Here is a 254,095-nt window from a genome sequence, read left to right on the forward strand (position 1 = left end):
TGTAAATAATAATGGTAATGATTTGCTAAAGCAAACACCACTTTAATTTTTTAAAATTAAATTTACTGTTCTTACCTAATGGGCAAGTTTTTTATTTCAACTACAAACATTATTATAACATCTCAAATCCTAAAATAAATAAAATGTGTTTTTGGATAATGCTTTTTGAGTTTGATTGACATCTGTGTTAGGCAATTAGGTGTTATCCAGGCTGTCTCAAGCATTTCGCGCCAGTGAGTTCGTGTTCACCCATTCAATTATAATTTGCAGCGATGTTAAAGTAAAATTCTATAAAAAAAAAATACTTTAAAGAATTCGCATTGACGTGGGAGAAGCCGTCCGTCAGCCCGCAGGTAACGGCAACATTCATTCTGGAATAGGTAAGCCATTTTGTTTTGAAAATCAGATTTTTTTGTGTGTGTGTTATATATGTATGTGGACGGGTTATAGCTATTCTAGGTGCTGTTATTTGTCGAAACTGTATGACTTTATTCACAATTGATAAAAGTTCACGTCTGTTTTGTATTCGTAATTGAACAGACGTGATAGATTTTTTCTACACAGCTTTGTTCTAACGTTATAGTTCGAGTATTGTTGTCTGCGACAGTATTTAGTGCTTGGGCTTACCGTGAATACATTTAGGTTATGTTGACATTGGACATGCTTTTTCCCTACGGAGTTACACAAACATGTTTGAGAAATTGTGACGAGGACGTGGTAGCTTTACTGTACTGTGCGTGTGTTCTACTGCGGTTCATTTTCAGTAAAAAAAAAAAAAAGGAAAAATGATTGAAATTACCTGAATATTGAGTCAGTTAGTTTGCTTTTGGCTACAAGGAATATGTAGGAAAGTGAAGGATATGTCAAAATGGCTTCTCACTTTTGCCCAGGCCCAGCCAAAAATAAATTCTGCCTACACCACTAAAGGCCCTGTTTACACATGGTATGAAGACGCATTTTGGAGGGAGACGCATTCCCGTTTACACCTGGTGTTTTAATTCATCTCGTTTGTCCACTTTCAACCACTTCTGTCTACAAGAGACAGAACATCACGGAGAACATCAGCTTTCGTTTCTATTCTGACAGCCAAGACCATGCCGAACGTGGTGAATATGTGTTAGAAATCAAGAATGGTGTGAGAACATTGTGCTTGGTACGATTTTCATCTTCAAACCAAACTTGGGTCTTCAGCCACCAAAGTTTAAATCCCGCTAGGGGCTTCCCTTAATGTTTACTCAGCCAGTAGGTGGTCTTTTGTGGCTGTTCGAATACATTTGACCACATGAGCATTTACACTACGAAAGCAATCAGGTTGAATGCGTCTTCGACTACTTAGTCTGGAAGTGGTTGAAAGTGGACAAGTTCAAAACATTTTAGACCCCATGTACACCTGTATTTAGCTTCGTCCACTTGTGATCCAATCGATACCAGGTGTAAACAAGGCCTGAGACAAACTGGTTAAAAAGGGGTTCTGCAAAAACTAACCATAGCTCTAATTTTTACAGCAACAGTGTTATTGTAAATCAGTGTGTTTACTTCACAAATACACAGAAGCACTTTCAGTACAAACTCAATCCCCTGCTCCCTCTCTCTCTCACACACAAACACATGGACACACACATACACACGCTTCCTTTGTCCCATGAGGAGCCAATTCCCAGGCAGTTTTGGGGCGGATTGGTTTCTGTCTCACCCAGCCACTCTGCACTGTAGGTAACGACGCATTGTTCTCCAGCTGGGTCCCGACTGGGGAAGGGTTACAGGAAAGAGGGTGGTGAGAGAGGGAGAAGCTGGCCTGGTAAGGACCTGAATGGAGTTTTGTCTAGGCTGTGCGCTGCAGCAATCCGATCTGGTGGGAAACCTTTGAGACGACCACGGAGTCACAAATAGAACAACAGGAACTAGGGACAATCACAGACTGCACCATAAAAGAGGCACTATCCCCGAGTGAGATAGTCAGCCAGGTCTTGCCTTCCTCTCACACATGTGCTCAGTCTCATACAAGTCTGCTACAATATCAGATCTGATATAATGTTATATACAGAGAGGCCCTAAAAGTATATTGGACAATTAAACAACAAATAAAAATGTATGAATGTCATTTCATTAGTTGTAAGAAAAAAAATCAAAATGGCTTGCACCTAAAAAGGTGTCATTTTTGAGCTATATTTTTGCTCATTCAGAAACGAGGGGTTTTAAATGAATGACCAAACTCAGCGTGCGAGTATCAAACTTAAAGGGTTAGTTCACTCAAAAATGAAAATTCTGTCATTAATTACTCATCCTCACGTTGTTTCACACCCATAAGATCTTCGTTCATCTTCGGAACACAAATTAAAATATTTTTGATAAAATCTGATGGCTCAGTAAGGCCTGCATTGACAGCAAGTTAATTAACACTTTCAAATGCCCAGAAAGCTACTAAAGACATATTTAAAACAGTTAATGTGACCACAGTGGTTCAACCTTAATGTTATGAAGGGACGAGAATACTTTTTGTGCGGCAAAAAAACTTTATTCAACAATATCTAGTGATAGGCGATTTCAAAACACTGCTTCATGAAGCTTCAAAGCTTTATGAATCTTTTGTTTCAAATCAGTGGTTCAGAGCGTGTATCAAACTGGCAAAGTCACGTGATTTCAGAAAACGAGGCTTTGTTACATCATAAGTGTTTCGAAACATTTCAAAATTTTAATGGTTCACGTGACAGTTTGATACACGCTCCGAACTACTGATTCGTAGCCCTGGTCTTCCCTATGCAACATATGAGAGAGTGGGCCGTTTGGGATGAACCAATTCGCTGGAATGATTTAGAATTTCTGATGCTATATGAGGAAAGGACTGTTTGGGATGAACCGATTCACTAGAATGAACTGGACATTCCTATGAGGGCGTTTGAGATGAACTGATTCACAGCAATTTAGACTTTCTGACGCTACATATGAGAGAGAGTACTGTTTGGGATGACTGATTCACTACAATGAACTGGACTTTCCTACGCTACATATGAGAAAAAGGACTGTTTGGGATGAACCGATTCACTATGAACTGGACATTCCTACACTACATTTGAGGGCGTTTGAGATGAACTGATTCAGTAGAGCGATTTAAACTTTCCTACACTACATATGAGAGAAAGGACCATTTGGGAAGAATCGATTCACTACAATGAATCTGACATTTCTACTTACTGTATGAGAGACAGAGGACACAGAAGTGTGCACGTTTGATTGATTCCCTCAGCTTAGACATTAAAGAGCGATGTAGCATTTAGGTTGCGCAAACTGTGAGTCAATGGATAAATGAGCTTCTTTCCTGGAAAAGCCACACTAATGTGAAAATAGCTGAACTACTGTTACCCTATTGAAAAATGTTACTCCCTAACACTGGTCCCACGTTCATTTCAGTGGATCAATTTAATCCGTTTTTACCTTTATAATAATAATATAAAGGTAAATATAATATTATAAAGGTATTTCTCAGTTAGGCTTCTCATTAGTGGGAAAAGCCCGTTCTTCTTTTAGCATTTATTGTTGACAAATGTTTGCTTTATTTCTCTCTTGAGCACGTCTACAAACGTCATTTCTAGACGCGAAACACATCATATTTTCCAAATGCATATGTTCTTGGATTAATGACATCCTCTGAAGCTGCAATTGCTGGGTGTGTTTGGAGTTCAGATGAAAAAAAATCAGAGTACTGATGTGTCCCACAAGTCGGCTGTTGTGATTTCGTCTCCTTTATTGTTGGCTTGGGCTACTGATGTCACTTCCCCTGCCGTAATAAAGGAGAGCAGCCGTTGGCCACAGCAGGATCCAGCTGTTCTTGCACATGGTTGAGCTGTGCGGTAATACTCGGAAGACACAGGAAAAACAAGAAAGAGATCACTGGAGTTCAGCACATACTGTGTGTCAATAGTTAAGTGGACTGTACATCATTGTAATCACTGTAAAGTGTAATGAATTCAAATATCAGCTCAGCCGGGGCTCAGGTTGGATGTTTGAGAGACATTAGAAAAGTTAGCAGATCTTCTGACATAAACTGTGTCAAAATGTGTAATTTCCTTTGATGTCATAAAGGAAGAGCTCACTTCCTTTACTGGATAACCAATAGCATCAGTGATATCAAACTAGGCTATATTTGAACATACACAGATGTAAATTATATTTAAAAGATAATGGATTAATCAACACAAATGATTAAATGATTAATTACAGTAGTTATTGTGTGTACATGGGAAAGCCAGATGCAAAGCTGTCCCACCCTCTTAAGTGTAGGGAGAAGATGAATCCATCCAGCTTTTGGTAGTCAGCATATCCACACAGATGTTCTTCTTGGCACCTCAGCATGACCGAGTGAGCCTCAAAACCCTGGTGAGAACTTCCTCTGTGGGCCACAGCAGTGAGAGTGGACAGGATGGATAAAAAAAAAAAAGAAAAAAAGAAGTTGTTTTAGTTGATTTACATGTTCTTAAGATCATGTGAATTGCACTTGTTTGTGCAAAATTTAGGGTATTAGGGTTGACAAGGTTGTTGCTATTTGGTTGCTAAGACAAAGTAGTTTTAGAAAGTTGCTAGTGTTTTGCTAGGCAGCTGATAAATGCTGTTGGTGGTTAAGGTCTAAAAGTGTATGGTTTTGTAGTTAAAAAATTGTTATATTCTTGAAAGTTTGTATGAATTTGTACAATGTAATTCAAATAGACAATTTTTTTGAGAGGGAAAAAACAAGCATGAATGTTCACACCTCAATGTAACTGTCAGTGGGATGTAAGCAGATCAAATGAAAACATACAAATGATATTGTACAAATTCATATGAATTAGCCACCAATTCAGCAAAACATAAAATAGTTATGAATTGCATGAGAGTGTGTGTTGGATTATGTGTGATTTTTTGCTATTCACATTTCAAACATTAAGCAGATTTGAGTTAGAAACACCAAAAAACCTGGTTATTGCTAATTTTCTGAACAATGTCTATTATATTCTGGTCTCTAGATATGGCTCTTCTCCCTCCTTAAAGCTGCAGTCCGTAACTTTTTTTGGTTAAAAATTATCCAAAATCAATTATTGAGCAAGTACATTACCAGTCAGCGTTCAAAACTATCTCCTTACCTTAGCCTGATTCACAACGGTAAGCTTGTAATAATGTTTTTTAATTTGAGTGGTACTGGTAGGTTTCCGCGGGAAATACAAGCCTTTGTGTCATTACGTCACGTGGCGGTAATTTGTAACCTCTTTTTACAGCAGCTGGAATAATTAAACTTGTCATTTTGATGGCGGATTGTCAAGAAAGGTAAAAACGACCATCATTGACAACTGGTGAATCATCAGTAGTAAAAAGCAAAAGACTCTGTACTGCAGAGTGGCTTTACAGCAAAAAAAAGAGAATGCGACCGGGCCTGTGTGAAAACAAGAATAACTATCTGCAGGGCTTTTGAAAGGTGACATAAACTCTGTGTTTTGAACGGGTTGGCTAGAACAAAACTGGCAGACATGTTACTTACTTGTTCAGATGACATTTTCCGATGAAACTTATTATTTTGGACATACTTCCAAGACGTAATATCTGTAATTCCGAGGTGCAGTGAATATCCAGACTGGTGTGGTGATTCATAGCCTACACCTCAAAACATTAGATTCATCCATGCTGAGGAGCCGTGCCGATGCACAACCCATGTAAAGTTGATAATTTCGCAAATAACTGCAATTGCAGGTTTCAAACAGAGATGGCGACAAAGAGGCAAAACTTACGAACTGCAGCTTTAAGTCTATGGGATCTTTTCCCCGTATTGTTGTATAACAAGTGACAATCTGGTTGTTTACACTAGAAAAGAATCAGCACATACTACTAATACTTAGTGGTTTTGAAATATTTAAATACATTCTTATGAAGCACCACTAAAGGGTTCATAAACTTTTATTGATGGTGAGAGAAACATGGATGTCCAAACCTGTGCTTCTCTTCTCCTTAGAGCTCAGTTTGTCGGTCAAAGCCAAGTTGTCCGTTTTCCCCTGGGCAGTGTGACGGGCCAGGCGCCGGGAGGTCCGGACCTGCCTGACAGAACTTGCCTCTCCCATTGCATCAGACCGCATGATTGCCAGACTAGGAACAGACTCATTCACTCCTTACAATGGTTCGTAATGCCTGACACATAAACCTTTGAGTCATTGTTTGCAGTAAAGCAGCTCTGAATGAGAAGAATACATAGCCAACAATTCCTCCAAGAGTGCTACATCTATGTCAAGGCGACCTGTGTTTTTCTAGAACTTCTCGTCACCCTGGCAACTGATGTCCTCTTGATATCTCACTATTTAAAACGGAACATTCTACTTATAGACAGGAATGTCAGACTGCAAGAACTTTGACTGCAAGAACCTTCACTGGCAGAGCCGCAATAATGGCATGCTGAGCACAAAGTGGAAATTTGGACAGTTCTGTTTGATGTGGGTGAGGTTTCAGAAAACATCCTTGTGAAAACTTGGATGAAAAAAAGAAAAGAAAAAAAAAAGTGGTTTTAAATTGTGGACCAACGACAAAGCTGCGAAAGCCAAGAATAACCAAGCTGTTCTTCACTGGGCCAGACGAGCTGGCAGGCGACAGAAAAGAGGGGCTCTGAGAATCCCCCTGACCACACCCTAACCACCAGTGAGAAAGAATGTGGGTAAAAAGAAACAGACATACAGACAGAAGACAGAAAGTTGATTGGAAATAGCATGGAGATTCTTGTTGTTTTCCGTCACTCTCAGGCCTTAACCACACCACACACGCAGAGGGGCCACAGTAAAGGATGGGCCCCATCTAAAACACAGCGGTCTCAGCATTGATCTCCTTCAAAGAGCTCATGTTAACTGCTGGAGTTAACTGCTCTCTATTTGCCACACAGCCCTTTCAGTGTAGATGGCAGTTCAGTCAAAAGTTGGGGTCACATTTACCACTGTTCTGTGAATTTACACACATTCAGTCATTTCAATCCACCTTATTTCGCAATGTGGAAGTAAGCTATTTTCTGTGAATGTGTGAAACTTCCTGTTCACTAGCTGCTATAGGGAAATAACTACAAGAACAACATAGTGCAGTAAATTTTAAAACTATTTGCACTACAAACCAATGTGTTTATAATTACGATAATAAATTCAAGTAATACACTCTAAAAAAAGCTGGGATAAAAACAGCCCAAGTTGGGTTGAAAATGGACAAACCCAGCGATTGGGTTGTTTTAACCCAGCAGTTGGGTTAAATGTTTGCCCAACCTTCTGGGTAGTTTTATTTAACTCAACTATTGTTTAAAAATTACTGCATTCCTTGCTTAAAATGAACCCAAAATATGTTGGAAAAATAACATTTATTAATATGTTTAATAACTTTTATTAATAAGTTTAATGAATAATAATTAAACAATAAACATTTATTAAATTGCTTATTAAAACATTTTCACCTTTTGATTATTATCGATGCCTCTAGTAATTATGTGTCTGATTTTTAGTTTCCAACCTATTTTGGGTTCATTTTAGCCATATAGTAATTTTGGTAACACTTTAGTATTAGGGAACACATATTCACTATTAACTACGACTTTTCCCTCAATAAACTCCTAATGTACTGCTTATTAATAGTTAGTAAGGTAGTTGTTAGGTTTAGGTATTGGGTAGGATTAAGAATGTAGAATAAGGTCATGCAGATTAAGGCATTAATATGTGCTTAATAAGTACTAATAAACAGCCAATATTCTAGTAATATGCATGCTAATAAGCAACTAGTTAAAAGACCCTAAAATAAAGTGTTATCGTAATTTTTAAACAATAGTTGGGTTAAATAAAACTATCCAGCACACTGGGCAAAAATTTAACCCAACCGCTGGGTTATAACAACCCAATTGCTAGGTTTGTCCATTTTCAACCCAACTTGGGTTGTTGTTAACCCAGCATTTTTTAGTGTATGATAACTAATACCAGTTTATATTATCAAGCAGCATAACGGACTGTTTTTGTACAGCTAAGGTAACTGTAAGTGGATGACACAGGAAGCCTCGCACATTCAAGTTACAAATGGCCGCACCTGCTCTTATGTTAAAAATAAGGGGGACCATGAAATCGGGAGTTTTGCATGAGGGCAAAAGTTTTCACCATGCAGATTTCGCCATGGGTTAAAGGTAGGGTAGGTAATTTCGGAGTGGCTAGCAATAGCAAGCTAGCTTTGAAAGTATTAGATTCCACCCTCCCTTCAGAGCGCTCTCCAAAGCCATGCCTCGTCCAAAACACATGAACGCGCAGGTCACGCACGGCTAGAGCAGATTCAGCATAGTGTCATAAGAGACGGCGGTAAAATTAGTCAGAGGACGCGAACAGCTCCAGGTAGAACGTTACGGGTTGCCGTCACTAAATTATGGTACGACATGGCATGAACGCAGCATAAGCTTGGTTCAGGAGGAACTGTAAACAGGTGGCTGCTGTTTGTATGCACCTTATAGGCTTATGGAATGCGCTGATGACGTGATTGCGCGAACAGACTGCGCAGAGGTATGGAAACTGTACCTTTAAGTCCTTCACTTGGATTTGCCTCATTGAGCAACAGAAAGCTGTTTGGTTTGAAAGTGACTTCTCTATGGACTGCGCTTCATACTGTAATGAAGGGTCGAATGCGTGAGGATCCATTTGCAGCTTGTTTATTAAAAGTACTTACAGAGTAGACAGGGCAAAGGCAGAGACACAAACAGGGACAGGCAATGGTCGAGGCAGGCAGCAGACAAACTGTATCGGGTCACAGGCGGAGATCAGGGCAGGCAGCAAACAATCACAGTCCAGTACACAGGCAAGGTTCAGGGCAGGCAGCAGAGAATCACAACGAATAAACAATCCAACGGTAACAGGGTAAACAGTCCACAAGAAAACGCTCAGAGTTGATCACCGGGGCAAATCAAGACTTCGCAAAGGGTGTGTGTGTGTGTGTGTCTTAAATAGTCCAGGTAATGATCTGCAGGTGTGTGTGGCAATAGGCGATTGGTGCATGTGATTGGAAGGGAGGATTATGGGAAGTGGAGTCCAGGAACTGACAGGAACAGACAGTGATCGTGACATAACGCCCCCCTTCCGGAAGGCGCGTCCTCGCGGCGTAAATGGCACAGATAGGGAGGGGGGGTGGGTACATTGGAGACCTGTTGGCAGACGGGAACGGGGTCTCCAATGCAGGTCCAGGAACTCGGGCAGCCACGGGGGTCAGGTGCCACGGGCAGCCACGGCGGGTCAGGTGCCACGGGCAGCCACGGCGGGTCAGGTGCCACGGGCAGCCACGGCGGGTCAGGTGCCACGGGCAGCCACGGCGGGTCAGGTGCCACGGGCAGCCACGGCGGGTCAGGTGGCTTAGGCAACCACGGCGGGTCAGGTGCCACGGGCAGCCACGGCGGGTCAGGTGGCTTAGGCGGCCACGGTAGGTCAGGTAGCTTGGGCGCCCACGGCAGGTCAGGGTCCGTAGCCGGCCACAGCAGTTCACAGGCGGTTGAAGACCGTGGGCGTGTAAGGTCCCCACCCACAAGCTCAAGCAATTCGGAGGCCGCTGATGATCGCGGCCGTGCAGGGTCCCCACCCACAAGCTCCCCACCCTCAGGTATATGGCCCCCCCCCAAAAAGTTCTTGGGGAATTCAACGGAGGCCGTGGCGGTTTCGTGGGTAAGGAGCTCGGGTGGCGCCGGCAGGGCGAGGAGCTCGGGTGGCGCCGGCAGGGCGAGGAGCTCGGGTGGCGCCGGCAGGGCGAGGAGCTCGGGTGGCGCCGGCAGGGCGAGGAGCTCGGGGACGGCCTCCGGGCCTACAGCGGGCTCTGGGACGGCCTCCGGGCCTACAGCGGGCTCTGGGAAGGCCTCCGGGCCTTGAGGGATGGAGGAAGCCGCCTTCCTCCTCCTCCTCCGTTTACCTGGTTGAGGCGGTGGCTCTATGCCTACCTCCTCTGAGGGCGCTGCAGCGGGCTCACGGGTTGGAGCGGACTCGCGGACTGGAGCTGGTTCTGGAGTGGACTCACTGGCTGGAACGACCCCTATGTTCCCAGACACTGGCGGGGCGGCCATCTTGCCCGTGGGCACTGGCAAAGCGGCCATCTTGTCCATAGCATCCAGAGAGTTTGAGTGCGTTGCAACCGGCGAGCTTGAGTGCGTTGCAACCGGCGAGCTTGAGTGCGTTGCAACCGGCGAGCTTGAGTGCGTTGCAACCGGCGAGCTTGAGTGCGTTGCAACCGGCGAGCTTGAGTGCGTTGCAACCGGCGAGCTTGAGTGCGTAGCAACCGGCGAGCTTGAGTGCGTTGCAACCGGCGAGCTTGAGTGCGTAGCAACCGGCGAGCTTGAGTGCGAGGCGGCCGGCGGGCTTGTGTACGAAGCGGCCGGCGGAGGTTTAGGAATGCCAGCCGCTCGTGCTGAAGTCAGCGGTGGATCAGCCACACTGGAATGCAACCCTCTCCGCCTCCGGACAGATCCAGAGACGTGACGTGATTCTAGACAGTCAACTGAGATTTGACTTGGCTCTGGGAGATCAGCGGAGACATGATGTGATGATGTTGTGGCCGCCATTTTGTGAATGCTCTCTGTAGAGGCAGCCATTACATGAGGGGACGAGGTGTCGCGTTCCTCCGCGACACCCACGGTAAAGCTAGAGCCACTCCTCTGTAATGCCAGATCTATATATTGTTCTAGCGTCCCATCAGGGTCATGCAATGGCATGATGGAACGGAGCGGATCAGACAGTCCCCCGCGAAAGAATATCATGAGGCATACAGTGTCAAAGGTGGTTAAGTGTGCCAGTTCAATAAAGTCCTTGACATAGTCCTCTATCGTTCTGTCTCCTTGACGGAGACACATTAACTGGACGGATGGACTCATGTTAGCTGAGACAGGAACACTCACGGTAGCTGCTGGATCTTGTGTTGGCGAAGTCTTCTGTAATGAAGGGTCGAATGCGTGAGGATCCATTTGCAGCTTGTTTATTAAAAGTACTTACAGAGTAGACAGGGCAAAGGCAGAGACACAAACAGGGACAGGCAATGGTCGAGGCAGGCAGCAGACAAACTGTATCGGGTCACAGGCGGAGATCAGGGCAGGCAGCAAACAATCACAGTCCAGTACACAGGCAAGGTTCAGGGCAGGCAGCAGAGAATCACAACGAATAAACAATCCAACGGTAACAGGGTAAACAGTCCACAAGAAAACGCTCAGAGTTGATCACCGGGGCAAATCAAGACTTCGCAAAGGGTGTGTGTGTGTGTGTGTCTTAAATAGTCCAGGTAATGATCTGCAGGTGTGTGTGGCAATAGGCGATTGGTGCATGTGATTGGAAGGGAGGATTATGGGAAGTGGAGTCCAGGAACTGACAGGAACAGACAGTGATCGTGACACATACATTGACAACAATACACCTTTAACCTCTTTTTTGCCCTCGAAAGGTGACAGCACCTTTAAGCTAAAAACATACATGAATGCAACCATTTCTATACATTATGCAAGCTCTGTTGTCAGTGTATTCTGAAATGTGTCAAATATTAGCTTCTTCTATGGTTATTTTTTTCACTGGCAGGTTAATTGCACAGACTCTTTGAATAATGAGCATGGCACTTGCATTGTGATGGTTAAGCATTTGTGTCTGCATTTGCATACTTGTACGTTTCTTCATGATAATCTTGATATGATATTATTAGACCTATTTTTTGGCTCATATTAAAGTATGTATATAAAAATGTATTTATGAAATGTGATGAGGTGAGGAAATGCTATGCAGCTCTGAAATGCTGAAAGTAAACTGATTGTTTTTAGCATGTCATTTGAAATACAGATTTTGTATGGACTTTAATATGTTTTATATCAGGGAAATATCTTTCTGGTCTTCTCACCAGCAAGGTCTTATTCCTTGTTATATTATTATATTAGCACAAGAGTGAGGTATTTATGATCGGGGGTCCCACAGTGGAGTTGCTCGAGTGGCCAAATAGCCCTCTCTCATGACCAGACCTGCTGCATGAGGAATGAACTCAGGGTGTAGGTGAGGTTATGAAGGTGAGAGTTAGTTCAATCATGACAACTTTCAAAATAGTTGTGGCCTGTTAGTGAATATGGCAATGTTAATGTATTTGGTCTTGGCGGACTCAGCTATGCTGCTGCTGCTGCTGTTGATGATATCTGCTGCTGCAGATCAAGTATGGACTTGCTGTTGCTAATAGATACACAGACACACTGCTGTGAGCATGTAAGATATGCTACGATGCATGAATAGACATACATAAATCCTGTGGCAGATATAGGCAGGTGGAGCTGGGGGAGGTGGAGGGTTTCAGAGAAACTCTGATTATAGCCTACAGCAAACACTGAACCAGACTATTTAAATGTTGAGTAAGCAATCTCATTGGCTGCAGGGTCAGCAGAAGCCAATCAGCTTGTGCCTTGCGGTAATGATGTGATTCCTTGCAGATTGCATGTAAAGGATCTATCAGCCTGTGTCCTCGAGAGTTTCTGACTGAACTAGATATATCACCTAAAAGAAAATGATAATTAAAGACAGGCTCTGTTTTGTTTTGTTTTTTGGGGTGGGAAGGGAGAGAGTGGGCTAATGTTGGGTCCTGAAACTTTTACAGTATTGTTCTCCTGAAGTTTGGGTTTAGTGTAAAAACCCTTGCCAGAAGTTATGTCAGAAGTTGCCAGAAGTGATGTCAGCTCAGGTATCATATAGAGATGAGGAAGGTCAGATTTACAAAGATTTTAAGCCAAGATGAAACGGCTGTCGCAACCCATTTTACTGTAATCTGACATATTTATGAGTGAAACAGGATATTCAGCAACAACAAAAAGTTTTTTATTCATCAAGAATTGGTTAGAGGGGTTTCACCACCGTGTAATTTGCACCACATGGAAATGATGGTGGTGGAAATGATGTTAAAATCTTTTTGTTGTTTTTTGGGAATAAGCATTTCAATAAATTAGTTTTTTATTTTTCCTAAACACAGTTAAATAACATTTTTTGGGGGGAAATTTTTGGTCACCACAGATGACAACTGAGGAACAGTGTGTGTTTGTGTGTGTCTGTGTGTGTACAAATTTTCCAAATTTTTATACTTTTTACGAGGGCAAACCAATAAAATCAAGTTCAAAGTATTAAAAGTATGGCAAAAAAGATCAGATTCCAAAATGTTTTCAAGACTGTTTTAAAGTTACCTTCATATAATAAAAGAAAACAAATCTTTTTTGATAAAAACCAACCTGCATATGCAGCCTCCATCTTTCTCTTTCATTCTCTTTCATTCTCTCTCTCTCTCTCTCTTTTTCTCTCTCTCTCTCTTTTGCTCTGTATTTCTCACTCCCTCTGCGTAGTTTGGCAGTCACAAACAGGCCATCCTTGTGTGGACAAAGCAACTGCCGCACGGCCTGCGGGCTGATCCCACGACCCCTGACGACATGGGAAAGTGTTCCACTCAGCTGTCGGCCACCCCTCGTCCCAGCCGTGAGGGTCTCCTGAGAAACACGCACTTCTCATCAACAACACGGCAGCTTCACTGTAACACATTATCTCTGCGACCTTCTGCAGAGCTGCATGAGAGCGGCCGTAATAAAGCAGAGCAGAAATGTCAGAGAGCCATTGAGAGAACTCATTAGTGATAACTGTATGGGCCCACTGTACCTCATGAAGGACTGGCCGTACTGCATTCATATGGCCTGTAGCTGTACGTCCTGAGCCATATTGGCTATTCTGGTCTCGTTTTTTTCCGCGTGTTTCTCACAGCGGCTGGGGTTGGAGGAATTCATGGTATCTGGGACCTCCGCAAGCGATGGGCGGTTTGAGACGTGATTGAGCGCAGACCTGGTGGTTCCCATGTCACAGGGCTGACAGCAGTGTGGGGAGTTTGTTACCGGCTGTGTGCCCTCTGCACTGTCTGAGCCCCGCTGTGGCACTGCACACACAGACGGGCAGAAAAACTGCACTCTCAGCTGCTAACAGAGACATACACACTTCTCACCTCACACACACACACACACACACACACAAATTAAAACACACATGGAAAGTTACAGTACCAAAAACCATTACCACTGTGAACTGGCAAATAAGCCATCAACATACATATAAATCAACTTGCATACAAATTTTGTTTACACTTTTTTATTTGTAATTATTTATTTTATTTACATTTACAGGCTAAATTAGTTGTGTCTTAATAGTGTCAGAACATATTCTCTGAAATCAGGTTAAACTTGAGTTAAGTACACTCAAAAAAATGCTAGGTTGTTTCAACTCATGTTTGAGTCAAATATAGAAAAATCCCAACTGTTGGGTTTAAAAGTTTAATTTAAACATGTAAACCAACGTTTGGGTTTTTCCATATTTGACCCAAACATGGCATTTTTTAGAGTATATGCCCTGATTAATTATTTATATTTTTTATTAATTATTATATTATTATTTTATTATTATTAATATCACATTATTACATTTAATAAATCATTATATTATATTTATTATATTAATATTATATATTCATTTATTATTAACACATTATACATATGCATATATTTATATAAAGTGGGACTATATATATATATATATATATAAATACATAAACACACAAAACATTTTCACTTTTTGGGGCTGGTTGTCCCACTATATTTTATATTTTATTTATTATTTCTTATATTTTTTATATTTTATTTATTATTATTTCTATTTTATTTATTATTTCTTTCTCTCTCTCTCTCTCTCTCTCTCTCTATATATATATGTTTTTACAACACATAAAAATACATATGGCAGCTTTCCCTAAAAAAAAAAATGTTACAATCTGCGTCGTTTTGACTATTTACATATGTATTACGAAAATATTTTTTAATATTTAAAAATGTAGTTTTGAGGGCACAATAATGATGTACATAATGCACTAATGAAATAAGATTTGGTAAATAAATGTGCATGAATGGACAAATAAATGGAATTCAAAGTATACAATTTGACTTATTCCTTTAATACAGCCTTAAAATCATTTAAGTATTAAAGGAATTAGTCAAAATGAGTGAGCATGGCAAGTGTTCAGAGCAGGAATTAGCTGATCCTCCCCCCTCGTCATCTGACCTCTTCATCTCCCTCCTTCCTCACGCTACTTGTTTTCTCTCCTTCATTGATCAGATGAGACACACAGATGCACAGGCAGTGAGAGAAACACGGAGACCTGCCATTGTGTCCTAATTGGTAAAGGCAGAGCCGTACCTTTCATCAGACATGTGGCATGGGGAGTGCCAGAGCTGGGAGGGCCCACCACTCTCTCGTGTGCGCAGCTGACTCCAGTTAATATTTCATAGCAAACAAATGGGGGCACATTCAAGCCTGATGGGGGGGAAATGGGGTGCATGGTTTAAAGGGGTGTAATTACCCCAATTACGCTGCTGTCAGCGCTGGGTCAAACACACAGGCCTGGTCAGAGATAAGGGCGCTCGCCTCCGCCCCTTTCTTTACACTCTAATCCGGATCAGCCTTAACCTTAAACAGAGAAATCACTGAATTGCTTAGTAAGGATGCGACCTACATTCATGTGCATTTCATTGTGTTCTAATAAAAAATAGTTCCTTCATTTCGGTTCTTTTCAATGAATCATTTGATTCGGTTTATAAAACAAGTACTAATGATTAATTCTCAGTTCACACTAATCTTGTTTTCAAGTTCATCTCATTTACTCATTTAATCTGCTACTATTATGATATTTTATGATAATTATGCTGCTTTTTCATCTTTTTTCCTCGAAAGCTCCATTCTCTCGCATTGTAATTTAATGGAAATGAGCAACTAGTACATTCTTCAAAATATCTTCATTTGTGTTGCACAGAAGAAAGTCAGTCGTACAGGTTTGCAACAACATGAAGATTAGTAAATTTCTTTTTTAGTTCATTTTTTGTTGAATTGCTCTGTTATTATTTGAGTAATTCATGATTAATGAATCTATTAATGATTTCAAACACTCAGTATGCCGTATGATTCTGTGAAGTTTGTCTTTGTAATCGCGTTGCAGTAGTTATCACAGTAAGAAGTCAAAACTGAAATAGCATCAGGATGCCCTAAACCGAACTCCACCAAAAGAGCGCCGTGAGGAATGAAAATAGCAAGCGGAAAGGCAGATGAGAGTGAAGGAGCAGGAGCGTCCCTCTTTGATGTAAATGAAAGGCCGGAATGATTGTGATGGGATGAAATTGGTGCTCTGTGGGGAACGCCATAGGGTACACACGGACTGAATGGGAGCCAGACCGAATACTAGAACACGATCTGTCAGATAAAAGGGTGTGGTGAGGAGACAGATAAGCTGAGCGGGACGTGTGTGAGGATGTATCTTTGTGTTTGTGTCTATGTAACCTAGCTTTACTTTGGCGACATCCAAAAAGGGAGTAGTAGTTCATAATATATAAGAGTCTAGTAAGAGTCTGGGTTAGGGTTATTCTCGACGCACACATTTGCGTCTGTCTGGTGCATATTCCAGACAAAAATAGCATGATTAAGCTGAGACTGTCAGTTGCAATCTGATTGGCTACCTTCTGTGTAATCCAGAAGACAGGGTGTGTAAGGTTTTCATCAGTTAAACAAAAATAGTCATGTTGATACATTTCTATGCCGCAACAAAAACTAGTTGATTGTTTTGCCAATGTTTATGAGGTCCAGGGCATAAAATCTCTGAGAAACTTTTAGTAAGTAAACAAGAACGACTGTATATACCGCTTAGTTTTCAAAGTCATGTCTGATTTCCAGTTTACTCGCCCTTAAATGTCACATAGAAGGAAGTGTGGTGGGATGCTTTGCATATCTGTCAGATGACCCCATCTTTTTTAAGTGTATTGTTTGTGTTTGGTGGACCAGAATTTATACAGATAATCAAAAGTCTGGCTTCTTGAGACTAAAGTAGAGTTAGTGCATAGCTTTCATAATTAGCTTTATTTAAAAACTGTAGCTGTCTGTGGTATGTCCCCATTTAGATAGCTAGATAAACATGTGTGAGTGTGGGTTTACACAGCTATAGTTAGTTCACAAAACTTTCTCGAGAAGTGAGCAAAATCTGACAAAAGCTCTTTTTAATCACAAATTAAATTCTGTATATTAAAATGCATTATTTAGAACGCACACACGCATTATACAGTTGCATGAAAAAGTATGTGAACCACTTGCAGAATCTGTGAAAATGTGGATAATTTTAACAAAATAAGAGAGATCATACAAAATGTTATTTTTTATTTAGTACTGTCCTGAGTAAGATATTTTACATAGAAGATATTTACATGTTGTTCACAAGACAAAAAAATAGCTGAATTTATTAAAATAACCCCATTCAAAAGTTTGTGAACCATTGGTTCTTAATACTGTCGTTACCTGGATGATCTATGACTGTTTTTTTGTTTTATGATGGTTGTTCATGAGTCCCTTGTTTGTCCTGATCAGTTAAACTGAGCTCTGTTCTTCAGAAAAATCCTCCAGGTTCTGCAGATTCTTCAGTTTTCCAGCATCTTTTGCATATTTGAACCCTTTCCAGCAGTGACTGTATGATTTTGAGATCCTATTTTTCACACTGAGGACAACTGAGGGACTCAAACACAACTATTAAAAAAGGTTCAAACATTCACTGATGCTCAGAAGGAAACACGATGCATTAAGAGTCGGGGGGTAAAAACTTTTTGAATTTGAAGATCAAGGTAAATTGTACTTAATTTGTCTTCCGGGAACATGCAAGTATCTTCTGTTGCTTCCGAAGGGCAGTACTAAATAAAAAAAAAAAAAAAAAAAAAGATATTTCAACAAAATAAAAAAATGTGGACATCCTGTTCAAAAGTTTTCACCCCTGACTCCTTTTTTGTTTGAACCTTTTTTAAAAGTTGTGTTTGAGTCCCTCAGTTGTCCTCAGTGTGAAAAAATGGATCTCAGAATCATACAGTCACTGCTGGAAAGGGTTCAAATATGCAAAAAATCCTTGAAAACTGAAGAATCTGCAGAACCTGGAGGATTTTTCTGAAGAACAGAGCTCAGTTTAACTGATCAGGACAAACAAGGGACTCATGAACAACCATCACAAAACAAAAAAACAGTCGTAGATCATCCAGGTAACCACACACAGTATTAAGAATCAATGGTTCACAAACTTTTGAACGGGGTTATTTTATTAAATCCAGCTATTTTTTTGTCTTGTCAAGTATATATGTAAACATCTTTTATGTAAAATATCTTACTCAGGACAGTACTAAATAAAAAAATAACATGCATTTTGTATGATCTCTCTTATTTTTTTAAAATTATTCACATTTTCACAGATTCTGCAAGTGGTTCCCATACTTTTTCATGCAACTGTATATATATATTATAAACAGTAGTGATTTATATGTCATGTTTAACTCATACATAAAGGTATTAATTTTAATAATTAATCTATTATCTATAAGGAATTAATATTATTATGTTGCATAATATATATAATTGTGTGTAGTAAACCCTACGTTGTGTCCGTAGTTTTTGACCTTGTGGGGACATTTTTTTTGGTCCCTATGAGGAAAACAGCTTTTAAATCATACAGAATTATGTTTTTTTGAACATGTAAAATTGCAGAACGTTTTCTGTGAGGTTTGTATTTAGGGCTAGGCTTAGGGTTAGGGGATACAATATTAAGTTTGCACAGTATAAAAATCATTATGTCTATGGAAATTCCCCATAAAACATTGAAACTCAATGTGTGTGAGTGTGTGTATATAGTTAGGTAAATGTATGTTTATATTTGCATTATTTTTTAGGTAGGTTATTAATAGTTAAGGGCAGTGCAAGGGTGTTGATGGTGTGCAGTACATCTGATCCTTCATGTGTGTGCTTTGGATTTGAGTGTCAGGCTGTGCAAGTGTTAACGGCGTGTGTGTCTGTGTGCGTGAACACTGGGCTGGCATGAGCAGGCCTGCTGCATATGAATGGGCCTGAACATTGACGGTCAGGTGGCCAGGCCTGCAAACAGGTGGTCACACACAGGCACTAATTGTGCTGAAGGTCAAATTTACAAGACGTGCACTCGCATCACAGCACAAGAGAGAGAGTGATGGAGGAACTGGAGAAATTAAAAAGGGAGAAGGGGGACGAGGGAGGGATGGATGGGGGAGTGTGTGTTCATTCGCTCGTTCAGGCTGTCTGTAGATCACTGGCCGCTTGACCGTGTTGAGCGCTAATGGAGCTGGCAGGGCGGAATCAATTATTGGCCAGTGTGGATTTTCCCACAGGCTAGAGCTTGGGAAAGCCGGAGAGCTCTTCGGCCAAGACAGCTGGCACAGAGGAGCCACTGGGAAAAGAGCCGGTGCCCCTGAAACAAGGACCTTTCTCTCTGATACATTTGTGACAGACCATTAGTTATGTTTCCTTTCTCCTACACTGTGAGAAAACCAGCTAAACCTCATCACCTCTGCCGTCTTTATCTAAATTTACTTTATAACATATAAGATCTAATATAGTGGGTGATTGTGACTCATAAATGTCTCATTGTCATGATTGTAACATGTTCCCACTTTACCCACAATTCATTACTGCTCTTTACACTGTGCCATCCTGCCATCAAAAAAAAAAAAAAAAGTGGAAAACAGCAACAACAAAAAAGTTAACTGCCAAATCACGATCATGTAGAAGCATACAAAAAAAAAAACAGGAACTTCAGTTTTTTGTCATTGACTCATATACAATATTTAATATATAAAAAGACATTTGAATGCTGCAATTGACCAATCAGAATCAAGTACTCCAGAGAGCCATGTATTAATATCAGAGTCAATTTTCGGAGACATTTTCCATCATTGTTTTCAAGACCCATCAGCCTTCAAGCAGCGAGAGGTGAGAAGTCTTGATGTCTTTTAGACTTTTCCGCCCATTCAGACGCTGGTCTGGAGCTCATGCGAGTCTCAGCATCAAACCCAGGGCTCTGAATGGCCCTGTGAGGGTTCAGGGCCCTCTGAGTGATGTCTTGTGTCACTCTGCACACGAGGAGAGGGGACGTGGCGAGCGCTGGGGCCATTGTGCAGCTGAACTGGACCTTAGGGGGGCTTTCAATAGCAACAGGCCAGTGACACAAACCCAGCCGAATGGGCAAACTAGACAGATTCAAAGAAAAGGGGGACAAGGGTGGACAGACAGACAGGGAGAGAGATGTGTGTTCATGTGTCAGCATGCGGAGGGCCAAAGAGGAACTGCAGGGTTTGATTTCACCACTTGGTTTCAATTCATCCGAGACTCCCTCAAGGCATGTGACATTGATGCTACTCACCCAACCATCATCACACACATAAACACTTATGTTCACACACACACATACGCACATTAGTAACTTATGTAAATGAGTAACTTTGGAATGAAATTAATAGTTTTATTCAGCAAAGACTGACTGAATTGATCAGAAGTAACAGTAAAGACTTTTATAATTTCACAAAAGATTTCTATTTCAAATAATTTATGTTCTATTGAACTTTCTATCCATCAAAATAATCCTGAAAAAAAAAAAAATCAGCGCGATTCCCACAAAAATATTAGGCAGCACAACTGTTTTCAACATTGATTATAAGAAATGTTTCTTGAGCACCAAATCAGCATTTCCTTCAGATTTCTGAAGGATCATGTGACACTGAAGACTGGAGTAATGATGCTGAAAATTCAGCTTTGCCATCACAGAAATAAATTACATTTAAAAATATATTCAAAAAGAAAACAACTGTAATAATATTTCACAACTCTATTTTTAATCAAATAAATGCAATCTAAGGGCTTTTCCAGAGATAAAATGAGTAATATTTCCGCTGGTCATGTGATCTCAACATGGCAGATCTCCATTATGTAGAATAAATGCTGCATTCACGCCATGTCTTAATTGCCATAATTTGGAGATGACAACACGTGACGTTCTACACTGAGCTGTTCGGCATTATGCGTTTCTATGGCAACACTACCAACACCTACATGAATCTGCAGTGGTCAGGTGGTACAGTGGTGATACAAGTTGGAGCTCTCAGAAAATTCCCAATATACAAGTTGTAATTATGGGTTCTACGAGGACATGAACACTTGGAATCTCGTAATTACGGTAATTACAACATGGTGTGAATGCACCTAAAACTTTTTTCATCACTGTAAAACTGTAAAACTATTTTTCAAAGTTGTAAATAAAACACATTATTTAAGTATGTTTTACAAGAAAATACTATTTCAGTGTTTCTACTTTAAAATTTCATGTTTAATTCAATGCGTTTCTGTGTAATTATTTGTCAAATTTCCTAGCAATCTCTGAATTAAAATTGTTTTGAAGTAATGCTGCTGTTATGATGGGTTCTGTTCTTGTGTTTGTTTTGGGTGGGTTTTTGCTCGTGTTTTAGTTCGGTTTCCTGTGTTTGTACCCGTTCCCATGGTTTCTCTTTGATTTCATTATGATTTCCAATTGTTGTTCATTTTGTTGATTAGTTTGCCATGGAATTTAAACCCTGTGTTAATTCAGTTCATTGTCTGTTCACGTTGCATCTTTACCGATTGTTCTGTTCCTGTTTTGTTTTTGAGTGTAAAAGTTTAATAAATCATTAATGCCAGCAATTAGATCCTGATCATCTCAAATTTAACACAACTGCATGTGACAACTGCTTTCACACCATTTCGTAATTACCGTAATTAAGAGATGACAACACGTGACTACTAGGAGCTGTTCACGTCTTCGGAATTATGCATTTACATGTCGGAGCTCTCAGAAAATTCCCAGTATACAAGTTGTAATTACAATTTCTGAGGACATGAACACCTTTTACAAGTCGTAATCTCGTAATTACGGTAATTACGACATGGCGTGAATGCAACTTAAATCCTACACCAATTTGTTTTTAGGCTGATACTATGACTGGGTCAGAGGAGCTCTGAAACGGCAAGGCTTGTGTTTTGCTCCCAGTCAGCAGTGGTGAGAATTTGCCAACAGTGGTCTGAGGAGAAACAAACCACAAACCGGCGACAGGGTGTTGGGCACCCAAGGCTCATCAGTGCACCTGTCCACCGTTGAAAATGCCTACAATGGGCACGTGATCATCGGAACTGGACCTTGGATCAGGGGAAGAAGGTCTCCTGGTCCAGTGAGTCCCGTTTTCTTTTACATCATGTGGATGGCTGTGTATGTATGCGCCTTTACCTGGAGAAGCAACGGTATCAGGATGACTGTGGGAAGACAACAAGCCGCTGGAGGGAGTGTGATATTCTAGTCTACGCAATGTCCTGCTGGGAAACCCTAGGTCCGGCCATTCATGTGGACATAAATTTGAAACGTGCCAAACATTGTTACAGACCAGGTACACCCCTTCATGACAATGGTGTTCCCTGGTGGAAGTGGCCTCTTACAGCAGGATAATGCACCCTGCCACACTGCACACATTGTTCAGGAATGGTTTGAGGAACATGATGAAAAGTTCAAGGTCTTGCCCTGGCCTCCAAATTCCTACATCTAAATCCAATTGAGCATCTGTGGAATGTGCTGGACCAACAAGTTCGATCCACGGCGGCTTCACCTCGCAACCTACAGGACTTGAAGGATCTGCTGCTAAGGTCTTGGTGCCAGATACCACAGGACACCTTCAGGGGTCTTGTAGAGTCCATGCCTCGGTGCAGTTTTAGCAGCACGTGGAGGACCAACAGCATATTAGGCAGGTGGTCATAATGTATTGGCTCATCAATGTACATTTAAATGAAAATTAAATTTAAATGATTTAATGCACATATACAAAATGTAACCCTTTTGCCTAATGTGGTACATCAATATTTAATATTTTGACGTCACCTGTTCTCAGCACTCAAAGAGAAACGGTGAGTTATTTTTCGATCTGCACAACACACAAATACACACACAGTGCACATATAAAAATGTTCAAATGAAATTAAAGCTGTCAAAACTCTGTCAAAAAATGAGTGGCCTTCTGATGGTTTATGATGGAGGATGTCAGTGTAAAAGTGTTTCTCGGACTCGATGAATGATGTGGGAGGTGGAGGACCGTGAGAGAAGCGTAACGAGTGTGTTGTTTGTTTGACATGGTAGGTGGTGATGGTGAATACCCAATGTTTATTTTGAGGGGGCTGGGGACGGGGGTTTGTGTGTTTATGTGCGAGAGAGTTTGTTTATCATGGGGCTGGGGAACGAACGAGTGTGTGTGTTAAGAGTTTGAGGTGAGTCGTAAGACGTTTGACTGGTAATAGAAGATGTGTGTGTGTATGTGCCCCAAGGTAAAGTGAAGCAGACAAGCCCTGACAGAGCACAGGATCCACAGATGTCTGACTGACAGATCTGTGAGCAGTGTGTAACTGAGCCTTTACTCTAGATGAGACGCTGATGGCAGTGATTTACCACAGAGCGCATTTTGTAACAGTTACTGGCCAGCAGCAATATATAATACTAATCATAGGAAACCCATAAATCTTTTGCATCATTAAGTCCTGTATTAAAGGGTTTGTTCAGCAAAAAAAAAAAAAAAAATCAAATTCTGTCATCATTTAATCACATTTATGTCTTCCCAAACTATTACCTACAGAAGTCTGTTACTGATCTATTATTTACTATTAAAACACTGCTGTAAATGTGTATGTACTCAAACTATCTTCATTTCAGAAAGCTTCAATTTGCATTATTCAAACCATTAAATCCTGGGTTTGTGGTTTTTATACTAATACTTGTACATTATATTTCAAGCCATACAATAGTTTTGTGTGAGGAACAAGACTTTATTTCGTGAAACACTAATTCAGGAGTTTTTAAGCTTGAAGCTGGAATATATATATATATATATATATATTACAGAAAATATTTTAATAATTGTCTTCAGTACAGTAGTATTTTATTCATTTGCTTTAACTTTACTAAAGTGACAAACATTACCAATTAACTCAATATATTTCTCACTACCATTCAAAAGTTTGGGGTTGATAATATGTTTAAATGTTTGTGAAAGAAGTCTCTTATGCTCACCAAAGCTGCATTTATTTGATGAGAGTAAAAACAGTAATATTGTGAAATATTATTACAATTTAAAATAACAGTTTTCTATTTTAATATATTGTCAAATGTAATTTATTCCTGTGATGGCAAAGCTGAATTTTCAGCATCATTACTCCAGTCTTCAGTGTCACATGATCCTTCAGAAATCATTTTAATATGCTGATTTGGTGCTCAAGAAATATTTCTTATTATTATCAATACTGAAAACAGTTGTGCTGCTTAATATTTTTGTGGAAACCATGAAAAGAAAAAACAGCATTTATTTGAAATAGAAATTCTTTGTAACTTCTTGTCTTGGGTCCCTTGCATGTGGTGAAACGTTAGTCTCTTTCCAATGAAAATGTATATGTTTGTATGAACTTAAAGGATTAGTTCACTTTCAAATGAAAATTACCCCAAGATTTACTCACCCTCAAGCCATCCTAGGTATATATGACTTTCTTCTTTCTGATGAACACAATCTGAGAAATATTAATAAATATTCTGACGCACCCGACCTTTATAATGGCAGTAAGCATTACCAAATGAGTATGAGCCTTCAGTATTCTACTTACGAAAAAGTGTAAAACTCTCGCAGTTCAAAAAGCTTACGCTACGTCCTACGCCTTCCCTATTCAACTTAGGGAAAAAGTGAATTTTTCAAAACTTGAATACGGAAGGCGGTCTGGTGGAAGCTAGATATTTTACTTCATAACTTGTATATGGATTTTTTTTTTTACACAAATGTTTCACTTCAGAAGGCCTTTATTGACCCCCCAGAGCCATGTGGAATATGTTTAAGATGGATGAATGTCGATGGAGACACTTTCTTCAGCTCATACTCGTTTGGAAACGCTTACTGCCATTATAAGGCTCGGAAGTGTCAGGATATTTATTATTAATTCTCAGATTGTGTTCATCAGAAAGAAGAAAGTCATATAGGATGGCTTGAGGGTGAGTAAAGCTAAGGGTAATTTTCATTTGAAAGTGAACTAATCCTTTAACTTATGATACTGTGCTGCTTTAATGCAGATCTTGACAGCACTTTAACTGCATAGGCATGAGCAGCTTGGACATTTTTCAAACTTTCTATATTTTTGGTTCAACAAAAGAAAGCAAGTGATTTAGGTTTGGCACAACCATGTGAACTATTCTTTTAAGACCAGTGTGAATGCATGTCAAACTGATAAGTTTTGTACTTCTTATTAGCAGAGCTGCTATGAAAACAATCCTCCACTGCTCATATGCATGCTCAACAACAACAAGCACACCAAACCAAACCCCTCCACCAACACCAGCATCCACCCGTCCCCCCACAGGCCCGGGGGTCCATAATTAACAAGCATTCTTTCAAGGACTCCTGTTATTCAACTCAGTGAAGCAGGCCTTTGTTCCACGCGCACACACACACACTAACAAACACACATACACTCTCCCACACTCCTCCACATCTGTTTTTATTTCTTCTCTGTCTGTGAACCTCCACCGACACACACATGCACATGCAAACACGCAATCTCTCGTCTCCTCTCTCTCCTCCCGACGGTCCCGGCAGGCAAAATGTCACGAAACCTGACGCCCCCCACCCACCGTGCCTCCCTGCTTCTCTCCTCCCTTCTGCTGTTCCCTCGTTCCTGCAGTTGCTGAATGTCAGGTATAAGGTGTCAGGATGGTGTGCGCACAGGATGCATCGGGGCATGTGAGCGCGGCTGCTGCTGCCGGCTCCCAGAGTTGACATAGTAAACCAATCCGGGCGAGCCGCTGCGCCGAGGGGCCTGGGGGACTAACAGGGGAAGTGGCTGCCACACACACACATACAAACACACACAAATGCAGCGCCGGTGGGAGGGAGAGCGCTGGCCGAGCGGCGCTCACACGGAGATTGGGTTACAGCCGAATTAGATCAGAGCTGTGGGAACCAGCACCTCGTCAGGCGCACACACGTACACTCACACACGTGTGCACACATGGCTGAGCGCTCACATACGCAGTTGTGCTATGTACACAAACACGCTCTGACGGATTGTCGCACGCACTCGTATTAACGTGCACGGCTGTAGACATAAACACACCTGTATGGCGCGCATCTACCAACTGCAGACACATTTATTATACTTCATATGTGTGCTTGTGTTATCAAAACACGTGCATACAGTTGGTCAGACCAGTAATTCCTAGTTTCGTATAGCAGTTTTCTTTAACTGGGGTCCGGGGACCACAAGGAGCCTTAAGTTCCTCACAAATATTCATAAAAAATGTAAATAATATAATGTAAATTGTACATTGTAAAAATGTACAATTAGACAAATATTAAAATATAGACAAATATGAAATTATTTGTCTATATTTTAATATTTATAGACAAATATGAAATTATATATATATATATATATATATATAATAAATCAATAAAATAATTATAAATAAATTATACTACATTATACATATATAATACATAATAAATAATCATAAATACATAATTATATATTAAACAATACATATATGTAATTATTATTATTACTTAATATTTAATTATGTATTTATTATATATATATATATAATTATTATTTAATATTTAATTATACAACATTATACATATAATAAATAATAAATTCATAATTATATTAAATTATATATGTATATATATATATATAAACAAAATGATTATAAATAAAAAATATATAATTTTATATTAAATAATACATATATTTAATTGTTATTATTTAATATTTAATTATATTAAATTATATATATATATAATTAAAAAAATGATTATAAATAAAAAATAAATAACCATATATATATTTATATATTACTTAAATTTTTATTACATTACATTATACATATCTATTATAAAAATAATAAATATATAATTATATATTAAATAATATAATAAAATAATAAAAACAATAAAATAATTATAATTAAAAATAAATGACTATATATACACACACACGCACACAAACACACATGTGCGTGTGTGTAGTTATTTTTATTTATAATTATTTAATTGTTTTATTATTAAAATAGTAAAAAAAAAACAATATTATAATAAAATAAGTTCATAAGTATTTATTATAAACATTGCATCTTGCTTTCTTAAGACTCATCCATATTTATGAGATTAATAATTTTTTTTTTCTCTTCAGGTTTACACATATAACAGTACACTGTGAAGGGTAAAAAAAACTGTCAACACTATTTCCCCCGACAATGTGGTACACACTCACACACACATATATATCGCCATATTTGGCAGTACAATTTGGCATCAAACAGTCTTATATCACTGTGGACACTAGACTGATTTGTGTTTATATATGAGTTTGTGATCAGTGCAGGCACAAGAGTCATCTGAAGTGAGTGTGAGGTGTCAGGCATCACTCCTGTGCTTGACTTCATGTTGAGTAGGGAAAACAGGGCTGAAATTAAGGGATGCAGGGGGGAGGCGGTGTGGACTGAGCGAACTTGACAACTTTATTTCCTCCTTTTTCACATGCTAATGCCCCCAGTGTGCCAGGGCAGGGGAGCGACTGGCTCTTCAAAACTGACCCCCATGATTCACAATACTGAACATCCTTCCAGCGTGTGAACCGAAGCGGCTTTTGTGACGCAGGCCAAGAAATTCCTTCCAAACGAATATATAACGGACAGATCTCTCACATCTATTCTCACAAAAGCAGCATAGTCCATGGAAATGAAACATAGCAGCTTTCTTGATTCCCCCAGAGTCACATGGAAGAGATATTGCAGCTGAACACAGCAAATTCACTCAAGACACATTCATAGTGATATGGAAGCTTATTTCTGCCACATTAAAAAAATATGCTTTGGTAAATCAAATTTTTTAAATGTTTTTAATCATTGTTGAAATCTTTAGCACTGAAGAAAGTCCTAAATGGACTGAAATGTTTGCTTTTTGTTTTTTCTTTTCTTTTTTGTTTGTGCACAATCACATTTTTGCTAGTGCACTTTATTATTTTGTCACTTTTCATGTAGAACTTCAGTAAAAACTTTTTTTGTTCAAAGAACCTTGAACTTTGCATTTGTTTGGTGTGATGCAGATCCCTTTTTTTCTGTTTAAATCATAATTATGACATAAAAAGTTATAATTATGACAAAAATAGTCAAAATGATAGTCATAATTATAGGACAACGTGTCATAATTAGGAAATAAACTAAAAATATTACATAAAATTTGAAATTATGATATAAAAATATATTTTCTTTACAGTAATTGTAACTTTTTTTTTTTTTTTTACCTTTTATGCCATAAATAAATCTTTTTATCTCATAAATTTCACTTTTTTATCATAATTTCTATTTTTTATATCAAAATTACAACTTACTATATCTCATAATTTCTAAGTTGCTTATTACTGTGAAAACTGCAGTGTAAAGTATCACTAGGCAATTTTATTATAAGTCTAATAATTATACATAAATAGGGTGAGTCACATAAAAATATGGTGGGAAATGTATAACATTCAAAAAATCTATGTTGTGATGTAACTATTACATTGTTTATTGCATAAATACCAACATACATAAACAATATGATTGATGCATTGACAATTAATCACTTCAATTCTCATCGTAAAGTACTATTTCTTTCATTCTAACCCTTAAAAATGACTTTAATTGGTGTAAGCTAATATAATCAAGTTGATTCAGTCATATTTAATTATATTATATTAAATTTATATAAATTCTATTAAATATATTTTCAACTGAAAACAATGTTAACCTAAAAAATGTGCTTTCTAAATTAACTGATTTTCTTCAAGTCAAAATGTTATTAAACATCACTAAAAATTAACCTAAATACATTAGGTTACACCAACAAAACTAAATTTAATAGTTAGATCAAGTAAAAAGCTAACATTTTTACTCTAGGTTACCTGACAAATCCAAACAGGTAATTCTGAGCATGAGTAAGCATAACTATTGGAAGAAGTGAAGCGGTGTTAAAGAATTTATATTATTATTTTTTTACACAAAGGAATATGCATAGTGCATAACCCCTGAAGTTACAAAAACCCCAGCACCCCTGAGCCCAAGCGTTCCAGCTGAGATTGTTCTTCAAGTTAACACCTGTGATTCACCCCACCTGCCTCGTACGGCATGGGAGGTCCAGGGCAATAATCTCCTCACATACCTTCAAAACTGCCTCAATCTCAGCCCCGTCCTCTATCTGACCTCATCAGCTTCTGTGAAACTATGCCGTCACAGAGGACACAACCAACCGCATGCAACAGGAGACACAAAAGAGAGGGAAACCGAACGCAAGCATTCACTCCTGGCCTCAATAAACGGCTGCCACAGACCACCGTCAACAACTGCAGCTGTGACCGCACCATTACCTGCTGCTCTTTAATTTGCCTGACCACACTTTAGAATGAAATATGACAGCAGACAATAGCACCAGGAGATAGGGAGAGAGAACACAACCGGTACGCTGCTCAGTGGATCCGGTTTCAGGCGCTGATGGGCCAAGCCAGAGGGTCGGAGCATGGGAACAGGCAAAAAGAAGGTCCTGTGTCAATAAGGGACAGTGGTCGGGCACAATGGGGCCAGCTTCACACAACAGCACTGACAGACACCCACACAAAAGCAGCCATCCATTCTCACACAGCCAGCAGAATGAGCCAGTGTGTGGCTGCCCAGGGGCATGTTTGAACAGCGCACACACACACACACACACACACACACACACACACCGTGCATAAACAAACACACACACGCATATACACAAACATTCACTCAGATGAATGAACTTGGCCAAACAAACACACTTACACATATATTACAAAAACTATTGAATTTTAGGCCGCAAAATCTATTTACCTTTCAAATGAAGAATATATATATATATATATACTAAATGTATAACACTGAACTCAAAAACACTTACACTTAAACACTTGAACTTAAAACACTTCAGAGAAAAAACTATGTATCAGGAAATCATCTTAATCTACTTGGTTGATACACTGAAAACATTAAAGTAATTAACATTTTCAAAACTATAAAACTCACCTTTGTGATTTAACATATCGTAGGAGGTCAAACATGAAAAGAGGAGCTTCCGTTTGAAGGTTGACCTTGATATTATTTGATTTTATGAATGTTTGTTGACAAGAATGTAATTAGCCACTTTCGTCAGGACATAGCACTACCATTGCTTTACAATTAAGATATATATTTATTAAGTATTTAGTTCTGCATTGAGGACAGGTGGTTTTAGAGGTACTGGGTGAGACTGTCAGGATTTTGATAAAATAAAGAGAAATCAACAACAGTCAACCACGGACTTCCTGATGGATAGACGTTGGCGAGAAAGTAATTGTCTGCCATCTAGTGGACAGAAGCGGGACTGTATGAAACTGTCGATATAGTCTTGTCATCATTATGCACCGCTAATGTAAAATAAAGCCTGTGAAATAACACCAAACAGTTTTAACGACACGTACATAAAGCTAAAGCTACCAATATTAAAAGAAAACGTAATAAAATAAATAGAGGTACCCGGTAGACTTACTAGAATCTCAGAAATCAGTAGATCAAGTGTTGTGTGTGTGTTTTTAGCAGCGAACAAACACTAAATATGTAATTGTAACAACTGACTCTCTACTGCCGCCCTCCTACTGGTTAATGTAAGTACACTTAACTGTAACTTAACTGACCATGATCCATCAGCCGAAATTGTATCAAAAATATTACTTGAATGTCCTCAATTAAATAAATAAGTAAGTAGCGCGTAAATAAATATAGCGTCAAACCATGAAAATAAATTTACTGTAAAGTACGATATCGGAAATGGCCACTAGATGGCAACGCAGTGTGATACAGAAGTGAGGACAGTATGAAATAACATACATGTCTCATCACCAGTCCTGCTCTATATTAAAGAGGAACATCCTGGGCTCTTCAAAATCACCTAATACTTTTGGGGTTTTGCCATTACAACTTCCTCTCTTTGACATCACAGTTAAGAAATATTTATTCATATAAATTTACATGATGAACAGAATGACATTTTTGCCCATGTTTGCGCTTGTTTAATAAACAATGAAGTAGACGTAATATAAACAAAATATTCTGCAATATCTTTCATAACATAATTGAGAAACTTTTTAGCAATGTTCGGTTCATGTGTGTTTAGAGGAAGTTGAGATTAGAGAGCAGGAAAAACACAAATAATGTAATCACCATACAACTGTGTAACGAAGTATGAGTAATTTTTATTTCCCCAAAAGATTTGGACCGTAGCCTATATGTAATGCCACTACTAAATATTGCAGATTTGAGCTTTTTTTTTTTTTCCCTCCCTTAAGAATCAAAAGTGTTTTTCTGATTATTCAACAAAAGGCTTTATGGCATAAAAACCCAAATCTGCATTAGAAATGCGCATATCCACATGCATGTGTTAAATCTGATATAAATATGACAGATTACCCTCACAACTTCCTATGATTGGTGCAATAAGACAGTACAACACAGAGAAATATCAAAGTTTTATTTTAAAATTTATAATAGAGGAACAGTAGTACAATTGAAAGAGAAGGAAAATGTATTCATTTAAATTCTTGAAAAAACATAAAAAGAATAACCTGATTTGATTTGTGTTTGAGGTGAGCCAGTGGCCCCATTTGCATCACTGTAAGAGAGTTGAAAAATACATCTTTGAAACAGCTTTTATAAAATACAGCTGAAAAAAACCTTCATCTGTAGTGTTTTTTTTTTTTTTTCCTTTTTTGTCTGTCATGTCCATATACAGCATAAAGTCTAAGGAGTACATTAATGTGAGTTGAACAGATACACAGACAAAACAAGAAAAAGTATAAACCGACATGATGGTGAACGTGCACGTGAACATAAACGAGAGAAGTTCGGTGAGAACAGTGAAAGCCAGTTGAGGTTTTTAAACCGGTTAACTGCAGCGGTGTTGCCATCATTTAATTCATAACTCATTAAATATCTTATATAATATCCCTCCCACAGTGATCTGAAGGTAAGTAATACAAACAGGATCTTCTATACAGCTTTTAAAATACACTTTCATCTCGAGTAAAGGGAAAGATAGACGATTTCTGTATCAGTATAGCACTTCAATATATCCACTGCATATGAACAGAAACTCCTGCTCCTAGGAATTAACCCACAAACAATATTTCTTAAAAAATATGTGCTTAAAATGAAATAAAAAACACAATGAATGAACAAAAAACCCTCAAAAGGAAGGACAAATAAAACAATATATGCATCTAAGGGTAAAGTGAATGATTGATTTTAGAATAAAAACATTTAAATTTGATGACATACACAAGCAAGGATCTACGCTAAATATTTACCTGGATTTCTTATACATTATCTTTAACAATTAAACAACGATTTTGGTAGGACAATAAAAATTAACAGTCTTGATTGCATTTTGGAGTCAATAAAACACATATAGCATTAAATAATGAAATGTCAAAAAAAAAAAAAAAAAAAAATCCGTATGGAATAAAACACAACAGTTTCAATTTATTTCCATCCAGACCGGCTTTGGGGAAATAAGAAATTATCAAACGTAGAACAGTAAGTGCCCGTCTATGCATTTTCATAGACCTTCCGCTCTACGTCAGCACAAGCAAAGTGTTTTCCACTCAGCAGACACGTGACAAAGTCCAAATAAACGAAACCGAAATGATCGCAAATGTTAAGGGGGGACCAAAATGAAGTCTATTGCAAACCACCTCTTTCCATCTGCATTCTTCAAAAAAAACGGTACACAGGTCGTTCAAGTGATTCAAAGTAAGCTCAGTACCACTAACCAACTCAAGAACATCAGGTCGTTCCATCTATACAAGTACTGCCAGTAGTTTTAACAACAACAAATGGTATGTATGTGTGTGTATGTATGTATGTGCATTTAATAGAAAAGACGTTAAAAACAGAAAAGCATACCTGATAGGCTCCTTAGCACAACAGTGTAAAATACAAAGCTGATTAGTATAACTGAGTTGAGTAGGCTTTACGATTATTAACATCATATACAGCTTGTAGGTCCAGTATTTTAAAAAATAAGAATAAAAATAAAAGCGTTACAGCACCAAACGTTTCCATCATTTGGCAAAATTCAAGCTTTAAGTGAATGTCAAAATGCTTTATAAAGTGTTACTGTGATGCTGTGATTCAAATAAAGCTAGCAATAATAATATATTCCCCTTATATTTTATAATTTTCTCTTTTTCTGTTTTTTTTTTTCTTCTTCTTATATTTCTCTGCTTTATGTTCTCTCAGCATTTTCAGTAGTTTTGTGTCCTGCAAAAAATCTTGGTGTGCGTTCTGCTTGGCACGATCTAACAGCCCTGTATAACTTAATCATAAATATGGCTGTGGTCAATTAGAGTCACAAAACAGATTTTTGGTTCCAAGATTTGTGCAGGGAAAAGGAAAATATATATATATTTATATATTTCATAAAAATTTTCATGACAACATTTAACTAGAAAGGAAACACACATACACAAAAAAAAAAAAAAAAAAAAAAAATCTTCCTGTAGGCGGAATTTCTATAATGCTCCTTTATCGAGATCCTCCTCTGAGCAATATACGATCAGGTCTGTCAGGAAGCGCAGTTATGAACTGAAAATAAGCAGACGTACATTTAAAAAAAAAAAAAAAAAAAAAAAAAAAATCTAATTCTATCATTTCATAAGACCATAATATCTTTCTTCATAAATTAAATAATTAATATTTCTTTTAATATGATTGGCCTATTATAACTCAAAAACGCTGTACACCCTCATCCCCTACAAAAAAAAAAAAAAAATACATCACAGAAAAACCTGATTTTTTTTGTTATATATCATTATACCTCTTTCTCTGACAGGCACACGGCCCAGACTCTGACACATAGAACAATCTTTAAATATTGGAGTCCCTCTCTAACAAAGCTATATATCTCTTTGACATAACTTGACGTGCAACAAAGAGGTTTGATAGCACTTTGGAATTGTTGATTGTTTCCCAGCTATTTTTTCTTTGCATTTTGATTTGTTTCTCTACCAGGTTATGTCTAAATTAGTCCTTCTCGGGGATGGTACCCGCATCACCCTCGCAGTTGGACTGGTCAATCTCATTGGGCTCCCCCTCTTCCGCCTCCATGTCCTCGTCTCCCTCTACGGCCTCATCAAAGTCTTCGTCGCGTGCGTATTCCAGGTCCTGCATGCCCTCCAGACCCTCCTGCGTGCCTTGGTGGGAGTCTGCGCACTCCACGCACACGCCATAGCGGCGAGAACCGTGCCGTATGCCCACGCTGGCCGCCAGCATGAAGATCTTTTTGCATACCATACATTTGTATTTCTTATCCTTTTTGTGCACCTGCAAATGAATGTCATGAACAGGGATATTAGTCACTGAAGCAAGATATTATATTAGTGAGTATTGTGAGAGAAATCAGTCTGTGGGTGAATTTCACAAAACCGATCAAGAATGGCTGTGTCAGGTCAAATAAATCAGACTTTATTTTTTTGCATGGAATATTTTTAGGAACATTCATATTATAATTAAGCATTTCCAGTCCCCAATTCTCATTACCATAATGCAAATAAGAAATATGCAAATATAGGAAATATTCATAAAATAATTAATATAAAAAAAAAAATACATAATAGTAATCTTAAACTATTTTATATACGTATATAGGTCAATGACCTGACATGCATATTTTTGTGTCCGAGTGCATTATTTCCTTTTAAAATAATTTGATAAATTCATGACATATATCACTTTATTGTATAAAACCTATTTAAATGTACTAAAAATTCAAAATTATTTTATGTTTCATTATCTTAAACCGCCAAAATGTCAAGTGGTGCATCTATCCGAACAAATGAACAGACTAAGAAAACTATTTAAAATGGTGTCTTAATAATAAAAAAATAACAACGAAATACTACGTCATTTTAGGTTTGAAACCTTTCATATAAACAAATTTTATAAAATATCAGTAGTAGTTTAAAAGCTGTTGAGATAATTGAAAAACTTTTGTCCAGCAATTAGTATATTCTCAAATGTCAGGGTGGCACAACTGCAATCATGGCTCTTTTATTATGAATTGAGGTAATAAAAGTAAACATGATAATGCATCATCTAGAGGACCCTAACTGATCCTTGTGGCAAAGTGAAAAGGTTCTCTCTCGAATACTGGTAAAAACTGCTAATTTCAAGTATGGGTAGGTTAGGTTGGTACACTTTCCATGTCAGGTGGTACAACTACAGTATATATACATACAACTATTTGGTTGTACTGCCTGACATAAAAAGTTAAAAAATGAATTGATACTTTGATATGTTATTTAACAACTGAAACTTGTTTAAACACATTGTTCATGACTCAAAAATATGCATTACATCAGTTTTGAAAATATAAAAAAAAAAACTTTTTTGAAGCTTTATTTGTCAATGACCCATAAATAAATAAATAAAATAAAGCAGAATATTGGCCAAATGTGATGTCCGAAGGGGATATGTTTTTAATTACCCTACAAGTTTGATGAAACCATCAAAATATGAGGCAACAATTTATATTTTTAAAATATAAACTATTTAAATATGAGGGAAGAACAAAACACTAAACTTGATTAGGGTATTTATCTGACAAATGTATTTGACACAAATTATTTATTATAAAAAAAAGCCAAACTACAGCTACAGGTTTTAATTTACTATGCAAAAACATGCATAGAAAAAAACAAACAAAAAGCTAACAGGAAAAAGCATACACTGACTATAATGTAATCAGTTATTAATATTTCGTTGGTTTTTGTATGACAGTCTGGCATGTTTTATTGCGTTATTTACATATATGTATATTTCACAGTATCAGTGCAAAATATGGAGGAAAATATACTCAACTGTCATGGCAATTGTGTCACAATGCAAAAATTCGTTTGTTAGGGTGATGATTTCGATTTTTTAGATGTTGAGGCAAAATGTTTTCGTGAGATTCACCCACATACAAGACTTGATGTTTCTGTCTTACCAGGGAATGTCTCTTGACGTGTTCTCTGCGAGTGAACAGCTTTCCGCAGATGTCACAGCTGAAAGAACGCACGCCCGAGTGGATGATCAGGTGCCTCTTTAGTGTTCGCCGGTGCTTGGCAATGTAGTTACAGTGGGGACACTTCAGCTTATTAAGGGCATTTTCAGGCGCTTCACCTAGGAGAAACCACACAAACAAACAGATTCTCAGCACTTTTCACACCGGTTTCTGAGATATAAACAATTCAGCATGAGATTTGGCAGTAGCAGATGTAGAATTGTCTCATTGTCGCATTTTCAGCTCTAATTGTCAGTTGCGACATGAAAAAAGTAGCTTTATGTAGCTGAGAGAGAAAATTAGTGCATGTACGTGTCTGTATGCACCTTCAAGTGTCACCCTTCGCAAAGAAAAAACATAATAAAAACACACTGTGAAAGTGTGCCAGTTGCCATGGAAACCTCATGCCAGAAGCCATAACTATATTAGTCTAATGCAATTTTCTACTGATAAACAAGCTGTATAAAAAGCAAGAACTCTTTCCTTCTGGCCACCATTCCTTTCCTCTTTATTATTTATCTGCAAGAGACTACTGTATAGTCGGAATTGCGATCTCTGCTTTTTGCTGCTGAAAACACTCATCCCAACACTCGGGTTCTCTTGGGACAGTGCCTCGTGACAATTAGACCAGAGCTGTCTGTACTACAACATGTGGGATGGGGGGGATTCAGCTTTGTTTGAGCCAAAATGGGCAAAACAAAAGGGTCGTCAAGCAGGTTGCCAAGGGGGTGATGAGAGCCAGATCACCTGGGAATTCAATCGAGGCTCTAAACACCACCTTGCGGGCTAAAAGAGGCCCGACAGCAGCTGTGCTGGTCGTTTGTGTCGACAGGCTCAAAATTAAAGTTCAATCTGTTACTTTGGGCTTGACGGTACTTAAAATGGTTAACGATTAACCTGGAATCTCAATGGCCAGGCCTGAGTCATGAGACTGCTCAAGATGTGCAAATGGCGAGACTCTCCTCGCTGGGAATCTTACAGTATGCTGGATGAGACTTGCTAGGCCACAACTGAGAGATTGGTGGTAAATGGGCTCAAGGTTTTATCCGACCCCACCCTTTATTTGCCAAGACTGACCTTAACCCCCTAAGGAAGCCGAAACAGGCTCGAAAAGGCCCAAAATATACTCAATTACACAAGGACATGAAAGCAAACTTTCTGATCTAGCTTTCTCAAGCAAACTTTAAAGTTTGTTTACAAACTCTGCTAGCTAGTAACTACACATTGGATACATTTTACAAGACTACAAACACAATTCTAAACATAATGCAAGTACAGAAGTGCATTAGAATTAACTAAATAACCACATTTGAAGAAAACAATACCCCTCTTTGGGTACTGATGTTCGTGCTTGCAACATTCTGGTTAGTTTTTGTGTTGATGTTGCCGTACTTTCCGGCCTTACTGTTCGCTCTCACTGTAACACATCAGGGATAAGCCCTTGTTAATTTCACACCACTATATGTGCCTATTTGTAAAGATCACGACTTTGCGTAAGGCAGCAACTGTAAATGTGTGTCTGTGTGGGTGTGTGAAGGAGATATGATGTGTAAATAAATGGGTGAAGCCCTAACAGTGGATCATCTTACACACTGTGGATTAGCAGGCAGGCGGACCAAAGCCGCCAGATCCCATTGTAAGTACCTCTGCAGTGGGTCCACTCTGCCTGGGTCAATATTTGGAATGGCAGAGATAGTTGGGCTGCATTAGCAGGATTAGGGCGGGACGGCCCCTGGCAGCGCTGCACCTCAGAAGAGGGAATCGGGGGTGGTGTGTGCGTGCGTCACTACCGCAAATTAACAATTCAACCGTCCTGTTTGGAAAGGACTCAAGCATTTATGGTGACAGATCCTGCTGTGTGATGTGTGAGAGAGAACTGACAGGGCTCGTTCAGGTGCACTAAAAGTTTTATTGAAAAATTTAATTTGCCTGTCCACACCGAAAGTGAAAATGCTACATGACACCAGTGTTATTATGGTTAACTAAAACTATTAAAAAATTTTTTTGTTAATTGAAATAAAGCTGAAAGAAAATAAAATAAAATATTGATATTAGATGAAAAACTTAGAAATATTGGCAACTAAATGAAATAAAATGTTTAAGTACAAAAATTACTAAAGCTGAAATAGATATAAATTAAAGCAAAATAGAAATTTATATAAAAAATAAAATAAAAACGACTAAAACTTAAATGAAATCTTTTAATTTTATATTTTTAGTTAATTCAAAATATGAATTAATACTATAATTGTATATAAATTATTCTAAAATAACACTACGTGACAACTACAGCCAATCAGAACATATTTGATGTCTAATATAAAGCTATGTGGATATATAAACGCGAGGTTTTGATTCAATGAGATTTCTCAGTGGATGGAGCTACCCATAATATTTATAATACAATTATAATAAATGCAACATGTTTTGTAGTATGACAGATATATACAGTATTGTGCAAAAGTCTTAAAGGTGCAGTATGTAGGATTTCTGTCTGCTAGAGGCCTATTCAAAACAAAGGCGTAGCTTGATTACGGCAAGTTTGAGCGCGGAATCTTGGGACATGTGGTCTTCACCTCAACTGACGGTGCAAAAGAATAGGGATAGGACTCGGGAAGAAATCATGTTCATGGATGCGATTATTAACGTTATTGTAGTATGAAGCAGAGCAGGACCGAGTGTTGTGGGAGCTGAACGAGGCCGCTGGAGCGATTGCGCAACACACGCCTCACGAGCAGAGGAACTTTTATTATGTCACAGTCGCCGGCGCTGCTTCCGCTTTTCCGGTCATGAGTATGAGGTAACACAGCTCTGTTTATCATATTAGATACATTTGAGAGTGTTGAAAATGATGTTGTAACGTTACTCTGTGCATTCGCTCAGCGGCTGCTGTGAGACATGTTTGTTTGACACAAACTGCAGTAAAATAGATTGATTTTAGAATATCATATTAAATGCTGGATGGCTTGTGTTGATAAATGGCATGCAATTAATTTTAAAACGTATTGTATGATGGAGTAAATTCTGTATTACTGTTACTAAAAATAAAGCTGCATCTGATTATGCTATGTTAGCTACTTGACAAAATAGTGTTTTTCTCTGAGGCATGGTAAAACGTTACTCGCAAAAAAAAAAAAAAAAAAAAAAAAAAATCAAGAAAATTACATTTAAACAATAAGACTAAACGTGTTGAGCTTTATAACAACAATTAGTTTTCTGTCTATAAATATATCAAAACAGTTGTTGCCTTGTCTATTAAAACGTGTAATATATTAAAGCATCTTTGGTGTTTCCATGGTTTCTACAAAATAAATCCGGAAACTGAGGCAGACCGAGGGTTAACGCGGGTATGACGCAATTGACAGGTGACTCCTTGCACGTCCCGAAGCCTTGGTTAAAACTGCAATTTTCTCACGATTTACAAATAGTTGGAAACATTTGGGATATTGTAAATACTCATGTGTGGATATTTTACTGCAAAAATCTTACATATTGCACTCTTAAGCCACCATTAGATGTTTTAGCAATGGTATAATGACCATATTTAATTATTTCTCAGTCTCCGCCTACATCGTGCGTGACCTTTCCAACGTGATTACGTAATGCATGGTGCATCGCACAGCAGTGCAAGACGAGCATTTGTGGTTAAAAAGTATATCATTTTTATTTATTTTTTTAGAAAATGACCGATTGTTTCGCTAGATAAGACCCTTATTCATGGGCTGGGATCATGTAGAGCCCTTTGAAGCTGCAGTGAAACTGCAATTTGGACCTTCAAAAGGAAATTTGAACTCTGAAGTGAACTGATCCTTTAACACGTTAAATTGACAGGCTTAAGCAATAAGCAACACCCTTCACAAGAAAAAGCCCCGTGTGTAAAAAAGGAAGTGGGTAGTCAACATGGACGCAAGTACACAGACGAGTACGTAAGCATATGTAGGCATGTGTAGGCAAACACACTGACACACACATGCCTTTCAGGTGTGAGCCGTCAGTTCTGCACATTTAAGTGCCCTCAGGAATACGAGCTAAGTGCATTTGAGAGCGTTTAGGAAGCCTGAGGGTACCGTTTCCTCCGCTTTACTTCATTATCCTGCATTAGAGGAGTCGACGACGGCGAGAGAAAGCCTCTTCTCAGAACCGTGTCACTTAAGACATGATACTATACCACACGCTGCTCTGCTTAATGGGGGCAGAGAGTTTGAAGCATGACAGCTCGGCAGACTGGAGATTACGCAGGTTTTTGTGGTATGAGGCAGAGGGAGGGTCGACTCCCTTAATAAGGGCAGAAGAAAACGAACTGGCCACTCTAATTAAAAAGGGAAGATGGTCTTGCGGCCCTGAGCTACACAGGGCCTGAGGAGAAGCAATCATAATGTGAGACCTTGGCTGGCTGCCTGCCACAGCTGAAGGTTGAGACGTGTGTGCGTGTGCGCACGTGTAAGAATGTGCTTTAGAATTACAAGAGATATTCCTGCTTGAAAAGAAAGGATGTTAGCTTATGCTTTGAACATCCGCTATGTGGATTTTTTTTTAAAATTCTGGAATTAGCAGGAAATCTTGAAACACTCCTTTATAATTACACAGAAAAATCAACAGTGTAACAGTGAGTGACCTGTAAAAACTATGTTAAAGCCAAGATAAAACAACATATGCAACTAATTTTACTGAAAAATGAAGGATGGGAATTGTTTGGATCATGAAAAGTGTTGAGGTCAAAAGAAATACTCGCCTCCTTGAACATTGCCGACACCTATTGGTTGAAACCAAGCGGCAAACTTCCGGTCTCTCTCTTGAATCCAACACGAAAGTGACTTAAAATGCAATTCGTCGACTGGCCACTAGAGACAGGCTCCAAAAGGGAGTCAATCCTATAGACCCCTCCCCCACATGTTAAAATGCCAAACCTTACAGCAGAAAAAAAATGTTTACAGCCTGGTACAAAAAGTGTTTTTGGTCTATATAGCTAATGTTGCCCTTCATGACAACTGTGAGGGGGGTGAATTTTTTTATATATCCATTTAAATTATATTAGGCCTTAAAGTTCTTCATAATTAAGGGCGTGGCCACCTGAGTGACAGGTGGATTGCGCTACTGTTACTAGCCGTTTGTCTGCTGTCTGTTAGCCGTCACGTCACGCCTCTTTGCACATTTTCGGTTATCCGGGAGTGACGCGCGGTGACGCACTGCCAAGATGGCGACGGCCGGCTCTGCCCACTTTGGGTTTCAAAAATGCTCTTCAGAAACCTACGGGTGACGTCACGGACACTACGTCATTTGTTTTATAGTCTATGGTTGAAACTTAAGCAGCCTTGATGAGGTCAGCAGAAATTAAGTCATTTCAGAGACAGAGCAAGTTAATGCATTTGATAAATTATGAATATAATATAATATAATATAATGGCACAGTAAAACAAAAAAAGGTTGATTCAAGGTCTGTTTCTACTAGGCCAAAGTCACTTGGTGGCCGTATTTGCAACGCCTCCTGACAGTGATTTCGCTCCAGACCAACTCCTATCTACTTGATTGGAAAATAAAAACTCAAATATTTATAACATTTCAAATCAGCAATAAATGTTTCTTATGCTCAAATAGCATTAAAAATGTGTACATTTCAGGTTGGTTGGCCATTCCTAAGCATGATTTTCAATACACTGACTGTTTCTATAGGAACCGGAGCTTTTAACGGAAGCAGCAGTGATGCAACGACTTTACCAATTGGTGATTGGCTCCTATATTTAGAAGGCAGGACATTTCCACCAAATTGCTTGTTGCACTTTCTCCCATTCATAGCAATACCAGTGAACTGTCTTGGTACACAGTCTTTGATCAGGCCCACTACAAAATTGCATACTGTATACTGCATGCTGTTTTTTTTTTTAATGTAACCATATTCAAATTGATGTAAATAATCTAAGATCTAATCGCATCCCCTGATAAAAGCCATTTTTCGATTCAACTTATTTGGAAATTTGTTGAAATAGTCAAATGTAAACCATTTGCAAGTTGAAAATTTGCACAGTATGTACTCTGCATATCAAATTCACAAATAGTACTAGTAGTATGATAACTTGCTATTTGGAACATGGCATGGCCTCTTCCTCAAGGCTGTGTATTCAGCCTCTGATAAACACTGATTATACCATTACCAAAGGCTTTACAGAAATGCATCCTGGCCTTTGTGCGAGTGTGAGAGAGAGGTGCCAAAAACACTATTGTCATACATGACAATCCTAATGACAGCACTGAAGCGTGCTGATGAGTCTACACAATATGACGGCAACATTATTCAAATAACCAAACTCCCACGACCTGAAAGAGCTCAATAGACACTTCCAGCAAACAAGGAAATGAAAACATTTTTCATGTAAACTTGCTGGCTGTGTTACGTTTAATTACACGTAAATTTGTTGTGACTGATGATTTAAATTGGACTTGGTTTGAAGAGCCATTGAGGTGCTTGAACAGGAGAAAAAGGCATGATGGGTAACGTACCAGCATTCTCTGAGAGGTAAGAGAAGTCCTCCCTGGTGTAGGAGGCAGATGGTTGGATGAACATGCCCTCATCGAAACCCTCTTCCGGCTCAGGTGGGATGTTGTAGACAAAGCGCTTGGCGGCCTGTTTTTTCCGCTTTCTGCTTCCTGGCTCAGGGCGCTCCTCCCTCTTAATGGCCACCCCAGTGCCAGGATCTGGCTCGTTCCAGATGAACACCGGCCCCGGACCCTGGGGCTCCATCTCTGTGGACTCTGACGAGTTCTCTCCTCCCCAACTGGAGCTTCCCAATGCGCAACCTTCTCCCCCAGACACCTCCACGTCGCTGGGTTCATCCTTCACTTGTCCACTGGCCTTGATGGACAGCTTGGACAGGATGCTGGTTGCCCAGAAGTTGCTGGGCTTCTTGTCGGCACCCTGGCAGTCTTTCGCCACCGTCCGGCGCTTGTTGTAGTCGACCACCACGGAGTCAGGGGCTTCCTGCTTGATGCTTATGTTGAGGGCGTCTTTGATGAAGGCGCGACAGGACTGGACCACTTCGGTCATCTGGAGGTAACTCGCCACAGACATCACCTCAATGGCATTCTGGCTGGTGAGAAAAAGGTTGCCAGAGTACAGGAAGTCCAGGATGACGGAAAAGCCCTGCACGGCCGCCACATCCAGGTGCGTGATCGTAGTTTGGTCACAGCTCTCGCTCTTCGTCAGGCAGTAGAGGGTCTTGAAGTAGCGGCTCCCGGCGACCAGGATGTTCTTGTGTGCCTTGAACATCTGGCCGCACACCATGATGTTGACATCGCAGAGGATGCCGTTCTTGCGTTGCTTGTCCAGCTCCTGCAGAAGCTGGTAGCAGTACGAGTTCTCGTTGGGCTTGTTCCTGTAGTCCTCCACCTCCGGGCTCTCCACGTCCTCAGGCCTTTCCATCTCCTGGTGGAGTGACAACAAACAAAAATGATAATCAGCATTAGTCTACAGTGTAAACACAAGGTGGAGGGCAGGTGTACAGTGACAACTCCGACAAGAGAACTGGTTTAACAGGCTGGAAAGCTGCAATAGTGTGGGAACTATAGCACTGATAAAACCCCCGCTCACAGGACGCACGCTCTATGCCCTTGCTAATGCTCTTTAAGATGAGAAATATTTGGCCATTATCCCATCCCACCATCAGTCTCCATCATCTGCTCTCACAATTAAGAGAGAGAGAAAGAGAGAGAACCGGCTGGTACCTACCAATGGGAGTAAATCTACACAATATATTTCTGGACCGCAAAGCAGATGTCCTAATCCACGCTGAAATTTACATCACCCTACATTTTTCCCCTCCTACAACACAGCTGGGTTTTTTGCTGGAGTAATTCAGATTAAATCTGTTTCTCAGGGCGGAGGCCTTCCAAGCCCCCTCCTCCACACTTGTCCTAGTAGATGGGGTTATTACTGTAGCCTGATCCAGCTACAGCAAGCCCGACCAGTAGTCAGAGAGTGAGAGAGAGAGAGCGCAACCCCATTTCTCCACACAATGCCAGTCCTTTCCTCCAGGCTCATTGTTCACTGCTGCTTAGTGCTACACTGAAGCTTTGTGAAGAAAACACTTACAATTCCCTAGCACACTACTCATGAAGATTGAAAAAGACTTACAAAAATACAACTGGAATTAAAAATCAGATCTGGATTAAAATTTACTCATTTACTCACTCTCATATAAACCTGTATGATTCATTTTTACACAAAAGATAACATTTGGAAAATGTTCAAGCTGTTCTTTGCTATATAATGAAACAAAATTTGCGGTCGGTAAGATTTTTTAAATGTTTTTAAAAGAAGCCTCTTATACTGTGAAATACCATTAAAATTATATAAATAAAAGTATTTATTTAAAAAAAAAAAAAAAAATCTTACTGAACCCAAACTTCTCAAATCCGACGATGAATCTATAATATGGTTTGTTGAAAATAGCAACGTCTAGTCTGAACAAAGTCTTGCGCTTGAACGGACAAATTCACACAAAAATTATGTCAATATGCCCATCTTAGCGAGTATCCTAGTCGGTTATGTCTTAAGTGAACAGTCGAGAAAGACAACGTATGTGTAACAGTATATGTACTTAGGGGTAAGAAAGAATTATGTCTTAAGGAAAAGAAGCCTAATATTCCTGCAGTCTGTGTTTTTAATGTTAATCAAACAACACGACAAAGAAATCACTCACTGCTCTTGACTGAATAGCTTTTGTAACTTCAATAATGATTAATCTTTATTAAATTCATACAGTGAAGATAATACGGTGTTATTTTGTATTTGACTACTTTATTCATTTTCTGTACCTAAAAACTACTGTTAGATACCTGAAAAGAACTGTTTATTTTATTTGAATCTTTGCTCTATTGTATTTATTTGTGTTGTTGCTTGTAGTTTGATTATTTGTTCTTATTTTCTTTATATTTATTTAACAGTTGTCTTATTTTCCCTGAACATAGCATATACCGAACCGTACCGTAACCGTGACCCTAAAACCGTGATAAAAAACAAACCGTAAGTAATTTGAACCATTGCACCCCTGGTGTATAGTGATCAGGAGCTGTCAAGCTTCCAAAATGACAAGAAAAGGAAAACACCATAAAAGTAGACCATATTAATTATGCACTGTATTCCAAGTCTTCTGAAGTCATATTATAGCTGTGTGTGAGGAGCAGACTGAAATTTAAAGCTTGAGTGTGTAATTTTTTTGTGTAAACACTGTGGCTCAGTGGCGCTTTCATTCCATTTCTCTGTTTGAGCATTCTGATCAGCAACACTGACTGAGTTTGGGATGGTACTGTCTGTTTTATCGAACAATGGCAGACATTGGCGTGTTTGGGGAACCTGCTTGAAAACCGCTTTTTGTGTATTTCTTAGATAAAAGTGACACAGTAAGTGTGAATGAGAACTGTGTCCAATAAGGCAATTCTTCAAAATCTCTTTTTGGGTTGCACTGACAAATATGGGTTTGGAATGACATGAGGGTGAGTAAATGATTAGAGAATTTTCATTTTTCTGAAAACTATTTAAAATGTAATAGTCTAAATGGCAGCACTGTTGAGTTGGGAGGGGTCTGGTGGAGAGCAGGTTTGAAGAATGAGGATGAGGTGGAGGAACGGGGTGTTAGGAGAGAATGAACGTCCTTTTGTGGTGTCACAATGTCCCCACTATTGTTCGCCTCTGTCTACCCTATCCAGAGAGAGCCTGACTGTGTGCCAAGCTAAGCAATGGTGAGAGGACAGATGAGGTGGCAGTCGAAAGTGGGTGTCAGGACATAGTTACTAGTCCAGAATTAACCTCCATTTCTTTCTCTCCCTTTCGTTCTCTCATATATACTCAGACGCAGTTCATCCTTTCTCCAGATGTGCCACGTGTAAACGCACTACAAGAGAACAGATGCTTTGTGAAGGTTCCCCCCATTAAAATCTGTCAAATTGAGTCTGTGGTGATGGTTTGAAATTTGACGTGGTCTTTTTCTAAATTGAATGTTTGTTATTGTCTACAGTTTTGCTAATGGGTCATTTGCATTCCTCTTTTTGAACACCGTTCAACTTTGCAAACTGTACAATGAAAGGAAAACACATTACTTTTACAATATCTATAAATACCAAAATTGTGATCTCATATGGTTAACGCTAATTGTGTTTCTCAGACTATTTTTTTACACTCATAATTGACTGGATATTATGAGAAACCCTTAGATGTTTGCTCTTCATTTTACTAATGTTCAAAAGTTTGCGGTCAGTAAGAGAAATTAATACTTTTATTCAGCAAGGATGCATTAAATTGATCTAAAGTGAGACTAATAATAGACATGTTACAAAAAACTTCTATTTAAAAAAAAAATGTTGTTCTTATGAACTTTCTATTTATCAAAGATTCCTGAAAAAAAAAAAAAAAGTATCACTTTGGCTGCTGATAATTCAGCCTTGCCATAACAGGAATACATCACATTTTAAAGGGGTCCTTGATTATGATTTCACTTTTTTAACTTTAGTTAGTGTGTAATGTTGCTGTTTGAGCATAAAAAACATCTGCAAAGTTACGATGCTCAAAGTTCAATGCAAAGGGAGATATTTTCTTTTACAGAAATTGCTTTTTAAGGACTACAACAAACTACAACGAGCTTCTTCCTAGGTTGGCGACATCACAAACCCCAAAATTTACATAAACCCTGCCCCCGAGACCACGCAAAAAAGGGGGCGAGGCCATGTTGGGCTGCTTTAGAGAGGAGGAAGGGTTGTTGTAGTAGAGTGTTGTTGCCATGCCGTCATTTTACGCCAGACTGCTTCACAAACGAGGATCAATTCAACTCTGGATTTGCACAAAAGAGTAACATGACGGCACATGCTAGTTGATGAGTTGAATCAACTCCACAGCAACTACATAAATTTATCCACTAACCATTCAGAAATGTCCAGTTGCATTCTAAAAGTTGTAACTTCTTCCTGAGTCTCTCCATCAGTGTCCGACTCTGGTTTAAACAATGTGAAGCTGAACACTGTTACCGACAATCGTCATTTTGGCTGAGTGAGATTCTCCAGCTTTGTTGTTGTTGAGCAACCAAAGCTTGAGCTGTTAAAGCTCCGCCCTCTTTTGGAAAGTGGCCGGGAGCAGCAGCTCATTTGCATTTAAAGGGACACACAAATACGGCGTGTTTTTGTTCACACCCAAATAGAGGCAAATTTGAAAAGCTATAATAAATGATCTGTGGGGTATTTTGAGCTGAAACTTCAGACACATTCTGGGGACACCAGAGACTTATATTACATCTTGTAAAAGGGGCATTATAGGTTCCTTTTAAAATATATTAAAACAGAAATCTTATTTTTAATTGTAATAATATTTTACAAGATTATTGTTTTTACTGTATTTTTAACCAAATGCAGCCTTGGTGAGCATAAGAGAATTCTTTCAAAAACATTTTTAAAATTTTACCGACCCTAAACTTTTGAATGGTGTACATAAAAAAAAAAAATTCAGAATGAGACACATCAAAGAAACTAGGAAACTGGTTCTTTTCTGATAAAACTCGTCGTATACGAAACTCGCTGTGGTTTCTCTCTCTGGTTTCCCACCCCAGACTTTCATTTTGATGTGAAACAGGAACATTATACAACCACCACCAATACCACTGCCGTTCTCCTGTGCTGCAGTTGAACAGACAGCCATCTAAAGCTCTTCAGGCGATGAGTTGCCAACACCCATTATTCTATTGTACACTTCCAACATGTTCCATTCACCGTAAACCAACAATAGCTCCCCAAAATTTAAACACATAGCCTTCAGCTAGAGCGAGCCATGCCTTTATCACCTACTAGGGCTGCAGTGAGAATACACTACACAAGTGGCATGTTAGGGGGACATTGTGCCTCAGACAACAGGGACGGCGGTTTTGTTTTCCTTGCGCATAGTCTTCCTGAGCCATCCCAGCCCCTGAGGCCAGCGCCTGGTCCCCTCATCCAGATGCATGAACAATACAGCAGTGTGCTTGACCCAAGGTGTGGGAGGGGAATGCCAGGATCTGGGCCTCCCAACAAAGAGCAGGGCTCATCGATACAAAATTCCTGGGAATTCTCCCCCACCAGCACAACCACAAGCACCAACAACACAACAAGCCTCCCAATACACACATCTCTCACAGCGGCAGACAGTACATGGGTGGAGACCCTCGTCTTCGTTGGAGCTCACTAATAACGGGAAGAGGGGCTAAATACTTTGAGGGTGAAGTCCAGACTAGAGAGTGAGGCAACCCAGATACCCTTCTTTAGGGGTAATTGAATTACGGGAGTTTGATATGGACCAGTGAAGAAATTTAGCCCATTATGACGGACAGTCACTGCACTGAGGAACATAATAGATCACAATTATGAAATTGGCTATTGGAGGATGTGACCGATCAGAACAGCCTTTCTTTACCCAGACAGCAGACATCCTAATGTTTTGCCCAATTAGTCTACTTTAAGACAGATACTATTCATCCACAATCTCGTGATCTCCATGTACGCTATCATACTCTTTATTTCCTGAGAGGTCAATGACAAAATCAGAAGTAAATCAGAAATATATATTTTTAAATATTAAATAGTATATATTAGTATAACATTTCTTTATCAAACTTTAAGCAGTCCTGTGCTAGGTGGACTTTTATACTGCAACAGAGCAAACCATGACATCCCATCATACAGCCCAGCCCAAAGAACAAAAATTTATTGTAAAGGAATGCTTTTGAACGATTTTCAAATAATATTTTTATTTCAAATTCACCAAGATATCAAAATGGGAATTCTTTTTTCTTTTTTTTAAATGGAATATTGCAATGATTTATGTGTGCGAGGTTATGCGTGTTAACTCACGTGCCTTCATTATCTTTATTAAAATAACTTCCCCTCCCTTTTACAACGACATCTCTTCTCTGATGACACGTTTACTGGCGCGAGGGCGGGATCAATCTGTCACTCACACGAGATCACAGCAATAGCAAACCACAACGATCAATTCCCGATGGACAAAATCAAGTCCCGCCCTTCATTCTTTCTTGTTCGAGATTCTGTTTCACTCAAATATACGTCACAATAGGGAAGAAACTTCCTCAAAACACACTCATTGCGTTAATGCGTTATGAACCACGTGTATATTTTCAACTAAAAATGACGAAACATCCCTGCATATTACTTTAGGTCATTTAACATTTACATCATGAAACAGTTGTAAAATATTAAATGTTCAGCTACTTCTTTCCTCACACTCTTTAACCGTTAATACTTCATCGCTCGGCTTCTGTGAACAGTTCATTGATTTGATTTACCACTTCAATCATTCTGACTTTGATGAGTGCTGATAGATGGTCACAGACCACTGATGCAGCTCAGACAACAAAGTTATGTTGGCAATGCATTGTAAAATATTTTTGCAGTACAGTTATTACTCAAATTCTTCCTCTTTTGCTTTTCGGCAGGCTACGCCGATGCCTCCTGCTTGAGTAGTGTACTGAACGCTTTTTGCATAGTTTAGAGTCGCAAATCGTGCAAGCATACTTTGAGTTCAAAATGCGTACCTGCTACGCAAAATGCGTACAGTTTGCAGGTCTGAGAATGTCACCGAATTTTGAATTAAAAATGTGTATAAATGACTTAATATAAAATCACAGCTGTGTATGTATTCGTGTATATGTATCTCAGTGTAATAAATGTAGCCTAGCACATTTACTCCACATATTATGTAGAATACAACAAAAAAGTCTTGTAAAAAGGTTGACTGTCAGAGGTCACTTGAAAGCGAGCAAACAGGAAAGCATAACAGGGTTCAGATCTGTTGTAGCATCTTAACCCCTCTGTTGCTAGGGAGGAGGCAGTAATCTCTCCTTTCCTTCCTAATTAGTGAGGGGTATAAATTGAGTTAGTGGAACACTCTGTGTCACCCTGATTAGACAGACATTATCATACAACGCAATCCTAAGGGATTCTACTGCAAAAACCAGGAACACAGCATCTCCTGGATGGCAACATATAGATTTATTATATGAATCTGTCATTTTGTGGCTTGATAATAGACTAGGAATGAAATGCATAAAAAAAATTGATCAATAACAATTTATCTGAAATGACATGATTGGGAATATAAAATGCACCTAAATCAAATATGAATTATATGTCACTATTACAGTGCATTATACATACAAAAAGTGTTTCTCAGATGCTGATATGATTTATTCAACCCTAATCTTATTCTGTTCATTGCAGTGGCCTGCACATATCAGGCACTGCTGTCTTTACAGGCGACATAATTCACTCCAGCCCAATGCAGCAAGTGACACACACTATCTATGGATCTTGGGGAGTCACCTAACACAATGCCTCTAATTTAGGTGCCCTAAAAGGGGAGGGTGAGATGTGCCAGAGGTCACTTTTTACAGCGAGGGGGTTGGGAAGGGGTGCGGCTCCCCAAAGGTAGCAGGGTCAAGCCCTTGCTATTGTGTGACCTCTGTGGCAATCAGGTTAGTTACCATGACAACCAGGGTTGATAATTACAGTGCAATGCAGGAAACAGTGACAAACTAGGACAACATTTTGAGCCACAATCTCGTTTATGATACTTCTGGTCTATTTAATAATGAATATCCGATATAAAATTCCACAAAACCACCTAAATAGAAACTTATATCACATAAAATTGCGATTACCCAACTATTATCGGCGGCCCAGTTTATAAAAGGTTTCAAATATCGATTTTTATGCTTTAAATAACCTAGTCGTGGGTCTTTCAGCTCATCTCATTAACTGACAGCGCTGATCCAGTTAGCTCACACATGCTAACCTGCTACCTCCGACCTGAGTCTACAGCTAACCGAAGCTGTTTAGCGAGCTAATAGGTCTGCTCACTAAACAACTTCAAAAAGAGCATTCCCGCTCCAAAAAGACATGGAAAACATCGGCATTTGTTAACTAAAGACCGAATAGCACAACGCGGCTTCGTCGCATATCCGCCTGTCCCCGTCTCCATTATATCGCAGTGTAGACGTACCTGTTTGGTCGGGTCATTCCTGCCGTGCTCCGAGGACAGGTGATGTCTCAGCAGCAAGGCCCGTTTGTAATTCCGACTGCCTTTTACCAGCTCGTCGCTGTTGTTGGTGGCGATGTTATGGCACCAGGAGCAAGACATGAGTCCTGTTTCCTGGCTGAATTTGAGCCAGGGAAACTCCTGCAGCCAGGAGTCTTGGAAGAGCGAGTGTTTCTGCAACAGCAGCGTCTGAGGTCTCATCTCCAGCAGCGGCTTTTTAGCGGTCGCTTCCTCCGCCTCTCCCGTGCTACCGTCCTCCCGGTTCACCCCGTTGCCGGTCGCCCACTTACAGCTCTCGGTTTTCACCATTACGCTGTTTAAAGCGCCTCTGTCATGATGTTTTCCCGCTGTCCAACTGCCCCCTTCCGGGTCCTCGTCCTCCTCCGGCTCCGTGCTGTCGCTGACGGACCCCCCGCCCTCGACTTTCCCCAGCGATGGTCCTTTCGCCCCCAAATCCCTATCGTCCTCTTGATCCGGCCTGTTCCCGTTTAAATGTCGGTCTTGACAGGCCGGGGCCTCACAGCTGTTGCCGTTGCTGCCTCCTCCGACGGCACTGGCACCGGTGACGGCTAATCCACCTCCTCGGAAAGCCAGCGACCTGCGGCTTCGCTCTCCGGACATTTTCTTGAAATAAATTACAATCTACACTTTCTCAACAAAACAAAAATCCGATCGCAGCTCTTTTAAATAAAGTATTCCGCATGAAACGAGCCGTTTTTCTGCGCTCCGGCCTCCTGGTGAGAGTATGTAGGTTATGCGGAAATAAATAGGGGTTTTAAAGGCATAATGAATTTCAGGGTTCTGTCTGCGTCCGCGCAGGCCCCGCAGAGGTCGAATGGCAACGACTTCCCCCACAATGCATCTCGGTCAGAGGGAGGAGGGGGGGCTCGTGTTAAAGGAAGATGGGGGTGACGACGAACAGCCAGGGGTCTTTTGTGTCGATGACTGCACCCATTTTCCGCATGCTTTTTCATCTATAGAGCTACACGTCTCGAACCAATAAGTCCTTGTATCCCTTTCACGCCCTCCCCTGTGCTTGACATTAAAGACGTCGCTCCATGTTTGTCGCGCGAGTCGTGATGATCGGGACAGGTGGGCTGGTTGGACTTCTAATAAGCGCGTGCATAGGTGTATTTTCCAGGTAGTGACGGAGATGGACTGATGTTTTTTTTTAAAATATCAATATCTTGAGTCACCGTTGTAAATTTTGTTTTTAATTCACTATTTTAATACATTTTTATGAATTCCGTGAAATCTAGAAACTTTAACTCCGTTAAAATAGGCTATATTAAATTATTGAGCTTGAATTAAAGGCAAAATAGTTTCATTGATTTACGGTCTTTTAATTTGTCTTTACACACGCGCACATATATATATTTATATATTTGTTTTTTTTTTTGTTTTTTTGTTTTTTTGCTATACACTGTAAATAAGTAAATTTAAAAAAACAATAAGAGTCAAGTTTAATTACGCTGCCGCATAATTAATTGCTTCATTAAGTAAAATTTGCCTTTTTAATTAGGCTAAATCAAAGTGGAACAAGGTAGCCTACATCCCCCAGTGAAGTTCATTGCACTTTCAAACACTTTGAATTATTTTATAGCCTACTGATGAATGAAATCGAGTTGAAACACATTTACTTTAGTTGAAATGGAAATGGAAAGTTAAATGAATGGAAACGGAGATGTTCTTATACAACATAATGATGTAAACATTTTTACAATCTATATTTACGATTAGTTTTAGTCGTATTTATACATATAGGCGAAGCCTATATGATGTGGGGGTTCAAGAAACATCCACAAAAATAAAAAATAAATAAATAAAAGTATAAAATAGATTGCATAAAATATACTGTAGGATTAAATCCTGTCACCCAGTGGGTGGCGTAATTTCCTACAGTACCAACATGATTGGCGATATATAAGCCAGCAATAAGCGCCTCGTACTTTCTCATCTGGGCGGGCCTGGTCTGACTCTAGGTAAATTAGGAACTTTGAGCCCACCCTGTGCCCATCCTGATAATTATCCCTATCATGCCGAAATTAGAAATGTAGAATGTGTCTTATTTACTAAATAAAGGAAAACAATTTAATATTAGTTCTGGCCAGGTGAAAAAATTAATGGTTTCCTCGTTATCCAGAAATCTTTTCTTTTCTTTTTTCTTTTCTTTTCTTTTCTTTTCTTTTTTCTTTTCTTTTCTTTTTTCTTTTCTTTTCTATAAAGAGACAAGACAAGGCTTTAGAGTACATTTACATTTTAAAAAATAGCATAATAGCAGTTGAAATGTCTCTATTTTTTATTTAACTGTGAAAATTTGTTTATCGAAAAAAAATAATAAATTCTAGTTATTATTGTAATTTATACGTAGGCTATATCACATTTCTTAGTATTTATGTCAACACACAGAACAATATTTCATTTTAGCCTATAACCTAGCGAAAAAGTATTATCTAAATTAGCTAATAGTTTTTAGTGAATTGTCATAAATGACAAATATAAAACGGTTATTTCACAAATAGGTCATGTCTAGTTTATTTTAGTTAATTAACAATTAATTTGGAATAAAGGAAGTTTTAGTTTTAAGTGGGCGCGCCAGGTGGGACCTCGTGCCCGTCTCTGCCTGTTTACATCTCTACGTGCTGTGCGTCCTGACGTCACATACGACCCCACCCCACCTCGCGCAGCAGCAGCCTAGTTGCAGTGGCAGCTTTGAGCGCAAATTTGCAAGATTGAAGTGGGAAAGCGGGACCGCAAGCATCAGAATAACTCACAACATAAAGAATCCGCAAAGACAGGATGGAGGATGCCGATCAAGGTAACTGAATTCTTTTGAGAACGTGACATGACATGTCGGCACAGATTAGAAATGCAACAAAACTTTCAGAAGTTAGCTAGCTTGCTTGTTAGCACAGCCAACAGCTGGTAATAGAATAGTGGTTGTTTAATTTCTTTATTTTGATTAATATTGGTAATGTGACAATCAGTCAGGATAGATATTTTCGCGATTTTATTCTGGTTAGAGCAGTTTTGCACATTATAATTAGTTCGTTATCTAATAATTAATGGTGTTTATAAATGCTGTAAAAACTTATGGAACCACCAGAGCCCGACCATAGTCTCCCACTATCCAACTGCAAAAAATTGTATTCATTTATTTATTTTTGTAGTAAATAAGGATGTTTGTGACTATTGATTTAACTTGCGTGGGCTTAACATGCTTGCAGCATCGTTGAACCATATGTTAGCTTTAAACACCTGCTGAAAATAAGCTTCTACTCTCTTTTCATCTCTGTTCTATAATGCCAATTCCATTAATTGAGTCTGTATTTAATGTCTTGCAGATAAACCATGTTTCTACTTTAAGTTATAACAATGTGGCTTGGGAAGTATAAAATAAAGCATAGAATACTGTTAATGGTAGATCACAAGTTTGATAGTTTTCTTCCTCTTCTTTATCATCTCATATTTCTTATTCCCTTTGTGTGATGTCATTCAAATGCAGATTTTGGACCTAGAAATGATAACTTATGTTATGGTGGTTATGGTCAGATCATCAGCAGGATCATACTGTGTGTATTTGTGCTTCATATCTGATCATTATAATGTAAGGTTTTTGGCAATGTGGTGTGTTCTTTCTGATATGATCTGGCCAACTTGGGTTCCTGTTTTGGCCACTGCATCATTGTGTAAATAGCCTGCTAAGAAAGCATAGTTTTTCTGGCGTGTGCTATTTTTCCAGCTCAAAGTGTTCTCAAAATGTGTTCAGATGCCTGGTGTTGAGGTTATTGTCTGGCAGGAAACGTTGGCCTACATTCTATTGATTTAGACTAGTCTAGTCTTTGGTATTTAGTGTAGTACTAGACTAGATGCCGGAATGGCCTCTATATATGTTTTGATGTAATATTTTACTGAAAAAGTTTAAAACAAATCTATATATGCAAATACATATTATATTATTACAGGTAACACTTTACAATAAGGTTTCATTAGCTGACATTAGTTAACTATTTTAGTTAACATGAACTAAGAATTAACAATGATTCTAAAGCATGAATTAATCTTAGTTCATGTTTATTTTAACATTTACTAATGCATTATTAAAATCAAATGTTGTTAACATTTGTTAACATTAGTTAATGCACTGTGAACTAGCATGAACAAATAATGAACAGCTGGATTTTTATTAACTAACATTACCAAAGATTAATAAATAATACTGTAACATGTATTGCTCATTGTTAGTTCATGTTAGTTAATACATATAATACATAGTTAATAAAGTGTTACCATATTATATTATATTATATTATATTATATTACATTATCCATTATTGGGGAAAAACTTCTTTTTTATGATCCTGTTTTTGATCAGCATTGACACTTATTAATATAAATGCAAAATGTTTTATTGCCTTACTGTAAATATATATAATTCTGTCAATATATAATATAATATAATATAATATAGCTGTCGATTCTCTATACCGCTTTTCCTCTGTAGGGTCGTGGGGATGCTTGAGCCTTTCCCAGCTTCTCGGGCCATATATAATGCTATAATACAAACCCAAGTGTTTCTCAAATCTAGGTCATATGAAGATGACCACAAGTCTAAAATTTTGGCAAAAACAGATTTATGACATTGCCCTTATTTAACTATATAACAAAGGCCTGGCAGATACAGTCATTTACGTTTACGTCTTGGGGAAATATCATTGACGTCACTGAATGTCACATCGTGCTTGTTTTCATAGTCCTTTCTGACCTCCTGACCATCCTGTCTTCATCCCGGTCACCTCGTCTCCGCCCAACTCCTTGGATCTGAGCAGCCTGTTCTCTCTCATCCCTCCTGGGCTGCATTGAGTCGGTGAGCAGCCTCCCCAGGAGCCAGAGCCTTCCTGTCTGAATCTTCTGTTCCCCTCCCCTCATCTCTCTCACGCAGGGCAGCCATCTGCTCATTCCTTTTTTCTGCGTGCCCATGTCTTTCTGCAGCTGGTGCCCATGGGCCGTTGTGCAATGTGACAAGCAAAAGTGCAGGATAAAGCATGAGATACCTTTTGTTTGTTTGTTTACCCTAGGTATACTGTCCTTATGAGGTTACTCTAGACTCCGTTATGACATCTTATGAATCCTATCAAGTGCCAAGAACTCAGTTAGTGAATGTGTCTATGATTTGAAGAGTGATTTAGCTCTGTTGCATCAGTCAGTCATCAATGGAAAACCTTTCACCCAAGAGAAAAGGGATGGGCAAACCTGTGGATTAGAACATCTGATCTAATACTGTCAAAGTCATACGTTTTGAATTCATAGTCTGCCTCTGCAGTCACCAGTTGCTCATGTTTGCTCAGGTAGATCTGCACACTGTTCTCTTTTTGCTGTCATGGCAACATTGGAAAATAAAAAGATGAAAGACTAACAGAACTACAGTGAGGAATGAGGAAGCTGCAATCAAATCTTCTACAGCCAGTGTTGTTGCGTTTGTTCTGTTATGAATGTGGTCATTGCACATTTTGCTCAAATCCTTTCGGTGGAACATTCAGCAACTCAAGGTTGAAAGTTTACTTGACTGACAAAAGCTAGCAGAGAATTCTTTTGATCTCATTGGTGGAAATTTCCACTCCTGGTGTTTGTTGGAGTGCTGCAGTGTGTAACTCAGTCCAGTCTGCAATGTTATATTATAAGTTATGCTGTTACTTCCCCATCTTTTTGATGTCAGTTCACTGAAAACATCAGAACTCAAAGCGGAATGTTAGATTCATAATGACTTGAGTCGGGTCATTTCCGTGTTTTCATGCGAAGTTGAAGTAGCAAAGGAATCTTTTTTCCAATTTAATTTTAAAGAAGATATTTCAGATATTGCTCCAAATACTCTTTGTTCTCTAAGGCTTATAGCTACATATTTGTCATTCTTTTCTCTGTCTTGCTCTGAGCGTGTACACAGATAAATTAAGTCTGATTTTTTTTTTCAATTGGTCAGAAGTAACAGTAGAGACTTTTACATTCTTGCAAAAAATCTATTTCAAATAAATGCTGCTCTTTAAACCTTTTATTCATCAAAGTTTCCTCAAAAATATTAAAGGGTTAGTTCTAGGGGTGGGACAAAATTTCGATAGGGCAATATATTGTTGTTCTCCTCCGTGCGATATAAGAATTGATACGCTGGAACCAAATGTCAATATTTATTTGTATAATAATAATAAAGCGCTCTAAATAGATCTCCCTGCTCCCAGCGTCGCTACTTCATGGCTCCTTGAGGTGGTGCTCAATACATGAATGAGGGAAACGTGAACATAAGTTAACTAGCCTAAGAAAAAGAGGTTTCAGTGTGAGTAAAATAATAGATGCCCCAGCCACGTTTAAGTCCAAAGTCTGGAAAACCTGCACTTAAACCTTTTCACAGGCATTTTATTTTCATAGTTAGACAGATATTGTGATGTATCATTAGGATTAGGCAATATATTGATTTTTGCAGAATTGTTGTATCGTGATATTATTGGTATCGTGAGCCGTGTATCGTATCGTGAGGTACCTTGTGATTCCCACCCCATAGTTAGTTCACCCAAAAATTATAATTCTGTCATTAATTACTCACCCTCATGTCTTTCCAAACCCTTAAGATCTTCGTTCATCTTCGGAACACAAATTAAATCTATGAGCTTTCTGGCCTCCGATAGACTGCAATATTATTACCACTTTCAAGTCCCAGAAAGGTAGTAAAGACATTGTTAAATTAGTCCATGTGACTACACTGGTTCAATGTTACGAAGCCATGAGAATACTTTTTGTGCACAAAAAAACTAAAAATAACGACTTCCTTGAACAATTTCTTCTCTTCCTTGTCAGTGTCCTACACTGTTGACATAGTGAACACAGTGCAAAACTGAGACAGCTTTGCCATAAAAGGAATAATTTAAAGGACTAGTTCATGTACAAAAAGTTCACCTGAAAATTCTGTCATCATTGAAGATTGGAATACACTACATGACTTCCCTCTGTCAAACACACAAAAAAACTATATATTACAGAATGTTCTGGATGCTCTTTTCCATAATGGATTAATGCTGGTGATTGTTGAGGTCTTAAAAATGAAAAAGCCCCTTGGCCGTGTCCATATGACTTGTGCACTGTATTCCAAGTCTTTTGGAGCCTTGATATGATAGCTTTGTTGGAGAAACAGACCAACATGTATAAAAATAGACCCACATTTAGAAAACAACCAAAAATAAAGATTTAAGTTTTTGATTTGTTACTCACACAAAGCTATTATTATATTGTAAGTTTATGTTACTTGGCCTAAAATTGTGCCTTTTTGGAGCTTGACAGCCCTTAGTCACTTTCTCTGTATGGAGAACAACAAAAAGAACATCCTCCTTTTGTGTTTCACGTCAGTCATAAGCATTTTGAATCACACGAGGGTGAGTAAATCATGACATAATATAGATTTTGTGTGTGTGTGTGTGTGTGTGTGTGTGTTTTGTGCACAGTGCAAAAATCCACATAACAGTGTGGTTTATGTTTTTCTGAGTGTCTGTGGGCCTGAATATTGGCTCTTTAAGACCGCCAAACCAATGCGATATATTTACATTAATTGTACAATTTATTGTGTTGTGGTTGTAAAAAAAAAAAAAAAAAAAAAAAAACTCAGTAATCACCCAATTCTTTGGTGCAATAACACACATTTATTTCACTGATAGACTGTTGTGCAAGATCGTCCCTTTGATCACATTTTTGTTTGACATAGTTTGATTGTAGCAGTAGAGCATCTTTCTCACCGTTTCCAAAAGTAATTAAATCAGCAAGATCTTCTTTTTCATGTCATAAAACTGAATTACAGTTTTGTCCTTATTTCAAAGGTGTCATTTGTCTTATTTATTGTATTTTTCATATAACTGAGAGTTTTGGCCTAATAAAGGTATGGACTAACATTGCACTGAGGGGAGAAACTTAAGGCCTCGCTGTGACCTCCATCCCTCTGAACTGAGCCTCTCCCAGTCATGTGACCACACAGACAGTTTTGAACAGCCAACCTTAAGATTGTGTATTTTCAGTAGAAAATAATGCCCCTCACATACCATGTCAGTAACGTGTTTAGCTAAAATTTTTCTTATTAGTCATACTTTTGTCAATTCTTATACCCTTCGAAGAAATAAAGTTGCTATTTTCTACCACCCTATAGGCTGTTAAACCTTCTCCATTTCCCGCCCATTATTCCCTTACGTATATGTTTGTCCAGACTGCTAGAGTCGCACTGTGTCCCATGATTCTCGTTTGTTTCAATCACGGGACGCAATGTGCTTGGAATAACCCAGTAATTGATTAGAAGCTGTGGTTTATTAGGTGCTTCAAATGTCCTCTTTGTTTCTTTACTGGGGTGTTTATGTTTTTGAGCTCTCTGAGTTTAAATGCAAGTCATACGAGATCCAGTTCCTGATGTTGAAGAGGCACGAGCCCATTGAAAGGCTTGTCCAACTCTATATGTGGTCATGGGATTCCATGTACATCCTATTATTGGCATTGTGAAGATCACAGACACTCCATGTGGGGTCATGGGAATGTCACTGGGCAACTAGTTACATTTGTGTTGTTTAACAAAGAGTTTAGTCTAAATGAAATGTGTGATTATTGCTTATTTCCTCTTTTAAAAAATACTTCTCGTCCATTTTTTAAATGGGAAGTAAGTCAAGCATCTTCCTTCATTGAATCTCTCTGTTCTATTACCGCAGTTTGTTGTATTTTGTCATAGACAGGCACTCCTAACATTGAGGTTACCACATTACTGTGGGGGCTTGTCACATGATCTGAAATTCTCCCACAATACACCAGGCCCCTGTAAAGCACATTAAAAAAAGGCTTTGTCTGAACTTGCCGACATGTGCTGAAGTGTTAATGAAAATTCATTGTATTAGTTTTGTGTGAAAGTGATTTGGCATCCAAAGGAACATAAATTACATTTTGCCAGTGGTTGCAGATTGCATTCAAGTCTCTATTTGAACATCTGCAGGCTTTTGTTGTGCAATTTAGTCTGGATGGAAGCCAACAAGGACTTTGGTGAAAGGCAAATATCCGGGTACTAACCTGCACACAGTAGTGCGGAGGCGTCAAGGTTCTGTCGTCCTAGACATGCGAGGTGAATGTGTTTGGGTGTTAATTGACATGCAAACACATACAAGCGCACATGTGTGTTTGTCACTGCTTGGCTCTTGTATGCCCATATGAAGAATACAGCTGAATAGAGTCTCTGTGACTCTCATTATAACCTGATTCTTTGTGTCTCTGTCTGACTGTTCTTGCTGATCTCTACTGGAGAGAGCAGACCCGTCCCACGTAAGACCGCTACTATAGTCTGGCATGACTGGTAGTGATGTGTAATTCCAGCTCCTCAGGGGCAGAGCTGAATAGAGGGTGTGTCATGCGTGTATTTTAAAACCAGAGGAAATGAAAACTGGACTGGAAACGAAGGGTGTTGTGCTTGTGTCAGGTGTTTCCGCACCATTAGTGGCACTAAATGGAATTCCAATGATTTTGTTGGCAATATTATGAATATTGCGATGATTTGAGAATGCTTTTTATTTGACTACTATGTCTTGTGATTTTTGTCAGCGTTGATTTAATAGCATATCTGATTTAAACTTAAGAGTTGCATTATTGGTTGAGCCCGTGTTGCTATATCAAGCTGTTTAAACAAACAGAGCCATGTAGAAAGTGAAATTGAAATTGAAGTGATAGTGAAATTCTGGTGATGGCAATAAATATTTACTTATTACAATATTTACGACAACAATAAACATTTTTACATCAATATTATTAATATATATTACAATTATTATAGTAAAAGTATTATTATTATTATAGTAAAATATTTAAAGTAAACATTTATTTTATTTATTTTATTTTATTTTTAGTCACCATGAAATTAAAATTGACAATTCTTTTTTTTAATGGAATTTTGCAGTGATTATTTTAAATGTATTTATATGTGGATATATAATGTATCTTTTTTTTAATTCATGTGCCCTTGTCATCTTTAATGAAAAACACACAATTTCCCTTCCCCCTCGCAATGACATCTCTGATGATGTGTGCACCAGTGCAAGGGTGGGACAATAATCTATCCTCTCTAACAATCTGTCGCTCACATGAGATCGCAGTAATGAGCAAACGACAACGATCAAATGATCCTATCAATTCCCAATGGACAAAATCAAGTTCCTTTCTACATTTTTTTCTTGTTTGAGAAGCATTTCACTTGGATATACTTAATCTCCCTGTAGTCAATAATTTTATCCCTTAAATCTTATGTTTGATCACCAAAATGACATATTTAAACATTTTTTTCCTGTGAAAAAAATGTCTTCATTCCTTGAATGTAACTCCACACCCTTGCCTCATTTAATACGCAGATCAATGAATATACAAATTAACCCCGCCTCCACTCGCTCACGCCAGCTCAGAGATCCACTCGGTCAACTTACTGAGGTAAACGCTGCGCAATGATATCGGTTTTTACAACATCGAACTGTAATTTTACAACACATAACGGTAATTAAAATTATTAGCCTTTTGCTTGACTATGTTATCAAATGGCTAATAATGTGTTGCTAATGTTACACAAACCATGTTCCAGAGTCAGACAGCTGCCTTCTAACAATCGGTATCCTTAAAAACTTTAAACAACTCAGAACATAAGTGGAGAAAGGCATATAGTTCATCATAACATCGTAATATACATCATACACCCGCCATATTGCTAAATCTACACAATTTTTCATATCAACAGAAAAATATACCGGGATAACCTGGCTTCTCTCGAGACTCCCCTACTAGTTCGCTGTTAATGATATGCTAAAGCCCGCCAGCACGTTGACGTGATTGGTTACAAGGTAGTTTGTGATGTCACAGACACCAGCGATTTCAAACCGTGGGTTTGAGACTGTCTTTTTTTCACTGCAGTTTTAAAGAGAAAATACTCAGCAATGGTGTTGACATATGATCTTGTACATGCCTTGTCTTCATATTAAATATTAAAAAGCATATTAAAAACACCACATAGACATATAAACAACATTAAAAACTTGATTTTAACCACAGGGGGTCTTTAAGGAAGAATTGAGAAAGAAAAGTTGGTCGCAATTTCTAGTTCATGACAACTTTATTAAAATAAAATGTGAATAGGTTTTGTTTCTGGTTTGCAGATTTTGCCAGATGGTTGCTTAGATGGCCATCAATATTTTTGTGGCTCTGATAATTAATCTGCCCGCTATTTGATTTATTTAAAAAAAAATATTAAAAAGGCTGTTATATTTGATAAGCAGTAATTTGTAAAAAAAAAAAAAAAAATAATAATAATAATTTATATATATATACAGTACTGTGCAAAAGTTAGTACGAAGTTAGTTGGTTAGCACGTTATTTTTTCACCGAAAAAATGGTTTTAAGCCAGTTATTTATATCTTTTGCTGTAGTGTGTCAGTAGGAAATATCAGTTTACATTTCCAAACATTCCTTCTGCCATTAATTGTAATAATCCAGTGAGATTTTTGTGTGCAGAAGGAGTCTGACAACAGCAGCCAGTACACGGAGATCTGATCTCATCATCATTGAGTCTGTCTGTGATTACATGGAAAAAAAAAACAAAGCCGCAGTACTGTGAGAAGTTTTAGGCACTTAAAGTGCAGTAAAGTGACGATGCTTTCAAAAATAATGTCATGAATTTTATTTATCAGTTAACTTCTATTAACTAAATCAAATCAATATTTGGTGTGACAACCCTTCGCGTTTAAAATAGCTTTTGTCCTTGGTACACTTGCACGTAGTTTTTCAGGTAGCTTTGGAGGCAGGTTTCTTCAAGTGTCAAGGTTTCTTTTAGTCTGTCTCAGTTTTATCTGTTTCTTCATGTAATCCCAGATGGACTCGATGATGGTGAGACCAAATCACCGTATGGAGCATACCAACTGTTGTCAGACTCAATGTGCACACAAAAATCTCACTGGATTATTACAGTTAATGCAAAAGGAATGTTTGGAAATGTAAACTGATATTTTCTACTGACACACTACAGCAAAAGATAGAAATAACTGGCTTAAATCCATTTTTTGTGTGTAGAAATACTAACGTGCTTAAGACTTTTGCACAGTACTGTATATATATGTGTATGTAGACAGTATACACGCCAATATTTCTAAGAACTATACACATGCATGCCTTTGCTGTTATGTTTTGTTAATATTAATCATGATCTTCCACAGTTAAGACCTATAAAATCTGCATTCCACAATATAATGCAGCATGGTTGAATATGTTTGCAGTATAATGGTGCCGAAGACCCATGAGTGTGTGTTAGCCTTTAGGGATCAGCACTTCTGAATGTCTTGCGCTTGGCTGAATCCATTTCAGTCTGTAATGGTTTGTGCAGCTGGTGTGTATCTGAAGCAGTGCGGCGGCCCATTGTAATGGATTAGCGCTGTAATCTGGGCCACCACAGATTACAGCTTCCTTTCGTGGGCTTGCCCCAGTGTCATGTGACCAGAGGACAAATGGATCTTCATTTCCTATGGATGAAAAGATAGATGGAGGGGGCTGAGCATGAGACAGCTGAGCACAGGAACAGCTAAAGACGATGGCGATTGCTTTTCTCAGACCTTGAGAATCTGGCACTTTTACAGGATTGTCAACAATCCCTATAAGGACCGTTGAGATTACAGCTGGGAGTGTCGGCTCGTGACGGAATTAGATCGCTCTGGAGAGGTAACTTATTAACGTGCTGCCGTCGTTGTCTTGGGCCGGACATCATGTGAGCCAGCAGCTGCCCTGCTAGCGCTGCAGGATCCGCAAAACACACTTATACTCACAACCGTAGCTAGCAGATAGGACAATCGGCACAGTGATCCTAACACACTCTGTCACATGAAATCACTTAGTGTCCAGGGAGCTTCCTGTTCATGGGCAGCATGGAGGAACCTGTCGAGGAGTACAAGTCTCCGTTCAACTTTGAGCAGGGAGTGAACACCAGCTACCTCTACCTGTCACCCAAAGAGAGTTTAACTCCCCCTGGCTCACCCGTACCATCGCTCAGAGGTAACTGTATTTGTTCAGGTGCTGAGTGGATGTGTGTGTGTGTGTGTTTAGGTGTGGACTGGTGTTTGTCAGTGTAACAAGCAGTGTGACGGAGATAGAGACAAAGAATGTTATTGAAAGTACTGGAGAGCCCTCTTCCTGTCATTTGCTGATGTTTTGGAGAGGCTCGGCCATCAGGAGCAGATGCTGTTCAGGTGGGCGTCAGTTTGCAGAATAACTCCCAAACACCAGGCTAGTGCAGACTCAGAAAGTGCCATCTCTACTAGCCTTTCCCTCTATTATTTTGTATTATTTATTTATTTATTTTTTCTCCCCTGAGGTCCACTTATAATGGTAGTAATTTGTTTGTGCCTAAAACACATTTTAGTCATATTTTAATTTTCCATGCCATGATTTTACATCTCTTTGGCTGTTTGAATTCAGGGGGGTATTCCAGAAAGCAGGTTATGTGACATACCTGGGTATGTTTAAGAGTAAGTAAGAGGATAACCTCAACTTTCGTTTTCTATGGTATAATTTCTATAATAAAATACATATATGTGATATCTCATTAAATAATTAGCATCAAACAAACAATATAATTCTTATTTTCAGTGAATAAAGTTTTCTTATTAAATGAAAAGATTGAAAAAATGATTGCATATCCACCAAATAGGTGGCGATGTGCACTAAGTAGTTTATGTAAATCGCCATTAAACAAACAAAGAAGGAAGTAGAATGGTGCGCTTTTCTTAGCGTTTGTTTCCATGATGAATCATCGATTCGTCGCTCTGTTGAGAATTTCTTCTGTGTTAACCGGGAACATACTCTAGGTTGGCTGAACTTACTCCTGGATGCATTTTTGGATCATACCTCGAGTAAGCAAGGTTTGGGTTAATCAACCGAGAGTTCAGGGTATATGTGACGGTAAGTTAACCTTGCTTTCTGGAATACCCCCCAGGTCTTCTTTTTTTTTTTTTTTTTGTATGTTTTGATATTTTCATTTTGATATGTCATTCACATCCCCTTCGAATGTGGAAATATCAGACTGAATAAATCAGGGACCTTGTTAAAAAAATAATAAAACCAGCTCCTCATTTCTAACATTGGGGTCCTGTAGGAGGATATACAGAGTGGTAGGTGCTACACACATCCAGGAACAGCACAGAGTTTGGCCAACCTGCCTACACATAATAGTCAGTTCTTGTGGTGCTTAAGATTAATGGTATCTTTCTTATTATTACCTCACCCAGACTGGGTGGGCCAAGTTTTTGATCACTCAGTAGGCATTCCTGATGTGTAAATGTGGACATTCATGTGCAGATTTGATTTTTCAGGTTAGTTTCAATCAATGGTCTTTTTGCACTAAGGAGGAAGTTTTGAGTTTTGAAAATATAGTATGTTTTCTAGTGATGCACAGATATTCACAATCTATATATTTTTTTCATATTATGGCAGATAACAGATAAATGGCCAATATTAAAATTATATTCTGTTTTGTCTAAATGAATTTAAACACTTAAAACTAAAATAATTTGTTTCAAATCATACAAGTGAATTTGTGCATCATAACATTATAACGTACAGTATGAAAAATAGATATTCATTATATTACATTTAACAGTTTTTAATTATTAGTATATTTAACAATTAACTTTAAGTGATTGTTTAATGATGGCAAAGGTAATCTAAATGTAAAAATAAAGTAAAAATAGCATACACAATTAAATACACAATAATCTTCCTATACGGATTAATAAAAAACTATTATGGACTGATGTTACTGTTATACTGTGCATCCTGATATGTTTTCATATTACATCAAACACTGTAATTAAAAAATTAAAATTGCCTACCACATGATATGGCCCTTTTAAAGAAACAGAACCGCAGTGCAGGGCCCTTTAACAAACATTGATTGAATTAACAGGACAGCAGGTCTGAACTGGCACATACTAAATGACAAACACTTAACCGTTCCGTACAGTAAAACTGTATCTATAAATTATACCATGGCCAGCAGTGTTACTATAATGCAGTTAAGATGTTAATCACTAAATGGAAGAGCAGTGAGCTTGGTTAACAAATTACAAGTGTGTTTACACAGGGCCCTCAATCTCATTATACAGAGAGGTCAATGATCAAGCCTGTGAACCATCATGGCACAACAGGGTTGGAAATATTTCTTTTTATTTGGTGATTCGTGAGATGGCGGCCATTCGTAATCTTGTTATTGTGTATCTGGAAATCTACGTGTGGAGAAATCAATTCAACTAGAGGACAGATGTTGATGTTGAATCACAAATGTATCAACGGGAACTGTGACAGTTAAGCTGGTGATGAAATCAGGGATGTCTGAACAAATCTGAAGTGCTTTCATCACAGCTCGTCTTAGGGGTTGGAAAAAATTAAATTACTTTCTTTTTAATGTCCACATTGATTGTTATTTATTTATTTTTATCTAGTTTTACCCACAACTTCAATGTAATGAGGCAAATTTTAAGCCAATATGTCACATGAAAAAACAGATTCCGAAATGATAAAAGAAAACTTTTAATTTGTTAAATTGAATGATATGGTCTTGAAAAAGAGTGCGCCAAAGTGTGTATGATAGGTAGTATATTGCCTCTCGGTTTTGCAAAGAATGAGCCACAAACGTTGTTCGCATTGAACCTGTTTATACTGCAAAACAACTCCCTGTAGATGAACCTTGATTTCAGTATGAAGTTCAGGCATTGGTTATAGTCATAATTACCATGCAAGTGATGTCATGTGAGTCTTCCTGTAAACCATTTAACTGTTTCAAACCGACCGTTGAACTTGGATGACACTGTCAGTATTCCTTTTTCATGATGAATGAATGTGACACCAGTGTCATTGCACTAGTGTGTCATTTGGAGTGTACTATAACAATCAGCAGATGTAGTTTAAAAAGAGATGTGTTTTGAGAGATAATGGTGTATCAAATAGACACTGTGAAAGTGAACATAGAAGGTGGGAAAACACTTTAATTTATTCAAACTGCTAATTACTGCTACTAATTTTGGAACATTCACCTTCCCACTTAGCCAAAACCCTGTTCATATTAGTAAGAAAGTAACCAGTTCACATTTTTTTCTAGCTCTTCTCAAGCTTCTCACTTTTGTTCCTAATTCTCTTTGTAGTAAGTTAAAGTGGGAGGCCAGCCTACCAGTTTTTCCAGAAATACCAAACAAGCTGCTTACAAATGAGTTGCACACCTTCCTCATGTGATGCAACTTTAAATGCAGCGAGTTTCTTCCTCAAAATAGGTTTTAAACCTCCCAGCTGCAAGCTGAGACCTGAATCTCAGTTTTGACCTTTATTGAAGGTCCATCCATCAATTAGGTCCATCAAATGGACTTGAGCTTTGATTTTTTATTATTATTATTATTATTATTATTATTTATTCTTTTTTTTTTTTTGGCTAACTAACACAGAAAAGGCTGATTCTGTCAAAGCTCTGGGATCAGTGTTTAACAAAGTGAATGGTCTTATCAGGTTATTCTGTTAATCCAATAATCGTGGGAAGCACAAAAACACTGATTTGACTAAATGAGAGCAAGGACATCAGCTGATAACATTACAGTGTACTATACAGTGCAGTGCAGATCTATTCATTCAGGGATGTCATATTCTCATCAGTTTGATTGACACTGCTGAATTTTTGGCCTTTCCTACTAGTTATCAGCCCACTGAATGGTGTCATCCAGGATTTTTATTATTTATTTTGTATTTTCATGGCATTGTCTGTCAGTGGAGGCATCAAAGTACATCTTCCAGACATGTGTGAGCCCTTGGGTGGGTGTCCATCATGTGACAAGCACCGTATAAAGTTTTCAAGTTCTTTGACACATGACTTCTCTCTGCCCTCCTCATCTTCCTTTGTTTTTCTTTCCCCTCCTGGTCTGATGTCTGATTCAATCTCTAAATCAGTACCTGAATCTTTCTTACCACTCACCACTGAGCTAACAGGACTTGCACTTCAATTCACAGTTTCACAGTTCAACTTAATGTGAACTAACTTGATGCTAAAATTTATATCAGGATTAGTGGAATTTGTTTCCGGAACTTCTAATAGGATTTCACTATAAGAAAGCCCATTTCTGCATCAGAATACAAAAATAAAAAGGTGATTGCCGCTGACAATGTAACTTTATATTTAAAAAAATTAATACAATGTGACTTTATTTTTTCGTAATTGCAACTTTTTTCTCGTAATTGTAAATTTATCTCACAGTATTTATAATTGTGACTTTTCTCATAATTGTAAATTTTATAAACCAGTGTAATTTTATTTCCTGTAATTGCGACTTTTCTTGTAATTGTAAATTTGTATTCTTACAGTATATGACTTATTGTAATTGCGACTTTTTTAAGCTGCAACTTTTTTCTCAGAATTGTGACTTAAGATATCAGTGACTTTATTTATTGTAATTGACTTCTTTTTCTTATAATTGTAAATTCATATATCAGTGTAACTTCATTTCCTGTAATTGTGATTGTAATTTTATTATAATTTTATCTCACAGTGTGACTTTCTTGTAACTTTTTTCATAATTGTATTTTTTTTTTTTTTTTTAAATGATTGTATCTTTAGATCTTCATAATGTGATTTCATTTCACATAATAGCAACTTTTTTTCTCGTAATTGCAATTTTATTTACAGTGTGACAAAGTATCTCACCATTTCATTGCCCTTTGTGGGGTTAAAAAATGCAGCCTTTTCTTAGGCCAACAATTTTATTAGTAGTCTTCATCACCTTAAAATATTTCATAGTGCATGTCTTTGTTTTTGTAGGGACCCAGGAGCCAGACTTCATCCCAGAAGTAGGCGAAGATGCAGTGGATGCAGTACCCTGTTCACCCTGCATGGCTCTAACTGAGAAAGAGCAAGCAGAGCTCTGCAGTGAACTAGCTAAGGTCGGCATCCTTCAGTCGAGTTACATTTCAGATTCCAGCCTGTCTCTACAACGTCTCTGCAGTCATTCAATGGCAGAGATTCTCTCAGGACCAAGTGTGGTTGATTCTCAAGGCTAAACTCATTTTGCAATGTCTACTGTCTTCCCTGTTTTGACGCATGCTCTATGTTATATCTTGTAGATGGACCAATCTCTGATGGATAAACTATATCAGTGATTTGAATTTTTTGAGTCTCACCACACTTTTATTTAACCATATTTTCCATGATGAATTCTTCTATCCTGTTTCCCTACAGGTGGAAGATGAGATCCAGACTCTTTCTCAGGTGCTAGCGGCCAAGGAGAAGCAGGTGGCGGAGATCAAGAGGAAGCTGGGCATCACTCCACTCAACGAGTTTAAACAGAACCTAACCAGGGGCTGGCAGGAAGTCACCACCTCCACTGCGTACGTGCCCTCACTCGCCTCAGGCATCTGCGTGCCGCTCGCCGCCTCTCGTACTGCTGCGGAGGAGCGGCACCATCTGTCAATACTTCTGCTGTGCATGCACACTTGCTATTTGACTGAATAACATTAAAGTAGTACAGTTGTGAACATGCTTGACTTTACTAGCTCGCTCCAGCTGTTAGAATTACATGATCTTGTGTTTTATGGTTATGTTGTGCTGTTGTGCTGGTAACATTTTCTCTACACATCTGCCCCCATCTGTGCTGGACAGGTATAAGAAGACCTCAGAGACCCTATCCCAAGTGGGTCAGAAGGCAACGACAGCATTCTCCAGCGTGGGCTCAGCCATTAGCAGAAAGCTGGAGGACGTAAGGTGAGAAGGGAAATTGGAAGTACTTGACCATGTTATCATCCTTTGATTTAACTATCCCTTGTACCCATTTGACCTAGTAACTAATGAATGAATACTTACTAATACCTACTAATAATGTCTGTTCTAATCCACTTTGGTTATGTTCACACAGCAACAGATAACGGTTTTCACTCCTCTTTAGAGTTATTTTATGAAAATAAGTGAAGGTGGTGAACTACTTAAAGGAGTCACAAGTGCATTTTGAGAGCAAATTTGGGAGGTTTTGTGGTCAGGGAATGAGACAAAACTGTTAAATGCTGGGTGGAGGTTTTGACCACATATCTGAGAGGATGTGTTGTAGGAGTTTTCTAAAATTCCACAAAATTAAATCCTTAGGCTTAAAGGGATAGGTCACCCCACCCCCCCAAAAAAATTGTCATCAATTACTCACCATCCTGTCATTACAAACCCATAATACTTTTGTTCATCTTCAAAATGTAAATTGTATTTTTAATGAAACATTATAGATTTCTGTCCCTTCATTGAAAGTCCATGTAACCAAAAATGAGCTTCCATTCTCTCCAAAATGACTCAATTGAACATTTTGATATGTGCTTTATTTATCTGTCAGTGTGTTTACAGGCATTATTTGAGACAACTGAATTCAGTTATCGGATCATACAGACAGTATTCAGTCTGCTTCATCTGTGTGAGCGTAGCCATTGTGATCACCACTTATACATACATGTGCCTTTAGCATAACACTACTGGACAAAATGGCAAAGGACTGAATTTTGCACCCACACACAGTGGAATTACCAAAATTGAGGTAGAATAAAACCATTAACCATAGACACCCACATCATACACTGAAGTCAAAGGAATTGACATATGCTCAATTTCACCATCTTACGACACTCTTGCTGCAACGCTGGCAACATTGTTAACTGTTTTCGCTAATGACACCTCTGCCATTTACAGATTACAGTCATTTTCCAATTCTTTTGGGTAAGACTGTTTACAGTGGCTTCAAACAAAAGCCGGTTATTTTGGCTGCTACACCTCTTCGTAGTGTGATGAATGGTTTTATAGTGTGGCATGTACTTAGAGGTAGTGCTAGTCTCCCATTTCTTCCCCTGCGTGTTTCAACATTGCATGCATACTGTTTCTTCTCAAACCTTTGCTTTAAAGGGTTAGTTCATCTGAAAAGGAAAAAAAAAAAAAATCAATTATTCACATTACTCATGTCGTTCCAAACTCATAAGACTTTCATTCATCTTCGAAACTCAAATGAAGATATTTTAAATAAAATCTGAGAGATTTCTGTCCCTCCATTGGCAGTCCACACAACTGCCATTTTTGTTGCTTCAAAAAGTTCATAAAGAGATTGTAAAACTAATCCATATGAATCGAGTGGTTTAATCAAACTTTTATGAAGAGACTTGGTCACTTTATATGATGAACAGATTGAATTTAGGCTTTTATTCACATATAAACATTGATTAGTGAATATAAACAGAATATCAACCGAACTGAACTTTTGGACGCGTCAAAGTAGTAGTTGCGTAGACTGTCAATGGAGGGCCAGATTTCTTTAAAATATCTTAATTTGTGTTCCGAAGATTAACAAAAGTCTTACGGGTGTGGAACATGAAGATGAGTAATTAATGACAGAATTTAAATTTTTGTCTGAAATATCCCTTTAATACATAAATGTATCATTTTACGTCATCATTTACTCCAAACCCATATTTCTGTACTTCATTACCGTATTTTTGTGTTCAGCAGACGAAAAACGATCAAGTTTGGCGTAAATAATGGCAATTTTCACTTTTAGGTGAACTATTCCTGTAACTAAAAAAAGAAAAACAAAGTATTATGCTTTTTAAATTGATTTTGTCATCAAAGATTGAGTGAAATAGTCAATAAGATGATTTCCCATCAGCCTTATGCAAAGACTTGTTTTCTGATTTTTCTCCTGCTTTTTGTCTAAAAAAAGCAGCATCATCTCTCATTGTTTCTCAGCATTCTTCATAGTGTATGTGCTCGTATCCCACACAAATCTATCGCTCTTCTGGCTGTCGCTCTGCTAAACATATCACCCCCTCTGACAGTGATGCAGACATGGTTAAACCCTGTTTATTCCCTGCTAATTCTCTCACACACCCTGTTCCTTCAAACTGGGCGTCCCAGCTGTGGTGTGAATCCGAGTCAATGATAGCAGTAATAAAGTCTTAAACCCCTTATGGATTAAAGCCTTATACTCTTACTCAATTTCACACAGCATGAAGGGCTGAGGTGTTTTTTCATGCTGATTATAAACTCATAGACATGTGTCGGTGCATGACTATAATTTCCCTTCTTGTAATGCGTCTAATACTCACAGCTTTAGCTAACTCCTATTTGCTCTTCTTTGCTGCTGATGGATAGTATACGCTCCATACAACATTCAGCTAGCATGCCAGTGATGAGGTAAGGAACAGCTCCGACAGACCCACATAATCCTCTGCATTTCACAAGAATACTTGATTCTGATTGGTCAGTTGTGGCATTCTGTGGTCAAACATATTTTAATACATTTCATCAGTTAAATATTTGCAAAACCCACAGACAGACGTAATGGGTGACCAATAGTAGCTAATCATTTATGAAGAAAAAATAAAATGTCGGATTATGGAGATGCGAGTTTTCTGCCCGACAATGACGATATCAGGATTGTGTCTGATACATAAAACTGTTGCCTACATATTCAGCTCTTTTGGTTTTGGAGCACAGCTATAGTGAATGAAAGGCTGCAGAACATTTGATATACTGGCACCCTTTTTGCTCCATATTGATTGTGAAGTGTGAAGATTCAGTCTGTTTTAAATCATTATCACGTCTCTTGCAGGAACACACCCACCTTCAAGTCATTTGAGGAGAAAGTGGAAACCTTAAAGGTGAAGCAACAAGGATAATATCAACACTGACCCTTTTTACACCTGGTATAAAGATGCATTTTGGTAAATTGGATCACAAGTAGACAATGCTAAATACAGGTGTAAATGGGGTCTAAAATGTTTTGAGCTTGTCCATTTTCAACCACTTCCAGATGTAGTCGAAAACGCATTTGACCGGATTGCTTTTGTAATGTAGACGCTTATGTAGTCGAATGTGTAAAAAAGACCGCCTACTCTCTGCCTTAATTGTAAACATTATGGGAAACGCGCTAGCCAGACAGGATTTAAACTTTGTTGGCTGAAGACCCAAGTTTGGTTTGAAGACAAAAAACATACCAAGCACAATGTTCTTTCACCATTCCTGATTTCTTACACACACTCACACGCGTTCGGCATGGTCTTGCAGCTATCAGAGCAGAAATGAAAGCTGATGCTCTCCGTGTTTTTCTGTTGTCTCGGGACACGTTCATATGTAAATTGCGGGAGCTTATTTGTCCATTAGATTGAAAGATCTGAAAAACCCCATACATTTACCCGCTCATAGACCCTCCCATTGAAGAAATCAGGACAGAAGTGGTTGAAAGTAGACAAAAGAGACCAGGTGTAAATGGGTATGTGTCTTCCTCGTCTACTTGTGATCTGATCGACCAAAACGCATCTTAAAGGATTAGTTCACTTTAAAATGAAAATTACTCCAAGCTTTACTCACCCTTAAGCCATCCTAGGAGTATATGACCTTCTTCTTTCAGGTGAACACAATCGGAGAAATATTAATAAATTTCCTGACGCATTCGAGCTTTATAATGGCAGTGAGTGGGATCAACGAGTATGAAGCTGAAGAAAGTGCATCCATCCACATCCATCCATCATAAACATACTCCACACGGCTCCGGTGGGTTAATAAAGGCCTTCTGAAGCGAAGCGATAATAAAATATCTAGCTTCCGCCAGGCCGCCTTCCGCATTCAAATTATGAAAAAAACTGAACTGACGTCGTGTCAGTTAAGCTTTTTCCATAAGTTGAATAGGGAAGACGTAGGACATAGCATAAGCTTTTTGAACTGCAAGAGTTTTACACTTTTCGTAAGTAGAATATGGAAGGCGGTCTGGTGGAAGCTAGATATTTTACTTGATAACTTGTTAAATATGGATTTTTTTAATTTTTTTTTTTTTTACACAAACGCATTGATACACTTCAGAAGGCCTTTATTAACCCCCCAGAGCCACGTGGAGTATGTTTATAATGGGTGGATGTTGATGGAGGCACTTTCTTCAGCTTCATACTCGTTGATCCCGCTCACTGCCATTATAAAGCTCGGATGCGTCAGGATATTTATTAATATAACTCAGATTGTGTTCATCAGAAAGAAGAAAGTCATATACACCTAGGATGGTTTGAGGGCAAGTAAAGCTCGGGGTAATTTTCATTTTAAAGTGAACTAATCCTTTAATACCAGGTGTAAACAGGGCCACTGTGTATGCCAGTTAAAAATGTTGAAAATCCCAGTCTCATTTCTGACTTTACAGACTAAGATAAGCCCGACACCATCGACAGGAGATATTGAAGAGGTTTCAGACTCCACACCTGACGGAGAGCCAGTGGTTAAACAGCCGGAGGGAACGTTTCCACCAGATCAACAAACACACTGAGGATCCACCTTCAAACGCTTCTTTCTTTTTACCTCCTGTTCTCCTTCCACTTCACAGCGGTACTTTTGCATAGTTACAGTGAGCTTTGCTTTGTGGCCACTTTTGTCTACCGGAGTCTGGTTTATCTCCAGACGGGACGTGGTAGTCCTACACTGGAGCAGATGTATCAGAATGTGAGATGTATGTTCAGGCTGTCCTTCAAAGGTCCCTTTTGAAGAAAAAAATCCTAAAGTCATTATAAAAATTTGAATTTCCTTATTTGTGTACATCTTCATCCAACTACTTAAAATCGCCAGCCAAATTAACCAAATTTCTTTCTGTTTATAGTTATTTTTCCATTTTTTTTTTTTTTTTAAACAAATGCCAAAAAAATGCAGAACATGAGTTCTGTCTCCTTAAGTGTGTACTTGAAACTAAAAGATTTTTGCATAGTAAGTATGTGTATTACTTTAATACCAAATATGATCAAACAGTAGTGACGTTACAAAATATTTCATTAATTTTTTTTTTCTGTACTTTTCTGTACTGTAGTTTTAGAGAGTTTGTGTCATAAAATGAGAATACTTGCGTGCTTTGTGACTTTATTTTTGTAGCGTTAGGATAGTGGCACCACTGAGATTCTAGTGCCTTTAGTTGCTAAAGATGTGGAGATTTAAAGGGATAGTTCACCCAAAAATGAAAATTGTCATCATTTACTCACCCTCAAGTTGTTCCAAACCTGTATGAATTTCTTTCTTCTGCTGAACACAAAAGAAGATATTTCAAAGAATATGGGTAACCAAACAGTTGATTGTCCCCATTGGCTTCCATAGTATGGAAAAGAAAAATACTATGGAAGTCAATGAGGCCCATCAACTGTTTGGTTACAGACATTCTTCAAATTATCTTCTTTTGTATTCAGCAGAAGTAAGAAACTCATACAGGTTTGGAACTACTTAAGGGTGAGTAAATGATGACAGAATATTCATTTTTGGGTGAACTATCCCTTGAATCTCACTTTGAATGCCTTTCTGATGGCTTTATAATTGGACCACTGCTGTAGTTTCTTTCAGACGACAGGACATACTATGAGAGGAATAGATATCATAGTCTTCTTGACTATATGACACCTTTTCCCTGTTGTTTTTAAACTGTGTAACGCAGCCAAAAAGCAGTGTTAATATAAAACGATTAGCTTTATATCCAGCGCAACTACATATTTCCAAGCACTAATTCTACTATTGTTAGTGTAGTTAATGGATCCGCTTACACTGTAGTACCTGCTGTCAAGTTCTTAAACTACAAAATAAGTTGATGTTATAGGTTAAAAAAGTATATTTTTTATTGAGTTTGTAGATATTTAGTAACATTTATGATATGTTAAGGTGCAGGGGCTTCTGCATGCTAGTTGCGTTCAAAGCAGATACATTAACATTTCATTCTTTGCTCTTAATGAGTGTACTACATTCTTGCATTTTGCTTTGATACACATAGACAAGCAAATGTAATATGCTTGCTGCTATGCTGTTGCTAGAAATATATAGGAATACAGATGTTTACAGAGGTTTAAGTTCAACATGTTTGATCTATCAGTCTAGCTCTGGTAGTCATATACTATATTTAAAAAATACTACTATGAAAAATATTGTCAACGATAATCTGTTTAAAACAGTTGTTTTATGTGTGTTTGTGTTGTGACTTAACTAGATGGAGGGTGGAAATCTCCAGCGTGACCAAAAATGATTTAATGTACCCCCCTTCTGCCTCACTGATATCATACTGTAGCTCAGGTGTTGTATGTTTCTTCTTTCTTCATATCTTTTGAACACGAATGTCGCTTTACACTGAATGTCTCCTAATGAGCTTTTGTTTTGGGTAGCAGTCGTAATTTAATTTGCTGTTCATTTATAATTAGCATCCTGAAAGTCTAGAACTACTTTAATATAAACATTTGTTGCTTTGTATGTCTGATGCATAATAAAACGCATTACACAGTCTTTGTCAAGCAGTCATTCATTCTTTGAAAAGTCAATGCTGATGTACTACCGCTACAGAGCACTAGATGGCATCATAATGTTTACTTTCTCAAGGTGACTTTATTATGTCAAGAGATTCTACATGTAATTTTTTTTACGACTCAATATTTTGTATTAAATTACACTGTACTGTAACTGAGTTGCATATATAATTGATAGTTAACAACTAAATTACAGTTCAGACATATGTCATATCTTTGAATAGACACTGTTTTGTTTTGTTTTATTTTCAAGCCTGGCCTACAGTCCACATAAATGCAATTGAGTTCACACACTAGTAGTCTATAAACATACACCAAATCGATATATTTTAGCATTTTTACAGTATGTGGGGTTAAAATGTTATTAATATAAATGCTAAGAACTATGAGAAATTTATTATTCATCTCAAACATGTTCCCAGTCAGTATTTCCAAATAGTTACATTTCATACATAATATCCTCAAGGCTATTTTAATTAGTCGTCTACCATGGGGTCTGCAAACACTCAAAAACTTGAAAGCTTTGTGTATTTTTTTTTTTTTTTGTTACTAAACACAGAATGACCGAAGGCTGCTAATTAACTCCAACAATTCAGTCTGCAACCTATTATAATCAAGCCCAGTTTCTGAAATAAGCACATTAGGCCATATTATATTTAGATTAATAAATACACACCAGCAGACATTTTATAGTAAACAGCTGCCGGGAAAAAATCGTTTTTATTTTTTCGTGACCAATAACCAGGAGCTCATATGAACACAGGCACCTTCGAAAGGTTTTTACATCAAAGAAAACAACAACAGCGGCACTGACGAGCACCAGAACATTGTCACCGTAGCACAATTACAATGGCAGTTTCTATTTACACACAGCTCAGAGTAAAAACTAGTACAGCCAGCAAGTGAGATAGATAATAATAACAGTCACCAAGTGTTTTCTCCCTCAGGAGGAGGGAGATGAAAATCTATTTAACTTTGGGGAAACGAAAAGAAACAAACGATGCATTTAGATAAACATTATAAGACATTGTACATATAGCAAGTGCTTTCAGTTAATGTATTGCGATATTTTATCAAGTCCAGATAATGAAATATCAATTCCATCTATGGTCCTATCCACAGACGAGACTAGCGCGCGTAAATGCGAGCGGTGTAAAAAATAATTTCTTTCAGTCTATTACGAGTTATATTTGTCAGGTGTTGCTGCGCGAACCTGTGCACTAAAGCATAAAATTGCATAATTGTATCCGAGTGAACACAGACTAGACACTCACAATGACAAAATATAGTGGCATGAAGCCTTAAAAATATCCTCTAATTAAGGCCCACGTTTCTGCTGATACTTGACACCGTTTAACAATAGGGCTACATTTTTTGTTTTCATTCCATTAGAGTTAATTGTTGCCGGATAACAGCCTTAAGCAGCAAATGTCATCATTAAGAAAAACCTCTGAACCTCTGAAACCTGCGCGTCAAATGGGCTTACAGAGATGAAAAGCTTGAGGGAGTGTGTTAGAGGAGCCCGTGTAGTCAAACCCCGCTGGGATTACGCACGTGAGCCTGTTGTGACGGAACAAGTGGCGGCGCGAAACGTCACTGCGACGCACTCAGCTTGACCTGGTATGTGACGTCTGTATTAAACCCAGGATGAAATGTTATTAATGTTGAGATGAGCCGCTCATTTATCTCATCACTTCAAATACAGGTCAGTGTGTTTCAGGCGACATCTACATCATAAACAACGCTCTCACTTTTAAGTCACACAATAAGGGGTCGTTCACACAGAGCGCGGTTTTGCGTTTAAAAACGCGACGCATAGTTGAGGGATAGAAAATAACGCTTTTAAAAGATGAAGGTCGCTGACTTTCAATTGTTTTTTTTTTTTATTTAAACATTTACTACACTTAGGCCGTAGCACCACGTTTTTAAAACTTTTTTTAAAAAGTGTCTCAAGACCCGGAGTTCTTTTTAGTTCCGCTGCGCTGCCTCTTGCGTTCTTAAACGCAACGACCAGTTTATTTTTATGGACCTTAAAGGTGCAGTCACATTTAGCTTTGTTTGGTGAAATTCCTTAGGCAAAATGCAGGCATCTCAATAGGAATCCAAGCAATTTGGAATTTCGCGTGACACCATGTCTACACCAGATGCGACAGTTGTCGCGCCGGAACAGCTAAAAGCTGTCTACACTGAATGCAACAAACCAACCGTTGCAAAGCACTTGGACTATGTCAGAAATAGAACGGGGAATCCAGTGTAGACAGTATCACTGATTATAATGGGTTCTGTTGACTTCTGACGCTTCACGCCGCTTTCGTCCGGTGTAGACACGGTGTGAGGCGAAATTTTTCCTGTTCGGGATTCCACATCGGATTCACATTTGTTGAACTGTTAACACTTGGTTTTGCAGCGTTTACTAATATAGTACTAATATAGTAATATACTAATATTTGGAAGTGACCTCTGAGTTAATAGTACGTTTTGCTCGCAAAATTTCGCTAATAGCCTACATTTTAAAAAAAATGTGACGGCACCTTATGGGGCCATTCACACAGAACACATTTTTGCGATAAAAACGCGTTGGTCAGTGAAGCGGGAAAAAACACAAGGTCTAGAGATGCGCTTTTTTAAGGGTTGAACTTATTTTAACTTAAGCGCTGCGTTTTAGGAATGCCGCATCATTCACAAGATGCTGCAAAAGACGTGAGCGCAATGGTCAAACACGTCCGTCTAGCGCGTTTACAATGAAAAACAATGTAAAACTAGTGCAGTGGAATGGAAAAATGCGTTCCCTTAGGGCTTGTTCACACAGAATGTGTCTTTGCATCTAAAAACATAAGACTCAGGAATGGTTTTTTAAAAAAATAGAAGCGCAGCGCAGAACACAAGGGTCTCGAAACGCGCTTTTAAGATGTGATGCAATAACTGAAATAGCCAAACAGCAGAACAGATAGCTACTATTTTTCACATGAAAAAAAGAAAATAATCGCACTGGCTATCTGGATACAGCCACTATGAGTGCCTCCTCCGCCATGTAGCCATCAAATTATACAGTTGCCATGCCAACTTGCTACTGTAAACAAAAGCTCACAATGCTTGCCCCACCTTCGGGGTCATCTGATTGGTCCACTGTTATGGAACTGACACTGATAAATGGCGCTGCGTGTAAAATTCTTTTAACTTGACACGGCGTCTTAAAAACGTGCTGCTCAAGTGTGAGACGCTGCAAAAGACGCGAGACGCGAGCGCAGCAGTCATACACATCCGTCTAGCACGTTTACATGGAAAAAAAAAATAGAAAAGTAGCGCACTGGAATGGAAAACCGCATTCTGTGTGAAGGTCCCCTTATTGTGTTTTAATTTTACGGTAAGATTAAGTGACACTCATACAGTTTATTTGCTATTAGCTGTGTTATATCTTCAAATTTGAGAGATAATCTTTGGGTTTCTTGATTTTGAAGCTTAGTAACAATTTCAGCTGTAATCCTCAGTTTGTTAGTGTTAATGTCACAAAGTTATATGAATAATATGGTACAATCCAGTTGAATTTTTTTTTTTTTGAAAACCCACCAATTTCAAGGGTGTCCCTCTTCTGGATAACAATATCATTTTCTTTTATAAGCATATAAATAAACCATCCATTTATTCATAGCTACATTCATAGCTATTGCATCTACAATAAAATCTGTCCCCATCAATGACTTTATAATTCACATTGGCATAGAGACATCAAGTACCTTCTTAAATGAATAGCTTCAATATACATATAGTCAGTGTGCAATAATGGATTATACACAGTTATTGAATATAGTCTAGACATTGCTTACTGGTCAAAACAATAATTTTGGTAAATGGCATGGATCACCCAAACACACCTCTTTTCCTTTATGGCTTTACAACTCAACTGCTGCATCTTTTTTTTCTTCCTGCTAGCAGTGGCATGCAAAGATGAAGACATCCTGAGTTTTCCCTTTTTCTCTTTACACAGTAGACTTCCATCATGTGCACAGGGCATCAGATGCCCGTCCTTAACATCAAACAATACTTGTAAAATCAGGAATGTCAAAAGAACAGACAATGGGACAGAATGTGTGAACTAAAAATAAAAAAAGCACAGTTTGGGCTGACTACATTGGTCCTTGAGATAAACTGGTCCTCTGATTTAGATCATTTCGAAGTGCTTATGTAGTATCCGTCAGGCGTTTGTTATTATATCCTCTGCTACGGCGGTCATAAGCTGGTTATTTTATTGTCAGCGTCGGATTGTTTTTATGACTGAAGAATGTGGCAGTTTCTATCAGCGCTTCAGCCAATCAATTTCGAGCACTCTTTCTTAAAGGGATAGTTCACCCAAAAAATAAATAAATACAAATTGTCATTTACACGACCTTCAAGTTGATCCAAATCTGTATGACTTATTTTCTCATGTGGAACACAAAAGGAGATGTTTTGAAGAATTTTTACGCTGCGTTTTCCCCATACACAAAAACAACAACATAAAAGTACCTTAAAAATAGTCTAGGACTTTTGAGCTATATAAGTTTTCTGAAGTCATATGAATTTGTTTAGGGAACAAAAAATAATATTAATTGCACATCTGCATATTCAAACTTGGCCTGTTGCATTTTGGTTATACAATATTCAAAACATCTTTTGGTTTGGAAACACATGAGGGTAAAGTTAATGTTTATTTATTCATTTATTTATTTATTGGTGTTTAACTGTCCCTTTAAGGAAGCCCTTTGTGGCAGAACATACCATGAAAATGTGTTAAAAGGTGCTGAAATCGCATGATAAAAATAAATACCTTTTCAGAGGAAGTGGTTTTTGCACGTAATTCCTATAGTAACAGCAGCCTGCCTGCCCTGTGCCTGTTTTTACAGATAAAACATCACAAACAACACATTCATAAATTCAGATCATATATTTTTTTTGTTTGTTTTCTTCGGCATGCACATGCAGTATTAAAAAATACAGTTAGATAAGTAAATACTTGAAAAAGTGTAAAAATCCAGTGCGACAGTCTTTGAGTTCTTGAGGTTAACATGGTTCTTGATTGACAATGGTCAGCAGTGAGATAATCCATTCAGAGCGCTTAGCCTACTTTCCCATGCAGTCCTTTTTGGATGGGCTATTGTTGTTTTTCTTTCTCAGAACCCAAGGCTTGAGTTAGAAATGTGTTTTTCTCTGGGATCCTTTGAAATAGGGCTGCATGATTAATCGAAATAAAACTGAAATGGCTTAGTGCAATAATAAAATCACAAAGGCTGCGATTTCAATAAATACAAGTGCTGCGTGTTTCATAGGGAAGTGCGGCACTGTGTTTGTTTACATGCGAGCAGCTCCCCATCCAGTGTTTTCAGTGTCTCAGAGCGGCTCGGTTGGCAGTAAATGCTGCTCCACACAAACTCATCTCTGCATGTGCTGAGTTTGGGTCACTTGTGCATTTGGAATCACAACATGCGCCAATCGCTTTCTCAAAAATGGCTGTCGTCTACAAAAGAGAAGCTTTAAGGGCAGTTTTTCGCTAAAATAAAAGAATGATGATTTAAAGGAATAGTTCACTTTAAAATGAAAATTTGTGTATTTAGGTGTATATGACTTTCTTCCTTCTGATGAACACAATCTGAGTTATATTAATAATCACCCTGATGCTACCAAGCTTCATAATGGCAGTGAACAGGGCCAATGAGTTTGAAGCTCAAGAAAGTACATCCATCCATCATAAACGTACTCCACACGGCTCCGGGGGGTTAATAAAGGCCATCTGAAGTGAAGCGATGCATTTGTGTAAGAAAAAATATCCATATTTAACATGTTATAAAGTAAAATAACTAGCTTCCACCAGACCGCCTTTCGTATTCAACTTACGAAGAAAGTGTAACGCCTCTCGCAGTTCAAAACACTTACGCTGCCTCCTATGCCTTCCGTATTCAACTTATGAAACTTACTTTTTTGTAATAGTTGAATACGGAAGATTAATACGAAAGTTGAATACGGAAGTCGATCTGGCGGAAGCTAGATATTTTACTTTATAACTTGTTAAATATGAATATTTTTCTTACACAAACACATCGCTTCACTTCAGAAGGCCTTTATTAACCCCCCGGAGATATGTGGAGTACGTTTATAATGGATTAATGCACTTTTTTTTTTTTTTTTTGAGCTTCCAACAGGTGGTTTCCGTGCACTGCCATTTTAAAGCTTTGGAGCATCAGGGTGATTATTAATATAACTCCGATTGTATTCGTTTGAAAGAAGAAAGTCATATACACCTAGGATGGCTTGAGGGTGAGTAAATTATGGGTTAATTTTAATTTTAAAGTGAACCAATCCTTTAATACTTGAAAATGAAGAAATAAGACAGCCATATAATAATGTTATTATACATTTGTACTGTAAAATAACATTTTTCTTAAATATTGATTCTTATTTTACAGTAAAATATTAAATTAGTAATATTTCTCATTTTTTATTATTTTAATTCAATAATAATAATAATAATAATAATAATACTGAAATGCAATTTTACAGTGTTATTATTATTATTATAAAGTCATGTTATATTGATAAATAAATTACAATATTGTGGCCAAATTGTGCAGCCCTACAAACAAGTTTTTTTTTTTTTTTTAATCTCATTTAAAGTTGCAAATCCTAATTTTTATCAAGGTAAAAAACAACAAAAATCACAATTCAATTTTTTTCCCCAAATCAAGCAGCCCTACTTTGAATGACGATGGAAAGCAAAAATCGGTATCTGAATCCGACCAAGCTTGTGAACCTAAGATCTTCTGTGCATGGTCCTATCTGTTAGACTGGAGTTTTAGTCTCTGACAATAATGGATGATCTCACTGTTTAAGCATCTTGTAAGAAAAACGTTCCCCGATCTTTAAAAACGCAGCCGTATTCAACAAACCCCTGCTTGAAATGTTGATTAAATGTTTCCCGCTGCGTTCCCAAAACCGACGATGAAAACAACAAGACAAAAACAACTACAATATTGTAGCTAAAAATCGTTTACAAAGCACAGCCGGGAAAAGACGACCCCACCCCCAAGCTTCAAATTCATCAAAAGACTCTTTGAGCAGAAAAAAGCAAGAGCTAGTCCTTAAATCAGTAATAAAAAAAGGGGCCTCCACTCCCACACGTTTAAATCCAGACGAAATGATGAACTCAGACAAGCCGACACCAGAAACATTCCTTTGCTTTTCTGTGCATCTCCACGCACAATATCAGACCTCACCAAGGCACAGTCAGACTCCTATATATCCTCATACAAATACATTCCTGAAAGCGATCAGAGGGACTGTCCCCCTCCACAGAAAACGAAAACAAAAACAAAACCTCTCGACCCCCTGAACTAGGATAGACATGACCTGATCATGCACCACGGGGACCTGGCAGCTCTATTGTCGGTACTATGCATTGCAGAATGCCAATACTGTCCAATGACAGCTGAGATTATAATCCCTATAAGAGTGAGCAAGTTCTATCATGATGACACCGTTTCATAACAAAAAGATTTAAATGTGCAGTCCGGAATGTTCCTTTTGACTACAGCCTTTTTTTTTTCTTTTTTGCAGACTCAGTCTCGGCACTATCTACAGCCTCTACTCGTTCTTGCTGTTTGTGGTTCGACACAAACATGCAAGTTATGTAAGTAGACTACTGAGTGGCCCATCTGCCATCTGGCTATAGCTGAGTGGCGGTTTGGAGTTACACAAACGATTCAGTCTACGCAAAGACAGTCAGATTGGGTAAGTCTGACATAGGATACACACACCCACCCTAAACATCTGCACAGATCCAACACTAATACCAACAAAAGCCATATGGGTATCCGATTGACATCCCATTTTCAATGTGTGGGAAAAGAGATGGCGAGACTTTTCTGCCTCTTTTAAAAGCGACTAGCTAGCATGTTAAACTCTGGACCTGGTGAAAGTTCAGGAAGCATCTTATTCTGTTCCCTAGAATCTGTACACCGGTGTGTTAAAGTAGCTTAGAATATGGATCAAAACATTTACACATTTTGAGTAATATAACAGTATTATTAGTTATCTTGGTTATTACCTGTCCTATACGGTATGTTTACACAGAACCAGAAAAGACTACTTATAGGTTAAAGATAGCTAACACCTTGGTGTCCCACTAGATCTGAACAATAATAGCTTGGTACTGCATTACTATGAGACATGGACCCAAGTAGGTATTCATGAGCAGCATTCTAAATACTGTTTACCAGGTAGCTTATATATGTATTCTAGGTACATTATATATTGTTTAATTTGTGAATGAAGTTGGCCATAAACAAAGAAAATAGTGAAAACACAACCTACTCGTTGCAGCTTGATATGCACCGTGTGTCTGTTAAATTTCATGCTGTACAACAAAACAAAGGCCAGTGCACAAGGAAACTAGCACCCCTGATGAACACGAGTAATGCGCCGTGGCCTAGCTAACAAAACTGCAGCCGAAGCACCATGGTGACAGGTGTGTGAAACATCATTAGAAATCAAATGCACCGTGATGTTACATGCAATAACTTCACACAACAGCTTATCCGAGGCAAGAGCATTTAGAAATATATTACCAAAACTCGCTCCTAAAAATGACCTGTCTCATTTGTAGGAAACATGATGAAAAGAGTTTCCACAAGTATATACCGAGTGTAAACAGTTGGAGACATCAGCTTGCCCTCTTACGTAAAACGCCCATGAGATCTCTCAGACCCTTTGGTCTATGATAGCACCAGAAAGGGAATGAAGGGACAAGCAGCAGCCTCTGAGATGTTCCTCACACCAGCTGAGGGGCCAAAATATGCAGCTATTAATTATTGAAACTCATCTTCAACTCTGGCATAAGATCACAAAGTGTTTTGATGGGCATTGGAGTAGAACTGGAGTGCTAGAGCCCTTGGGTGCTGGTGTGTGGCTTCAGTATAGCTGTGCTTTCACAAACAGGTTGCCTCCAGTCATACGGAAAGACGCAAGAACCTTGAGACCTTTTCCTTGCAAGATCTGTTGAATCGTGTCAACAGAACGTGGGGAAAATAGGAAAATTATAGATCAAAATGCAAAAACAGTCATATATATCTTGTTTGATAAACATTAACAAGACTCAAAGCACACTAAACCAATGGCAGTTTAAAATAGTTTTTGTTTTGGAGATGCTATTTAAATATTTAAATGTATATTGATTTTACATGGATTTTAATTGTAGATTCACATTCAAAATGTTCTGTTTTTTAATTAGCCTAATCTATGGATTTATTCAGATAAGCAGCAAAAATTAGATTTTGTTTTTGTAGATCTAAATTACATCCATATCAGGTGTGAAATCAGTTTGAATCAGAATACATCTCAGTGTAAACAAACAAATCATATTTCAAGTAGCTTTTCCAAGTAGTCTACCAACTTTAAGATGTTTTTGAGTCTCTTGCGATCATCCTGATGGTTACATCATTCCTGAATTAACCAATGTAGATACATAGGATATTGTATAAACAAATAGATCTAATTTGAAATTGGATTTGAAACCAAATCAGAGTTATGTGAAGTGTGAACAAAGCCTTACTTCATATTTTACCAATAAAACCAAGTGTTACTCTGGGAGTAAAACATTTCATTTTGTAGAAATGAATTCTGTATACCTTATCTATATACACATATCGACAGTAAGTGAGAGGGGAACCATGTGATGAATAAAACAGAAACAGACAATTGTGCTGATCACAATTAACACTGTTTGCATGCATATGATGAGTTAACTAGCTTGTGTTGATGTTATGTATGTAGACAATGTCACGTTAGACTGTATCAGAGCCACCAAAATAGTGCCAGATTATGTCTGCCAACTGAGCTGCCGTATTCCTTGAAAGCCAAACATGTCAACATCATGTGGGACTCAACAATTTTCATTCTATCCTGGTCATTTTTTGCAAAGAAGCACATCATGAAAAGACGTCCATCCTGCTGAAACCAGCGTTCTACCATGTTACACCATACTGTACCAAGTACAGAAGAATAACACCTCCACATCTGAGCGCTTCCAGCATGAGACCCTGTGCTGGAGTAGATGTGGCATTTGCTATTTTTTATTACTTCCTACTTAAACCTGTGAGGTCAGGAAAAAGGTGAGAGGTAAAGAGCTCTTCACCTTTCAGAGGTAAAATTAACCACTTTGTAGAGTTTTCATACTCTTTACTCAGGCATGTTGGTCGAACCTCTATAGGCAACAGACTGTGGTGTGAAACCACTGCGGGCTCATTTATGGCTCTAATATGAATGCAGTTCATTCCTGCTGATGGAGTCCGATGGGAAGGAAAAGTTGCGTTGCCTGAATGGCTGGTTCTTGCGACTGCTAACTTTGATGCAAGTCTGTGCTGTTGGGTTTAAATGATTGCAGTCTTTGTACTTCATTCAGTTGAAGTCAGTTACACACATAGCAAAAAAAAAGGAAAGAAAATGGCACGTAAAAAACCCTTTTTGGTAGCAAGAAGATATTCCTGTGACAAAAAGCACTGAGTTCTCTGCTGTTAAATCTAACTGCTGGTTTTGCTTTTACTGATCGCATCCCTGAAAGAAATGTCCTATTGGTAAACGCAAATATAAAACCAGAGATATAAAATCCGTCCTTTGTAGGTGCAATTGCTTGTGACAACACGGCTGAAAGGGGGAGCTGAAAGTCCTTCTCTTCCCATACTTTTTTTTTTTTTTTTTGCATTGATGAACTGTCCAGTCAGCATCCCAAAACAAACCCCTGTGGTGGTACATTCTTGAGAAGACAGGGTTTTCTGGCTGTCCAACCCTTAACCTGTAGTAAAATGGGCAGGAGAAATGTGGAAAAAGTGCCCATGGAAAAAGAAACACTTTCTCCGGTTCTGTTTTATAGCACTCTCACACAGTCTGAAAGAGAGCTTTCTTCTCTTTTAAAAAGAGTTTCGATATAGGCTGGTCTTGCCCTAACTGGTCCTTTAGGAACTGACAAGAATGTTTTAAGCAGTATATCGAACACAAACAAAAAGAGATGTGGATCACAAGCCTTTTTTTTTTTTCCTTTTTCTTTTTTTTTTTTTGCAGTGTAAAGCAACTCGCCTTGAAGGGAGAGTTGGGAATCTTCAAAGATTGAGAGTGCGTCCGTTGGTTTGGGAGGGAATGCATAAGGGTTTGACCCCCGAGGTCCACTTGAGTTTAAGGTGAGGCAGGGTGGGTCTGTGGTCAGTAACAAAGAGAAAGGACGTTTTTCATTATGCTATGCATGCAAAGGAAGCCCACCCTGTTTTCATATCTCAGCCGTCTCAGCTGTTTCAGTCAACAAATCTCTGGCAGGCTTTCTTCCAGCGGCAGGCCGTGCACCACATGTCTCTGTTTTCCATGCCGTACACCTTACGACACTTCTTCCCCTCGCCTCGTGACTTCCTACTGCACAGCACATAAAAGACAAACAGTTTCACAAAAATTGTTCCAACAAATGGGGATTAGTTCACTTTAAAATGAAAATTACTCCAAGCTTTACTCACCCTCAAGCCATCCTAGGTGTTTATGACTTTCTTCTTTCTGATGAACACAATCAGAGTTATATTAATAAATATCCTGACACATCCAAGCTTTATAATAGCAGTGAACGAGACCAACGAGTATGAAGCTGAAGAAAGTGCATCCATCCATCATAAACATACTCCACACGGCTCCGGTGGGTTAATAATAGTCTTCCGGAGCGAAGTGATGCGTTTGTGTAAGAAAAATGGATGCGCTTTCTTGAGCTTCATACTCATTGGTCACGTTCACTGCCATTATAAAGCTTGGATGTGTCAGGATATTTATTAATATAACTCCGATTGTGTTCATCAGAAAGAAGAAAGTCATATATATATATATATATATATATGACTTGAGGGTCTGTAAATCTTGGGGTAATTTTCATTTTAAAGTGAACTAATCTTTTAACTGTGAAACCGTGACATGGGTCACGTGACCTCAAATAATATAGTATTATTATATATAATACAAAATAAAAAAATTTCAATGTCAATGATATGACTGGAGTTTTCATCTCATGTGAGAGTACATCATTTTAATCATATTTGTTAAAATTATTATTTGTTCATTTTTTGTATTTATATTTTACTGGTTTATATGATTATAATTATAAACAAACAGGATACAATCAATGTAAAAACAAAATAAAATAAAAATGTGAAGATATTCATATTCTGGAGGATAATTTGTCTAAATTAAAACACTAAAAACTAAAATCAATCATTATTAACAAGTGAATTTAGACATCACAAGATGATAATGTACAGTACGAAAAATGGATATTAATTTTCAGATTTGCTTTTGGCATCATAGAGAACAGAACTTATTGTTAATTGTAGTTTTCTACACTACTTTCAGATTTTATGATGTGCGACTAGATTTGAACACTCATAAACGTGTAAGAATGTCCCCTTACGGGTGCCACACCTCCAGCATTCATCACGTCTAACTATTTTACACAGCCATTTTAAAGTACAATATTCATTACTTCAGGTGTATGACTCTTAATGAACTGAAGTGTATTTAAGACTGTACCTGAGTGAGCCTGCAGCTCTTGGGGGAGACGAGAGCACCGCAATGGTCTGAGAGCGCTGCTCCCCAAAGCCCTGCGTCCGGCTGTGAGTGGGAGAGGCCTGCAGTCAGAGAGAGAGAGTTAAAATCCTTCACACAAAGCCAAAGACATCATTCATCCATTTCCTGTCATAAAAACCTCAAAGTGTAATTTACAGAAACACGGAGTATAAAATAGTGTCTGTTTAGCTTGTTTTGTGAGTGTTTCGGTATTTGGTTATCTATCAGTGATATTTGTCATACTGACTTATATCTCAGAGATGTGTTTGCATATTTGAGTCACCTGACATCACTGTCAATCAAATGAGGGGCCAAACTGTGGTAGATCAGTGGGTGATTATGAGAGACAATCAGTGTGTATAAGGGGACAGTCTAACGCAAGGCACACTGGAGTTCAGTGTGTGCATGTGTGTGATGGGCACAGGAGTGTGTGTGTGTGTGTATGTTTACTCACAGAGGTGCCAGTGAAAGTGACAGGTGGGGACTGCCAGGAGATACTGAAACTGCTGCTGGAGGGGGTGAAGCCAGTGGAGCTGGTGGAGGGGATGGTAACAGGGGCTGTGGCCTGTGGAGGAGTGACAGTCACACTGATACAGAGTCTCTACGGGCCCGGGATTATGACTGGGCTTTTGTATATAAAGTTATAAACATCTAGCATTCAAGCAGTGGGCTTTTCTTTATTGGTAACCCTATTATTGGTCATTTAAAGGGTTAGTTCACTCAAAAATGAAATTTCTGTCATTAATTACTCACCCTCATGTCGTTGCAACCCCGTAAAAACCTTCGTTCATCTTCAGAACACAAATTAAGATATTTTTGATGAAATCCGAGGTTTTTTTTCCCCATAGAAAGCAACGAAATTACCACATTCAAGGTCCAGAAAAGTAGTAAAGATATTGTTAAAACAGTCAACGTGACTACAGTGGTTCAACCTTAATGACAGAAATTTCATTTTTGGGTGAACTAATCCTTTAAAGCTATGTAACAGTTCAGCAGATGTACATTGTTTAACAGGGTTATTATTATATAACAGGGTTTTTATTATCTTGTTTTGCACTTCGGTTTTCAGTTTCAGCGTTTAGTTCAGTGGTTCTCAATCCCCATCCATCATAATTCTCTTCATGCGTTGTGACCTTTTCATCCTCCATATTGTGATTGAGGGGCATCTTTATGCACAGCTTGGCCTGTTGAATCTCTGTCTTCAGTCATATTGAGGCTATCTAATATTAAATGCTTTTCTTTCTTTCTGTAATTGCATTAAACTACTAGGTCATATTCATTTTACTTCTGTCTAGAGGTTGTGTACTGCATCAGAGTGGATCTCTCAAGTGATGTAATGTTATGTAAATGTGCATAAACCCATTGTGATTGGATGGGCCGTACCTGGTAGGCGTGGTCTGTGTGGACTAGGTAGAGTGCGCTGGGAGCAGAGCGACTGAGAGGGGTGGTGGTGCTGTTGTCACTCTTCGCCCCGTTAGTGCCATCCGGCTGTCTCTGGTCCAAACCCGGCGGGGGAGACAGCACAGACGGGGACACAGGAGACAGACTGCTCAAACCATCCGCCACAGAGTCCGTGTTCAGCTTAATCTCAGTGTAATAGAAATCCTCCTCACCGTCACTGCACTCTGAGTCACAATTCCTCCTGAGGAGAGACAGAACATTGAAACATTGTAATATCAACACTATGACTTGCTTTAACATTTCTAATGTGCACCACTAATATAACTTTTTTAAAGTTTCTATACTATACAGCACTATAATTTTCCATCATACTGTACAGCCCTATAAAAGAAAATCACAGTATTTCCACACTGAAACTGGAAAAAAAAAATGGCTTCAAAGTTGATTTAATATGAATTAATTTTACTTTGTATGTCATTTTGACACTATAATAGTAAACATTTTTGTACTAATTTATACTTTATGTAACTGGACAACATTACACATAATGGTCCTACAGTATTAGAGCAACCAATCACAAAACACTGGCGGTTCGGATCATATCATAGTTTTTTTTAGTCACAAATATGATCATTTTTCGGGTCAGCAAAAAAAAAAAAAAAAAAAAAAAAGTTCAAACATTACTAAAGACAAGTGAACAAGACAAATGTCAGTAATAAATAAGAACAAATACACAAATACAATAGAACAAAGTTACAAATAAAAGCAAGGTCTAACAGTAGTATTCAGGTACAGAAATGTAATAATTAAGTATAAAATAACACTGCATAGTGTTCACTGTACAAATTAAATATAGATTAATCTTTAAAGCTATATACGTTAACTTGATGTTCACTTCAAGAATACTTGCTGAGATGGGTATTTTGAGATCATTTTGTGTGTATGTGTCAGTTCAAACGCAAGGAGACGTGAAAGAGAACTCAATTCTGTGTTTGCGCGCTGTCTGAAACGTGGCTCTCTGTGTGCGCACTTTGAATGTATGTGCATAGAAAACAGCGTGCAATTATATTTTGAAATAGAAATAGAATTTTTTTATTTTTTTTATTTTATTTGAAATAGAAATCTGATGTAACTGTATTATAACATTGTCTTTACTGTCACTTTAGATCAACTTAATGCATCCTTAAAAGTATTTATTAAAAATAATCTTACTGACCCCAAACTTTTGAACAGCGGTGTAGTATAGTATGGTATGGTATATTGTACAAAACTTTATACATTGGATGTTTCAACTGTTACTTGATGCATAGAACTGTCAGTTTCTCATGTCCTTCCACTGAACCATACTTCTGAAAATGAGATCTCAGAAATCCTCCTGGTATCTCATAGCAGTACTGACATAAGTGTGGATTAATTAGACTTTAGCCTAAAGAAACATAAACCTTCCTTCACAATCATCTGGTCTTTGCTGTCATTACTTTGTGCCCAGCAGTAGTAGTGTAAGCGTGGTGATAATCCTGCTGGAATTAGTCTCATGTTTTGACATTGAATCAGGAGAAGCCTGTTGTCTCTTATCTCTCACTATGGGTTATCCAGAGTATACTGTGATGGATGTCAGCCAAGAGATGGTGTAACAGTATAAAAATGTGAATGCGTTTCTGCCTAAGTGTACATGAAACATTTTGAAAATGACATGAAAAGTTTGTTGTTTAATAAATGTAAAACCTAGACATTCAAAAGTGTTCATTATCAGGGTGAATACACCAGGAAATGCACCGAATGAGATAAAATCTGCCAGAATTAAAAAAATTTCCAACACTTTATGGACTTTTACACGTCCTGTGATGGCAAAGCTGAATTTTCAGCATCATTACTCCAGTCTTCAGTGTCCTTCAGAAATCATTCTAATATGCTGATTTGGTGCTCAAGAACCATTTCATATTATTATCAATGTTCAAAACAGTTGTGCTGCTTAATATTTTTGTGGAAACATGAAATTTTTTTCAGGATTCTTTGATGAATAGCATTTATTTGAAATGATTATAAATGTCTTCACTATCACTTTTGATCAAAAATGATCAAAAATCTAACTGACCACAAACGTTTGAATAAGGCACGATCTATGACAAGCCTAACTGACATAAAACGAGGCATAATTGTGCAGAAAATAATAACAATTACTTCATTTACAAAGTGCTAGTTTAACACCTGTTTAAAAGGTATTGTGGGTGGTTAGTGAATAAGACACAATTTTTCGTGATACCACAGGTGTCTTACCCCAGGTGGACGGTTCGAATGTGCCTCTGGATCCCGGCGGCTGTGCTCAAGACCTTCCCACAGTTCTTCCACAGACACTTGAACATCACCTTCATGGAGTTCTGTCAAGGACACAGGTGCACAGTGAGTACACTAATCCACATCAATTTGCAGACCACTTGTACCCAGCATTCAGATGCTCACAAAAGACTGACACGGGGGGGATGCAAGGGGTGAGAGCGGAACCCAGAGCCTCAGCAGGACGCCCACCTTAGACGTCTCTCTTGCTCTATTCTGAGGCTGGTAATTGGTCGGCATTGAGAGTGACACTATAGCACAGTCTTTCAAAGCTCATGTCATTTTTCACACAATGTGTCTGCACTAATTACACAATTGTCCATTGAGAGCTGCAGCTCCCGTGTCAAAACCGCGCTCGAGTTGAAAGCACAAGTGAGCGTAAGTGAAGATGAAAGTCTTAATACTTCGATCTCTCGACATATGCTTTTATGCTGGGTGGCGTGCGGTAGTTTGTTTACCATTGTCATGACACTAATTTAATTTTCTCTAGATGGCCATTGTGTTGGTCTGGCAAACAAAGCAACTCATTCCTGCATAATCGGTTCACCATGTCCCTGGATGACAACAGCGCCGCAATTCCCAGTGCTATAAACCAGCTACTAATTAACAACAGTTCAAACTGGCTGGTGTCCTCGTGTTGAAGTCAACTCTCTAGAAGGCAGCTGAAGGTCAAAGCAGAAAGCTTTGCCATTTTTCTTCGTTTAGGAAAGACTCTGCCAGGAAAGACATTGAGATATGACTGATTGATGTGTCTAGAGGCAGCTCATGATTTCACAGCAATTCCTAGAAATTAATCTAAAAGGAATTTCACTTCTTCATCAACAGCATTATTAATTAGATTTATTTGTAGGAATTGGTGTGAAATCATTACTTAAAATGTACCATGATTCTACCAAGGTTTTTAGGACAAGGTACCAAGGTAATACATAAATATGGTAATCATTCAGTAACAACAAAATAGTATTTATGAAAGTACTACGGTATTACCATGTTTTATGGACATAATTTTCGCTAAAATACCACCTATCAGCACACAAAAAGTGCCAAGGCATTTTTTTTTACATTTATTACCGTGTTTTTTTGAAAGTACTTTGGAGTACCATCTGAAATGAAATGAAGAGTACCATGATATTACCACATGATACCATCACTGTACCATGGTACTGTCAGAAAGTCATTTTTGTAAAGGTTGTATGTACTACTGTACATGAATATGGTAAATATTTAGTATACTCTGTATAATAGTACTACCACAGTTAGGTTCTAATGGTAACATTATTGTTTCAATAGCTACAAAATTTGAAATTTGTTATTTAATATCGAGATACTATTATAGTTTATTAATAATAAACTAGATTTTTTATAAATATATAATATATATACATATATATAAATAAAAAAAGAAATGATATATATATCCATATATTTTTTTGTTATTTTAGTACATAAAGTTAAACTAAATGAAAACGAGAAATGTTTCTTTGGCAAATAGCTGAAATAAAATAAATTTAAGTTCTTATAATACAAAATGTAACAAAAATGTAATATATTTATGTCTATGAAATGCAAGGATAATAGCAGTGATAATGAAAACAAGGCACTGACAAACACTAGTGCTGCTGTTGCCCTAGAATCCTGAGCTGGAGAGACAATAACTGAGATAAAGGAGGTCTATTCATTCCCACAAATGAGGGAAGACTGACAGAATCTAGGATGCACCTGACATGAGTCTGACGAACTGGAAGATAAAGTAGATTAGTGCCTGTGAGCAGCCTAGTGCATTGGTAACTTATCTTCGTAAAGACAAGTAAATTGCCTCTCTACACAGCATCATCATGTCTAGTAATGGCACCTCCAAATGAGCCACATCCCAGAGAGGACAGTGTGTTATTAAAAGTAAAGAAATATGTGCCCATGACTTCTCAAATAATCTGTCTGGAATGCTAGTATGAGACTAAATATAAATCACTTTAACACGTCTTCCTCTAAATTCAGGAGTCATGTCACATGCAGGAATAAAATACAAAGTACAAGGGCTCTCAGTCAGAAAAACTAATTTAATCATTATTTATCTCTCAAACTGCATATTTCTGAAACTGCATTGAAATACACTGGGAAATGCACTGAACACAATGTAGTGAATATGTTTTTTTTGCTGGTTTGCTGCTCTTTGATTAGGGCTTTTTCCATTCATCATGATCTTCATTTGAACAATCTCAATATCGATTCTTAAAATCCAAGTTATTACCTTTTACTTTATGATCTTTTACATACAAAAGGACTCTTTTAAACCAGTTATTTTTAGTGAATCAAAAACACATCCAGACTCTTATGAGCTGGTTCTTTTCCCAGTTTGTACAAGGTTGTTGTATTCTATCTGTTAAATAAATAGCAATTGAAATGTGTTTTTTGAATTTTCTTTTTTATTAATATTTTTGTAATTTATCACATTGGAATGTTCCCCTTACAATTCAGATTCCACTTGAATCACATACATTAACTAAAAGCCCTAAAAAAATTAGGCTTAATGGTATTAACTAGTGGTTGACTGATGCTAGATTTTGTAGGCACCCATAACAGTTAAAAAAACTGATTTCTGATTGGCCTGATTTGAATCGGCCAATAGTTGTTGTTGTTTTTTAAAATCAATATGCTAAATGTTGAAAAATTTCCTTAGTCTAAAGGCGTCCAAAATATAAGAAATCGCACCATACATAAAATAAAATAAAGCACAAACAGTTTAAATGATACTTAATACACTGTAATCACCTCTAACTTTCTTTCTCCTCATTTTAACTGCATTTACACCAGTCATAATTAAAAATAAAACTATAATACTGCCACTTATTTTTGCAGATATTCAATATTTGCAAAAGCCATTTTTCATGCGGATGAAAATGCAAATCGACCTCTAGTATAAACATGAAGTATTCAGCACTCACATAAGGGTCTTTGTCTCATTCTAAATTGCATTTGAATTTCACTTCATGGATCACAAACCGTGCCAGGGACACAGGCGGCAGAGTGGCTGCGGATTTTTGTGCCGCTCATTGTAAATCTATTATCTTCCTTTATCCATTCTTCCTATAGTAGCGTTTAACCAAGTTACGCCTGATCAAATCTCCATAAGTGAAGGTGAGATGACAGCAGCTCACCTTGCGTTTGCGGGGGATGGGTTCGTCGAACAGCAAGCTGTTGCCATCATGCTCATCGATGTTGTCATCTGGTGGCCCGCTGAGGCTGGGCATTCGAAAGGGTTTGAAGCTGTCAGCGGACAGGGGCGGAGATGGCGTGGACGGGTTGGACTGGTCACTGGGCGCACTCCAGCTCCAGTATCCGCTGCTGCTGTAGCTGGATGGAGTGAAACCTCCGTCCTTCCAGGAGCCATTTAGACCCTCTGTATGGTGAGGGCATAAAGACACATTAAAGAGAAATAATAATAACCATCATCCCGACATATATACTGCTTTATAATACACTAAACCTTCAATTAAGTGTAATGAGGAGTGAAAAGACATTAACGTCATGTTAGTTTATGAAACTCTTAGTGGGCAGTAGTACTTTAGCACACTGTCATAACAGAAAGTTAAAGTCCTAATTATATTACATAAAAGCCACAATTATAGTACTCCATTAAAGGCATTCAAAAGTTATAAAACATTTTCATCAAGGTCTTGCGCTCATTTTACACATGATCCTTCTGCAGTATGTATGCAGTCCAGAAGCAGCATGGACTCAATGTGCTTTCACATAAGACGCGTTTGCAGTGTGCAGCTGATCATGTTTAAATGCAATAAACAAAGTATTATTTCATTAATTACATATATTGATTTATTATATATATATATATATATAGATTTATATATTGAGTTGTAACATGGTACATACAGTAAAAACATATGGTACTTCTCTTACATTAAAAGGGTAATATCACAAATGTTTTAAAGTGCCCCATTATGCTTTTTCATATTTTACCTTTAATGCAGTGTGTAATATAACTGTTTGTGAATGTACAAGGTCTGCATAGTTTTAAAGATCAAAGGACGCAACAAATAAAGTTATTGTCTCCTAAAAGAAAGAATTGAATCTGAACTGCCAAAACGAGTAGTCGACAATTCCAGTTTTTCCTTCATGTTACATACCTATGTAACAATGTAACAAATTTGCATAATGCCAGCCTACTGTCTTCATTGGCTGCCCACGAACAGTCTTCTTTGACCCACCCTCAAACACTGTAGTTGTAGCTGAGGTCTGGAAGAGTTTGGATCAAGTTTGTCGAGAAGATGCTGTTTTCAGCGCCGCGAATCCACTTTGCATGCATTTCAAAACAATAAGGACTCGCGCTGGAATTGATGCGGTAAAACCGACGCCATTGTTACTGTTTGATACACTGTGTATCAAGTGCTGAGGAGGCCTCCGGAGCTAAAATGCAGATATGGTTATAGCCGTTTTGTTTCCGACAAGCGCTGTGAGTGGTAGACCAATCACAACAGACTGGGCCGTCCGACCAATCAGAGCAGAGTGGGCTCACGGAAAGGAGGGGTTTAGAGAGATGAAAGAAACTTTAAACAAACAGTTTTCAAACTATTTGTGAGATGAGGTGATGTGCAATGTATATTATGAGAAAATTAAAGTTTTTTTTTTTTTTTTTTTTTTTTTAAGTGATATAGCATTGTTAGTGGTAAACTAAATGAACAGTAATTTCACCAGAAATCCATATAATTAAAGTCTACTGTCAACATATGACTTTCTGCCCTGGGTAAAGCAAAGAAAACATAATTGTTTTTCCAGAATTGAGCACATTAGCAAATGACTGGCCATTTTTACACACCGATTTATTGACTTATTCTAAGCACTGTTGCTATTGTCAACAAAAAACTTTTAAAATAGTTTTTGTTAACTTAAATAAAATATAAATAATAGATGAAAAATGTAAACAAAAATTTGAAATGTTGCCCTGATAACTAAAATAACACTGTTTCACAATGGGAATCAGCAGGAAACTGCTAATAAGATATTATATAAACAAATGGGTCACAATACGATGATGTGGTCCTTTATATTTACTGTATAATATTTTTAAAACTGTGATCTGTGATATATTGTGATCTTTTTTTATTTTTTTTCTCTGGGACTTTTTCTATTTGTGTAATTATACTGTTAGCTTATTCCAAGTCTCTTCCACCCATATTTATGTAAAAAATAAACTAAAAATAATTATTTGGTGAAAATATAGTGTACCTTGATGTTATGTTGTTGTTAAATGTTGTTGATGTTTTTTTTTGTACCCAACCCAGCATATATGCAAAGAGGTTAGCCAATCATAACAGAGGTCATTTACATATTGAAGTCTTAATTTGTTATGGCATGTCAGCTTTTTTTCCAAGCAATAAACTAATAACTGTAGAACACTTAAAAAATACGGTATCAAAGACAGTGAAAGGTCAAAGAGAAGGTATAAATTTAAATTCATTTATGCGTGTTTTGGTGCAAGACATCTTTACTAACATTAAATACGACTTCAGTGAATAAAATACAATGCTACAGAAGTGTAGAATATGGCCCCTTTAAGTTATTAGAAGATGACAGCTTTAAGACAGCAAAAGCTAGTCTCATGATGCCTGAACTAATGCTGTCTCATGTGACAGTTTTTCATGCGCATGTGACAGAGAAAACAGGAAATAGCTTAGTGAAAAGCAAGCCGTTTCTGCAGCTCAAAGCAGACAGTGTGAAAACAACTTCATCAGGGCTGAGATCATGGTGTAGTTGTGAATTAATGTTACTTACCGCTAACTTTTACAGGAGGGCTCCGCACCAGAGGACTAGTGGACAGGCTGGTCAACACCATGGCAGCCGTTACTTTGTCCATGTCCACCTCCTCCTCGGACTTCCTGTGAGAGCAAGAAACATAACTTAAACTCACCATGAAATTGACAATTCTTATTTTTTTGGAATATTGCAGTGTTTATTATAATTGATTTATCTGTGCACATCATTATTTTCTTAAAGGGTTAGTTCACCCAAAAATGAAAATTACTCACACTCCACATCTGTAAGACCTTCGTTTATCTTTGGAACACAAATTAAGATCTTTTTGATGAAGTCTGAGAGCTTTCTGTCCCTCCATAGAGATCCTACGCAACTATGACTTTCAAGGTCCAGAAAGGTGGGAATGATATTATTAAAATACTCCATGTGACTCCAGTGGTTTAACCTCAATTACATGAAGTGACGCGAATGCTTTGTTTGTTCAAAAAAAAACATAATTTACCAATTTATTTACAAAAATACTGATCTGCAACATGCGTTTACGATAGCTTCATGACTCACGCGTGTTGTGTTCAGACTCGCGCATCAACTCACACGCAAGTGTTCACAAGAGAGCTGACATTGTCGCGTGAACACGCTTTGGATAATATTATTTTGTAAATAAAGTGGTAAATTATGTTTTTATTTTGCACAAACAAAGCACTCATGTCTTTAATGATGTGTTTCCTACCTTTCTGGACCTTGGAGTGGTAGTTGCATTGGATCTCTATGGAGGGACAGAAACCTCTCAGACTTCATCAAAAAGATCTTAATTTGTGTTCCAAAGATGAACGAAGGTCTTACGGATATGGAACGTCACTAAGGTGAGTAATAAATGACAGAATTTTTATTTTTGGGTGAACTAACCCTTTAAATGTGCCCTCGAAATCTTCAATCAAAAAACATTAACTTCCCCTCCCTCTCGCAACAACATCTCTTCTATGATGACGTGTGCACCGGCATGAGAGCGGGACAATATTTGTGGGACAATTGTGTTATGCCGCAACACCGGTTACATCACTTGCCCACCGCGACACCACCCCCCACCGATGTATAGATTTTTTATAGTAATAGAAGTCATTTAGTTAAGTTAGAGAACAGACATTACAATTAAAGATGAACGAGTCTGCTCAATTCAGCGTGAGTTGCAGCACAGATCAGCAGCAGGAGTCAGATTTCTCCTCACTTCACCCATTTCGCCTCACTCCTGAGTCCTGACTGATAAGACAATGGCAGATGATTTGGTTTTACCGGCGTTGTCACACTTCAATTAACCGGTGGGAAAATTTCCTCACTGTCACATCCCTAGTAGGTGTACTCTGGGGTGCCACTGCCTTTGACGTGGAAATGTTATCCAGTTAATTTCTTCTGTTCAGTCCATCAAGGTCAGACGCGAGTAAAAACATGAACACACTGAAGAGCTGTTTATAGTGGAAATTGTAGTTGTAATTCTAATTGAAAGCGACATTAATGTGAATGTGAAGTGAATGCTTGATTTAAAGCAATCTATTGTACAAGAGCTATATAAATAAATGTGACATGACTTGACTGGAGTGAAGAATTGCAGAGCTAGTGCAAACATATCCACATCGCTTTGATCAGATGCTTTCATAACTGCTGTTTTCTCACTGCTGTCATTTTTGTTGTGTGTTTATTTTGTTATTGAGAGGAATGTGTACAGTACATATTTACATATTCTTATAAATGTCGGGATGTTCGCTAACAGTATACCGCTGCTCAGGTATTTCAAACTTCCTCTAAGAGAAGAACGAAAAAGGACTGCGCCTTGAGTATATTGGGGCCTTAATGGTTAGGTATTACAGACCTCCTTGATTCAGGCCACAAAAATGCTATTACATACACGTTGCTCCGAGCTTCCAAGCCAGATGCTGCGTTCATTGTTGTGGGATCTCCAAAGCTGCACCGCACAGCGTTCCTATGATGGACAGAACAGGAACATCTGTCCTGACAGATGACTCTCATCACTCACAGATGCAGTGTAACATGTCTCTTTACGATAGCATGATGGCGAATGATGATATCTCAACGCAACCCGTTTCCGCTTTGGGAACGGACCGGCTGATCTTACTCCGTTTACAGGTTTCTAAACAACAAAAAAGGGCTGCATGAAAGACTTGTCAGTGTTTTTATATAGCAAAGGACATCTGTAAAATCTCAAATGGGTATTTTATGCCTGTGATTGAAGGATGGATGATGAATGCGTTGACTAGTGGAAGGAGTAATAAATCTTCTCACCTGTCAGCTCAGAGGAGCACATTCTCTCCTGGGAAAACCTGAGCTGCCCTGCCAAAGGCACAGCATGAAATCTCATAAGAGAGGGAGAGACAGAGAACGAAAGAGACCTCTGGCTGACAGAGAAGCCCGGGACCTCCATTAGAGATAGGCCTAATTTATGTTTCTCATGCGGCGAGAATGATGTCATTACGGCTTTTGGATAAATCATGGTAGGCTGCCATCGATGCTGCTTTTCCCAGGACCACACTATTACAGCTACTTCCTGGTCACCTTGGGAGAGCACGTTGGGAGTGATGGAGCTTTCCAGATAATGCCACGCTGGTGCTCCAGGATGACGGCTAATTAAGAGCTTTAATATCTCTCATCCGATGGAATATTGTAAATTTCAAGAAATGCATTAGATCCCGTGTAATTAACATGTGATATATTGCCACTCTTGAAAAAAAAAAAAAAAAAGCATCTCTGAAGTCCCAAATCACATGAGTCATTAGTGTCCTTATCAAGCCATGGGAGTGAAGCCGGCCACACATTTATGAATAGTAATTAAACGAGAAGGTGAGCAATACATACAGCTGCAAAACACATATTTGACAGTAGACTAAGGGGGCTTTCATACTAGGCACGTTTGCTGCGGTCTCCTACAAGTAGTCTCGGGTTTCGGTAGCCCTGTGCGCTCCAGAGACCACATGACAGCTTTCACATTACCAATTTTACATGCGAACCGTGTCCCATTTTGAACTAAACTGCCAGTGTTAAAGCACCCTAAGTGCCGTCTTTAGTTACACATCGGTGTGCTCATCCACGCAGTTCACATCATGACCCATTCCACATAAGGGATGATTCATATAGCATGGTGATTTCAAAAACAACATTTGCAAATAGATACATCATGGCTAGGGATGGGTCGGGATGATCAACTGGTCATCCATCAACTAGTCGATTAGTGAGTTCAACTGGGGGCAGAGGATCCCCCAAAAGGCCAAAAGGGGGTGCTTGGGGATCTACTGAAAATTTGAGAGAGAGAAAAAAAAAAAAAAAACACTACACTACACAATGTATTTTTAGGGTTATCAGATTTAACATACTACCTTAATGTGTTAAATTAAATTAATTGCTTAATTAATTAAAATAATATTTTTTATTATTTAATCTGTTTATTTTGCTTTCTAAAGACAGGTTGGAAATCATAAGATTAATCACAATGATTTTGCAATACAAAAATGCAACAATATGTATTGTAGAAAGTGACAATATGTATTGTGTATAATTCATCAAAATTAAAATTACTGTGTGAGAAAAAATTCAAGTTTACAGAGTTTTAGTGTCAGTACTACATTGAACTACTATAATGTTGAATATAATGTATAATAATGCAATGGGGGAATATTTGTGGGTCCTAAAAATGGCAAATGTCTAGTACCAGTAAAAAAATACCAAATGTCTATTTACTAGAGTTGTCAAAAGTACCAACTTTGGTACCAAGTCGGATTCGTAAACATCTCTGATTGGCCATTGTGTTGACGCGCACATCGGATTTGTCTGTGATTGGCTTCAATGATCAATAGACATCAATGACGCTCTTCACCGAGCGCATACACAGATACACAAGGGAGTGTTTGAAAACACGCATCTATCGTGGACCAGTCCGCTGATAGACGCCTGCTTTCAAACGCTCCCGCTTTTAAAATGCTTTCAAATTCAAACACTTCTGTGTGCTTTCAAATGCTCCCATGCATTGATCATTGTAGCCAATCACAGACCATCAAATCTGATGAGCGCGTCAACACAATGGCCAATCAGAGGTGTTTACGAATCCACTGTCACAGTTTTAAAATTTCAGTACCGATTGGTACCAAAGTCAGTACTTTTGGCAACTCTACTATTTACTAGTAAAAAGTGGTCTAAATTATTTTAAATATATCTGGTCAATGACAAGAGTGCAAGCATATTCATATTTTTCTGTATTTTCAGCTTCAGAATCATGAAAATTTTTATTTTGGTATCAACACTGCCCTGTGTATTGGATTACCAGCACTAAGACCAAGCCTATTCATTTCCACCCCCAATGTAATACCAAATTTAGCATTTTAATCAACAGTTAATTTTTAGTTAACCTTTTACCATATGTCTTGAAGTATCGAATCGTGACATGAGGGTATCGTTACATCCCTAATCAATTCTGCTGCATGTCCTCTGGTTGTCATGATCATAAACCAGCCTAATTACACAGGGCTTACAACTAGTAGATTATGAAAAGATGTAATTTTGCACATCTCTAATCATGGCCTCTTCCCATCATCACTAGAATATCTTTAACCATGAAGCTGGAAAAACACATTATGGAAGTTACTGTTCTCAAATAAAGAAAAAGAACAGATAAACAGATGCTCTGCTGTGAACTGAGCCTGTGCTGTATCTCATTTGATGTTGGCTTGTTATCTCCCATCTCCGTTGACTTCTTTGGTTTTCTCAATGGGAATGGGACAATATGATCATGATCTCCTTCTGCTCATTTTCAATCAGGCAGGTATAAATTAATGACCATGCTGTAAAAATAAGCCTGGGTATGAATTACCCAGATTTAAGAGTCATTAATACCCGGTAATTCTTCCAGTGGTCTCCCTCATTTGCAGGAAGCCAAACGTCAATGGGGTTTTTTTGGTCATGGGGGTAAATGCATGAGATGGCCGTCAGCCAGGATAGGGAGGCAGTCCGCAGACATCTGTTGCAATTCAATGGACAGATGTGCCAACTTTTTTGTAGCCGTCTAAACTCGCAAGACAAATGATAGAGCGGGTGGCTAGAAAAAGGCTATCCTACGTACCTTCAGACATCTGGACCTTTGTGTTTAATTAGTCCATTGAGGAGACCTGTGCCCACAGTGGCAGAAAACTGGAAAGATGTTTTCAGTTTCAAAAATAACTGCGGTTTAGGAGGATATAATAACAACTGATTGGATTACACTCATTTTCCCAAGCCAATATCAGTATTCTTGCATTTAATCACTGTGGACTCATTCAAGCCATTCGTCCTTACAACAGTGGCACAAAACATGTTTGGCAAAATAACAGCGCCACTTCAACATACCAAAACGATCGAAAACAAATTGCTCTCCATTCAGAATTCAGAGAGCATTTCAGTGTCAGCAAATGCTGATAACTCTGAAATAGCACTGGGGAAATCAGGGGAATTCCCCAAAAAACCAGAGCACACAGCTCCTCCCCTGTAGCCAACCCCTTCCTGTTTGGTTTTGAGCAAGAACAGGAGGGAGCAGAGAGATTCCTTTGAAGTTGGTTCGAGCTGGGCCGTCCATCGTTTATTATAGTCACTAGTGTATGACGCTCATTTCCTTCTAAATAACGGGCAATAAATCAGACACCTCAAGCCTCCCGGCGTGAGCTCCTATGTTCTGTTATCACTGCCATCCACGTAAAAATCTGCATATGACATGGGACAAATATGCATGAGAGACATTGAGGCATTATAAACATTAACCTGCTGTAAACATGTAGCATTGTGACGGTGACCTCTGACTGTCAGATGCTAATCAGATTCGGTTATGGACCGAGCCCTACGCATTTATCTACGGCCGTGTGCAGATCCAATCAACATCACATACCTTTAAAAGATAAAATAGCGGCAGCATATATGGGCTGCTTTCTTTCAATTTCCTGTGCAGCATCATTACAGTGCAGCTCTGGGTGGTATGACTATACTGTATATATTATACGGCGGTACAAATGTGTTCTGCTATACCATTTATACCTGTGGTGTGATTTAAAAATATACACCAAGCAGAAAACTATACTATAGTCTGTGAATTGTGTCGTGGATGGCATCCAATGTAGACAGCTTCACTGACTATAATAAAGCGATTTCGTTTTTGTTTATGGTTACTGGATTAATTTAGCACATCAATACATATTTGGTGTGCGGTCAAGTGCATATCCTGCATATATCAGCTATTTTCCAACCATTTAAATTAGATTTGTAATGCATTACTCTTTAGAGTCTACTTTAAAATTTAACGGAGCTCCATAATGTGGAGCTGTTGTGCTGATGTGCTATTAATTATCTTACCTTTTGCTTTGCATCTATCAAGGCCCAAATTTTAAGTATTTTAAAGTCACTAGATCATAGAAAAATAGATATTATATGGTTATGTAATGTTTAGAATTTTTGCGTCTAACAAAGAATAATATAATACACAAAAAAAGTCAACGGAAATAATCACTGGATTTACTTTACCTATATGCCACTCCTAAACTACACATAAAACAAAACGAATGTTGGTTGTCACTTCAGACAGTCTCTTCAGATCTTGGACAGGTCTTGGACAGAATAAGCTGCAAAAAGGAACAAACTGTATTCTTACAGTCAAAAGACTGACAAAAAGAACCCTGTCTATCATAGAAACTTTAGAAAACCTCTTGAGTCTGCTCTGCCCAGAGGACCAGTCCAGGACTGTTTCCAGTTTTGATAAATCACTGAATCTACTGCACGCTCTACCACCCAACGCTTCTGGAAATCTTCCCTTTTCTCTCTCTTTGGAAGGCAAACTTGCAAAGTGCTCTGGAGCGAGAGACATTAACCTTGGCAACCTGACATAGATATACACATATTATCTCTTTTTAATTTGATTAAAGCAAAGAGTAATCCATTCATCATCTATTACTTGTATCATTACAGGTCGAGCATGTCGTTGACACATAGGGCACAAACACACGCACGTTCTTTGTTCTCAATGCCACGCTTGTTTCATCTCGCCCCCTCCACCCAGGCTCCAGAAGTGCTCTCCTCACGCCCGTAGGCTGAGCGCTCACACAGGATACGTTGAATGCGCGGGCTGCGCCGGTCTCAGGGGCCCGAGGGGGGTACTGTCGGTCAACACAGGGATGCTCGAGGCGGTCCAGAAATCACAGTGGTTGGCACCGGCCCAAAGCCAGCCTCCTCTTACCTCACACACACGGCCCAGCTCCCTGTAGTATGGATAAACATTGTGCCTGTGAAACCTGGCCCGCGGCCAGACGCAAAGCTGAAGTCAAACAATGATTTCCTATAATACTGGACAGCCTTGTTTACTTGCTAATCTGCAAACAGAGAACAGACAAAATACAGTGTGGTGTTTTGGCTACACTGGCCACTCATACGCCATTTATAGCCACCCCTGCCCCCACCCCGCACGGTTGGGTCGAGTTTTTACAGTTCCCCGCAGTGTTCATGAGCGTTCCTCGATGTGAGGAGGGTAAACACGCTCACAAAGAGGGAGGTTTCCACATTCCGGCTAAACATGGGTTGTGTGTGTAAGAGTTGTGGTAATAAGGGTTAACATCGACCTTAGGACATTGCTATTTTTCACCAGTAGGACCAGATCATGTTTGTGAGGGAAAAGAGAAAACAAGGCTTTATCTGACTCCGTCACACAGTGCCATGGTAAAAGAGCCTACATGAAAGAAAGAATAGGAGAAAAATCCCAGTCATTCATGCTGTTGGGTAAAAATATATGACAAATATGCTTAATATGACAAGCTTCTTACAAGCACGTCAAAGAAAAATGCCAGACAGGCTGCAATTGCAGGTGAACATCTTTGTTCTGAACCATGTATATCAGTGTTTTTCAACCTGTTTTTGTCTTGCAGTATGTGCCCAAAAACCCCTTGAGAACAGAAATGTGCTCAGAAATTTTAATTGTTTGTTTTTACTGAATATCATTTAGCATTATCATTAGTTATAGCTGTCACAATCATGAAACTTTGGCTGATGATAAAATGTCATTCAAATAATGAATTTAATTGTCTGTTTTGTTCACTTTAAAACATTTTTTTTTAAAGATGGTCTGACCAAAATATTTCCTATAATGCTATTATATAAAAATATTTACAATTATTATTGTTTTATTATGAATATAACAATATCATCAACAAACAGTAATAATTAAAATAAATCAGTTTTCATATGGCATTTAAAGATGGTCTAATCTGTAATGGCCAAAAATATTTGCTATTATACAAAAAATGCATTATATATATATATATATATATATATATATATTTAGTAAAATATAGTAAAATAAAGCAAAACCAGAGGAAAATACATTATAAGCATGTAGGTCCACTGCAGACAGTGCACACACACCAGAGGAGTTCAGACATTAATCATGAAATTATAAAAGTGATTAGATCAAATAATAGTGATTAGGAGATTATGTAATAATCACAAGGCCTATCATTAATAATTTAAGTCACTTAAATATATAAATAAATGGAATAAATGATAAATATGGGTCACATATCATGATTTCTTGTATTAAATCAATTAAATGTTCCTGTTTTATAGGTTAAACAAAACAAAAAAAAGCTAAATCGTTCCAAGTATCCCCTGGAACCAGCTTAGTTATCCCAGGTTGGGAATCAGTGATGTATATTAACCTATATACTTCAAACCTCAAACATCGTCCCACCTCAGGAGAAATGAATGTGAAATATGGTCGTGTGCATGTATGAGACGTGGCATCGGCGCCCTACATTTCAGTCTACATCCAACAGTACAGTTCACACAAAGATATGACCCACAAAAGGAACCGGCAAAAGAACAACCGTAGACTTTGCGTCACCTCCCCCAGCTGAGAGGCGCCATGACGGAGTACCTGAACTGCATTCACAAAGCCAGCGCTGGGATTTTTAAGAGCCGCGTCGTGCAGCGGGCATAGCAACTGCTTTGATGGACTTGGAGAATTGATGTTTCTGTCTGACCTAATGAGCGATGGGAATACAGAGCTTGTTGCTGCTGCAAGCAATTCATTTAGCTGGCCCTTTTGTCAGGAAAAAGAGCGAGGTGATTGTAAAAGGAGGAGGCAACCACGTGAAAAAGGAGTCTTTATAAAGTCTACAGCGGCAACAATGACTGCTGATCACATTTGGTCCTGTTCTATTCCCTGAATACTGAACTCACATCAATGCCTGTGTGTTCCTGCTGGCTACCTGCCAGATTCATATGTTGTCTTCAAGTCACATCGGAATGATCATATTTATGAGATGGGACACTACAATGTCGTATTAACCAACTGGAAACTCATGGTTTTCTTTAAAAGGTTAGTTTAACCAAAAATGAAAATTCTGTCATTACTTACACACCCTCATGTTATTATTTATTTATTTTTTTTCATTGTTTTAAACAGATGAAACATTCTTCAAAATATCTTTCTTTGTTCTTCATGAAAGAAAAGTCATTATGGTTTGTATTGACATGAGGGCAAGTCAATGACAAAATTTTTATTTTTGGGTGAACTTTCCCTTTAAGGTAACTTTTCACATCCTCAGACTCGGAATTATGCGTTTCCATGTCTACAGTATCAACACCAAAATTAATCTGCAGCAGTAAGGTACAAGCTCTCTAAGGCCCCATTTACACTAGTGCGTTTTCGTTTTAAAACGGCATTTTAAAATGAAAACGATCCTCATCTACACTGGCATTTCCACAGCGTTTCAGAAACCATCTCCGTCTACACTACATGACCGAAAACGCATGTCACATGACCTTTCATGGACACTGGGCATGCGCATACAAGTGTAAACAGTTGCCTCTTGCACATGTTGATGGCTGCAGTATTTAAAAAAAATGCAGAGTTTACCTGCACAATGGCTGCTAAAAATGACAACAAAGCCAGCAAAGATTGCAGTTTAGTCTCCATGTTATTGTTTACATGGTCGTCAAGAATACGCAGAGCGAATGTGGGCAACCACGCCATCGTGTTCAAAAGACTCCGTTTTGGTATGTTTACCTTGAAAGCAACCCCGGCGTTTTCAAACAGGCTCTGCAGCGTTTTCAAAAGTCTCAGTTTTCGTGGTTCGAAAACACCGGCGTAGTGTAAAACAAAAACACACTAGTGTAAACGGGGCCTAAGTTGTTTATGCTCATTATTATTGTAATGTTATGTGCTTTGAGACATTACGCGTTCATGTGTTTTGGAGGAGGCGTGGCTTTGGAGATGCTCTGAAGGGAGGGTGAGATGTTATGATTTGAAAGCTAGCTCGCTATTGCTAGCCTCTTCGAAAATGTCCTATTGCACCGAATCAATTAAAGAATAATTTTTATTTCTATAGCAGCATTCACAATACGTGCAGTATTATTTTAAAGCAGATTTACAGAAAATCATGCCTTAATTCCCCCACTGAGCGAACCATAATGACATAATGAGTCATAATAACTGTGAGGGCCAAATTCACTAAACAGTTACAGCACTTTAGTGCAAATTTTGCTGATTTTGCACCAAGATAACCTTATCTAGCTGGCTAACATTGATAAGGTTCTGAAGAAATTTACTTGTAGTGTTAGATGTATCGGAAATAATGTGTTAAAAACTACAAGCCAAGCAGTAAAGATTTGCATCGCATTTCAAAGGTTTCTAGCAAAAGACTGTTTATGAATTTATGAGTTACATTATACATTACAGAGAAAAAAAAAGGGAAAGAAAACAAATGTATTAAAAAAAAGTAAGCGTGAGTAAGTAATAAATAAAATAAATATTTATGAAACAAACATTGGAACTATCCATTTTATATATATCAAAAAGAAATATTGCCTAAAATGTCTAATTGTGTTATGACCAAAATTTGAACGTATATTCTGAACAACTTCTACACTCAAAAGTAGGAACTTCCCTGGAGGAAGGCAGCAGTCTGTGGTAACAATAGTGATACACACAAAGCTGAGGTCAATAGTACAAATGTCACACTGGAATTCACTAGTGACAATGTGATTATTATTGAGTGCGAGCCCACAAAGCACCTGTGCTTCATCCTGTGAGAGGCATACCTAGTTCCCTCTACATTAGATAGACTTAAAGCAACAGAACAAACGCCGACTACCTACAAAACTTTGATTTATGGGTAATGATGTACCTTTTAAAGTCTATGCTTCAATGTCAAAGGCAGAGCGTCCCTATCTCTCGTAGATTCCCATGCCCACCATCCCTTACGCCGGCACATGACCCCCTCCATCCCCCCCGCCAGCATCACCCGCATCACCCATCTTCCCCAGGGAGCCATCACTACGACAGAGACGCTCCCAATTACACAGTGTAGGGGGGTATTGGAGTGCCTCATAAAACTCCATACTTCATGAGATGGGGCTGATGGGTAAGAAAGCATGCGTGTGGTGGGGGTAGACATCTTCCCCTGAACATCATGTCCTAACTGCCTCAGGCCAGGACAAAGACCCTTTCGCTTGCGAGCGTGTTATGGACACTTATTAGGGAAGTTATTGTGGTTTCCACCGCTTTAATTCCTCGGTGGACTCCACACAAAGCCGCCTAAGGGGTGTAATAAAAATGGCAGGTGCATGGTTAAGAGTGAGAAGTTGACTGTGGTTAGAAGCTCAAAGGAACACCGCTTCCATTAATATGTGATCTGTTTATCAACATTATGCATAGAGAGAGCGGGAACCATCAACCTTCTGCTACAGAGCTGTAGAACAACAATACAAACACAACATATTCAATAGAAAGGCGTGCTTAAAGTAAATAAAGAGGTGATTGCTAATGCAATATAAATGTTACTATTACTCATATTTACAGTAAGATTAGGATTTCTGAATTTTGAACTCATGAATGATATCACCTTGTGTCAGTGTTATTTTAGTTTAGTTGTGTTATTTTTAGTTAATTTTTTATTAGTTTTTGTGGAAAATATTTCTATTTAGCTTTAATTTATTTTATTTTAAGTTTTAGTAATTTTAGTACTTCAACTTAGACTTATTTATTTTAGCTAGTTGCCAAGGCAACATTTCTAATTTTCATTTGTTTTTCATCTAATATTTATATTTTATTTAGATAAAATAAAGAAAAATATTAACTATGCACTGGTTTTACAAGTATGAAATGATTTGGAGGTAGAAATCTGTGTAAAAAGTGCACAATGTAAACATTGTAAACCAGGCATTATACTACACAGATTAACATGGGACCGCATTTTCATACTCTCTGTGTTGTCACTAAGACGGTACCTTTTCAAGTGACGGGAAAGATTTGTTGCATTTCCTACCTTGGTTGAAACTAACCAACTTTTCCATTGTTCTTCTGCTAGACGGACATGTTTGACCGTTGTGCTCACATATTTTGTATCATATTTTATGTATGAAATGCGGCAATCAAGTTAAAAGAAGTTAAACTTTTAAAAAACACGCCTCATGAGTTTAAACAGATCAAATTCATATGGATTAGTTTTCTGATCTCTTTGTGAACTTTTTGAAGCATCAAAGATGAAGTTGCAAAGGCAGTCTATAGAGAGACTTCATCAGATTTAATCAAAAAGATCTTTATTTGTGTTCCGAAGATGAACAAAAGTCTTACATGTTTGAAATGACATGAGGGTGAGTAATTAATGACAGAATTTTGGGGTGAACTAACCCTTTCAATTTTTAGTGTTTGCTGTAAGTGAATGTTAGATGGAAAAAAATAAGAGAAATGAGTATACAAAATAAATCTCTACTTTCGGCCAATATCTGATATGGTACCAAAATATTGTGCATCTCTTAAAACATTCAGAAGACCTTTGCAACTGCACAGGAACACCTTGGCAACTTCTTTATTTACATTCACAAATTGTAAAAATTTTCGCTCTGTACAAGCTTATATTTTTTGATTTATGCATGACAGCCGCATTGTGATTTAGCACATAATTGAAACAGGTGCATCTCCAAACCAGTAAACAAGTTATACTGTAACAGCATGTAAACTAATTTTCCTTTTTTTTTTTTCGTTGAGCCATGTTGATTCTGTGCACGCATACTTGGTAAACAGCAGCAGATGCCCTGGTTAAGGTAGAGCTGGCGCCAGGCTACTGTTCCTTATGTAAATGTGTAGCTCAGTGCCCTGCACAGTGGTGGACGAGCAGCTCTCTTACACCACAGAAAAACACGAGCCACAGAGACAAAGGGGGGGAGCAAGGGAGCGAGAGAGCGAGGGTACAAACAGAAAAGAGAAGGTTAGAGAGAAAGACAGCGATAGTGAGATGGAGAGGGGTCTACCGCTCAGCATCTAAGAGTGAAAGAAGAACGGAGGGAGAAAAGGGACGGAGCTCTCGTTGCTTTTAAGTGGCTGCGGGAGAGCCGCTGCTGTATTTATGGCTGTCAACATAGCGCTCTACCCTACCCGGGAATGACAGCAAGCTGTTGAAAGGGGGGTTAAGTTAGCCACTGGAGTCTCAAGAGGGCTTCAGCCTCATTTTATCACCGGTGAAACACATTACGGTGGCTTTTCATGCCAGTGGCTTGTTTTAGCGTAAATTTTCAGTGTAAATCTGGAAAATAAAACAAGAAAGAGAGAAATAAAAGGCGAAAAACAAAGGTGATACTGAGCTTTTTCCATGACATTTTATAGCTGCAGCGCTTTAAAGAAATAGAAACTAGTAATTATTCGACAGGCTAATTGAGTTAACATTCAGACTGTCAACTGATAGTGGATTTTGCCAATACAAATCACTAAAGTGTTAAAATTGGCCAATAACAAATTAATCGGATAATAGTTGATTTTTTAAAATATGTTGTTTTGTAGATCCCAATAGGCAGACAGCTGTAAAGCCACAAGCAACAGGGTGTGCGTAAAGAACGACTGAGACAAAGAATAAAAGAGGGGGGGAGTTGGCCGAGTCATTTGTGCAGTGTTTCCTGTCACTACGTGCTGTGAGGTAGTGCCAAAGCTGTAACCCCTCACTTTCACAGTTCCTCGAGTTACACAAGAGACTTCAAAATGCACACAAGCCCCTGAGTGCAAAGAGGAGGAGCAGCCTCTCGGGTTTGGCAGGACCGATCGCCGTCCTTCCAAACGGAGCAAAGTTCAGCGCACATAAGAGGAGCGCAGCCGCTCCCACAGATGCTGCAGAGCCGCTGCTGCTGCCCCTCACGTGACCGCCTTATTGTTTACTCCAGCACACAGCTCCAGCCACAGGCATTCAGAGGAGACTGGGAAGTCTTTGTAGGCAAGAAAAACACAACATGGCCCACATGTTTCTTGAAGGGAGGGGGGGGGGGGAGGGGGGGGGGACTTTACCTGTTGTCATAGCCACAAAGAGAAAAAAGGAACTCAGAGAAAAAGGGATCTGAGCAATGCTCCACATGCTTCTCATAGCACATGCTCTCAGAGCTTAGGATCAAATTATTTCACTCGTATTGAAGTATTGTTTGCAAAAGTACTTTGGCATCAAGTCAATACTAAAATTGAAATATATATATATATATATATATATATATATATATATATTAAAAAAAAAAAGTAATAAAAAATTAGATGAGAAAACAAAAACAATCTTACTGTTTAAACACAGCTTAATAAACCCGCTCTTGTCTATTATGTCATTAATTAAACTACAGTTTGTCAAGAAACATAGAAAAACACTCAATGCTCTTAATTTATTTCATTGTTCCATTTTACTGACTGTTTACTTGAACAATTACATGACAACTTGAAGTGGATTAATTCACTTAGATAATTGAAAGCTACAGGCTATTGTTTTCTATTTAATATTTTATATTAATACACTACTGTTGACAAGTTTTGGATCAGTAAAATTTTGTTTCAGCAAGCATGACAGTAAAGACATTTATTTATAATGTTACAAAATATTTCTATTTCACATAAATGCTGTCTTTTGAACTGAAAAAAATTATCGTGTCATGTTTCAACAAAAATATTAAGCAGCACAACTGTTTTCAACATTGATAATAATAAGAAATATTAGACTAATTTCTGAAGGATCATGTGACACTGAAGACTGGAGTAATGATGCTGATAATTCAGCTTTGCCATCACAGGAATAAAAGACATTTAAAATATATTCAAATAGAAATTAGTTATTTTAAATGGTAATAATATTTCACAACATTACTGTTTTTAACATTAAAAAATATTACCGATACCGACCCCAAACTTCTGAACAGTTGTGTACATTTTTAATAGTGTATTTAATTTTTATTGAAATTGTTATTAAGAGCGTTGGGTGTAATGTATTACTAAGTAATTAATTACTGTAATTTAATTACTTTTCCCTTGGAAAAAGTAGAGTAAGCGATTACTCTTAATTTTTCGGTAATTTAATTACTGTTACTTATGATGTAATTGCATTAAACGTCTCTATAGAACAATTCTATATAAAACAATAGTGGATTTAACATCAACATTTATTGTGAATTTAATGTTAAAATGTATGTTTTTAATGTAACCTCCCAATAATACCCAATAACACTTTGGTCAGTTCAAGAATAATTTAAGCAATTTTATATTATTATTTGAAATAATTAAAAGAGCAGTTTCATGCCTATTCTTGTATTGTTCAACTGGTCAAGGCTGATATGAGATTTCGAAAGTAATTGGTAATAAGTAATGCAAAACTTTTTAGAGAGTGTAATTAGTACAGTAATCTAATTACACTGTTGAATATATAATTAGTAGCTTGTAATTAATTAAATTTTTAGAGTAACTAAAGCCCAAAGTATACTTCTCTTTTTACACGTATGCGAGGGTCAGCATACAGTGTGCGTGACACGAATTTCGCCACCGCCGGATTTTTGTAACCGCGCATACTTTGTACGCGCAGGTCACACATGCAGGTCGCACATGCCCTGGGGGTGTCGATTCACAAGGTAGTCAAAGAAAACCTGCATAAACAGAACAGACCGGTGTCGTGACAAAACGAGTCCCCCCCCAGGAATCGGGTCTCCTTTAGGACCCAGGCAGTAGTGCCTAATCAAAAGTTGTTATCGTGATATCTTGACTAATTATAACCTATTTCACTATTATATATTTATTATATTAAGTGCACAAACAACATGCTTGAAATATAAAAAAAATGCCTATATATTGCATTATAAAATAAACTGGAAACAGATATTGGAAGCAAAAAACATACCTAATAAGCTAGCAGGCTAATCTGGTAGATGTATGCTAGTACATAAGCTAACTAAAAAACAGTAAGAAAGAAAAATGCTTGATTTCACAACCTATAGCTTCAGTTATATACTAGTATATGAACCATGTAATTTAAAATATATTAATGGTCATTATAATGCAGGATTTTGCAGGAATTATAATCGGGTGCTAAAAATACATCCCATTAAAAGTCTGTTGAACCAATGGGATCACACGGGGGGACTCGATTTTTTTTCACCACACTGGAACGCATGCAAGCTACAGCTATACAGACGACAGATTGTGTGAAGAGGTTAGAAAGTACCCTCATTTGTACAACTCTAGCATAAAAGAATACAAAGATATTTACATGGGTTGTAACTCGTGGCGAGAGATCGCTCAAAACTGCACATGCGTCGGCCGCCTGTGTATGTGTACGAGTCAAGTGAAGTATCCCTTGCAAGGCTGTGCGTTCGACTGTGCGCATAAAAAAATGAAGCATACCCAGGGCTTTACCCAACACTGATTAAGACTCATTAAAATTAGCTGGTATTGGTATAAGCTACTGTTGTTCATATTTAAAAACAATCAGATCAAGAGTGGATAAAAAAAAAAAAAAAAAAAAAAAAAAAAAAAATGTGAAAACTACAGTATCACAGTCCTCAAAATTGGAGAGCCTCGAATTATGCATAATAACATGAACAGTCTGACAGTAATTGTCTTGAAATGTATTGTTTAAGCTGAATAATTTGTTAAAAAGTGCTGCTTTGATGACTGCAGTAGCGGTGGAGGGGATGAATTTGGAGATGCTTCATGGAGAGAGTTTTAGCCTTCTGACAGTCAACAGTTATTGTAAGCATATTCTCTGAGCATTGTAAGCATATTCTCTAAATTCGTTCACTTTTTAACCTTTATTATTTTAGTGGCTAATAAAATATATACAGATAACCTAACTAACAGACCATCCTGAGGCATGCCTACAAAAAAAAAAAAAAAAAAAACCCTGATTGCAGTTGCTCTTGCAAGTCATAACAAAATCTAATTTTTGAATTTTTTAAAAATGCTGTTTACTGGGAAAAAAGGTTATATTAGTTTCACAGTGCAAGTTGCTGTGCCTCTGTGCAACAGGCATGATATTAGGCTACTGAGTCTGAATGATGAAGCTGAGAGCTAGCGATCACAATGATACTCCATCCCTTGGGCAATATAACTGAAACCTCAGTGCAAAGGCTCTGCAACATGTAATACATATGGTGTTTCAGCAGACATTCTTTAAACATCTGGAACACTCCCTCTATAGTGCACCGCACTGCTGAATGATCAACAAGAGACCAAGAATAGTATGAGCTAACCTCAACTTGAGTAGCCCTTTAAAGTGGTTAGTCTTAGCCTACTCAAATGTCTGAGGTCAGTAAAGACCTTCCACATAAAATGTTATGTAAGGGTGGGGATTAGGAAACAGCATGCGGGAGTAAATCAAAGTCATATCATCTAATCTATACAGTGTTGTTTTGGTTTACGCTCAGTAATCTTGGCTTTATAAGCTCTAAACCTGTGGGAGAGGGATATAGATTTTGCAAACATCCTTTATAATCACATTAATCATATACAGCTTTTTTCTTCCTCAGTGTATTTGTATCAGAGGAATAGCAATTCATTCCCATTTCTATTTAGCTTGTATAGTGTTTTAGAACTCTCAGTACTTCAACTTATTTTAGTTAGTTGCCAAGGCAACATTTCTAATTGTTGTTTAAGGTTTATGTTTTTATCTAATATTAATATTTTTATTTTAATGATTTGTAATAGTTTTACTTTTAATTAACATAAACAGTAAGGGCCAGATTTACTAAACAGGGCAAATTAAAAAATTCCAAAAAAGCGCCGATGGGAGTGGAAAGTTCTGCGCGTGATCTACTGACGACGTGCAAATTAAATATCACAGATGCAGCCGGATCATTTCCATAATGACCAACGCAGTCTACCAAGAGCAGCGCAAATTAGTGTATGGTTTAAGACATGCTTTTTTTTGGGCGGTAAATAATGGTGCAAATACCAGTAAATTGACTAGCGCAAACCTTAGTAAATCACCTTGCATGATTAATTTAAATACTCTCCTCGCATAAATTTTGCATCTGAAAGGGAAACTCCTACAAATGCATATGCAAAAAGGTCAGCTGCAAAAATAACTGTGTCCACTCCACACCTTTTCAGTGCTAATTTTTCACTGCGTGTCTTTAGTAAATCCTGACAATAGTTTTTTAACACCAGGGTTTGTGCTGGTGAAAGCTGTCAGTAAATCTGGCACAAAATGAACCTAAATTAAACTTTTAGCCCATTTTTTGTTTGTTTTCCAATTTTAAGCTAGATTTAAAGGTGATCCACAAGATCTGTCATGGCCCTGTCGCCCATTGTTTAGACAAACAGGAAGTCCTACCTCAAATTCAAGCCATTGAGCCATACAGTGAAATGTCAGACCTCTTAAACAGAGCAACGTTTTTGAATACACCACAGAGCCACAATGTTCCTGCTCTTCCACACATTTAACTGGGATTGGAGAAAGTTATGTACTTTATTAGTGGAAGAAAAATCTCTGTTCTTTTGTTTGCCTGCTCATTACTCTTTCCTACTGTCACATCTCTAGCCTAGAGTCTCCCTTCATTCTCATCTCTCTCAACTATGCCACATTCGGAGAGTGACACCCCCATGCTGAGAGCTTAATTAGTACATCTCCATTTTAATTAATAAAGTCTTTCAGCTCGACAGAGATCAATAATTTATGTTACCAACTACACTGTCAAAGCTGAAAGGTATAATTAGAAATGCAGAACATTTTACACAGGTTTATTTTAATGGGTCACACATGAGTAACTCAACATCATGATGCCCCCCTACCAGAGAATCTTTGCCCCAAACTCAAACTGAATTAGTTCCTCTCTGTAGCCACAAGAGGAGATGCATAAAAACTAGGCTACAATTACCTTTACAAAACAGAGCAACAGAGACATATCTAGACTTGAACCTAACCATCTAAGGTTAAACTTTTAATAAATAAAATAAATTATATATCTTCAGTGTAAATATTTTCTCAATTCATTTATAGACTTACAATTTTTGTTTTTAATTGCTTATACATTATTAAGGTTTATAGTTAGTTTAGTTTAAATATTTCATTATAAGAATTATATAATTTCATTATACACTGTAAATTAAAAATTTGAGTTGATACAATGAAGGAAATTGGTTTAATCAACAGAAACTCAAAATATTGTTATCTGAACCACATTAATTATATTAAGTTGATTTGACAAAAGAAAAAATGTGATAAATCATGAAAATATTTTTTTACAGTGTAAGAATTATATAATTAAGAATTATGTAATATTATATATGAATATATACTTTCAGCCAAATATATATATAAAAAATAGACTAATGTTATCAGTCAAAAAAATGTGTTAGTGTTAACCAATTTAAAAAAATATGTAATATATAATTAATATAATACAGTTATTAATATAATTAATTTCAAAAGTTTTCAATTTTTTTTTTAAATTTTAATCTTCGGTAACACTTTACCACAAGGTTTCATCCGTTAATATTAATTTACCACATTAGTTAAAATGAACTAACAATGAAGAATATTCTTAAGCATTTATTAATCTTAGTTAATGTTAATTTCAACAAATTTACTAATTCATTATTAAAATCAAAAGTTGTATTAATATTATTTAATAGACCTGAGCTAACATGAACAGTTGTATTTTTATTTACTAACGTTAACAAAGATCAATAAACACTAACAAATTTGTTGCTCATTCTTAATGTTATGGCTCGTTTCCACCGAGCGGTACGGTTCAGTTCACTACAGTACAGTATGATTTGGGACGGCAAACCCTGATCCGGCTTGCGTTTCCACCACCAACAGTACCCTTATTTGACAGGTGTGGTGTATGCCGGAAAGTAGCGTTCGACGTCATTCTCACGTGAAGAAGAAAATGACAGTAAACAACAATGGAGGACATACAGCAGCTTTGTTTGAGCAAAGGCTGAAAGCTCCAAAAGGAAAAACAGCTGAAAAATACACATTGTGTTGGAACGGTATTGTGTTGTTGTTCACCTTGTAGCATGCACAAGTGATGATTCTCTGTCAACCAATCAACGTTCTGCAGTGAGTGTAGGTCCACCCTTTTGGTAGCGGTACTATTGGTACTATTGTGCTTCGTATACCCCAACGGAAGGGTCCCAAAAAAGTGGTACGGTAGGGTTCGGAATTCATTCACAACTTCTGACAATGGAAACGGCAAAAATTGCGTACCGTACTGAACTGTACTGAACCGTACTGAACTGTACCACTCAGTGGAAACGCTATTAGGTAATGCAACTAACATTAACTAATGGGACCTTATTGTAAATCGTTAGTAAATCTTCTACGGCATTTCTATTAAAATCTCACAAACCCCCGTAGTGTCACTGTGAATCCTTATTTGTGAAACTCTGACCGCGAACACTGAATTACAGTCCATTTGACTTTCAAAAAAAAGTCAAAACTGCGATGTTAGTCATTTCGATTATTGCTACAGCACATAACACATCAATTCACACATGCAATCAATTCACCCTTTCACACTCATCTAAGTTGCAGCCTCTTAAAATAATAAGACAACCCAACAACCCTCCAACAAAGATTCAAACAAAGCACTGCATATGCTCTCAGTATTGATGTGATATTTTTTCTTGATCATACTGCTGAGACTGCCACAGGCAATCTCAACACACCTTCAAATTGGCGGCACACAATGAAAAGCTATGTTACAATTACATTTAAAGTAGTCCCTCCACCGCTGACTGATTTACATTGTGATTTACAGTAACATGACTGTCAGAGTTACACAGCTGGAACATTTGTTTCTACTCCCATGACTGCAGTATAGAAGTGTTTAAACTCATAAAACAAGGCGATACTTCATTATTTACAACATTAATAAATGTAAATAGACTTGTGTTGACAGCTTTAAATTGACAGGCTGGCAACACAACACATCAGGGATTGTCACAACTGAATGCTGCGTATTACACTTGTACACATATTATCGTAACTAGAAAGGCTGATGGAATCATGCTTTGATCTTTTAAACAAATGACTCTCTTCAGACGGGCATCTTTAGGGAGGTTGGATGTTAATGGGAAGCCATTTCTGATCTGGTATGTTTGGTATCGTGCTACGGCAAACATCAGAGCCCTTTATGTTGGTAACCAATCAGCTAGTGAGGACAACCGAACAGTCTGTATTATTGCTTTGAAAGATATAATCCATTCTTGGCCACTCCCCCTCACTGATATTCAGGGAAATTTTAATTAAACCACTAATTTGCATAAAAATTCCAGCACATTTCATTCTAAACCATCACAGGTGGTCCAATTTCCAAAGCCGTGACATGTAAGCGTCCGATAAAGCTTCTAATGGAAAAGGCTATTATTGCTTAGCAATGAAAGAGAAACTATTCACGGATGGCCTTTTTGAACACAATTTTCAGATGACTGATTTTATAGTTTGGGCTTAACAACACTGCCTCTACATTAAACCAAAACCTATCATATTTTTGCATGCATTTTACCATTAAATTGCCAATTTAATTCTTTCATTTTTAAACCGAAAAACACAATAACAATGTATTTTTAGTGGCTTAAGCAACTAAGGGGAAAAATCACTAAGGGGGAAACAGTTGCACCACTTTTTTTAGCTTAAAATGTATGTTAGTCACGGACCACCTGCTACTGAGTTTAACCAGGTGCATCTGGATTGCGTAATCATTGTCATTCTTTTCAATGCAATCATGCATTTCTATAGAAATTATGTAAATTGTATTAGTTTACTGCATTCTCCATATAGCCAGACCTGACCTGCAAGATGGAAACACATGGTGATGAGAAAAAAAAACTCTTAATGCTCATTAATGTCTTACAGAAAATTAATTGTTTAATTCTACTGTATTACAATATGTCAAACAATCAAATGAAGGACTTTGAAACTGAAGAATTCCCTCCAAATTGTTTAAAACTTAATTTGCTATATACATTAAACTTTGTACTCGCTCTGCTGGTGTATCTGTCTGCACATTATGGCATTCTATTTTTATTGTATGCTATAGGAACAGCAGTTTTTATCCTTCATTCATTGTACTAAAACAACCACAACAGTGGATTCTCTCATTCTTGTAGGATGGCACACAATCAGGCATGTATTTTGTAGCTTGCTGCATATCGAGCCAATCAGATAGAAACTAATTCAAAACTATTTTAATCATCGTGAAGTTCAGGGAAGTCTGAAAAAAAAAAAAAAAAAAAAAGAAAAATATGCAGTGTCCAGTCTGATAAGACACCCAGGACCAACACCAGGCACTGTGTTGTTTTCTGTGAGAGTGCTGGAAAGAATCCAGCATTGCAGAACTCCAGCTTTTGCAAAGAGTGGCGCTTTTCAGATGGTAATCACATGCTCTCTAAAGTTGCAGCCCAACCACCATCCGCTTACTGAAGGAACTTGTTTTCTTTGGCAGCCACTAAAGCTGCTCTGCTGAGAAAGCATACTGTTTGACCAGAGCAGCCCCTTCCCCAGTTTATTCACCCACCACTTTGACACAGCACATCCCAACACTGGATCAACAGGGGGGAAAATAGGAAGGAAAAAACTTATTGTTAAAAAAAAAAAAAAAAAAAAAAAAGGAACAACAAATGTCACACCCATATTTCAAGCAATATGGCTGTATGAGAGGTTATAGGAAACCTAGTAATTTGGTTGCATTTATTTCCGTAGCTTTACCACAGTAATGCAAAGGCTTATTTTGATGGACTCAGGGGACTGAGCTCTCAGAGCAATAGGTTCATTTGAAGAATCCTCCAATGTGGTTTCCGGACTACAGTCTCTGCTACAGTCTCTGTCTCCTACAGGTGAATGAGCTATATTTCAGAGACAACTACAAGTGAGGCTAAATTTAAGTCGCTATTCACTAATAATCTTCCTCTCCACTGAAGCTTTTAAATGCACAAAAGTCATAAAAACTATAAAAATGCTGCAAATGATGCCATTGGTTCTCAGGTATCTTCTGACTAGTGTTGTCAAAAGTACCCACTTCGATACCAAGTCAGTACTGAAATTTTAAAAATGTGACACTTTGAGCACTGTTGAGCGGACTCGTAAACACCTCCAATTGGCCATTGTGTTCATACGCTCATCAGATATGTCTGCGATTGGCTACAATGATCAACGCATGGGAGCATTTGAAAACACATGGAAATGTTTAAATTTGAAAGCGTTTTGAAAGCTTGGTCCGCTGATAGACGCCTGCTTTCAAACGCTCCTGTGTGCATCTGTGTAAGTGCTCAGTGAAGAGCATCACTGATGTCTATTTACAACATTTTTTGAAGCATTGATCATTGTAGCCAATCACAGACATATCTGATGAGCGTGTGAACACAATGGCCAATCAGAGGTGTTTACGAATCTCCTCAACAGTGGTATCTAAGTCAGTGCTTTTGACAACACTTTTTGTGACTGAACATCATTGGCACCATATTTTATTTGAGAACTACGGTGGGGGGGAAGGGATTTCAAATGAACAACTTAACCAGTTCCTATTCATTTTTTTAATGTATAGAAAAAAGGAATGTGCCAAAAAACGTTAATCCGAAAATGCCATAATATTCCATCTAGTTTTATAGCAGTCATGTAGCACATCGAGTTGTGTAGTATTTTAAAAAATATTAACACTGTGTGTGTGTGTAACCACTTTGAAAAATATTTAGAGTCACCAGTGGAAAAGAGCAGGCAGGACATTCTTCAAAAATTCACATTTTGTGCGTCACAGAACATAGAAAGTCATTTTATATTTTTGCTCATCATTTTAAGGATTAGTAAATAATGCCCAAATGTTCTTTTTTTGGTCAAACTATTCTTTTAAAAGCGACTAATGTTGATTTTACACAATTCTGAACTTACACACACACACACACACACACACACACCATCATTCATTTCCTGCTTGCAATTAGTCTAGTGAAGGCTATTTGTCAGGCCTGCAACTTTACAGTCAGACTGCTCTTGTTCAAAAAGGTTATTTCCTGCTAAAGAAAAAAAACATAAAGCTGCTGTAGATTCTTGTTGTACACTAGTGAAAAGAGGAACCAATAATGGTTTCCACATTCCAGCAGCGTTTCAGAATCTTTTAATAAACCTCTCTTTTAGCAAAGCAGCCAGGGGATAGGGAGGTCAATAATCATGTTCGGTCAACTAATATACAAGACACAGAATGCTTGTGGTGTAATTCTGTAAACAAATATGATGAACTAAGCTATTCGGTATCCAATAACAAACATAAAACAGCTGACGTGAGGTGGGAAACGTGTGGCCCCCTTCACCCCCCCTAGACCTGCAGGTCACCAAACAAACTCCACCACACTCTCCACTGAACGCTGATTGAAAAGAAACCAAGTGGCTACTTACTAGTTCCAGCCCTGTGATATCAAACTGGGTTACTGCATCTAGGTCACTGTTATTTGCAATCACAACTTCAAGAGCGTGAGGCCTGGTCTCCAATCACAATCAAGTATGTTCCCACCCAGATCACCTTCCTCACAACGCTCCATTCTCTTGCTTATGTGTCACCAGTTCCCTTTCAGGTAGACCCAATGACTGTTTCAAAGCAATGAATCACAATTTCAGAGTAATCACACCAATACCCACTCCTGAATTTAAAGGAAGCTGCTGAACCAATATCTGATCTTTTCTTTTGTCAAAGGACCCTCTTTGTGTTCATCAATTTAAGTGCTTGGTGCTCACATGATTTCATACAATACACTCTTGGACCATGGGATCTAATGGTCTTCTCCAGCGCTCTATAAAATCATTTGTCGCAAGGCTCTCTATATTGATTTTGACACTTTACACAATAACATAGTGAAGCTAATCCTCATGTTACTTTGGCTTGAGGGATCGATCAACTATCTTGGAGCTAAGAAATGCAAAAAAAAAAAAAAAAAAAAAGCCAAAGCACACTATCCAGAAATTTGGATCTATCCAGAGCACTATCCAGAGTTTGTCTAAACTGACCAGTCCTGCCAACAAAAAGGCACCATAATTATTTTGAGATATTTAAACTTGCGGCTGCTTCTTGTCCAAAGTCGTGACTAATAGACCTCAGAGCTTAACGTACACATGCTTTGAGGTTTGTGTTGTCCAAAAGAAACAGAAAAGAAAATATATGAGCAAACATGGTTACACGCACTGTGAGACTGAATCAACTCAAGCACATAAATCTAAAAATTGGTACGATTTTAGCCAGGATATGGTCATGATGAATTGCTTAGCTTAGAGGTGCATGATACTCAACTATTTAAATGTTTGGGGTCGGTAAGATTCTTTAATGTTTTTAAAAGAAGTCTCTTATGCTGACCAAGTCTGCATTTATTTGATCAAAAATACAGTAAAAACTGTAATATTGTGAAATATTATTGTAATTTAAAATAACTTTTTTCTACTTTAATGTTTTCAAATGTAATTTATTCATGTGATGGCAAAGCTGAATTTTCAGCATCATTACTCCAGTCATAACAATTCTGACTTTTTTCTCAGAATTGTGAGATATAACCTCACAATTGTGTATTATAATGTCCAAAAGTGAGGGAAAAAAGACTGACATTTTTCTCAGAATTGTGAGTTTATGTCTCTCAATTCTGAGAAAAAAAGTCAGAATTGCGCAGTTTTTCTCGCAATTGCGAGTTATCATCACACAACTCTGACTTTTTTTTTCTCAGAATTGCGAAATATAAACTCACAATTGCGAGTTTGTTCATAAAGTCAGAATATTGATATTGATCATAAAGTCAATTCTGACTTTATAACTCGCAATTACCAGTTTAAATCTTGCCATTCTGAGAAAAAAAGTCAGAATTGTGAGATAAAAAGTCGCAATTACCTTTATTTTTTTTATTTAGTGGCGGAAACAAGCTTCAATAGATACTGAAATTACAGCCAGTTTTAACTGATAATTTATGACAGTAAATATCTCATGTTTTATATATAACCTGTTCAGAAAACTATTTGTAGGCCTATATGATCACAGCACAACTGACAAACTGTCAGGATGGAGACATGTTGTGCATGGAGGATTAATCGCAGTTTTCTATAAGCATTAAATATAATGAGCTTCATAAATGGAGCACCACTCAGCTAATCAATATAACACCCGGAGAAATCAGTAGTCAACCTACAGCAAATCAAACATGCAAGGCCAATTAACGCAGAAATAATAAACATCTTTGCCAGCCATAAAATATAAGACATTTTTTTCCTGTATGGATGAATAGAATGTAAATTGAGCAAAGAGATCAATAATTCGTCAACATATAAGTCGATTTCAGGTCTGAGTGTAGTAATAGGTCTATTGGACGGCAAATGCTTCATGTTGTGCTTCACACAAAGCTGTAAGTCAATTGATTTTTGGTATTTAAAAAGTAAAAAGTCACACTAAAACAGTGTGTGAGAGCTGTTACAAATTACATGTGACAAACAAAAGGAAAACAGCTGTTAAGTATGTTTTTGTAGTTCTACAGCTTGCTGCATGCTAGAGGTGTCAGAAAAGAAAGTACAAATGCTGTAAAGCATTCAAACCACAAGATTTACAAACCACAAACAAGCCTGTCTCAATATACCGGTGGTCTGTGCTTCGCTTAGAGTGCTAAATAAACATAACTAGCATATAGACATGAGAGATCAAATTTGCCTTGATCTTTTGACATTTGATGCCTTTGATCTTTGAACCATTAAAACCTCCTGCAAGTTTCATAGCTTAAAACGTCCCCTTTATAAACAAAGCATTTATTTAATCAAGCTCCAAAAAGGCTCTTATGATAGTGGGAGACCTGTGACCTCAAAGGCAAATTCATTTGCATATGACTGCCTCTAAAGCAAGACATTAACAAATAGTTATACATCTTTGCACCCTAGGCCCCGCCCACTGGCATTCAGTCACTTAACGGCTGACATTTACCTATACTGGATGTGAGCGGCACATCACGTCAAAAGCAAATAGAACCCATTATAATCACTGATGCGGTCTACACTGGATACAGTATAAAGATTCAGATTCTGACATACTCCAAGTCCACACACTTGAGTCTGTCGACAACAGGACAGATGGATGAGTGAAAGAATGTTTTACACGTCCAGTTTAAACAGCTCGTTTGCGTCTCTGTACAGACTTAAGAAGGATCCCAGCATCAGAAACAAGTGGATGGTTTATTTTAATGTTGTCCTAGATCGCCTCTGAAAATTGTATGTTTGTTCAGAGCATTTCGTTTTGTAAACGAGACACAGTGTAATGGAGAGTTTGCAAAGAAACTTGATGAAATATGAAGCAGCCAGAACTGTACTGGACCTGACAGCAGCTACATCGCAAACCGTAAGTAAATAATTTCATAATGCTTTGTCTGTAAGTGACAGTTTTATATGTATAATGTTTTCAAATCACATTCTCGCAACAGCGAGTGGGCATTGATACTAGTCGTTTATATTTATTTTTTTGCACATTTAATGTTTTGCTATATATTTTTACAAAGGCTATGTTTAAATTACAGTCATGATAATGTTACAATTTAAAATGAATATATTATTTTAAAAAGTGTATATCCGGAGCGGAAATCAAAATCATTTCGGTCGACTGCAAAATTTCCATTTAAACTTTAATGAAATTAGTTGTTGCGCACATCCCTAATACTGTTTCCTATGCAAGGAAGTTAGCCAATCACAACAGTGTCCGTTTTCTGACAAGCCTTAAAGGTGCTGCCCCTAAAAAAACAGATCACTTCAGACAGAGGGTGAGAATGAAGGTTGAAAATAAAAAAAAAATTCGCATATATTTGTTTTTTGTGCAAAAAACTTTATTAACATTATAAATAGAGATGCACCTGTGTATCGGTCAATAAAAGCTATTATTATCACTATTGGCCATTGGCAGATTGCTTAAAAACAGCCGATGATCAGGGACGATTTTATCCTGCGGGAAAACGTGTTCAGACTGCAACCTCATACTGTGTATAAAGAAAATCTCTTGTGTTGAATTTAGTTAACGTGATAATAACACATTAACAGTTAAAAAAATAGCGACGTTAAAGCAGGCTCTATTTGACCCTATTAATCACCCATAGTTCAAGCCAGGATCACCAGGTCTGCGTTTTTTCTACATCAAACATTATTTGTAGCGCCTCCCATCCAATAATCACAAAGAGCTTTGTGCTTTGTTACTTCTGATAAGAAACAAAGTCTCAGTTTTCAAATTCTATCTATTTTATCACGAAATTCAAACAATACACGGTGTTTTGATGCTCTTAAATGTGACGTGACAGATCAGAGTGCTGTAGCGCCTCAGTTCAAGCTGCAATGCGGAGCATGAGTCTTTTCTTCCGCATTAATACGTTATATCTCGAAAAACATACATGAACATCAAAAGGTATGTTAAAAGATACAGTACAATTTACAGGAATGTATCATGTCTCATGTAATCACTTAATCTGTGTTTCAACGTCAATACAATAGCTTGTGAACAATATGTCACATAACGTCACATTTACCTCAGGAACGTTTTCTAGTTGTTCACAGTTCCTTAGTTAGCTTAAAAAAAAAAAAAAAAAAAAAAAAAACACTAGAGAGGAGCTTATTTGCTTATTTACTGTTCATTATATGTTTGAATAAATCTGCCATAAAGACAAGTGCTTATGAAAACTACCTTATGTGCAAATGAGTTGTATACAAACATTTCAGTTTTCATTTGAGTGTTATTATTATTTCTGAAAATAAATAGAAGCTGAATATAATACCCCTCTTGTTAACTGTAACCTCTAATATTATAGTGCACCAAATGAGAGGGTTCCCTGTATAGTCTGCAGCATTATTTGGGAGAGATTTTTTTCCTTAAGAAAAATCAAACGATCAGTATTGGCATCAGCCGATATTATTCTGAATAATCGGCTATCTGTATCGGCAAAGAAATTTAGTATCGGTGCATCTCTAATTATAATTGAACCTCAAGGAACATATTCAAATTAAAAAAAAAATCCATGTCATGACCCCTTTAAAGGACAAAGACGTATTGTAAAAGTACAATATTACAGTAATAGTATCATCACTTTGATATAATACTGTTCAAAAGTTTGATGAGTCTTTTTTTAAAGAAATTAATACTTTTATTGAGCAAGGACACATTGAAAATGTGAAAGTAAAGACATTTCATATTACAACAGTTATGTTTTAAATTAAATAAATGCTGTTCTTTTGAACGTCCTATTCACGACAAAATCTGACTAAATGACTTCCATATTCTTATGCTATGGTTTTGGTATGGTTATGTAACATATAATATAATATAATATTGGAGGAAAATACTTAATTCTTAGACTCAGTAACTGAAAATGAAATTAAATGTATGGTGTAAACATAATTTTTACTGAAAAAAGTATCTATAATTATAAAAAGATAATCCATTTATGAAAAAATCCATGTAGAATTTGTTTATGTCCTTTGGGATTCTGATGTTAGTTTCTATGGAGACTGATGCAACTTATAAATAACGTGAAACCAACATCTCGCCAGCACTACAGTCCAGCCCTTGTTATTTAGTGCATACAAGCAAAAAATTAAGTAAACAATGTCATACGTAATTCCTTCAGTTCACATCAGTGCCTGTAGGGGGTGCTCATCCTGTAGCCTTACCTGGCTTGTGGTACATCGATGCTAGAAGAGACCACCTTGCGTTTCTGTTCCAGCAGAGAAATGGAGCGGGTGTGATCCTTCTCCGGTTCCAGCGCCCGGCCCGTTCGCTTGTGCTCCAGCACCCGTGGCTCCTCTACGCACTCCGGGCTGAGGGAGGGCGCCTCTCCTCTCTGCACACCCCCATTCTGGCCCTGCGTGGGCCCATCCCGCTGACCACCGTTACAGGCGCTCTGCAGAGGGAAACACATTTGAGTTTCTTCAGGCTTAACTGTGTTAACAGTCTCTCTACACGGCTCCCGTCAATGAAGCCCTATTTACACCTACGGGGGTGGTTAATGCTATAGACCCCTACTGTGAGGCTTGTTTGCTTGTAATCACGCAGCATTAGGCTGTATTTAAACTGCTTGTAATTTATACATCAGTCAATACAAACACCTGAACAATGTTTTGGATCAGGAAATCATATTCACTGATCTGCAGGCTTGTTTGTTTTAGAAGATCTTTGCGCTGCTGACAAAAAAATAAATAAATCCCCCTCACTCTGCCATTTCCCCCTTAGCACAACAAGCCACCATCCGTGACCACACTAATGCAAAGACGAGCAGCTTTTCCTCTTGCACGTCTCATCTGCACAGCAGCCGTAGACTTTTCTATTTGCTGTGACTAAAGCTGCGGTACACTAAACCTCACGCTACAGAGAGGGCAAACAGGGGCCAAGACAACGCAATTCACCGCATGCACCAGAGGAGAGCATGATCTAACAGTGAACGGCATGCAATACAGATCATTATCTTACCGTAACACGATTAGTTTGACTGAAGAGAGAGAAAACGGCTATCATGCTGAGCTTTGAGCATCTGGGAGTTTACATGCTACAATCAAGTTAAAAATAAAATAGATGGATTACCTGCCTCGATAACAATTCAAGTAACTCCGCTGATAAGGGCTAAAAACGGTATTATAAAACATTAAAACAACATACAAAACTGTGGATTTCATCACTAGTTCAGTGTGGTTATCTTAATAAACTCTATTGAATTGGTAACATTTTTATTTATGTGCCAAATGTCATCATTTACATCATTTAAGATTTCTTTCTTCCGTAGAACACAAAGGGAGAATGTTTGAAGAATGTGCTGGCTGCTCTATTCTATGCAAAAACAATGACTTAGAACTGGAGCTTTCAAGCTTTAAAAAAGGATACAGATGCACCATAAAACATTTCATTAACATGATCTATATGGCTTATGCACAATATTCCAAATCTTCTGAAAACAAATAATAGATTTGTGAGAAATACTAGGGACGCGCAATAAGTTATCAGCCAATATTATAGATTTTATTATTTATTGACTGGATATTATTGAGTGTACAATTAGCTAGGTAATTGTTAATACAATTTACCTTAGTTTTACATTTAGCTGTTATCTAAGGCTGACTTAAAGGCACACTATGTAAATTTTCGCTGTTAGAGGTTGCTTTTTCAAAACAAAGGCGTAGCTTGATGTGCTGATCTGCTTCTTCCGGCCAAGCGTATGTGGGGTAACACAGCGCTGTTTTATCATATTAGATACATTTTTGTATCTAATATGATACAAAAATGTTGTTATAGTGCTACTCTGCGTTTGCTCGGTGGCGGCTTAATGCACACTGCAGTAAGCTAAATCGATATTAGGCATTAGGGCTGGGTATTGACACAAATTTCAAAATTTGATTTCGATTCACAAACTTGCAATTTGATTAGATTTCGATTAAATTCGATTCAATTCAATATAGATTATTTTGGATATGGGAACAGTACATTTTCTCAAGGAAAAAAATAATGCTGTAAACTATACATGGGAATCAGTTCCACATTACTATAATATTGAAGGTTAAAATTAACTGATTTGTATACAAACACTTAAATTAGTGGAAGTTAAGGAAGTTTTTATAATAATAAAGTTAAAATACTAACTGCACAATTATGTAATTATATTTCTACTCCAATTCGTTTTTTGAAACACATTATTTAAATGGTGGCTGTTATAAAAACTTGACAGATCTATTCACGCTTACATTAAACATTGAAAAGAACATTAAAAATTATAATGAATGTGTAATATGGTGCGTATATTTAGCAAAATGCTCCTCTCTAGAGTTCAGTAAATGTAAATGTGACATTACATGACATTGCTTTCAAGCTGTTTTACTGACATCTTTCGCGGTTGAAACACTGATTGAGCTATTCCATGAGACAGGATACGGATTTCGGCAAGTTGTACTTTATCTTTCAACATATCTTTGGGTGTTCATTCATGTTTATTTCACGCTGTAACTGGTATTAGCGGAGGAGATGATCAGTTCACGCGCGCTTCGCATTGCCGCCTCTCTTGAACTGAGGCGCAACAGTGATCTTTCACGCCACATTAAACAGCGCCAAAACAGTTATTTTTTTGAATTTCATAATAAAATGGACAGAATTTTAAATCTGAGACTTTGTTTCATATCAAAAGTAACAAAGCACAAAACTTATTGCCATTTATTGGATGGGAGGAGCACTACAATGTTCTATTCATTCATCAGCTGAAAACAGGATTTAACAAGATTTAAACAATAAGCCTTAATGTGTTGAGCTATATAACATAATGTATCCAAACAGTTGTTCACCTGTCTAATAAAACTAGGGTTGCAAAGGGGCGCAAAGTTTCCGGTAAATTTCCGGAAACTTTCCACAGGAACTTAACCTGGGGAATTTTGGAAATATTCCAATTTGGAAACTTAAGAGGAATTTACGGGAATTTATGGGAATTTATGGGAATTAATTGGAAATTTTGGGAAATTTATATAAATGTATAATATTTATATAAAATGTATCATATACAAACATAAATATAAACATTTTGTTTGGTCATAACATGAAATTTCTTTTTCGCATTCAATTAATTCTAATTTAGTAAATATGTAAAATAAATATTTTTATTGCAGCAATTGTTATGTGTTATTTATTTCAGTGTCACATGATCCTTCAGAAATCATTCTAATATGCTGAGTTGATACTCAGTTATTGTCAATGTTGGAAACAGTTGTGCTGCTTAATTTTTTTGTTTTTTTTTTTTGAACCTGTAAAACTTTTTTCAGGATTCATTGATGAATAAAAAGTTAAAAAGAACAGCATTTATTCAAAATAGATTTTTTTTTCTAACAATATCACTTTAATATCACGTTTTATCAATTTCACACATCCTTGCTGAATAAAAGTATTAATTTCTTTCAAAAAAAAAAAAAAAGAAAAAAAATTACTGACCCCAAAATTTTGACCGGTAGTGTATATTGTTACAAAAGATTTCTATTTTAAATAAATGCTGTTCTTTAAATTTTTATTCATCAAAGAATCCTGAAAAAAGTATCACAGTTTATAAAAAATATTAAGCAGCACAATTGTTTCCAACATTGATAATTGAGTATCAAATTAGCATATTAGAATGATTGCTGAAGGATCATGTGACACTGAAGACTGGAGTAATGATGCTGAAAATTCAGCTTTGCATCACAGAAATAAATTATATTTTAATGTTTATTAAAATGGAAAACCATTATTTTAAATTGTGGTTATATTTCACAATATTACTGTTTTTTCTGTATTTTTGATCAAATGTCTATGTTATGGACTGGGGGAATGCACAGTGCATGCAGGGGGTGTGGCCTCAATATCCCTGCAGTAAGTAGTGTGCTGTGTGAATGTCAGGGTAAAAATTCAACTGAAATTGCATTAAATCTGGTTGTTTTAACCAAAATTATGCTGCAAGATGTTTTTTTTTCAACTACATTTAAGTACCCTGTTATAGGCTAACCTGCAATTTTGCAAATTCCCTGTTTATTCCCATTAATTCCCATATATTCCCGTTAATTCCCATATATTCCCGTTAATTCCCATATATTCCCATTAATTCCCATGGAAAGTTTCCAGCTTTGAAAATGCCCAGAATTTTGCAACCCTAAATAAAACACATAATATATTAAAGCGTCTTTGGTGACGGAAACCGAGGGTAATGCGGGTATTATGTCATTGATAGGCGACGCACGGACAAGATCCGTGTCCTGGTTAAAATTGCTTATTTCTCTGGATTTAAACATTCTTGGAAACATTTGGGATAATGCAAGTACCCAAGTCAACAAAATATATAACATTGTTCTAGTGGTTTTTGGATATTTTAATTCAAAAATCTTACATATTGTGCCTTTAATTTTTAAAAATGCTAATAATTTAACAACTTTAGGTGCGTCCCAATTCGCATACTTATGTACTATTCTGTGACGTTTTTAAGTACAAATAGTGTGAGTAGTGCGTTTACACAGAAAATTCCAAAAAGAAAAAGAGCACTTTAAATACCCGGATGATGCACTAAATTAACAGAAAAAACGAAGTGTGGAACGTTGGACACTTCATGCACTCAACTGTCGCAGCTTTAATTACGTAGTGGAGGGGGAGGGGGTATCCGACTCCTTTGTTAAATGACAAAATAACCTTATACAATTCACGGACTACATGAATGAGTACAGTACATAGTGCATAAGTACATAGTGTATAAGTGCATAGTGTATAGTGCGTCGTTTGGGACGCAACTAATGTTGAATGTAGTATTTAGCAAATAAATATACATTTTTCCTACTGTACATTATAATAATGTGATGTGTAAATTTACATTCAATTCAGCATTTAAAATGTATTTGTGTGTTTTACTTTTACTTTAGACAAAATAAATAATTGATAAATGGCAGATTACAATTCTATTATCAGCCATATAAAGAAAATAATTATCAGCTTATCTCTATCAGCCATAATTTTAATACTGGTGCATCCCTTTAAAACAGAATGAAATAAGAGTGAATGATGACAATTTTCAACTCTTCCTTTAAACCTCTCATAGTGCAAGAATTATGCTATTCCATGTAGAAGACGAATGCCAGGCTTTAGCGTATTTTCATGAGATGAACAGATTTGCTAAAGCGGTATCATGTTGTGCAAGACTTTCAAGCATCAAATCAAAAATGCACAGTTGACAAGTTCAAATTTAAATTTCACACACTATTAAGTTCTGTCTTTCTCTCTCAAAACACACACCCTTGCTTTGTGCATTTTAACGGCCACAGCTTTCTCACCTCATTTGGAGCACAGACTCCAAACTGATCAAATATGGGTCACAATTCATATGCCAGTCAAACTATTCAAATGAGATCTTGTTTTTGCTAAAGAGTTAGAGGATTTTAATCAATTTAAACAGATCTCGACTGATCTAATAAGAGAATTAATTAGATTTGAGAGCAGGATGCACACAGATGAGCACTCGAAATTAATTATCTACAAATTATTTATTTATTTATATTTGAATATTCACTAGGAAAACAAACACTCACTATGCACGTTCACGTGCACTCAATGTTTGAAATAATACTAGCAAAGGAACTATGACGCTCTGCACAAACTCATAACAAACACATCTACTGCTTTTCTGCCTCTGAAACAGGGTTGCATCTATCATGACCAAAGCTTCAACCATTTCATGTGAATGAAGTGTAAACCAGCAACAAAGCCTTGGAGCATAAAGAGTTAAGACTGGTAGACAGCCTGTGTGGGTTAATTAAATTTTGATATTAAGCAGTGGAAACAACAGGGGAACGAAAACAATCCAGTCCGCCTTTGTCTCTAAATGCCACACTGTAACACACTTAACGTGAAGCCCCTCCTTACTAGGCCAGTCAACAAGTGGCATTCCCCCAAGCCCCAAGCCGAATGGCACTCATTTGGGAATCCAGGCGCCCTGCCAAAGCCCCAGATTCTCTAAGCATGACCCTCTGTAAAGCTCCGTTTTGCTGCCGTTATGGAGCAGCTGCTCCGGGACCATTAGCCCCCACCCTAGTTTCACATCCCTCCCTGCTTGCATTGCTTACATCTTAACCTTTTTCCCATCAAGTGACACCAGAGAAGATGTCACAATGTCTTGTATATAATAGCTGCATGTTACATTTGAAAAGTGGCACTTTATTATTTCTGATTACAAATTAAATGGATGTCTGACTTGGAGCGCATGTACATAACAAAAACATTAAGGTGTAGCAGTTGCCACACTTGCCAAAAACAAATACATACAAACCATTAAATGTACAGCAGCATCCAAATAAAATGTGATGCACATTTCAGTTATTGTGTTTGTTTTGTTGTTTAAGGTAATTTACTTCAATTATTTTCTGATGTTATTAACCAAAGTCTTACAGCTATGGCTGTAATAGAATGAAATAGAACTGGTGCCATTCTTGTCATTTTGACCCTCTTTGTTTTGATGGCACCTCAGGCTGTATAACTTGATGACTGCAATTAGGTCATTATAAAAAACTCTTTGTATTTTGCAATTACGTGCAAGCAACTGAGCCTAGTGTGCAATCACACAGAGTTCAATGAATAAAATGAACTTGATATAAATCATTAACTAAATATTAAATTACATATTTACAAAAACACGATCACTGTAAAAGCAATTAATGTCGAAAACACTAAACAAAAAATCACTAAAGAGCCGGTTGCAGCGGAGAGATGGAGGCTGTTGTACGAGCGCGCGCACGCGCGCACACAGATGCTTCTGCTGGCGCGTGAATGCTGCAGAGCGTGTTTGTTTGCCACTGTTATCCACCCACTAAAAGTCAGATAATCAGCGGCTTACACACAGGCCCTGCAAGGCTACGGACTGCGACTAAAACGGCCACAAATACAACAAAACAACACAATTTTACCACAATCATTTAAAATCTAGTCAGCTAACAAAACTTTGTGTTTGTGTTTACCACATAGGGTTTCGTCAGATTTCATCTCGCGACTGGGGGATAGTTACATATTTAGTCAGTGTTAACAACACCGCTATTTTACATCTTTCTGTTGAGCTGCATTCGCTGAATGAAAATGAACACAACGCAAAATGTCCAGTTCGCGAACAAATGACTCTTTTGAACATGTTCTTTTTAATGAATCAGTCCAAAAGATTCAAAAACAAAAGCGTTCAACTGACTCCCTCACTGAACTTGCGAGTCATTTTTCGTTTATGTTTGATTGAAAATAAACCGATCACGGTTATTACTCGGGTTTTAGGTTCGTTAGACTTAAGCTGACTGTTAATATGATATGTAAATCGAAATATATGTTTACACAGTCGAGTTATATTGTAATAGAGTAATACAATCTAGAAATATATGTTACAAAAATAAGTTAATTGTCTAATGAGATCCGCTTGTAAAATGGATTCGTGCTAAAAGGAGAACTTTGGTAAGACTGTAAAATGAGAGATTTTTTTTCCAAATATTCTCAAAAAATATTTATATTGCACAAATAGGATAACTAGCAGCAACATTTCAGACACAAAATTATATAAAGCTAGAAAATATCCTTTTAGTCAGTTTTTATAACTAACAATTGCATAGTTTCATTCATAGTGAATGTTAATAAGTAAAGAACTCAAATTGCATATTTAATTCATATGTATTCTACTTCAGTATGTACTTAACAGTCATTTGCAACCATTCCCATCTAACAATGAGGCCAAAATTGTCCTTATTAAAAATAAAGTTTAATGCAATATATTGTGAGCATGGACACCGGCGCTTCTGACTGTTCTATAATTTGGTCAGCTAAAAAGTAATTGGCCCCTAAATGTTTCATTTGAGAAGCCAATGACTTCGTCCTCAGCATGATTACTGCAATATCCACCCTCACACATTCAGATGAGAACTATTTGGACCATCAAACGAACAATCTCTCAGTGCACTGTAAACAATACTGTGTGCGACAAGCAGCAGCACAACAACAACAAGCCCAGCTGACCACACACACCTTCAAGCTCGACTTCAGCGGTGCTTTCGCAGTCATCTGTGCAATCTCTTCCTCCGAGAATTCTTTCAAGCTCCCGTCTTGCATGAGCACCGTGTACACGTTGCGCCGATGGCCGGTTGAAGCATCTCTGTTGTCTTGTTTGACAGCCTGGATCACTCCCGTGAGCGGAGCCGCGTCTCCCGTTAAACCCGGCGCGTACACGCGGCTCCCAATGACCGAGCGCTTCACCAGCCGCCGCGTATGCATAGTTGATATATCAATGAAATAGGCAAGTATAATTACTTCGATCGCTGCACAATGTCGCTTTAAAAACAAGAAATGTCACGTTGACAAAACCCGAACGGACCGACCGTCATCATGGGCCGAACATGCGAATAATACGACAACATCACTACAGATCTGGACCGCATCCACATATTTCACCGGCGTGAGCGCGCATGTTCGGGACACGAGACCAATGAACCGTTACAATATGCAAATGAGCAATGCTTAATAACCTCTCCGTCCGTCCGACCGAATGACCGACCGGCAACCGATATCTTTCTTCTGTCGACCTGTTTGTTTTGCTTGCCGTTCCCTTAAAGCTGGCGGGTTGTGGTAAAACACGGAGCGGAGCACCAGTTTTGGATCGACAAACACGATGTATTTTTCACAATACACACCACGGGCATTTATGTCATAAATCACCGAAGAGCGGCTGAACAGAAATCTAATTAATATTATTATATTAATTAACGTCTGCAGTGTCGACTGTGCTGTTGTAATAGCCCATTTTAGCGTAAATCCGGTTTCTTGTGAGAAAGACTCCATTCCATAAAATCCTTCCGGGTTTTCAAGAGCCACTGGCTGTACCGGCGGAATGTCGCCTGTAAACATGTGCGCTCGCGCAGCCAGTGTGCGTTCTCATTGGTTCACGGCACACACGCCTCCACTCGCTCGCGCTCGCTTTCTTCTGCAGTTTCCCTCCAAACTAAAGCAACGGGCCGGGCGCTGCGATTAAAACAATGACTCGAGGATGGAGAGAAGAGAGTCTTTGAGTAGTTATTATTTAAGTAGGTTGGTCAGTGTACATAACATTAATAATAGTCATAATAATAATAACTTGTCAAAACCGGGTTATGAGTGTAATGTGAGAGTGTGTGACCCGGTGAGAATGATTGACAGGCGGTAGGGAATCCCGAGGGTCCTCTATGTTGTGACCTGTCATTAGTAGTCAGTAGAATAACTGTTTATGCAAAATCAGTCACACTTGCCACATACCAAAACATAAACTTGTCTGACTCTGAACATAATGCAAATATTTAAACGATTTGTTATGCGGAGGAAGGAAACGCTGTGGACATATTTCTATTTTTGACGTCTTAAAGGGATAGCTCACCCAAAAATGAGGATATTGTCATCAGTTTGTCATTCTCATGTTGTTACAAATCTGTATGAATGTCTTTCTTCCATAGAACACAAAAGGAGATGGCAGAATAACATCTATCACCATTCACTTGGTAAATGATAAATGATGACAGAATTTACATTTCTGGCTGAACTATCTCCTATAATACAAGCCTAAATGAAATGAAATGACATTTAATAAGTTACACACTACTCTTTTTTTCGCATACTGTTTTTCTTACTTCCCACTTCTGAAGTCGTGATTACGAGCTCATCGCATTCAAGTTTAGATTTGAGAGGGCGTTCATGTGCAATTTTTAGAAACTCATAATTACGATAATTCAGAGAGCATGTGAAGGCAGCATAACTTCAGGTTACTCCCATAAAATTTATTATGACAAATAATATCAATGTAATGTCAGTCACAAACTCATCACAAACTTGAAACGAGTTATTTACACTGAAATTAACTGCATATCCCAAGCAGGTGAGCCTACTAGCACTACTTACAATAAAGAGAAACCTGTCTCAGTTCTCATTTGACCACATACTGAAATAACCTTCCTTCAGACACATGGAAAATACCACTAGCCTCAATCCTTGTATTTGCAGTTCAAAAGGCTATAATTTAATGGTTGATTCAAATGTTCACTTTTATGCATTTGGCATTTTTATTCAAAGTGACTTACAGAGCATTCAAACTATAGCTACATTTTATCAGCACATGATTTAATTATTAAACTAGCAGTAATAAAGATTTTTAGATTTTCATTTAAAACATGCAGTAAGAAGCTATATGAAAGTCTCTTTCTGTTCTTGATAAAGGTGTAGTTTAAGGAATGTTCCTTTTTTCAAAGTAATAGAAGTAGCATAATACAATGCCATCTCAAATATTCTTACATTATTACAGTTTTAGTTGTGCAATTTGTACCGATTACATTTCAGAAGTAATCCACCCTCTTTTGTGCATTATAAAGCCTTAATTGGACATTGTTACCCTTGTGTCCGGTTAAACACAAACATGTACATGTTGTTGAATGTGCTTGTCAGTGTGAGTTCTGAATTGATGGTAGCATTGATCATTTCTCAATGTATATAATTACTGTGTGCTTGTGGGCATGATTTGTATATAACAAACGGTCTATAGGAAAAACCCCTTAAGGCATGGCTGAAAAGATTTAATCTTTTAAGAAACAATTTATCCTTATGAAGTGAAAATAAAAAAATCTATTCAGTGCCCTTGTTTGCCACCGCTCCCTTATGGAATACTTGCATTGAAAATGAATGTTGCTTTGATCACAGATTCAATCAATAACAGGCTGTACAGTGATATGTGTTCTTAAAGTCCCCTAATACCAGTGCGTTGACATGATAATAAAACTTATTGCAGGTTGTTTTTCTACACTTGTGAATTTATGTATCGACAGATTAAATATCAACAGATTATACTGTGTTTTTGTGCAATATAAATGCCCTTGTCTTACTGAAATTGCCATGTAAATATAGCACTATTAAGAAAAAATTATGTTAATAAATCAGTTGATGTGGATAAACACATGCACACACATTATATTAGTCCAGCATGACTATATTGTTTAAGAAGCAAATACCACAATACAAAGATTATGATGAAATAAACAAATGCAAAATTCATTCTTATTTACAACTAAATACACAGAATTTGGTTAGAGGGAGAAACAAAACATACAAAGTTTCACCATGATATTAACTATAACAAGGATCTTCTCAATATGGAACCTGTACCAACACAATGTACCATTACAAGCAAACACGGACAACATTGGGACTCCATCCACAGTCCTTATTTAAACCTCACATTTTAAATAGTGCTAAAGAAATCCAAAGCGATACATATTCCTGCTATTAGCCTTTTAAATGTTAATAAACCTCCTTTAAACTTTCTTTCATTAAAAATGCATCTAGAAAACAGCATGAATTCCACTGACTCTTAAAGTTTCAATAGTTCCTCAATACAAACAAACTATAAAATTTCCTCATGCTGTCATTTGAGAGCAGTCGCCAATCATTACAGAACCATACTTAAACAATGATATAATTTAACAGATCAAAATAGTCATTTGAATATTTACAAGTGTCTCTTGGCATGAAGTTGTCCCATGCGGCGTCTGGACTTTGATTATACTGCTACATGAATGTAAAAGCAGCTAAATGCATACCTGATAATAAAGTACATTTACTAAGCTGCCAGGCAAAGCTGCAGTGTGGCAGTACCATGATGTGCTTTTCAGCCTTTTGAAATGTTGCGTACCTATTACATGTGAAAACCAAACAATATCTGAAATATATAATGTATCTGATACACTTAATACAGCTGCGTCAATAAAAAATAAAAAAATAAAATCACACATACATATTGATGCAACATAGCTCAATTACATCACAAATGGCAATTAGTGAACAACTGAACACCAGCAATAGATAATAGTCAACTTTTCATTAATACCCTTTTAGTACACTCATAAATGAGTGTGCTTAACTTTGCGTACCTAAAAGATCACTTCCTCAACTGAGCCTGTCATTTGACACATTAATTATAAAACATGTTAAAAGGCTCAGAATGATGGCTACACTTAAATGTTCTTCTTTTATATTTTGATATGTGTTACGTGAAAGTCACTTGCTTACTACTTGTAAAACGAAATGCTCCAGCAGTTCTGAATGATTAAAATGAGTGTACTTCCTTAATGGACTGAGCCGAGAGGTCTGCTGTTGACTGTATTTGATTGGTTCTCTTTTCGGGGTTATATAAGGACACAACTCCGTCAGTTGCTCAACTAGTATCACGTGAAAACAAGCAGGCAGAGTGCAGCTTACAGCAGATGCGGTGTGCAAAAGCGTGGAAACTACTAGTACACTTTATGAATACAATATTTCTTATAAGACAACAGCCACTGGTGTGACTTTGTTTTGAAATGTGATAAGGGGGTTATATAGATGTGCTGTTAAGCCACAAAATAGTGAAGGCTTAGCTTTTGAATATTAATTAGGATATGCAAAAATAACATGATCTTTTACTGTTTTGATAAGTAGTCTATGTAATATACCGATATCGTGTGTGGTAGCCTATTTTCGAGTCAGTCATTACCATTATAAATGTCTTTAAATAATTTAAACTAATTTCAGTCGCACATTTGTTGCTAAGTTCTCAATGCAGCAGTCATTCTCGCTGAATATTTCTACATATGAATTCTGAATCTTTGGTCTAGCATTGATGATTCCTTTGTATATTAGTGGTTTGGGTTTCTAATCCACCCTAATGGAACTCTAACCATAATTACAGCTTTACATGAGTGGATATCAGTAGTGGGAACAAAACTGTTAGCAGTTTGTTTTGTGATTTCTCTAGAACGGGAATGAGCTGAGGAAAAGCAATAGATTGGAGCACATATATTGATATCTGAGATGGTGTGTGTGCTGGAGAGAACATTGCTGCATTAGATACATCCCAATTGCAAGCTATTTCAGAAAATGGTGGGGACAAAACTGGCCATGGCAAAAAATATTTGTCATAAATGATGCCAATGAGCACAGATGATATAAAAGGGGCACCTCAGGTTTGTGCTCCCCATTTATCCACGTGAATAGCATAACAAACCCTCTTCTGAGCGACTCTAGAGTGTTTCATTTCCTGTGCTGGGTCACAGGTCTGAATGAACCCTTTCATTAATAATGTTCAAAAACAATGGGGTGCATAAATGCTATACTGAGAAACATTCAATCAGGAAAGGTTAAGTGCATTATTCTTATGATACCACTCCAAATTCCACTTCTAAACCTCAAAGAAGTGAGTTCTCATTGTCCACAGTCCCTTAGAAGGGTGGTCAGAGACGAGAGATCTCCCCGTTCAGACCCAGTTCCCCCACGCTCTCATAGTCAGGTTCCACGATCCCATTGCCCTGATGAGCCTCTTCAGTGGCTTTGGCGATCTTGATGGCCTCGTACCCAGGGTCTGCATTCTCTGTAAGCCCCTCCGGAGGCTGGGAGCCAAGAGCCATTGGGTAATCATCCCCAACTGTGGCATAAAGATCACTGGAAGTCGACTCCGGCACCATTCCTTTGATCTCTGCGATGCTGCTGTAGTCATTCTCAGTTTCCTTTACAGTATTCTTCACTACCTTGGAGTACATGTCTGATAACTGAAAATGGAAATGTAACAGAGAATGAGACATCTTTACTCCACAGACTTGGTTCAGTGTGATATTAAAATGCAAATCTTATTAATTGTTGATAAAACCTACAAAGACTTTAAAGGGTTAGTTCACCCAAAAATTCTGTCATTAATTACTCACCCTCATGTCGTTCCACACCCGTAAGACCTTCGTTCATCTTCGGAACACAAATTAAGATATTTTTGATGAAATCCGAGAGGTATCTGACTCTTCCATAGACAGCAATTTAACACCACTTTCAAGGTCCAGAAAGGTACTAAAGACATCATTAAAAAAAAATCACCGTGGCTGCAGTGGTTCAACCTTAATTTTATGAAGCAACAAGAATACATCAGAACTCCAGCTCAGTATTGGCCGGCTCCTGCATCAGCATCATATGCATGCATCGTTCTGCTCATGTGAACAGCATCGGCCAATAAGGAGCCACTGTTTTGACATAGAACCTGGAAGCTCTGTAAATGTAAATAGTGTACGAGAATGACATAAAAGAGAAGATATTGTTGATTAAAGTCATATTCTCAAAGTATTCTCGTCACTTCAAAACATTAATGTTGAACCACTGCAGTCACGTCGACTATTTTAGCGATGTCTTTAGTACCTTTCTGGACCTTGAAAGTGGTGGTTAAATTGCTGTCTATAGAGGAGTCAGATAGCCTACTTCTCAGATATCATCAAAAATATCTTAATTTGTGTTCCGAAGATGAACGAAGGTCTTATGAGTGTGGAACGACATGAGTGTGAGTAATTAATGACAGAATTTTCATTTTTGGGTGAACTAACCCTTTAAGTTGGTCTTTACAAGGCTCTGAGATGTTGATAGACCCTACCTCACTGTCTGGAGACACACTGTCCTGAAGCTCTGGAGTCATCGGAGGGGAGTGTAACTGTAGGACAATGATTGAAATGAGACCCATTAGTTAAAAACATATTTAATCAATTTAAACATACAGCAGCACCGAAAATAGCTCACTTCAGCTGACACATGCTAGTGTCAAGGACTGATTGATGCAAAAATGAAGCCACTCATTCATTACTTAAGAGTTACTGATTGAAATCAAATGTACAGTTCCTCTCCTAGCAAGAGCGGTTGTATATTTACAAAGAGAATCTATAACTGTGTCATTAATTAACAAAGTAAATCCTACAGTGGATCAATAACAGACACCTTGGCTGTTGGAGAAGAATATCAATCTCTGTCTCAGTCACCTCACTGACAGAGAGATTACAGTCAAGTGGGAAATTTGCTATATCCTCTTCAAGATTAATCCTGAGCAAATTTAGTGCCAAAATTTCAAGCCTGTTTTGACGAAGCCACCTCACCCAATGAACTTGAAGTATGTTTTGCTTTGATCATGATCACGCAAAATGAGTATCAGCAGCTAGCCAGATGTGCTTTGATATTGGTTTAATTAGCAAAGCAATTAATTTAATAGCCCATCTTTGTAGCTCCACAAAGACACCCCTGACCTCATCACAACTAACAAATGTCTCTTACAATAGGGCTTATCTGCTAATTCACTCTTGCCTTTGTCTCTGTCCAGCCCTCTATATTAATTAAAGTGCCTCTTCCATTGATTTGCCCATATAAGAAATGAATAATCATCAGCAGTGTTTAATGTCATCACACAGATCAGGATCATCACACAGTTCCAGTACTTCCTTATTCATGTAGATTGGAGTTGGACTTGCGTGACTGAAATAGCTGCCTGGAGGCGTTGCAAATATGGCCGCCGAGTGAACTGGCTTTCCTTGAAAGGGACTATACCCACAAACACCTGCGTAGATAACTGAGGTGGATCAGATTTTGCATAGTACTGAGGTTGTATGCAATAACTGGTGGGTAATTTCACTATTGATATCCATTTGTAGTGCCCTTCAGATTGAACACATACTTTCCCTTGAATACCCCAATGGCAGAATTCCTGTGAAGTTCACATACCCTGAGTGTGACAGGATGCTGACAGTACAGCCCGGGCACGAGGCAATGGCCTGTAGAGCTGCGCTCAATGGTGTCGATTAGTATTTGCTTTCACGCAGATGTCAGCATGTGCCCACGCATCCTTTGACAAGGCATCAGCACTAACAATAAAAGTCCTTCCCTTCAGCAGGAGACTTCTTGAGTGTTGATGTGCTGAAATCACAGCTTATCAAAGACAGCTGCCCTCAGTCCATCACGCTAGCAAAGTGACAGTGGCTCGAATGCATAATGACACACATGGTGCTCCACTCAAGCCAGGCTTGCGTGCTTCGCTCAAATAACCAAGCATACAGTCCACACAGTGAACTAATGAGGCAATGTGTCCAATGTGCGTACATGTGTTACAGCATGTGCTTGTCAGTTTGGCCGTCCCAGCTTTAACTGACGGATTTTCTTTTTAAACACAGACTGATGTACCTGTAAACACATGCTCTGCCGTCTCATTCATCATGAGGGTGAGCTGTCAGGCAGTGGACAGCTGGAACGCTCTGATCCCTATGCGCATATGTTAGCACAAAGATGTGACCGATAAGACGAATCACTGCTGCCCCATTACATGTCTACATCAGGCCACGGCGAAAGGGATATGGAATGACAGGCGTCAAGTTTAAACCCACAGTGTAGTAGGAGATAATAGAGTAAACAGCTGATTTTACTGAGTACTGGGGAGGACACTTTACCCCAAAGGGTTCAGGAAGTGACTCACCATCTGACTTCTACAGATTCACTAAAGCCCCTTTCCAGAGTGCCAGTGCCAGATCCAGTGGCCAATCTGGAACCATTACACACATTTCCACTGCAGAAAGGTTGGGAAAAATTGGCTGCACTGGCCCCTAAAATCTGCTGGTTTCGAATCAGGAACCATTGATGTCAGAAGCCCGAGGGCTGGGAAGTTTTTGAAACAACTCACTTTTGGCAAGTCTGATGCAAAGCAAAAATTTATTGCTTACTGTTACCATTGGTTCAGTTGGTGAACATCCTGTTCCTATATAAGTCGCGTCGCGCTTTATTTCTCAATCCAACTAAATTTTACAAATATCAAAAGTGCATACTGATTGCTTGATTTGAGTTTTATTCATTATAAATTCTGACTGAAGCATTTCTGATGTTAAAGTATATTCTCAAATCTTGTAAACAAAGACTCATAATGTAGCTCAGCTCAAGTCATTAGAAGCGTGAGTCAATTCTGTTTTTTAGATCTCTGGCCGAGCATGAGAACTAGCACCGTTTTTGGTGGAAAAGACATATAATTGATATTGTACAAGGACAAAGGAAGCAGAAATTCAGGGCAAAAAAACATGAAATGAGAACAACAAAAGGAGAGAGAGCGAGCAAAGGAGAGAGAGATTGACAGAGCGAGAGTGCATGAGGGAGTGATGAACAAAAGAGGTGAGGAGTGTCCTCGACTGACGACAATAACTGTGGCTGTAGTGGATGCTTACACCGTGTGCAGACATTGACTGCGGGCACAACAGCAGCCTGTCTGCTCTCCTCTACAGATGGCTTCATTTGTATGCTACAGGCGCACGTACGTATATCACCGTCAACCAGGGCACATATCCTAAAAGAATGTAATTAAACTGGAAACACACTGTTCTCTATTGTTCTCTTGAGGTCTCTAAGTTTAGCTTCACTAGAGAATGTTAGCGCAGTCCTTTTTTGGCTGTTTCTGAGATTATTCTTCTTTGTTCTGGATTATACGTATGAAGGGTCGCATCAATCCTGAGTTGGATGGAAAAGCTCGTGCTAAAGGAAGTGATTACTGCAGGAGAGCAAATGATACTGTTAACTCACTTTATAACACCTTAGTGAACCTTACAACAGTACTGTGGTGGTACCATGGTAATGGTATCCCATTATACATCAAAATGTATAATGGTACTGAATGATTACCATACTCATTTACCACGAGATTTACATGCTACCCCAGGGGTGTCCAATCAAGCTCATGGAAGGCCATTAATTGTTAGCGTCAACCCTAATTAAACACCTGAGCCAACTAATTAAGATTATCTTCATCTTTTTTCCATTTATGATGGGTAGCAACCAGCAATAAGGTGCAATACCGCCAACTACTGTGTTGGAGTGTCAACCAGTTAACCTGTCGCAAGATTATTTATGATATTTTCATACGTGTAGTATTAACACAATATCAATATTTCAATTTTTAAAAAGCATGGTTATCGTTAACACCTGTATATTGTGACTATTCCCTGCCATACGCTGTAGTAAGCGAAAAGTGGTACTGTAAATGTTATACAATGGATTCTTTACTATCCCATGAGGTCATGGGAGCGAATTCGTAAAAGGCGGGAAAGTGACATGACTGAAGTTGTAGTCACATGACAATGGTGGACGTAGTACGCCAGGACATCGCAAAGTATGTTTTTCATTAAATGTAGTTACATACTCTGACACTACGCAATTTTGGACGTAGCGACTAGAAATTATGTTTTATTAACAAAGTTAGGGAGGAACACGTTCAAATTATCTATCCAATCAACACGTCATTCCAATCAGCAATCAACACATCTACCCAATCAGCATGAGTGGAGGCCTATATGCAGTTGACTCACCTATGTTCTTGGAGAGTTTTCAGCATCCTACCACCACCCCGTCTCCTCACACTTGCCTGGTTACTATCTTAACCAGAGATACGGGGGGAGTACTCTGGGTTCGGGCCAAAATACAGAGCTCAGAGCCCTCTCCTCGGACAGCACGCCAAATACGCATACTACTTTACTCTATCTGATTATTTGTAAGTGTGAACTTGTGAAACTTCCAAGCAGGTATGTTAGAGATAAACCTGATAGGAAGGTCAAGAGAAGGATTGGACACTTCTAAGCTACCCCCAAGGTACCAGGGGTACCAACTTACTGGTACTTTGGTAAACATTACAGTAATGTGGATGCATGCATGGAACATTTTGTTACTTTTTTGTTAGAATTAACTCTACAGGACAAAAATGGTACTTTAATAAGGAAAACAGTTTGGTAGCCCTACCTGTCCATTTGGAATCTGCTGGTTGTCATTCTCATCCAGCACTTTGTCTGGTATGGGAGGTGGTTTTTCGTCCTCAGGATCTGCGAGATTCACAATGGCGGCAGAGCGCCTAGCCTCCAGGTCAGTGCTGTAGCGGCTCTTCTTGCTGAGATTGACGGAGGCATACTCGACACCATTGGGCAGCATGGTGTGGTCTGGTGTAGCAGGACTTGGGTGGCCGTTGAGAAGAGGTGCAGGTGGTTCCTCTGGGCTTAATGTACCGTTGGGTAGGCCAATGTCCTTGAGCTCTTTCACTGTCTCATACAGACAGTCCTCAACACTGACATCACGGGAGGCGTTTTCCTTCACCACTTCGTACGTGCCATCTGAGGCAACTTGAGCATTGGCCACAGCTGCTTGGAGGGTATCGGTAGGTGGAATGCTGGGTAATTCACGATCCTGGTGATACTTAGAGGATCTGATCTCTGATTGGCTGGACAGTATGTCTTCTGAAGGCTGGGGACTTGTGTCCATTGTGTCCGTGAGTACTGAGGACAAAGGTAAGGGGAAAGAGTGTGAATATCTGTTATAGTCAGTTGCAAACAGTGTCAGTGAGACTTTCGTGGAGAACTGTTACCTGTACCACTTGTTAGAGGCCCATTATGGGAGCTGCTGACTGCCAAGTCAGTGCCATGGCTTTCTACTGACTGACTACATGTTTCCTTTTCTGACACCTGCAGAGACATAGGATATAAATGTTACCTATGCACTATGTGTGAACTAAACTCTATTCATTGATGCAATCACCATTCAGACAGCATGCAAAATGAGGGTTGTCCTGCAAATGGGTTCAGATTTTGATTATTAGTTATAGTTACAGAGTCAATTCTAGTAATATTGCCTGAATGTAAAATGTGTTTGTCTCCATGTAACATAATTTGTCGTTTATGAGACGCTAGCATACATAGCTTAACTCTGTGAAACAGGTAGGAGTGCAAGAATTTAAATTTAAAAAATGGGTCATGGACCAAAAATGTTGAGAACCCCTGCTATAAAGAAACCAGAGACAAAGACACTTGGATCAAGCTCCTTGTTTTCATCTTTTAAATCATAGCAAAAACACTATGCAGTAGCACTATGGGACCACCTAGTGGCAGCCCATTGAAAATGCCTGTTGCCAGGGTAATGAAGACCTTCAGATACAGAAGGTTAAAGCTGAGAGCCACTCAGATTGTCACAGCAAGACAAAGACCCCATTTAACCTATCAGGCTGTGACAGACACCGCCATTTAAATGAAGCCCTCCTCAATATATCGACAGGCAAGATATACATTATCGTGCAAAGGTTAGACTTCAGATATCCATCAAAACTAAAGAGGATTACAGTGTTAACAGACAGATAATGTTAGGCAATTGCTTAAACATTTCACAATCGTTAATACTCACTTTATATAATAGAGGCGGTCTCAACCTTGAGGTCACAACCCCATTTGTTGATGCCAAAGCGGTTACTTAAAAAAAAGTTATTTCCTGACTACACCTATAAATATGTAGCTCCTCTTGAGCTTGAAAATAATGTAACGAATATCAGCTACAATGTGACCAGGGTGCAAAGCTGATTAAAACTGTAGTCTTTACAGCTGATTAAACTATGAACTGCTCCCTTTTAAATTAAAATAAATGAAGCACAATTAATTCAATGGCTTTTGTCTGTTTAAGGTTTGGGGTCGGTAAGATTTCTTTGTTTTTAAAGCAGTCTCTTATGCTCACCAGGGATGCACAGGAAAAACAGTAATACTGTGAAATATTATTACAATTTAAAATAACCTTTTATATTTTAATAGACATGTATTAATAATAAATGCATATTTTAAAACAAATGAAATTAAAATTTCTGTTTGAGGCAGTGCAATTGTTTGCACTCAGGTATTTGACATGCAAAGTATTTAAAAGACTTTGCTTTGGTTTATGCAAGTGGTGGTTTATCTCTTTTCCAATACGTGGCAGGATGCCCATTGAGTTTTATAGTTTATCCACCTCTTTTTCACAATTACATCCCTGTGCCCAAATGATTTGTTAAAGTTCTTGTTAAAGTCAACAACAATTAGACTGACTAAGTAATAAAATGTGTTGTTATTCCTCCTGTACTGTCTGTGGTCAAATTGACTCCAAATCAACTTTGACATCTCTTAAAAATATGCTAATTACATTTATTAGAAGAATTCATAAACATGCACATCTTGTGTTACAGAGTTTTCAAAATGCCTGTACACATTTTTTACCCAATCGGTGATGTCTGGAGGCATATTGACCCCACACAAAAACATTGCTGAAACAGGAGGGTTAAGAACTATGCCTGTAAAATCCAAAATGAGTCACAAACCAGAAAAGGTTGTGAACCCCTGATACACAGTAGTTTCTATTGTACTGTGTGCATAACCAACTACTGTCATTAAAGGATTAGTTCACTTTAAAATGAAAATTACCCCAAGCTTTACTCACCCTCAAGCCATCCTAGGTGTATATGACTTTCTCACAGTCGAAGATTTATTAATAAATATCCTGACGCATCCAAGCTTTATAATGGCAGTGAGCGGGATCAATGTATGAAGCTGAAGAATGTGCTTCCATCCACATCCATCCATCATAAACACTCCACACGGCTTCAGGGGGTTAATAAAGGCCTTCTGAAGTGAAGGGATGCGTTTGTGTAAAAAAAAAAAAAATCCATATTTAACAAGTTATGAAGTAAAATATCTAGCTTCCGGCAGACTGCCTTCCGTTTTCAAATTATGAAACAAACGGAACTGGCGTCTCGTAAGTTGAATAGGGAAGGTATAGGACGTAGCATAAGCTTTTTGAACTGCGAGAGGCGTTACACTTTCTTCGTGAGTAGAATGCGGAAGTCGGTCTGGCGGAAGCTAGATATTTTACTTTGTAACTTGTTAAATATGGATATTTTTTTTACACAATACCATTGCTTCGCTAACTTTATTAACCCCCCGGAGCCGTGTGGAGTACACGTTTATGATGGATGAATGTGGATGGAGACACTTTCTTCAGCTCATAACTCATTGATCCCGCTCACTGCCATTATAAATCTCAGATGCGTCAGGATATTTGTTAATATATCTCCGATTGTGTTCATCTGAAAGAATAAAGTCATATACACCTAGGATGGCTTGAAGGTAAGTAAAGCTTGGGGTAATTTTCATTTGAAAGTGAACTAATCCTTTAACATCATTTGCATAAGGACCACAGACATTTTCCAGCTTTCATAGTGCTGTTATTTTAGTGCACAGCATGCAAATGTAGTGTGTATAGTTAATGATAAAGTTGAGGTAAACAACCTGACGAACATTATAATAAACATAAAATCAACATCTGCTGTGAGGTGGCCCCATGTATGTGCTCCAGAAGCCTTCACAGTCAGTCAACATGCCATGAACACATGCTGGCAGCCCCTCTCATTTAATGACAGTTACAATGAACAATTCAAGCATAACACAATCCCACAGACCCTGCCTATACAGCTGTGTATGTGTATATGCATGTGTATGTGTGTTTTAGCAGTCAATTATGCCCTCAGTAGGTCACACTAATCTCCTGATTGCTAAACATCTCCTGAACTCTTGAACTCTTTCCTCAGATGATAATTTCACACAAGACACCCACTCAAACGCAGCAGACCCAAAGAGAAAGGCGACTCATGCATGAAGTTTCTCATCTCCCTGCGGCCAAACAAAAATGTTAATCTGTCTGCTTCATGCTTTCCTCCCACAAAACCCGGGCCTCACAATGACCGTCCATTCTCCTCTGCGTTCTCCCGACTTTACCAGGCCCTCAAGCACAGCGGTCACACATTCTCATGACTAAAACACTCTAAAGATGGTTCACGTAATCTTCGGACTCTGTTTAATTGAAAATGCCTTTTGAAATTAAAAAAGAGGACTGGTTCACAGGGACATTGTATAGCCACAATGAGGCAGCACAGGCTACAATCTCTTAGATGAAAAGCATCGTGGTAGCACGTGCTTACCCCATTCATCAGGTTTTCATGGTCTCCTGGCGGCCCCCCTTTTTTCTGCCTGTGGAGTCAGAGAGAGAGATTACTGAGAAATTTGAGAAAGCATTACTGAAAAATTTTGATTAAGTCTGTAGATTTGTGTACTGTGTACTCTGAATCTGTTGTGTGTTGCTTTGTCTTTGTACTGTAACATTCAACATCATATTCCAAGATGCAAACTAAGCCTTGTTCTAGACAACAAAACATTTAAAATCACATTTAATATAGTACTGAATCAAGGATTAAGCTTTATCTGCTCCAAAGTAAATCACCATTGGGAGTTTACTGCCGGTTATACGTTAAAATAAAAAAATATTTATATTAAATATTTTCTTACTATTATATAAAAATATTTAATAATATTGTAAGAATAATAAGAAGAAATATTATTATTATTTACAACTTATCTTCTCAAGAAATGCATGGCACGTTAATTAAATCTATGACATATAGGGATACTAAATATTAGTGACAGACTGATTTGTGAGCCAGGTCGATTTTTTAATTCTCTATTTTATTACCATTCTGATATAATAACTGAAAATCTAAATCCAAAAATCCAAAATATTTTTATTTATATTTTATAATGTATATATTATAATAATTATACAAAAAATATTTTTTTATTATTATTATTATTATTTTAAATAACAGTTGGTATTCAGAGTGTACCTTTTTTTTTTTTTTCAAATGATTTAGTGAATTTTCAGTAAATATTGTGTAAAATAAGAGTTTAATTTCTGTTTAATTTATAAAACTCATTTGCAGGTCCAAATGGACTTTTTTGTTAACATTTTCCATGCTGATTTGGGGAACAAAATCTGTGGAATCCTGCAGAATGGATTTATGGTCAGATTTATCCAAATGTGTTCAATGGAGATGAGACCATGACTCTAATATTAGTAGCTGAAAGCATATAAATTAAAAAACATAATTAAATTAGACAAAATATGTAATAAAGTGTGAAGGGGTGAGGGGATGTGTTGAATTTTGTGATTGATGGCATTCCAATTCTTTGGAACTTTCTGAAGGTGCAGATTCCATGTGATCCTGCTCATTTATCACGAAATTGTATTTTAGCTAATTTTAGCAATCCTGCTCTATAGACCATTTGGGTGCAAACTTCAATGATGTGTTTTGTGGGCGGAGCCTACCTGGTGGCAGAAAAAGACAGTTCTGCAGTAGCAGTTTAAGGAAGCCACAGAACAAAAGAAAAAAAAAGGTAACTTCGAGTTTAATTTCGAGTTCAACTCGATATTCTGCCTTTTTTCCCGCAGAAAATATATCCCGCAATTCTGTCTTTTTTTCCTCAGAATTGTGACATATAATCGCAATTGTGAATTATAAAGTCAGAATTGAGAAATGAAAAAAGTCAGAATTGTGAGAGAAAAATGTTATAGGTTCAAATGTTCTCTATTTAAGATTTTATAGGTTTAAATATTATTTAATTGTAACTGTAGGGCTAATACATTATGCCCCCTATGAACTGCATATGAGTATTATGTAGATCTATTGTTTACACTAAATACAGTCCAGTCTATCTATTTAACAGCTTGCAACCATAAAAGTCCGCATTTAGCTTCAAAGGGCGTCTTTGACTATGGTATTCTGTAAAAAAAAATTTGCATTCCAATTCTGACATCCAAAGGCACAACAATTTTTTCTCTTATTCCGTGGATCTTGCCCATTTTCCTCCAGTTGTTACCACTGTTTTTCTGCCACCACAATGCGCTTGCAACTGCAGTGACGTAACTGTGATGTCTGCTCCCAAATGGTCTATAAGTTCGGAACAACAATATTCATGAAAAAAAAAAAAAAATCACAATAAAAATGTCAAAGAAAACTAGTGTTTTAATGTTACTCACCCCTGGCAGCTTGCACACAGCAGCAGCAGGACCGAGAGCAGCAGGAAAGCCGTGAGTCCCGTGAGCGTGCCTACAAGTGCCAGCTCCCCTTTAGCCAGCACCACCGCCCCCGCGACCTGTGACCCCACGGCCCCTGACCCCATCATAGCACTCAGAGCAGGAGCCATTATACATCACAATGATGAGTCGCCTTCATCGACCAAATGCACCTCACAGCAGAGGCTGGACACAAAAATAGATAGAACCAGAGAGAAAGAATGGGGGAGGAGAGAAGAATAAAAACAGTTTGATGGTTTACCAAAAGACCTTTGCACTTGATAGAATCAGCAGGCCAAATCATCTTAATGAGAAATATCTGAAACCTTAATAGTTTTGTTCCAGATCCTGAGTCAGATTGTTGATATATCTAAGTGTGAAATTCTGTGAAATAACTGGATAGATAATCTCTGATCCAAATGACGTCATGGAAGAACTTGCAAGCATCCCTCACTGTGGTAGAATTCTTTGTCTCCATGAGCTTTGCAAATCAACAGCCACAAGGGGGCAGACTAGTGCAGATGCACGATCCTGTCATGCGGTACTGCAGTGAACTCAGCTCCTTCAGAACAAATGGCTCTTGGACTTTTCACTCAGTAACCTAAACATGTAGGCTAGTTTTATTTGACAGCAGTCCAAAAAGCCGAGCCAGATTAAACAGAGCTCTGGTCCAGGACGATGTGTGATGGTGGGCCCCACCTCCACAAGCTGAATAGACAGATAACAATCAAATGGCTGGCATCCCAGTGGAGACTGAGCCCTGGTCAGTGCTTCTGATCTTTTGTGAGAGAGGAGATGGACAGCTCAGCTGCCTCTCTCCGAGGGGTGAGTCTTTCCTCTCCACTCGCTCAAACTCTCCGATAAGAAACAGAAGAATGGAAAGCCACCCAAATTCACGAAGAGCATAAAGTTGGCATTCATTCTGAACAGCAAAGTTTTTATGTTGGAATTATTCAGTCTTTTGGCTGTTTTTGAATGCAAATACAATCATCCTACTCTTAAAAACCATAGTTAATGCATACCAGAAGAAGTACTGTAGGCTTGTATGAGATGAAAAAGCCAATTGTGCAACTCAAGAAACTATGCAAATGTGACTGAAGCGTAGGCATTTACACATTAACTGATTCTTAAACTAATTCGTAAATAATTGCTGTTTAACAGTGAGCAATGTCTCCTAAGCATTAGTTTCAGTAGTGTAGGTTTCATTTGAATGAAATATAAAAATATTTTTATAAAAATATTACTTATAACAGTTAATATTTCAATAATTTAACAACACATGTCCATGTTCATAGTTCTGATGCTGGCCAAAGCCACATGACACGCAGGTAAACAAATAAAATATTTAATCTTTTTAGTAAGTGTTTTTAATTTTCATTGTTTATTTAAATTGAGCTTTTATTTATTTTAGTTTTACATTTTTTATTTAATTAATTATTAGCTTTTCATCAACTCAAAAACTGTGAACCCCAGATTGGGAAACCTTGATCTATATCCCTGGTGATCATAATAATAATAATAAATATAGCTGCAAGCAGCAATTACGGGGTCAAGCCGAATAAGGGCAGAAAAGAAAATATTTGTGGACATCTGTGATCATGAGGTCAGGATAAATTACATCAGTTAAAGCACATATAACATAATAACATGGTTTATAACTTCTGAGCAGTAGGTGGCACTATGACAAAACTCTGCATGCACCCTCAAGTCATGCCTGTGATGATTTGTACCAAGTTTCGTGTCAATACACAAAAATTTTGCAAAGATACAGCCGCATATCCATTTTGCTGCATGCTCGCAGTCAAATTTGTTGACGCAGTATAAAACAACGGTTGGGTCTATCAAAATTCTTTTAATAACTTTTTGTCATGAGTGTCTATAGATGCTACATACAAAATTTCGTACAAATCGGACAAGTTTTGTAGGAGGAATTCAAAAAAGTAGGTTTTGAATAAAATTTAATATGGCGGACAGTAAGTATGGTAGAATATGGCAAATTTGTTATCGTAGGACTCAGCATAAGCCAACAAATCTAATGATGCAAGTTAAATGACAATATGTTGAATTTTTAATATAAGCATTTGCATAAATTTCATTATATCTCTTGATCACTAGGGGGCGCTGACCTAAAACTTTACAGATTTAAAATCCTAAAATCCTCTCAGAACATGGCCTCGATGAATCATACCAAGTTTTGTAACGACACGTTCATGTGTTTATAAAACACAGCATTTTACGACAAAATTCAAAATGGCCGACGCCCAAAATGGCCGACCAAAGAAAATTGGATATCGTTCAACTCGGTATGCCTCAAAGAATCTAAGGAGACCATCCTCCTGATTTTAGGACAACACATTCAGAAAGTTATAAGCAAAAATTACCATTTTTTCTATCTCAGCACCAGTAGGTGGCACTGTGACGATACTGTGCATGTACCCCCCAGTCATGCCTGTAATGACATATACTAAGTTTGGTGTCAATACACTAAATCATTGCAAAGATACAGCATCAAATCCATTTTTGCATGCTCGCCGTCAAATTTGTTTATGTGCTATATGAGAACGGATTGGCCAATAAAAAATATGCTTTTAATAACTTTTGCCTGGAGTGTGAGTAGATGCTACATACCAAATTTCGTGCAAATTGGACAAATGCTTTAGGAAGAGTTCGAAAAAGAAAATTCAAAATGGCAGAAAAATTTTCATAATGGAAATGACATCATAGGGTGCATTTGAATCAGCATAAGCAATGGAATCTGAGGGAAAAAATTTGTTTCTAAGACTTGCGCGTCAAAAGTTATGAGCATAAACATGAGTGAATCTTTGAACTGTTGGTGGCACTAGAGGGTTTGAGGTAGAGACTCCAAATTTGCTACGGTAACATTTCAGACTGTCCTCTATCTGTCTGCCAAATTTCATAACTTTTTACCATACAGTTCTATGGGCTGCCATAGACTCAAAAGCGGAAGAATAAGAATAAGAAAACTATCACAAAAACCTCACATATGAAAAATACATTTGGGAAAAAAAACATTTCCCAAAATTATGCACATTATTAAAACCAAGCCTTGCACATTTCTCAGTACCAAAAAAAAAGACAAACGAGTCCTACCTGAAGACTTGTTTGGCTCCGGTGATTGTTGCCTGCAGGGAAACAGAGAGAGCAGGCGATTAGATTCAGGAAGGGAGCTCTGCACATACTGTAGTACCAGACAGCACATTGTGCAGAACATCTTGACATGTGCAATCCTGAATTATCAAATAACCATAGTCAAACTTACAAATGCCTGACCATAAATCGCAATCAGTTACATAAAGTATCATATTAAGAAAAAACTATCACAGCAAGACGAAGCGACTCTTCAATGCAATGATAAATTCTGCATTCAGGGTCTAATGAAGTCAATGGATCATTGGTTCCCAGTAGCAGAGCACTTATGAGTCTCACAGCATGAACACCGGCTAAAATGCATGCGAGCACCAGCATGCAGCCCTACCAAATCCGTGTGTCTGTTTGAAGAACATGCACCAAGAACCTTTTCTAGATCCTCACAAACGTGCTCCAGAGTAACTATAGCAACCATGATCTGAAGATTTGTGCAATGATTTTCTCTAATGAATGTATTTAATGCCAAATCATGGATTATAACATGCAGATGAAGACAGATGGAAACCATAAAACGATTTGATTTTAGATTTTAAAGCTGTTTTTGGTGGTTGCTTACTAGCCCAAGTCCAAATTTCCCATCCCAAAGTCTCTGAAATATTTGTCTATGGGATTTTGGTAACCATTTCATTGTCCATCATCAATCATTCAGATATACAACCTTCTAAATACTACTACTAATAAAAAACTATTGCTTATGAAATAAGGGGCCCATTCTCACTGAAATGTTAAGACTGAAAAGTTCTTTGCAAAGAATGTTAGGATTGTGTGTTTCATGCCATATAAAATAAGGTACTGGAAAAGCCATTTAATTGGGGAATGTGTTTGGACAGGCTGTAGTCCCAGACCGAGGTGAGCAACTGTGGTTTTTGGCAAGCCATTGGTCACTTCTTTGCTAGATTCACTAAAAAACCTTCAAGATCCAGATCACCGGATCATGTTTTAGAACTACCTCCATCCGGAGCCTTTAATACACCATCAAATGAGATCCATATATCTACATTTGTGTATCCTGTGTCCATAAATCCGCAGCATCTGGCTCAGAATAGGAAAAAGGTGTGAAAAAAAAATGCCATACTGTACCTACATTGGCATATAGTTACTTTATAGTTACAGACAGCCATACCGCAAAGATTTTCCTCCCCAGGGGTCATAGAGAGGGCGGGATTTTGTGGAAAAGCACAGCTGGATTGCTGCTGAGAACACATCCGGTAAAAGATTCTCATGCAAACGCCAGCGGCAGCTCTTGAATAAATAATTGCACTGGAGCAGGAGTAATGCAATAAGGAATTTTGTGGATGCTCTGTTATTATAAGTTTTTCTGCTGACAGAAGCTTTGATAATAACTCATCTCCAGCAGAGGAAGGAGCTCGCTCTAAAAAAAGAACATTGTAATACTGCGGCATTTGTAACCCCTAATGGAAATCGCCTGCATTCTGTGTAGCCTAAAATGATGAAATATTTGCAGCAGGTGGTGGTTAGAATAATACAGTTTCTATAGGTGTCAATCAAGAGGCTATTATCTTATAAAACACCAACAGTTTCACAGCTTCTCTCTGGCCATGTTAGAGGAGAATGACACATTCGACATATGTCGCATTCTGGCTCTCTGCTGGACACGGGGGTGCATGTCGTCTGTCGTTACATTGCACTCGCTGTGACAGGAAGCTCAGTCTGCTTCAGGGCACTTTTAAGTGATTTAAACGAAGAGTTCACCAAAAATCAAGAACTGTGTCATAATTACTCACTTTTATGTCTTTCTAGACCCATATGGCTTTCTTTGGAACACATAAGGTGATTTTTTAATATTCTAGCCTATATAATGAAGGTGAATGAGGAATGAACTTGTCACAATGCTCTAAAATTTGCACTACATTTCAAGTTTTCCATCTGAAGTCATGCGATAGCTTTATGTAAGGAACAGACCATTGTTCACTAAAAATCTTGACATTTGCCAAGCTCATGAGTTCATGAAAGCAGTAGCAATTTCAAGTTCTTTTGAATAAAATCTTTTCAATGAATTGTGTGATCCAGTTCACAAATCGAGTCTAAATGATTAACACTGTTATTCAATAAGAATGAATTGAGATTAACACTTTTTTTTTTCAGCAAGAACGCATTAAATAGTTCAAAAGTGACAGTAAAGACATTTATGGTACAAAAGATTTGATTTCAAATAAATGCTGTTTTTTTTAACTTTCTATTCAATAAATGTAATTTAAAACATAACTTTATATATGAATTGTAGTATTTCACAATATTTCTGTATTTTTGATCAAATGAACGCAGCCTTGATCAAATCAAATCAAACTTTATTTATAAAGCACATTTAAAAAATAAAAAAAAACCTTATATCAGCCCGACATATAATGAGTTACAGTAGTCGAGTCATGTGGAAATAAAAGCGTGAATAACTGTTTCAAAGCTGTCCCTACTTAAAAGTGGTTTGACTTTGGCCAACCGGCGTAGGTGGTAAAATCTGGCGCTAACTATGCTATTGATTTGTTTGTCAAGTTTAAGACTACTGTCGAGATGGAATCCTTAATTTTCTAACGTTGGTTGTAAGGTATGGTGTGAGGTTGCCTAGACTGATAGAATTTCCATTTGAGAGCTCATTTGGACCAAATTGGATAATTTCTTTTTTATCGTCATTCAGTAACATAAAATTGTTTGTGAGCCACAGTTTATATTCGTGAAGACATGCCTCTAACTGAACAGAAAATTGGAATGAAAAATAAAACAGGTCTGCAATGACATGAGGGTTAGTAATTGATCGCACAATGTTAGATTTTGGCTTAACCAACCCTTTTAGACCCAACATAGCTCTCTTTTAAACGTAACACTGCAGCTAATGTGCAACAACATTCTGCAACATCCTCAGTTTCACAAAATGACCAATATGACAACAGTCAGGACACAGTTGTCCGCCCAACCCCCTCCTCATCACCAGACTGAGGCCAATTCATAGTGAGAGAAGGAGAGAATTCTGGCCATCTTGAGTCTGGATGCTACAAGGCCATGTGTCTGGGTGAAAACAGAGGGATAAGCGAAAGAGGACCGCCTGTTTTGAAGAATAAAACTGATCTTTACTGTATTCACATATTCCTATGAGACAAGGACAATGAAATAATACCCTTTACAGACAGCTAATGAACTGTGTAAGGTTTCATTAAGACCAGTCTTGAGGGCAGATGAACAGGAAGCAATTTCTTTGGGTCAATGGTTTGTCATCTGTGCCTTACAGCAACTGACTACCCAATCAGCAAGCTCGTAGTCGAACATGAGCCAGAGGGCCCTTCCAATTAAAACGGCCACATTTGATCAACTGACTTTGTGTCTCTATGGCAACCACACTCATCCCATGGGTTAATCAGCTGGCATGGAAATCGATCCCCTGATGGTTTGCATATAAAGAGAACTTGCAGCGGCATGTACTAATGCCCCCAATAGTAACAATCTGCGCGAAGGTCAGACGGCCTAGAACTGCTGCATCACCACAGAGAGGCTATAAAACACAAATCAGAGGAAGTGATTATTTGCTGAACTCGTCTACATATGACAGATAGGTTGAAAGTGTATGTTTGGATTGACATCCTTGTCTGAAATGTGACAGATGTTTAAAGAGGACATGTTTCTCTCGAAAAAGCCCATGAGTTATGAAACCACAGTCTCAGCTTCCCGTGCAGTGTGTTGGAGTGTGTATGCAACAGCTGTGCCTCTCTGTTCTCCCACAGACAGAGTGATGTCCCATTAAAGCCTGTCTCCGGAGACACTGTCATTTCCTACTGCACGTACCACAAGCCTGCCTTGACCTCCCTCAAATCTACACTCAGTTACCACACACAAAGATGCATCGACACAAGGTATGATGGGAATGGAATAATAATTTACTGATTATTGAGTAAATTATGTACTAGTACACTGTCTGCTGAAAAAAAAAATATACTAAATACTGGTTTGTTGGTCTTAAAGGGATAGTTCATGCAAAAATGAAAAATTTGTCATCATTTACTTACCCTCATATTGTTCCAAACCTGTATGAATTTCTTTCTTTTGTTGAACACAAAAGAAGATATTTTAAAGAATGTTGGGAACCACACACTTGATGGTAGCCATTGACTTCCATAGTATTTTTTGTCCTACTTTGGAAGTCAATGGCTACCATCAACTGTTTGATTACCAACATTCTTTAAAATATCTTCTTTTGTGTTCAGCAGAAGAAAGAAACTCATACAGGTTTGGAACAACTTGAGGGTGAGTAAGTGATAACAAAATTTTGGGGTGAACTATACCTTTAAGGGTGTGTTCTTTTGGTCCGGACCAAAAAAGAAAATGATACAATTAGTCCTGGTTCGCTTAGCAATGTCATTTTTAGCAGCGAATCTAAAGATAGGGGGAAAAAGAGGCTTTTATGACGTATATTTTGCGACTGAACTTTGAAAACATTGCTGTGTGCTGGGCTAAATGCGTTCGCTGTACAGTATGTGCGTACCTATAATGGAGCTGACAACTCGTGAAGAGATATTGAAATGTGTAAAGGAGTCAAAACAGTGGCAGGAATCCTTCCGTCACACACACAAACAAAGATCTGCGGTGAGGAGACGCGGTTCTGACGCCTGAACCGGACTGTGATGGGCAACATCGCGACTATGATGAGAAAAAACAGGTTTGCTTGAGCATTGTGTCCTTTTAGGGTCAAGTCTTGTGACATTATGTCCTGTTTTTGGTTCTGTTTTTCGGTCAGTCGAACCGCACCAGAGTTTGTTTTAATCGAACCAAATTTACCAAGTGTGTCCAGTTATCGTCTTGGCATTAAAATTTTTTTTCCCCAAAACATTTTTAAAATACTATTGAAATAATATACTTTTATAAGAATATATGGTTACACTAGTTTAAGGTGTCCTTGTTACAGTGTAATTATACATTTAAGTACTGAGTAATATTAATTAACAACATGTATTTACTATACGGTTAGGGTTAGTATTAATTTTGATCTGAATTTAATGTTTTCCGTCATTTAATAGCATGTTATTTAAAGCAAAATGTATTACAATTTAAATTTATATTAAATGTGCTAAGAAACATAGTCATAAAAGGGTACTCTCTATTAGTAAGCAATAAGGTACGAGAGGCTGTGCTGTATCGTGAATAAGTCACGGCTGAAGGGCATTGTTAGGCACGACGTGAAGTGGCAACTCCTTCAGCCGTGACTTATTCACAATACAGCACTAGCCTCGAGTACCTTATTGCTTTTATAAAATGGTTACCACACAATACAAATATTAAAGCCAGAAATATGTATCAATGCAACTTTCATGAAGTAAACTTTTTCTAAAAGCCTTCCTTCCGCCGGAAAAAATAGTCCCTGACCGTGAACAGCAACAGAAGTTACATTTTCTCGCCATTAGATGGCGGCAAAGACTGTCTTTACGAGTGTGTCAGTCAGTGGCGAAGACTTTTACATTGAAAAGACTGAATTGTTTTGAAAACGGAACAAGACGCAACTGACAAATGCTTTGAGTAGCACTGTTAGTCATGGGAAAACCCCTTAAATGTTAAAAGGACAAGATGATACATCGGACATTTAGACAGATTTTTTATTATGAACATAGGACTGACCTGAAGGAAAATGCTAAATCTGAATGCAGGTAATAAACTCGCTCACTCGATCTCTTTCTTAGAATACTCTTCTACATTTACAGGAAGCTTCAATGAACAATATCAACTGAGAACAAACAGTTTAGGTTGTGATACACATAACCGTTGGGTGAAGAGGTCATAGCCGTGTTTTATTGTGAATAAAACACAGCTACTGACCAATCAGAATCAAGGACAGGAACTAACCATTTTATAAGTAGACTTAAGTGGCCTTTTATTTTATTACTATTATATTATCTACATAATATATACATATTATATACAAGTATAGTTTATTAAATTACTTCAAAGATTTCAATCACACTACAAGTGCGCATTCAATAAAATCAAGCACACTTCTTTTTTCACAAGGGTTTAGTACAGTACAAATGAGGAGGAACGATGTTGCCATTTTATCAAAAGAGCCACAATATTTACAGTACACATTACCAAGTGTCAAGTGTAAGCAGTAGTGCACAAGCTAGAGCAAGAACAACAAGCTTGTACACATGAACACATACACATGCAAAACCTAGATTAACATTAACCTACTATGAATCTTTTTACATAGAATTAATGCTAAGCTGTATAACTATTAAACAAGGCATGATGTTTATTTTGCAATAAACAACTTAGACTCAGTGTTAATGTTTCACTAGATGTTCTGAAGATTATTCAAGCACAAAAACACCCTCAACCACAGCAAAAACGAAAATAAACCTGTAAAAATGGTGTTTTAACCACCTGACAATGACGCAAATGTTGGGAATTTGTAAGGGTGGGTAAGGGGATTCGGTGTATTTGGCCATTGGTACAGACCCCTTATTCGTTTTAACCCTTTTTCTTCTCTAATTTAGCCTCTTTCCCCAGTGTTTCTACCAAATTAAATGAGCAAAGCCTTGGTTCACTTGGCTGTCGGTCCAAATCAGCCTGTGTAAAGCTATTCCACTCACTTTTCTGCTTTCTCTCACACACTTTAGCAAACACTGGAGAAAAAAGCAGGCTGTGCCAGTTCAAGTAAATGAATTTGACACTGCTTATTTAGAGGAGAGAGAGAGAAATCAGCTAAAAGCAAAGCACTCTGGGGCAAATTCAGAACAGTTGTGCTATTTTTGCACAAATTGTCAGAACAAATTGAGTTCAGCACAGATTTTGTAGGCATGTTTGCACATTACCTGGTTTGCAAATTCCTTTAGTGAACTGGACACTAAAGCATGTGCAAATAAATGACGCTATCTGTGGGCGCAATTCATTCTTATTGAATTCCCCCTCTCTTTATTCAGCACAAACAAAGAGAAATCAAATTTCCCTGTCATTGTGGTGGAGATAATGTTCAGGTGCTAATTAGGCAGAGCAAGAAAATGATCACTGTGCTGCAGATAGATGCAGAGATTTGGCAGAGCGGCTGCATGATTTTAAAATGCTAAACACATTCAGTGCTGACAGATGAACAGTGACATGTTGCCACAGTTACAGGGAGCGTCCCAGATTACTCCTGACCTTTATCTCATTCCTTAACACATTTAGACCAGAACTGAACCACTGAACTGTGTTGACAACGGTCGGCCTAAAAATGCTTGCACTCTGCAAAAAGAGGCCCTCCTTACTGTAAATGTGTGTGTGACTGTCAGAACACAGTCAAGTGTATTTCCCCACACTTGTAGCAAAACTATAAGAGATTTCAAGTGAACAAGCCTGCAAAATGTCTTCCAAACTACTACTTTATCAAAACAAGATATGTGACCCGTGCTGTCAAAATGAGTCAAAATGAGTTCATTAAGCCCTCGTCTAGCGATCCCGATGTTCCAAATAGCATTTAAACATCTAAAAGTATCTTTATTTGCGTTTTCTGAGTGGAGTACCTTTCCTTTGTCCATGAAAAAATGCCGTTTTTCTCTGCTCGCTTCTGGACGACTGGCACTTACAAGTTTGGTATTGTTGTAAAACGCAATATTGTTGTCAATATTTATGTCTTAAGTGAACGTTTGGTTAACTGTTGGGGAAAAACATCTGATGTGTAACATTATATTAGATCCGTGTGATAGGTCTTAATACAGTATATAGGCTGTCTGTTTCATTAATGATAATCAAACAATTGTGAAAAAAGTTTAATATATATTTCTTCCTATAGATATGGGTTTTGACTTGGTTTGTGCCAAATTTGGTGGTATTACCAGGGATTTTAAGGTATTGTTGCTAGGTGATTTTGTTTTGTAACCTTCAGAAAACTTGAACTCGATTTTTCTCAAAATTGACTTTGCTGACTCTATTGACTTCAAACAGAGTATAGCTCAGTCATTTTTTGTTGGATTCCAACAAATCATACATAATTTTGAAGGTTTTTTTAAATAGAGAATGTGAAAATAACAATAACTATTTTTTTAAATTGTGACTCATTTTGCCAGTATGGGTCACATCTTACAAAAAATTCATTTAATACATTGTTTTACAGTAACAGAAGTAACAGTAACTATCTATATCTATATTTTGACAAATGGTGGAAACATGTTAATTTTGTGAGGGGTCGAACTGATCCAAAGCGACTTACGGTATATTCAAGACAGTGCTGGGGAAAAATACTTTTAAAGGTAATGCGTTACAATATTGCGTTACTCCCTAAAAAAGTAACTAATTGCGTTACTTAATTACTTTTTATGGAAAGTAATGTGTTACTTTTGCATTACGTTTTCTCATCTGGGCTGAGCTGTTTGTTTGTTTGTTTTTATAATAACAAAAAGTTTTATTTTTGGCAAATGTAAAGGCCCTTTCACACTAAAAGTAAAACGAATAAGCCTCAGGCTGAAGGAAATGCAAATTCATGCCTGTACAGTAGAGGGCGCAGCTCAAACAAGCAAGCCTTTCAGCTGTGCTGCAATTATGGAATACAGATGAATACGACACAGAAGAAAAAGTAAATGAGTAAATGTATTCTCAGATTTAGTCAAGAACTAGTCTAGAGTAACCATCATGTTTTCACAGCACAGACAACGCCTCTGCACTCCTGATTTCTCTCAACATGGGGACAGAAGAGGTGTCAGTCAATAAATGAGTAACAAAGTAACTTGCGTTATTTTTCATGCCAGTAAAGCACACTAAATTTAAACAGAGAGAGAAAGAGAGAGAAGGGGGAGGAGGAGAAAGGGTTGTCTTGGTGAGACAATGTTTATTAGATTAACAGGCTGAACATGCCTCTCAATGAGAGACCATATAACATAGATTGATAGAGATGCCGATAACTTTGCTGCCTGACATTGGAGCTCCGGTGAGAGGCCTCACTGTGCAGATAAAGGGATTAGCACACAGTATGAGAATAACTCCTGCCCTGCTCTCCGTCTGCTCTGCAGGGAAGGTACAAGTGTACCACCTTTGAAGGGATTAATCACAATACAGAGCATCAGTACTGCACACTCAGAGCTTCCTCCCTGTGAATATCATCATCATCTTAGTCACATATTACCTTTGAATGGAGCACGACCACACCCAATCACCAGTCCAGCTTACACACATCTCAGCCTATCAGGGAAGCTGCTGCAGGGCAATGAGCTTTTAATGCAGCAAATAAGAAACACACTGGACACATGACATGGGAGTATCATATTTCTTTATAAGAGCTCTTAAGTTCAGCAACGGCAAATGCATTTATTAAAAGCTGTCAGTAAACGCCTAAATGAAACCCCACCCCATCCCTTTAACATGCATTTATTCACCACAACTGATGACTTGTCTGGTTTCATGTACAAAGTGAGATGTGAAACTGTCCTTCTGTCAAGTGGTGTACTTTTCTTAAATATTCGCTCTAAAATAAGTGTTCATCTCTCACATGTTCTGAATACTTGTTTATCTTTTAGGGAGGTTTTTCTTGGCACTGTAATTCAGAGCTAACTAGCTGTATGACAATATTCGACTTTTGACTTGAACTGAAAATGAACAATAATAATATTTGAGGGGGACACGATTTACTTAATATAAAGACAATGTTAACTTAATAGAAAGTAAATATTTTTCCAGATAGCATTTTAATATTTAAAATAAATAAAAGCCAATTATTTGATTTTTAGAAACAACATATTGTCTTCATAATATCATTGTAAAATATTTTTAATATTATTGTAGGCCTTTATGTTTTAGGAAGGGCCGCTTTGCATCATATTTGGGGGTCTTTGAAATCAAAGTTTCAAAATCCTTGTTTTATAACAATGTGTTCATACCTAGTATTCATATACCAATGAATAATATTTCACCATCAATTCATCAAAATAACTGAAAAAATGCTTTCGTCCCTCCACCCTTCCTTGTGGTTTTCTTGAAATGCGAGCAGAGATGGTGTCTGCAGAATTGGGCTGCACCTCATGTGATTTATTTGAAGGTGGGGGAGGGGGAGCTCCTCAGAACAGTATCAGCCCCCTCTGTCTGATTTATTTGATTTAGTACACATGGAGTGGGGGTGCTGGTCAAACAAGTGTGTGTCTGTTGCGTGTTAGTGATTGTATGTGTGTGTAGACGGAGGTTTAGCACATAGCTCTCCTGGCGTTTACACTGACCTTTCCAACACACCATTTATCAGCAGAGCCACCACAGGGTAGGAATCCATATTGCTTTTGTTATGTCTCTTTCTCTCTATATCTCGTCACATCCTCTGCTTCCACAATATGTATCATCAAGCAATACCTTTTATCAGCCTGTAAAGATGGGAAATATGGAAGCTGTACGACCTCAGTGTGAAATAAAGGGTCATTTGAATGGTGAAAATGCACCAACACGGCCTGGTTGATATCATACTGTATATGCAATATACAATACTTTAACAAACATAAGTCACATCAGATTTAAGAAATTGGTGTCATTTTAATTTAATTTAATTTAATTGTTCCAATGTTCCAATATCATGTTGTTCCAAACCTGAATGATTTGCTTTCTTCAGGAACACAAAAGTAGATTTATTTGTTTTGTTTTTCCCATATAATGTTGTTGTTTTTGGACCCCATTTACTTTCATTGTATGGACAAAACTACTGAAAAAACATTTTTCAAAAAATATATATTTTTTGTGTTCTGCAGAACGAAAGTCATACAGGTCTGGAACGACAAGAGTGAATTATGACAGAATTTTTATTTTTGAGAACTCTGCACTTCTAAAAATTCATTGGGTTTCCACTTAGAACCCTAGGGTTCTTGACTGTTTATGCCAAAAAGGTTCTATATAAGAAGAAATGTCTTAAATTATTGCATAATATGTTCATGTTTAATGGGTTATTTAAATTTTTTCTAGTGATAAAGTATGTTTACGAGCTGTTTAACTCATAACATTTAATCAAAATAGAAAAAATTAATTAAAACAAAATTAATTCAAATTAAATCCATAAAATTATCCCATGATGGGAACCCCCAAAAGGTTCTATGAAGCGCCTTAAAGAACCCTTTAAGGTTCTATATAGAACTTTTTCTTCTAAGAGGGCCCTCTACTGCTATACTGGTCTACCAGAACAATGTATTGTATTAGTACTATTTTCATTAAGTCCCCCTGAAATCAAAATGTAAGTTTTTTAGCTTTTTAGTATGAATATGTTAGCCTTAAGGTTATGAATAAGCTGGTTTGTTCCAAAACAATGACAAAATTTGCATTTAGGAGATATAAACATTCCAAACTTATTCCGTGTCCTTACCAGAAGCAACGCGACGCCGCGCCAAGCGATAAAATGTATCTTTTCCATGTTAATCAGAGTTTTTGGCTTAACCAGCCGCGACAGCGACATGCAAATATTCTATTTTAGAAACGGTTTTTATTTCTCCGCGACATCGCGGCTGGAACAGCAACACAAAGTATGGCAATGATAATATCAGGTACTGTTTATGTGCTTTATTTAATGTTAAAAGCGTCGTGAGTTTGAATATCATTCTGTGTTCCCAGCTTTTTAGCTGTAATGAAAACAACACTGGCTAATTCACCTCAGATCTTGAAAATAAATAAATGGGCACAACAACGTTCAAACTGTCAACTCAATGCGAACAAACAAGTGTATTCTATGACAAAGATTGTTTCAGTCATTCTGAATGTACTTTAAATAATGTTTAAATTGTGTAATATTTATTAATTTTACTATGTACTTGCCCATTTCATTGTGTCCGCTGTGCTCTTGCCAAGAGAGCCCGCCCACACTCTCTTCTGATTGGCTGTGGTTTTTGATTGATTTTATCGCTTCTCATTTTCGCGTCGCGTCTAGTGTGGACAGTCAAATTGCTCATCGCTGGAATCTTATCGCATCGCGTTTGGTTAGGACACGGTGTTAGTCTCTCACTTCCGCTCACGGATTACGGATTTTCATGACATCACATCACACTTCTCATCAAATCTTCTGTCTAATCAAATACTCTCTAGAATCTGAAGTCCTGCCCCTCCTACACTACAAACAGACACTGAAGCTGTGGCTGAAATCGATCATTTGTTCACACATTTACTAGTTTCTACATGGTGAATGGCACATATTGCACTATATAATAGAAAATAGGGAACGATTCAGACAGTGTAAATATGCTTTCCATTTACGTGAATGAAGTCCGTTTTCGCGTTAGTGTCACGTGAACCGCCGTAGCGCGAGCACAGTCTACTCTGGCCCAGAGACACAAGAGCGCAGAGCGGATCATATCCGCGGACTGCGAGTCGGCTCAGAACACGTAAGGTATCAGACCCATTTAAATTATGCACAGAATGCTGTATTTTAAAGTGATATAGAGGAGATTAGGAGGACAAACAGTTAGAGATTAGAAGGAAACTGAGATTTTACTGAGATTAACGGCTCTGGCCGAGCTGTGGTATAAACGAAACGCTATTGGCTATTTTAAAAAAGGGGCGGAGCTGTTCGATATGTCCCACCCTGTCTTCCTGTTTTAGTTGAAATTACGTCAACATATTGAATAATGCTGCACGATCCATGGCAATTCACTGGGCCTTTAAGTGGATTTTCTCAGCAAATATTAATTAATTTGATTAATTAATCAGCATATCATGTAATTAGCTCCATTAAAATTTTTATTTTGATTAACAGCCTTAGTAATTTTTCATATCATTGGGCTCATAATCCAGATATCAAAAAGCATCCGTTTGAAAAAGCAGATATGATAGTAAATGACTCAAAAAAGGGTTTGAATCCATAATATGGAGCGATTCGGCTGAGCTGAGTCGACTGTGATGTCTGGTAACAGAATAGAAATGAACCAATTAAAGCGACTGCCTGCCCTACAGAGCTCAGTCTGAGCAGGAGAATACATTAGCAAGCTGTGAAGCTGTATCTGCAGACATGTTTGACACTTTTAGGTGCTCAGTTGGCTGAAGTCAATGCCACAGATTTGAAAGCAGTCGATTATCTAGCAGAAAGCACGACTATCTGCAGGGGAGGGTCTTTACCACTCGTCTCTGCCTCTCTTTGGTGCTACAATGTGTACATGCATGTTGATTCAGACTGGTACAGCAGCTACAAAAAAAACAGTTTAGCTTCTTCAATTTAATTAGGAGTTTGCAGATCCCGATGTACTTGTTAATATAAGAATTTAAATATGAAATAATATAAAAGATTTTTAAACATTAATAAATAAAGCCATTTCTTCCCATCCTCAAGGCAAGTTTTGTTTTATTTCCTTGTCTAAATGAAAGTAATTAATGATAAATAAACATGCATGTGTAATTGATGTGTAATTGCATTCTCTTGAGAGCTTCTGCTGCTTTCACGTCATGTCAGAATTACCATAATTACAGTTTTCAACTTGTAAAAACCATTAAAGTCCTAATTACAAGTTTCTTATCTCACTTGAGCGTTGTGACTTGATGTAAAAACAACCAAAATGGCAACAGCTTTAACAATTAGCTCTATACTGTGCATATTTTCTTGATAAGACATTTTATTACAGCCAGTGTTACTTAGTTTGTTTGTTCTTATATTTTTAGCAATAAGATATCGAGGTGAGTTTAGAGTGTTTAGAAGTGTTTTGCTGTCATCAATAATAAAGCTGCAACTCTTCATTGCCATAGAAACAAATAATTTCTGAGTTCAAGGATGTGAACAGCTCTCAGTAGAATCTCAGAGTTGCAACCTAAAAATTACAGTAATTCTGATTACATGAACATATTTGTGCAGTGTGCGCATTTCATAAGATCAATTCCAATTTGAAGCTTAAAGCGGTAGTTCACCCAAAAATGAAAATTCTGTCATCAATTTACTCACCCTCAAGTTGTTACAAGCCTGTATGAATTGAATGTTGGTAACAAAACACTTGATGGACCCCATTGACTTCCATAGTATATATATTTTTTTTTTTTCTACAAATGGAAGTCAATGGCTTCTATTAACTGTTTGGTTACCAACATTCTTCACTCTATCTTCTTTTGTGTTCAGCAGAAGAAAGAAACCCATACTGGTTTGGAACAACCTGAGGGTGAGTAAATAATGACAGAATTTTCATTTTTGGGAGAACTATCCTTTTAATGTGACATATAAACGTGAACATCAACCCGATCACTTTATTTAGCATTCATGTAAACAGTATGTTGGGATTCATTGATTAAAACAAAAGGTGTCAATGTAAATGTAGACACTGACAGAATATTTTGAATTCAAAACTTAATTGACAGCAGTGACATCAATAGTTACATAGGCTACTGAATTTTGAGGCCCTGTTTACACTAGTGTGATTTTGTTTTAAAACGGCGTCTTGACACTGAAAACGATCCTCATCTACACTGGCGTTTCCACACCGTTTCGGAAACAATCTCCGTCTACACTACACAGCCGAAAATGCGTGTCACATGACTGTTCATGCACACTGGGCATGCGCGTACAAGTGTAAACAGTTGCCTCTTGCGCATGTAGGCAGCTGCAGTATTTAAAAAAATGCTAAGTTTAACTGCACAATGACTGCTAAAAATGACAACAAAGCCAGCAAAGATTGCAGTTCAATCTCTATGTTATTGTTTACACAGTTGTCAAGGATACGGGGCAGCCATGCCAGCGTTTTCGAAAGTCTCCGTTTTCGAGGTCGAAAACGCTGGCGTAGTGTATAACCATAGCAAAACTTATGCGTTTTAAAATGAAAACTCTTCTTATTCTGCCTTGCCTTGCAAGCACTGGTACTTCTTTTATGAAATGTAGTTGGTACATTACTAATCAGGCTAGTGTTAATCTACTCCACACCTATGGGTCAAAAGCCCCATAGCTCTTCGCATCCTCTCTTACTGTTTATACTGAAATCTGGCTTGAAAGGTTTTGAAAAACCACCTTCCATTAGCAACAATTACATCTCAATTGACTGCCTTAATTTCTCCTATCAGAGCATTAATTCCCTAGATACTTAAATCCAAAGAAGTAAAGCTCACTTACACACACACACACACATCCATACACACCCTCTCTCACCATTCTTCAACGCTGACATATTGCCCATCATGTCTGTCTGGCTTTCTGCCTGATCACTCTATCAGGATGTAATTTGAGCAGCCGTTCAAAGCCCACGTCGTTAGCATGAAATATGATGAAGCACCCGAGTCCCAGCGCACTGTCCGGCAGCTCGCTTTTCATATTTCCCTCAAACCTACGGGGTCATTAATAATTCGGTTAAAATGGTTCTATAATGGCTATCATATTTTTTCTTCTCACAAGCTGGAAAACCTTATATCCACTACGGGGCCCTGACCTCAATCCTGTATAGACAACAACCATCTGAACGCTGGGCTAACGAGAAATCAAGTAAATACTGAATAAGCAGACTTAAGGCCAGTTCACACCAAGAACGATAACGATAAACTATACTAGAATCCACTCCAGTGGAGGATATCGTTCTATTTATTCTAAGTGAATGCTGATTTAAATGCTCGAGCTCGTTAAAGTCAGGTGGATTCTGATTGGTCAATGTGTTTCTATCGTTCATCAGCTGGAAAATAAAATAGTTCTGAAATTGATTCAGTATCGTTCCTCTCTGTTGTTATCGCTATAGCTGTGGTGTGGTCTCTGCTATTCTTTTAAAAGGTGGGAAATGTGTAATTCGCCCAAAAATAAAAATGATATATTTTTTAGATAGAGAGACAGTTCATATTTTTCATTATATAAATAATATAATATAATATAATATAATATAATATAATATAATATAATATAATATAATATAACTTTAAAAGGGTGGGAAATGTGTAACTCACCCAAAAATAAAAAAATTCTATAATTTTTAGATAGAAAGACAGTTCATATTTTTCCTTATGTAAATATTATAATATTATTATAATATAATATAATATAATATAATATAATATAATATAATATCATTTTTTAAAGAGAGGGGAAATTCTGTCATTTTTGGGTAAATTATCCTTTTGAGAGCACATGCAGTAAGAATTAGGAAGAGATTGCATTTCTTTCCTACACTGCCTGAAATGCTAGAAAAGCAATATTTTATAATCCTTTGTGAGCAAATGCAGTATTTCTACCTGTGACACAAGACTGTACGCCATTGTCTGGTGTTCACATACTCAGGACTGTATTCTCCGAAATCTCTCCCCATATATCAGGGTCCCGCTGGAGTTGACAAACAGGATGATGGATTAGTTCCTCTCTGAGCCTTTGCAGTAAAGTACAGCCCCTCATAATTAAAGAGAGAGCAAATCCAGTCCTAATGCCACACCACCAGGAGGTATTTCTAGGGACTCTTTCAAGGCTAGTGCCTTGGCCCTGAAACCCTCAAGGGCCTTAAATAAACCAGACAGAGCAAAAGGCCACAGGAAATGTGTAAGTTCAGCGGCATAGAAAGAATCCAGCCTAAAAATACAGGAATAACAAAGGAATATGGATCGATCTTCTCAATGGCATTAGAGGAATGTGGCCCTCTGGAGACCTCGGATGATGAACTGGAGGTTTATGATCTCAGATGCATGTATGTAAGCTAAATGCAAATCTCTGGTGGATTAACATGCTGTTGCATCTGCTTGAACACAGAAACAAGTAATAGTACAAGTGAAGTGAAAAATGTATATAAGCCGCCTGCTTCCGCCTTCCTTCAAAGGCCTCGCTACTCATCTGTGGCAGGATTGTGAGACGAATGATAGCATTGTACTTATACTTGACATTCTGCTTGGGACAATGAATTTTCTAGGTCAATAAGAGATTAGGATAGTGTCTCAGAGCTGGGATGAATGAGGTCTCAAACGGGTCAAACTCTTAGAGTCACTGTCACCAAAGGAAAGATACAACCGATCTGGTACATTGAGAACATGGCTGCAGTTAAAAAAAAAAGAACTACTTCCCCTTTTCTTATGTGGTTTTGAACTGTTTGTGGTTCATTTTAAAAAACTTTATCAACTTTTTCTCAAATTGTAACTTGCAATCAGGAGAAAGAACAAGTATGCTTTGAACGAAAAAAAAAAAAAAACCTTTCTATTGCACAAAAATCTTGGTCAAAAAATAAAGTGCTTAAATTAAAGTGCTTCTTTTCACTATTTTCACTAGAGATTATGAGCCTGTTACACACTGTAAACCCTAACACTCAAAATATTTAATTGGTTTGAGTAGGGCAAACTCAAATTAAACAAATTAGTTCAATCAAATTAACTTTTATGAGTATTTAGAACTTTCTTTTTCTTTTGAGTTGACAAAACTGACACATTTTAAGTAATCTGAATTGTTTCACTGTTTTGTGTTTTATGAACTTGTTTCTTTTAATTTAGAGAAACTTAAATTTACCCGAAACTGGGCTGTTTCCCAGCATGCTTTGCCATGGCACTCGACAGGGAGATTAAATACTAAAATTAAGTGTTATATGATGTTTTTGTGCAAGATTAATGTTAAGTGGGAGATTTAGTAGTGTTTAATGCTTTGCTAATTTATAAGAGTTTCTGTTATGTTTTTTTTTTTTTTTTTTGATGGGGTTACTATCATGGAGCAGTAAAAATATGTAAGTACAAAATTGAAATCTGACAGTTCTGCTTACTTAAACTTTGAATTTCTTAACATAAAAAATTGATGTAGCCGATTACCTCAACCTGAATCATTTTTGCCAACTGATTTGGGTTCACAGTGCAGTAAATAATCATCCACATCCATTATGGCAAAGCTCTACTGAATGAAGTGGAGTTTCACAATTCAGCAAAGGGATTCATTCCCTGAAACAGCAGCTGCTCATCAGGTCCTCAGAGTGGAAATGGTCATATGTATTTACAAAATCACTGTGATGCACTGTTATTTGTTTTTTAGACGTTACCAGGATTATAACATTTTGAGGAACCAAACAGGCCATTTGGGTGTACATTTTAAAAAAAAGAAGAAGAAAAAAAAAAAGATGATGAATACATTTTTATAGATTTGCATTTAGTGCACACAGTCAAAGGCTGTAAAAGCAAATGTTTACTTCAAAAGTAATGTATTAACCTTTTTTTCTTTTAGGACTTTTAATTTAACAAAAAGTGACACCCCAAAGGTACACCCCACTGCTTTATGAGTGCACAAATCAAGACCATGTGAGGTTTGTTTTTGACAGAAAATCATTAAAAAAGTCATAAAAATCCTACACCTGCCAACCAGCACTAAATGGGCGCTTTTGATGTGGGAGAGCGAGTATGCGACAAGAAAGAATGAGAGAGAAGAGGGAAAGAGAGAATGAGGAAGGGAGAGAGAGTGAAACTCTTCTTTCTGCTGAGCAAGTCATCTTTAGACCTTCGGAAGTGGCCTAGCGTTTTTGTGTAAAGACAAAAAGGAAAATGCTATTTCTCAGAAGATGCTCTTTCTTTGCTCAAGAGACTAAAAGTCCTTAGGGGAAATAAAAATAGACACAAGTGAGACAGTTGCTGACACGATAAGAGTGCAGAGATATCTTCTGAAACTCTCTGTGGAGACAGGTGTGAAGGATCTGTTTTCTCAGGAGAACTGACTTTTTTTTCTGCAGGGAGAGACTGAGTCACACCATGATCTGAAAGATATACACTACCATTCAAAAGTTTGGGGTCAGTAAGATTTTTTGGAAAGAAATTAATACTTTTATTAAGCAAGGATGCATCAAATTGATCAAAAGTAAAGGTTAAGGCATTTATAATGTTACAAAAGATTCCTATTTCAAATATATGCTGTTCTTTTGAGCTTTCTATTCATCAAAGAATTCTGAAAAAAATGTGTCAGTTTTTTCTACAGAAATATTAACTCTTTCCATGCCAGAGTTTTCAAAGAAAGAACAGAGCCTCTGCTTTAAATTATTCTAGCTCCATGCATTCTTTTTTTAATCAACACTTGAATGTGGATAAGTTTCATAAAAAAAGCAACATTTTAAACAAAAAGCTGAGAAAATTATGTTTTTGTCAAAGACTGGGCCCTATCATACACCTGGCATAATGTGGCGGCAGGTGTGACGCAAATGTTTTTGCTAGTTTCAGCCCGACGCAGTTATCATTTTCATGTCCTGCGCCACATTGTTTAAATAGTAATTAAATAGCAATTTGCACCCATTTGTGCGCCCATGGGCATGCTGGTCTGAAAGCGAGGTGTGTTCAGGCGCATTGTTTGCGCGTTACTATTGAAGCAACTGAAATAGACTGCGTCAATGGCACAATTTTATTTTTTTTGTTATCTAAAGAGCGCGTTAGTAATATGCGCCTATAGGCGGGTGCACAACGCGCGTAACCCTAAGCAGTACACAAACATGCCAAATATCAAAAATAAAAGGATTACAATGTAAAAGATTATTATTGTGTGCTTAAAGATTAAAATGCTTTGGTGGAATCCGGCACTTTAACCTCGCGCACGAGCAGATCCGTTTCCTCGCTAGAGAGTTCAGTTTTTCCGCTTGCAAATTCCGCCATGTAAATAGCGAATCCGCCAATGGTGTGAGCGCAACTGTCTTTTAAAGGGAATGGGAGAGGTTTATTGCACGTTGCGCCCACAACACACCTATTACTCATTAAAAGAATAGGGACTACCCTTTTAGACCATGCGCCGGGCACGCCAACCATTTTTCCTGTCTTTAAACCAGCAAAAGTGGATTCGGACCCCTAAGGACTTTTAGTCTCTTGACCCCGTGTACTTGTGCCATGCGCTTTAGACCATACGCTTATATTGTTAAAATAGGGCCCTAAGTCTGGATTGGAATGACGATCAAAACATAGATGGAGTAGATCAAGTCCATCAACACCCCCAAAGCTTGCACAGTCCTATATCTCGTCCTGGGGTCAACATTTCATTCAGTAATGTAACGCAGTTTTGATTTATATGCTGTTTAATGTTTGATGATTGCATTATTTTACATGTGCATAAGCAATGCTTCTATTGCTTGTTTCTGCTTCTTTGCCTGTGTTTTGATCTGAAGATTCTGTACTCTTTCAGAAGATGTGTAATAGCGCCCCCTACCGTATAACAGTGAAAACATGGATTGCTGGAAAATTCTGTCAATGGCGGGGAAAGAGTTAAGCAGCACAACTGTTTTCAACATTCATAATAATAAGAAATGTTTCTTGAGCACCAAATCGGCATATTAGAATGATTTCTGAAGGATCGTGTGACACTGAAGACTGGAGTAATGATGCTGAAAATTCAGCTTTGCATTACAGGAATTAAAATAGAAAACAGCTGTTTTAGGTTCTGAGAATATTTCACAATATTACTGTATTAATGTATAAAACATATAAAAAACAGTAGTGTACTAAAATACACCATGCACACAATAACTATTAGTTGACTTTAAATCCAATGAAAAACAGCTAACATAAAACCCCACACTAACAGTTGCAAATTTTGAGGCTGTGTCATCTCTGAGTTTGCATTCCATTCTATTCTATTCACATTCTTGAGTCTGAGACTCTATTTTAAAACCTACTGTAGCAAGCAGCCTTGCTGCCTTAATGAATTCATAGACAGCTGTCTTCTTAGGCAATATGAATATCCTAACTGAAATGAACCTTTGAAACACCCTCTCGCGAATCTCACAAGATTCCCGACTCCAACCAAGCCTGATGCTGCAATATGCATATAAAAAGTCAATTTTTAATTTAATTTGTCTGTTTTTTTAATTGATAGTTTTTGCCTTTTCAGTAAATGTTGCCTCATTTGGCTAAAACAAGTTATCTTAGAAGCAGCATAATTGTTTCTCATTAGAACAGCTTCTTTTTAATGTGTTCCTTTCTTTTTACAATCTTGTATTTGTCACAGCTGTTCAGACAGTCCATCTCTCTCTCTTTCTCTCTGAGTGGTTGGTTTGTAAAGATGACAGTACACAAAAGACCTTTAATGGAGTTACGACACAGGGCATCAAAGCCGTGATACTATAATCACTAGTGATGGACTCCGGCTGCCGATGTAATTCTCTCTCCCGTCTGTCCTGTCCTCAGAGGGGACGGACTGTTCGGTATGACAGCCACTTTATCTCTAACATACACTACACGGTAAATTAAGCTTCAAGTAAAACAGTTTGACTGAGCCTTGAATGGATGTTGCAACACAACATACCTCTGTGAATTGGATGAGTGAGAATACACTAAACTGTTACAATAAACTGTTTTCAACATTGATAATAATAAGTAATGTTTCTAGAGCAGCAAATCGGCATATTAGAATGATTTCTGGAGGATCATGTGACACTGAAGACTAGAGTAATGATCATAGGAATATATTACATTTGAAAATATATTAAAATAGAAAACAGTTATTTTAAATTTTAATAATATTTCACAATATTGCTGTTTTTACTGTATTTGTGATTAAATAAATGCATCCCGGGTGAGCATAAGAGACTTCTTTTATAAACATTAAAAAATCTTACCAACCCCAAACCTTTGAACAGTAGTATATGTGATTACCTTTTCAAACAATTGTGGTTGGCATGTAGAAGTATGTATACTGAATGGCCACGGCCCATTTCAAAAATCCACATCTGTGTCCAATCACAATGTCAGGATTGATACAGACAAACATATAGCACACTATGGGTGGGCAACTCTGCTCATTTCTTATTATTCTCCCATAATCCTTAGCTTTACATTCATCACATCTGCCAGCATTATCCCTATAGTGTGGGCGAAAAGAAAACTTCAGAGAGACCAAATCAACACATGTGGCCTGATCATTCACAAGCACATCACAGTTTCAAAATATTTCCCTTTTCATGTAAATGTAAACTTGTCTTCTCATAAAAATGCTGAAGTGGATATGGAAACTTCCGCTATAGCCACAAAAAAGAGAAGATCGCTTTACAGTGCTCGCCAAATATTCTAAAATATGTAACATTTCCAGCCTACAATAACATAACATTTCAAACGACAGTTTATTTAGGTAAAAATTTACCAAAATTTCCCTCTCGCCTTTGGCTGAAATCCTGCACTTGGGCAATTTTTCTGGGAGATGAGTACTGTCGGGAATGCTAACTGTGGGATTAAAGGCCAATACAGACTCTAAGTGCCCATCTGGCAGACAACAGGCACCTCTCTGCCCAACTCCACTGCTATGTATTAAAATACAGAAAGCTCGGGTCATGGCACCAAAAAACGCTGCATCCTCCCTAAATCCCAGCACAGACAGGCTAAGTAATTAGTGAGATCAAAACAGAAAGCTATAAATAAACAGACAATGGTCCAAGTGTGTTAGTGTGAGACATTAGCAGCCGATGAATCACACTAAAATATTGTCAAAGCGAATATAAAAGAACTTTATAGCATCTGAGTCACCTTGCAGCAACGCATATTTATTTTCCCGCCCATTTTAAAAGGTAATATTCACACAGTCCACCCAAGCAAATCAGTGTTGCGAACAAGAAACTTAGGTGTTTTGGTGTTGAATCTGCAGAATATATAGCGAAAATCTACTATAAAACTATTTAAGAGCATAATTTATAGCAAGCTAAGTCAAATAAGTGGCCAATATGCTGTACAAATACTGGAGGGAATTGATGGACGTTATACATGCAGTTTCTATTCAGTAAATCTGACTGAATTTAGATGATTTAAGCAGTTCATAGCTACTCCATGGGGTTTGGGTTCCATTTTAGGTAGATTAATTATCATTTGGACGTAAATGTGCCTCTCCTTTATGTGTAAATTAGACTTCACTATTATCAAGTTTGTAAAAGTTCACCATGGCCAACTTTTTATAATTTTCTGGCCGTTATTAAGGGAAATATTCAATTTGGTATTGAATAAATAAATATTCAATTTAATTTTAATTATAGTTCGGGTATTGCTCGGGTGCTTTGCTTTCGTGAGTATGCGGTGTGAAATGAATTTATTCTAGAATATTTTAGTTGAAAAGATGGAGAACTGTGTGTGAAGTGAAGAAACAAAGCAAGTGTAATGTGAGAGATCTTAGCAGCAGTCCAAACCATAAAGACTCATTCACAGTTTTGGAGGGAACATGAAGCATCTGTTTTGATGGTCTGTGCCTCTTTCTGGCCTCCCAGCTCTCACTGAGATTCGGTCGCAAAGTCACTCTCCAGAACGTTCTGTAGCAATTATTTCTGCTCAGCGGCGGTTAAACGGCAGGAACAGTTGGGGTGGAAGTTTGATGTCTTGGGGGAGTGTGTGTTATTGTATGTATACGTGTGATTTAGGGTCCTACAGTCCCTACCAATGACAAATGAGGGTCAGGATGAAAAAAAATGACATTTATGACTTTTACAGGTCTCACAGAAACCGTGGCAGACAGGTTAGCTAAAGATTTACTTGCCTGTGTTCTTTAAGTACTTTTTCTTCACTTACAAACCACAAGTTCTTATAGTACTGGCATCCTGCCTAGAAGGAGCCCGGGCGATGAAAAGAGACACTCTCAAATTACCTGTCACATATTTGGAGGGATGAGATTGAAAATGAAAGGGGAAATGAAAGAGAAACACTTCAGCCCCATCAGCAGGAATCTGTTGAAATTTGAGGGCTGCCTGAAGTCAACATGATTTCAAAATGGACCCTAGTTACTTTCTTAATAGGCATTCCTGGTCTTATTATGCACAATCCATCATTGTATATTCTTCCAAAGAAAAGAAAAAAAAGCATGTCTTTGTAAAGTAACCACTTTCTCTGTCTCTAAAACGACTTTTCCTGGCAACATTGAGGCTGCAGGCTACTGGTTAATGTGACCAGCTATTTAAACAGCAAAAATGACTTTATTTTAAAGAGTGATTAATTGAGTAAATGACTTTTTAAATGAGTTTTAATCAATCTTTTTAACTGGTTTTCCAGTAAAAAATATCCAAAAGTCCTTAAATATTAAGATATTTCACCATTAAGTGTATGAATTGAATTTTTGTTCATTGGTTTATGCTTAAAACTTGTATTATTCTCTAAAGTGCTCACAGAGAATCTGGTTTCACTCCAAAACATGACATTATGGAAGAAAAATAGGTTTTGTTGTCTTAATATTGTGGCTTTAAATTGCGGTTAGTCTTATTGTCTAAAATTCAAACTCAACACTATTCTGGATGGGCCACTTTTAATGCATAAATCCATTATGCATAAAAACCACTGCTGATTTTGTCAAGTGAGTTGATGACCTCTTGATAAATCCATCACAAAATCATTTAAAGCAAGCTACAGATGAATATGTTGAACAATGTCTTACACAACATGTTTCTTACTAAATAACCCTCCGGTCTCTCTCAGTCATCTCCTGGTGTGTGATTATCGTTGGGATTTCCCCTTCATACATCCTGAATCACTCTCAGCACAGCAGTCCGCTCCTTTTTTTACTTGCCCTTGATTTCTTCCTGCTACCACCATTTGTTCTCCATTTGCTGCCACATATTCAAAAAAAAAAAAAAAAAAGCCCTGAGTCACATGCCTCCCCCTCCCCTCATTCTTCCTTTCTCTGTCTCTAAATGTTTCTTTTAAATTACCTGTCAAATATCAAACTTCACATGAGGTAGTGTGGATTAAAAGAAGGCCAGAAACATCCTGATTTGAAGTTCTCATTTGATTAGGGCAAACAGTTCTCAGGTTTTCTTCTGCTTTTTCTTCTGTTCTGCATGAGCGTTTGCTAAAGTGCTCAGTCCTCTATGGGACTCAGTTGCATTCAAAGTGGCGCTTTCACAGGATTTCACCAGTATAAGGGTTTACTGAGTCTGGTGTGGAAGATCTTGACTGGTCTGCATAAAGCACGGACTCTAAAATCGCAAATTTTAAAAGAAATATATGAAATAACATTTGAAATTGATAACTCCACAAAGTCTTTTGAGTCATAAAAATGCAATGTTTGAGCAATAAAATTTTCCTCTAGGCAAAACTGCTCAACTTTGAGATCAGAATCATCTGGAGGACATTGTAAGATTTTTTAAATGCTTGTTTTAAGCATTAATGAACAAAAATTTGTGATATTTATTACCTTACATAATTTTAATTCTCAAGTAAATTTATATTGTTTTGAGGAGATTTAGATTTTGATAGAACGCTGATTAAATTTTGCCTAACCATATATCTTAGCTTTGGCTTCTTCAAGCTTTCTCACTTCTAAATGATCATCTCCAAGCTTAAAATAGAGAATTCCAATAGCTGTGGAATATGAGAAATTGATTTGATCAAAAATTCAGTGCTGGAGTTTTCTCTAAAAACTGTATTTTTTTAGTGTCTCTGACAAGACAACGGTGAGACAGACCACAGCAATGAGCCTTATACTAGTCTGGTCTGCTAAAAGATGCAGTATTCATTCAAATCCAGCAACATAAGGAGGGCACCTGCAGCTCTTTTCAGGCCATATGTGTCTATGAGAGAGAGCTGCTCCATTAAGGCAATCGCTGACAAACACTGCTATCATTTGGATAGATTATCCTGCCATACAAGCATACGGGACCCACAGAGAGAGAGAGAAATTAATTGAAGAGCGTTATAGATTATTACTCATTCACATAATCACATTGGTATGAATTAGCATAATCCTCAGCACTATTCCTTTAGCATGACTGGTAATTATTTTGGTGAGCGGATACTATGAAGGCATCAAAAACGGGGGCCATTATCATTGTAATAATGTCTGTAGACCAATGGTTGTCACACTAATCAGCGCTCACACACACATACACAAAAACACAATGAAAGACCCCTTTTCCTGGAGGGAATCCCCCCACTCACAAACCGTGCACATTCCTAGGAACCTCAAGACTGAAAAGTGGGACTGGGAACATGTTTCTGATAATAATACAACTATTTAAGAAAGCATTCCTTCAGTTCGTACCAAAACTAATGCATGACAGTGCTTTCAGTCACATGGTCTTTCAGAGGGGGCTCTTATGCCAAGCCTGATTCACAATGGAAGCCCCAAGCTATTGTCCGAGACTGAGTGAAACACATTTCCATATTGTCTTGGCCTGGCAAGCCACCAGCCGCTGGTTTTTCCACTGCTTACAAACACTTTCTTTGAATAGACTTAATGTCCTACTTGCTTTGTCGGAAAACAGCCCCAGAGATGGGCACAGTGGCAACAAATAATGGAATAACATGGGTAATGGCCCTAATCGCATCATTTTACCATGCTGTTGTGCTCTCATTACTTATTTGCTTTGACATACACTGCTGAAAGCAAAGAGATGAGGGAAATTCAATGATCTGGCTTATTCATATTACAGGACCATTAGAGCAAGTGATGTTATTGTGCTGTCCGGTTTCATCCTGGTTAGGGTTCAGGCAACTCAAAAAAACTCTTATTGCTTAAAGGGTTAGTTCACCCAAAAATGAAAATCATATCATTAAACACTCATGTCGTTCCACATCCGTAAGACCTTCGTTGATCTTCGGAACACAAATTAAGATATTTTTGATCAAATCCGATGGCTCAGTGAGGCCTGCATCGCCAGCAATAACACTCTCTTTTTCAGATGCCCAGAAAGCTACTGAAAATATTTTTAAAACAGTTCATGTGACAATAGTTGTTCAACCTTAATATTATAAAGCGACGAGAATACTTTTTGTGCTCCAAATAAACAAAATAGCGACTTTATTCCACAATATCTAGTGAATGGCGATTTCAAAACACTGCTTCATGAAGCTTTGAAGCTTTACAAATCATTTGTTTCGAATCAGTGATTCGGAGCGCGTATCAAACTGCCAAAGTCACGTGAACTATTGAAGTTTCAAAACACTTATGATGTAATGAAGCCTCATTTACTGAAATCATGCGATTTTGGCAAACAAATGATTCATAAAGATTCAAAGCTTCATGAAGCAGTGTTTTGAAATCGCCCTTCACTAGATATTGTGGAATAAAGTCGCTATTTTGTTATTTTTGACGCACAAAAAGTATTCTCGTCGCTTTATAATATTAAGGTTGAAACATTGTAGTAACACAAACTGTTTTAAATATGTTTTTAGAAGGTTTCTGGGCATTGAAAAAGGGAGTGTTATTGCTGGCGATGCAGGCCTCACTGATCCATCAGATTTGATCAAAAATATCTTAATTTGTGTTCTGAAGATGAACGAAGGTCTTACGGGTGTGGAACGACATGAAGGTGAGTAACAAATGACATAAGTTTCATTTTTGGGTGAACTAACCCTTTAACTTAGAAAAAGTTTAAGGCATCATTGGCATGTTACCAATCAATAAGAAGCATAATTATGCCTCATTTTGTCTAAATTCTAAAGCAGCATCGCATGTACCCTTTGAGGAGAAGACAATCGCAGAATGCATTGCAATGGTGGACAGATGAAATGTACTAATTTTTTAATTCAGTACTGACAAATATTGATAAAAAAACTCATCTAATGAAAAAATTACCATGGACCATGTCACCCAATACTGCATTTATTTGATCAAAAATACAGTAAAAAATGTGCAGTAATAATGTGAAATATTATTACAATTTTAAATAATCGTTTTCTATTTGAATATATTTTCAAGTATAATTTATTCCTGTGATGGCAAAGCTGAATTTTCAGCATAATTACTCCAGTCTTCAGTGTCACATGATCCTTCAGAAATCATTCTCATATGCTGCTTTGCTGCTCAAGATTATCAATAGTGCTGAAAACAGTTGTGCTGCTTAATATTTTTGTGGAATGAAAAGTTCTTTTATGAATAGAAAGTTCAAAAGAACAGCATTCATTTGAAAACATAATAAATGTCTTTATTGGCACATTTGATCAATTTAATCTGTCCTTGTTGAAAAAAGTATTGATTTAGTTTTACTGACCCCAAACTTTTGAACGCTAATGTGCTTGAATGAGGAAAGACCAAGGCCACCTAATCTGTTTGTCAATATAAAATATTTCAAATTAGCAATAAAATCTTTTCCTTCTTCCTCAAATTGTAGAAAAACTGTTCTAGTCAAAGTGAAAATTATACAAAAAGGCTTTTGATCTTTTAAATAAAAGGCGGAACTTCCAATTATACATCTATATTGTGCATTTTCGTGGCTCATACTCCCTTTTAGCTTAGCAAAAAGCGAACACCAAATTTTATTGTAATGAACTGTGAGCACTATAGTTGAGAAACAATGTTTATGTGATTTGTTTGTGAGTTAAGGTTCAGAAACTTCCTGTCTGTGTAGAGCTTTCTAAATCAGTCCCATATGAGGTTGTATTTCAGTTATGAGGCTGCCTAGGTAGATGGTATGCAGTGAGGCACTATAGGTATTAGGAACAGAGCTACTGCCTGTCTATATAACAACAGTACAAGAAAAACAAAACAGATCGAAATATAGACCTCATACTTATGACCTCTATCTTCTATATTTATGACACTTACTTGTATGCCTCTATTCAGCTTTTTTTTTATTGTGTCCTGATCAAACATGTAGACAAATATCTCACAGCATCACTAACCACTGGAGAATACATTTAGTTTCACTTCTGCAAGTCATTTCAGAAATGCAAAACAACTATACATACTACCAGTGTTGGGGGTAACGCATTACAAGTAATGTGAGTTACATAAACAGATTACTTTTTTCAAGTAACTAGTAAAGTAACACATTACTTTTAGATTTACAACAAAATAGTTGACACCTCTCCTGTCCCCATGTTGAGAGAAACCGGGAGTAAGGTTGCACTTCCTTAAGCCTGAGGCTTATTCATTTCACTTTTGGTGTGAAAGGGTCTATACATTTGCCAAAAATATAACTTTTTTTTTTTTTTTTTTTCAAACAAGCAAGCCCAGCCCAGGTGAGAAAAAGTAAGACAAAAGTACCGCAATGCATTACTTTCCATAAAAAATAACTAAGTAACGCAATTAGTTAATTTTTCAGGGAGTAGCACAATATTGTAACGCATTACTTTTAAAAGTAACTTTCCCCAACACTGCATAGGGGAGCGCGGGGCACAAACTAACGCGGGGTTAGTTGTAACACACGTGGTTTAAATACTTCCACACACGCTAGCATGAAGAAACTTAGCATATTTACTAGTTGCCATATCGAAAATATATAGAGAAAAAATTGCGCCAAAATTCAGAAATCTTTGGGAGATATCACTTAACATTTATTTAACAATAGCAAAAGTAAATTTATTACTTAAGCTAATTTTTCATCTATATTTTTTGTGTTTATTTAAAATTAGACAAATCTGATATTATTTTAATCTCCAATCTGTTGTTTAGCAGTTTGGGTAGTTCTTTAATGCTTCACTAACTATCAGAAGACACTAACCGGGTTTAAATTCCAGTTGCACAGATAGGGTTTGTTGTAACACTGCGTTACAATGTGCCCCGCTATTAGAACTAAACTATTCTATACAGTTACGATACAACTGGCATAATCAACTTTTATGAATTTCTGTTGATAAACTATGGAAAAAAAGTGTATAAAGACTGAGAGGAAGAACCTGAACATCCAGAAAATATTATTTCAAGAAATGTTCAGCATTTGTACTGTCTTGTCTATTTGTCTCCTGTTCTGGGAGAGCTGTAAGTGGAGGGAGAGGAGTGTTTTTGTTCAGCTCTGTGTTTTTCTGAATGTCTGAATATGTCTCTTCATCTGTTTGCCTGTATTGTTTTTACCAGTGCTGTATAGCTGTGTTTTACAGAGTGTTCATTGTCAAACTACAAAATTATTTAAATTTGAATTTCTAAAAAAAAATACTATTATTTTATATGAAAAAAAAAAAATTATCGTCATTTATTGACAAAATATTTTAGTTTGTCATGTATATTTTTTTAATTCAATCACATAACATTTTTAGCTGTCAAATGGTCATGTTACAACGTGCCCCATCACATGTTACAATGTGCCCTACCTATGGGGCATGTTGTCACATTTCACTTCCCTTCTTTCGGGGTAAATAAAGAAAAAAGTATACATTGTATTAATGAAACAAAGCCACATATTTGTACCAGACATGTGTGAAATTAATATGGAACAAAATAAATTCTCTGAACCCTAAGTAGATTTACACAAACTGAGAAAGTCAAAAAGCGTTAGGTTGTGCCCCACGCTCCCCTACTACCCAGTGCAACATTTACAGATCAATTTCATCAATATGGTATTCACCCAGCAGACAGCACTACTGCCGACCTCTCATACTGCCAAACTACTGTTGATCCACTGTCCAAAGTGAAGTGCCCAGTCATAAACACACACACACACACACACACACACACACACACATTAGTTCTTTGAAGTTGTTTGGGCACAGATGTGGCTAGGGCAGCTCTCTATTAGCTAGCCATTGTTTTTCAAGGCCTTTTATTAATATACCCTCTCTTGATAACGGCACATTTCCGCAAGGAAGGGAAAAGGGGAGGGTTAGTTAATAAGAAAAGTCTAGTCTGCATGCAGGTTATTACAATATAACATTTCAGCTATGGTCTCCCCCACCACCCCCCACCCATGCAGGATGGCGGCCACCAGATCAGAGTGATCAGGAAGTTTACGTCCCCTGGGACAAAGAAATGAATCGAGCGCAAATCATGCAAATAGGGTATCCAGCCATCCTGCATGATACAGAACTGTCCGTTTTTAAAGGAACAGAATTGTGTCCCCTATTAAATCCATACAGGACACAGTTTGTCCCAGATTTTGGCAATTTATACATCTGAGTTAGCTTCACTATTTATCAAATTTGAATTGGTTTTGCATACATCAAGCGTTGTCATGATACTGTAATTTCTAACTTCAATACAATGAAAAATACCACAGAGAAAACATTGCCACAACATTAAGGTCATAAAATTTGAAAGTATTTTCTTATCAATTGAAACTTGAGATTCCTCAGGCCTGATAGCTCTGAGAGGGATTATATAATAATATTAATAATAATAATTCTAACACAGCAATATATTACTATTGTAATTCAACTGCAAAATCTGTAAAATCAAAAATGATTATTTCTTAATTATATTAATTATTTTACTTATGTTAATTATAATACTTAATTTCTTCTCTTGCAAGAGTTAAACCCTCTTGCCTTTTTTAACTTCCACGGTTAAATGGAAAACTCATTTGTGAGTTTTACTCACAAATAAATCAAAAGTCAAAAAATGTAATTTTTTAAATTTGTATTAGTTTGCATGCATGTCTGCTTCTGACCAAATAAAATGTTTATATTTGTTTGTATATGATACAGTTTGTATAAATTACCCCAAATTTTCCCTTTAACTCTAGTAAATTCTCGTTAACTTGGAATATTTCCAAAATTCCCTAGCTTAAATTCCCATGGAAAGTTTCTGGAAAGTTTCCGGAAATTTACTGGAAATTTTCTACCCCTCTGCAACGTCTCATTACAAATCTAGTGAAATTATGTAATCATCTATCCACAAAAACTTGAAAATTATGCGAATGTGAAAAACCTTAACTGGTGCACATTGTGCACGCTACACCTCTACACATGCAGAGATTTTTACAGCATTAACTGTGAACCGAGCCGTTCTGACATAATGAAACCACTGGATCACGAGCTGATCGCATGTAAATGATCACAGTGTCGCTCTTGAATGCACAACAGACTATACGTATTAAATAAAAATAAAACTCGCTGTCAGCCGAGAAAGTGCAAGATGTACTGGTATATCGATACTGTGGAAAATGAGTATTGAAACCGTTTCAAATATTCAATATGTTTTGAAAAATCTATATTTTTGACAATACTACAACTGCCAGTGCTAAAAAATTACAGATGAGGTTAAAAGAATATTTGTGTACATTCACAACCAACCCTTTGTCAAGCCCCATCTTAAAATGTTACTGAACAATTCTACCTTAGCAACTCTTTTCTTACGCAAGTCTAAAAAGAAATATGTTTTAAGTGGAATTTTACACAAATTATCCAAAAATCACTTAAAGTAACTGAGTATGTAGAAGCGAAGCCATCAATGGTTTACTTAATTCTTAAATGGCATAAGTGGTATAAAAAACTGAGAAAAATGGATTTTCCTAAAAAGATTATTCTCTGCTGATCCTGGCAACCCTACTCACAAACCTTGCTCGATAAATGAGCGTAAATGGCTTGTCATTGCAGTTTTCCTTCATTCACATTCCTGCTATTTCAGCAGCACATCAGAAACCTGACTTCACACATTTCTGTTTAACAACACAAACATTGTCTGAATGCAGCCAGTGAGTAAATATGCCTCCCTTCATTTTCTTCTGAAGACGACCAAACAGAAGAGCATTTGTATGGCTCGGTCATGAGCCACAGCCTGCAGAACAGATGCTGTAATTTTTGCATCATAGTGTCCACATGGCATGACATTGCACCTGAAATGAAATCATAAACAGAAGTGGGAAAACATACACCATCATTTTTCATTTCTCATAAACAGATTGGCTTCATTCTGAGTCTGTTCTCAAACAGGCAGCACTGGATGGTAGTGTTTGGCTCTCTCTGTATGGCTGAATGGTCAGAGGCAGAGAGGCTGAAAACCCTCGTGTGCCATATAAACCCATGGGCAGCATGCCAAACTAACCCTGGTCTACAGCTCTTCAGACATCCCCACAGACCCAGCATTCAGTTGAAAACTCTCTCAATGAAATCAATCATAAATATGAGCGTAGACACACTCCCTAAAACCATTCACAGCAGTTGTTGCAAGAACATAATTGAATGACAATCCATAAACACTATTACTACATGAGCATCAGTGGGTAGGTCCTTCACTACATACAAAAAAATGAGTTTTGATTCAGACATTTGTTGCACTGTATGTTTGTTGTTGGGTTTTTTTTTGTTTGTTTCTTTTGTTACAATTCTTCTGAAGTACTTTTTATGCACTTCAGACTGCATACTCACATTCACAACTTCCACAAGAATGTGAAATGCTATACTTGATAAATCAGACAACCATTGTAGTTCTACTTAGCAATTGTCAGCAACTTGGTTTTGAAACCATGTTTGAGGTATGACTGTGTAATTTATGAGGCAGAACAAAGTCTCTTTATGTAATAATAACCACAGATCTTATTTCACTCATAAATCCAAAACCACTATTCTAAAAACCCATTAGAAATTCCCCAAGGGAACCTATGTCCAAATAAATGTCCAGGTTGGCTTACAAATTGATGCCATTATAATGTCTTTATTATTTATAAAATATTATGTTGTACCTCTTGCATGGCTTCTGTTTGTTTATATTGTCTCTGTGAAACTTGTGAATAAAAAATTGTTAATCATAACAAAAGAATATAATCCAAGACTGTCTGTGGCTTTGTTGTAGCTCACTGAAGTCATGATAGGAACTGAAATTACTCTAATAGTCCAGTTATCTGCAGCATGACCACCCATAAGGGACAGAAGCAAATGACACAGGGTTAAGCTTGATGTGGCACATTATGTATGCTCTCCAGAAGCCTTTTGATTTCCCAGCACCACTCTGATAATTTGGTTTAATTAAATTTGCTCTGTTTTTATGTGAAGGAGTGAGACACTTCCTCAGCAGGAAGCAATTTCAATTTGAGCGGCGTGGAGCGAGTGAGTGCAGTCAACAAAACAACAATGAAACATACCTCCCTGTTATCCAGAGAAAATTGCAATTGGCCCCTCATTCGATAACAGAGTGCGACAAGATCAAGCAAGCCCTGTTGTGTCTGAGACCGGCCAAACATGTCTGATGACAGCTAACGCTGTCAACTTCACGTAAAAAACAGATTGAAGCAGAGAATCGACATTCCAGAGTTACATTTTTTCAACACAACATGTGAGAGAAATTGGCCACATTCATTTTGTGATTCAGGAGTGAAACAACTGACTGCAGCGGCTTCCCATCATTCAACATTTTATGTGTCATTAATGAGTTTTATGTTGATGTGTCATGCAAATACTGTAGTTCTTCTCATGTCAAATCATACAAAGTCACTATATATACACACCTACAATGGAAAGTTTGTACTTTGTAACAAATATTCGCAATGGCCTTACATTTAAAGAATAAAGCACTTTTGCTACTGTCCGGAACACAGCATGATCTATAACTGAAAATTACATCTAGACAGCATTGTAGCTGTGAAAATCATAGTCTATTACTTATCTCACGTGTCTTGGGTCAATTATTAATGCTTTCACTTCACAACGTGTTCAATAAATGTTTCACTATATTATGCTAGTTAACCATGTTGGGTGATTCTTCAATTAGAAGCACTTTTGACTTTAAATCTAGAAAAATTTAAACTCCTTAAGACTATGTTCCAGAAACATTTATCACAAATCATTTATCACTGTCACAAAGTAGTAACAGTTTGGAAAATGGTGTGACATTTTTCAGTTTTGTAGAAAAAGCTAACAAGTTAGCTATCAGTTAGTTAACTTTAAATGTACATAATTAAAAATAATTTAATACTTAAGAATAAATACTTAAACACTAATCGATTTGTTTATGACATCTAAGAAAGCTACTCTCAGATTATGATGTGAAAATTAATTATATTTCTAATGTTCAAACTGTCACTCTGCTGACCTCATCATTTCTCATTTCTCATCAGAACTAAATATGTGTTTTCAGGAAACTCAATAGTTTTCTAAAATGCTTGCAATGTTTAGTAAGTGTCCGTTTTTGGGACTGTGATTATTTGTTATTAAAAAACACACGCATAAGAATGAACCTCGCAGGTTCTCGCACACATCAAGCAAACATACTTGAGCTTCCGTTTACCATAACTGATATGTGAGTTGATGAATGTTTATATGTGAATAAAGCCTAAATTCAATCTGTTAGTCATATTAAGTGATTGTGTCTCTTCAGAAGATTTGGACTAAACTGCTCAATTCATATGGATTAGTTTTACTGTCTCTTTATGAACTTTTTGAAGCGTCAAAGTGGTAGTTGCATCAATGGAGGGACAGAAATCTCTCAGATTACATTAAATATCTTCATTTGTGTTTTGAAGATGAATGAAAGTCTTGAGGATAAGTAAATGATAAGACAATTTTCATTTTTGGGTGAACCCTGTAAAGTGCACTTTTTCTTTTTGAAATTTTCAGTGTAAACACACTAATCACACTATTTATACTACAAAATGGCAAAGAATAGTGCAAGTACGCAAACTGGGACATACATCATGAATGTTCTACTCTTTATTTAGTGCTTGAACACTAGTCCTCTGTGTTTCTTAATTACTGTGGTGTAATTTAGGATGCAAAACGGTTTCATCCAAACATTTCATCAAGGATATCTTGAATCTCGAGGAAACATTTCAGCACTTGTTGGTATGCTGTTCTCAAAAACATTATTATCACCAGGAAGCTGTCTCTATTAATGGTGGATTCCATCATTTGCATTAATCATTTGCATAGACATGTGTACAGTTTAGTCAAAGTAACATTAGTATTATGAAACATTTGCATTTTAACTGCCACAATAATTTGCAGCTTTTTAGCCTAAAATATCTAAAAATAGACACTCCAAAGTCAGACACATTACACACACTGTCCTCAACAACATCTATTTGACAGCAGACAGCTTTTCAACAGTGTGAATTAATCGACAAAAGATAGATTCAACAAATGTTTCTTAAATTCTTTCATGTGTGAAAAGCTGAATGCTAGTGCTTCCTGTTTCCTTGACTACAGATATACTTGGGTCACTGACCCATTGTACCTGCATGTTCTCTACTCTTACTGAATCAAAGCAGCTCAGATTTTTGCATCCTGGTTGTTTGTTCTTTAATGATCATTAGCAGAACATCTGGTTTTATTCAGTTTACTCATTGAACATCACATCTCATCTCCTGCTGTGTATCTTAGCAACAAGCGCTGAACAACAATAACATTAAGTTTAATGATAATGTAGAGAATATCCAATATGCATCAAGGATTATATACCATTAGATCACTGTATCCCCATTGTGTCGCATTTGAGAGGATTTAGCACACCCCCTATAGAACAGATTCCAGCCACAGCTGTAGAAATATCCACAGATCTGATCAGACGTTTCTCAATAGCAAAAACAGCTCCAGACTTTGTAGTTCAGACTAGTTCTGTTCCATTTAAGATTCAAACCCTTTGAGGGAAACTTCACTTTCTTTCACTCCCACCCTTTCTTTTGACATTTATGAGCAAAACTCCATGAAGCACCAGAGCCATGCTAACCGGCATATACTGAATTCTAAAGCCTTCTTCCACTGGTGCTCATTTGCATTGGTTTTGAGAAACAGCTCCAAGGTCAGAACAGAGTCCAAAGGTTCCAACAATAAAAAACGCTTCTGACAATGCTTTGTTGTACCAAAGCATGAAATCTGGATTCTGCTATATACAAGAATCAGTCGGTGGAAACTCTAGTGTAAAGGACAGGTGCAGACACAGAGTAAAACCTGCACTGCTGCAGAGTCGAGTGCCAGCAGTGGAACGGAGCCTGAATCTATGCTCTGCCAACCAGAAAAACACTATCTGCCTAATAAACATGTGAGGCAGGGCTTCTGTCCCGAGTGTTTGACCTCAATCCAACTGTTTTTGTGTCTAGATGCTTCTTAGATGTGGGGAAACCGATGGATTTAAGACAATACATTGTGATCCTACTTAAACCTGCTACTGTTGTCTGCAGTCATAGCTGTCAGGGCGCTTTTATGTCGCAATAGGCTTTATTTTGTGCTGAGAAGTACATTTACAGTGAACTGGTATTTACACACTTTGCTGACTTGCAGATAACCATCTGGCTTAGATCTATGTAATGATGAGTTATGTGTGATACGTTTAGCCTTTATCATGCGTCTCATGCACTAACTAATGGCATTACCCTTAGCCCTATTCTGACCAGGAAATATAAAGGTTTAAGATCAGCCAAATAAAATGAGCATGCGGAAAAAAAAGATCTGTCTATTTGTTTAAGATAAAGTTGTAGAAGGCTAGAATGTTCAATGATGTTTCAAAGGCATTCACACTGTATGTATGACAATATATTTACACAAGTTACTTAGTACATATTACACAAATCAAAGGTCTTCATTTGCCTTTTTATCAAATCATAAAATCATAAATGTGACATAATGTTCATTTGTTTTGACCGGATTTAAAATTACATCAGTGTTTCCTCATTTTTGCATTTTGTGGGGCTTAAAGTCAAAATTTTTAAGGTAATGTAACATAATGTTGTAAAACATAAAGTCTCATTAAAAAGCTTACATATTTGAAAAAAGAAATGTTGGCATTTAGCAGTTTGGTATAATCGTTTTATATATATATACACATACACACTCAGTCAAACCAAAAATTCTTGATAATTTTTTTTTTTTTGTTGATATTTTTTATATATTTTTACTAGTGGGTGCAGGACACTATAGTTCATTTATGTAAGTGAGGATAGCAAAATAAATTGTGACATATTATACCCAAAAATTCTTCATACAGTGGACTACCAGTAAAACTGATAAAAATTTGGAACCAAAAATTATTCAGACACTTTGACCTGACCATGTTTTGCTTAAGTGTTATCTGACATAATTAAGATTATTTTTTTCTGACACAGTTTAACTCTGAGATCTTGTCACATTTTATTACCATTTTTTTAAACTATAGTGAATAAACTCTATTAATATAAAAATAACTGAATAAATTTTGGTTTGACTGTATATATATATATATATATATATATATAAATTATAAAAAAATATGTATAAATAGCCTAAAAATCAATTAAAAAGACCGCTTTAGTCCCTGGCTGTCAAGATAATGTTTATTATTATTATTATTATTGTTGTTGTTATTATTACATATTTTGGCCTTTTATGAAATAGCTCGTTTTGTACACATCAAATGGAGCAACCAAGATTAAAAAAAAAATTATTAAATATATTTTTAAAAAAATGCTCATTTATTGAAAGTGCATGGAAAGTATTTATACGTTTTACTGGATAATTACACCACTATAAATTTGTAAAGCCAGTAAATCAAAAACAATTGTAGAAAGTATTCTTAATATCTCATAAATGAACAAATTATTTATTATGCATAGGTAAAGGAAGATTAAATCTAAGGAAGTGTAGAACTCACTGTCTTGAGATGATTGTTCACATGTTGGAATAATTCTTAAGGTAAATCACATGTTAGTTGTATTTAAACATCTCATGCCTCTTATACAGAAGCAAAGCTGTGAAATCAACAGATGACTCCCGTCTCTACCCGATAATATGCGTAGAATCTCTGACACCTAATCATCCACACTTACTCATTCCGTTACATTCCACTTTTCAATCGGTATGCAAGGAATTCTGTCGTATAAATAAATAGCACTGGGATACAGTGTCCGTCTGTCCTCTCTCACGCGCGCCATACAAAATATACGAGCGAAGTTGAGTGTATGTAGATACAGTCTTAACGGGCTCATTCTCATTATAGATATTTCTCCCTCAGCGCAACTTTTCCAGTCATGTAGTGTTCGGGTGGGTTGATATTAAAGGACCACTTACCCCAGACGACCATCCGTGGATCAGCTGTTTCTCTGGTCTCGAGTTTATATGATCAGCGCAGGTTCCGCGAGCTCACAGCAGCACTCAAACAACATGCTGTATTTACAAATGATCACAGAAGACAGTGCCAGTGAGGCTGGAGAGCTGCAGTGCGCACTGAGATGTGTGCCACACACATACCATTACCGGTCCGGTGCTGCTGTGACTCTGTGCCTGCGATCCTCAGCTAGACTTCACAGATGCAGAGGGGTGGAGTGACAGATCCCAGCAGCGCAGTGTGTCACGGGATGTGTAGTTCTACTCATATGGCCACTGCAACAAAGCGCCGCAAACGGGTGTGTTCAGGTGGCAGCTTTCAGTTTGTGGTATGGATGGTGTGAAAATGAAAAATAGAGAGAAAAAAAAAAACTAAGTAACGACATTTTATGTCGTGAGGTTTTTAAGAGTGTAGGCTATAGTTCCATATTAATGTTATTTCATATTTTATTATGATTCTCACATTCTAAGGCCATAAAAATTTAAGTCAATTAAATATTTTTTTATTAATATACAAATCATATCATTAACATTTACATTACATTTTAACTTGACATATATGTCAGTGTGGGAGGGACTAAATGAATACAACATTTAGCTAACTTTATAGCTTTAACTTAATATTGTATTTTAGTTTTTTTGCATATTGTGTTTTATTGTGTGTGTGTGTGTATATATATATATATATATATATATATATATATATATATAAATTGCTGCTTTTTTCAAAAGTTAGTTTAGTCATATTGTTGGAACAGTTCAATAGGAACATGTACAGGGTTGCTAAGGGCATTTTTATCATAAACTAATAATAACAGTAATTTGCGGTTACAAAAATCCAGCTGTGCGTACAGAGTGCGAGCGTACTCTTCTGATGATGAAATTCGTGCACTGTACGCTGACCCTCGCATACGTGTAAAAAGTGAAGTATACTTTGGGCTTAATGGCAGTCAAAATGTTTCTTATTTAGAGCATTACAACCCAAATTATGGAAATGTTGGGACGCTTTTTTTAAATTTGAATAAAATGAAAACTAAAAGACTTTCAATATTTTATTCACAATAGAACATAGATAACATAACAAACGTTTAAACTGAGAAATTTTACAATTTTATGCACAAAATGAGCTCATTTCAAATTTGATGTCTGCTACAGGTCTCAAAATAGTTGGGATGGGGGCATGTTTACCATGGTGTAGCATCTCCTCTTCTTTTCAAAACAGTTTGAAGATGTCTGGGCATCGAGGTTATGAGTTTCTGGAGTTTTGGTGTTGGAATTTGGTCCCATTCTTGCCTGATATAGGTTTCCAGCTGCTGAAGAGTTCATGGTCGTCTTTCGTTTAATGATGCGCTAAATGTTCTCTATAGGTGAAAGATCTGGACTGCAGGCAGGCCAATTCAGCACCCGGACTCTTCTACAATGAAGCCATGCTGTTGTAATAGCTGCAGTATGTGGTTTTGCATTGTCCTGCTGAAATATACAAGGCCTTCCCTGAAATAGATGTCGTCTGGAGGGGAGCATATGTTGCTCTAAAACCTTTATATACCTTTCAGCATTCATAGTGCCTTCCAAAACATGCAAGCTGCCCATACCGTATGCACTTATGCACCCCCATACCATCAGAGATGCTGGCTTTTGAACTGAACACTGACAACACGCTGGAAGGTCTCCCTCCTCTTTAGCCCGGAGGACACGGTGTCTGTGATTTCCAACAAGAATGTCAAATTTGGACTCATCTGACCATAGAACACTTTTCCACTTTGAAACAGTCCATTTTAAATGAGCCTTGGCCCACAGGACACGACAGCGCTTCTGGACCATGTTCACATATGGCTTCCTTTTTGCATGACAGAGCTTTAGTTGGCATCTGCAGATGGCACGGTGGATTGTGTTTACTGACAGTGGTTTCTGTAAATATTCCTGGGCCCATTTAGTAATGTCATTGACACAATCATGCCGATGAGTGATGTAGTGTCGTCTGAGGGCCCGAAGACCAAGGGCATCCAATAAAGGTCTTCGGCCTTGTCCCTTACGCACAGAGATTTCTCTAGTTTCTCTGAATCTTTTGATGATGTTATGCACTGTAGATGATGAGATTTGCAAAGCCTTTGCAATTTAAAGTTGAGGAACATAGTTTTTAAAGTTTTCTACAATCTTTTTACGCACTCTTTTACAGCTCTGCTCATCTTTACTTCTGAGAGACTCTGCCTCTCTAAGACATCGCTTTTATAGCTAATCATGTTACAGACCTGATATCAATTAACTTAATTAGTTACTAGATGTTCTCCCAGCTGAAGCTTTTCAAAAGTTCTTGCTTTTTCAGCCATTTGTTGCCCCCGTGCCAACTTTTTTGAGACCTGTAGCAGGCATCAAATTTGAAATGAGCTCATTTAGTGGATAAAAGTGTACAATTTCTCCCTTAAAACATTTGTTATGTTATCTATGTTCTGTTGTGAATAAAATATTGGCTCATGTGATTTGAAAGTCTTTTAGTTTTCATTTTATTCAAATTTAAATATTCATTAATAGTGTATTATATAATTATATTATATATATTTATACACACACACACACACACACACATATATATATATATATATATATATATTTCAATTATATAATACACGCTATAATATACAATAGGCTATACAATGACAATATACTCCAGTGATTTACTTCACAACAATAGCATCAGCATGGAAAAACCTTGAATGTCACTGTAATGGACATTATGCAGTGTAACAGTACCCAACCTTGCTATCTGACTTCCTGGTGAGCATCCAAAATTATAATTAGAACAAGAAGCAATGACAGCAATACTGAAATAACTTTTAACATGCATTATAAAAGGTTGACCCCCTCCCTTGAGGGTTCTGCCTTCGGTGCTTGTAGCTTTCTTTATTTTGGATTTAATGCTGGCAGGAGAATTCATTGTCTTTGTTTCAGTAAGGAAAAGAGAAACTTGTTTTTAGAAAGGGCTTGATAGGAAGTTCAGCTTCAAGCTCGTGTCTAAAAATAGTTCTAATGTGTGACCAAACTGTGCTCTTAGCTCTTCAGGAAAGAAACCCTTGTGGTCATCAGAAGCATGAGAACTGGGCCTTAGTAACACACTAGTGGTTATGTATGGGACAAGATGTTTTTGGCATCATCAGAAATAGTCAACTTCGTAGTTCGTAAAAACAGCATTGATTTGCTATGTGAAAAACTGTACACAGTGCTGGCGATATTAGCACATTTCTGAATAGCGTGCGCATTTATTTAGCTGTTGAAGTGTCACAATATTAAACAGCCATAAGGCAGAGGCACAAATATTGATATTGTTCATGATAACAATCAAGCTGTACATTTTATATTGGCCTAATACAGAGCAGAGTTAGGCCTGTACAAGAGTTTTCAAATAAAATATATGTATCTAAATGATCTCTGTGCAAAAGTTTTATAGATATATACCTGCATTGGTTAAAATATTGCTAATTTAACTGTTAAATTTGAACATACATGTATATGAGCATTTTAATAATATTCATAGTATTCAGTCTTGAGGGCTTATACATTTTATGTCTATATATACTTCTGAAATATAGCACAGTTCAGATGTTCTCCAGCTTGATATTACTCATTCACTTCTTATTCAAAGTACTAAGACTAAGACTGACTTGTGACCAAACCGCCACACTCTCATCTGACCCCTCGTCTGTGCCAGAAATAGCTACAAGAATTTTGATGTGCTTGTCAGTTTAGTATTCAAACTGCCTATATAAATCAATTGAAAAGGACAGGGCATATTCTCCATTTGAACTCTTGCATAATTCTGTTCTTATAACATCTCAAATTTAGAGACTGTACAAAATGTCACAATGGGAGTATGGTCTTTATAAAGCAGTTATTGATGACACATAATTGCAAAAAGCTGTGGAAAGTTATGAAAACCATCTTGATACTACATTATGACAAAAGTGTTTGGATGGTTATTGGCACAATATGACATAATCAACATGATTTCTTGTTGAAAGTGCATTTAAAACCAATTAAAGTTGAGGCCTGTACGACAGATTATGCACGGGGGTGTGAAGGAAGATACGGCAAGATGAATCTGTGAAAATGAACTGAATGAACTCAACGTAAAATGATGTGGAAGGTAAACAGTAAGAATACTCTATCCACTTGCGCCATCTACTGGATGTGTTTCGAGTTTTGTCAATAAAATGCAACTGTTTTATTTCAGTACAATTTCAGATAAAATAATTAAAGCAGTTTAATGCATTTTATGCAACGGACACAGCTGCTTAGAAGAAAAGTACAGTTATAAGATGTTATATTGACGGAAAATTATATTTTATCATTAAAATATTTTTTAGAAATATTAATATAAGATAGGAATTTAAATGAATGAATGAATAAATATGGACATTTAATATAAATAATATCAAATATGACATACAATACGTAAGAAAAGTATATATATTATATGAAAGCATATAGGCTCATAATCTTTTTGAGATAGAATATAGTTTGGAAATTCTGCATGACAAAAAACAAAAAACAAAAAAACAATTCCCTTCCCTTTAAAACAATGCCTTTTTCATATTTTATATTGCATATTTTAAATATCGCATTTGTAATGCATTTTTTCAATTGAACTTTCAAAATTACAAAATTCAATAAGTTCTCGAGACATTTCACAATTTTCATATTTAGCAAGCACAACTGGAAACAGCCTGCAGCAACTAAGTAAAATTAAATTAAATTAAAATATTGAAATTAAAGGGCTTCACAAACATATATTAAATTCATTTAACAGAGACAGTTATTTGGGCTTTTTGATTTAAAAAAAAAAAAAAAAAAAAATCATATTTTGTGTTGACGAGCCCGACTGCATACGTCATCAGCAGGTGAAAGGTCATGTAGAGAAAGATGGCGGCGTCCAGGGGAGCAGTAGTGTTAAAGACGGTTAAAAAAATTATTGTACAGTTTTGCCCCTTTGAATCTAATGTTCGCTCCACAAGGTAAGCATACTGTACATATCTCGATTTACTTTAAATGAGCGTGGTTAATGTTGAACAGGTCTGTCTATTAAAGTAAAATCTTGTGTATGATTTCATGAGCTCTTCTCTTTTTTTGTCGTCCTGTAATAGCGGTCATAGGGACGTAATATTATATGATGCCAATTTTATTTACATTGAGATGTCACTGAGTGTTTCTCGGTTTATAGACATTTGGTTTTAGCGTTCTTAGCAGTAGTCGCCGCTGTTGTATTTTTCTCCACACCCAACATTTCACTTTAGCGGACCAAAGTGCACTAGTATATGCCGATTATGTAATTATCGAAATTATTGTTAAACGTTACATGAATATGATTATGATGCCGCGTACAATTAATGGTGCTTGAGTTGTACTATGCTAACTTTCAAGTCTCTCTGTGAAATCTCTAGCGCCCCTTTCAGTCTAAACACAGTAATTGCAGCAGTCTGTCAAACTGTTTTGAACTTGAACTAGTAGAACTATGTTCGAACGAACTAGTATTTTCCTACTATTTCCCCTACTATGGGTACTGGCACAGCACGGCAAATTTTTGTATGCGTTGTACATCACTTTCCAGCCTCAATTCGAAATTTCTGTTTCTGTTTTTCATGGCATTTTTTTGTATGTCTTTTGAATCAACTGCCATGAAATTATTCTCAAAGTTTGGGGAAAGCTATGCAAAATTAACTACTCTAAATGAATCTGTTCTTGATGAAAAACTGGCCACTCTGTGTAGATGACATATTTATTGTGAGCTGTTTACTTCAAGAGTCACTTGAGTTTTGTATCCCACAATCCTCAAGTGTTTGTTGCATAACTGAAGTATGCTTTTAATTATACCTTCATAAATTCATAAGTCAGCCGCACTGCATAACTATCAAGTCCCAAAAAACACTATCTTATGTCCCTTTCCTTCCCGCAGAGAGTTTCTCATCATGGTCGGGTCCGAAAAAGTCAGAGGCACAAATATGAACTGTGAAGTTATCACAGAAGTAAAGCACGACCGATCAGAGCCTACGATTGACATCACATTCTGTGAGTGACCTCAGTTTAACTCTGAATTACTCTAATATTATAAAGAGGCATTCAGCATATTTAACATAGTTGTGGTCTTTTGCAGTGGATGGAGAGAGGCTGGTGATGAAGGGATCCAAATTAACCACCCAAGAAATGCTCTCAGCCTTACAGACCCGCTGCAGTGCTAAAGATCCTCAGGCTAAAGCAGGAGACAAGAAGTAGTGTATTCTGTATTATGTATTTATATGTGCGTGGATGTGTAATAAAATGGTATTTGTCATGTCCTTGTGAGTTGAAGTCACTTTTTCCTGGATAGTTTTGGTGAAACTTCTGAATTAAATCAAGAGGCCTCTATATTCAAGCACACTTTTTATACTCATCTACTATTTCACTATAACAAACATTTTGTGGAAATGTGAACCTGATTTGACCAAACAAATGTGTAGGTTTTTTTTTACATCACATCCAGGTAATTAATGCCTAACATTTAGTGTTGGAGAATTTCTGCTGTGGTGTCATATTCTAAAACCTTCAAAATCCTTGAAAGGACATTTACAGGTTTGTTATTACATACTTATTCCTATTACAGAATAGTATGCAGTATACAGTGTATTCTGCACAGTATCCAGTAAACAGTATGTCAGTATTCCCTTCTAAACATTCCAAATATTCAAGCAGGACTCATAACCATTCATTTGGTAGAGGTTTATTATTACATACGTATTCGAACACTGTAAAAAATAATTGTTGGTTTAACTTAAAAAAGTAAGTTACCTGGTTGCCTTAAAATTGAGTTCATTTGAAATCAAAAATTTGAGTTAATACAATGTAGGCGATTGGTTTAATCAACAGAAACTCAAAATATTATGTTATCTGAATCACATTAATTATTTAAGTTGATTTGACAAAACAAAAAATGTTGTGATAACATTATTAAAATAATTTTTTACAGTGTATAAGAGAATAGTATCCAGTATACAGTGTATTCTGCACAGTATCCAGTAAATAGTATGTCAGTATTCCCTTCTAAACATTCCAAATATTCAAGCAGGACTCATAACCATTCATTTGGTAGAGGTTTATTATTACATACGTATTTGAACACTGTAAAAAATAATTGTTGGTTTAACTTAAAAAAGTAAGTTACCTGGTTGCCTTAAAATTGAGTTCATTTGAAATCAACAATTTTAGTTAATACAATGTAGGCGACTGGTTTAATCAACAGAAACTCAAAATACTATGTTATCTGAATCACATTAATTATTGAAGTTGATTTGACAAAATAAAAAATGCTGTGATAAATTAAAATAATTTTTTACAGTGTATTAGAGAATAGTATCCAGTGTATTCTGCACAGTATCCAGTAAATAGTATGTTGGTATTCCCTTCTAAACATAGCCAAATATGCATAGTATTTAAAGCAGGACCCATAACCATTCATTTGGTAGAGTCTGGTTTTCTTGTTCTGTATCTGAATGATTATTTATGTGAAAATATGTCAGTGAAATAATTTGCTTTTGTCTGTGATATTATTTTTCTTAAATGCTTAGAAAAAAATATTTTGCTTAGAAAAATTTGAAAGTATACAGTTATGAGTTGTCTATATTCATTGTAATAAGCATGTTATTGCATAGTTATCAGAGTACAAATGGTAACATTTTGCGGTTACACTATTTTAAGATGTTATTGTTACAGTGTAATTATATATTTAAGTACAGAGTAATATTAATTAACAACATGTACTTACTATAGGGTTAGGGTAGGATAAGGGTTTGGTTGAGGGTTAGTTGCATGTAATTATGCATAATTTACTGTTATTACTTAATTTACTATTAATTTACTGTTTACCTTAGTTAATGTTAATAAAAATGTTCATATTCATGTTAATTCAGGGTGCATTAACTAGGCTAATGTTAACAGATACAACTTTTGATCTTAAAATGTATGAGTGAATGTTGAGGTTAACATTAACTAAGATAAATAAATGCTGTTTATGATTGTAAATGCTGTAATGTTAACAAAATGTTAGCACAGTGAGGGAAGGTGAGGAAAGGTTTCATCTTATAGTTGGTCAAACACGTCACTCTAAAAATATTCAGCCTACCCATGTGCATGATCTTTGTGATTATTATCCTCTGACCCAGTGAATGTTATTTGACCGTTTTTGTGGTCCCAAAAAATGCGAACCCTTCCCCAGTCCTAGGTTGCATTTGCGGGTGGGAGGTTGAGGAACTCCGCTCAGTGACGCTGGATGATCTGATTGGCTAGTGTGATCATGCACGTGCTGGAGGAGCTATTGAAAAACCCTGCAGTCATTCGATCAGATCAGATCAAATCTGAACTTTGAGCTGTTGTTTGAGTGACAGGGAACATCATCATCCGGAAAAATGGTTGACAAATTCGTGGGGACATGGAAGATGACCACCAGCGACAACTTTGACGAGTACATGAAGGCTCTAGGTATGATTCTTCATCACTTAAATATTTATTAAAATTCAAATGCATGCTATTTTGCAAATCTTTCCATTTTGCTAAATGCAAAAGAAAAAATAAACCAAATTTGTCACTGTATTATTAATTTAGCAACAAGTTAGGATTCTTTTACTGTTGATGGTCATGGTTATAAAGTTGTCTCGTGACTGAAAGAGGTGCGTTTCGTTTTTCAGGTGTCGGTTTCGCTACTCGTCAGGTGGGAAACCGGACCAAACCCAACCTGGTCGTGTGTATGGATGATCAAGGGCTCATATGCATGAAGTCGCAGAGCACCTTCAAAACTACTGAGATCAAATTTAAACTGAACGAGTCATTCGAGGAGACCACCGCAGATGATCGAAAGACTACGGTTTGTAATGGAATATTTTCGGAATATTTTCAGTGGTTTGAAGCTATGATATTAAGTTAACTGGCTCGTCTCTCTTTATCTGCAGACTGTCGTGACTCTTGAGAACGGGAAACTTGTGCAAAAACAGTCCTGGGATGGCAAAGAGTCGACGATAGAGAGGGAGGTGACGGATGGAAAATTAATAGCTGTAAGGATGCTCTTTCATTTATTATAAACACGCCATTGTATAGTTAATTACATTATATAATGCTTATAAGATATAAATAAAAAATGTAATTTTATTTTTATTCAACTTAATATATTTCAGTTAATATTCAGGGTTCCCACAGAAAACTGGAAATATCAGGAAACTTTAAAATGGTGATTTCCAGGGCAGAACGGTCATGGAGGCTGCTGTATTAAATATACGATTTTATAATTTTTAATCAACTCTAAAATATTTTCTTCTGCTACAGTTTGCTCTTTGTGTTTGTAATCTTTATAAAATGATTGAAATCCTTATTCAGTAAACATGAACAGCTAAATATGTAATAGAAATTCGCACAAAAATATGAAATAAGCCTGAATATATTTAACTGAACATGATTCTAACTTATTTTTAAGTTATTTTAAAATGTTACCTAATTATTCCCTTCTCAGGTGATAGGGTGCAATATAAATGGAAATAGTCTAGAATAATGTACATTAACGATTAACAAAAATTGTTCTGTGTAAACTAAATGTACAGAACAGTTAGTTGCAGATAGTCTGTGAGTAAATTGTTTCCTATTTGCTTTCTCAGTTGAATTTTATGAGGTATTTATAACCATATCTTCTTTTTGACCAGAAATGCACGATGGGTGATGTGGTGGCTGTAAGGACATATGTGAAGGAGGCATGAAGTTATCCAATCTGGATTTGAAGATGCCAGGCTCAGTTCAATGAGCAAAAAGCCAAAGTGAAACGTTATTTCTCTACTGAAAATCTTATGTTATTTTTGACACCAAAGAAAATGCGTGCTGACCCTTTTAAAATGCATTTATTATCAATCTTAATGGTGCTTGAATAAAGTTGTTTTTATTTGCCTTCAGCTGAGTTGTGGTTTGTTGATCCCTGCTATTTTAACATAGGCTTAGTCAAAATGCATGTGTCAACGTTTTCGAAAAATCTAGGTCAGAGATTTAGCGTTGACTCACAGTAAGGAGTAAACTTCTCATTTGTGCATACTATGAAAGATATCACATAATAGAAGGCGTGACGTTTTCTCATGAGAAACAAGGATTAGGCAATGCCTTCTCACGAATTATATGGTGAGGTTAACTGTCAAATACTACATATCTGTCACATCCATATATCCAAGAAATCATTCAATTAACCACTTTAACTTCATGTCACATCCATATCCAAGAAATCCTTCAATTAACCACTTTAATTTCAACTGCCCTATTGTTCTAGTCTTTCATCTTTTGGAATCCTTACATATCTGTTAACATCTCAGAAAAATGTGTTAAAGTGTGTAATGGTTTAATTATCCACGTAAGATCTTAGCTAGGCTGACTCCTTGAGGAGCAACAGAATGTATTTTCTCACAGCATTTAAAAATAAACTGAGTAATGCCATTTTAAAACAGTTGAGTTTTGCTTCATGACATGATGTTTATATTATGTTTCTGGCTGTGTATGGAAATCTCTAGAGATTAATAAACAAATTAATAATATTTAACTGTACTGTACTTCTGAATAAAAAGGGCTAGTGATCTGAAATGTCACCTAACTATTTTTAAAAAGCTTCTGTCTGAGATACTCTTCACTAAAAATGAGAGTTTACATCTTGATGGACTGATCATGTGATTTATATTCATTAAACTATCCAAAATGTCCATGTGCATGATCCAGATGGTTCTTGCGTTCCCATGTATTTTTGGCCCTTCACCTCGGTTGGATGAAGACAACAAGAGAGTTACTGTAACAGTGGACTGTGTTCAAGGGTACAGAGGATATGTATTTCTTTCCTCCTTTTAGTCGAACATTTCCCTTTTTGAACATAGTTTTAGCATGCGTAATGAAATTGGAACACAGCGAATCCCTAGAGTCGTCCTTTTGACCTACACAAAGAGCAGAGAATGTTCTACCAGTGGCTACTTTCCCAGGACAGGAAAGTGTAGAGATATACTGATTGTAATTGACTGCAAAAACAGCTGAAACAGGTGGGTTATGGGCCAGCTCTCTCTGTACAGCCTATTCAATAAAAACAATGCATTTTCCTATTACCCAACCTGTACAAAGTTTAAAAGGTGGAAGGTGGTACTAGAAATGTGCTTTGAATGTATGAAGATTTCATTTTTCAGACACATATTATAGTGTTTCCTATCTCATTTGATTCGGATTTGGCCTGATGCACCTCTCATCGCCATGCTGAGATCAGAAGAGCAGAGCATATGGAATGATTTACCTCTTAAAAAGATGTTTGTTGTCATAATAACTGAGCCAAGGCTCAGAGAAGTTAGATGACAAGCAATAGGTTTCATGTTTGTTATTACAGAATTAAGGGAAAGTGCTGTTGCCCCAGTTGTATATAAGAGTTATAAGATTAGACATATAACAAGATAATATGCAGTATTGATTTTGTATGGAAAGAAAACCATGACATGGTATCTGAAGCGTTTCTTTTTACAAAAGATTTTTATGTTTTGTAATATTTGTTGTCATGGCTATGTTTTGTAATATTTTTTAAGAATGTTGCATTGTTGGACGATTATTTATAAATGACATTATTTGTTACACTGCTATGTGGAATACTTGATTCTGAGTGGTCAGTTTATTGCACTGTCAAGCGGTGTATATTTCCAAATATTCGCTGTCATCATAGCAACACTTTATATCATTCTAATCTTCCGCGTACACGAAACCGCCGCTACTTTAATGTCTCTCTTATCCAGTGTTGGAGGTAACGCATTACAAGTAACTTGAGTTAAGTAATCAGATTACTTTTTCAAGTAACTAGTAACCAACCCAGTCTCATTAGAAAAACGTACCTGTGGGAACGTTTTCATGAGTCGCAAAATACGCACCAATACGTACATATCACTGCAGTTTCGATGTGAAATGTCCACTGAGAGGCGCTAAAAGCATGTTCATTTTTTTGCCGGAACAGATAAACGTGAATATGGTACGTTTTTATGACGCTGGTTTTTATACAAATCTCCGCAGTTCTGATTTGAAATTTGCACTCCGCTGCGTTTTAAAATAACGTAGCCTACCACCAACACTATACCTAAACCTACCCGATAGTGTTAACAAAAGCAAACGTAACATAAAAAGCATCCGTAATCGTGCCGTTTTAGCTTGTTTATATCGCTCTCTGAGCTTTTTTTTTTTTTTTTTTTACCATGACTCGCCTTTCACGGGATTCGTACCGAGGGCTTCCTCATCTTAAGTACAATTCCGTATCAGCTGAGCTACCGAGCAAACTTGTTATGTCAGGAAAGTGAAACATATGGAGCTGGTTAAGTGACGCAAAGTCCAAAATATATTCGTTTACAAATCGTTTTGAAGTCATAACATAATATTGTGCAAGGAGACATGAAAACGAGTCTTTATTAATCCATAATCTGACGCCGTAGTCGTAACTGTGTATGAAAACGATTAAAAGCGCTTGCCGTTTTACTGCCTCTAGTGTTCATTTCTGTTGGAAACTGCAGTGATATGTACACACTGGTACGTATTCTGGCAACTCGCGAAAACGTTCCAACAGGTACGTCTTTCCTATGAGACCAGGTTGAAAGTAACGCATTACTTTTTCAACTTACAACAAAATATCTAAGTTACTTTTTCACATTTATTGACTAACAGCTCTAAAAACATGACTAAAAACATGATGGTTATTGTAGTTCTAGACTAAATGTGAACATTTACTCATCTCACTTCCACGAAAACATTCAGTATTCCTCAAAATGAATTAAAAACAGTGAAGTGCAACCTCAGAATTTTATGCAAACCTGTAATAATTAACTATATTAAATTACACAAATATACTTTATGTATTTAAGCTCACTTTATTAACCAGTGTCTTTGCTGCTGACCTTCAATGATCTAATTCAACCATACCAATACGAAAAAAATTCCTTTAGATTAGATTTAGAAATGATACAGTGTTGAACTTCCTTCACCTGTACCCTATTCTTCTTTAATCCAGAATGGCAGCACAGCTGAAAGGTTAGTTTGAGCTGCGCCCTCTACTGTACAGGCATGAATTTGCATTTCACTTTTGGTGTGAAAGGGCCTTAACATTTGCCAAAAATATAACTTTTTTGTTGTTTTTAAAAAACAAACAAGCAAGCCCGGCCCAGGTGAAAAAAAGTAATGCAAAAGTAATGTAACGCATTACTTTTCATAAAAAGTAACTAAGTAACGTAATTACTTTTTTAGGGAGTAACACAATATTGTAATGCATTACTTTAAAAGTAACTTTCATCAACCTGTCGCTCACATGAGATCACAGCAATACAGCATTGCCAAGTCTGCAGTTTTCCCACGTAATTGTGCTACTTTTACACTGTTGCTTCTGCACTATTTTTTTTTTTATTTTTACAGAATGAGATTTTTACCCCCCGGAATGAGATTTTTACCGGGGGACCCAAGGGAATGTGATATTGGACTAGTTTTGACCGTGTTTGGGCTACTTTTAATGAGAAACCTTGCAGCAATAGCAAACCAAAACAATTTCTAACAAAATTCCAGATGGACAAAATCAAGTCCTGCCCTACAATTTCTCTTGTTCGAGAAGCCGTTTCACTCGTATATGTGTCACAATAGGGAAGACTATAGCAGCTTCGATTTCATGGTGACTTTAATAGACTATTTTGTTTAATTGTGGAGGAATTACAATAATATACAGGTAAAGTTATTAATAAATTTCTATATTTTAAAATATTTTTATGCATTGATTAATTCGGTAAATCTCCATGTAACAAGGTAGGTTATGTAGTAAGCTGGTCATTATTGACTGGATCTTGTGAGCGTCTGTGTATTGCATTATGGGTGTGTGCACAGCTTGCGGGATGTCTCAGTATTGTGTGTCAGATTCAGAGGGGTCCTGTCTTAGTGTGTTGACATGCGGACTGTTTTGCTTGTGCAGATAACACTACAGGAATGAAATCATATCCTTTGAGTAACATCTGGAAAGCTGCACAGCAGGAGAGTGATCGCACCCTTCCGTTCACTTTACTTACACTGGAACGGACAATCATTATCGGCCTGTGTCTGAGATCAGGGCCAAGGTTACAGTCCCTCACACTGCAATAAAACAGCTTCCTCTGTTATTCACCTATCAGAAGAGCTTCTTTCAAACAGCGAAGGCTATAAAACCTATAGAGACCTGCAGGCTTATCCGATAATAGTCAGTTAGCATGTCTGTAATGTTCACTATTTTATCAATATTAATCTTCCTGAGGCCTACCATGACCTCTGTGTTTTAATTAGTCAATTCATGCCTTCACAACAGATATGTTGTTGCAAAATGCTTTGATTTGCAAATCAATCTGTCGACATAGCTGCTGAAAAGGGTTTTGAGTTCACTTCAGTTGCCTGGTGCTATGTGTCAGTTGTTGAGTCAGGCTGATATCAGCAGGGGCTTCTGGGAAGCTTGTTGCTATGCAACTAGCCTGTTGGACTTCAAATCCAGCTCAGAACGAAAAGAGCGGCAGTGGTCTCTGAAGGAGGGACGTCTGTGGCCAAAGAATCCATTTATTAGTACATGCTTGCAGGAAACTGGTCTGAAAGATTTGAGTACATAGCTGACCTCATGCTTTAGCAGTCTTGAGAAATGGCTCTAAATGCAAGAAAACTTTCTCTCATAGTTCAAAATTAAATGAACAAAAATTAGACAGAGTGTGTGGTAATTACGAGACATATAATCTAAAAAATGCTCAAAGAGATATAGTTGACTTATTTTTTCTATTTGCTACGGAGCCTCGCACCTGCAGGAAATAAATAGTAGGCTAAACGAAAATAGTAAATCGTGCGCACGATTTAGTGAATCGAGGGAACGGAATAGTAAATCGTGCGCACGTTAAAGTAAAGGCCCAGGTATAATTCACTTTCCGCGCACGGACGCGTCTCGCGCATCTTTCAAAGTATACTAACCACGGATGCGCGCGGATGACCGAGTTCGACACATGCGCAGTACAATTTTTTCTATGCTTGTACCAGACATCGTGTCATCAGCCGGACATTCGCTGGGCAGGATCGGAGAAGAAAAATAGTCCATCCACCATTGCAACATAGTTCAGAAGATACACCAAGAGAAAAGGAATCAACAACGATGGAGAAAGCATGCTTATGAGTTTACTCGTCTTGTTTTTGAATCGCTCTTTACACACTCTTCTTCGACGACTGCACATTGTGCTCAGTACTGTGCGTATTGCCACCTAGTGGACTCTTCTGTCCTGCTTGCGCATGCGCTGTTGCACGCCGAAGTATACCCGGGGCTTAAATCGTGCGCACGATTTAGTGAATCGAGGGAACGAAGTAGTAAATAGTATTTAGCAAATCAAGGCGAACGGAATAATAAATCGTGCGCACGATTTAGCAAATCAAGGGAACGGAATAGTAAATCGTGCGGATGATTTAGTGAATCGAGGGAACAGAATAGTAAATCTTGCGCATGATTTAGCGAATTGAAGGAACAGAATAGTAAATCGTGCGCACGATTTAGTGAATCGTGGGAACAAAATAGTAAATTGTGCGCACGATTTAGTGAATGGAGGGAACAAAATAGTAAATCGTATTTAGCAAATCAAGGGAACGGAATAGTAAATCGTGCAGACGATTTAGGGAATCGAGGGAACGGAATAGTAAATCGTGCGCAAAATTTAGCAAATCGAGGGAACGAAATAGTAAATCGCGCACACAATTTAGCGAATCAGGGGAACAGAATAGCAAATCGTGTCCATAATTTAGCGAATCGAGGGAACGAAATAGTAAATCGTGTGCAACAAAAGAGCAAATCATGTGCACGATTTAGCAAATCGAGGGAATGGAATAGTAAATCCTGCGCACGATTTAGCAAATCAAGGGAACGAAATAGTCAATTATGCGCACAATTTAGCAAATTGAGGGAACAAAATAGTAAATCGTATTTAGCCAATCGAGGGAATGAAATGGTAAATCCTGCGCACGATTTAGTAAATCATGGTAACAAATTAGTAAATCGTTTGCTACTCGTATGTTGTTGTTGTTGTTGTTTTTGTGCAACACAAAATGAGATGTTGTTTTGCACAATGTCTGAGCTGTGCTTCCACAAAAAAAATTGATGGTAATTCACTTTAAAATCTGCTTTTGTGTTCCATGGGGAAAAATAAAATAATCCAGTTTTGGAATATATTTTGAGTAAATAAACTAAATTAACTAACCAACTAAATAAATAAATAAACATTAAAAAAAAAATATTGAAAAATGAAATTGTTCACTGTTCCTTTAATGCAATACTGTTATTCAATATTTTAAACCAAACACAGATAATTTCATTAACATATTTTTTGATATTACACGCATTCTCTCTGCTTTTTTGCATTTGCTTTTAGACTAAAAGAGAAAGATTTCTTGCTTTTGCATTCATTACTCAAGTCTTCTAAATAATGAGGTCAGCTTTGTTTAAGAACACTCCAATCTGTCCAAACTCTCCCTTTAACCTTGATATGTGGGATGTGTCATGAAGAGAGTTTTAACTGATTTCCTTCCTCATCCTTTGGATTCAGTGAGGACATGTGATCTGTAATCCCATACAGAGCACTGCTCAGTAGGAGCCCATATAGTACAACATCAAAAAAGGGGCCAGTCAAAACAATCACAGATGTTCATCCTACAATAATTGTATAGGGGTTTCTCAAGGGCACAATGGTAATAGAACACAATTGTGACCTTGAAACTCTTGACTATTGAATGTTAAATCCACAATGTGTTAACCATTAGGCTTTCCCGTCCCAATTTCTGTTCAGCATGCAAACTTTCACTTGCAAATTAGATCTATAGCTTTAATGCTATGTGGAAGCTTGAGGACTACGTGTGCTTGTTACCAGATTTTCTGGAACACCGTGAATCTTCCCATTTGGGACCAGATAAAGCACAAAAGGAAGATCTTTGGAATTCTGTTTAGAATTCCTGTTAGATATAGTTTGAGGAACATCATCTCAGATAAGAGAATGTGCATGTGGGAGTTAAATCTCATTTCAACCCATCTTACTTTAAGGCTGTGAATATGACATTTTACACAAATATGGTACATAATAAGTCTTAAAATTCTTTACAATTAAAAATGCATTTTTTCTTTTTCAACATGTTCAGTGAAAAAAGAGGTTTTGCCTTCAGAAAATGTTGACTGTCAATCTCAGGTAGTCAAATTATTTTTTCTATGAAGTGTTTACTCTTTTCTTGTCATTTAATTTTTTTTTCTTTTTGTGAATGCAACAAACATGAAGAAAAATAAGAAGAAATATATATATATATATATATATATATATAAATATATATTTATATATATAAAATTGTAACACACTGTATATTTCACATAAATCAAAGAACAGTTGTTTGATAATTTTTCCAAAAATTAATGGTTGAATGTTTGAGCTTGACAAATGAAGTCAACACTAAAATTTGTGTACAAATTGAGAAAATGCCTTGACATGTAGAGTCCAAATGATTTTGTCCTGGTTGTCACAATTCTATGGATTTTTTAAAGGAATCAATGGGAATGTGGGAAAATCATATTGTAACAGCTTGCACACACACACACAAATATATATATACCATATGTATACCACCTCTCCTGGCAATTCATAACTATTTTATGTTTTGGTGAATTGGTGTTATATTTTTCTAAAAAGCATATGTTTCTATATGAATCACATAAATCACCACCTCATAAAATAGTTATTTTCTCATGAGATTGGGTTGGACAGACCAAATTCAAAAAGGGACTTTAATGTGTTAATAACAATATACTTTTGAAGCAATGTTAATTGTAAGTTATAAATTATTAATTTAAAAAAACAACAACATATGATTTGTGCCTCTAATGCTTTGAATTTGTACCCTATTTTTGGGCAGGGCCATATAAATCCACTCAGGTCCTTTTACCCATTATGATCCTGTCAATGAAATGCCTGTTATGTTCTGAATGAAAAAAGTTCTCCAAACCCTTTCCGTCAACGTCTTTCAATACATGGCAAGCAATGAAAAAGTACTTTTTTCCTGTTGAAGCGAGGGAATTTGACGTTTAAGCATCATAATATGTTGCCTGTAGTTTATATAAAAAAGAGATATATCTATGTGTTTTTATTTTTAAGAGCACAAGTCTAGAGAACAATAGCTCTGTGAACACCCTTTAATTACTTACAAACACGTACTTCCACTTGCTGTAGGGGGGAGATAACATGGGTCTGTGATAGCTCAGAGGAAAAGGAAGCTATAAGTCATTCACTGACCTTTCTTCTTACTGCTTGTAAACAAAACACTTACGGTTGTACTTGAATTTAACCCCTGAATCCTCAAGGATTGAGATTTATTTGAAACACCAAACAGGATTTGGTGTAATTTAGGTCAAGTTCACCAATATATCACAACCAAGTCGTGCCTAGAGATCAATGCTATTTCAAGAATGACAGATTTAACCCATTACATTGTTGCTCAGTGCTCTAAATGTGGAATACAAAGCAACTTTGAAGTGACGGCTGCTTGTCTTCGGCTTTGTCTGCACACAGCTGCAAGTATAGCAAATAAACATATACAAATGTCAGATGTTCTGGAATGCTTTATGTCTTTTCCCACGGCTAACTTTTGATCTAGAGAAGCCGAGGGGGAAGCAGCTCATGTGATCAGACAGGCAGGGCCACATATAGGGCTGAGAGGTACTGAATGGGCAACCGAAAGGGAGGTGGTGGGTGGTATATGAGCTCTGACCGCATGACGCCAAGCCCCTAACATTAGTGCTCACCTCTGAAATGCTGGAAAGCTGACATAATTAACTTAATGGGGTCTCTGTGTCAAAAAATGACCACAAATCTTATAAAAAAAGGATTTGCGTGCTCTTAGTTCTCAGTTAAGGAACAACAGTACGTAAGCAGACGACGTAAGCAGTAAAGGAACCTGCTTTTTTCCTTTTTTTTTTTTTTTTTTTTTTTAAATATGGGTAGATGTCATACTTTTAATTCATATTATGTGAGAGACTACATGTACTTTTACATGGAATTGTTGTATTTTTAAACAAAACAAAAACCAAAGCCCTAACAGAACAGAAAAACAAAACAAACAAACAAAACATAGAATTTTTGTACTTTTAAAACCAAAACAGAACAGAAAAACAAAACAAACAAACAAAACATAGAATTTTTGTACTTTTAAAACCAAAACAGAACAGAAAAACAAAACAAACAAACAAAACATAGAATTTTTGTACTTTTAAAACCAAAACAGAACAGAAAAACAAAACAAACAAACAAAACATAGAATTTTTGTACTTTTAAAACCAAAACAGAACAGAAAACAAACAAACAAACAAAACAGAATTTTTGTACTTTCAAACAAAACAAAACAGAACAAACAAAATAAATAAATAAATAAATAAAAACAACATGGGAATTTTGTACTTTTAAACAAAACAAAAACCAAAACCCAGAAAAACAAAACAAACAAAACATAAAATTTTTGTACTTTTAAAACCAAAACAGAGCAGAACCAAAAAAGCAAACAAACAAAACAGAATTTTTGTACTTAAAAAAAAAAAAAAAACAGAACAAAATAAATAAATAAATAAAAACAACAACATGGAAATTTTGTACTTTTAAACAAAACAAAAACCAAACAGAACAGAACAGAAAAACAAAACAAAACAAACAGATCGTTTTGTATTTTTAAAAACAGAACCGAACAAAAAATCCAACAAACAAACAAAACAGAATTTTTGTACTTTTAAACAAAACAGAACAATAATAAAATACAAAATAAATAAATAATTTGTCACACCACCAGACTATTTAAAATGAAATAGTGAAGGCTTAAAAGAAGAAACAGTGAAGTGTTTATCAGAGACTAGTGTATTTAATAAAGACAATGACTTCAAATATAGTAGACATTTCTGAAGTAAATGACTCACAATATCATGTGGTACATGTCTGAGGTTAAATCTCGGTGTGAGTGTGCTGATATCACATGATTTCCTGCACCGTCACCACATTTTCTTAAACTCTCAACATCAACGCTGAAATAACAGCATTTAAACCACCAACAGTCTAGATTGGAGATATGAGATTATAAGAAAACAATTCAGCAAAGAACAGATGTATCACTGCATGAAGGAATTTTATAACTTGAAATCATTCACGTTTTCAAGGTCATTATGCTATAAGAGTTCAGAAATAATAGCTTTCATTTAAACCAAAATACTTTTTTTTCTACATCACTCAACATATGCGAAACTGCAAATGCAAACATTCATTTATATAGTAATTACATACAAAGTTTGTTTTTACCCCAGTTATTAATCAAAAGATGTGAGTATTGAATGGCGGAAGATCGGGAGGGTTTGTGCTGTTGTTGCATGCAGGAAAGTTGACTCCTCATTTGGAGTCAACTTTCCTGTCCTCACTCACACCCTGATTTGGGTGTGAGTGAGGACAGCAAAGAGCTTAACTTGTATGGGCTACAGGCTGTGACAACGCCTGTTCACATCAAGAACGATAACTATAAAGATAACTATATTAGCGTCCACAATAACACACGATATCTTTCTGTTTATTATTCGGTTGTTAAGTCTGGATCTAGATCCAACTCCTCCCACTTTACATATCCCTAAACCTACCCGTCTCCGCCCCCTGGCCCTAAACCTACCCATCTCCACCCCCTGGTTCTAGATCCAACTCCTCCCACTTTACATATACCTTAACCTACCCGACTCCGCCCCCTGGATCTCGAGTGTTCTGCAGTGAGGGGCTACTGCCCGGAAACGGCGTTCCTTACGTCACGACTTAACAAGCGGATAAGCGCGCTGCAGTTTTGTCGTCTGCCGCTTTAAATGCTCGCGCTATTTAAAGTCTAGTGGTTTCTGATTGGCTGTCATTGTTTTTAATTGTTCAGCAACAACAACAAAAAATCGTTCCAAAGATATTTTTTTCACTGTGCAGTTATCGTTATAGTTGTGGTGTGGACTCTGCTATTCTTTTTATATTTAAATGATTGTTAGAACAATATCTTTATCGTTATCGTTATAGTAGTAATGGGAGAAACGAAGCTTTTCGAAGCTTCGAATCAATTGAACTAATTGCTTCGCCAAATGATTCATTGTTTCGAAGCGTTCAAAACTGTGTAAATGCAACAAAAACTCAGGCCAAACATGCATAAAACTGCTTTTAAAAACCCATTTCAAGTGTTTTATTGAAAGTATAATCTATCAAATACAATTAACTAATTATCTAATATTATTAAATATTAAGTGTCTATGTAATATGTTCTTTTATCAATTTTCAGGGCTTGCCCTGTTGAAAAAAACAGTGTATGCTGGTTAGGTATGTTTTGAAGCATGGAAGCTGGTTTGAGCTGGTTTATGCTGGTCCTTAGCTGGTTTGAGCTGATCATGAGCTGGTTTAAGCTGGTCAAGTGCTGGTCCTAGCCCCTAAGTAACTAGCTCCAGCTCAGGACCAGCACTTGACCAGCTTAAACCAGCTAAAGACCAGCATAAACCAGCTCAAACCAGCTTCCATGCTTCAAAACATACCTAACCATCATATGCTGTTTTTTTCAACAGGGTGTTTGTTCTATGGATGGCTCAGCTGAACAGGCCAATAAGAGACTATTAACTACTATTGTTCCTTTTAATTATAAAAATGTCTCATTACATCTACAAGTGCATAAAACTGATCAGAGATCAGGTAAAAACCATACTTTTTCAAGGGTTCGCCGCTGGGTGGCGAATCTCAGTGAATCTGCATTATTCATGGGTTCACAGAGATCGCCCCCAGTGGTGAGCCATTGAAATTTCGAAAGGTTTGGAAACAGTTGTGACATAACGAAGCCTTGTTTACTGAAATCACGTGACTTTGGCAGTTTGAAACACGCTCCGAACCAATAATGCAAAACAAAAGATTCATAAAAGTTTCAAAGCTTCATGAAGCAGTGTTTCGAAAGCACCCATCACAACGTTATAGTTATCGTCCTTGGTGTGAACAGGCAATGGTCTCTTTAAGAAATGCTTTGAATTAACCATGAGATGATAAAGGAAAACAGATGTTTAACATTTAAATGTTCTTTAATTGTGTAGATCATTTGTTAACATACATGACACAGAGGTCAGCAAAGGTTTTGAGTCTCTAGTTGACTCAGACATTGCACAGCTCTTGACACAATCACAATAGTAACAAAGTTCAAGTATAACACAATAAATTTGAGTGTATCATGTCCTCCTCTGCATTTACTGTGTGATTTCATTTTGAATACTTTAACCCCTCGTGATTCTTCGCTTCAAACCGTGCAGGTACTGTGATTATCTGTGTATCGACAGCAGCCAGACACACTCATACACCTCGCTCGTAATCCTCAGCCGGTGACAGGTTCTATGCAGGTCAGCGTTTGCTAGACACAGCTTTTATTTGCCCCTGATTATTTCTGTGCAAGTCACCTCACATCCTGTCAGGGGTGATCATCCTCACATGGGCTGATTCTGTTCCGCCTGGGGGCCTCTATTCAGGGCCCAGCACAGTCACTAGGCCGGCCAGACCTAACTCACAGGCCCAGGGCAGCCCAGTCAGCAAATACACCACCAAGAGAGAATGAGAGCAACACACAGACATAAATACATCACAGTCTTTTAACAGCTGGCCACCACAACAAGCATCCAGGGACAAAACAGGGTTGTTTCCGGCAGACAGTTTTTGAAGCCGTCTACCTTTGATCCTTTTGCATTGACATGTGGATGTCTAGATAAGCACAATTAACTTTAGCCAGTCAGTACACCTACTAAAAGCTGAAACTCAATTTAGGACTGCTCGCAAGTAGAGTTTATGCTCCCTTTTTAAAATAAAATAACTTTTAAGTTTGAGAATCTGTGTCATTACATTTATTTAGGTCACTATTTGATAATACAGAGATCAATTTAAATGTATTGAGAATTAACCAGTTCAATTCCGTCACTGCAAAATCATACGAATGACATTGTCGCCACCTAGTGGTGATGAGTCTAGACAAGTTTCACTTCTATTTGAGGACTTTTTTTTTATTGTCAAGGAAATTACAATTTTTATTAATGTATAAACGAAATTGTCATTTTAAGGTCCTGTTTTTATTTATTTATTTACCTTTTCATTTTAAACGGTCATTCAGTGTGACTAATTATTTTATAATTATTTTATAAAAATACAAACATTCCATATATATATATATATATATATATATATATACACTCGCTATACTCAAAAAGTAATTTAAATCAAATTTTGCTATTTTACTATATATATATATATATATATATATATAATTATTTTACTATATATATATATATACACACTCGCTATACTCAAAAAGTAATTTAAATCAAATTTTGCAATTTTACTATATATATATATACATATATATATATATATATATATATATATAGTAAAATAATTAGCAAAATTTTTAAACTTTTTGAGTATAGTGAGTGTTAAAAATACCAAACTTACCAAACTTCCAAAAATAAATAATTATTTTTATAAATTATACTAGTAGTCTACCACTACCACTGTATTATTTTCTAATTTTCCAAAAGTTTCAGATAAATCATTTTTGTAGTGCTTTTAATAATAATAATAATAATAATAATAATAAAAGTTAGATGAGAAAATAGCAAGTTTTCATCAATGTGTATCGTCAAGGATATAATTATGATAATAATTATTTTATTGTTTAATTATAGTAATTATTTTATCATAACTCCTGAATCTCAAACAGTAGAGTGTGGTGCTTGCAATGCAAAGGTCATGGGTTCGATTCCCAAGGAATGCATGAATGATGAACTGATTAAATGTATAACTTTAGGCTAATTAAAGGGATAGTTCACCCAAAAATGAAAATTCTGTCATCATTTACTCACCCTCAAGCTGTTCCAAACCTGTATAAATATATTTGTTCTGCTGAACACAAAGGAAGATATTTTGAAGAAAGTTTGTCCAGGCCACTTTGGGGTGACTTCCATAGTAGGACAGAGCAAAGAAATTTATACAGGTTTGGAACAACCTGAGGGTGATCAAATGAAGACAGAATTTTCATTTTTGGGTGAACTAACCATTTAATGCAATGTAAGCTAAGTCACTTTAGATAAAAAGAGTCAGCCAAATGCATAGAGTTTTAGATTAATCATGACTGTCTTTTCTTTGATTGCGTTACATCCTTTACAGTCTATGCTACATCCTAATGGTCTTTGCAGCCTGCACCACTATTGGACATCACAGGGGTGCACAAACAGTTGATGTAGTTTAATTTTGAGTTACTTGCACAATTTGTGTCTTTTGTAGCAGACATGTCTTTTTGCTATGATAAATGTAATTATAGAAACTGTCTTAGGCTTTTACAGCGAAAAACACCAACTCCAAATATATTAGCATAGTGGTATATTCTGGCTTGAATGAGCAGTTGTCATGGCCGCTGCCTGAGGAGATTAGCCTCTATAGGAAGTGGAAGTCTAAATAAGATTAATAAAAGGAGTCAGCATGACAGCGGATAGTACAGAAGAAACGGTCAAAAACCGTCAGGAATCCGATAACAGTGACAACATGACAACGACTGAATACTGCGCGCAGCTGCAGCAGTGGATGTGGCGCTATTACTGTGGCTATGCGAGCTGGCAGAGTTGGGTGTTCATGTCCGCGCCGCTGTTTCCTCCGCCTCAGTTCGGTTGCCAGGCACCCGGCAGCTCCACATCTGCATATTCCGCGACGCCCGCTGACATCGCCGCCTGGTATAACCAGACGAGCCCACCGTCAAGCCGTCCAGCAGCTATTGCCACATCCAGCACTGCTGACAGAGGACCAGCACAGCCTGCAGGTAGCTGTCAATACAATGCTCTGAGGAGATGGAGTAATTAGTTGCATCAGTAAACACACGTTAACTTACGTTCATGAAGAAATGAACTAAATTCATTTACATTTTATGTATATCTCCATAATCCCCAGCTTTGTGTACTTTTAGTATTATATAACCCATTTACATACTATTTTAAGTGCATTAAAGGTGTCTTTACACAGCAAGACTGCATGCACTCTGCCTATGCAATATTGCATAACCTGATATTGCTGAGTTCAACATGTTCCTGGGTCAACATTTTTGTTGATCCTGGAACAACATTTAAATCAACCAATCAGATTTAAGGGACAAGTTTACAGATTATGTCAAGTTTAGGCTTAAAATCATGAATTGGTGCTTCTACATCAGTGTTATTCATCTATCATTTCCCTCTGATTTTTGGGATAACTTATGGGTAGGGTTAGGTTTAGGGGTAGGAATAGGGTTAAGACAAAATTTTCAGACTAGAATGTTGTTCCAGGATCAACAAAATATGTTGACCCAGGAACGCATCTAACTCAGCAATATCAGGACGTGCATGCAATATTCAGTGTAAAGAGACATAATGATGTATAAAAACCAGATTAAATTATGCCTGCTGCTCTGCTCTGACCTTCCTAATAACAAAGTATGCAGCTGAAATTGCTGTGTAAATGCATTTATGCCAGTTCTGAGTAGCATTAAACAGTCTGTGTAACGCTTAAAAGCCACTTCTGAAGCGCTTCTGTGCCACATTTTCACTAAGGTGTATGCTGCAGTCTTACACCACATATAAATGAAAGTAACCGTCATAAAATACATATTACTGTAATAGCCATGACACACAATGATGCCTGCACAGCACCTATATAGCACCAACATTAGTGTACATGCCACATATTATCTGATAGTGGAAGAATTAAACTTGAGAATTCACACTGAGGTTTGTTGAATTTCATGTGAAAATCAAAGTATTTGATAAATGTATGTCTGCCTAGGACTGGCACTCTCTGTCCTAACTTCGTTTTTTCTCTTTCAGGTAGAGAGTACACCATCCCCTCCCCTTTGCGTAGATTTCTGGCTGAAACTGTGGATTTCTTCCTTCTCTTCTGTGTAAAGGCAACCATAGTGTTGTGGATCATGCATCTCAGTGGAATGAAGTGAGTTGAGAAGTTTTTTTAGAACCAAAATGCTAACAAAAGTTATTTTAAATTGTAATAATATTTCACAGTATTACTGTCTTTACTGTATCTTTGAGCAAATAAATGCTGCGTTGGTGAGCATAAGAGACTTCTTTCATAACTGACTCCAAACTGTATATACAGTATATTGTGTAATGACAGTTCATATGTCTTTGATCTTCTGAACAGGGATATTTCCAAATTCATGATGCAGTTTATTGTGGAAGAGATTGATGAGACCACATCTTTGGAGGACCTGCAAAAGATGATGGCCGTGGCTTTAGCATACAGAGTCCTTGTGTGCGTCTATGAAGTGAGTGAGTCTCTGCAAGCTTCTTGAATCATTTGTCTTCCATTTTATAAGCCTTGTCTCTCAATCTGTTTTAATTTACTTTTTTAAATGATTAAATGATTATTAATTCCATCCTCATTATCTTGTCACTTGGTAACAATATCCGGTGCAAAGCCTCTGTAGTCTAGAATAGGTTTGAATGAGTTTGTGGTTTTAGACAGCTCACACATTCCTTCAGCCTGTGTTCTTTATCTGCAGATCATCTGTATTTGGGGAGCTGGAGGTGCCACTCCGGGAAAGTTCCTGCTGGGTCTTCGAGTCGTCACATGTGATACGACAGTCCTAGTGCAGCCGAATCGGGTTTTGGTGGTACCGGCATCCAATGTCAGCTTATCTGCGTGAGTTATGCATGTATTTATAATGCATGGGCGGACAAACATATATATATATACACCGATCAGGCATAACATTATGACCACCTTCCTAATATTGTGTTGGTCCCCCTTTTGCTGCCAAAACAGCCCTGACCCATTGAGGCATAGACTCCACTAGACCCCTGAAAGGTGTGCTGTGGTATCTGGCACGAAGATGTTAGCAGCAGATCCCTTAAGTCCTGTAAGTTGTGAGGCGGGGCCTCTATGGGTCGGACTTGTTTGTTCAGCACATCACACAGATGCTTGATTGGATTGAGATCTGGGGAATTTGGAGACCAAGTCAACACCTTAAACTCATTGTTGTGCTCCTCAAATGTTCCTGAACCATTTTTGCTTTGTGGCAGAGCGCATTATCCTCCTGAAAGAGGCCACAGCCACCAGAGAATACCGTTTCCATGAAAGGGTGTACAGGGTCTGTAACAGTGCTTAGGTAGGTGGGATGTGTCAAAGTAACATCCACATGGATGGCAGGACCCAAGGATTCCCAGCAGAACATTGCCCAAAGCATCACACTGCCTCCGCCAGCTTGCCTTCTTCCCATAGTGCATCCTGGTGCCGTGTGTTCCCCAGGTAAGTAACGCACACGCACCCGGCCATCCACGTGATGTAAAAGAAACGTGATTCATCAGACCAGGCCACCTTCTTCCATTGCTGCGTGGTCCAGTTCTGATGCTCGCGTGCCCACTGTTGGCGCTTTTGGTGGTGGACAGGGGTCAGCATGGGCACCCTGACTGTTCTGTGGCTATGCAGCCCCATACGCAACAAACTGTGATGCACTGTGTACTCTGACGCCTTTCTGTCAGAACCAGCATTAACTTCTTGAGCAATTTGAGCTACAGTAGCTCGTCTGTTGGATCGGACCACGTGGGCCAGCCTTCACGTGCATCAGTGAGCCTTGGCCGCCCATGACCCTGTCGCCGGTTCACCACTGTTCCTTCCTTGGACCACTTTTGATAATACTGACCACTGCAGACCAGGAACACCCCACAAGAGCTGCAGTTTTAAAGATGCTCTGACCCAGTCGTCTAGCCATCACAATTTGGCCCTTGTCAAACTCAAATCCTTACACTTGCCCATTTTTCCTTCTTCTAACACATCAAATTTGAGGACAGAATGTTCACTTGCTGCCTAATATATCCCACCCACTAACAGGTGCCGTGATGAAGAGATAATCAGTGTTATTCACTTCACCTGTCAGTGGTCATAATGTTATGCCTGATCGGTATATATATCTGTATATATATAGCATAATAATGTATTAAAAGTATTTTAATTTATTTATTTTTCTTTCATTTTGCAGGTCCACAGTACGGGCCTTAAATAAAAACTTCTCCATCGCCTTCCTGTTCCCTATCTTTATCACGCTACTCTTTTTCCAACACAACAGAACTGTTTATGACGTTGTGGCTGGAACCATCGTGGTTCGGAGGAGAAGAGCCAGATGACCGTCTGTTTGTGTCAAAGTCATGTGAAAACAACCCCTGTCAAACATCAAGCGCTTACAGATGTTCTCAGTATTTTGTTTGAAAATATCAGCATAGTATGTACTGCAGATTTGCACTAATGATCCCTGTATTAAAATCTGATTACATAGCTATTGTTTACAACACTGAGAAATATCTGCTTTCTTAGAGATGTTACTGATCTTGTAACAGACAGTATTTCGTGTTGAAGAATGATGAGTGATATCAAGCTCAAGACACATGTTTTACGTGGACATGCTTGGAAATTTCATCCGAGTGGAATGTTTGACTCTAAACACCAGTTTAATCCACAAGGTTTTCATAACTTCTCCCCAGATTCAAGGTTTATGGCCCAGACGAGTCTGTTATTAATCTTACCAAAGGCAGGGAATTGAGCTCGCATTCATCACGTATTCTTCCACACATGCTTGCAGCCGTCCGGAATGTTCCATTCCTGTTGTAAATTCAGTCGGTGGCTGATATGCCTCACTACATTTCTCAGGGTTTCTTAAAAACCTGTTGTACGTGTCCTGTGTTTCAGTTATGATCTTTGATATGTAAAGAATTAAGTGAAATTCACATTATCTGCCCTACAGTATTAGGTATGCTAAACACATCAGCTGTTCTGATTTTTCACGGTGCATGGTTCATAAAAATATATTAAAATCCTTGAAGACAATATTCTCTGGGATGTATTATCTTTCTCATGTCTTAGTATCACTGAGATACAAATGTAGTTTTTATTCATATTTTGTTTTTATTATTTTTATTTTTACATTGTCATTGAAAGTTTTAGTAATTTTGTTATTAGTTGATAAAATGTCAATAGTTTTAATTAATTTTTATTTCAGTTTTAGTTTTAATTATTTTAGTACGTCAAGTTAAAATTGAAATATTAAATGAAAATTAGAAATGTTGCCTTGGCAACTAGCTGACATAAAATATAAGTTTAAATTTAATAGGTTTAAGCTTTTTATATTTTTATTTTAGTTAACATTCATTTTGTTTCAAGTAACTAGAAGGGTTTTTAATGGTTTTAGTTTTAGTTAGCAATAATAACTGGTCATACCATATCAGTACAAGGTTAAGAATAATGAAATTACTGTACAGTAGAGAATTAAAACAAACAATGCTTCTTGATAACCACTAGGTGGTGATATTTGTTTATAAACACATGCTGGAACCCTAATTTGACAATCATAGTGGTGAGTTCTTTGAAATGCAAAGCAAATGTCCTTCGGCATCGTTAAATTACACAGTCACATTCCATAGATAGTGAGTCCACATTTACACAAGCCAATGATCACATGCCAATCAGGCAAAAACTGTAAAATTGCATTGTTTTGGTAAGAATGACTCACTGAGGATTTAGTTATTTGAAAAATATATTTCATCCACAGCCATAAGGCCTGTTTTTTTTTTGTCTTTCTGTTTGCCCATTCTGGTCTCTCCGAAGGTCTTGGAGTCCCAGAGGCAATTCCTCATAATCAAAACCTTGTGGACCAAATGAAGAAAACAGACACAAGGATTGTCTTAGGACAAATGTGCACACCAACATGCACTCACAAACACTTACAAAGTCTGATAAAGCAAGGTTTTGAACAAACATCACAAGATGATACAAGTTCATCTGATGATACACATCTGATAATAAACAGTGAATTTGTAGTCTTGTGCAGCAGGAGTTTCTTTTTATATGCACTAATGGCACTTAAAAGGTCCTCAGTGATTTTTCCTTTAAAAAAAAATAAAAAGGTAAATGTTTAAAGTACAGTCACATGAGATGTACTGCAGTCATATATAACCTAATAAAAGCTGTTTAATTTTACATGAGCAGGTCATCTCATAGAGGCAGCCATTTTGAGATCACATGACCAGCTGAATACTACTCACTTTATCCCAGAAATCCCCTTATTATTGGACACCTTCAGTCACAGAATAAATGAATAAAGGCTAACTGCATATAGCACTCTTCTACGATAGAATCACTAATCACAAACTTTTGCTGTGATTCGTTTATACTGCATCCAAACCACTAGGTGTCAGTACAGGCCTAAGTATAAGACTTGGCAACATAAAAATGATAAAGGCTGTGTCCGAAATCTCATATGCTGTGTTCGAAATCGCCCCCTATACCCTTATTCACTATTCCCTACATTACTCCACTAATATAGTCCACTTGAAGGAGTGAATGAAACGAGTGAGTGAATTTGGAGTTTGTGCTGTTGTTTAATAATCTTTTGAAATGTAGCAAACTGGCAGCTCCAGTAATGAATATTTATGTTGAACTAGCATGTTCAAACCTTTTAAACGATTTAATGATCAATTAAAAAGGAATTTATACCTGTATGATAATGCTGGACCAGCGCGGTTTGGAAAATGAATGGATGATTGATTCAGCTGCGGGCGCCATCTCCTGGCGAGACGCGGGAATTCATTCAGCGCGTGACTCTCACAGTGCATTATGGGTATTCTCTAGCTGTTGAGCATGCATCGGTTGTACACTCGTTATTGCGGTGCATTGTGGGATTGAATGAGTGCACTCAACATCGTCCACTATGGTTTCGGACACCATTACAAATGGCTGTCCCCTCAAATAGTGCATTATTTAAGGGTATAGGGGGCGATTTCGGACACAGCCATATTCTCTTGAGTAGGTACTTATTTTGAACAAGTAATTACTTCAGGAACGCTAAAAAGTATGTTCTATATAGTATGAATTTAATCTGGACATACTACATTTGCCATGTTGTCTTTATCATGTGACCTACCAGCGTCACTTGCGTCACTAAAGTGTTAAAGGTGCAATGTGTAAAATTTGGGAGGATCTATTGACAGAAATGCAATATAATATACATAACTATGTTTTCAGTGGTGTATTAAGACCTTACATAATGAACCGTTATGTTTTTATTACCTTAGAATGAGCCATTTCTATCTCATACACCGCGGGTCCCCCCTCCATGTCAAGTCGCCATTTTGTGCCGGCATGTTTCTACAGCAGCCCTAAACGGACAAACACTACAGAGCGTGTTTCATCACTATGTTGTTCTTCTTCTAAATCGTTTGTGTTTTTAGAAGCAGCTTGCGTCGTCACTACGTTGAATAGGCTACGCACGAAGAAGTAGTAGTAGTAGTCGTCTGGTTTATTAGAAGCAGAAACCATTCTTTGTAAGAAGTAAGAAGAAACCTCATTGCTTGACTGGCTAACATACTCTCTGCTGTCTCAGACGATGGCATCTTTGTCTTGTGTCAGCCAGACGGCCACAGTAGCTTCTCTATTTTGCTTCGAAAGGGAGGGGAGAGCTGCCGTTGGTTGCAGTTCACAACCTCACCGCTAGATGCCACTAAAATTTACACACTGCACCTTTAAAAGTGTCCTGTATTGTATGCACACTTCAGAATCTCGCTAGAAGTAGTAAGTCAACCGGATGCTATATAGTAGGGAAGTATGCGATTTCTTAAGTGCATCTTTAACATAGAAACTATTTATCTTATATAGATAAATAGATAAATCTCACACACAACTTGGTTTTACATACATTACCAGTTAAAAATAAAAATTTAACATTGTTTTATTCTCTAAAACAAACTTAAATGTCATTGAGAGCATAGTGTTCAGTTCATAGAGTCATAGTTTTGTGTGGTATGCCAGTTTGCCTCAGAGACAACGTATCTTTACTCACCCACAGCCCCACCCATCTGTCTGCCCGTCATTTCTAATATGAATTTTACTGGGTTGCACATCTGGTTTGTCTGGCCAGCGGTGCTTGGCAAGGCCACTGGGTTCACAGCTGCTGACTCTTCCCACATCCTCTTCATCCGGGATTCTGGTAAAGCAGTCCCCATGGATAGTACTTCACCCTGCTGCGAGGACTCATTGGCAGGCTCAAGACAACTTGATATAGTTGTTTTGTTTGCCACTGAGCCGCAGTGCAGCCCAAGCTGGAACTGACACCATGTTGAAATTATTAGTTGCATTAGTCTTGATTTCCAATCTGAAAAACAGTCATTATATTTAATAATATTGTGCCACAGGAGCATCAACTGGGTGGTTAAAGTGTTGGACTTTAACCAGTAGTGTTTCCCATGCTTGTAACATATGGCATGCTAAAAATCTCATAAGCTTATTTCTCTGTGATAATAATGTTAGATTAGAGTCACATCTTCATATATAAAGAGTTTATTTTGGGGCCAATATTACTAATAATGAGTGTGTTCTGGTTTTCCATGATTTTTTTTAGCTGCTATTATATCCTAATGATTAAAAAAAAAAGCATCACACAGGCTCTGGTGAGTTTTATTATTTTTTATTATTATACACTAATTTTCAAAAGTTCAAGTTCAGAAATCATTGTAACTCAAAATGTTTTGGTGCTCAAAAACATTTCTTAAGCTCAAAAGAACCATATTTGAAACAGAAATCTTTTTGTATTATATATGTTTTAACTGTCATTTTTGATTAATGCATATTATTTTTTAAAAAGTATATTTAAACATTTTTAAGATAATTTGCTTTATGATTATAAGTAGGCTCTGTTAGAAGAAATACCAGAAGAAATGACTACTGTATTTAATACATGTGTGATATGCAAAATATGGTTATTATGTCAATGCCAATGATTTTCTGTCTGACTGTGGTGACAAGAAAAAGCTGACTTAGATAAATCCGAGAATCATTTTGAAACACTTTAACTAACTTGAATGACCTATTAATCAATATTTCTAATATACATTTGACATCATTTTTGTATCTGATGGTGTTTGTATTGAGTGCACACATTTTGTGAGAAAAAGGAAAAAGCAGAAGAGGCACACAAACAAAGGGGAAAGTCTCTGAACATGCTGAAAGGAGTAACCCACATAAACTTTTATTTTTCAGTTAGTTTTGTGTTCTTATCCCAGTACTCATCAGTGTATTTACATGTGACCCACTACCTGTGAAACAAAATTCACTTTGCACTTTTATCTCGAGTACACCTGAAAACACGGCCTCATTAAAAAGGCTCTTTTTGTGTTTTGTGTATTGTGTGCTGCTCACTGTGAATCAGGAGAGACGAGGTGACTAATTAGGGAGCTTCACAGCGAGAGGAGCTGGTGAGGATGCTTGTGACAATAACAAGCCCCGTCGACAGGAAGGAACTCTCCTGAGCTGATCCCACAGCGATCCACAGCACTGAAAGCACAGCTGAGTATTAATGCATCGACTTAATGAGGCCTGTTTGGAGAGTAATACAGAGCAAGCACCACTGTTTACAACAGGTTACATTTGGCTGACCTATTTTTTTCTGATGCAAAAAGTACAGGAATGGTTTTAATATCAATGTTGTTGACACCAAAGAGCACATTTGTTAAAACAGAGCACAAAGTTGTTTTTTTTGCATAAAGGTCTTTTTTTTTTTCTGTTGCATGGAAGTGTATTTGTGATTATATATATAATGGACACCCCTCCAAATCATTGAATTCAGGTGTTCCAATCACTTCCATGGCCACAGGTGTATAAAATCAAGCACCTAGGCATGCAGACTGCTTCTACAAACATTTGTGAAAGAATGGGTCGCTCTCAGGAGCTCAGTGAATTCAAGCGTGGTACCGTGATAGGTTGCCACCTGTGCAATAAGTCCATTTGTGAAATTTCCTCACTACTAAATATTCCATGGTCAACTGTTAGTGGTATCATAACAAAGTGGAAGCAATTGGGAACAACAGCAACTCAGCCACGAAGTGGTAGGCCACGTAAAATTACAGAGCAGGTCAGCTGAGGCGCAGAGTGTGCAGAAGTCGCCAACTGTCTGCAGAGTCAGTAACTACAGACCTCCAAACTTCATGTGGCCTTCAGATTAGCTCAAGAAAAGTGCGTAGAGAGCTTCATGGAATGAGTTTCCATGGCTGAGCAGCTGCATCCAAGCCTTACATCACCAAGTGCAATGCAAAGCGTTGGATGCAGTGTAAAGCACGCCACCACTGGACTCTAGAGCAGTGGAGACGTGTTCTCTGGAGTGAAGAATCATGCTTTTCTGACTGGCAATCCGATGGAAGAGTCCGGGTTTGGCGGTTGCCAGGAAAATAGTACTTGTCTGACTGCATTGTGCCAAGTGTAAAGTTTGGTGGAGGGGGGATTATGGTGTGGGGTTGTTTTTCAGGGGTTGGGCTTGGCTCCTTAGTTCCAGTGAAAGGAACTCTTAATGCTTCAGCATACCAAGACATTTTGGACAATTTCATGTTCCCAACTTTGTGGGAACAGTTTGGGGATGGCCCCTTCCTGTTCCAACATGACTGTGCACCAGTGCATAAAGCAAGGTCCATAAAGACATAGATGAGCGAGTTTGGTGTGGAGGAACTTGACTGGCCTGCACAGAGTCCTGACCTCAACCCGATAGAACACCTTTGGGATGAATTAGAGCGGAGACTGTGAGCCGGGCCTTCTCGCCAACATCACTGCCTGACCTCACAAATGCGCTTCTAGAAGAATGGTCAAAAATTCCCATAAACACACTCCTAAACCTTGTGGAAAGCCTTCCCAGAAGAGTTAACGCTGTTATAGCTGCAAAGGGTGGGCCAACTCCATATTAAACCCTACGGATTAAGAATTGGACATCATTAAAGTTCATGTGCATGTAAAGGCAGACGTCCCAAAACTTTTGACAATATAGTGTATATATTATAAGTCATAATTTTTTACTCCTTTACATTGTTATTTAGACCATCAAAGTGGTCTACATATTTCACAATTCATCATGACCTAGGTCTAAATCTTTTGTCTTATGAAAAATATTTTTTTCTATCTTACTGGGGAAATAAGCCAATTCTTTGATGATTATAAAGTTCAAAAGAACAGCATATATTTGAAATAGACAGTAAAAGTACTGATGTAAAAAAAAAAAAAAAAAAAGAAACCTTACTGACCCCAAACTTTTGAATGGTACATAACATATATTGGGTTCATTGTAATTGTTAGAAATTGTGCATTTGAAATGAAACGCACTTTGCAACAGTATCAGGCAAGAAGGATTTATGACCCTGGTCGCATCTGGTTCATTCTGGTTCACCACCACTGGTTACTGCCAGCCAACCAATGACTGATCGATATACAACAAACACAGTGGAGTAAAAAGCTTCCTCTGGTATCAGGACTGTGGCATGACGCCAAGTCTGATGATTGAACAGCATAATCATTTTGGGGATAATCCATGGATTTTCCACTTCCTTTCAGAGTGGAAAAATGTGTCCCTGTCTTCTCTGCTCTGCGTAGAGAGTCTTTAAATAGCCTCCATTAATCCTTATGCATTCATAATCACTAGCTCTCTGCCATTTTTATCACTCTAAGAGCTGAAATCACCAATGAAGCCAAAGCCATATATTACAAGCAGCCCATCTTGCAGATCCCCTTCCAAAACTGAAAGGCAGAGTTGTTAAGATGTGGTCTAATCGGGTTTCCTACAGTGAGACAGAAGGAGAATTAGAGTGTCTTTCAAACAGGAGTCACGCTGTGCACGGATAACCGCACTGCTGCTGTATGCTGATACTGCTATGGTGAAGTCTGAACCAAGTGACCTTATTTAGTGTGACTCTGGACTTCCAGACATAGGTGAAAGTCAGTATTACAGGAGAAGCACAAAACTGCTCTAAACAGCTTTACTAAAGTTTGATATTCACTCGAATTCTAAGCAAGCATCTTAAGCAGAGCATTTTCAGCAGAATTGAAGATGCGCTGCTCCACTGTGATAGTCATGCAAGGGTCAGGCTTTGCTGAGGTCCCGCTGAGATCCACAGAGTTCTGTGAAGTTTCTGGAGTGGAAGCTCAGCAGTTGTTGTCTTCCACACAATAAGATAGGTAAAGGTTTAGCTGCAATTGCGTCTCGAGTGGGCCAAATGCAAAGTGAATGGGGAACATTAGAATGAGAAGTGCAGTGATTGTATATTCTGTCTGATGTTTAGACATGGAATCTGATAAGTGAAAATTCCCTGCAGGAATCCATTAAGATTCAGATTCTTACCAACGCCTGGAGTTACATAAGATACTTATTCAACACTATCTGCTCTTTAAGGGTCATAAATCCAGTGTTGACACAAAGTTTGTGATGTAATTTGTAGCATGTATACTGAAAGGTTATATTTTTGTAGTAGTCAATTATATTATATTATATTATATTATATTATATTATATTATATTATATTATATTATACAACAGTTAGTTCCAGATATAACAGTCCAACAGCACTGATTTATTACCATTTGTAATGTATCACTTCGCTAGTCTGTGTTTGGTGCCAATTTTTTAGTGACTCTTCTTTGGTTACAGGTGACTGTATTTCAGTGTTATGTTTACGAGTGAGTCACTGAATCATTCACTTAAACGATTAGTTCATTCAGGAATAGATTGGCTGTTGAGTCATTGAACAATTCACTCAACCTATTCATTCAAAACACTGATTCATTTATAGAGGTTTTGCTGTGGCTTTGTTTGGAAATATTTTCGTTGGCAGAACAAAACAGCAAACTGTAACTGGCAGTATTGTGTCTAAAAGTTACTCAATATTAATTTCAGCATTTAACCCATCCAAGACAGTGCACACACATTAGGAGTAGTGAGTAGTGAACACACAGCAAACCGTGGACACACACACCCGGAGCAGTGAGCAGCCATTTTTGCTGCGGCGCCTGGGGAGCGATTGGGGATTAGGTGCCTTATTCAAGGGCAGCTCAGTCATTTCCTGCCGTTATTGAGACTCAAACCCTCAACTGTCGGATTACTAGTCTGACTCTCTAACCATTAGATCATGCTAAATCTATAGGTTATCCGCTTCCTCGTGATGTTACAAGAATCCAAACATGACTCCAGCACAAAGATAAAAGGTTTTCTTGGTTTGGACCGTACCGTTCTGGGTAGGGGCTGCAAGGGTAAGGCCCCTGTGGAGCTGGGTCTGCAAGAGCCTTGTAAAACTTCAGAAATATGTCCTTTTATCTACTAGCCTCCAGTATTCATAATGCTAATCAGCCAACAGAACAGATGGTAACTGGAGATAGATTTGTAGCTCTCAGGCAGCCCTAGCACATTCTGTTTAACGATAACTAAGGTCAGCTCACCAGACAGATGTACAGGGAGCATATATTATCATGCATACATGATAGACACTGTTGTTTGTTTAAAAGGATCACCCTTTTGTTCTGGAAAGAAGCCAAACATGCCAGTCAATGCAAAGGCCTCACAAAGCAAACATATTGTTTTGCTTTTTCAGGTCATAACCTCAGAATGCTTTTAATATTTTTAACAGTGAGAACAGATGATTTTTATTTCAAAAAGACCAACAGGTGGCGCCATTCAGATGGTTTGGGCCTACAGTATACAGATATTTGACCGCTAACACATTGACCTGTTTAGCTTACTAAAAAAAAAAAAAAAAGTTTTGCTTAGTTTTTCAGTAAAGATATACATAATAATGCTTTATTCTGCATGACCATATTCTACATCCCTTAATCCTGCCCATTACTAACTTAATAACTACCTTAATAATTATTAATAAAATACCAACTTAATAACTACCTTACTAATTATTAATAAGCAGTAATTAGGAGTTTATTGAGTCAAAAGTCGTAGTTAACAGTTAATAGTGAGAACTGATGTCACTGCAAAATCAATTCACATTTATTTGTATAGCGATTTTCACAATACATATCATTTCAAAGCAGCTTTACAGAAAATGCATGTTTTTACCATACAATTTAGAGTAATCTGTCATCAGAGGTGACTGTGTTAAAATAATGTCCATATGTCAGAAATTTACAGTTCTAAGATAATACAAATTATGCAGTTAGCCAACATTATGTATTAATATTAGGCAAAAACTATAACCTCATTAAAGAAATTATAACAAGTTGTGATCATAATGATTAAAATATAATTTGGCAGTTGTGTGTGTTGATTCAGAGTTGGCATCATCTGAAGTCCTTGCAGGGATTGGCATCATCTCTTCACAGGTGTTGGGTCATCTGAAATCTTCGTAAGAGGCTGGATCCAAACTGGAGCTGGCGTACTCTCTAGTTACCTCGGGATGGGCATCCCTAGATAGAAAACAGAAAAGTAAATGGAAACAATTATGGTTGCTGTTCATAACATTTCAACCAATAAATTGTCATGTGGATTTGATCTGATTGTGAAATGCTCCACCTCTAGTGGATATCCTAGGTACTGCCAAAAGTCCAGTTTTGTGACCTTAAAGAGCATGATGGATTGTAGGGTGATAGAAGATCGATTAAATACACATGAGCTAAACCATTTAGGGTCATATACGTCAGTGGCATTACTTTGTAATCGATATGGAACTTAATAGGTAACCATATATGATCATATTTTCTTGACCTGGTAAGAACTCTAGCAACTGCATTTTGGAAAAACTGTAGCTTGTTTATTGAGGATGCAAGAAAAGCACCTAGTAATACATTACAATAACCCAGTCTAGAAGTCATGAATGCATGAACTAGCTTTTCTGCATCAGAAACATATAACATGTTCCATAGCTTAGCGATGTTTCTGCGGTGGAAGAAAGCTGTTTTTGTAATATGAAATATGATTTTTTAAAAGACAAGGTTGCTGTCTAATATACAGTAATACCCAGTTCTTTAACTGTAGAGGATGAAATAACAGTACATCCTTATAGATGCAAATGGTATTCTACGAGATTCTGTGTACAGGTTTTTGGTCCAATAACCACAATACAATAATCCTATCTGAATTTAATCGAAGAAAATTGCTTGTCATGCAATTTATATCTTAACACACTCTGTCAGCTTGGATAATTTAGAGGTTTCATCTGGTCATGATGAAATAAATAACTGAGTATCAGCATAGCAGTGGAAACTAATTCTATGCTTTCTAACAAGGGGCAGCATGTAAATTGAAAATAGCAGAAGGCCTAAAACAGACCCTTGTGGCACTCCATCATTTACTAACGTTGACTTGGATAATTCCACGTTTAAATAAACAAAATGGTAATGGTCAGATAGGTACGATCTAAACCACTTTAATGCCTGTCCCTGAATACCAGTGTAATTAAGTCATGACCAATAATGTCGAACGCAGCACTATGATCAACTTATTGAGATGCAGCCTTGGTCAGAAGCAATAGAAGTAAGTCATTTGAAGGAGCACAATTGGAGAACAATTGAGTGGACACAATTATTCTAGTATTTTAGACATAAATGGAAGATTTGAAATGGGTCTATAATTTGCCAATTCATTTGGATCTAGTTGTAGTTTCTTAATGCGAGACTTAATAACGTCCGGCTTGAAAGGTCTTGGGACATGACCCAGAGATAGAGATGAGTTAATAATATTGAGAAGAGGCTCTTCTGCTACAGTTAACAACTCTTTCAGTAATTAAGTCGGTATTGGATCTAATAAACATGTTGTTGGTTTAGATGCAATGATAAGTTTATTTAGCTCTTCCTGTCCTATAGTTGTAAAGCATTGCAATTGTTCTTGAAGGGCGATAACTGAGGCTGAATCATAAAATGCTGTCAAAGGTTGTAAATTTACAATTGTATTTCTGATGCTTTTGATTTTCTCAGTAAAGAAATTCATAAAATCATTACTACTAAACTGTGATGGAATATTCAGTTCAGGTTTTGTCTGTTTATTTGTTAATAGCCACTGTACTAAATAAAAAGCTTGACATGTTTTTGTTATTTTCTATGAGTTTGCGGAGATGCTCAGCCCTGGCAGCTTTTAGAGCCTTTTTATAGTGGTACATACTGTCTTTTCAGACCTCTAAATGAGTTTATGAGTTTCTCTCTTGAGAGAGTGAGTAATACTGTTCTACCATGGTGCAGTACTTTTCTCTCTAACCTTAATCTGATGGGTGCAACAGTTTCTAATGTACTAGAGAATATAATGCCCATACTGCTAGTCATTTCATCATGTTCATTTGTGTTTATGGGTACAATGAGCAGCTGAGACAGATTAGGAAATTTATTTGTGAATCTATCTTTAGCAGTTGGGATAATTGTTCTACCTGGTCGATAAAGCACAGTTGAATGGCAAATATTAGCAGTATGCAGTATGCACGTCACAAGGTAGTGATCAGTGACATCATTGCAAGAGGGAGGGGAAGTTATCTTGTTAAAGATTATGAGGCCACATAAATAAAAAAAATAATGTTGTGCACAGATAAATCATTAAAAAAATACTACAATATTCTATAAAAAAAAGGGTTAGAATTGTAATGGTGACTTTAAATGTCATCTATGAGTGACGTCATGGAAAGCAACATTTCATTTCATATTAATTCAGTTAGCATCCTCACACTGGTTGATTTATTCTCTTTGCATACTGATAACAGTTTTTCACAAGCAGATCCAATTTTCCCTCAGCTTAGTGGATGTCTTCCATTGTGTCTGATCCAGAGTCTTTGAAAATGTCTTTGAGAGGAGATGTGAGGCATCAGGGGGCTGGCTGTGGAAGAACGAAGGCTCAGTGGATCATTGTTGAAACTATTTACTAATGTTTCAGGGTTTGACATAGCACGACTTACAGTTGTCCGAATAAATGAGTAAGCTTATGCCCATAACAACCAGGGCTTCAGCTGTCAGGCCCCATGGCAGTAACCATAAGGTGCCCACTGAAATGGGCCTAAGGGCTGTCTGGCGTTCTTTCATTCCTTCGCAGATGTTTTCACATGTCTGGGTGAGATTAGTACAAAACAGACAAAAGAACAGCATGATAGTCAAAAATCTTTCAAGTTGTGTAACGTGTAAAGTGACAGAACAGTCTCCACTAACTCTAAAGTGTTTAGAGAGCTGAATAGGCACCCAACTGTGTGTTTTCAACAGTCTGCAGTGACTGTGTGTGTCAGCATTGCCCCGGACACCAGATGCCATTGATTTACTACCTTCCTCACGGCTCTCCGGAGCAGGAACCTCATTGGCTGTCTGCATCTCCAGTGTCAGAGGCTCCTCCACCAATCAGAGGTCTTCTTGGCCACAAATATCTGAAGTAGTAATAATGTGGAATGTGCTGCCTCAACATGTGCTGTCAGCTGTAAAGTGTAGTACTAAAAGCACTTGGGACTGCTGGAGGGAGCATAGAGAGAGGTGGAGACAGAGCGTGGGAGGAAGAGGGCAAAAAAAAAAAAAGAGTGGGGAAGAACTAAAAGAACTAAACTCTTGATGACAAGACTACAGTTCATAAGGCTGTAGACTCAGCTGTGCACTATCTATCTATCTATCTATCTATCTATCTATCTATCTATCTATCTATCTATCTGTGTATAAACAAACATTATTAATTTGTTTAGTTTTCTAGTTGTTTATACTTGTTTGCTTGTGGTTGTGAGTCGATGGAAAATTCCAGTTGTGTATGCAGTGATTTATGTAAGTGTCGTGTTTTCCACCATCAGTGATATTGATGTAACTCATTAAGGGCACCTGTTGCTCTAGACTGGCTAGATGAGACACATTGCCTCTGAGAGGTGTGTGTCATGGGTTCAGCTGCATATGTGCAAGACAGAAAACAGACTAGTATTTCAGCGTGTATTTACATTTGTCTGACCAAGCATGACCTGTTGTTGTCGCTTTATGTGTGTTTTTGAAACAGTGCATGTATGTCTGAGCTCTTGCGTTGAGTATCTGTATGTGTGTGCGGGTGTGTGGTAACTGGTATCATATTACTGGAACAAGCTCAGCTACCGATAATCTTGTTTACACAGCCATTAGAGCCCCTCACTCAAAGCCTCTCTGCTGGCTTGGCTGGCCTCTCCTTCACTCCCTATAAAAGTATGGGCTGCAGCCCAACTTCTCGTGGTTGTGTCTCTCTGCGCAAACACAACGCTCTCTGTGTGGGAAAAGACAAGCGCAAGACAAGCGGTGACTCACAGGCCATGTTTCCAGGCACAAAACCTACTCTGTAAGGCTTTAGTGACCCTGGGAATTGCTAAACATCACAGCAGAGACTGTTTGAAATCTCCCCACCTAACACTTGTAACACTTGCCGAACTTCCCTTTTAGGAAAATCCAACATAGGATGGTATAATGGTTGAAACATGGTAGCTGGTTTCTAGCTGGTCCAAGATGGTCTAAAATGAACTAAATTAATTTGAACTATTTTAATTAGTAAATTTGACTAATCTTTAAATAATTTAATTATACTAATTTTAAAAATGTAATTTTAGGTTTTGATTTTGGTACGTAATAAACATAAAAATGGCTCACAATAGCTAAAACACTAGATAAAAACTTAATGTAATAAAAACTATATTGACATGTATAAAGATGACAAAACACAAGATCATTTATGATAGCTTGTTAAATTTTGTAAGCAAAAGCATGCCGTTTTTGTGTGTGTCCCTTTAAATACAAATGAGCTGCTGGTCGCTTTCCAGAAGAGGGCGGAGCTTTAACAGCTCGCGCTTCGGTTGTTCAACGACGACAAAGCTGGAGAATCTCACGCAGCTAAAATGATGATTGTCATTAACAGTGTTCAGCCTTACATTGTTCAAATGGACACTGATGGAGAGACTCAGGAAGAAGTTACAACTTATAGAATGCATCTGGATGTTTCTGAATGGTTAGTGGATACATTTATGTAGTTGCTGTTTCAACTCATTGACTAGCATGTGCCATCATGTTTTGTGCAAATCTAGAGTTGAATTAACCCTCGTTTGTGAAGCAGTCTGGCATAAATTGACGACATGGCAACAACAGTCTACTACAACAACTCCTCCTCTTCTCATGGCCTAGTCCTCATTGTTGCGTGTTCCCGGGGGCAGGGTTTATGTCAATTTTAGAGTTAGTGATGTCACTAACCCGGGAAGAAGCTCGTTGTAGTCCCTACCAGACGTTTGTTGTAGTCCTTAAACAGAGAATAATTTAAAAGAAAATACCTCCCTTTGCATTGAAATTTGAGCGTCGCAACTTTGCAGATGCTGTTTATGCTCTAACAGCAACATTACACACTAACTAAAGTTAAAAAAGTTAAATCATAATCAATCACCCCTTTAACTAAAATAAAAACAGAAATATAAAAATAAAATCTAATTCAAAATATTAGCCTAATAAAAACTAGTATATCAATGGTACTAAAATAACACTGGCTTGTGCCGAGAAATTTAATGCCATCAAACTGTATTAAACGATACCAGTTAGTACATTTACTTTGGCAGCCCTAAAATATTAAAACTAAAATAACAACGAAATAAACTAAGGGGGGAACTTAATAGGAAATAAATAGAAATAAAAATGAAATTAAAAATCCAAACTACTCTTTATTAACCAGTTTTGGACCAGCAAATGACCAGCTTAAGCTGGATTTTCTAGCAAGGTTATTATATTCATAAAATCCATATGTGTTGCTCTGTTTTAGTGAAATCAGGCAGCTCCTCTCGTGGCCTAGTTCTGCTGCTGACAGGGTCAGACGGGCAGGCTGTGTGTACAAATGTGAATAGTGTAGCATGTGCCCCTGGCGTTCAAGCATGCGACCCAGGCTTAGAGAGACAGATTCTCCTGCAATACCCCAGGACAAGTGACCACAATGGGGCCTCAGCAGGTGGTGCACCTATTCCACCCGGACAAGGTATGTACTCTATGCCGAGAGGCCTGTGGCTCATACCTCCAAAATAATCATGAGTAGTAGGAGCAGGGGTTAAAGAGACACACTTCAGATACACAACATACTTTATTGCAGCTGACCTTCAGTATCTCTGTCTGTGTGGTCACATTCCTATGTGTAACTCAGTTTATGTGTTTTGCATATTTGAATAGCTAGTGTGTGTGCATCTGTGCGTGCGTGTGTGGGTTTGGTCCTGGTAAACTCTACATTCTGTCAGGACCACTATCATCAAAGATGATTGACAATTGCATCAATCAGTTTGGATTGGTGGTATGATTCTGTTCTGGGCAAGAACTCCCTGCACATCCATGCAGCCTAGCATGGATAAGAGCAGGGAAGGCAGCAATAACCCCTCTTAGGGTAAACAGAACAGAACCAACATAAATGTATTGCAGATAACATTAAAAGGGTTAGTTCACCCAAAAATGAAAATTCTGTCATTAATTACTCACCCTCATGTCGTTCCACACCCGTAAGACCTTTGTTCATCTTTGGAACACAAATTAAGATATTTTTGATGAAATTCGATGGCTCAGTGAGGCCTCCATTTCGAATCTTTTGTTTCAGAGGGTCTATAAAACTGCCAAAGTCACGCCCCCAGTGGTGAACCATTGAAATTTCGAAACAATGTAACAAAGCCTCGTTTACTGAAATCACATCACTTTGGCAATTTGAAAACACTGATTCGAAACAAAAGATTCGTAAAGCTTCGAAGCTTCATGAAGCAGTGTTTTGAAATTGCCCATCACTAGATATTGTTAAATAAAGTCTTTATTATGTTTTTTTTGGCACAAAAAACGTATTCTTGTCGCTTTATAACATTAAGATTGAACCACTGTAGTCACATGAACTGTTTTAAATATGTCTTTAGTAGCTTTCTGGGCATTGAAAGTATTAATTATCTTACTGGCAATGGAGGCCTTACTGAGCCATTGGATTTTATTAAAGTTATATTAATTTGTGTTCCGAAGATGAACAAAGGTGTTACTGGTGTGGACGAAGGTGTGAACGAAGGTGTTACTGGTGTTTCATGTACAACATAATAAGAGAAATTAGTCTGATTCAAAGGGGAATCAGAAGGCTAAATCCTAACTGGACAAGGAGGAGGAGCTGGGTATGGAGGAGGGTAATTAGCTCCTGAGAAACACGATAGCTGCTGATAATGCTGAAGGAGCTTATATATGGATGCTATATATAGGTGTCGGACTCGTATACAGGTAGACGTGAGTCACCTGAGAGTCAGCTGATGCGAGCTTGACTGACATGACCTGCCAGAACTAAAGCTACGCTTGATTTATGAGGACATTTTTTGGTCCTCATAAGGAAAACAACTTATAAATCATACTATGTGATGTTTTTTGAAAATGTAAAAATGCAGAAAGTTTTCTGTGATTGCAGGGTTTAGGGGTAGGTTTAGGGAATAGAATATACAGTTTGTGCAGTATAAAAATCATTATACGTATGGAATGTCCCCATAAAACTTGAAAACCCAACAACACAAAATTTGAGAAATTTAACAACATTACTAAAACTTTAACTTACTTTAAAATGAAAACTGAAAATAAAAAGATAAAAACTAATTCAAGATAGTAAAAAAAACCTCCAGTATCTCAATTATACTAAAATAACACTGAAAAATCATATGATTAGTGTCACAAATGAAATTACTTGACTAGTGACCTAGAAAGGCAGAATTTAAAATATTTATTTTTAATTATTTTTTAAAATGGTTAAACTTTCTCTTTATTTGTAGATTTAAAGGAATGTAACTTTTTTGTACAAAGTTAACAGAATTTAAATAATGAGTCAATACATCATCAATCCTTCTTCTAAAATGTGTTTTTGTCTTACTCTGATTCACTGTGGTAAGTAAGCCTATTATAAGTGTTTATATTTTAGACCTGACGGGATAGTTTTTGCAAGAAATTGCATACATGCATTGACGTGTATATGGTGTGGGCAGGGCTGTAGCTAGGGTCCCCGGTGTTGGCTGTTGTTGTAGGTCTCCCTCAATTGAAATAGTCACCAACTTTCGAGGAGAGTCTGGCAAACAGTGAATGCTCGTAATAAAACATGAATCAACATCAGCTTGACTTTCAGAGATGGCACAGAGATGGTGTCTTTATTACTCAACAGGTGAGTAAGGTATTGTATTGAACTGATAAATTTTCATATGCAGCTCTCTAACAGAGTTCATTGTAAAGTGTATCTATTTCTATAACACCATTTTAAAGCTATGGCACTATGTATGTATTCATATACCAGCCATCTTTTCTGCATCATTTCTACATGCAACAGCCATTATCAATACCCATATGTTTTTAGCTTGATAACCCACAGCTTTACGATCTTACTGACGCTGCCTACCACGTTTCCCACAACACGAACTTGTGTTCCTGCCCCTGGAGCTGTGCGGTACAAGACGATACTGTATACGTGAAACAAGATATGGTCACAGATGGTAGAAAAACAGCCTAATCTGTGAACCTGCTGACTGACAGCATGCATTTAAGCATGGCTGCGTGCTGCTAGGGTTTTTAAAAATAGCCCGGCAAAGATGGACTGAGGGATCACACAAATAATACACCCCAGCAGAGGCCAGCCATCTGCGTGTGGCTGTATGTGTTTGTGTGGGCGTGTTGTCTTGTCTCTATAACCCTGGCTCTGATTTGTGCAGCAGAAGTCATTTGAAGGATGCGGTAGTAACTCTGACTCATGGCTCCCAGCTGTAATGAGAGAAACTGCACCTTAATGGTGTTCAGTTACCAATAATAGCACTATACACAACACAGATTTATCTTATGGTGATGCTGCGAATTGATTTTAAAGGGATATTTCACTAGGAAAAAATTTGTTATTTCAGTAAATGTGGTAGAACCTGATACCCTGTTGTGTTCTGACATACAGGAAATAGACCCAACATATATCTTAACTCATTTTTATTTCCCTCTTAAACTGATTTAATAAATTAATATCATTTATTATCAATAAATTATGATATATTTTATTACTATAATACATTACTTGGCCCTATGTGTTATTATAGGCATTTTCTACACAAGAACAAAAATACAGCATTTTTATGTACATTTTTTTCTTTGTTTTTCACAAGGAAGTATTATTTTCTCTGTCATGCACTATCAAACCAAACAGTGAAATTAATTAAATGAAATGAGTTCATTTCACTCAAATAATAATGAAAGTTCATTGTACTTAATAGAAAAAAGTTGCATGAACTCAAATTTTGAATGCAGTAAGCTGAACTTGATATGATTGAGTTGCAGCAGATTTCTAATTACCAGCATGCTTTGCGTCAGACTGTATAAGGAAAATAAATGTTGGAATTAAAGGGTTAGTTCACCCAAAAATGGAAATTCTGTCATTAATTACTCACCCTCATGTTGTTCCACACCCATAAGAACTTCGTTTATCTTTGGAACACAAATTTAAGATATTTTTGATTAAAATCCGATGGCTCAGTGAGGCCTCCATCGACCGCAAGTTAATTTACACTTTCAAATGCCCAGAAAGGTACTAAAGATATATTTAAAACAGTTCATGTGACTACAGTGGTTCAACCTTAATGTTATGAAGCGACAAGAATACTTTGTGCGCCAAAAAAACAAAATAACGACTTTATTCAACAATATCTAGTGATGGCCCATTTCAAAACACTCCTTTATGAAGCTTTGAAGCTTTATGAATCCTTTGTTTCGAATCAGTGGTTCGGAGCGCATATCAACTTTGGCAGTTTGACATGATCCGAGCCACTATAAGTGTTAGTTTGTGTGTTTTTGCACAAGATTAACATGTTATCATTACATAAACATCATGATGTTAATGTAAATTAACTGTATGTAATTGAGTGGGGCGAGGCTGAGAACTGTGGGATCGAAGGGATGCTGGTGACGTGGTTGTTAATGAGAGACACCTGTGCACCACACTGGCCTTGCTCCGCTTCCACGGCTCTCAGCCCCGCCCCACTTTTCACAAAAATTTTAAGTTCTACTAACTTAAAAAAATGAGTTATTTTACTTAAATGTTTTGAGGTAATATGTTTCCTCAAATGTTTTGAGTATTCTGATCTTATTAAGTTTTACAGTGTTTTTACACAGTATTGTCAAAGAGCTTGGACATTCTGCTAAATATCTTTGTTTACAGCTTTTGTTTTTTGTGAGCTATCCCTTTAAATGTGGTAGATCAAGTGGAGATATATGTCTAGAAGCACTAGATTTCATACTGGAGCTCAGCAGAGGTGATTACACACCACTAAAAATAGTCATGGCAGTGCTGTCTAACACAAGCTCTAAAGCTCATTTAGGGTAATGACAAATGCTACGGCTTACAGTCGGCATATTTAGATTAATGTAGCTTTGAAATCACTTTGAGTCACGTCTTTTGAGATATAATCGCTGAAACTATAATTCCAGTGTTGTAGATGTTTGTGCAGGACTAGAAGTACATTACAAGAAAACATTAAAAACACACTGAACTGAAGCACACACCACAGAGCCACAGGAGGGCTTGTTGGACCGTAGCCTCTACTTTGTCTTAAAGCCCGGTGACAGGAACGATGGCAGCTTGGTTTGCTTAATGAGGGCTGTTTTTCCTCACAGAGCATTATTCAGCAGACGCTGTTATTTGCCTCGAGAGCGAAGGGTGAGATGAGGGAGGGGGGTTTGAGAGGGTGTGTAAGGTGAGTGTGAGGTGAATGGCTGACTGGGCGCAAGTACACAGCAGAATGTCAAAAGTCTCTGGGGAAGAATGGAAAGCAACTGGTGAGAACAGATCTGAAGGGGGCTTGAAAGAATCTGTAGTTGTTCAGATGGCATTCACACACACATTAACTGTACTTCTCAGGGGAGCAGTAGTGATGTGTGTGTGTGTGTGTGTGTGTGTGTGTGTGTGTGTGTGTGTGTGTGTGTGTGTGTGTGTGTGTGTGTGTGTGTGTGTGTGAATGAGTGAGCACGTCTGTGTGTGACCTCTGAGAAGACTGTGTCAGTCCACATCCCTTCATTGTGCTCTGTAGGTTGCAAGCCTTGTTTATTCTATGTTTTCTGTCTCACAGATGCTACTTTCTCCCTTGACCGCCTTCTAAAATCTTACGGGTCATCATATAGACCTACATGCGTGAAAAATTACTTCAACAATGAAGAACTAATGCCAAGTTTTACTGTGTTATTGTTTTTTATTTTTTTTTTTTATTTTATGTTCATGCTTTTTTTTTCATTGTTCGTAATGGTCTGTTCCCACAATTTAGATTTACAAAACAAATATATTGAAATAAATGTTTGGGTTTGGTAAGATTTTTTTTTTTAATCAAAAAAATCACTTATTCTCAACAAGCTGCATTTGTATGATCAAAAATACAGTAAACACTGTAATATTGTGAAATACTATTACAATTTAAAATAATTGTTTTCTATTTTATTTAAAAATGCGTTTATTTCTCACTGTAAACTTGAATAATCTGGCAAAACTCAAATTTGAGGCGATCAGTTACATCAAAATTTTTAAGTTAAGAAATGCAAAGTTTAAGTAAACAGAACTGGCAGATTTTTATTTTTTCTCATACATTTTAATAGTTTAACTTGAAATATTTAAGTACACTAATTCATACATTTAACTTAAAATTATCACGTAATCTCAACGTGAACATTTTTATGTGTAAACAAGCTAATTCAGAAAATGCTAACTTGCTAATTTGCCAACATGTTTAGCAATAGCATGGTATAGCACTTGCTGAATGAGTGCAGCAATATAAAACATTCAGTATACCTGCTTTCAAACCAAGCCGCATACACCACTTGTCACCATGATGTTAACTCTCCAAAAACCCACATTAACAGAAACTCCTCTAAATTAGCATAACAAAACATTAATCACTACTAAATCTCCCACTTAACATTTATCTTGCACAAAAAACATTATATAACACTTAATTTTAGCATTTACTCTCCCTTTCGAGTGCCATGGGCAAAGCATGCTGGCAAATATAGAAATCCCAGCCCAGTTTCAGTTAAACTTAAGTTAATTTAAATTAAAAGAAATAATGTCATAAAACTCAAAACAATAAAACAGTTCAGTTTACATAAAATATGCTCGAAAGAAAAAGAAAGTGCTAAATACTCATAAAAGTTAATTTGACTGAACTACTTTGTTTAAGTTTGTCCTACTCAAACCAATTAAGTATTTTGAGCATTAGGGTTTACAGTGCTGTGATGGCAGCCATTACAGTCTTTTTGGCCGTTCATTTACATGACAACAGCGTTTTAGAGGCCTGAAAACGTAAACTTTTGAAAACGGGTTTCAAGTTTTTGAAAACTATACTGTTATGATCTCTGTGTAAACTACAAAAACATAATTTGTAAAAACGGTGACATCATGCACATGCATATTGTTCAGTCTATAGGCGTGTAGTTTTTCTTTACAAAGTGACATCGCCTACTACTGGCCTGACATGTATAATACAGCCTTTTTAGTCGTTTTTCGCGGATCCATGTAAACAGGGATCATTTTGACAACGCTGTCATCTGTACGTGAAAAACGCAAGCAAAAAACTTTTCCATTTTTAGTACATCGTTGTCGCAAACGTACCCTTATTTTTGTTTTCTACTGTGAAACAACAGCCCGGGACAGTGTTGCCACCTTGTGGAACAACTGATTAGTGCAAAACAAATTCAGTGCGCATTACAAAAATTAGACGGCGCGCATACAGTACGCACATACTATTCTGGTCAACCGAGGGGGACCCCCCAGAACGAAGGGCCCACAGTAACAACCTGCACCGGGTCCCGAATACCCCACCTAAGGCCCTGATTCTGGTGACGTGCATCGCACACACAATACGCAGACTCTCGCGTATGCGTAAAAACCGAAGTATACTTTGGGCTTAACACTTCTACACATGTTTGATTATTAAACACGTTCTTTGTTTGTTTGTTTGTTTGTTTAAAATCATACATTCAAAATCACCTTTTCAAATTAAAAAGCCCATTTGATAAAACAGTCCAGGTAATCTCACTACATTCAATCTGCCTCTTGTTTATTTACCTATTGTGCAACAAACATCTGACATAAACACTCACAAACTCCCTGAAGAGAATCGAGCCGTAGGTTAAACCAGTTACTCAACCAGACTGTGAGCAGTCACATTATGTAACTCGCCAGAGGGCAGGGAGAAAGACATTCATTTTAAATACACACACACAGACACACATTCTTCATCTATTAGCTGTTGCAAGTAATAAAGTGTGTGCTCTATGTGTCAAGTTCAGGTTGCTAGGGCAGGGCTGCAGAAACTCAGAGGAGGCTTGATTTATTGTGCTGAATTATGTGAGACTGGGCTACAACTGGCAGTCTGCCATAGGGGGAGCCCTTGACCTAGAAACTAGGGAACAAAAAAATAAGTTAAAGAAAAGTGAACACAGTTACAGCCATAAGAAATTCTCCATAACCCTCCAGAAGCACCAAAGCTCTGGGAGACTTGATCAGTACTGTTTATCAGACACTGCTCTTACAGTACAATGTTGATTCACTAGGTTTCACATGCCCCTGGCTTCCTTTGAAATATGCTGTTCAGTGTAGTGCACAGATCTGAATTAAAGACCTACTGAGAACACAGACACTCACACACTGTTGTTTTTTCCCCCCACAGATTAAAGCTCACACAGCAGTTTCCTTAGATGACTGTGGCTGAGAATGTGATGCAGGAACTACAGGACCTCAGGTATGTCTGGCCTCAACCATTCAGGATGTTTAGACCACATACTGCTTCCAGTAAGTGACTGGTGAACGTGATTTTACCAAGTGCAACATGTTCCTGGATCAACATTCCAATCAACCACTCAGATTTGAGGGACAAGTTTTTAGTTTATGTCAAGTTTAGGCTTACAACCAGGGTTAGGTGCTTCTACATCAGTGTTATTCACCTATCATTTCCCTCTGATTTTAGGGATAATTTATGGGTAAGTTTAGGTTTATGGATAGGGTTAAGTGACTGAGATCTAAGGGCTTTACATATCTGAGAGAAGATGAGGCACAATGAGGCAGTGAAGACTTTATGCTGTTTCATTAAGTAAAGTCCTGGTGTCATTACTCAAATGTGAAAACCCGACAGTGGTTTCTTTTGGACCAGTTAAAAAACTATGAGTCATAGTTTAGTATTTAGTGTATATGCTCTGACACTGTGTTGCTCTTGTGGGAAATGTTAGTTTGAATTTGATGTGCAGTATTTCCTCCTCCTGTAGCCTACTGTACAAACACATATTTTTATTTATTGTTTTAATTAAGCTTTTAATTGTGTAAAAAAGCTGTAACACAATAATAGAATAAAATATATAGAAATAATAATATTAAAATATTTAATAACATTTCCGCTCTTCCGTCACTCCATCTCCATAATCTATTTTGCTCAAATAGAATGAAGAGCAGAAATATGCAGTTAAAGGCCCACTGAAGTGTCTTGGAACGCGTAGCATTATTCAATGTGTTGACGTAATTTCAACTGAAACAGGAAGACAGGGCAGGATATATCGAACAGCCCCACCCCTTTTTTAAAATAGCCAATAGCATTTTGTTTATATCACAGCTCAGCCAGAGCTGCTGAGCTCTGTAAAGCTTTGGCTTCCTTCTAATTTCTAACCGTTTCTCCACTCGTTTCTCCACTCGTTTCTCCACTCGTTTTGTGGTCTGTGCCGACTCGCATGTTTGATCTGCTCTGCGCTCTCGAGTCTCTGGACCAGAGAAGAGTGTGCTCGCACTGCGGCGGTTCACGTGACACTAACGCGAAAACGGACCTATTCACGTCATTGGAAAGCATATTTACACTGTCTGAATCGTTTCCTATTCTCTATATAGTGCACTATGTGCCATTCACCATATAGAAACTACTAAATGTGTGAACAAATGATCGATTTCAGCCACAGCTTCGGTGTCAGTTTATAGTGTGGGAGGGGGCGGGACTTCAGATTCTAGAGAGCATTTGATTGGACAGAAGATCTGATGAGAAGTTGAAATGCGTGGTGAATGATGTCATGAAAATCTGTGATCCACTTTAGCGGAAGGGAGAAACTGTAAGTTTTGAATGTTTATATCTCCTAACTGCGAATTTTGTCATTGTTTTGGAACAGACCAGCTTATTCATAACCTTTAAGGGATAGTTCACCCAAAAATGAAAATTTGATGTTTATCTGCTTACCCCCAGAGCATTCAAGATGTAGGTGACTTTCTTCAGTAGAACACAAATGATGATTTTTAACTCCAACTGTTGCGGTCTGTCAGTCGTATAATGCTTGTCAATGGTAACTCCATCTATAAGAGTCAAAAAAACATGCACAGACAAATCCAAATTAAACCCTGCGGCTCGTGATGACACATTGATGTCCTAAGACACGAAACGAATACTGTTCGGTTTCTCGCATAAACCGAACAGTATTTATATAGTTTTTTACCTCTAAAACACCACTATGTCCAACTGCCTTGCGCATCCAGTTGGTGAGGTCTGAACGCGCTCTGACAACGGAAGTGATCTCTCGCACTCGTTGAAGTCGCCTACATCTTGGATGCCCTGGGGGTAAGCAGATAAACATCAAATTTTCATTTTTGGGTGAACTATCCCTTTAAGGCTAACATATTCATACTAAAAGCTAAAAAACTTTAATTTTGATTTCACGGGGACTTTATTGTATTAACTTTTTCTTAGTTAGATGCCATTTTGTAATCTTGGTCCTATCTGTTATTTTCAGAGATTATTGGATAAACCTTATCTCTTCTATACAGTGGAGTAAAAAATGTATCACCTACTTCAAATTTCTTTTGAAACTAACTTAAAGGTACACTTTGTAACTTTTGGCCCTTTTTAGAGGTTAAAAAACAAAACTGCATGCTTGCGGAAGAACATTGTTTTGGTTTTGCTTCGGCTCTGCGTGACTGCATGTGCAGGTGAATATGACCCTTCACAATAGATAATGAACTAGGTTCAAGATATAGCATGCTCCATGTCAACCTTTCTCACTCTTTGTGACAACTAACCTATGCCACTCCCACATACACGCACGTGTAGTAGCCAAAACAACTTTTCTCTATTTATGGGGATATGACGAGACATGCACGGGCGAGTGATGCATGCACACAATTTCCCACGAAAACCATCCCATCTAAAATATAAACACTTATAAAAGGCTTGCCACAGTAAATAAGGGTTAGACAAGAAGGAAGAATGATTGATGAGGTATTGTCTCATTATGTAAATTTTGAACAAAAAAGTTGCATAGTGTACCTTATATATATATATATAAAGCAAGCTGTTCCAGTCATTAAAAATGACAAAAGTACTCATAAAGAGAAAAAAGTGCTAAATTTGTCAGATCTTCTGAGACAGATCTTCCGAGACACTTATCTGTTAAGTTGTACACAGCGCCATTATGAAACTGCTTCTTTTCCACAGACAGAACTCTGCGGTCACGAGGGAGTTACGCACTCATACCTGTACACGCTTCAGTGATGCTAACATCAAAGGATGGATTGAGGTCATCAGGTCCATGTGCCATTCCATCACCATTCATCGGAATGAAAGATTAAGGTGAAAAAATGCGTTTTTCACAGTGTACGTTCTCTCAGTCAGTTAGGCAAAATACTCTCTGCAGATCCTCTGCTAATTAGCAATCAGCTCATGAAAAAAAAAAAAAAATAGAAATCTGAAAAGAAATAAGATGCTGAGTTTCTGATGATGCTGTGTTTGTCCTTGTTCTAGCAATGACTGAGCTCTTCCTTGACATAAGAAATCAATGTGACTGGCATTGATTTTGTGCAGTTACACACTAGGGACACATCACCTGTCCACAGTGATGTCTAGTACTAAAGATTGTTGATAGAGTACTTTGTATTAAAAGGATAGTTCATGTTAAGGATTGAATATTTTATGATTATTTACTCACCCTCATGTTGTTCTAAACCAGTATGACTTATTCTTCTTCTGCTGAACACAAAAGAAGATATTTTGAAAAGTGTCTTTAGTGTTTTTGTTTTTGGCCATACACTGTTGTTTTGAATCCCACTGACTTATTTAAAGGGGCCATATAATGCTTTTTAATATTTTAATTTTCCTTTAGTGTGTAATGTAGGCTCTCTGTTTGTATAAGATCTGCAAAGTTAGAAAGCTCAGTCTCCCACAAAGGGATTTATTCTATCTAACAGACACACTGGGTCAGCTGGCCAGTCAGTGCACTCTGGGCTTTTTTGGAAGGAGGGGCTTTGTAGAAATCAGCATGTTTCAGACGGCCTTGGAATAATGTGTTTTTTGAACATTAAATCATGTTAATCTATTCTATTACACCCAATAAACCAAAAAAATTAACTTTTAAAATAGCATCCTATGACCCCTTTAAGGTGTTTTCCCCAATATTTAAGACAATATTTGAAGGCCCCCCAACATATTTCTGATACTCTTGCTATAAACTTTGTGTTTAGGAGTGGCAAATATTTAAATAATTAAATAAAATAATTATAAATAACTAAAATAATTGAATTCTATAATCCCAGTAACTGAATGTTCTTCATGGTTTAGACTTTTTTTTGCTAATGAATTTAAATTAAAAAATTAAATAAATAAATAATATAAATTTCAAATAAAATTTTTAAAGTCCCATATATACTTACATATGCTAACCCTGGTTCTTAAAAAACAATGGCAGCAGTTAAGGGAAAGAATATAAAATAAGAAATATGATTTCAACATCTTGATTTTTGCCGTTTTAGCTTATTTTAAATCATTTTAAAGGATTAGAGTATGAAGCTCAAGAAAGTGCATCCATTCATCATAAACATTCATCATAAACATACTCCACATGGCTCTGGGGGGTTAATAAAGGCCTTCTGAAGCGAAGCGATGCGTTTGTGTTAGAAAAATACCCATATTTAACAAGTTATAAAGTAAAATATCTAGCTTCCACCAGACTGCCTTCTGTATTCTACTTAAAAGAAAGTGTAACGCCTCTCACAGTTTAAAACGCATATGCTACGTCCTACGCCTTCCCTATTCAACTTACAGAAAGTTTTTTATTTTACTTTATAACTTGTTAAATATGGATATTTTTCTTACACAAACGCTTTGCTTCAGAAGGCCTTTATTAACCCCCTGGAGCTGTGCGGAGTACGTTTATAATGGATGGATGCACTTTCTTGAGCTTCATACTCGTTGGTCCCATTCACTGCCGTTATAAAGCTTGGATTAGTCAGGATATTTATTAATATAACGCAGATTATGTATCTTCAGAAAGAAGAAAGTCATATACACCTAGGATGGCTTGAGGGTGAGTAAAGCTTGAGGTAATTTTCATTTTAAAGTGAACTAATCCTTTTAAGTCATCTAGCAGCCCCCTTGGAAGTGTACTAAGGCCTCCTCTCAGCTCCTGATTCCGGTATTCAGTAATTTGTGCCATGTGATGCATGTATGCATCTTGCTTTTCCCTTGAAATTCCCACCATACACATCAGTTCAGCTCATAGACCCCATTGACTCGAGTCCACCTCTGGTCCACCGCAGTTTACAGCAGCCACTGCAAAAGCTGATTCCCATTTTGTTCACTGTTTCTCTCATCCATAATTCAGCCACCCCTAGATCGACCCCTCTTTCACAGGAACACACTCTGCATGCTGTAGCGTGCTGATGTCACTGCGTGTATATCCATGCGTGTGTGAGCGGGTAAGTGACAGGGGGTTAATGTATCTTCAGGGCTGCTCTCTCCATATGTCAATATTTAACCAATGGCTTTCTCTCTCACTCCCTCCCTCGGCTTTTTACTCACTTTTTCTGGCTCTTTCTCATGTTCCAAACACAAGCATAACTGAGCTGTCTGAGAGTTTGCATAAAGTCAGAACTGAGCGCTGGTATTACAGTGTATGATTCATCAGTGCAAAATGTAGTAACTTCCTCTGCCTCTATAACGATTTTCCTTTTCAGTTCATGACACCAAGCTCTATTATCCAAATGGATAACCGATATTTCTGGACTTCTGTTCAACGTTTACATGACAATGATGTACTAATTAAAATGGGAAAGTTTTTCCTTGGCATTTTTCATGTACAGATGACAACGTTGTCAAAACGTCCCTGTTCACACAGATCCATGAAAACGACTAAAAACGTTGTATTCTGCTGCCAGGCCAGTAGTTGGCGATGTCACTTTGTGAAGAAACACAACACGCCTAGAGACTGAACATGTAATACGCATGCTCATGACGTCACCGTTTTCACAAATTCTCGTTTTTGTAGTTTACACAGAGACGATAACGGTATAGTTTTCAAAAACTTGCACTTTGCAAACATTTGAAAAAGTTTGCGTTTTCAGGCCCCCAAAATGCTGTTGTCATGTAAATGTACATGTAGTTAAGGTCTAAAAGTTTTTTTTTTTTAACTTTCAAACAAGGCTGTCAAGCCAACATGCAAAGTTTGACTTGACAAAGTTTTCTTTTCTAGTTAAAAATTACACAGTGTGGTTATGTGAATTTCCGAATTGTTATTTGAATTGATTCCTTAACCCTGTAAAGGCTGAGATATGAAATAATTGTCTTAAAATTGTCTTTTTTTAATGGAATAGTATACTGGACCTTTAGACAAAATATTTTTTAAAAAATAAAAAAGTGTGCATATGTCTTTTTTGTTAAAGTATCATATTTGATATAACAGGTTTTTATGACTATAAGTCCTTTTACTTGCTAAAAAAGTATGAACTAATCAGAGGGCATGTAGTACAACAGGTTTTTCAGCAAAGTTTTGATCATGTTGATAATTTAGAGGTCTTAGAATTTTGTGTATCAAATATGATACACTAGACTTTATAGGGTTGAACTCAAATTGCAACTGCAATTGCAATTATTTGGTAAAAACGTATCCAGTGTACTGTATACAAGTCAACATAATGAGAAATGGTACAATTGAACTTCAAGCTCTAACTAATTAGTACATACTAAAGTCAGAAGTAACATACTGATTACTCTCAGAGTAAACTACACGTCACTTCTGTTTCAGGAACTATAGATCCTGAAGATATATCAGTGTTATCTCTCTATTCACTTAGACCCATTCATTTGAGTATACTGTTGGAATGGCAAGGTTTCTCAGCCAGCCTCACTTCCATGTGCGTTTTCTTTTGGGGGCATTTGCCATCCATCTGAAGAGCCCCTCAGAGTCTCAAAGGAGAGAGAAAACTCCAAAGGGGGTTTTATAGTCTGTAGCTCCTGGGTTTCTCACTGTTATTCCCGCCTTGTGTTGCTGAATGTGGTTTAAGTGGAAGATGAGTTACCTTTGATCTGTTGAGTTATGCATTATTCAGATGTTGTCGCATGCTCACTCTGTCTGGCTCTGTGACAGAGAGAGGCAAGATTTCTCCCTGACTCTGCATGTTCTCATGGATTTTCCAACCACTAATTAAGGCAAAATTTTCTAAAGATCACATTAGGCATATCAAGATTAGCGTTAATCGGTCTGTGTCCAACACGTTGATTAAATTGGGTGGTTAATAGCATGATAAAAACACAATCTATGTCTAATCTGAGAACTATTTCTTGTAGCTGCTTCAGAACCATGTGTAGCTTCAAATTCATGGCATGTAAAAGCTGAATGTATGTTCCACAACAAAGCGTACAGATCTACGCCACATGGAATGCTGAGAATGATAGGGATGTGAAATGCTAATGTGAAACAGCATGCCATGCTGAGGTTTACACTACGCTGTCATCTGATAAATATCTGCTGGAGAATTCCCGGCTTTGTCTGTGCCTGCCTGACTGCTCGTGTCACACCAGTGACTGAATACCTCGTATATCAGCTGTAGTAAACAGTGATACCCAACCATCAATTTTGCTTTGTTAATTATGACTTCAAAATAAATACATATATGTAAAACACACACACACACACACACACACACACACACACACACACACACACACACACACACACACACACAGGTTTGTTTTTGTGAATTGTGGGGACATTCCATAGGCGTAATGGTTTTTATACTGTACAAACAGTATTTTCTATCGTCCTACACCAACCCTACACCTAAACCTACCCATCACAGAAAACTGTGCACATTTTTACTTTCTCAAAAAAACTGTCCTGATATGTCACAAAAACGCACACAAGCACATGCACATGCACATGCACACGCACACACAGACACACACACACACACACACACACACTAAGGAATGTTTTTTGGGCAGCAGATCAGCATATTGATACTAAATGATTTCTGAAGGATCATGTGACGCTGAAGACTGGAGTAATGACTGCTAAAAAATTCAGCTTTGTCATTGCAGGAATAAATTATATTTTAACATATTAAAATAGTTATTTTAACACAATATTATATATGTATATATGTGTCGATGTGCAACATGTTGAGTATCAACAAAGACTATATAGAAAGACAGTTCACTCCTATTAGTTATGAATGGGAGAAACTGCAACACGCAATATGGCGGAATACGTCCTGCCTTCTAAGTAAAAGAGCCAATCGCTGATTGATAAAGTCATTGCATCAGTGCAGCTGCCATTAGAAGCTCCAGTTCCCATAGAAACCTGAGACTCGCACTTAGGACTGCACATGCGCATTGGCTTGTCTAGCCTGGAAAATAAGCTTTTTTAACG

General features: G+C 37.4%; 7 protein-coding genes across 15 annotated transcripts; 4 read left to right on the forward strand and 3 right to left on the reverse strand.

The window, feature by feature from the left end:
• Nucleotides 1-31,492: 31,492 nt before the first annotated feature.
• On the reverse strand, nucleotides 31,493-52,821 carry zbtb10 (zinc finger and BTB domain containing 10). Its single transcript, XM_051871651.1, has 4 exons — nucleotides 51,105-52,821; nucleotides 42,575-43,496; nucleotides 36,023-36,198; nucleotides 31,493-34,359 (listed from the first exon to the last, which is right to left on the reverse strand). Exons 1-4 carry the CDS (start codon nucleotides 51,759-51,761, stop codon nucleotides 34,060-34,062), a joined length of 2,055 nt encoding a protein of 684 aa, XP_051727611.1. The 5' UTR covers nucleotides 51,762-52,821; the 3' UTR covers nucleotides 31,493-34,059.
• Nucleotides 52,822-53,788: 967 nt separating this feature from the next.
• Nucleotides 53,789-76,494, forward strand: tpd52 (tumor protein D52). Of its 6 annotated transcripts, XM_051871660.1 has the most exons (9): nucleotides 53,821-53,958; nucleotides 55,895-56,007; nucleotides 69,013-69,134; nucleotides 69,430-69,578; nucleotides 69,850-69,951; nucleotides 70,912-70,938; nucleotides 72,361-72,402; nucleotides 72,821-72,869; nucleotides 74,396-76,494. In XM_051871660.1, exons 3-9 carry the CDS (start codon nucleotides 69,084-69,086, stop codon nucleotides 74,516-74,518), a joined length of 543 nt encoding a protein of 180 aa, XP_051727620.1. In that variant the 5' UTR covers nucleotides 53,821-53,958; nucleotides 55,895-56,007; nucleotides 69,013-69,083; the 3' UTR covers nucleotides 74,519-76,494. The 6 variants fall into 6 exon arrangements, with proteins under 6 accessions (XP_051727619.1, XP_051727620.1, XP_051727616.1 ...); XM_051871659.1 differs by lacking the exon at nucleotides 55,895-56,007 and having other exon boundaries at nucleotides 53,789-53,958; XM_051871656.1 differs by lacking the exons at nucleotides 53,821-53,958; nucleotides 55,895-56,007 and adding an exon at nucleotides 63,704-64,214.
• On the reverse strand, nucleotides 74,846-137,044 carry znf704 (zinc finger protein 704). Of its 3 annotated transcripts, none has more exons than XM_051871653.1 (9): nucleotides 136,443-137,042; nucleotides 128,585-128,814; nucleotides 98,649-98,752; nucleotides 96,017-96,258; nucleotides 92,805-92,905; nucleotides 90,510-90,768; nucleotides 89,581-89,691; nucleotides 89,091-89,188; nucleotides 74,846-87,935 (listed from the first exon to the last, which is right to left on the reverse strand). In XM_051871653.1, the coding sequence occupies exons 1-9, from the start codon at nucleotides 136,686-136,688 to the stop codon at nucleotides 87,824-87,826; spliced, it is 1,503 nt and encodes a 500-aa protein (XP_051727613.1). In that variant the 5' UTR covers nucleotides 136,689-137,042; the 3' UTR covers nucleotides 74,846-87,823. The 3 variants fall into 3 exon arrangements, with proteins under 3 accessions (XP_051727613.1, XP_051727612.1, XP_051727615.1); XM_051871652.1 differs by having other exon boundaries at nucleotides 74,846-87,938; nucleotides 136,443-137,041; XM_051871655.1 differs by lacking the exon at nucleotides 89,581-89,691 and having other exon boundaries at nucleotides 74,846-87,938; nucleotides 136,443-137,044.
• A 2,351-nt stretch (nucleotides 137,045-139,395) lies between these two features.
• Nucleotides 139,396-194,767, reverse strand: pag1 (phosphoprotein membrane anchor with glycosphingolipid microdomains 1). Of its 2 annotated transcripts, XM_051872476.1 has the most exons (9): nucleotides 194,514-194,767; nucleotides 166,310-166,447; nucleotides 156,078-156,109; nucleotides 152,931-153,152; nucleotides 151,039-151,087; nucleotides 147,637-147,733; nucleotides 147,021-147,547; nucleotides 142,867-142,923; nucleotides 139,396-142,006 (listed from the first exon to the last, which is right to left on the reverse strand). In XM_051872476.1, exons 4-9 carry the CDS (start codon nucleotides 153,095-153,097, stop codon nucleotides 141,692-141,694), a joined length of 1,212 nt encoding a protein of 403 aa, XP_051728436.1. In that variant the 5' UTR covers nucleotides 153,098-153,152; nucleotides 156,078-156,109; nucleotides 166,310-166,447; nucleotides 194,514-194,767; the 3' UTR covers nucleotides 139,396-141,691. The 2 variants fall into 2 exon arrangements, with proteins under 2 accessions (XP_051728436.1, XP_051728435.1); XM_051872475.1 differs by lacking the exon at nucleotides 166,310-166,447 and having other exon boundaries at nucleotides 194,514-194,766.
• Nucleotides 194,768-199,393: 4,626 nt separating this feature from the next.
• mrpl53 (mitochondrial ribosomal protein L53) lies at nucleotides 199,394-200,872 on the forward strand. The gene is made up of 3 exons (XM_051873454.1): nucleotides 199,394-199,555; nucleotides 200,494-200,606; nucleotides 200,692-200,872. Exons 1-3 carry the CDS (start codon nucleotides 199,464-199,466, stop codon nucleotides 200,808-200,810), a joined length of 324 nt encoding a protein of 107 aa, XP_051729414.1. The 5' UTR covers nucleotides 199,394-199,463; the 3' UTR covers nucleotides 200,811-200,872.
• Nucleotides 200,873-202,785: 1,913 nt separating this feature from the next.
• fabp4a (fatty acid binding protein 4a) lies at nucleotides 202,786-204,499 on the forward strand. The gene is made up of 4 exons (XM_051873453.1): nucleotides 202,786-203,048; nucleotides 203,255-203,430; nucleotides 203,516-203,617; nucleotides 204,257-204,499. Exons 1-4 carry the CDS (start codon nucleotides 202,976-202,978, stop codon nucleotides 204,308-204,310), a joined length of 405 nt encoding a protein of 134 aa, XP_051729413.1. The 5' UTR covers nucleotides 202,786-202,975; the 3' UTR covers nucleotides 204,311-204,499.
• Nucleotides 204,500-219,029: 14,530 nt separating this feature from the next.
• On the forward strand, nucleotides 219,030-223,519 carry fam8a1a (family with sequence similarity 8 member A1a). Its single transcript, XM_051873649.1, has 5 exons — nucleotides 219,030-219,473; nucleotides 220,510-220,630; nucleotides 220,841-220,964; nucleotides 221,202-221,341; nucleotides 222,678-223,519. The coding sequence occupies exons 1-5, from the start codon at nucleotides 219,140-219,142 to the stop codon at nucleotides 222,820-222,822; spliced, it is 864 nt and encodes a 287-aa protein (XP_051729609.1). The 5' UTR covers nucleotides 219,030-219,139; the 3' UTR covers nucleotides 222,823-223,519.
• The last annotated feature ends 30,576 nt before the right edge of the window (nucleotides 223,520-254,095 follow it).

This window comes from Ctenopharyngodon idella, chromosome 19 (assembly GCF_019924925.1).
Source record: "Ctenopharyngodon idella isolate HZGC_01 chromosome 19, HZGC01, whole genome shotgun sequence".
Classification (NCBI taxonomy): Eukaryota; Metazoa; Chordata; class Actinopteri; order Cypriniformes; family Xenocyprididae; genus Ctenopharyngodon; species Ctenopharyngodon idella.

Excerpts from the sequence above, each read along its gene's own strand:
- pag1 (XM_051872476.1), bottom strand. The coding sequence starts at position 153,097 with ATGGCTCCTGCTCTGAGTGCTATGATGGGGTCAGGGGCCGTGGGGTCA. Across the intron at positions 147,734-151,038 it reads ATGAAAACCTGATGAATGGG|GTGTCAGAAAAGGAAACATG; the intron begins GTAAGCACGTGC and ends ATGTCTCTGCAG. Across the intron at positions 142,924-147,020 it reads AGCAGATTCCAAATGGACAG|TTACACTCCCCTCCGATGAC; the intron begins GTAGGGCTACCA and ends ATTGTCCTACAG.
- tpd52 (XM_051871656.1), top strand. The coding sequence starts at position 64,079 with ATGGGCAGCATGGAGGAACCTGTCGAGGAGTACAAGTCTCCGTTCAAC. Across the intron at positions 64,215-69,012 it reads ACCCGTACCATCGCTCAGAG|GGACCCAGGAGCCAGACTTC; the intron begins GTAACTGTATTT and ends TTGTTTTTGTAG. Across the intron at positions 69,579-69,849 it reads GAAGTCACCACCTCCACTGC|GTATAAGAAGACCTCAGAGA; the intron begins GTACGTGCCCTC and ends TGTGCTGGACAG.
- mrpl53 (XM_051873454.1), top strand. The coding sequence starts at position 199,464 with ATGGCGGCGTCCAGGGGAGCAGTAGTGTTAAAGACGGTTAAAAAAATT. Across the intron at positions 199,556-200,493 it reads TCTAATGTTCGCTCCACAAG|AGAGTTTCTCATCATGGTCG; the intron begins GTAAGCATACTG and ends TCCTTCCCGCAG. Across the intron at positions 200,607-200,691 it reads TACGATTGACATCACATTCT|TGGATGGAGAGAGGCTGGTG; the intron begins GTGAGTGACCTC and ends GGTCTTTTGCAG.
- znf704 (XM_051871652.1), bottom strand. The coding sequence starts at position 136,688 with ATGCATACGCGGCGGCTGGTGAAGCGCTCGGTCATTGGGAGCCGCGTG. Across the intron at positions 89,692-90,509 it reads ACACAGACCACGCCTACCAG|GCCACAGCCCCTGTTACCAT; the intron begins GTACGGCCCATC and ends ACTCCTCCACAG. Across the intron at positions 87,939-89,090 it reads AGAGCTGCAGGCTCACTCAG|TAGGAAGTCACGAGGCGAGG; the intron begins GTACAGTCTTAA and ends TGTGCTGTGCAG.
- fam8a1a (XM_051873649.1), top strand. The coding sequence starts at position 219,140 with ATGACAGCGGATAGTACAGAAGAAACGGTCAAAAACCGTCAGGAATCC. Across the intron at positions 220,631-220,840 it reads ATGCATCTCAGTGGAATGAA|GGATATTTCCAAATTCATGA; the intron begins GTGAGTTGAGAA and ends TCTTCTGAACAG. Across the intron at positions 220,965-221,201 it reads TCCTTGTGTGCGTCTATGAA|ATCATCTGTATTTGGGGAGC; the intron begins GTGAGTGAGTCT and ends CTTTATCTGCAG.
- fabp4a (XM_051873453.1), top strand. The coding sequence starts at position 202,976 with ATGGTTGACAAATTCGTGGGGACATGGAAGATGACCACCAGCGACAAC. Across the intron at positions 203,049-203,254 it reads CGAGTACATGAAGGCTCTAG|GTGTCGGTTTCGCTACTCGT; the intron begins GTATGATTCTTC and ends TTCGTTTTTCAG. Across the intron at positions 203,618-204,256 it reads CGGATGGAAAATTAATAGCT|AAATGCACGATGGGTGATGT; the intron begins GTAAGGATGCTC and ends CTTTTTGACCAG.
- zbtb10 (XM_051871651.1), bottom strand. The coding sequence starts at position 51,761 with ATGTCCGGAGAGCGAAGCCGCAGGTCGCTGGCTTTCCGAGGAGGTGGA. Across the intron at positions 43,497-51,104 it reads GGAATGACCCGACCAAACAG|GAGATGGAAAGGCCTGAGGA; the intron begins GTACGTCTACAC and ends TCACTCCACCAG. Across the intron at positions 34,360-36,022 it reads ACGTCAAGAGACATTCCCTG|GTGCACAAAAAGGATAAGAA; the intron begins GTAAGACAGAAA and ends ATTCATTTGCAG.